Source organism: Bactrocera oleae, chromosome 2 (assembly GCF_042242935.1).
Source record: "Bactrocera oleae isolate idBacOlea1 chromosome 2, idBacOlea1, whole genome shotgun sequence".
Classification (NCBI taxonomy): Eukaryota; Metazoa; Arthropoda; class Insecta; order Diptera; family Tephritidae; genus Bactrocera; species Bactrocera oleae.
In genome coordinates, this window is record NC_091536.1 from 50,334,283 (window position 1) to 50,622,640 (window position 288,358).

General features: G+C 35.5%; 8 protein-coding genes, 1 long non-coding RNA gene and 1 pseudogene across 13 annotated transcripts; 6 read left to right on the top strand and 4 right to left on the bottom strand.

The window, feature by feature from the left end:
- Positions 1-22,715: 22,715 nt before the first annotated feature.
- snky (ubiquitin protein ligase sneaky) lies at positions 22,716-177,572 on the top strand. 5 transcript variants are annotated; one of them, XM_070113131.1, is made up of 11 exons: positions 22,716-23,306; positions 23,446-23,600; positions 23,661-23,780; positions 23,833-24,457; positions 24,529-24,650; positions 24,708-24,838; positions 24,906-25,124; positions 130,197-130,324; positions 130,380-130,623; positions 130,680-130,770; positions 173,942-174,188. In XM_070113131.1, the coding sequence occupies exons 2-11, from the start codon at positions 23,561-23,563 to the stop codon at positions 174,100-174,102; spliced, it is 1,881 nt and encodes a 626-aa protein (XP_069969232.1). In that variant the 5' UTR covers positions 22,716-23,306; positions 23,446-23,560; the 3' UTR covers positions 174,103-174,188. The 5 variants fall into 5 exon arrangements, with proteins under 5 accessions (XP_069969232.1, XP_069969233.1, XP_069969234.1 ...); XM_070113132.1 differs by having other exon boundaries at positions 22,717-23,306; positions 23,446-23,596; XM_070113133.1 differs by lacking the exon at positions 22,716-23,306 and having other exon boundaries at positions 23,333-23,600.
- Positions 115,744-116,882, top strand: LOC138859013 (uncharacterized; annotated as a pseudogene).
- A 16,177-nt stretch (positions 177,573-193,749) lies between the features above and the next one.
- Positions 193,750-197,074, top strand: LOC138856288 (uncharacterized). Its single transcript, XM_070106845.1, has one exon. It carries the CDS (start codon positions 193,772-193,774, stop codon positions 197,072-197,074), a length of 3,303 nt encoding a protein of 1,100 aa, XP_069962946.1. The 5' UTR covers positions 193,750-193,771.
- Positions 197,075-199,207: 2,133 nt separating this feature from the next.
- LOC138856292 (uncharacterized) lies at positions 199,208-202,532 on the top strand. The gene has a single exon (XM_070106860.1). It carries the CDS (start codon positions 199,230-199,232, stop codon positions 202,530-202,532), a length of 3,303 nt encoding a protein of 1,100 aa, XP_069962961.1. The 5' UTR covers positions 199,208-199,229.
- A 1,043-nt stretch (positions 202,533-203,575) lies between these two features.
- On the bottom strand, positions 203,576-206,656 carry LOC138855658 (uncharacterized). Its single transcript, XM_070106894.1, has one exon. The coding sequence runs from the start codon at positions 206,654-206,656 to the stop codon at positions 203,576-203,578; it is 3,081 nt and encodes a 1,026-aa protein (XP_069962995.1).
- Positions 206,657-210,123: 3,467 nt separating this feature from the next.
- On the top strand, positions 210,124-213,448 carry LOC138856302 (uncharacterized). The gene has a single exon (XM_070106920.1). It carries the CDS (start codon positions 210,146-210,148, stop codon positions 213,446-213,448), a length of 3,303 nt encoding a protein of 1,100 aa, XP_069963021.1. The 5' UTR covers positions 210,124-210,145.
- A 1,533-nt stretch (positions 213,449-214,981) lies between these two features.
- On the top strand, positions 214,982-215,802 carry LOC138859014 (uncharacterized). Its single transcript, XR_011398049.1, has 3 exons — positions 214,982-215,143; positions 215,205-215,300; positions 215,367-215,802. It is a non-coding gene; the product is annotated as an uncharacterized lncRNA (long non-coding RNA).
- Positions 215,803-256,365: 40,563 nt separating this feature from the next.
- Positions 256,366-259,690, bottom strand: LOC118680964 (uncharacterized). Its single transcript, XM_070107002.1, has one exon. It carries the CDS (start codon positions 259,666-259,668, stop codon positions 256,366-256,368), a length of 3,303 nt encoding a protein of 1,100 aa, XP_069963103.1. The 5' UTR covers positions 259,669-259,690.
- Positions 259,691-261,022: 1,332 nt separating this feature from the next.
- LOC138856316 (uncharacterized) lies at positions 261,023-264,347 on the bottom strand. The gene has a single exon (XM_070107049.1). The coding sequence runs from the start codon at positions 264,323-264,325 to the stop codon at positions 261,023-261,025; it is 3,303 nt and encodes a 1,100-aa protein (XP_069963150.1). The 5' UTR covers positions 264,326-264,347.
- Positions 264,348-266,480: 2,133 nt separating this feature from the next.
- On the bottom strand, positions 266,481-269,805 carry LOC138856319 (uncharacterized). Its single transcript, XM_070107077.1, has one exon. The coding sequence runs from the start codon at positions 269,781-269,783 to the stop codon at positions 266,481-266,483; it is 3,303 nt and encodes a 1,100-aa protein (XP_069963178.1). The 5' UTR covers positions 269,784-269,805.
- Positions 269,806-288,358: the final 18,553 nt, after the last annotated feature.

Genomic DNA, 288,358 nt, shown 5'->3' on the forward strand with positions numbered 1-288,358 from the left:
GTATATACGTCGAAAAGAGACGGCACACATTTCCATAGGAGTTTCGAGAAGTTGTAAAGTATCTATGTAGCTGTTATTCCGTGCAATAAACCAAAAGTGGTGCGTGCTCTTGTGCAATAACTCTTTTCGTGTTAAAAAAATTAATAAATAAGAAAGAAGTTTTCAAATATAATATACGTAAGTTATTATTAAGTTTCAAATCCAATTAAATATTTAGTTAATTTCCATTTTTATTAAGGCATTTTTAAATTCTGAAATGTACATGAACTGAAGAAAGACGAACAGCAGAGCTTTTGAGTGAAGCAAGCAGGGAATCAAATGTAAATTTCTTTTCATAACTTTTTATTTAATTATATTTTTGTTGCACTCCTTTTTTACATTGTTTGTGTATTATTATAATTAATTTTTATTAAATGTTTTCAATTTATTAAAGAAATCAAAATTGTATTATATACTTCGCAAAAGAATTGTTCACTTGTGATAAATTTACAGTCATAACTAACAAATTGCTGCTATGATAGCTTTTCTGTTATAACTGACAGTTTTCAGCTTTGATGGATTTATTATCAGCAATGACACGGGAAAAGGCAAGAGAGTGAGCAATGTAGATATATAGTGAATCAATTCCGAATAAACATGTGTTAAAGAGAGATGCAAAATCCCGGGCATGCGTTTGTTTACATCAGTTTTTGCACAAGGCTCTTAAGAAAATGATAGCAACTTTGTTCTGCTTTTACTGTCAATTAGCCATTTGAAAAAAAGTTGTATTATGTATTATACTTAATTGTTGATTTTTATAATGTTTATTAAATTAAACTATTTTTAAAACAGGAAACCAACAAACGAAGATCATCGAAGAATTTTTTGTTATCAGTTTGGTGGGATTATAAAGAAATTGTCTACTTTGAACTCTTACCACCCAACCGAACGATCAATTGTCTACATTGAACAACTAACGAAATTAAACAATGCAGTTGAAGAAAAGCGGCCCGAATTTATATATCGAAAAGGTGTTGCATTCCATCATGACAATGCAATACCACACACATCTTTGGTCACTCGGCAACCATTATTGGAGCTTGGTTGGGATGTTTTGCCACATCCACCATATAGTCCTGACCTTGCACCATCGGATTACTCTTTGTTTCGATCTTTACAAAACTTCTTGAATGGTAAAAGTTTCAATAATGATGATGATGTCAAATCGTACCTGATTCAGTTTTTTGCTAATAAAAACCAGAAGTTTTATGGACGTGGAATTATGATGCTGCCTGAAAGATGGCAAAAGGTCATTGATCAAACTGGGCAATACATTACAGTATAAAATGAGTGATTCCATGAAAAAATTGTCTTTGATTAAATAAAAAAAATCCGAAATTACTTAGTTGCCAACCCAATATATACTTCATTTATTGGAATTTTTATTAAAAATTGTTTATTCTGTTAAAACAATGTTAAGGTAACCAAGAAAAAAGTGTTACGGGAAGTAGACAATGTTAAAATTTCAGTAAAAGCTTTGACGTTTCTTAACGTCTAGCCAAGATAACGAACCTACGTTAAGTAACATGTTAAATTTTTTATAATAGCCGTAAAATCGCATAAAATATGTTTAATGGTCTCCTCCTCTTCTACCTCCTGACAGCTTCTGCAATAGTCGTTATATGGCGTTCCAAGTATACTTGCATGTCAGTGGCCTGTTAGTACTCCTACTAGAGTTCTCATATCATTCAGTTTGACATGCTTGTCGATTAAGTATCTACAAGTAGCCAGAGATATATACATATATGTCCTCCTTACCAGAACCTAGTTGTAGGGTGGTGCCTGTTGTTGCTAGGGGATATCACTGTTTCCTGGGACACATTGAAGGCTTATCGTTAAATAAGATGTTAGATCCGTTGGGATATCAAGCATTCTTTCACTGTCTTTGACGAGATCCTATGAAACATGAGAGATTTCAAAGCCGCCTGGCTGTCCGTATATATAAATATTTTTCTTGTTGTGATTACTCTCCTTGCCTCTGGTCTGGAAGCCACCACTGCCTACTTGGTTATCTAGTTTGGAACCATCCGTATATAAGCTAGTCCCTGCTACCATGTCCACCACGCCTCTTTCCCACAGCTCTCTGGAGGGGAAGGCAACATTAGGGACCGGATTTAGATTCAGCCCTGTAAGGTTTTGAAAATCCGCGGTTATGGGAAGAAACGGGAACTTCCTAAGTATCATAGAATGACCCTTCTTACTGGCGACTAGTAGGGAGAATTTCCTCAAATTCAGAGCTGATTTCGTTAACATTTGCTTGAAAAACAGTTTTGTTGGCAGTAAGTGTAAAATTACGTTTACATGGCATTGTTCTTTCCATACTTCTAATCGGGCATTTCTTTTCTGTTATTGACCACCATACCAATATAATAAACGTCATAATCGGCTTTACAATTGCTGCGTAGAGCCTGTGAGCTACCCGAGGCGTTAGGATTTAGATTCAGCTCCGTAGGATTTCGGAAATCCGTGGTTATGATAAAAAAACTGGAGCTTTCTAAGTATCATAGAATGCCCCTTACTACTACCTTTGTATGCTTTCCATACCAATATACTGTACGTCATAATCGGCCTTACAATTGATGTATAGAGCCAGTGAGCTACCCGAGGCGTAAGTTTCCATCTGGGCCCCATCATTATTTTACACAAGTAAAATGCTGCAGCTGCTTTCTTTACCCTATCATCCAAAGTTTCGTTTCCACGAAAGCTTTCTGTCCAAAATTAGTCCCAAGTAGCTTGCTTTATCTCCTATCGTTAGCCTGTTAGGATCCAGAGAAGTGGGGATAACACGCCTCCTTGGGGTGTAGCCCTTTGGACGGTCCATCATGTTTTTTGCGTTAGTTCGTGTGACACCCAAACATCGAGCTTCTTTTTGAATCCAAGGTTATGCAAATGGTTCCAAACGGTTCACTGGCTTATCTTTAGTTCCTCAGCAATTAAATAAGTGCTCACGTGACGGTCTGTTTCCACTATTTTCATGATTTTATCGCAATTCTCGACGGCAGACCTCCCGACGCGTGGTGCATCTTTGACATCGAAATTACCGGAACGGAACCTAGCAAATCACTTTTGTGCTACACGTTCGTTTACAGTATCGGGCCCATAAACTAAATTAATGTTTTCAGCCGCTTTGGCTGCTTTTTCGTTTTGATCGAAAAAAAATTGTAGAATATAGCGAATTTTCTCTTTGTTGGTGTCCATCTTTGACGAGCGCTCACAACGAACTGAGTAAATCAATCGAAAAACTGTCAAAGACAAACTTTTAGCTCGAATAAACACGTTTTCAGCGTATATATGACATGATGCGACACGTAACACTAGTACTATAGTCAATAACGCCATCTCTTAGATAAAAACCGAACGAGCATAGTATTGCTAGCTCTATAGAACCAGAGGCTGTAAATAAAATTTATTTAGGCCGCAAGGTTTTATAAGCGGTTTTGTTTAAATGTTTTAGTATTAATATTCTGGGTCTATACAGAAATTCAGCTTACTCTGTCAGACATTTAATTGTAGAACTTCAGAAAGTCCTTACTTCTGAGTTATGTAATCAAAATATGCTATTTTTTGGAGATTTTAACATATGTTTAATGTCTACAGGGACAAAAATTTATTGGGCATTTTCAAACATGGATCCTTCCCATATTAATGCATTTACTTTTAAGACAGTACACAACTATCATGACAGAATTTGTGTCCCTATATCGAACTAAAGTTTTCAGACTTAGTGCAAAAATAAAATTTTGACAGTAGTTTTTAATACTATTTTAAGAAAAATATGTAAATAATCTAATTTAGAAAATTTAAACTAAATGTATAATTTGTTATTATATAAGACATTATTGTATAAATATATGATAGAAATTAAATAGTATAAGAAGAAAAGAAACATAATTTAATTATATATGTATAATATAAGAATCTCTATAAAAATTTATGTTTAATTGTTAATATTTATTATTTTTAAGCTAAAGATGTATAATAATATCGATATAATAGATAAAAAATGTTAATTATAGTCCAAAAACGATTTCTTTTCATACTCCTCAATATAGTTGTAATGCATTCTATATAAAATCGCTTATACTTGTAAGCGTATACAACAAAACACAATAATGATTTCTCATAATTTGAGTAAATTTAGTTTAAAAATTGCTCTAATTCATTTCACTGTGAATGTAAATAACTCGGGCAACAGTTCCTACTTGCAATTATTCAAATATATAAAGAAATCTCAAACGAGTAGTATTTTTTACGGTTTTTTTCTTTTAAAGAAATTTCCGTTACGTGTTTGTTTCAGATTCATCACCCATTAATTGATTTCCTAACTTTCTACTCGAACACAATGATGGAAGATGAAGTCCTATTCATTTCTCAACTCGTGAAATAAACTTAATTTATTTTAGTGAAATATACAGAAAAATGTTATAATATTTTTAAATAAATACATTTACATACGTCAATTGACAAATCGGCATTCTTGTCACCACTGACAGTCAAATGAACAGTAAAATAACTGTCAATGTTTACGATTTTTCCAAAAGCAAATTTTTTAATACAAGTATATACGTCGAAAAGAGACGGCACACATTTCCATAGGAGTTTCGAGAAGTTGTAAAGTATCTATGTAGCTGTTATTCCGTGCAATAAACCAAAAGTGGTGCGTGCTCTTGTGCAATAACTCTTTTCGTGTTAAAAAAATTAATAAATAAGAAAGAAGTTTTCAAATATAATATACGTAAGTTATTATTAAGTTTCAAATCCAATTAAATATTTAGTTAATTTCCATTTTTATTAAGGCATTTTTAAATTCTGAAATGTACATGAACTGAAGAAAGACGAACAGCAGAGCTTTTGAGTGAAGCAAGCAGGGAATCAAATGTAAATTTCTTTTCATAACTTATTATTTAATTATATGTTTGTTGCACTCCTTTTTTACATTGTTTGTGTATTATTATAATTAATTTTTATTAAATGTTTTCAATTTATTAAAGAAATCAAAATTGTATTATATACTTCGCAAAAGAATTGTTCACTTGTGATAAATTTACAGTCATAACTAACAAATTGCTGCTATGATAGCTTTTCTGTTATAACTGACAGTTTTCAGCTTTGATGGATTTATTATCAGCAATGACACGGGAAAAGGCAAGAGAGTGAGCAATGTAGATATATAGTGAATCAATTCCGAATAAACATGTGTTAAAGAGAGATGCAAAATCCCGGGCATGCGTTTGTTTACATCAGTTTTTGCACAAGGCTCTTAAGAAAATGATAGCAACTTTGTTCTGCTTTTACTGTCAATTAGCCATTTGAAAAAAAGTTGTATTATGTATTATACTTAATTGTTGATTTTTATAATGTTTATTAAATTAAACTATTTTTAAAACAGGAAACCAACAAACGAAGATCATCGAAGAATTTTTTGTTATCAGTTTGGTGGGATTATAAAGAAATTGTCTACTTTGAACTCTTACCACCCAACCGAACGATCAATTGTCTACATTGAACAACTAACGAAATTAAACAATGCAGTTGAAGAAAAGCGGCCCGAATTTATATATCGAAAAGGTGTTGCATTCCATCATGACAATGCAATACCACACACATCTTTGGTCACTCGGCAACCATTATTGGAGCTTGGTTGGGATGTTTTGCCACATCCACCATATAGTCCTGACCTTGCACCATCGGATTACTCTTTGTTTCGATCTTTACAAAACTTCTTGAATGGTAAAAGTTTCAATAATGATGATGATGTCAAATCGTACCTGATTCAGTTTTTTGCTAATAAAAACCAGAAGTTTTATGGACGTGGAATTATGATGCTGCCTGAAAGATGGCAAAAGGTCATTGATCAAACTGGGCAATACATTACAGTATAAAATGAGTGATTCCATGAAAAAATTGTCTTTGATTAAATAAAAAAAATCCGAAATTACTTAGTTGCCAACCCAATATATACTTCATTTATTGGAATTTTTATTAAAAATTGTTTATTCTGTTAAAACAATGTTAAGGTAACCAAGAAAAAAGTGTTACGGGAAGTAGACAATGTTAAAATTTCAGTAAAAGCTTTGACGTTTCTTAACGTGTAGCCAAGGTAACGAACCTACGTTAAGTAACATGTTAAATTTTTTATAATAGCCGTAAAATCGCATAAAATATGTTTAATGGTCTCCTCCTCTTCTACCTCCTGACAGCTTCTGCAATAGTCGTTATATGGCGTTCCAAGTATACTTGCATGTCAGTGGCCTGTTAGTACTCCTACTAGAGTTCTCATATCATTCAGTTTGACATGCTTGTCGATTAAGTATCTACAAGTAGCCAGAGACATATACATATATGTCCTCCTTACCAGAACCTAGTTGTAGGGTGGTGCCTGTTGTTGCTAGGGGATATCACTGTTTCCTGGGACACATTGAAGGCTTATCTTTAAATAAGATGTTAGATCCGTTGGGATATCAAGCATTCTTTCACTGTCTTTGACGAGATCCTATGAAACATGAGAGATTTCAAAGCCGCCTGGCTGTCCGTATATATAAATATTTTTCTTGTTGTGATTACTCTCCTTGCCTCTGGTCTGGAAGCCACCACTGCCTACTTGGTTATCTAGTTTGGAACCATCCGTATAGAAGCTAGTCCCTGCTACCATGTCCACCACGCCTCTTTCCCACAGCTCTCTGGAGGGGAAGGCAACATTAGGGACCGGATTTAGATTCAGCCCTGTAAGGTTTTGAAAATCCGCGGTTATGGGAAGAAACGGGAACTTCCTAAGTATCATAGAATGACCCTTCTTACTGGCGACTAGTAGGGAGAATTTCCTCAAATTCAGAGCTGATTTCGTTGACATTTGCTTGAAAAACAGTTTTGTTGGCAGTAAGTGTAAAATTACGTTTACATGGCATTGTTCTTTCCATACTTCTAATCGGGCATTTCTTTTCTGTTATTGACCACCATACCAATATAATAAACGTCATAATCGGCTTTACAATTGCTGCGTAGAGCCTGTGAGCTACCCGAGGCGTTAGGATTTAGATTCAGCTCCGTAGGATTTCGGAAATCCGTGGTTATGATAAAAAAAATGGAACTTTCTAAGTATCATAGAATGCCCCTTACTACTACCTTTGTATGCTTTCCATACCAATATACTGTACGTCATAATCGGCCTTACAATTGATGTATAGAGCCAGTGAGCTACCCGAGCCGTAAGTTTCCATCTGGGCCCCATCATTATTTTACACAAGTAAAATGCTGCAGCTGCTTTCTTTACCCTATCATCCAAAGTTTCGTTTCCACGAAAGCTTTCTGTCCAAAATTAGTCCCAAGTAGCTTGCTTTATCTCCTATCGTTAGCCTGTCAGGATCCAGAGAAGTGGGGATAACACGCCTCCTTGGGGTGTAGCCCTTTGGACAGATCTGCAATCTTTGAAGCTCCCAGCCTTGAAATAATTGACCTACTCAAGAGCATCCGTTCAATTAATTTCCATAGAGGCTCAGGGATGCCCAAATCTTTAAGCGCGCTAAGTATGGCCCCCGGGTCGATGTTATTGAAAGCACCTACTGTGTCTAAGAAGGCTTTGAGGGTGTATTCTTTTATCTCCAGAGGCTTTTCAATCTCTGTTACCACTAAGCTTAACGCCGTTTCTGTGGATTTACGCTTGGTATACGCATGCTGCGAAACTGCCATTTTTCCTGGGTTCAGTTTACATTAGCCTCTCTCCGCTTTAAGCATGGTTGTTAACCAGTTTATAATGTAGCTCTGGGACTGCTGTAACTGAGCCGGGAATAACCCGTCTGGTCCCGGCGATTTATAAGGTTGGAAGCTGCCTATCGCCCAATAAACATTATTACCTGACACCATGTCTACTGGGGTGACTCTGCTACCACTTCACTCTTCAGCGCATGATCCAATATGTGGTTCTCAGAACTGTCTGGGAAGTGAGTATCCATTATCCTAGAGTATCTTCACTGGTTGCCGTCCAACTGTGGTCTGGCATCTGAAGGTTTCCAATGTTATGTTTCGACTGTGTCATTACTTTTCGAGGTCGAAGTCGATTATCGATGTCATTACAAAAATATTTCCACGAATTGCTTTTTGCCCTACCGACCTCTTTTTTGTATGACCTTAGGAGGTTATAATAGTTATCTCACTCGTCTTCTCTTTAGGATAATTTGAAAAATTTAACTACTTCCTGCAATCTCTCTGCATGTTCTTAAGTATGGAAGACCACCAGGGGAGCCTAATTCTTCCCCTACTGTTCGTTAATGGACAAACCACCTCTAGTGCTTGACGACAAGAATCTGTGGACTGTTTGACGAGGATGTCTAGGTCCTTTTTTTTCTCTGGTTGAAATGGTGGAATCATAGGAATACGCTTTTTTAGCTTCTGCATGTGCAACTACCAGTTCGTTTTTCTATGATTTTCTCTTTCCTAACTACATTACCTTCAATTATACACTAAATGTAGCGGTGATCTGAGAAGGAGTGTTCCTCGAGTACCCTCCAATGTGTCATTTTATCCACCAGTTCTTCCAACTAAAGTGTTGCATAACAAAAGCTTATTTCCTATTAAATAATTAAAGAGCAACTCACCCCTTTCATTGATCTTCGTGCTGCCCCATAGTGTACGGTGCGCGTTGGACTCGCACCCAAGTGTAATCGAGCACTTGGATACTTCAGTGTCTCCTACCATCTCTTTGATCAGTTGCGATGGTACTGCTACCTCGTCATACGGCATGTATCGTTATTACTATAACTGTGTAATAAAAAGACATTAAGCTTTTTACTTGCCAATATACATGCCTAACCTACGCAGCCTGCCATGTATAAATTATACCCCGGTGTCCACAGATCGGCCCTTCATTAACCCATGGCTCCTGAATGAGGAGGAAGTCAGGCCGTTCTTCGGCCATGCGGTTAACTAGGGCTAGAGAAGCTAGTTTGCTGTGGTGTGGATTAATTTGGAGAAGACGCATTAATTAGTGAAATGCTCGCTCTCAGTGTAAAGTTAAAAGAGTCTGACTGCAAGCTTAGACCCCGAAGTACACTCACCTTGTTCAGAGCTCTCCACATCACTCGAGGACTCCATTGGATCCTCCTCAACTTCGCATTCCGATTCCGGTGCCAAGTTTTCTCCTGCATCGACGTCTGACTTGTAGGTCATTACCTTCACCTTAGTGAATCCATAGTTGATCTCATCGCCACTTTTCGCCAGCGATTTTTTTGTTAGCAAAAACAGAATCTACATTGTGGCTCGTTTCGTTTCCACACCAGAATTCGCTGCGGGCTCATCGAAGACCTTGACAAATTGCCATCCCCAGTTGGCAGATTCGGGCTACAGGCGCTGATGAGCTGCATTATCTGGTCCGGTTGCGATAGTGTAGCCGGAATTCATACCCTTGTCCTCTGGGATGGGATATCTTTTTGTCTACCGCCACTAGTCTGGCTCTGAACCTACAATCTACAATCTTAAAGGAAGACCATTCTCTGGCTTACGCACTACTGGCAGCATTAGTATGCTGCCTCCGGTGCTGTTGCTCTCTTGGAGCCAGCTTTGGCTTCTGCTTCTTTAATAGTGTTTGCCTTTGCTCCAGGACCAAGTTTCGCTCCTGTCCTCGCCTCGGCAGTTATCGAGCTCGCACCATACCCTGCTCTTCTCTGGGAATAGCTCGCTTTCCCCTGGCTTTTTACCGGAAGTCCGGACTCCTTTTTGTTTTTATTATTTTTATTTTTGTTTATTTGGTTCATATTTTGGACCCACGAGTGCAGGGGATTATATGTTCGCTTACACATAGCCTCCGCTACGCAAGTAAGGCTATCCTATTATGAAGGGCGCCAGGTATACGTAAGCTCCGTGCGAGACTGGGCTATTTAAGGGCTCCCAGCCAGGTTGATCTTCGGCACGTGTCGCATGACACTTTGATCCAGCCCTTTATACACCTCCTACCATAGTAAGACCTTCTATATGGATGCTGTACTATTGTAACAAACCCCAAATAGAAATCTGACTTTAGCTAGATTCCTCACTACTACAAGAGGGGCGAATTGCCAGCACGTGCCCACCTACGTCGTAAAACTGTGGTATCTATTCCCAATCGGCACCCTTGTGGTGGAAATTATAAATGCTTAACAATCAATATGAACTATCTATAATTCATGTATAAGGTTTATAAAAAATTATGGTAATGTAGTATATATGATATTTAAATGTTAGCCAAAAAAAATATTGTAAGAAAGAAAATTTAGTTTGTAATATATATATGTATATGTATAAATGCTAATATTTGAAATATAATCTAAAATAAATACTAAAAACTTCTTAAAATTATTGTAAGAATAAAATTTTGTTTGTTATATGTATATATACATATAAATGCGATTATTAAAAGCTAAACTAATATAATTACTAAAAGTTTGTAAAAATTGAAAGGAAAAATAGAACCATAATGTACAATAAAACCATGTAAATTAAAAAAAGTTAAAGGAATAAAAATTAAATGAGAATCTCAATTATTTTATTTTAAAAAAAAAGGTAACCAATAAATAACCCTTAGGAACTGACGAGGTAACCGATCAACCAGTTTTCTGTAATCAATGGATAACCAAACAAATAACTTATGAACCAGTTTCCTGTAACTTATAGGTAACCACAGCAATAACCAATCCAAAACAGTTGGCAAAGTAGATCAGTAAAATATATGTAACATTTTGCGCAGAATCAATGAGTGAGAGCAAGTTAGATAATCACACCGATGTGTTACAAAAGAGGAGAAATACTTACTTTTTTCACGAAGCTAGAACAAAAGTAACTTGCCGGATAACTAATTCATTAAGTACTCATAACCTATCGGTAACCAGTTAGCTAATTTTTATCAGAGAACGTATGTATATCATAGAGAAGGTTCACGGCGCAGAGAACGAAAACCTAATATCGTGCTACTCGGCAACGATGAGCGTGTTTCACCACAGCTAGCTTGGAAGGAGAAATTTTAGCAGTGGCGCGTGAACAGAACTAGGTATTGAATGAAAATTATGCCCAGAGACGTACTCTGATATAACAGCCGTACGTTAGCCTCTTGGCTTATTTTTATACGTTTATATGCAATCAAATGCCTTGAAATGATTATCATTTTGTGAATATTTATGAATACACAATTAATATATTTTTTCAAAGCAATATGTGATTTATTTTTATTTCTTAAGTTTGATAATATAATATAACTAGCGACCGGCTTTGCACGGGTGCAATGCTGATACTAAATACACTACAGAACTGTGAACGTTATATATAAAAACATAACGGCCCGCTCCGGCTGCCAACGGGTATAAAATATATAGCCTATCTCACTCAACGAAAAAATGATTAAAATCGATCCAGTAGTTTTGATTTATTCATTACTGCCCGTGGTCCGCATGCGTTAAATTTGGAGTAAAACATTGCCACTTTTTCTATACCATGAAGATTTCCTGCTATCTTTGGAAAATCAAAATTCATACACTACATTTTAACTTATTTACTTTTTACATTTTTACCTATTTATTTTATTTTCACAACAATTAATATATTACAGAATTTCTTCATATACAACGTTCACAGTGTTCTTGTCATTACACAATACAAACATGTTTTCTCTAGTAGTTACTCTTGAAAGAGCGACATACAGTTGGCGATGTGCAAAACAGTCAACGCTCAAATCTAAGCCTGCAACGTTGAAGTTTGTCCCTGCGATTTATTAATCCTCATTGTAAAAGATGTATTTACCGGAAACTGTAAACGTTTAAATTGGAAGGGTAAATCCTGTGATATCAGATGGATTCGGGGAATCAATACATCTTCTCTGTTACCACATCCTGTGAGTATTGTGCACTCTATTATGAAAGTTTTCAGTGATTTTACCAGCAAATGAGTGCCACTGCAAAGTTTAGGTGGATTCATGTTTCTTAATAATATAACAGGACAACCTACTTTCAACACCATTTTGTGAGGAGGGGTTCAAAGAGTTTAGAAAATCTATAGTATAGAGTTTAGAAAAATACAGTATCGACCGACTATTAATAAGCAGTCACGCTTCAATTTTCCTGTATTGCTCTGTTTAGAAACACTACAGATACTTATCAAAATTCATACACAACATTTTTACTTATTTACTTTTACATTTTTACCTATTTATTTTATTTTTACAACAATTAAGATTGTATATTACAGAATGCCTTCATATACAGCGTTCACAGTTTTCTTGTCATTACACAATACAACCATGTTTTCTCTAGAGGTTACTCTTTAAAGAGCGACATACAGTTGCCGATTTTTCGAGCTCCCGGAGCTTCTGGCGTGTCACCAAAGACTTGTGTGGCCTGACGTTGTCCTCTCTTGATCAAAGATGGCCTTTTCTGGATGAGTGCTGCCTTCAACCGGTCCAGTTGTTGGCAGTAGAGGGCCGAATTGAGCGTTTGGCCATAGGTGAGCAGCTCGTAGTAGATGATTCCTTGCCAATCCCACCAAACACACATCAAAATCTTCCTGGCCGTCAATCCGGTCTTGGCCACCGTCTCGATGTTGTCGTAAGTGACCCATTTTTCATCGCCTGTCACAATCCGCTTCAGAAATGGGTCGATTTTGTTGCGATTCAGTAGCGATTCGCAGATCGAAACTCGGTCCATCATTTTTTTTTGCTTTAGTTCGTATGGCACCCAAACATCGAGCTTCTTTTTTAATACAAGGTTATGCAAATGGTTCCAAACGGTTTACTGGCTTATCTTTAGTTCCTCAGCAATTAAATAAGTGCTCACGTGACGGTCTGTTTCCACTATTTCCATGATTTTATCGCAATTCTTGACGGCAGGCCTCCCGACGCGTGGTGCATCTTTGACATCGAAATTACCGGAACGGAACCTAGCAAATCACTTTTGGGCTACATGTTCGTGTACAGGATCGGGCCCATAATATAAATTAATATTTTCAGCCGCTTTGGCTGCTTTTTCGCCTTGATCGAAGAAAAATTGTAAAATATAGCGAATTTTCTCTTTGCTGGTGTCCATCTTTGACGAGCGTTCATAACGTACTGATTCAATTTATCGAAATACTGTCAAAGACAAAGCGCGAATAAACACGTTTTTAGCGCCGTATAGTATGTCATGATGCGACACGTAACACTAGTGCTATGGACAATAACACCATTTCTTAGATAAAAACTGAACGAACTTTTTACATGACATAATATTTCTCAAGTTGACCCAATCGGTGGTACATCTCGGCGCAAAACAGAGTCATGGATGAACTACTATTGCTACTGTATAATGACAGGACGTAACAATTTCAACGCTTTGCTTAGATACTTGGTAGATCACTTTAATCTGAGAGATTGGTCTGCATACGTGATAATCAAACTAAATTGAGAGCCGAAAATTACGTTCATCTTCAGTATGCTTTACAGGCGAATGAACACCGCAACGGCATTGGGACGTTTGTTATACTTCCTTCATCATTCAACTACAACATGTAACCCAAATTGGCCGGAAATCAAAGAAAATATTAAAACCAATGTAACTCCACAAGACAGATACGATATAGCTAACAGAGTCTTCCATTTAAAAGTACAGAAACTCCTGCATCTCATTAACAAGTCTCTTACAAGTATATAAAGCCCGCCGCGCTGTCATATGTAGACAATAGAATGGCAGAAACGTCGCTTGCCACATGTACACCTGCTGGTATGGTTAGTGAACAAAATTAGACCCAACCAAATTGACAGGGTTATTTCAGGTGAGTTATTAGATAAAGATGAAGATCCAATCCTGTACCAAATCGTAAAGAAACATATGGTACATGGCCCTTGCGAGACTTTAAACCCGAATTCTCCATGTATACGATATTCTAATTGCAGCAATAACATTCCGAATTCGTTCCAAACACAAACAAGTACTAATGATGACGGATATCCTAAATATCGCCGACTATCGCCAGAACAGGGTGGGCAAAATGCTACCGTCCGAAACCATGATATTGATAACCGATAGATCATTCCCTATAATCCGTTTCTTTTTGAAAATTTTTGATGCCCACATCAACGTGGAGTTATGCAATTCAATAAAGTCAATTCAATATGTTACTAAGTGCATTAATAAAGGCAGTAATCAAGCCACTTTCAGCATACAATCGCGAAATGAAGTGGAAAAATATCAGTCTGGACGTTAAATCTGCGCGGGATATAACATTGACAGCATTCTTCAAGTTATGTGCTCAAGATGATTTCGCGAAAACACTGACACATGACAGAGTTCCAAGTTACTATACATGGAACCAGAGTTCTAAAACTTTTCAACGGTGAAAACAAGGTACTGGGGTTGATGGTTTCCCCGGATGCTCTTGGCAGAGTCTACGTGATTCACCCCAACAACAGCGAATACTTTTATCGGAGAATATTATTGCATATTGTAGAAGGACCGACGTCATTCGCACACCTAAGAACTGTACAAAGCGTTTTTTACAATACTTATCAAACAGCATGCAAAGCTATGGGGCTCTGGGTAGACGATTCTCACTGGGAAAATACAGTATCAGAAGCAGGTGTTTGTAGTTCAGCTACATCATTCAGATATTTATTTGCCGTCATAGTAGCATTTTGTCAAGTAACTGATTCTATTAATCTATGGAATAAATTTCAAGAAAATATGGCCAGTGATATTTGGTCTCGGTGACGGCGAGAGTAAAGTTCAGATGATCTACAACATGATCAAAATATATTATTTGAATTGAACAAAGTAGTGCAATTACTTTCATGTAAATCGATCAAGGATTTTGGGCTACCGATGCCAGCTTATACTAGTAACCCAGATTTAACTAACAGCGCCGAATACACAAGAGAAACATCATACGATAAAACGAGACTTTTACAAAAAATAGCTCAATATGAGCCATGATTAAACATCAGAAAAAAGTATTCGGTATAAGTATAAATGGAAATTGTTTTTTTTTGATGACTCAGGAGTTACATGAAAAACATTTTTAATAAATCTGCTTTTAAAAAAAGTGAGTTTAACCGGAAAAATTGCGTTAGCTGTTGTATCATCCGGCATTGCCGCTACGCTTTTGGAAGGAAGCCGAACCGCACACTCTACATTCGAGTTCGAGCTGAAAATCGCCACCGATGATGATAAGTATCTGTAGTGTTTCTAAACAGAGCAATACAGGAAAATTGAAGCGTGACTGCTTATTAATAGTCGGTCGATACTGTTCTCGATTTGGAAGAAGCTGTTCATTTTTCTATAGATTTTCTAAACTCTTTGAACCCCTCTTCACAAAATGGTGTTGAAAGTAGGTTGTCCTGTTATATTATTAAGAAACATGAATCCACCTAAACTTTGCAGTGGCACTCATTTGCTGGTAAAATCACTGAAAACTTTCATAATAGAGTGCACAATACTCACAGGATATGGTAACAGAGAAGATGTATTGATTCCCCGAATCCATCTGATATCACAGGATTTACCCTTCCAATTTAAACGTTTACAGTTTCCGGTAAATACATCTTTTACAATGAGGATTAATACTTCAACGTTGCAGGCTTAGATTTGAGCGTTGACTGTTTTTCACATCGCCAACTGTATGTCGCTCTTTCAAGAGTAACTACTAGAGAAAACATGTTTGTATTGTGTAATGACAAGAACACTGTGAACGTTGTATATGAAGAAATTCTGTAATATATTAATTGTTGTGAAAATAAAATAAATAGGTAAAAATGTAAAAAGTAAATAAGTTAAAATGTAGTGTATGAATTTTGATTTTCCAAAGATAGCAGGAAATCTTCATGGTATAGAAAAAGTGGCAATGTTTTACTCCAAATTTAACGCATGCGGACCACGGGCAGTAATGAATAAATCAAAACTACTGGATCGATTTTAATCATTTTTTCGTTGAGTGAGATAGGCTATATATTTTATACCCGTTGGTAGCCGGAGCGGGCCGTTATGTTTTTATATATAACGTTCACAGTTCTGTAGTGTATTTAGTATCAGCATTGCACCCGTGCAAAGCCGGTCGCTAGTTATATTATATTATCAAACTTAAGAAATAAAAATAAATCACATATTGCTTTGAAATAATATATTAATTGTGTATTCATAAATATTCACAAAATGATAATCATTTCAAGGCATTTGATTGCATATAAACGTATAAAAATAAGCCAAGAGGCTAACGTACGGCTGTTATATCAGAGTAAGTCTCTGGGCATAATTTTCATTCAATACCTAGTTCTGTTCACGCGCCACTGCTAAAATTTCTCCTTCCGAGCTAGCTGTGGTAAAACACGCTCATCGTTGCCGAGTAGCACGATATTAGTTGTTCGTTCTCTGCGCCGTGAACCTTCTCTATGATATACATACGTTCTCTGATAAAAGTTAGCTAACTGGTTACCGATAGGTTATGAGTAATTAATGAATTAGTTATCCGACAAGTAACCTTTGTTCTAGCTTCGTGAAAAAAGTAAGTATTTCTCCTCTTTTGTAACACGTCGGTGTGATTATCTAACTTGCTCTCACTCATTGATTCTGCGCAAAATGTTACATATATTTTACTGATCTACTTTGCCAACTGTTTTGGATTGGTTATTGCTGTGGTTACCTATAAGTTACAGGAAACTGGTTCATAAGTTATTTGTTTGGTTATCCATTGATTACAGAAAACTGGTTGATCGGTTACCTCGTCAGTTCCTAAGGGTTATTTATTGGTTACCTTTTTTATTAAAAATAAAATTATTGAGATTCTCATTTAATTTTTTATTTATTTAACTTTTTTTAATTTACCTGGTTTTATTGTACATAATGGTCTTATTTTTCCTTTCAATTTTTACAAACTTTTAGTAATTATATTAGTTAAGCTTTTAATTATTCGCATTTATATGTATATGTACATACAACAAACAAAATTTTATTCTTACAATAATTTTAAGAAGTTTTTAGTATTTAATTCAGATTATATTTCAAATATTAGCATTTATACATATACATATATATATTATAAACTAAATTTTCTTTCTTACAATATTTTTTTTGGCTAACATTTAAATATCATATATATTACATTACCATAATTTTTTATAAACCTTATATATGATTTATAGATAGTTCATATTGATTGTTAAGCATTTATAATTTCCACCACAAGGGTGCCGATTGGGAATAGATACCACAGTTTTACGACGTAGGTGGGCACGTGCTGGCAGTTCGCCCCTCTTGTAGTAGTGAGGAATCTAGCTAAAGTCAGATTTCTATTTGGGGTTTGTTACAATAGTACAGCATCCATATAGAAGGTCTTACTATGGTAGGAGGTGTATAAAGGGCTGGATCAAGGTGTCATGCGACACGTGCCGAAGATCAACCTGGCTGGGAGCCCTTAAATAGCCCAGTCTCGCACGGAGCTTACGTATACCTGGCGCCCTCCATAATAGGATAGCCTTACTTGCGTAGCGGAGGCTATGTGTAAGCGAACATATAATCCCCTGCACTCGTGGGTTCAAAATATGAACCAAATAAACAAAAATAAAAATAATAAAAACAAAAAGGAGTCCGGACATCCTGTAAAAGCCAGGGGAAAGCGAGTTATTCCCAGAGAAGAGCAGGGTATGGTGCGAGCTCGATAACTGCCGAGGCGAGGACAGGAGCGAAACTTGGTCCTGGAGCAAAGGCAAACACTATTAAAGAAGCAGAAGCTAAAGCTGGCTCCAAGAAAGCAACAGCACCGGAGGCAGCCCATACCAATTCCTACCAAGGCTTGGCTGCAAAGCAAGGGAAGGAGGGAGATGCCAAAAGTTATGCTGCCAGTAGTGCGTCAGCCAGAGAATGGTCTTCCTTTAAGATTGTAGACCCAGCGAAGGCAAAGTATGCAGAGAAGCGACTAGCTGCATACTTGCTGAGGAAGGTGGAGCTGCAACCGCCAACTAATGAGGAGCTTACAAAAGAGCTCCAAGAGTCCATTGATTTCGCGAGAGCTGTCTTGCCTAACTTTAAGCTGGAAGCGCCGGGAGTGGCAACTAAGAGACAAAGGTCAGCTGAAGAGGCTAAGTCGTCAGCCAAGAGACCGAAGACTAAGAGCGTGCCGCCCACAAAATATTTTGCTGATGTGGCCCGGAAACGCATTATCCTTGGGGTGCTGGATGAGAGAGATCCGGTAGGAAAAACCTCAGACCACAATGGAAGTGGGTGCAAGCCGCACTGACGAGTGTGGCATTGAGAGTGCTATTAAGCAATCCAGGTCCGCCCCCATCATGAACGGATGCCACAGCAAACTAGCTGCTCTAGCCCTAGTTAACCGCATGGCAAAAGAACGGTCTGACTTCGTTCTCATTCAGGAGCCATGGGTTAATGGAGGGCCTATTTGCGATCTGAGGACACCGGGGTATAATTTGTACATGGCAGGCTGCGTAGGTAAGACATGTATATTGGCTAGTAAAAAGCTTAATGCCTTCTTATTACTTAGTTATAGGTAATGACCTACAAGTCACACGCCGATGCAGAAGAAAACTTGGCATCGGAATCGGAATGCGAAGTCGAGGAAGATCCAATGGAGTTCTCGAGTGATGTGGAGAGCACTGAACAAGGTGATTTTACTTTGGGGTCTGAGCTTGCAGTCAGACTTTCTAAACTTTACACTGAGAGTGAGCTTTTGAGCGACTAATTAATGCGTCTTCTCCAAATTAATCTCCACCACAGCACACTAGCTTCTCTAGCCCTAGTTAAACGCATGGCAAAAGAACGGCCTGACTTCGTCCTCATTCCGGAGCCATGGGCTCATTTCCGGTCTGAAGGCGTCGGTGTATAATTTATACATGGCAGGCTGCGTAGATAAGGCTAGGATATTTATATTGGCTAGTAAAAAGCTTAATGTCTTGTTATTACACAATTATAGTAATAACGACACTACAGCAGTAAGTTGGGAGACGGACGGAAAGAAATACCGGCTGGCATCATGCTACATGCCGTATGAAGAAGTAGCAGTACCATCGCAGCTGATCAAAGAGCTGGTACAAGACACTGAAGTATCCAAGTTCTCGATTACAATTGGGTGCGAGTCCAACGCGCACCACACACTATCTTGCAGCACGGACATTAATGAAAGGGGTGAGTTGCTCTTTAATTATTTAATAGGAAATAAGCTTTTGTTTTGCAACAAAGTTAGTACCCAAACTTTTATAACCAGAAACCGACAAGAAGAATTAGATATAACACTTGTGTCGGAAGAACTGGTGAATAAAATGGCACATTGGAGTGTACTAGAGGAACACTTCTTCTCAGATCACCGCTACATTGAGTGTATAACTAAAGATAATGTAGTTTAGGAAGACAAATTTAGGAATCATAGAAAAACGGACTGGCAGTTGCACATGTAGGAGCTAAAAAAGCGTATTCCTCTGATTCCACCATTTCAAACAAAGAACAAAGAGGACCTTGACATCATCGTTAAACAGTTCACAGATTCTTGTCGTCGATTGCAGGAAGCAATTCAATAAATAGGAGATAAGGAAGGCAAAAATAAATTCGTGGAAGTCTTTTTGTAATGACACCGAGAGCACGGCAGAAGCATCTTGACTTAGAAAAATAATGACACAGTCGAAACATAGCATTGGATACCTTCAGAAGCCAGATAAAAGCTGGTATCCAGTGAAGAGACTTTAGGCCTGCTTGTGGATACTAGTTTCCCAGACAGTTCCGAGAACCACACATTGGAACATGCGCAGGAGAGTGAAGTGGTAGCAGAGTCCGCTCATGTAGACATAGTGCCAGATAGTAATGTTTATTGGGCGATAGACAGCTTCAAGCCTTTTAATCGCTGGGAACAGACGGGTTATTCCCGGCTCAGTTACAGCAGTCTCAGAGCTATTAACACTATATTCTCTCGGTATGGAGGAAAGTCAAAGTGATATATATACCAAAGGCGGGCATAAGCTCACATACTAATCCACAGGATTTTAGACCTATTAGTCTTTCCTCGTTTCTCATAACAACGCTGGAGAAGCTAATATAAATACACATAAGGTAAAAACTGAACCCAGGAAAAATGGAAGTTTCGCAGCATGCGTGTGCCAAGGGTAAGTCCACAGAAAGGGCGTTAAGATCAGTGGCAACAGATATTAAAAAGTCTCTGGAGATAAAAGAATACATCCTCATAGCCTTCTTAGACACAGTAGGTGCTTTCAATAACATTGACCCGGGGACCATACTTAGCGCGCTTAAATATTTGGACATCTCTGAGCCTCTCCGAAAATTAATTGAAAAGATGCTCTTGGGCAGGTCAATTATTTCAACGCTTCCACGCTAACGATAGATAAAGCAAGCTACTTAGGACTTTGGACTGGAAGCTTTCGTGGAAACAAAACTTGGAAGCTATGGTAAAGAAAGCAGCTATAGCACTTTACGTGTGTAAAAGAATGGCCCCAGATGGGGATTAACGCCTCGGATAGCTCACTGGCACTACACAGCAATTGTAAGGCCGATTATGACGTACAGTATATTGGTATGGTGGCCAATAACAGAAAAGAAATACGCGATTAGAAGTATGGGAAGCATACAAAGAGCAGTCCATAATTGCAGCAGTGGAGCTCTCAGAACAACGCCGTGCCAGGCGCTAAACGTAATTTTACACTTCCTGCCAACAAACCTATTTGCAAGCAAATGGCAGCGAAGTCAGCTCTGAATTTGAGGAAATTCTCATTACTATTGGCCAGTAAGAAGGGTCGTTCTATGATACTTACGAAGTTCCCGTTTCTTCCCATAACCGCAGATTTTCGAAACCCTACAGGGCTGAATCTAAATCCGGTCTTTAACGTTGCCTTCCCCTCCAAAGAGCAGTGGGAAATAGGCGTGGTGGACATGGAAGCAGGGACTAGCTTCTATACGCATGGTTTCAAACTAGATAACCGAGAAGGCGATGGTGTCTTCTCAGCTAAACTAGATATCAAAATCGCCTTTCGGCATCCATACCACTGCAGTGTATCCCAAGCGGAGGTCACAGCAATTAAAGAAAGCCTTCTTGTAATGACAAGGAGTGTGATCACAACAAGAACAATATTTATATATACGGACAGCCAGGCGGCTTTGAAATCTCTCATGTCTCATAGGATTTCGTCAAAGCCAGTGAAAGAATGCCTTGATATTCTAACGGCTCTGACATCCTATTTCACGATAAGCCTGCAATGTGTCCCAGGACACAATGATATCACCGGGAACTGTGTAGCAGGTGAACTAGCCAGAACAGGCACCACTCTACAACTAGATTCTGGTAAGGAGGACATATATGCATATGTCTCTGGCTACTTGTAGATACTTAATCGACAAGCATGTCATAATGTTAACTTATCGCCTCTATTACATATACTTAGATTTCTATTTAGTATGTATTTTAAGAGTGACTCACCACTGATGTTCGTACTGGAGCTGTCCCATAGAGTGTGTCTTCTGTGTGCCTCACACCCTATTAGGATGTCTTCCGCGTTGCCATCAGTTAGTTTTTTTAAATTGCTTTAGGTGGCCATGTAGGCTACTTCTCTTTTCTTCCACATTTACCACTGTGGTATATGTTGTGAGGAAATTATAACAAAGATATTCCGTTATATTTTTATTGGTAAGAATGCAAGCCCTTGGTATTCATTCATTTCTTTTGTAAAAGATGTTATAATTGCTGCAGTTCAGCCTTTTCACGGTGACATGTCTGACCCAGGGCTTCTGTATAAAGCTAATGTCGATGCCACCCTCATTCATGACGGTTATCAGACTAGCTGTAGCACTTTTCGAGTGCTGCAGAATTAGCTGTACGTATATTAAGTGATTGCTCATCGCCGATTCTTTGTTGACAACATCTCTTAGCAACTGCCTGTTGCCGCCTTGAAATATTTTCATCCTGGACTTGCGTATACCGAAGCTAATTTTGCTGTCAGCTTTCGATAGAGTCTATATTGACTATTCGCAGGTAGACCCTAGATTGGCTTGATTTATTCGGCTTCTTCCCCTTAATTAGCTGCCATTCGTCGCTGCATGAGTTATGCCGATACAATTTTTAGGATGTATTGGTATATTTGAAGGAATAATCGATTTAAAAAAATTATCTTAATCAAATTAGTCATTAAAGTATACATTTAATTGATAGTTGTTCCCAACTAACAATTTTGTGAACAAATTTCATGGATTCGCGTAAAAAAAATTTCAATTTGGATTAGAGAAAATTTTCGAATATGGAAGATGAAACTCACGATAAGAAAAACACAAATTTTTTAATTTTTCCATGGGCAATGGCGTTCACACGAAGCTTACATTAAGGCTGAATAAAGCATTAAGAAAAGTCGTAGAAATTGGACAATAGGTTTACTATATAGTTTTGTGCATAACATATCTTGACAATCCTATGTTATGTTGTGGAATTGGATTAAAACCACGCCACGTCCCATGTATCAAAATTTTAAATTTGATGTAATTCTTTAATTTTACAACATATAAATTAAGCACCAATGAAGATATCGGAATAAAGCTTTGCACAAACAATGCTTTTAAGTTATAATATCGGTTAGTCTGTGACATATATTGTTTTGCTTTTAGATGGCGATATAATGAATACGATTATTCTAGCTCTAAATTTTGAGTTATTTATATAAATTTAAGTGAAAATATGTATATTCTCAATATTTGTTCTCGTCTATACTTTAGTTTATTTGCGAAAGTAAATGATATCAGCTCAGACCTTCTGCTAGTTTCAATATACCCAATATAGTGATATCCAACTTACTTAAAATTGTTTTCGTTGACCGTTATGTCGATATTATGAAATTAAGAAATTGGGATTTAATGAATTGTAGTTAAAAAAAAACTGCAAAAAGCAGTTGAAGAATGAATCGACTTTTGGCCTTTGTTTGTCTTATTCCATCTGTTGGAATGGAGGATTAATTATCTCTATTAAATAGATATGCTGAACACAAAATTCCTAAATGAAGCTTAAACTTTTAAAATTATTTACAACTTTATTTTCTTTTAGAAAGCAACATATTAAATTTATATAAGTAATAATAATTTAATTTTTTTTTTTGCAATATCATTCATGTAATCAGCCATTGAATAAAAATATAAAGGAACAAATTAAGAAGAGAAAAACACATTTTTGTACTTTCACTTTTAACACACACGCCAATTGAAGCATTTCGTATGGCGGTTAATTATGTGGCTTGAATTTGAGCTTGAGTCAACGTAAGCACTTATCTCACAGAAATAGTGTATCTGATATGCTTGGTATGTTATGTTGAAAATATATTAAAACCAATATTGTGCATACATATACATATGTCATAGAAATGTTTTATTTTATAAAAAGAAAATTTTGTTTATTGTTTTCTCAAAAATGTCGTCCAATGTACTGCATATTATTAAGCCGCAACGTTGAAAATTGGACATACACAAGATATTTTTGCAGTAGTTTTCTCGGATTTCTAGTGGCTACTGTGTTATGGTCCTTACTTCTGCTTAGTTTCCAATTTTCTTTGGAAATGAAGATCGTGACATTGGGGATAATCATTACTTTGGTTGGTAAGGACATTTCAAAAGTTATAGTTCTCTATTCGATATATGATATTATTCTCGCGACAGGAATCGGATTTTTATTTACTTCGAGTTTAAAGTGTATTACTTTTTTAATATTTATGGGAATGGCAGGAAAATCTGGACGGAGTTATTTGCGAGCTCTGAGTTTCGCCTACATAATTACAGGTAAATTGAAACTACGCTATTTTCTCCCATAATTCGTTTTGAAAAAATTCAGGTCCTATAACAAATTTGGCTGCAAATGGTGGAGAAGTTGTCCGAGTATTTGCATGTGCCACAACGCTTACATACAATTTGACCAAGACCCGATTAGATCTTATGACAAAACCATTTCAAAAAACATTATCTTCGATGGAAAATGATTTAATTGGTGTAGAAAAGTCGTTTGAAAAGATGAATGAAATCCTTTTACCAATTCGCGTCGAAGTTGATGGAGCCGATTATCATTCATATGATCATTTATCTCTTCGTAAAGCGGAAAATATGGAACAACATGTACAAAAGACGTATACAAAAAAATTTAAAGTTCGTTGTAAAAGGCAGGTAGTAAAAGGGAAAAAACGCTGCCGTGAAGCATTTGCCAAAGCTCACACAGAATGTGCGAACAAGTTTCCCCGCATAGTTCGAACTTTGTTGTGTTGGCCTTTCCAAGTGGATTTTATATGTTACATGAATTTATTGGGAAACCCAGACAATATTTGTAAACCAAATGAAGTGCTGCCAGTCAATTTTGGAGATAACTATGCTCAATTGGATTATGCACTAAATACACTTTACAGAAATACCTCACAAGTGGAGTTGAAATACAAAGTAAAGTCAGCAATTCCATATGCTGACGTGAGGTATAATTGAGATAATTAAGATTAAAAAATATAACAAGACTATTGCAAAAATTGAAAACTTTGATTTTCAGGACTACTGATCACATAGCTGATATGGTTGTAGACGAATTTAATGCCAAGAAGAAAATATTTGATGTAATAATGCAGATTACAAATATTTTCTTATCACTCCTTGTCTTTAAGGTTATAATCGGTAAACTAATGTTTACCAAATATTTATTTTATTATAATAAGTTGAATTTATTTTAAGCCGCTATAGTATATCATAAAAAGTACTTAAGCAACATAGATTTTGATAATGTGTATGTAACGAAATACTTTCGCCAAGTTGATGACCGCCGAAAACGCAATAAAAAACCAACAATATTACCATTAACCAAGGTATGATTTCATATACTTGTACATCTGTATATTGCGCAAAAAAGTAAGTGATCCTTCTTTTACTTAGTTGGAAAAAAACGATGTGGTGGACCTAGAGTGTGCATGCCAACGAACTGAAAAAGAATCGAAGATCATTCTTTTCTATTTTATACAATTCTCATTGGAAATCTTAACCGCATGCTTCTTCCTAATGCTTGACCATTTGACTGTTACGTTACTCAATATAATACGACTCAAATCTCTTATTACTTATGCACAGGAAGGAGAACACAAAATTAATTGTCAGGTAAATTACACATAATAATTAAAATAAATTATTCCAGATTTAAAAATTATTCCCAAGTTCGGGTTATATTTCCCTCACTTTTATTCTCTTGCCTTCTGAAAATCGACAAGAGTCACATTTTAAGATTTAAAAGCCAGCAGATTTGGTGGTGAATATACATACATAAAAGCGCGAAATTTTACACATTAAAATCATTCACATACTTTTTTTTGTCGAATTTGAACTTTTTGCAATTTACAGTATACACTTGGTAAGGATAAAAAAAGAAAATTTGAATAAGGATCCACTTCTCTTGCCTCTATTGCGTTTTATTTTTGTATCCCTCATTTTCATATCAATTTGTAAATTAACTTATGTGATTAAGTATTTTTAGAAAACTTCCGGTTACTTTATTTTAGGTGTTGTTTTTAAAGAAATTTCCGCTACGTATTTGTTTCAGATTGATGGGTGATCTTGCCTAACTTTCTACGCAAACACAATGATGAAAGGCTTACTTTTTCACTACCAAACTTTCGTGCTAATAATAACGTAACACTTTTCAGTTCGTGAAATACTAGCTGATATATACTAACTGAACGTATTTGAAATCACCTGACAGGAGAAACAGTGCCGCGAAATTCGCGGTCGTAAGTTAATTTTTGTTCATTATTTAGTAGTGGCAGTTGCGAGTAACAGTCGCTGCCAATTTGACAGTGTCATATTGCGCTTCCCGATTTCCCTGTGTTATATTAAATCAGATGCGTTCCGATTTGGTGAACTCATACCGAAGTGGCTGATTGGTAAAATCGCAATGACATTGCGTGACTGAATGATATCGTTAGATCGTTGCACCTTGCACGATGTCAATATAATATATCCTCAGTCATCGAATTTTTATGATTATCCTACAACATTTGTGTTTGGATCGGAAAACATGTCATCAGTATTAATTTGTGTTCCTGTGCAATTTCTTGTTTATGAATTTGGAAATCGAAGATACGTCGGGCTACTTCATTGGAGCTGATATGTATTTACAATAGTATTTTCAATTATAAATTCACTTCCTTTATTCCCATTCTTGCAAATATATTTTATGCTCTTCATCGTATTAATATTAATATCGTATAAGTATTGAATGATTTACTTCGCAGAGGAATATGTACCACCCAATAATTGTCAAAGTCAATGTCTGTGATATCGATATTTTTGGCATTAAGAAATAATGTTAAATTCACTAAAAGAATAAAATCAACCTGAGAGTTACACAGAATAATTAAAATCATACGTATAACAGTCACTGATACGATCGAGACACAAATAAGATCAAATAAATAACAAGGACAAATATTGTATACAGAATGAAAAAAGGGAAGCCGGCTTAGTTTTCCTCCCTACTCCGTAATGTTTACTGGTTCAGAAGTGACAACGAGAGACACCTGACGGGGATAACTGATTGATTGATATAACTACACCTGGAAATTATAGTATACTACAATTATTTTTCATATTCGATTGCCATCTTGGGGATCTGTGAATGGAACGGAATAATAAAAAATTGCAATTAAAAATCAGGGGTTAATCTTATAAGGGTAAAAATATAGAGTTACATGTATTTTTCAATGCTGAATCATGTAAAAATAAAAACAAAAAAGTTGTTCTAACCACCGTTAACATTTAGGGGTATAAAAATAGATATTGGCATATTTTTAGACCTACCCGATAAGCACTATATAACCGATATCTGATTTGTGATAGAGCTGGGCACTCACAAAAGAATTGTAGCACCGTTTCCTTGCTGCCTTAGAGTTTGCAGCTACGGCAAGTATTATATAATATTATTATAGGGCATACCCAGTTTTAATGCATGTTCTCCAAATGGTCAATGCCCCATTATGGTAAGTCCATACATATTGTAATTATTTGGCCATATTTGTTTCGCTATCCTGCATTTGGTTGCAGACACGGTATTGTCTCTGCCTCGGATTCGTCTAAAGAGGTTTCTGACTTAGCCAACTCGTCTGCTTTTTCATTACCGAAAATGTTCTTGTGACCGGGAACCCAAATTATGGACAAGTTCAGTTGTCGTGCTAGTGAGCTTAAAGCCTTCCTCGCTTTGTTTTTTTTAGTTGATCTTTGGCGATGACAAGGCTAGTAGTACCGCCTGGCTGCCTGTGTAAATGGTCTCTTTCTGTATCCTCCCGTAGTTGTTCAGTAGAACTTCTCTACGTCTAGTTCTTCCGCTTGGAAGATTTTTGGTAGAGATATCAAGATCTTCGGTGTATTTGAGCAGAAAATGTTGCCAGTGTCCGTATGAAAATATCTATGAGTAGTTGTTGCTGGAGCATATTCAGTGCATCTTTCGCTTTTCGAGTGCTGCAGATTTATCTGTACGCATCTTTGGTGATTGCTCATTGTCTATTCTTTGTTGACAACATCTCTTAGCTACTGGCTGTTGTCGCCGACCTCTTCCGTGCGTTCTTCATCAGCCGCTTTGTGGCCTTGAAATATCTTCATCCTGACCTTGCGTATACTGAAGCTGATTTTGTGCCCAGCTTTCGATAGAGTCTGTATAAACTCTTCGCAGATGGCCACTACTTTCGTATTCCTAAAATATTCGCTTTATCTCTTCGATATGAAGACTGTCCTCTGGTGCCGTCCAGTCAGTGTAATCTGGTTGGTAGTCGCCGTAGAGGTGGATGGTTCCATATTTAGGATTAGGGTACTTTGGTTGGTACCAGGGAACTGCAACGAATAATACATTTTTGTTCATACTCAAGTACTGTTCGGTTACTCAAGTACTGTTCCGTTGCTCAGACTGATTCTGTCAGTTTAATACATGTACACGAATCGAACCGTTGGTTTTCAAATCAGCGATAAAGAACAAATTTGAATCAGTAACGATCAACCTATACTTGATTTGCTTATGAGCTTCGCTTTTTCAGACAATAACTGTAAATTAATTTTACTCATATTTGTATGATTTAATTGTTTTACCAGAGATTGTAAAATATAAATTCTTCTAAGTTCTCTGTATCGACTTCAAATAATCGAGACTTGAAATCCGGATGTCTGTATGTCTGTCTGTCCGTCCGTCCGTGCAAGCTGTAACTTGAGTAAAAATTAAGATATCTTGCTGAAACTTGGTACACATATTCCTTGGCACCATAATTAGTTTTTTTATTGTAGATGGGAGTAATTGGAAAACTGCTACGACCACAAAACACCATTAATCGAAAGCTTATAAAAAGTCTTAACTAATACTATGTTCGCACCGAATTGAAATCCTCTTGAAAACACAATTTGTGGATTGTGGAACCAAAGTCGTTCTGACCGACATTGTGTGTTTTCGATGAGTTTTCATTGACAGTTCACACATCTATTTGTTTATATTTGTTATGTACCCTACAGGAACAGTGACGGTCATCTGATGGGTAATATGACAGTCATAGCTGAACAAATTTTGTCAGCGCGCAGAACGAAGTTTCTATCATTTTCTTAAGAGAGTTGTTTTCTTTTTGTTTGTTTGTTTTGTTTTTTCTGAGTCATTGCTGACCATAAATCCGTCATACCTGAAAATTGTCAATTATGACTGAAACGCTATCAGAAGTGAAAAATTCTTTTGCGCAGTAGATAATATAATTTTAATTCTTTAATAAATTTCAAACTTTTAATCAAAATAAGTTATAACAATATACTTAAATATAAAAAGGAATGCAACAAAAAATATAATAAAATATGAAAATACACTACCTTCGACTTGAAAATAGATGAAATCAGATGATAACCCCGCCCACTCCCTATAAAACGTTTTTGTTTAAAACTATTAAAAGTGCGATAAATCAATAAATAAATGTGTCACACATTAAATTTTACATTCGGGATAGAACGGGCTTTAAAGGAAGCGTTGTCAAGATTGGACGATGGGCGTGGCACCGCTCACATTTAGGCGAAATCATATATCTCATGAACTACTTGATCAAAATTATTTTAACAATCCCATCTCACAATGAGAAAACGAGCGAAATATAACTACAACCACGCCTACTTCCTATCTACACATTTTTAAATTCCATATGATTCTTTCACTTTCCGGTACACAAATCAAGCACCAAAGAATATATTAGGGGAAGACTTTGCTTATGAGGTATACCATCTCAAGTCTAAAATTGTCAAAATTGAACCATTACTAAACAAGTCTCCAGTGTTTGGAGCTAACTTTTTCCCGGAAATAACGGTCAATCTGTGAGATATATTATTGCAATTCGAAGAGAGTTACTTTCTGATAATAGTATGCAAGTATGCCAAAATGGTTTAATCGGGTCAATACTTTCCTTAGCCCCTATATACCTTATCGAATTATTTTCAAACTTCTGGCTTACTTCATATCGCATATGTACTTGTATCAGAGAACTTAGAAGAGCGAGAAGGTGCAAATTGAATTTTGTGTGATGCTCGATTGAACGGCTAATAGAGCTAAAAAATTGAGATCAAGGAGTTCACCATTTTCTGTAATATTTAACACATGGTATGAAAATGCCGACGACAAAACACAATTCTGTACTTTTGTGACTCCATAAAATAATTTGGCTGCAATGATTGTATTTTTTCTATTGGCTCATATACTTACATTTGTACGCATATATATGTATGTATATATGTAGATTTGCGTATGCATATATGTACATATATAAATTATTAATTCTGTAACAATTGAAATTAGAAAATTATAAAAAAAGTAAAACATATTTTTTTGCATGATCTTTCGCTTTTTATCATGCCTCATTTGTGCAAAAAAAATCAATTTTTATCATAAAAATCGTTTATATGACAAAAAATAATCATGCACATGTATTTTTTGTTTAAAGTGTTTAATTTTTCTCTTTATGTTAGGAGATACGTATTTTGTCAGAGAACGTTGTTATAAATTCTCATTTCTGTTCAATAACAGCAAATATTACAGAAAATGGTAAACTCCTTGATCTCAATTTTTTAGCTCTGTAACCGTCCAATCGAGCATCTAAGTTCTCTGGTTTAACAACACTTCTAACGAACTTTATGCCGAACATGTCGTTCAATGTACATATGTATTATATGTTTATAAAATTGCTAAAAATATGATCTCAAGTATACCTCAGCAATGTCAAAATTAATTTAATCAGTCCATCGCTTTCTCTCTCATATATAGCCTGTATAATATTTCCGACATTCCACCAAGCAAAATGTGTGATACTTTAATAAAATTTAATAAAGATGTTTTCTTAAAAATTGTGTGGGAATATGAATAAAATTAGTCTACACTTATGTCCAATCCTTGTATCCCTAAAATAAGGAATGGCGATCCTCTGTTTGACGCTTTCACATCAACACCTTTTATTAAATTCAGCTTCTTCAGTTGAGTTTATATCCCATATATCTCATTTGAAGATGATTTTAATACAATTTTAGCTGACGCGAAGTAAATTATAATAATAAAACTAAGTAAGTATATGACCTATAATATAACTTAATAAAATGCCGATTTGATTGTAATCCATTGACGATTTCGTCGAATAATAAATGTTGAATTGTTTCGCAACATTTTTTAATATAAAGTTTCCTAAAACCTGAAAGTATTTTTTTTGCTTTGATCCCTGCAAGTTGCAAGAGTATAAAATGTTTGGTTCCACCCGAACTTAGGCCTTCCTTACTTGTCTGAAATAAAATTCAGCCAACATCTGAAGGTATTTTCCCGGATTTGATCCTTGCAAGTTGCAAGAGTATGAAATGTTCGCTTACACCCTAACTTAGCCCTTCCATGCTTGTTTACTTTTTATTTTATGTAATTAAAAAAAAATTAAACATTAAGGGAATCGAACATTATTTTAATGAAATGTGTTTATTAGTTTTTAATATAAAATGCATGGAACAAGAAAAATATGTATTTTATGCTTTCTTTTTAATTTTAATTGGAAGTTCTTAAAATAATTAAATTGTTTATGGCAATGTGTTAAGTTCTTCCGATTTCAAATATATACTGACACAGATGTTCTTACGCATTGAAACCTTACAACTTGCGCTCGTACCCAAAGTTTGTATATTTTTACTCGATCATGCCTCACATGATTTAAATAAATCTTACAATACTCGCGTAACTTTGCTTGTACTTGCAAGTGCGGGAATTCTCACATTTCCCACAATAGGTGATAGGCATAAAACCGAGAGTTTAATCAACCGTATCTCCATATTGTGTGAATTATGAGATATCCCTCTTAGTTAGATAGATGAGATGCGCCCATTACTATTACTTACTCCCCTTCACCACGGCAAGGCAAGTGCAAAATATTTACAAAGTGATGCTTTTGCAAAATATTTTGCAGCTGCGTCTTCCATGTCATGGATCTGCCATAGAAATAAGAACGATTTGGCCAATGGCTTGACGGCATCGATTCTGGCAGATCACCATGTATTATTAAGTGAAGTGAATTGGGTATTTTGGACTTCAGAATTTTTTTTACTGAAAATATTGAAAATTATTTGGGGTCGGCTTTAGAATAACATCCCAGGCTTTCGGGGATAAAATGGGTATGGGCGGATAGAGGAGATCCTCCAGTTCAAGAATATATATAAATATAGCCGCGGGAAACTTATAGTTTTCGAGATATTTACGTTTAAAGTTGAAAATTTCAACTATTTAAAGTACGTATTTTAGCGATTTAAAATGAATTATACACTTATATTTTCCACTTTTATATCCACTAACACTTGACTAATTCGTGTTTAGAAATTTTTTTTATTTTAGATGCTGCTAAAATAGCTTTATTTCAATATTTAAATCATTCTTCAATTTTATTACAATATTTTTTTTTTGACAATAACAAAATTGTTGTGAATGTCAAAATATCAGTGTTGCCATACTAATATATTTTGTAAACGAAGAAAAATAAAATAAACAGAGAGATTGTACCCTAGATACAGGAAACAACGCAAAAAGAATTTCTGCGCGTAAAAACTTTGGTACACCCCGGTGTTGGATCGACCAGGGTTATTTTTTTTAAAGCGCGGCCGAAGGCCGCCAACGCAAAAAAAAAAAAGTTCTGCGCAAACAAACCTGGATACACCCCGGTGTTGGATCGACCAGGGTTATTTTTTTGAAGCGCGGCCGAAGACCGCCAACGCAAAAAGGAGTTCTGCGCAAAAAAAAAACCTTGATACACCCCGGTGTTGGACCGACCAGGGTTATTTTTTTTGAAGAGCCAACGCAAAAAGAAGTTCTACAAGAAAAAAGTAATATTGTTATAGAGGGTATAACATAATACTTAACATCAATGCTTTGTAATAGTTTATTTTTCTAGGTTTTGGATTCCTTTATTTGGGGTATTATCTGTTTTAATTTCTTTCAGTTCAATTACAAAAGATGTCGATAAGGTAACACTGGTTATTTGAAATTTTGCAACCCTTTTGTTATTGTCAGAATTAATAGAATTTAACAATTATTTAATTATTGAATTAAACTATTTTTGCACTATATACTGTAAAATAAATGTGTACAAACGAATTAGTGAAGTGTTAGTGGATATAAAAGTGGAAAATATAAGTGTATAACTCATTCGAAATGGGAAAAATGCGTACTTTAAATAGTCAAAATTTTGATCTGGAGGATCTCTTCTATCCGCCCATACCCATTTTATCCCCGAAAGCCTGGGACGTTATACTAAAGTTTTCCCAATATATGAACGGCACCAAAAAATGCACCAAATAATTACATACTTATTTTTACGTTGAATATCATTTTACGCTCCTTCATATTTTCCGATTATATTATTACGATTATCGAATCCCTATCCACGGCAATTTTCCAATGTTTTGAAAATTCAAGCGGCAATAGCTATGCCGGTTTTTTCGTGACAATCTACAAAAGCGAGAAAACGTTTTTTTATCGGTAATAACAAGGTTTAAATAAAGGTTCGAATTAATCACATATCAAAAGTATTCTAATTTTTAACTATTCACCTAATTTTTGCAAAATACGGGCTCCTTCGTGAACTCCGGGCACAGGGGAATCAACTCCAGTATTTATTTAAAAATGACCAAAAACTAATCTTTTAAGTATATTTCACGAACTAACAAAAGTGTTTACAATTTGCATACTGTTCTATGCATCTCCTTTTCATTTCAAGAGAATTACGTCACAATATGGGGTATACCGAAATTTGTTTTTGTAACAATTGTCACAGCCAAAACCGAAAAAAGTAACAGTAAATACTTGTCGTAATCTTGTATTCTATCTTTTTTGGAGATATTGAGCACAGAGATTTAAATAAAAGGAGTGTAATATAATAACCTTTATTTCAGAAAAGGTATTTTCAATGGAATATATTAATGTAAACTTTTAAGAATATATAGAATAATATGGAAATATATATGTATATAAAATGAGGTACAATTCAGGCACAACAATAATAATAATAAAAAAACCAATACATTAAGTAATATTTAATATTTATGAAATATCGTAAAGAACGGTTCTACGTCCACTATTATAATATTATTTGGGAAAATCTGATTCCATGTAGAATCAAAATGTTATGTAAAAATATCTTCGGTTTTTGGTAGAAAATATATAAACTAAGGGGATGCTTTTACTACTCGGTAAATTACTATATTGTTTAAACAATCAATTTTAATAACATTCAATTAATAAGTTATAATACAAGTAACCACAAAATTATACGAAAGAATTTTTATGTAGAAAGATGACTTCACCTATCTCCAATTTACCTCGATTTGTATATTTTGAACATTTAGATACAACATATAATTTTTTTTATCAAAACTTGGTAAGTTTAATAATATTTGAAAATGTACTAACAAGATACTTACATTTTTTTATTTTACTATATCAGATTTGAGCCTTTTTCGAGTCATTTGGACGTTGCCAGAAGCAACTAGACAGCGAATTCGTAGTTGCCAGAATGTTCTAGTAGCGAACTTTTGTTAAAAATTTATTATATAAGGGCTGCCGAAATGTGCAGCAGGGACAGTTCGAATTAGAGTATTGTCATGTAAAAAGCAATTAAGCTATAAACAATAAGTTGTAAACTCGAATAGCGAGCAATAAGTGTTAAGTTGTTGGAATTGGAAATAAAGATAAGTGTACAGCATTAAATTGGGACTTTAATTTAGCAATCTAGTGATCGATTCAAGAGTGAGTTACAGGTAGACGATTTATCGAGAAATTCGTTACAATTGGTGTCAGAAGTGGGATTGTCAAATAAATTCCCAAGGAGATAATTATTTGAAAATGGCCAAGTTTAACGATCTGAAGATTCCACAACTGAAAAAGGAGCTGGAACAACGTGGTTTGGCGACAAAAAAATTAAAAAATGAATTACAATCACGGCTGAGAGAGGCCATGGAGGCGGAAAATATTAATGTTGAGGATTATGTCTTTCACATGGAATTAGAGGAAGAGACAACAAAGATAGAAGAAAAAGAAGAGGCTCAATGCTCGTCAAAGATGGTGGACATAAACCTGATTTTTGCTGCAATATCGCAGATGGGGAAAGAGCAGAATACACGTATGTCTCAGATGTCAACGCAGATATCAACAGAAATATCGACACAATTTAAAGAGCAGGATGCACGTATAACCCAACAAATAGCAGAGGAATCATCACAAATGTTGACACAACAATCCCAATTGTCCTTGTTAGAAACGCGGTTGGAAGAGCAGTTCGCCGAATCAATCATCTGAGTTTTGGCAATTGCTTGCCGAATGCCCTAGTATTACACGTCCCGATGGTGAACCCAAAAAAATTTCGCCCAAACCGCAGCATCACATAAAGACAACTCCTGGCGTAGGTCTCAAAGAAATCGAGTTTCTAGGGCATACCATTTCCGCCCATGGAATAAAACCACTTGCGGAACGAGTCAGTCATCATCGACTACCCCAATTTCTACCGCAAATTTATTAAGCACGCAGCAAACTTACTCGCGCCACTTAACAAGCTACTCGAAGGTCCTGAAATCAATGGAAAACCTTCAATAAACCGGACCACATCGCTTTAAAACGCATTTTCTCTCGCTAACGCAACGCTCTTGACACACCCGGACAACGACGAGTGGGCCATATTTTCAGACGCATCCGAATTCGGAATTGGTGCCGTTCTTCAGCAACGCATTAGCCAATCTTGGCAACTACTTCCTTTTTTTAGTCGCAAACTTGCACCATCTGTTCAAATACAATCAACCTACGATCGTGAAGTCAATGCCATTTACGAATTAGTTATAATTTTCGACTTATTTTTGAAGGACGACACATCGCAATCTACACAGATCACAAACCCTTAATGCACGCATTCAAACAGAAGCCCGAACGAGCTTCACCATGGCAATTTCGACGACTCGATTTTATCAGTCAGTTTACCACCAACATACGGCATATATCTGGTTCAAACAATATCGTTGCGGACGCCTTACCTCGAGTCGATGCTATTCACACAGCAGTTACATCCGAAGAACTTGCTTGTGCTCAAACCAACGATGTAAAACTTCAACAACTACTCCGCAACTCTAACACACCACTACAGCTACGGAAATCAATAGTAATACCACAGACATTTCTATATACTGCGACATATCCACAGGTACAGCACGTCTGTTCGTTCCACAACAACTAAGACGGCGAATCTTCGAGAATCTTCATTCAGTCGCACACCCAGGTGGTCGAGCTACAAGACGCCTCATCACAAAAAGAAATTTTTTGTCGTCAATCAACAAGGACTGCATTACATGGACAAGTATGCATTCAATATCAACGCAATAAAATTTCACGCCTTATGATTTCGCCCATCGCAACATTCCAACCAAGCTGGCGTCGGATTGAACACATTTATATATACTTGGTGACACTCCCGCTTTCTAACGGAGACACCAAATGTCTTACAATAATTCACCGATTCACACGCTATCCAGCAGCCGCACCACTTATCGACGGCACAGTCCACAGAGTAGCACATGCACTCATGCAAACTTGGATATCCTACTTTGGAGTTCCACTTAGAATAACACCAACCTTGGAGGACAATTCGAGTCAGACCTTTTCAGGAAACTCGCTGATCTTCTCGGTTTCAAACATCAACGAACAACGAGTTATCACCCACAATCAAACAGATTTATCGAACGATTTCACCGACAGTTTAAATTATCTCTTCTCTGCCACAATAGCAGTTGGTACGATAAACTCCCTGCAGTTCTTCTAGGACTACGAGCTGCATTTAGAGAAGACGTCTAAGCCACTCTAGCAGAAATAGTTTTTGGTGAGCTAGTCCGACTCCCGGGTGAGTTTTTTACACAATTGAAGCACCTGAACTCGTTAAAATGCTAAAAGAAGCATTTCAGAGAGAAAATCTTTATTTCGAAGAACCTCGTAAGTTTAACACACGTTTTTATTCGAAACAACAAAGTCAAATAATCATTTTCATCACCATACCACGTTTCCCAGTCAGTGAGCGATACGAAAAATAATACAAAGTGCTACTATATGGAAACCCTGCACACATATCCATCGATGGGCTAAAACCAGCTTATCTATGTAGTGACGATATCGAACACCTAATATCTGGATACAACTTATGCAACACAGGTACCAGCGACACTAATCGTGATCCTTCTACTACAATACATAGAAGTCAAAAAATAATACGCTTAAAATTTCGTCATAAAACAAAAAATTATATTATCATTTGCATTTTTTTCGCGCAGGGGAGATATGTGGTGCCATCCACATTAAACATATTGTGACGAACACGGATGATAGAACAAAATCGAATCGACGATAATTTGCCAGAAGCAACTAGACAGCGAATTCGTAGTTGCCAGAATGTTCTAGTAGTAAAGTAGTTAGCGAATTTGTAGTGGCCAGAATGTTCTAGAAGCAATGTTTTGTTACAGATTTACTATATAAGGGCTGCCGGATTGTGCAGCAAACACAATTCTAGTTAGAGTGTTGTCGTGATAAGAGCAATCAAGCTATAATCAAGAAGTTGTAAGCTCGAATAACGAGCAATAAGTGTTAAGTTGTTGGAATAAGAAATAAAGATAAGTGTGTAGCCATTAAATTGGGACTTTTATTTAACAATCCAGTGATCGAACTCAAGAGTGAGTTACAGGTAGACGATTTATCGAGAAATCCGTTACAATATCTTAAAATTTATTTAATTCATATACACAAGTTCATATTAAATTCATTTATATTAGTACAACTAAGAGTTAGGTTATCCTACATTCTACTTTACATTGTTATCCTAAAGTTTACACTACTACTATCTCTCTTACATATGTACATTAATTAAGCTAACATAATAATGCATTACACATTAAGAGCATCATCACCTGCTGCTGATCACTGTTACCTAAATACTAGTATAATATATTGTGGCGAACACGTGTACCAGAACAAATCAGAATGGACGATAAACTGCCAGAAGCAACTAGACAGTGAATTCGTAGTTGCCAGAATGTTCTAGTAGAGAACTTTTATTAAAAATTTACTATATAAGGGCTGCCGGATTGTGCGGCAGGGACAGTTCTAATTAGAGTGTTGCCGTGTAAAGAGCAATTAAGCTATAAACAATAAGTTGTAAATCCAAATATCGCGCAATAAGTGATAAGTTTTTGGAAATAAAAGTAAAAATAAGTGTATAGCCATTAAATTGGGACTTTAATTTAACAATCTAGTGATCGAACTCAAGAGGGAGTTACAGGTAGACGATTTATCGATCCGTTACAATATTAATAAGCAACCGGTATCAAATGCCTACCTGTTGCCGTTAGTTTGCGTAAGTATTAGTGAAAAATTTACGATTGGATACTTGTAGGCTTACACCAAGAATGATAGAATACAAGATTACGCAAATCGCCCTCTTGTGACGTAATTCTTTTGGAATGGGAAGAGACGACATAGAAAAACTGTTAAATGGCCTGGAAATTGTAGACACTTTTGAATTCGTGAAATAGACTTAATTTATTGGTCTCATTAGTTATTAGTTTCAAAATCAATTTATTTTTTACTTATAAATTTTAAATAAATACAACCATCGCCATCACCTTCCCTTCTACTTATTCACTTAATTGACAATTTGTTGTCAATATATAAATGTATTTAATTAAAAATTACCAAAACATTTTATTTTTGATTGTAATCTTGTTTGTTTGCCTTGCATCAGCATTATGATATCCGGTAGGAAAAACTAACAATATGATAATGTACAGTCCCTTCCCAGAGCACAAATATATATGATTGAATATACAGCGGAAACTCTATATAACGAAATTATATATTATATAACAAAAAACTCGATATATATACTACATAGTTGATATTTTTTCCAGCTAATACAACTAGTGTCCAACCAGAGAACTTAAAACAACGAGAAGGTGCAGGTTCGACAGCGAACAATTTATAGGATTTTATCAAGGAGTTCACCTCACATGTACAGAATCTCTCATAAAAGTACAGAATTGTGTTTTGCCGTCGGCATTTTCATATCATGTGTAAAAATATTTGTAAATTTGTCTACAAACAACATATGTATGTAGATATGAACATTCATTACTTCATGTGAAATCTCCGTTGACACGGTCAACCAATGATCGAAGCTCACGTTCTTTGCTTTTATGTCAAAGAGTCAATCTGTCGAAGGACTGACGCGACGACAAAGCGTGTTCTTGGTAGAAAATCCGAGATGTGCCGAAAAATAAACGAACTCTCGCCGGTTGTCACCGCTTCCCTTGCCGCTCTAACAGCTTTACCCACAAATCATTGTAAATATGTATTTTTATATAATATATGAGCATGCATACACATTGACGCAGATTTTTGCGAGTCACGGAAAAATATTTTAGAATTGTAAAATATTTTAAATCGACAAGAGCTTTGTTGCCACTTTTGTCACTTTTTTCTGTGTTTTCTGTGTTTGCAGGGTTGTCACTTTTCCCTTCTAGAGGGAACATCAGAAAGATGTTCAATTTATAATTTCTAGCTTTTGCCATCGTCGCGAAAAGACGCTTACATGCGTTTGCCTGCTCGGGGAGATGTGTAAGGCGTTTGCTTTTATGAATGAATCGACTTAGCTTATGGATTGTGCGCCAGCGTTCATGAATGAAAATGTTGTTGGTGTGTGATTTACTACAGATGTAGGATTTGTCAATTTGGCTGCCATATTGATTTCTGGTGCTGATGCTATTTGAGACAATTGTTGTTTTTGTACAACAATGTTTGTATTTTGCCTATTGACTGACGTACTTACATTTGTACGCTTAAATGTATGTAGATTTGTGTATGCATTACTTATTTTGCGCGGTCATACGCATATTTGTACATACATACTTACATATAGAGCAGTGCGCTCACATGTTTTTATTGATAATTGATAATATATTATTACAAGTATATTATATAATATAACATATTGATGTACATATGTACATAAATAAATTATTAATTCTGTAACAACTGAAATTAGAAAATTATGAAAATAGTAAAATATCATTTCTTGCATAATCTTTCACATTTTATCAATGTAGCATTTGTGCAAATAATCATATTTTATCAATTTTTCATCATAAAGATCGTTTATATGGCAAAAAATAATCATGCATATGTGAAGTGGCATTTGTATTTTTTGTTTTCTCATTCATTTCATTTCATTTTTCTCTTTGTGTTGGGAGGTACGTAATTTGTCAGAGAACGCTGTTAAAAATTCTCATTTCTGTTAAATAACAGCAAATATTACAGAAAATGGTGAACTCCTTGGTCTGAAATTTTCAGCCAACCAATCGAGCATCATACAAAATTCACTTTGCACCTTCTCGTTCATTTAAGTTCTCTGGTCCAACAACCAATAAAACAAAGTGCTTGATTACCATCAGAGATAAAGACTCAGGCAACTATTAATGTTCAGGTGGTTTTGACGTTTAGCCGTTGGAAAAAGAGGGACGGCTAGATTGAAATCCTATTAAAAAAAATGTGAATAGAGAGATTTGTTGCCGCTGTTGAAGCAGAGAACTTAGAAGAATGAGAAGGTGCTGGTTCGACAAGCGAACATTTGAAAATTTTTATCAAGGAGTTCACCTCACACGCAGGAGAAACAAATAATATTTATCGCTTTTATAACAGCGGTGAATCTGTAAACATACGCTCTCTTAACATAACCAAACGGCGAATATTGAAGAGAATAAAATATGTATGCCAAACTGGCAATATTGATATATATGAAATATATTGTATTCTCTTTTATTGAACTATTATTTATTATTTTTTAAATTAGTTTATGTTAGTTAATTTTTACTTTATTATAAGAAATATATCAAAATACTTTTAAATTATTACTAATAAATTATTTTGATATATTTCTTAAAATAATTCATGTACATGACACCATTATGGAGTCATAAGAGTACAGAATTGTGTTTTGCCGTCGGAATTTTCATATCATGTGTACATGTAAAGAAATATGAAAGAAAAATATTTGTAAATTTGTCTACAAACAACATATGTGTGTATGTATGTACACTGATTACTTCATGTGAAATCTCCGTTGATACGGTCAACCAATGATCGAAGCTCATGTTTTTCGCTTTTATGTCAATCTGTCGAAGTACTGACGCGACGACAAACCGTCACAGCTTTGTGTTTTTGGTAGAAAATCCGAGATGTGCCGAAAAATAAACGAACACTCGCCGATTGTCATCGCTTCTCTTTTTCTTCTAAGTTCTCTGGTTGAAGATCACTAACAAATATTGGAAAACAATGAAAATGAAAGAAAACGCGAAACTGAAATGTATGTGATGTTTTGTGACGCCATGCTTAGTAGTATTAATTTTCAATTGAAAATTATAAAAAACATTTATTAATTGAGAGCTATTACATTTAGTATTCTTCTTTTTAAATATATTCTTTTTATTAAATATTGAAAGTTGGAAAATCAATTGTTTTTACTATATTAAAAAAAAGGGTTTAAATGGTTGCTGCATATGTTTAACGGATACACGTAATATAAAATAAATGTTGGGTATTTTAATATAAAAGCCCAAAAATTATTCTTTTGTCCGATCTGGCTTCAATTAAAAATGTTAAAAACCGCTAATTTTGAGGCGCTCTCACACTGGAATAAGTTCGACATCCTTTTAGCCCTGATTACCATTGTACAGGCACAGGAAAACTTCGACCAACCTGTGGCATGCATAACCAATATGTTCAAGGCTTTGGAAGAGGTAACACCAAGGTAAGACCTAGCCAGAACAGAAAAGATGGTCTTCCGATTTTTTAAAACTTTGGTAAATAATAGTCGCGGTTTTTGATGCGTTTTAAAATTACAAAAAAAAAACGGTTTGTAAGATAAAAATCTTAAGAAGCGACAACGGGCGTGAATTTATAGCGAATACGTTTGAACAATTTTTAAAAGAAAATTGTATTAAGAGGCAGCAGAATGGGGTAGCAGAACGTGCCAACAGAACCCTAGTGGAAATAGCTAGATCCATGATCAATTATTCGCAGCTCGGTGAGTATTTTTGGGCGGAGGCAGCTATGACGGCAGCATATCTGGGCAATAGAACAGTGACGCAAGTACCCGTAGATAAAACGCCACACGAACTATGGACAGGCGCAAAGCCAAGTGTGTCACATCTAAAAATATTCGGCTCAAAAGTTATAGCGCTCGATAAAAGGCATAAGAACAAATTTCGTCCAAAGGAAAAATAATATTCCATGATTGGTTATTCTGAAGAAGCCAAAGCTTGTAAGTTTTTTGACTCTGACAGTCAACTGACAAAGTTATTGCCAATCGAGGCGCTATTTTTATTGAAAATGTTGACGTTAGTAGGGAGCGCGCAACAAGTCTAATATGTTTCGAAAATGTTGACGGGGAGGCCGAATTGCTGTAATCGGATTGGACATCAAAAGTGGAGGATTACATGATTGCTAAAAATATTGATGCAGTCTTAGTAGCAAATGAAAAACAGTATAACGTACTAAGCTTGATATTCGAAGATTTAATTTAACTTCAAACAGTGTGGTCGTTTATATGAAGCAATCAGAGTGCGTTGTAGACAGCAGTCCGGATAGAGTTTTAAAGCTGAAGAAATCCTTGTACGGATTATAACAAAGTTTTCGCGAATAGAACTCAAAGCTAGATGCAATTCTTCGAGACATTGGTTTTTTACCATGCCCTAGTGAACCACGTCCTTTCATCAATAATCATGGCGAAGTACGCAATTCAATATCAGTATATGTAGATGATCTCATCACTGCCAGTTCATGTAAGTCTATTGCAAATCAAAGCGAAAATGTCAAAGAAGTTCCGAGTGGTTGATGGTGGTCAACTAACGCATTTCCTTGATATGGATTACTTAAAAAAGAATACTGTATGTCCGATTTCTGAGATACCGGAACACAATTGGATGCGGGTTTCATCACTCAATGCAGTAAAGCGATGTGTAAGAAAGTCGATAAGACAGTGATACTCCATCGTTAGAGTGTTAATTAACCTGGCAATATCAACACGTCCTGATATATTACATTCTGTTTGTAAAATATCACAGCCCAATGCGAATCCACATGCAGAACATGAAGCAGCAGTTAAGCATGTACTTCTTTACTTGGCGAAGACATCAGACTACAAGTTGCATTTTCATCACACTGGTTATCCAGTTGTGTGTTTCGTTGTTGTTGTTGTAGCGGCAGAATTTTTCCGAGTTGACAGTCCTTGGCCGGAAAAAATCCGGATCCGTTCCGGTTACGTAGACCGGACTGTTATGGGAACGGTAACGTCACTGCCCATTGGTTTGGCGACGTCAGTGATCGTAAGTCATATTCAGAGTATGTTTTTGTAGCAGCTGGAGCAGTTTTTTCGTGGGAATCAAAGAAACAGAGCGTGGTAACACTTTGCAGCACAGAGGCTGATATACTCAGCGCTTTCTACAGCAGCGAAAGAAGCAGCCTACATCAACAAATTGTTAGACGCAATGGGTTTCCTACAGTCCGGTCCAAAGATACTGAACAACTATAACTTGAGCACGCAACAGCTGGTAAAGAATCCAATTTACCATGCGCGTAGTAAACATATTGATTTTAGATATCATTATTTTTAACTAAGACGAAACATGTTAAATTCTCAAAAGAAATGAATTTATTTTGATTTAATATCAAAATGCAAAGTGTTGAGAAGGAGTATCAGATATATGAATTACTAAATGTGTGGCAACACTTCTCTTCAGTCTTGCGAATAACTTTGTAGAAGAGAGGTATCTTTGGTGTCTTTATCCTTTATCATTCATTCCTTTTTTAATTACTAATAAATAATAAATAAAAAACATAAATAATGATTTTTTGTGATTTTTATTTTGCTCAAAATAAAATTAATTTTTAGATAAAAGGATTTTTGTGAAGTTTTTTCTCAATTTAATCTATTATGTTTTTGCAACGTCCCTTTTTCTAATTCGAATATAAATCTTAATTTTTGAGCTAGGGCCTCAAAGTTTCACCGACAGGAAAGCATGACTGATGCAAATATTATGGCTATCGGTGCATGAAAGTTATTAAAAAATTAAGAAAAAACATTAACTTTACAAAAGATTAAGAGTATCTCGTCAAATGAAAAAGTTTTCCATGCAAGCACTTGATTCGGATCGTTCAATTTGTATGAGAGCTATATACTATAGTGATCCGATATGAACAATTTCTTCGGATATTACATTATTTCCTTATACAACACCTCGTGCTTAATTACGTGAAGAAACCTCGTCAAATTAAAAAAAATTTCCATACAAGTACATACTTGATTCCTATCGTCAGTTTGTATGGCAGCTATATGCTCTAGTGGTCGGATATCGGCAGTTCCGGCAAATAAGCAGAAAGTGTGCAACATTTTAAATCGATATAAAAAACTGGGAGACTAGTTCGTGTATATACAGACAGACGGACATTGCTAAATCGACTCAGCTCGTCATGTGAACTTTGCAGTAAATTTAATATACCCTGTTCAGGGTATAATAATTTCTGGCGGCAAAACGGGTTCATTGGAGTAATAACTTCTTACCAAATTTTTGTGTTTTCAAGTTTTTGCTTCTTTTAAAACCAATGATTGTTTTTCAAGTAGGAAAATATGCAAAGATGTAAACAGTTAAGCCTCTAAGACAAGTAAGAAATGCCCACTTGACTGTGAGTGATTCTGAATTACTTACCGTTACTTCTCATGAATTTGTTCATTCTTTTTGCGTAGATTCTATTGTGTTTTAAAATAATTAGTCGTTTAAAGAGCTCATGACGCGTTTTAATAATATTTAAAAAAATGGAAACCAAACGAAAAGAATTTAGTCTGTCGGAAAGAAAAATTATCATTAAGTTGTGGAAAGATGGCGAAAGTTTCAGAAAAATAGGGCAAACTATTGGAAGAACGTATTCTTCTGTCCAGCGCGTCGTAAACAATTTAAAAAAAAACCGGAATTTTAACGTCAAAACCGCGATCTGGCCGTCCAAAAATATAATCAGCCCGGGAAGAACGGTAAATAATAAATAAGGTGAAAGTTAACCCTCTAATTAAGTCCACAAAGATTATTGAAAACTTAAATATACCCATTAAAAAAACAATTTGTGCCGAAACTGCTAGAAAAATTTTACGAAAAGCTGGATATCATGGTAGAGTCGCTCGGAAGAAACCGTATATTTCACTTGTAAACAGGCAAAAGCGCATTGAATTTGCTCATAATTATATAAATAAGTCGCCGGAATTCTGGAGACAAGTAATATTTTCGGATGAAAGTAAATTTTGCATTTTTGGCATTAAAGGTCGACAAATTGTGTGGCGCAAGTCAGGAACTGCCCTTGAAAAGCAAAATCTTGTTGGTACAGTTAAAAACGGAGGTGGCGGAATTGTGGTGTGGGGTTGCATTGCGGCTGGTGGTATGGGTCAGCTTGAATTTATCCACAATGGATAGATAAATGGGGTTATTTTAACATTTTAAAAACAATTTAAAACAAAGTGCAGAGAATCTTGATACAATAACAAGTAAAGAGGCTTTGCGAAGTGGTATGAAAGAAGAATGGTCCCAGATTACAGCTGAGGAAACAGATAAGTTGGTAAGATCAATGCTAAATCGATTGAGCGAGGTTTTAAAACAACGCGGCTATCCAACAAAATATTGAATTTAATTTTTCTTTGTCATTTTTAATACTTTTGTAACTAATTTTAAAGCTGAACGCAGACTTACTGGTGCCTATGTTTACTTCTCCTTGGCCGGAAAAAATCCGGATCCGTTCCGGTTACGTAGACCGGACTGTTATGGGAACGGTAACGTCGATGCCCATTGGTTTGGCGACGTCAGTGATCGTAAGTCATATTCAGAGTATGTTTTTGTAGCAGCTGGAGCAGTTTTTTCGTTGGAATCAAAGAAACAGAGCGTGGTAACACTTTGCAGCACAGAGGCTGATATACTCAGCGCTTTCTACAGCAGAAAGAAGCAGCCTACATCAACAAATTCTTAGACGCAATGGGTTTCAATCAGTCCAGTCCAAAGATACTGAACAACGATAAATTGAGCGCGCAACAGCTGGTAAAGAATCTAATTTAACCAGAGAACTTAAAACAACGAGAAGGTGCAGGTTCGACAGCGAACAATTTGTAGAATTTTATCAAGGAGTTCACCTCACACGCAGGAGAAACAAATAACATTTCTCCCTTTTATAACAGCGGTGAATCTGTAAACATACGCTCTCTTAACATAACCAAACGGCGAATGTTGAAGAGAATATAATATGTATGCCAAACTGGGAATATTGATATGGTATTTGAAACATATTCCCTTTTATTGAACTATTATTTATTATTATTTTTAAATTATTTTATGTTAATTCATTTTTACTTTCTTGTGAGTTATTAATAATAATTAAAACATATTTTGATATATTTCTTAAAATAATTCAAGTGCTTGACACCATTACGGAGTCATAAAAGTACAGAATTGTGTTTTGCCGTCGGCATTTTCATATCATGTGTAAAAATATTTGTAAATTTGTCTGCAAACAACATATGTATGTAGATATGAACATTCATTACTTCATGTGAAATCTCCGTTGACACGGTCAACCAATGATCGAAGCTCATGTTCTTTGCTTTTATGTCAAAGAGTCTATCTGTCGAAAGACTGACGCGACGACAAAGCGTGTTGTTGGTAGAAAATCCGAGATGTGCCGAAAAATAAACGAACTCTCGCCGATTGTCACCGCTTCCCTTGCCGCTCTGACAGCTTTGCCCACAAATCATTGTAAATATGTATTTTTATATAATATATGAGCATGCATACATATTGACGCAGATTTTTGCGAGTCATGGAAAAATATTTTAGAATTGTAAAATATTTTAAATCGACAAGAGCTTTGTTGCCACTTTTGTCACTTTTTTCTGTGTTTTCTGTGTTTGCAGGGTTGTCACTTTTCCCTTCTAGAGGGAACATCAGAAAGATGTTCAATTTATAATTTCTAGCTTTTGCCATCGTCGCGATAAGACGCTTGCATGCGTTTGCCTGCTCGGGGAGATGTTCATCATGAAAATGTTGTCGTTCATGAATGAAAATGTTGTTGGTGTGTGATTTACTACAAATGTAGGATTTGTCAATTTGGCTGCCATATTGATTTCTGGTGCTGATGCTATTTGAGACAATTGTTGTTTTTGTACAACAATGTTTGTATTTTGCCTATTGACTGACGTACTTACATTTGTACGCTTAAATGTATGTAGATTTGTGTATGCATTACTTATTTTGCGCGGTCATACGCATATTTGTACATACATACTTACATATAGAGCAGTGCGCTCACATGTTTTTATTAATAATTGATAATATATTATTACAAGTATATTATATAATATAACATATTGATGTACATATGTACATAAATAAATTATTAATTCTGTAACAACTGAAATTAGAAAATTATGAAAATAGTAAAATATCATTTCTTGCATAATCTTTCACATTTTATCAATGTAGCATTTGTGCAAATAAATCATATTTTATCAATTTTTCATCATAAAGATCGTTTATATGACAAAAAATAATCATGCATATGTGAAGTGGCATTTGTATTTTTTGTTTTCTCATTCATTTCATTTCATTTTTCTCTTTGTGTTGGGAGGTACGTAATTTGTCAGAGAACGCTGTTATAAATTCTCATTTCTGTTAAATAACATCAAATATTACAGAAAATGGTGAACTCCTTGATCTCAAATTTTTAGCCAACCAATCGAGCATCATACAAAATTCACTTTGCACCCTCTCGTTCATTTAAGTTCTCTGATTTAACATGCGCGTAGTAAACATATTGATTTTAGATATCATTATTTTTAACTAAGACGAAACATGTTAAATTCTCAAAAAAAAAATGAATTTATTTTGAATTAATAATGTGTGTATAAATAATAAATAAAAAACATAAATAATGATTTTTTGTGATTTTTATTTTGCTCAAAATAAAATTAATTTTTAGATAAAAGGATTTTTGTGAAGTTTTTTCTCAATTTAATCTATTATGTTTTTGCAACGTCCCTTTTTCTAATTCGAATATAAATCTTAATTTTTGAGCTAGGGCCTCAAAGTTTCACCGACAGGAAAGCATGACTGATGCAAATATTATGGCTATCGGTGCATGAAAGTTATTAAAAAATTAAGAAAAAACATTAACTTTACAAAAGATTAAGAGTATCTCGTCAAATGAAAAAGTTTTCCATGCAAGCACTTGATTCGGATCGTTCAATTTGTATGAGAGCTATATACTATAGTGATCCGATATGAACAATTTCTTCGGATATTACATTATTTCCTTATACAACACCTCGTGCTTAATTACGTGAAGAAACCTCGTCAAATTAAAAAAAATTTCCATACAAGTACATACTTGATTCCTATCGTCAGTTTGTATGGCAGCTATATGCTCTAGTGGTCGGATATCGGCAGTTCCGGCAAATAAGCAGAAAGTGTGCAACATTTTAAATCGATATAAAAAACTGGGAGACTAGTTCGTGTATATACAGACAGACGGACATTGCTAAATCGACTCAGCTCGTCATGTGAACTTTGCAGTAAATTTAATATACCCTGTTCAGGGTATAATAATTTCTGGCGGCAAAACGGGTTCATTGGAGTAATAACTTCTTACCAAATTTTTGTGTTTTCAGGTTTTTGCTTCTTTTAAAACCAATGATTGTTTTTCAAGTAGGAAAATATGCAAAGATGTAAACAGTTAAGCCTCTAAGCCAAGTAAGAAATGCCCACTTGACTGTGAGTGATTCTGAATTACTTACCGTTACTTCTCATGAATTTGTTCATTCTTTTTGCGTAGATTCTATTGTGTTTTAAAATAATTAGTCGTTTAAAGAGCTCATGACGCGTTTTAATAATATTTAAAAAAATGGAAACCAAACGAAAAGAATTTAGTCTGTCGGAAAGAAAAATTATCATTAAGTTGTGGAAAGATGGCGAAAGTTTCAGAAAAATAGGGCAAACTATTGGAAGAACGTATTCTTCTGTCCAGCGCGTCGTAAACAATTTAAAAAAAAACCGGAATTTTAACGTCAAAACCGCGATCTGGCCGTCCAAAAATATAATCAGCCCGGGAAGAACGGTAAATAATAAATAAGGTGAAAGTTAACCCTCGAATTAAGTCCACAAAGATTATTGAAAACTTAAATATACCCATTAAAAAAACAATTTGTGCCGAAACTGCTAGAAAAATTTTACGAAAAGCTGGATATCATGGTAGAGTCGCTCGGAAGAAACCGTATATTTCACTTGTAAACAGGCAAAAGCGCATTGAATTTGCTCATAATTATATAAATAAGTCGCCGGAATTCTGGAGACAAGTAATATTTTCGGATGAAAGTAAATTTTGCATTTTTGGCATTAAAGGTCGACAAATTGTGTGGCGCAAGTCAGGAACTGCCCTTGAAAAGCAAAATCTTGTTGGTACAGTTAAAAACGGAGGTGGCGGAATTGTGGTGTGGGGTTGCATGGCGGCTGGTGGTATGGGTCAGCTTGAATTTATCCACAATGAATAAATGGGGTTATTTTAACATTTTAAAAACAATTTAAAACAAAGTGCAGAGAATCTTGATACAATAACAAGTAAAGAGGCTTTGCGAAGTGGTATGAAAGAAGAATGGTCCCAGATTACAGCTGAGGAAACAGATAAGTTGGTAAGATCAATGCTAAATCGATTGAGCGAGGTTTTAAAACAACGCGGCTATCCAACAAAATATTGAATTTAATTTTTCTTTGTCATTTTTAATACTTTTGTAACTAATTTTAAAGCTGAACGCAGACTTACTGGTGCCTATGTTTACTTCTCCTTGGCCGGAAAAAATCCGGATCCGTTCCGGTTACGTAGACCGGACTGTTATGGGAACGGTAACGTCGATGCTTGGTTTGGCGACGTCAGTGATCGTAAGTCATATTCAGAGTATGTTTTTGTAGCAGCTGGAGCAGTTTTTTCGTTGGAATCAAAGAAACAGAGCGTGGTAACACTTTGCAGCACAGAGACTGATATACTCAGCGCTTTCTACAGCAGAAAGAAGCAGCCTACATCAACAAATTGTTAGACGCAATGGGTTTCAATCAGTCCAGTCCAAAGATACTGAACAACGATAAATTGAGCGCGCAACAGCTGGTAAAGAATCTAATTTAACCAGAGAACTTAAAACAACGAGAAGGTGCAGGTTCGACAGCGAACAATTTGTAGGATTTTATCAAGGAGTTCACCTCACACGCAGGAGAAACAAATAACATTTCTCCCTTTTATAACAGCGGTGAATCTGTAAACATACGCTCTCTTAACATAACCAAACGGCGAATATTGAAGAGAATATAATATGTATGCCAAACTGGGAATATTGATATGGTATTTGAAACATATTCCCTTTTATTGAACTATTATTTATTATTATTTTTAAATTATTTTATGTTAATTCATTTTTACTTTCTTGCGAGTTATTAATAATAATTAAAACATATTTTGATATATTTCTTAAAGTAATTCAAGTGCTTGACACCATTACGGAGTCATAAAAGTACAGAATTGTGTTTTGCCGTCGGCATTTTCATATCATGTGTAAAAATATTTGTAAATTTGTCTGCAAACAACATATGTATGTAGATATGAACATTCATTACTTCATGTGAAATCTCCGTTGACACGGTCAACCAATGATCGAAGCTCACGTTCTTTGCTTTTATGTCAAAGAGTCTATCTGTCGAAGGACTGACGCGACGACAAAGCGTGTTGTTGGTAGAAAATCCGAGATGTGCCGAAAAATAAACGAACTCTCGCCGATTGTCACCGCTTCCCTTGCCGCTCTGACAGCTTTGCCCACAAATCATTGTAAATATGTATTTTTATATAATATATGAGCATGCATACATATTGACGCAGATTTTTGCGAGTCATGGAAAAATATTTTAGAATTGTAAAATATTTTAAATCGACAAGAGCTTTGTTGCCACTTTTGTCACTTTTTTCTGTGTTTTCTGTGTTTGCAGGGTTGTCACTTTTCCCTTCTAGAGGGAACATCAGAAAGATGTTCAATTTATAATTTCTAGCTTTTGCCATCGTCGCGAAAAGACGCTTGCATGCGTTTGCCTGCTCGGGGAGATGTTCATCATGAAAATGTTGTCGTTCATGAATGAAAATGTTGTTGGTGTGTGATTTACTACAAATGTAGGATTTGTCAATTTGGCTGCCATATTGATTTCTGGTGCTGATGCTATTTGAGACAATTGTTGTTTTTGTACAACAATGTTTGTATTTTGCCTATTGACTGACGTACTTACATTTGTACGCTTAAATGTATGTAGATTTGTGTCTGCATTACTTATTTTGCGCGGTCATACGCATATTTGTACATACATACTTACATATAGAGCAGTGCGCTCACATGTTTTTATTGATAATTGATAATATATTATTACAAGTATATTATATAATATAACATATTGATGTACATATGTACATAAATAAATTATTAATTCTGTAACAACTGAAATTAGAAAATTATGAAAATAGTAAAATATCATTTCTTGCATAATCTTTCACATTTTATCAATGTAGCATTTGTGCAAATAAATCATATTTTATCAATTTTTCATCATAAAGATCGTTTATATGGCAAAAAATAATCATGCATATGTGAAGTGGCATTTGTATTTTTTGTTTTCTCATTCATTTCATTTCATTTTTCTCTTTGTGTTGGGAGGTACGTAATTTGTCAGAGAACGCTGTTATAAATTCTCATTTCTGTTAAATAACATCAAATATTACAGAAAATGGTGAACTCCTTGATCTCAAATTTTTAGCCAACCAATCGAGCATCATACAAAATTCACTTTGCACCCTCTCGTTCATTTAAGTTCTCTGATTTAACATGCGCGTAGTAAACATATTGATTTTAGATATCATTATTTTTAACTAAGACGAAACATGTTAAATTCTCAAAAAAAAAAAAGAATTTATTTTGAATTAATAATGTGTGTATAAATAATAAATAAAAAACATAAATAATGATTTTTTGTGATTTTTATTTTGCTCAAAGTAAAATTAATTTTTAGATAAAAGGATTTTTGTGAAGTTTTTTCTCAATTTAATCTATTATGTTTTTGCAACGTCCCTTTTTCTAATTCGAATATAAATCTTTTTGAGCTGGGGCCTCAAAGTTTCACAGACAGGAAAGCATGACTGATGCAAATATTATGGCTATCGGTGCATGAAAGTTATTAAAAAATTTAGAAAAAACATTAACTTTACAAAAGATTAAGAGTATCTCGTCTAATGAAAAAGTTTTCCATGCAAGCACTTGATTCGGATCGTTCAATTTGTATGAGAGCTATATACTATAGTGATCCGATATGAACAATTTCTTCGGATATTATATTATTTCCTTATACAACACCTCGTGCTTAATTTCGTGAAGAAACCTCGTCAAATTAAAAAAAATTTCCATACAAGTACATACTTGATTCCTATCGTCAGTTTGTATGGCAGCTATATGCTCTAATGGTCGGATATCGGCAGTTCCGGCAAATAAGCAGAACGTGTGCAACATTTTAAATCGATATAAAAAACTGGGAGACTAGTTCGTGTATATACAGACAGACGGACATTGCTAAATCGACTCAGCTCGTCATGTGAACTTTGCAGCAAATTTAATATACCCTGTTCAGGGTATAATAATTTCTGACGGCAAAACGGGTTCATTGGAATAATATGAAATATACAAAATGAATTTATTTTGAATTAATAATGTGTGTATAAATAATAAATAAAAAACATAAATAATGATTTTTGGTGATTTTTATTTTGCTCAAAATAAAATTAATTTTTAGATAAAAGGATTTTTGTGAAGTTTTTTCTCAATTTAATCTATTATGTTTTTGCAACGTCCCTTTTTCTAATTCGAATATAAATCTTTTTGAGCTGGGGCCTCAAAGTTTCACAGACAGGAAAGCATGACTGATGCAAATATTATGGCTATCGGTGCATGAAAGTTATTAAAAAATTTAGAAAAAACATTAACTTTACAAAAGATTAAGAGTATCTCGTCTAATGAAAAAGTTTTCCATGCAAGCACTTGATTCGGATCGTTCAATTTGTATGAGAGCTATATACTATAGTGATCCGATATGAACAATTTCTTCGGATATTATATTATTTCCTTATACAACACCTCGTGCTTAATTTCGTGAAGAAACCTCGTCAAATTAAAAAAAATTTCCATACAAGTACATACTTGATTCCTATCGTCAGTTTGTATGGCAGCTATATGCTCTAATGGTCGGATATCGGCAGTTCCGGCAAATAAGCAGAACGTGTGCAACATTTTAAATCGATATAAAAAACTGGGAGACTAGTTCGTGTATATACAGACAGACGGACATTGCTAAATCGACTCAGCTCGTCATGTGAACTTTGCAGCAAATTTAATATACCCTGTTCAGGGTATAATAATTTCTGACGGCAAAACGGGTTCATTGGAATAATAATTTCTTACCAAATTTTTGTGTTTTCAGGTTTTTGCTTCTTTTAAAACCAATGATTGTTTTTAAAGTAGGAAAAAATGCAAAGATGTAAACAGTTAAGCCTCTAAGCCAAGTAAGAAATGCCCACTTGACTGTGAGTGATTCTGAATTACTTACCGTTACTTCTCATGAATTTGTTCGTTCTTTTTGCGTAGATTCTATTGTGTTTTAAAATAATTAGTCGTTTAAAGAGCTCGTGACGCGTTTTAATAATATTTAAAAAAATGGAAACCAAAGGAAAAGAATTTAGTCTGTCGGAAAGAAAAATTATCATTAAGTTGTGGAAAGATGGCGAAAGTTTCAGAAAAATTGGGCAAACTATTGGAAGTACGTATTCTTCTGTCCAGCGCGTCGTAAACAATTTAAAAAAAAACCGGAATTTTAACGTCAAAACCGCGATCTGGCCGTCCAAAAATATAATCAGCCCGGGAAGAACGGTAAATAATAAATAAGGTGAAAGTTAACCCTCGAATTAAGTCCACAAAGATTATTGAAAACTTAAATATACCCATTAAAAAAACAATTTGTGCCGAAACTGCTAGAAAAATTTTACGAAAAGCTGGATATCATGGTAGAGTCGCTCGGAAGAAACCGTATATTTCACTTGTAAACAGGCAAAAGCGCATTGAATTTGCTCATAATTATATAAATAAGTCGCCGGAATTCTGGAGACAAGTAATATTTTCGGATGAAAGTAAATTTTGCATTTTTGGCATTAAAGGTCGACAAATTGTGTGGCGCAAGTCAGGAACTGCCCTTGAAAAGCAAAATCTTGTTGGTACAGTTAAAAACGGAGGTGGCGGAATTGTGGTGTGGGGTTGCATGGCGGCTGGTGGTATGGGTCAGCTTGAATTTATCCACAATGGATAGATAAATGGGGTTATTTTAACATTTTAAAAACAATTTAAAACAAAGTGCAGAGAATCTTGATACAATAACAAGTAAAGAGGCTTTGCGAAGTGGTATGAAAGAAGAATGGTCCCAGATTACAGCTGAGGAAACAGATAAGTTGGTAAGATCAATGCTAAATCGATTGAGCGAGGTTTTAAAACAACGCGGCTATCCAACAAAATATTGAATTTAATTTTTCTTTGTCATTTTTAATACTTTTGTAACTAATTTTAAAGCTGAACGCAGACTTACTGGTGCCTATGTTTACTTCTCCTTGGCCGGAAAAAATCCGGATCCGTTCCGGTTACGTAGACCGGACTGTTATGGGAACGGTAACGTCGATGCTTGGTTTGGCGACGTCAGTGATCGTAAGTCATATTCAGAGTATGTTTTTGTAGCAGCTGGAGCAGTTTTTTCGTTGGAATCAAAGAAACAGAGCGTGGTAACACTTTGCAGCACAGAGGCTGATATACTCAGCGCTTTCTACAGCAGAAAGAAGCAGCCTACATCAACAAATTGTTAGACGCAATGGGTTTCAATCAGTCCAGTCCAAAGATACTGAACAACGATAAATTGAGCGCGCAACAGCTGGTAAAGAATCTAATTTAACCAGAGAACTTAAAACAACGAGAAGGTGCAGGTTCGACAGCGAACAATTTGTAGGATTTTATCAAGGAGTTCACCTCACACGCAGGAGAAACAAATAACATTTCTCCCTTTTATAACAGCGGTGAATCTGTAAACATACGCTCTCTTAACATAACCAAACGGCGAATATTGAAGAGAATATAATATGTATGCCAAACTGGGAATATTGATATGGTATTTGAAACATATTCCCTTTTATTGAACTATTATTTTTAAATTATTTTATGTTAATTCATTTTTACTTTCTTGTGAGTTATTAATAATAATTAAAACATATTTTGATATATTTCTTAAAATAATTCAAGTGCTTGACACCATTACGGAGTCATAAAAGTACAGAATTGTGTTTTGCCGTCGGCATTTTCATATCATGTGTAAAAATATTTGTAAATTTGTCTGCAAACAACATATGTATGTAGATATGAACATTCATTACTTCATGTGAAATCTCCGTTGACACGGTCAACCAATGATCGAAGCTCACGTTCTTTGCTTTTATGTCAAAGAGTCTATCTGTCGAAGGACTGACGCGACGACAAAGCGTGTTGTTGGTAAAAAATCCGAGATGTGCCGAAAAATAAACGAACTCTCGCCGATTGTCACCGCTTCCCTTGCCGCTCTGACAGCTTTGCCCACAAATCATTGTAAATATGTATTTTTATATAATATATGAGCATGCATACATATTGACGCAGATTTTTGCGAGTCACGGAAAAATATTTTAGAATTGTAAAATATTTTAAATCGACAAGAGCTTTGTTGCCACTTTTGTCACTTTTTTCTGTGTTTTCTGTGTTTGCAGGGTTGTCACTTTTCCCTTCTAGAGGGAACATCAGAAAGATGTTCAATTTATAATTTCTAGCTTTTGCCATCGTCGCGAAAAGACGCTTGCATGCGTTTGCCTGCTCGGGGAGATGTTCATCATGAAAATGTTGTCGTTCATGAATGAAAATGTTGTTGGTGTGTGATTTACTACAAATGTAGGATTTGTCAATTTGGCTGACATATTGATTTCTGGTGCTGATGCTATTTGAGACAATTGTTGTTTTTGTACAACAATGTTTGTATTTTGCCTATTGACTGACGTACTTACATTTGTACGCTTAAATGTATGTAGATTTGTGTATGCATTACTTATTTTGCGCGGTCATACGCATATTTGTACATACATACTTACATATAGAGCAGTGCGCTGACATGTTTTTATTGATAATTGATAATATATTATTACAAGTATATTATATAATATAACATATTGATGTACATATGTACATAAATAAATTATTAATTCTGTAACAACTGAAATTAGAAAATTATGAAAATAGTAAAATATCATTTCTTGCATAATCTTTCACATTTTATCAATGTAGCATTTGTGCAAATAAATCATATTTTATCAATTTTTCATCATAAAGATCGTTTATATGACAAAAAATAATCATGCATATGTGAAGTGGCATTTGTATTTTTTGTTTTCTCATTCATTTTTCTCGTTGTGTTGGGAGGTACGTAATTTGTCAGAGAACGCTGTTATAAATTCTCATTTCTGTTAAATAACATCAAATATTACAGAAAATGGTGAACTCCTTGATCTCAAATTTTTAGCCAACCAATCGAGCATCATACAAAATTCACTTTGCACCCTCTCGTTCATTTAAGTTCTCTGATTTAACATGCGCGTAGTAAACATATTGATTTTAGATATCATTATTTTTAACTAAGACGAAACATGTTAAATTCTCAAAAAAAAAATGAATTTATTTTGAATTAATAATGTGTGTATAAATAATAAATAAAAAACATAAATAATGATTTTTGGTGATTTTTATTTTGCTCAAAATAAAATTAATTTTTAGATAAAAGGATTTTTGTGAAGTTTTTTCTCAATTTAATCTATTATGTTTTTGCAACGTCCCTTTTTCTAATTCGAATATAAATCTTTTTGAGCTGGGGCCTCAAAGTTTCACAGACAGGAAAGCATGACTGATGCAAATATTATGGCTATCGGTGCATGAAAGTTATTAAAAAATTTAGAAAAAACATTAACTTTACAAAAGATTAAGAGTATCTCGTCAAATGAAAAAGTTTTCCATGCAAGCACTTGATTCGGATCGTTCAATTTGTATGAGAGCTATATACTATAGTGATCCGATATGAACGATTTCTTCGGATATTACATTATTTCCTTATACAACACCTCGTGCTTAATTTCGTGAAGAAACCTCGTCAAATTAAAAAAAATTTCCATACAAGTACATACTTGATTCCTATCGTCAGTTTGTATGGCAGCTATATGCTCTAATGGTCGGATATCGGCAGTTCCGGCAAATAAGCAGAACGTGTGCAACATTTTAAATCGATATAAAAAACTGGGAGACTAGTTCGTGTATATACAGACAGACGGACATTGCTAAATCGACTCAGCTCGTCATGTGAACTTTGCAGCAAATTTAATATACCCTGTTCAGGGTATAATAATTTCTGACGGCAAAACGGGTTCATTGGAATAATAATTTCTTACCAAATTTTTGTGTTTTCAGGTTTTTGCTTCTTTTAAAACCAATGATTGTTTTTAAAGTAGGAAAAAATGCAAAGATGTAAACAGTTAAGCCTCTAAGCCAAGTAAGAAATGCCCACTTGACTGTGAGTGATTCTGAATTACTTACCGTTACTTCTCATGAATTTGTTCATTCTTTTTGCGTAGATTCTATTGTGTTTTAAAATAATTAGTCGTTTAAAGAGCTCGTGACGCGTTTTAATAATATTTAAAAAAATGGAAACCAAAGGAAAAGAATTTAGTCTGTCGGAAAGAAAAATTATCATTAAGTTGTGGAAAGATGGCGAAAGTTTCAGAAAAATTGGGCAAACTATTGGAAGTACGTATTCTTCTGTCCAGCGCGTCGTAAACAATTTAAAAAAAACCGGAATTTTAACGTCAAAACCGCGATCTGGCCGTCCAAAAATATAATCAGCCCGGGAAGAACGGTAAATAATAAATAAGGTGAAAGTTAACCCTCGAATTAAGTCCACAAAGATTATTGAAAACTTAAATATACCCATTAAAAAAACAATTTGTGCCGAAACTGCTAGAAAAATTTTACGAAAAGCTGGATATCATGGTAGAGTCGCTCGGAAGAAACCGTATATTTCACTTGTAAACAGGCAAAAGCGCATTGAATTTGCTCATAATTATATAAATAAGTCGCCGGAATTCTGGAGACAAGTAATATTTTCGGATGAAAGTAAATTTTGCATTTTTGGCATTAAAGGTCGACAAATTGTGTGGCGCAAGTCAGGAACTGCCCTTGAAAAGCAAAATCTTGTTGGTACAGTTAAAAACGGAGGTGGCGGAATTGTGGTGTGGGGTTGCATGGCGGCTGGTGGTATGGGTCAGCTTGAATTTATCCACAATGGATAGATAAATGGGGTTATTTTAACATTTTAAAAACAATTTAAAACAAAGTGCAGAGAATCTTGATACAATAACAAGTAAAGAGGCTTTGCGAAGTGGTATGAAAGAAGAATGGTCCCAGATTACAGCTGAGGAAACAGATAAGTTGGTAAGATCAATGCTAAATCGATTGAGCGAGGTTTTAAAACAACGCAGCTATCCAACAAAATATTGAATTTAATTTTTCTTTGTCATTTTTAATACTTTTGTAACTAATTTTAAAGCTGAACGCAGACTTACTGGTGCCTATGTTTACTTCTCCTTGGCCGGAAAAAATCCGGATCCGTTCCGGTTACGTAGACCGGACTGTTATGGGAACGGTAACGTCGATGCCCATTGGTTTGGCGACGTCAGTAATCGTAAGTCATATTCAGAGTATGTTTTTGTAGCAGCTGGAGCAGTTTTTTCGTTGGAATCAAAGAAACAGAGCGTGGTAACACTTTGCAGCACAGAGGCTGAGCGCTCAGCGCTTTCTACAGCAGAAAGAAGCAGCCTACATCAACAAATTGTTAGACGCAATGGGTTTCAATCAGTCCAGTCCAAAGATACTGAACAACGATAAATTGAGCGCGCAACAGCTGGTAAAGAATCTAATTTAACCAGAGAACTTAAAACAACGAGAAGGTGCAGGTTCGACAGCGAACAATTTGTAGGATTTTATCAAGGAGTTCACCTCACACGCAGGAGAAACAAATAACATTTCTCCCTTTTATAACAGCCGTGAATCTGTAAACATACGCTCTCTTAACATAACCAAACGGCGAATATTGAAGAGAATATAATATGTATGCCAAACTGGGAATATTGATATGGTATTTGAAACATATACCCTTTTATTGAACTATTATTTATTATTATTTTTAAATTATTTTATGTTAATTCATTTTTACTTTCTTGTGAGTTATTAATAATAATTAAAACATATTTTGATATATTTCTTAAAATAATTCAAGTGCTTGACACCATTACGGAGTCATAAAAGTACAGAATTGTGTTTTGCCGTCGGCATTTTCATATCATGTGTAAAAATATTTGTAAATTTGTCTGCAAACAACATATGTATGTAGATATGAACATTCATTACTTCATGTGAAATCTCCGTTGACACGGTCAACCAATGATCGAAACTCACGTTCTTTGCTTTTATGTCAAAGAGTCTATCTGTCGAAGGACTGACGCGACGACAAAGCGTGTTGTTGGTAGAAAATCCGAGATGTGCCGAAAAATAAACGAACTCTCGCCGATTGTCACCGCTTCACTTGCCGCTCTGACAGCTTTGCCCACAAATCATTGTAAATATGTATTTTTATATAATATATGAGCATGCATACATATTGACGCAGATTTTTGCGAGTCACGGAAAAATATTTTAGAATTGTAAAATATTTTAAATCGACAAGAGCTTTGTTGCCACTTTTGTCACTTTTTTCTGTGTTTTCTGTGTTTGCAGGGTTGTCACTTTTCCCTTCTAGAGGGAACATCAGAAAGATGTTCAATTTATAATTTCTAGCTTTTGCCATCGTCGCGAAAAGACGCTTGCATGCGTTTGCCTGCTCGGGGAGATGTTCATCATGAAAATGTTGTCGTTCATGAATGAAAATGTTGTTGGTGTGTGATTTACTACAAATGTAGGATTTGTCAATTTGGCTGCCATATTGATTTCTGGTGCTGATGCTATTTGAGACAATTGTTGTTTTTGTACAACAATGTTTGTATTTTGCCTATTGACTGACGTACTTACATTTGTACGCTTAAATGTATGTAGATTTGTGTATGCATTACTTATTTTGCGCGGTCATACGCATATTTGTACATACATACTTACATATAGAGCAGTGCGCTCACATGTTTTTATTGATAATTGATAATATATTATTACAAGTATATAATATAATATAACATATTGATGTACATATGTACATAAATAAATTATTAATTCTGTAACTACTGAAATTAGAAAATTATGAAAATAGTAAAATATCATTTCTTGCATAATCTTTCACATTTTATCAATGTAGCATTTGTGCAAATAAATCATATTTTATCAATTTTTCATCATAAAGATCGTTTATATGGCAAAAAAAGACGAAACATGTTAAATTCTCAAAAAAAAAAATGAATTTGTTTTGAATTAATAATGTGTGTATAAATAATAAATAAAAAACATAAATAATGATTTTTTGTGATTTTTATTTTGCTCAAAATAAAATTAATTTTTAGATAAAAGGATTTTTGTGAAGTTTTTTCTCAATTTAATCTATTATGTTTTTGCAACGTCCCTTTTTCTAATTCGAATATAAATCTTTTTGAGCTGGGGCCTCAAAGTTTCACAGACAGGAAAGCATGACTGATGCAAATATTATGGCTATCGGTGCATGAAAGTTATTAAAAAATTTAGAAAAAACATTAACTTTATAAAAGATTAAGAGTATCTCGTCAAATGAAAAAGTTTTCCATGCAAGCACTTGATTCGGATCGTTCAATTTGTATGAGAGCTATATACTATAGTGATCCGATATGAACAATTTCTTCGGATATTACATTATTTCCTTATACAACACCTCGTGCTTAATTTCGTGAAGAAACCTCGTCAAATTAAAAAAAATTTCCATACAAGTACATACTTGATTCCTATCGTCAGTTTGTATGGCAGCTATATGCTCTAATGGTCGGATATCGGCAGTTCCGGCAAATAAGCAGAACGTGTGCAACATTTTAAATCGATATAAAAAACTGGGAGACTAGTTCGTGTATATACAGACAGACGGACATTGCTAAATCGACTCAGCTCGTCATGTGAACTTTCAGGGTATAATAATTTCTGACGGCAAAACGGGTTCATTGGAATAATAATTTCTTACCAAATTTTTGTGTTTTCAGGTTTTTGCTTCTTTTAAAACCAATGATTGTTTTTAAAGTAGGAAAAAATGCAAAGATGTAAACAGTTAAGCCTCTAAGCCAAGTAAGAAATGCCCACTTGACTGTGAGTGATTCTGAATTACTTACCGTTACTTCTCATGAATTTGTTCGTTCTTTTTGCGTAGATTCTTTTGTGTTTTAAAATAATTAGTCGTTTAAAGAGCTCGTGACGCGTTTTAATAATATTTAAAAAAATGGAAACCAAAGCAAACTATTGGAAAAACGTATTCTTCTGTCCAGCGCGTCGTAAACAATTTAAAAAAAACCGGAATTTTAACGTCAAAACCGCGATCTGGCCGTCCAAAAATATAATCAGCCCGGGAAGAAAGGAAAATAATAAATATGGTGAAAGTTAACCCTCGAATTAAGTCCACAAAGATTATTGAAAACTTAAATATACCCATTAAAAAAACAATTTGTGCCGAAACTGCTAGAAAAATTTTACGAAAAGCTGGATATCATGGTAGAGTCGCTCGGAAGAAACCGTATATTTCACTTGTAAACAGGCAAAAGCGCATTGAATTTGCTCATAATTATATAAATAAGTCGCCGGAATACTGGAGACAAGTAATATTTTCGGATGAAAGTAGATTTTGCATTTTTGGCATTAAAGGTCGACAAATTGTGTGGCGCAAGTCAGGAACTGCCCTTGAAAAGCAAAATCTTGTTGGTACAGTGGCGGAATTATGGTGTGGGGTTTCATGGCGGCTGGTGGTATGGGTCAGCTTGAATTTATCCACAATGGCAATGTAAAACAGAGTGCAGAGAATCTTGATACAATAACAAGTAAAGAGGCTTTGCGAAGTGTTATGAAAGAAGAATGGTCCCAGATTACAACTGAGGAAACAGATAAGTTGGTAAGATCAATTCTAAATCGATTGAGCGAGGTTTTAAAACAACGCGGCTATCCAACAAAATATTGAATTTAATTTTTCTTTGTCATTTTGAATACTTTTGTAACTAATTTTAAAGCTGAACGCAGACTTACTGGTGCCTATGTTTACTTCTCCTTACACGAAAATCCCGTTATTACAAAAATGAAAAGAGGAATATACATTTTCGTTTTTGCATTTTGAACTTTAAAATATAAAGAAGAAATACATGTAGAAAATTTGAACTGAATTACCATTAACATTGTGTTTTTACTTCACTTGAAAAATAGTGTCCGGTGAACGCAGACTTTATTGGCTACGTGTATGTATAATACCTTGCAAGCCACCTATCGGTTAAATAACCGGTTAATTACCCAACTGCGCTACCAAAGATTTCTGTTAAAGTTTCTTAAGGCCCAATTGACAATTCTAATCGAAGTTCCTGTGTACGTGTGACCGTTCATCCCTTTCTTACATAAAATCCTTATGAGTTGTAGAGTGTGTAGGAATGCGTTATTTTCCGCGCTAATTCTTTCAATGCATAAACAGTCCGGTCAATTTAGACATTTGAAGTTTCAAAAATTCACAACAAGCTGAAAATTGGTGAGATCGTTTAAAATATATTTATAAGTAAAAGTTCAAAGTTCCCATCTTTTCCTACGAGCCACTATTTTGGAGATACGATTATTACGATTCAAAAACGTAGAAAAGTTCTAATCGTTATAATATGCATGAGTACGCCTCGTATATACACATTTTCAGAGTTGTGATACAGTATTACCTCGATAAATTAAAGTCCAATGGAAACACAAAATATTTTAAGTTATAGAAGTTTTAAGTTATCCAGGGGCTATGTTAGGGATAGGTTTATATGGAAGTAGGTATGTACATATGTATGTATGTTCCCTTGTTCCTATTTTGACCCGAATGCGTCAGAACGATTGGTTCAATAAAATGAGTGTTGTTAGTTTTCTTTTAGAACTAATTTTAACACAGTTTTATCCCACAGTAGGTAAAGCGATGTTTCCGGGACAATGATCAAAAATGTTGTTGGCTTAAGGCTAACCACCGCAAAGCTTTAAATAATTTCGAAGAAGCAAACAATAGGCGACATATGTATTGGTTACGTTACACTTAAAATATATGTTTTCATAGTTGTAAGCAGTGTAGCGCTGTATCGTTATTTAAGTCAGTGCACTTATTATTTGCTGACTATTGATTATGCGGGGACATTGTTGCCATCTATTATTTGCATTAAAATTAATTAATGACAACAATTCTTGTCGAGTTTCGAAATGGGCCGCAAGCGTAATCCTACTCGGCGCATTTTATTTTACATTTCACGTGGAAAGAAATGAGTCACAATGCAATATGTGCAAGCCAAATTTCTCGGGAAAGTATGTGTGTAATTTAACGCGGAATTTAAAAGTTAACCATAAAAATGAGTTATGACTGAAGTGGATGCAAGTAACGATTGCCAAGTAGAGGGAAAACTTCTTTTAGGAAAACTTTAGTACACCATCCCACGATTTCAGGGTTAAAAGGAGTATGGTAAGATAGAGGTGATTCTCCAGATCAAGAATGATTGCCGCCTGAGACTTATAGTTTTCGAGACATTATATTTGCATTTTAAGTTAAAAATTTTGTTGTTTGTATCACCTAAAACTAATCGAGTTAGATATAGGGTTATGTATATATAAATGATCAGGATGAAAAGACGAGTTGAAATCCGGGTGACTGTCTGTCCGTCCGTCCGTTTGTCCGTCCGTGCAAGCTGTAACTTGAGTAAAAATTTAGATATCTTTATGAAACTTGGTAGACATGTTTCTTGGTACAGTAAGACGGTTGGTATTGCAGATATGCGTAATCGGACCACTGCCACATTAGGGAGGGGCATCTGCAGTTAAACATTTTTTTTAAGTGGGCGTGGTCCCGCCCCTAATAGGTTTAATGTGCATATCTCCTAAGCTACTAAAGCTATAATAACAAAATTCACTGGAAGCAAATGTTTTTAGCCTCTACCTACGGTGTGAAAATGGGTGAAATCGGGTGACAACCCCGCCCACTCCCCATGTAACGGTACTGTTAAAACCTACTAAAAGCGCGATAAATCAAGCAGTAAACACGCCAGTGACCTTAAATTTCAGGAATGGTATGAGATGACTTTATAGGAACCGCGTTCAAAATTAGACAGTGGGCGTGACACCGCCCACTTTTAGGTGCTAACCCATATCTTGGGTTCTTTTTAACAGATTTCAACCAAATTTGGTACATAACATTCTTTTTATATTACTATGTTATGGTGCGAAAATGGGCGAAATCGGATTACAACCACGCCTATTTTCCATATGACACCATTTTAAATTCCACTTGATTCTTTCTCTTTCCACTATGCAAATCAAGCATTAATGATTATATCGGCGTAAAACTTTGCGTGAATAATACGTTTAAAGTATGCCACCTTGTGACCAAAAATTCTCTAAATCGAACCAAAACTGTTCAAGCCCCTAGGTACTGAATATGTGGACCCCAGTACCTATAGTTGACTTTTCACTGTAAATATCGGCCATTGTGTAAGATATATAATTGAAATTCATATAATAGAATAAATAAATGAAACTATCGATAATAGTATGTCTTTGTTTCAAAAATGGGTTGAATCGGATCAATAGTTCTTGTAGCCCTCATATATCTAATATAAATATTTTTGAACTTTTGCGTGACTTTATCCCGCTTATGTGAGTTATCTCAATGAAAATGAGAGAGCGTGTTTTACTCATAACAAGATCAAATCGGGTGAAAATTTTCCTTAGCCCCCAGATAACTAATATCAGGATTTTCGAACATTCGTCTGACTTTACTCCATTTGATTGGTGATGGTATGTGAGGTACCTTAATGAAACAGTGGGAGCATTTTATTAGTCTGTGGCATGTTAGTAGTATATATTATTGGAAAAAATTAATAAAATCGGGTTAATACTGCCCTCAAATTCCATATACTACTTATTATGCTTTTCGTTATTCTAACCAGTTTTATGCCGAATATGTCGGTCAGTGAGTATTAATATTTTTGTTTATATATAAAATTGCTTCAAAATATGTTCTCGAGTATAGCTGAGCAATGTCAAAATTAATATATTATATTTCTCTATCCCCAATATATATATGATTTCCGTCTTTCCACCTGACTTTACATCGTTCCGGTTGATCAACGTGATATTTTAACGAAATTAAGTGGAAAAGATTTCTTAAAAATTATGTGGTTTGACTCTGAATTAGAATGAAATTAGTATATACTAAGTCTAAACCTCACACCTTCATATAATGAATTCCGATTCTCTGGTTGACGTTTGCCACCTAAGCTTATAATATAAAATTTAGCCACTTTGGTGGAGTTAATATCACATTCATACTTATGTATATCTCACTTCAAGCAATAAAACTGAGACTAAGTTTATGGCCTTTAATATAAGTCAAGAATATACCAAATTTGATTGTAACTTAATCACGATATCATTTAATAATGGATGTTTAATTCAACATTTTTTAATATACGGTTTGGAGGAATTTTCTGGTCTTTGATTTTCCCAGCTCACATGTACTACTTATGGTATAATTGTTTTCGTCAATTTGATAATTTAATGAAATTAAATGGACCGTTTTTCTTAAAAATAATGTATATCGCTGCATATTAATGAAATTGGTCTAGACTTTGTTTAAACCTTATAACCCTAATATACTGATTCCCGCTCCTCTGGTACAACAGCAACCTCATATACCCCACATATTAAATCTAACCCCTTTGGTTCAGTTTATATCACATATACCATGTTTGAGTTAACTAGCTTCCTTTTATAAAAGTTAACATTTCAGAGAAAAAAATAGTATTGACACAAAATAAATCTATGATCAATAACATAAGTTAATAAGATACCAAATAATAATCGAGTAATGAATGTTGAATTCTTTCGCAACATGTTGCAACAGAGTATAGTTTTGTTCACCAAAGAGTTGTTTGCATCACCTAAAGTGATAGATATAGATTTCTATACACATATATTTCTTCTAATATTTGGTGATAATCAGTGGTTAGGTATATTTTCTCAGCCATCATGTTGAACTTATTATAAAATATACCAGTCAACAATGCTAAAAAAGTTTCCTAGAGTGCTGGAGTTTGTATAGAGCAAAAAAATCTTTCTAGAAAAAATTGCATAAAATAAATATTAGTAATGTAGTATCAAAAGGGCTAAAGACCCTTTTTATCTATTATTTCAGTTTTGCGACACATTTTAATATGAAGGTCATGAGGTGAACTGTAAACTCAAGAAAATTACATTTTTACCTAGCGCCGTTGGCAGCTTATGAAAGGTTTAGATATTAAGACAGAAAGAAGAAAATCTACATACCTGCTCTACATAGGTATGTGTATACCATACTTAATTATATGTAAGTTATTGTTAATTTAGCCTTCATGGGTAGACCCTTCAAAATAGGTACCATAGATCCCCCTGTTTTAGAAAGCGTTTAACCAAAGTAATTTACGGAGGGGTTTTCCGAAAACTTAATTTCAATACAATGAAATAAACTACTAATTTCTAAAATATAAATATAACTAAATATTATGTATTATTATGTTAGTGAGTAGCTAAGTAATATATAGGTATACAAAAGTACGTAAGCTGTACCAACATGTTGCAAGAGTATAATAAATATCAGTACACTGTGTTTTGTAGTTTCAGTTTCACTAGAAGTCTTTACAAGCAAAGTGCTTTATTCAAACTAATTTTAGTGTATTACACAGTACAGTGTATAGTGACGAGCAATATCATAGCAAGGACTTACAAGGAATTACAGTGAAAGAGAGCAGCACCTAGGATCCCATTTTTAACACCCGGACGGACTGAATTATATAAGTATTATCTATAAGTAAATCTATATTACTAAGTCGTCTTCAGAATAGAAGACGTATGAGAGTTCTTCGTGCAAACTCTTTATATAGAGATAGTGAGCAGTCACAAAATACTGTAAGTCACGCTAATCGTAGATGTACGTCTGTCCGAAAAAATTATCAATACAAATCAACATAGAAGGCGGGCAAATCCGCAAATTCGCTCTGAAGAGCAAATAAGAGATACTCGAGGTCATAGCTCTCGGCGTGAAGACCCCGAGGTTCGATCTGTTGAGCAAGTTGCAAATACTGTTCAACATAGAACAAGGCGGCAAGATCCCCAAATTCGCTCTGAAGAGCAAATAAGAAATACTCGAGGTCAATCCCGAGGTACGTTATGATGAACAAAGTAGGAACACTAAGTATCATAGAGAACCTCGCCCAAGAAATCCTGAGTATAGGAATTTAGAGCGCATTCGTGATCAAATGCAAAGGGAACATGCAAGAAGAAATCCTGAAATAAGGAGAGAGGAGCGTGATAGAGAAACACAACGTCGACAGCTTAGTGGGAGGGGTATGAGGGAAGAAATTTTGAATCAGTGACGTCTTAGACAAGGTCAAGTTCGCCTTCGTAGAGATCACCCACTCAACAGACAAGTTGAAAACCAAAGGCAGTGCCAACGAATCCGATTAACGAGAGAAAATAATGTTATAGAAACTGATAATAGTGGCAATTTAACAGATTTCAAAAACATTTATTTCTAAAATATAAATAAGGGCCCTACTGAAATATGTATTTGCTGCGGCGGCTTATGGTTTTCACACCAAGTTCGCAAATTAAATTTCGAAACTATTACGCAAGGTCACCCGAATGCTGCATCCGCCTTCTTTTTAATGCAAAAATTTGCTTCAGAAGATGAAAATTACAATTTTTGTGCTACTTGCAAAAATGCGATTGTTAAAAAGAACGTTCCAAAAATATGTTTAGCTAACGGTCTAGACTTTCCTGAAATACCGGATTGTTTGAAAGGTTTAACCCCAATTAAAGAACGTCTCATAATGCCTAGATTGCCTTTTATGACAATCCGTCCGTTAGGATATCAAGGTCAGAGTTTGCTCAAAGGTGCTGTTGTTAATATACAAATTTCTGTTAACAATATTGTGACATCTCTACCAAGGTCCTTTGATGAGGCTCATGTTATACAAATTCACTTAAGAAGGCGTTTGGAATACAATCATGATTACATGATCGATACCATACGCCCCGCAAAGATTATGGAAGCTTTAAAGTTCTTAGTGAATACCACTCTGTATCGTGAGCACAATATACATATTAATGAAAACTGGATTTCAGAATTTAATAACCAAGAAGAAGTTCCGTTTGTTGCATCTGCAGAGAATTCCCGATTGGTTTAATCTTTTCATGCGACACAAACTTCTCATGATAATCCCTCAGGTAATAATACTCCCACGGGTCTTTTACATTCAGAGCTAAATCCAGGCGGTCAAGAAACTCTTTTGGACAATATTCCTGTAGAAAACTTAGACTATAACCGTTTAGTTATAGCGCCAGGTGAAGGGCAAAGACAAATTGACATAATTCAAGAAAATAATTCAGAAGAGTTGTCATTTGGAACAATATACGTTGGGCAGAAGCGTACATGCACTGAAACGTATAGCAAGATAATACGTTCTGAAATTCGCCGTTTTGACAGAAGAGCGTGTACCATTCCAAAGTTGTTCTATGATTACAAAAAATTAGAACTGCTACAAATTAAGAATAGTACATCCATTTGCCTTAGAAAGTTTTCAGGTCGCAACCGAGTTACGGCCCAAAATCTATTAAACGAAAACTTTGTTCAAAACTTGATTCAACACGATGATGGTTACAAGGTTTTTAAAGGCGTTAGATCCTCACCTGCGCACTGGGAAGCTGAGAAGAAAAAGGCAATCGCTATGATTCGCCAATTTAGGCTTCCATCTTCTTTATCACTTTATCGGCTGCAGAATCTCAGTGGGTTGAGCTTTTGGTCATCCTCTCTAAAACTGTCAATTCTAAAGATATTTCGGAAGAGGAAGCCAACAGTTTAACAACCCAAGATAGATACCGCTTAATTCGGTCAAACGCTACTTACTTACTTGTGCTAGATATTTTGACTACCGCTATCGACAAATTCTTAAGCTTTTTAAAGATAACGCCGGCATTTGTGGAGAGCATTTTGTTACAAATTTCTACTGGAGAGTGGAGTTTCAACAGAGAGGTTCCCCGCATGTACATGGCATGTATTGGCTTAATAATGCTGATGTCATTAGTTTTATTGACAATTATATTTCTACCGATGGTTCGATCAGCCACTTAGAAAATTTTTGGGTTATCAAAAGCATAACCACAATCGGTTTGTACTAGGGATATAAGAGGACAACAGTTTTGTCGTTTTGGTATACCATATCCACCAATGCCTTCAACGCAAATACTGTTACCTCTTACAGAAACAAGTCAAAATTCAGAAAGACACAAGGAAAACTTTTTCAAAATTCAAAACGTTTTAAATTCAAATATGACTACGGAAGACATTTCTAATTTAAACGATTTTGAACACTTCCTGTCTGATAGTAGAATAAATATGTCTTTTGATGACTATTTGTTAGCCCTTAGGTCAAGTTTAACAAAACCCAAAATTTTTCTAAAAAGAAAATTACAGGATTTATAAACGCTTATAATCCTCTGATTTTGGAACTCCATAGAGCAAATATGGATATCCAATATATACTGGATACATATGCTTGCTGTTCATATATAATTAATTATATTAACAAGTCTAACAGGGGAATTTCTATGCTCTTAAATGAAGCTATATCAGAGGTAAATGCTGGAAATTATACTATTAAGCAAAAACTTAAACCTATAGGTCACAAATTTATATCAGGCACAGAAATATCTGCACAAGAAGCAGTATATTGCTGCATTGGGCTCCATCTTTCGGAAGCAAGTAATGCAGAAATATTTATTTCAGGTGTAGGAAAGAGTCGTTTGATATCTGCAATATATCAAGCTCTCAACCATCGTTACAATTCTACACCTGGATCCAAGTTCCTTAAAAGTTCTTCTTTGCGCACCTACGGGTAAAGCAGCATTCGGAATAGGTGGAATGACCCTTCATTCAATATTCTCTTTACCTGTTAACCAGTTGAATAGAGAGTTGAGGCCACTTAGCAATGACACAGTGAATTCATTGTATTCCAGACTTATCGATTTAAAATTAATCATAATTGATGAAATATCGATGGTAGGTGCTCGTATGTTTAGCTCTGTTGATGTGAGATTAAAACAGATTTTCAAAACAGACAGCCCCTTCGGTGGTATACCGATCATAGTGTTTGGTGATTTGAAGCAACTCTCACCTGTTGGAGATAGGTGGATATTCTCTTCTAATCCCAATGATGCATACAGCACTTTAGTTGGTTCCCCTTTGTGGGAGTTATTTAAATACTTTGAATTAACAGAGATAATGAGACAACGGGAGGATCAGGCCTTTGCAATTGCATTAAATCATATGGCATCTGGTACTATGACAAATGAGGACATATCACTCATTGAAACTCGAGTAGCTAATTTCGAAGAAGTTCCCGATGATGCCACACATTTATTTTGGTTCAATGAAGAGACAAATAATTTCAATGCCCTTAAGCTCAGTTGAATCCCAACAGAAGCTTTCCTTTCAACTGCAAAAGACTCAGTTAAAGGAATTGGTATAACTGAAAATGATAATATTTTGGAAAGAGTTAAACTTTTCAAAACTTCTGAAACGCAGGGACTGCCCTATGAATTGACACTAAACCAAATATATGATTACAGTAAACATAAACACGTGTGATGGCTTGGTTAATGGGGCAGCTGGACAACTTATGCAAATTGATTTCCATTGTTCTTTTCCAACAATTCTGTGGATTAAATTTTTGGAACCTTCTGTTGGTTTGATAGCACGATCAAAAAAGCCTCATCCTCTAGAAAGTTCTTGGACAGCAATTGAAAAAGTTCTAAAATTTTTTTAATATAAAAGAAATGAACAAATTTCAATTGAAAGAAATCAGTTTCCAGTTGTTCCGGCTGAGGGAATAACTATTCATAAAAGTCAGGGTGCCACATATAATAAAGTTGTAGTTCATACTCGACCCAGAATGCCTAGAGCTTCAATATATGTCGCTTGTAGTCGAGCTACTTCTGCAAAAGGTCTATTCATCATAGGAAATTTTATTCCTCCTAACAAATTTTGTGAATCGGATCCCGTATTTAGGGAACTGAGAGAATTGAACACAAATAAAGCTTTGACAACAAGTTTCAATTTTATGATTTCCCGAACATCAGGACATCAGATTTTATTCCATAATGTTCAGAGTCTTCACGCTCACATTAATGATATAAAAAGCGACTGTTTGATGCTATCTTCAGATATTTTATGTTTTGTAGAAACTTGGAGTTATCCTTGCGAAAGTTTTGATTTACCAGGATTTACTCCAATTAACGAGCTGAGGATAGATAGTACGGAAACAACCAACAGAAATAAACGGGGCATTATAATATATGCAAAGCATAGTATTGCTTGCTCTATAGAATCAAAGGCTGTAAAGAAAATTTATTCAGGCCACAAAGTTTTAGAAGCGGGTTTGTTTAAATGTTTCAATATTAATATTCTGGTTTTATACAGAAATTCAGCTTTCTCTGTCAGACAATAATTGTAGAACTTCAGGAAGTCCTTACTTTTGAGTTAGGCAATGTGCTAATTGTTGGAGATTTTAAAATTTGTTTAATGTCTACAGGGACTGCAATAAGAAATCTGCTCCAAGAAAAAAACTTTAGTTTCCTGCTTGGTACAGAATATTCAACTACACCTGCCGGTACACAAATTGATTGGGCATTTTCAAACATGGATCCTTCCCGTGTAAATGCAATTACTTTTGAGACAGTACACAGCTATCATGACAGAATTTGTGTCTCTATTTCGAACTAAAGTTTTCAGACTTAGTGCAATAGTTCTTCATTTTTTTCTCCAAATATAATCGAATTGGGATGGTATAGGAATTTGGACAGTAGTTTTTAAGACAATTTTAAGAAAAATATGTAAATCTAATTAAGTAAATTTAAATTATATATATAATTGGTTATTATATATGACATTATTGTATAAATATATTATAAAAATTAAATAGTATAAGGAAAAAAGAAATATAATTTGGATATAGGTATGTATAAGAATATCTACAAAAATTTTTGTTTAATATTGTAAATATTATATACAAATTAATATAATAATATTATATCATTTTTAAAGTTGTTAATATTTATTATTTTTAAGCTAAACATGTATAATAATATCGATATAATAAATAAAAAATGTTATGCATTGTTTAAAAACGATTTTTTTTTTATACTTCTCAATACAGTTGTAATGCATTCTATATAAAATCAATTATAAGCATATACAAAAAGCACAAGAACGATTTCTCATAATTTGAGTGAAAAGTAAATAACTACTAGTAAACTAAGGCAACAGTTCCTACTTCTAATTATTAAAATATATAAAGAAGTCTCAAACGAATATACCATTTAACTTTGCGAGAGTATAAAATGTTTGGTTACATCCGAACTTAGCCCTTCCTTACTTGTTAACACTCAAATTGTTATTGACAGACTAAAGGTGCAACCCCTCAAGTCAGTCACTGTCAAAAGTACTTTTTGTAAATATTTAATATTTAACGGTTGTTTGTATCACCTAGTTATAGGTATATATATCGAGATAGATATATATACATGTATGTAAATGGTCATGATGACGAAACGAGTTGAAATCCGGGTGACTGTCTGCCCGTCCTTCCGTGCAAGCTGTAAATTGAGTAAAATTAAAGATATGATGAAACTTGGTACACATGTTCTATTGCACCATAGGAAGTTCGGTATTGTAGATGGGGGAATCGGACCAGTATAACGCCCACAAAACACCATTAATCGAAAACTTATAAAAAGCCTAACTAAGCACTAAATTAAGATATATAACTGTAATTTGGTACAACATATTGTATTGGGGTGCGGCATCTATGGCTGAAAAACTTTTCAAAGTGGGTGTGGGCGTGAATATTTCTCTATTGCGCCATTCATGCTATATAACCCAAATTTGCACAGAATAAATAATTTTGACACTTTCTTCGACAGTGTGAAAATAGTTGAAATCGGATGATAGCCCCGCCCACTCCCTTATATAATGGTTTTGTTAAAAACTACTGAAAGTGCGATAACTCTTTAACTAAATGCGTCGGAGACATTAAATTTTGCATCCGGGATGGCATAAAGGGAGTTTTAAAGAAACTTGTCAAAATTCGACGACGGGCGTTTCACCGCCCACATTTTAGCGAATTTATATAAAACGGTCAATCTGTGAGATATATTTTTGAAATTCGGAGCGAGTCTCTTTCTGCTAATAGTATGCAAGTCTGTCAAAAAAGGATTGTCAATACTTTCCTTAGCCCTATATACTTTATCGAAATATTTTCGGACTTCCGGTTTACTTCATGCCGGATACATCGGCTGATATGTGAGATGTTTCAAAAAAATTAAGTGGATGTATTTTCCTTATAATGCTTCATCTTTGTGCCTTAAATGTGAAAACTTGTCCCTCATATAGCGAATCACAAAATTTTCAAACATCTGGTTGATTTTACTCCTCATATGTTGGAGCAGAGAACTTACTTTATGTTATTTCATTTATACTTTCTTGTGAGTTATTAATAATAATTTAAACATATTTTGATATATTTCTTAAAATAATTCAAGTGCTTGACACCATTACGGAGTCATAAAAGTACAGAATTGTGTTTTGCCGTCGGCATTTTCATATCATGTGTAAAAATATTTGTAAATTTGTCTACAAACAACATATGTATGTAGATATGAACATTCATTACTTCATGTGAAATCTCCGTTGACACGGTCAACCAATGATCGAAGCTCACGTTCTTTGCTTTTATGTCAAAGAGTCTATCTGTCGAAGGACTGACGCGACGACAAAGCGTGTTGTTGGTAGAAAATCCGAGATGTGCCGAAAAATAAACGAACTCTCGCCGATTGTCACCGCTTCCCTTGCCGCTCTAACAGCTATGCCCACAAATCATTGTAAATATGTATTTTTATATAATATATGAGCATGCATACATATTGACGCAGATTTTTGCGAGTCACGGAAAAATATTTTAGAATTGTAAAATATTTTAAATCGACAAGAGCTTTGTTGCCACTTTTGTCACTTTTTTCTGTGTTTGCAGGGTTGTCACTTTTGCCTTCTAGAGGGAACATCAGAAAGATGTTCAATTTAAAATTTCTAGCTTTTGCCATCGTCGCGAAAAGACGCTTGCATGCGTTTGCCTGCTCGGGGAGATGTGTAAAGCGTTTGCTTTTATGAATGAAACGACTTAGCTTATGGATTGTGCGCCAGCGTTCATGAATGAAAATGTTGTTGGTGTGTGATTTACTACAAATGTAGGATTTGTCAATTTGGCTGCCATATTGATTTCTGGTGCTGATGCTATTTGAGACAATTGTTGTTTTTGTACAACAATGTTTGTATTTTGCCTATTGGCTGACGTACTTACATTTTTATGCTTAAATGTATGTAGATTTGTGTATGCATTACTTATTTTGCGCGGTCATACGCATATTTGTACATACATACTTACATATAGAGCAGTGCGCTCACATGTTTTTATTGATAATTGATAATATATTATTACAAGTATATTATATAATATAACATATTGATGTACATATGTACATAAATAAATTATTAATTCTGTAACAACTGAAATTAGAAAATTATGAAAATAGTAAAATATCATTTCTTGCATAATCTTTCACATTTTATCAATGTGGCATTTGTGCAAATAAATCATATTTTATCAATTTTTCATCATAAAGATCGTTTATATGGCAAAAAATAATCATGCATATGTGAAGTGGCATTTGTATTTTTTGTTTTCTCATTCATTTCATTTCATTTTTCTCTTTGTGTTGGGAGGTACGTAATTTGTCAGAGAACGCTGTTATAAATTCTCATTTCTGTTAAATAACAGCAAATATTACAGAAAATGGTGAACTCCTTGATCTCAAATTTTCAGCTAACCAATCGAGCATCATACAAAATTCACTTTGTACCTTCTCGTTCATTTAAGTTCTCTGACTCTCCAACATTAAAGGATTTCACCACAAACCAATTATAAGCGGATTTCACCAGAATTGCGGAGTGCAAAATAGCAGAATTGAGCATTTTGAGTGTTAAATGAGAAAAATAATGCTAATTTCAATGTTAAGAAATGTACGCTTACAGATTCGTATATTTGCAATGCGCATACGACTTTGCATATAATTTTAAGATGTTCTGCATATACAGGGCGGCTCACGAATCGTGCTACAAAAATAAACCGTAATAAGTTTCTTTTTTTTTTGCAATTTTTTTTGTATTGTATAGAAAATTTTAATCTTATTTTATACAATTCATTATTCCTCCATGCTTAGCCACGCATATGCGACACCTAATTAGAAAATTAATGCGGACTGAAGGTTGAAGTCGGGATATCAAATATGTATTTAATGGACTGCTTCAGTTCAGTCAGATTTCTGGGTTTGATTTCGTTCACCTCTTGCTTGACATAACCCGATAAGAAAAGACCAAGCGGTCCCAAATATTCTTATACAAATATAATATATTTGTATAATTATGTGTGCATGTAAACAAATATCAAGGTACCCATTATAATTGTTAATTTGTCTATATGCAACGTATGTATGTAAATATGTACACTCATTGTTTCGTGCGAAATCTCCGTTGCCACGGACAACCAAGGGCTGAAACTCACGTTTTTTGATTTCTTGTCAAAGAGTCATTGTGTCGAAGGACTGACGCGACGACAAAGCGTCACAACATTGTGTTGTTGGTAGAAAATCCGAGCTATACCGAAAAAAAAAATAACGAACGGCCGCCGATTGTCACCCCCTTGCCGCTCTAACAGCTTTGCCTACAAATCATCGTAAATATGTATGCTTATATTATATATGAGCATGCATACATATTGACGCAGATTTTTGTCATTCACGAAAAAATATTTCAAAATGGTAAAATATTTTAAATCGACAAAAGCTTTGTTGCCGGTTTGGTCAATTTTTTCTGTGTTTTGTGGGTTTGCGGGGTTGCAACTTTTTCCTTCTAGAGGGAGCATCAGAAATTTGTTCAATTTATGATTTTTAGCTTTTGCCATTGCCGCGAAAAGACGCTTGTAGACCAACGCATGCTCGGGGAGATGAGAGGGTGTCTGTTTTTATGAATGAAGCGAGGTTGCTTGTTAAAAGTACGCCTGCGTTCATGAATGAAAATGTTGTTGTTGTGTAATTTACTATAAATTTGGGCTTCGCCTATTTGGCTGACATATTGACTCGTGACGATTGTTGTTTTAGTACAACAATGTTCGTAGTTTTTGCGGGTGACATATTTACATGTGTGCGCATATACATATATATGTATGTTGGTTTGTGTATGCATTATTTGTTCGGAAATTTTATGTATACATATAAATAATTGGCGTATACATATAAATCAATGCGCGCACATATAGTGTATTGATAAGTAATAAAATCATGATTTGGTTTTGGCACTTAACTATTTTAAGAATTAAGCAAAAAAGAAAATTGTATAAATAAGAGTAAATTTAAATAAAGAGATTCAGTTATCCATCAGGATCACTCAAACCATAATTTTTGATTTCTTCCGCGCTGGCTAGATGAGTTACGCCTCCCCCCTCCATACACGCCACTGCGCGCCAACACACCACATCAACACGATCCACAACAAGACATCACACCACGCAGACATCACACCACTCAGACCACCCTCACATACACATCACACCACAACTCTACACAACCCAACACTCAAAAGGGACTAACAGAGGACCAGATGGTCTCTTTTTCGTTAGCAAATCGAATCGACCAGACGTACGCAAGTTTCCGCCCGTGTTTTTTCAACAAGCCTTTCATAAGCCGTATCCGTTTTTAATTTTTTAATTAAATTGGTGCAAATAAGTGCAAAAGGTGAGTGCGCAAGCGAAGCAATTATTTATTGGTCCTTCGAGCCGGATTGAGCGGCACTATGCAGTGGAAAAAAAAAACTATGAAATCGAAAAAAAATAAGAATAAATTATTATATATTTGATGACTTATGTGAGAAACAAAGAAAGTGGCTAAACGTTTATATACACACGATAAAAAAAAGAAATAAAAACAAATAGTGCTGTGCAGTGCAGTGACACAAACATATATACATATACAAAACAAAAGAGTAACAAAACAAAAAAAAAATATATATATATATGTATATATATATGAAAGATAGAAGTGCGGTGAAGTGAAGTGACACAAACATATTATAACAAAAAAAAAAAGAAGAAAAAACCACAACGTGCGCGAAATAAAAAGAAATTACGTACGGGCGCGAATTTAAACAAAAAACAACAAAAATACATACATAAAAAGACAGAACGGGCGCGAACTAAATAAATAAAAAACCATACCAGCTAGCAACAACAACCACACCAGCTCACCAAAGTCACCCACCGCAGCTAAGCAGCAAAGGACTGGGCAACAGAACGAAAGGCACACGCACAGGCACATATAGAACATTGTCCCCAAAACCCCTTGGCGGAAACCCCAAAGTGAGTCGTATCGATTCCATTTAGTATATGTATATATCCTCTTATTATATATATGTTGAAATTTATGCCTTTGCGGTTTATTTTTTACAAAAATCCGTCTTAATAAAGGCAATAACAAAAAAGAGCGGCTACCAAACTGTTTCTATATTTCGGTTTATTTTCCGGTAAAAACCGAAATACCGCTAACAGATAAAACAGTTTGGTAAAAAAAATATATCCAACGAACTCTTGATTGCCTAACTGCTTACCGTTGTGTTCAAATACACAAAAATATCTCTAAAACTAAATAATTCAAGTATTTACTAATTTCCAGCAGTACCCCTTATACTTAATCAAGTATAAGCAGGATTGCGTAAAATAAGCAAAGGCAAATCAAAAAAAAAAAAAATAACAAAAAAAAAAAGCGAAAGCGAAAGCGAAAACGTACAAAATAAATTTAAACATACATATATATATTATATTTAACATATATAAATATATACATACATACTATATTAGGAGAAAGCCTCCGTTTCAAGCATTAACATATGTATGAAAACATACAAACATACATACAATGCTAATAATTGCTATACATACATATATCACTAAAAATTTATATACATACATATACAAAAATTTTATTCAAATAACTGCGGTATATTCTTTCCTTTTCGCGGTCTTTTCGCACTGTGTACATATAAACATGCTTAGGTATGCAAACATACATAAGTACTTGCTTCAAAGTCCACATTGGCAAATATTCCGCAATACCCCTTGTCCTTGTTAAACAAAAACAAGTAGGATTGCATATCTCTCTATTATATATAAAAGTTTTCTGCTGCTGTCGAGAATCAACTAACATAAGAGCGAGCTAGCTCGCGCTCGGCGGGAGGCGGACGTAGGCGATTCGAAGTCCTCATTGGCACATATTCGCAATACCCGTTGTTCTTTGACCAACAAAAACAAGCAGGATTGCGCAAACCATATTAAAACATAATATATTACATGCATATGTACATATGTACAAAGTGCATTGATCTCTAAGACGAGCTCACAATTGCGCATAACGTCAAGTACATATGTATCAGCTGATCCGCTTATAGGTATACCCTATAGGAATTACGGACACATAATACATAGAAATAAAAGTAAAAATAAAAAACATTTGCGTTTAATATTAATCAATTAAATAATATTAAAGAAAAAAAAGCGATAAAACCCGAATACGCGTAATATATTCATTTCTTTAAATAAAAACTCTTATTATCATAAAAGAGCTAGGTACTCATACGAGTTTAAAAACGTTATTAATTTGTTAATTTTTTTTCAAAAAAAAACAAAAAAAAACCCTTATTTTCTTAAAAGAGGTTTCAAATATACATATATTTCTTACATTGAAAATATTTTATTTTATTTTAGCACATCTCTTAAATGAGCTCAGACTCGAAAGATTCTAAAACAACTCAGTTGCTAAAAGTTCCAAAAATGATTTCTGACGAAAGAAGTCCATGTACACCTGCAGAAGCTACACGCTCAAAGCAAGGTGCTACAAAGCAAAAAAGGGGGAAAGACATTTATTACACAAAATTCATTTCGGAAAGTGACAGTTTAATAAGATACTGCACTAGATTCTCATCTTCGGCGATTCAGGATAATTCTGAATCGGTATTAGAAATCAAAGAAGACAATCTTGACAATTTTTGGTCACGTCTCCAAGCTGCATATGACGCAATTGTAGAATCTGACGACTCAGATCTACCAGAAAATTTCAAATCTTCGGCTTACGCCATTTACGAAAACTGCTTAGACCAATTCGAAGAAACTAAAACAATGATTTTTGATCAACTTAAGCTAATAAAAGCAACTGCACCTACTCCACATCAGCGAGTAGAGCTGCCACAAGTACAAAGTCATGAGACAAGTTCAGGCATCCATCTCAAAGTGCCCACATGCGATACAGAAATCTTTCATGGTGGTTATGAACAATGGCCGTCCTTCCGGGACATGTTTACAGCCGTTTACATAAACCACCCAAAATTAACAAATGCGCAAAAATTGTATCACCTCCGATACAAAACAAAAGTTCAAGCAGGCGTCATAGTCAAACAGTTCGCACTAAATGACGATAATTTCAATCTGGCTTGGGAAGCTCTAAAATCAAGGTACGAAAATGAAAGAATATTGGTCGATAAGCAAGTAACGATACTAATGAACTTGCCTAAAATTCAGAAAGAAACAAGTGATGAATTTATTAGACTGCAATCCACTGTTTCTAATTGTTTCTCGGTTTTATCGACTCAAAATATTCCCACAGACAGCTGGGACCCTATTCTGGTAAATATATGCACCGCGGCATTACCAGAAAAATCGTTACTTTTGTGGGAGCAATCGCTCTCATCTCGGAAAAAATGGCCAACGTGGCAACAGATGAAAGACTTTTTAATAACCCAATGCGAAATCGCAGAAAGGGTAGATAAAAAAATGGTCAGAACGAAAACCGTTCAACACGACCTAAATAGAAGCTTCTACAAACCTCAAGCCAGTAGCAACAACAATTTAAACAGAAGCTTCAGTACAAGCAAACGTCATGCGAACTATGTACAGGGGGGCATAAGCTCAAATCTTGCGAGAGATTCAAAAAGATGAATATTATCGATCGAAACAATTTTATAAAAACGAAAAGACTTTGTACAAATTGCCTATCACATGCACTTAAAGAGTGCGAAAGCAAATTTAATTGCGTTTATTGTCATAAACGACATCATTCAATGCTGCATTACAACACATTTTCCAGCTCACCCCCAAACAGCGCAAATATGAAAAGAGCCACGGGTTTAGTTGCAACAGCAAATCCCGAAGTGCGAAATCCCGATAATTGCCAAGAAGCACCATTCTGCTAAAAGGCATTAAAAACCCAAGCGCTTCACAGCGAAAATCAAAGTAGAGTACTACTACCCACAGCAGTCGTCTCCATCGAACACCGAGGAGAACTGTTTAAACTTAGGGCCTTAATTGACCAAGGATCACAACGATCTTTCATAGCGTCTAGGGCTCAAAATAGGCTACAACTGCCAACAAAACTAGCCAATTTTGAAATCACGTGAATGGGCGGAAGAGTAGTCCGAAAATCAAATAAAATCTGTCCCATTACCCTAATTTCCCCCCAAGCGAATAAGCACATACAAGCAGAAGCTATAGTCTTACCGCAACTTACAAATTCGCTTCCAAGCTATCACATAAATAGCAAGCATTGGCAAAAGGTTTCACACCTAAAGCTAGCAGATCCCAACTGCAACACTCCCGCTCAAATAGACCTTTTATTAGGCAGCGATCTCATAAGGTATTGAGAAAATTTCAAATACATTTCTGGCACAAAATACTATTTTTGGGTGGATCCTAAGTGGACTAGTTTCGGAACCAGTTACCACCATTCCCACTCAGATTGAGGAAATCTCAAACGAATACCTCAATTCACAATTGAAAAAATTTTGGGAGTTAGAAGAACTCCCCCCCATATAAATCACAACCCCTGAAGATCAGTATTGTGAAGACTTTTACAAAGCCACAACTACTAGATCAGATAATGGTCGGTACGTCGTACGACTACCACTAAAACAACAATATCCTAACACACTCGCCTTAGGTCACTCTCGCACCTCTGCAATACAGCAGTTTTTAAGTATGGAAAAGAACTTACTTAAAAAAAGTGAGCTTAAGCCAAAATACGATGGCGTGTTAGAAGAATACCTCCATTTAGACCACATGGAGGAAGTAAGCCCATGCGAAAAAATCATAAATGGCAAATATTACTCATTTTACTTACCTCATCACGCAGTAGTAAAGTCAGACAAAAAAACAACTAAAGTAAGAGTTGTCTTTAATGCATCAAGATCTACTAGCTTTACGAGACCCACGCTCTAACCAGATTTAATGTTACTAATTTTAAATTGGCGTATATTCAAATACGTATTTAACGGAGACGTCGAAAAAATGTATAGACAAATAGTCGTACATAAAGACGATCAAGATTTTCAGCGAATTATTTTCCGAAAATCTCCCAATAGTCCACTCCGCGACTATAAATTGAAAACAGTTACCTTTGGCGTCAACTGTGCTCCATATTTAGCCATTCGAACACTGCACGAATTGGCAGAAAATACCAAGTCAGAATTTCCTCTGGCAACCCAGGTGTTAAAAACACAAACGTATGTAGACGATATCCTGTCTGAAAGTCACAGTCTTCCGCAAGCATACGAGTCACTAGCACAAGTGACACAAGCCCTCAAAACCGCAGGGTTTCCGTTAAAAAAGATAATGGCGAACCACCCTAATATCTTAAAGGATATGCCTAAAGAAAATCTGTTGGACACTAATTTCCTTAAATTCGAAAAGGAAAGTACAACAAAAACGAATAGAACGCGATATCTGACCAGTTTTCATACACTACAGAGTCAATATCTGCATTATCCGCCATAAAAAAGCGCCAAATTTTATCCTCTGTGGCAAAACTTTTCGACCCCGCAGAATGGCTTTCGCCAATTATGATACAAGCGAAAATCTTGATACAAGAATTATGGCTAGACGGAACCGACTGGGACGCACAAGTGAAACCTTTTCGCTTAGAAAAATGCTCCCAGTTCGCAAACAATCTGGAAAACATTTCCCAGATACAAATCCCACGATGGGTAAACTATTTCCCCGAACACAAAGTCTAAATACACGGCTTCTGTGATGCCTCGGAGAAGGCATACTGTGCCACTATCTATGTGCGCACACAAAGCGATACTGCGACCACAAGCCAATTATTAGTAGCAAAAGCAAAGGTGGCTCCTTTAAAAACGCTAAGTCTACTTCGACTTGAGCTCTGAAATTATTCTAGGCAGGTTGGAAAAACCACCACATGCATGGAAGACGTACATTGCTAATCGAACGTCGCAAATACTTGACCTAGTGGGATCAGCCACTTGGCGACACGTAGCCAGTGTTGACAATCTTGCCGATCTAGGTACAAGAGGGTGCAAACCGCTGCACCTTACCACCACCATCCTCTGGTGGAATGGTCCCCGATCAGTGGCGGGGCAAGACCTAAATTTGATGTGGGCAAGACAGATTTCGCGAGGCCCTGTTCTATGGCGACCTGAAGACGGATTTTATAAAACAAACAAAACAATTAACACTACCAAGTTTTTATTCATAAAAATACAAATTAGATTAATAAGTATTAATGAAAAATTACAAATCGTTAATATAAAGGTGGAGATATACATTTCTTAAAGTGTATACTTAAAAACATTAGATTTCTTTATTAAAGGAACAGAAATTTCCTGCTTTTAACATTACTAAATTCCTTAATTATGGTATCGTAATTCAGCCTAGATGCCAAATCTGATTCAATTGATAAAACAGCCAAAGCTGAAAGTCTTTCTTGGCTCATTGTGTTTCTCAAATAATTTTTTATTAATTTTAATTTTGAAAAAATTCTTTCAGCAGAGGCTGTACTTACCGGAATTGTGAATAAAATTCGGATGACAATGTAAATATTTGGGTAAATTTCTTTCAAGCTATTTTCTGTTATGTATGACAGCAGCTGTTTCACGTCTTTAATGAAGTTGGGTAAATTCGGGATCATTGTATTTAATTCTTCATATAATTCAAATGGTTGGAAGTCACTGCTCTCACCCACACGCAGGACGTTATGTAAATCGTTACAGTGTTTTAATATTTGCTCCCGTGGCATATTTTTTAGCGCGCTTAAATCATAGAGAAAACCAAAATCTTCAAAATGTTTTAAAGACGTAAATCTTAATTCCATACTGGTTATTATAGAATCAATCACGGCGTAAAAAAATCTGTTTGATACCGGATTTTGCGAGACTGTATAGGTTCATCGCTGCTTTCATAATCGAACATCCTTTTCTTTTTGGCTACTCTTTTATTCCTAAACTCTTTTGGCAGGTCATAACAGCTTCGCTCAGTAAATTTCCGAACATCAGACAGGGATTTCTCAAATCCAGTTTCCCGATACTCTTTTATCCATTCACAAAATGTGTGTAAATGTTCAAGAGCAATGCTAAATGAATTTGTACTGATTGCCATAATTTACTTATTATATTAACACGCGATAATATCTCATACCACACATATAAAGATACGATAAATTCTAAACTTAACATTTCATTTAGTATTGAATCGCAATCACTGAGAGTGTCTGATTGCTCCGTTTGATTTTTTAAGTTTTCGATGCATTCAATCACTTCATCAAATTGCAATAATACGGCCTTTACTGCTTCGACTCTACTTTCCCATCTTGTGTCTGATAAAGGTAAGTAAGTTTTAATTTGCCGTTTATAAAATCCCAGCGCTTGCTTGAACTTGAAAATAGCAAATACATTTTTTTAATGAAACCAAAAAAAGTTTTTGCTGCCATAGATGAGTTCGCTGCATCTACCAACAGTAGATTCCAACTATGACAGCCACAAGGTGTGAAAAATGCCCTAGGGTTAATATTCAATATTCGTGTTTTAACTCCACTATTTACACCTACCATATTTGCACCATTGTCGTATCCCTGGCCACGGCAGTCTTGAATATTTAAGTCATATTTTTCTAGGTGTTCCAGTATAGCATTGGCTAAATATTCTCCAGTTGTCTGAGTAACAGCTAGAAATCCCATAAAATGTTCGACTATTGTACCAGTTGACGTATCACAAAATCTTAAGATAACCGACATTTGTTCAACTCTACTACAATCTCTAGTGCAATCGAGCAAAAAAGAATAATACTTTGCTTCTTTAACCTTACGAATAATATCATTGGCAACTGTTTTTGACATCAATGTGATCAATTCATTTTGAATATCGTGACTTAAATAATGGTGTGAAAGTTGTTTGTCACTAATGCGTTTCATGTGTTCACGTAAAGTAGGATCAAATTTTGATATCAGTTTAAATAAATCTATGATATTACCGGAATTCTTAATACCGTCACCTGTCTTGAGAGATTCTCTGTGACCTCTAAATGCAAGATTATGAGAGGCCAAAAAATTTATTATGTCAATTATTCTCTCTAACAACAATTTGTGCCAATGTTTTTGTGATTCACGTATTAGCCTTTCGTTTTCTTGGTCTATTGTTTTGCCTTGATTTATTCCTTTCTCTAAAGTTAACCAGTGGAACATATGTGCCATATGTTCTTTGGTATTCTCATGTCTATGTAAAATGCTACTTAAATGTTTCCAGTCACAACACCCTCCTTGCACCACCTGAGTTTGTGAACTGCTAAATAGTCTGCATGGAAAACAGTAAACTTTATTTTGGGAATTGGAATAAACTAACCAGCGACGATGTTGAGTTTCACCATTATTTAGTTTTCTCGAGAAATAGAAATTGGAAAAGTGTCTGTTATCATCACCTTTGGGATAATATTCATCACCGCTATTTAATTGCGGCCGCTTCGAACTATACGCTGTGTATCCGTTATGGGAAACGTCCACAATCCTGGATCCGAATTAACAAGTACTTGCTGAACTGTGGCGCTGGCGTCGTCGCTGCGAATTGAAGAATCTATGTCAATCTGTTCTTCTTGACTGCTAGATGACAGCACAAGAGTTTCAGCGTCAAATTTTGATTGGCTAGAAGATGATCCAAGCTCTACGTCTAACTGACGTTCGCTCACGGTATTCAGTGCATCTGGAGCATTTTCCAACGGTATCTCGGACGTTTGTTGTGTAGAAGTTGAAGCTATCGATTCAGAAGGTTCTGTACTACCAGATGCAGATTGGTTGAGGAACTTCATCAAATTTAAACTCAAAACTTGGTTGGTTGCAGTTCTTTCAGCTTTTCTTTTTCTTTTTGCTGATCCAGACTCCCATTTTCTTCCAATATCTCTACCTCGGCCGGACATGTCGATAACGTCGTATCTATAAACTGTAAACGAAAGCAATAGTTAACATTTTTTGCAGTTTTATCTACATAATATTGTAAAACCTAAATTTAAATTAGTTTTCAAATAAAAATCTTTAAGATAGCTCTTACTACCTGCTAGTTTTAAAAACTTAAAAAGTCGATACGTTTTTTACCTTAAAGATTTTTTGGTTTCCTTCAAAATATATTATTAAGCGTATTTTATATACTAGTAATTACTGCGTTATATACTTATTACCAATTAAATATTTCTTACCTTATGTAAAATAGACGAGTACAGGTACCGGTGTGTTACAAATCACAAAGAAAACAAAAAACAATTTAAAAAAGTCACTGTTTTCAAATTTTAGGTCAGTTTACAGGAGCAATCAATATACCTAAACACTATCTATTTATTCACTAAATATTATTAAAACATTGAACACACTATTGTTATCAAAATAGGTACGTAGTCATAAAAATAAACAATATTGAATAACACAATTATACGTTTCTATTGATATGCGCCTAGCGACTGCGTTGACTTCCTTGTAAAGAAAGTAAACAAATAAAACCGGGGATTCCCCGCACTCCGGTCGGCGGCAAATGTTGCCAGACTAAGAAAACATGTTTCACAACAAAATTGATTAATATATATTTTTTGTTTTATTCTTGTTTAAAAAATTTTTGAGTCGCGAGGCCCCTTGTACCGCGAGGCCGTAGGCGGTGGCCCACGTCGCCCACGCCTTACGCCGCCTCTGTCCCCGATGGTTAACAGAATCTCCCTATTTTTGGCCACAATCACCCATGCGCAATTTAATAGCCGCAGAAAGTCGAAAAAGAGACTCCTTTCACACAGCAGTGGAGGATACTGACATCCTTGAGCGATTTTCATCGTTCTCCCGAGCCCTCAGAGTAGTCGCCTATATGTTAAAGTTCATAGAGCGGCTTAAAATTAAAATAAGGGAGTTCCCTCAGAGTACCCCCAATGCGATACATTGACGCACCTAGAATTGCAAAAGGCAAAGGTCGCTCTAATCGCATCAACTCAAACGCGCTACTTCAGCCGCGATATAACACTATTAAGCGAATCAAAACCCATTGACAATAGGAGTTCACTCTTAGTTCTTAACCCATTCCTCGACACGAAAGGTCTGCTTCGTTCAAATGGTCGGCTTGCCAATTCAAGCCCCACGTATAATGAACGCCATCCTCTAATCATACCAGAGAAATCTCGACTTGCCACTTTGCTCCTCAATTATATCCACTTACTTATGCTCCACGCAGAACATCGCCTAATGCAACATACAGTCCGCCAAGAGTTCTATATTCCCCGACTTAAGCCCCAAATAAAAAAATGCATTTTCATGTTCAAGATCTGCACTCTGCATAAGCAGAAGTTGCGAACGCAGATTATGGCAACACTTCCACCGGAACGCTGTAACTTCGCTCTGCCTTTCACAGTCACAGGTGTCGCTTTTGCTGGGCCTTTTCAAATAAAGGCATCCATGCTAAGGTCGCCCACCATAATGAAAGGATATGTGGCTGTCTTTGTCTGTTTTACGATTTGCTGCTTTGTCGGACGACGGGGCTTCCCCTCAAAACTAATGAGCGATAACGGCAAAACCTTCATTGGAGCCCAAAGAGCCACTGAAAAACAGTTTGTGGATTTTATTAAACAAGTATCACCTGAAGTTGTTCAGAAGTATGCTCCCCAAGGCATTAATTAGCAGTTTATCCCCCCAAGCGCTCCTCATATGGGTGGGTTATGGGAATCAGCTGTAAAAAGCTTCAAATCCCACTTCAAAATAGTAGCTGGAAATTATAAATTCAATTATGAAGAATTCACTACCTTATTAATCTGAATTGAAGCCCTGCTCAATTCACGGCCACTCACAACACTCTCGCAAGATCCCTCCGACTTCACAGCCCTAACTCCAGGGCATTTTCTCAAAGGAGCACCCATTCTGGCCATACCTGAGCCAGGCGTGGGGTCGCTATCCCTATTAAATCGATTTAAAAGAATCAAAATTCTCCATCATGATTTCTGCCAACCGCATCTAATGACAAAACCGCAAATAACAAACAATCTGCCGATATTACCGCGACGCAAATGAATTAGTCGTATAACTAACCAATAAACCCGCAAATGACAAAACAGTTGTAAACCAACCATTCTAACCGCAATGATCGATCAAATTGACGATCCATTCCTGCCACATACCGTGGCACATGCGCCATAAATTTACATGCCACAAATGTATAATCATTCCAACTTCTTTATACAGATAAAAATGGAAGTAGATATGGCAGCAACACCAACGCCAGCTGTGAAGTCCGCCATCAATGTGCCGCGCCCTGTGGCAACTCCAACACCACGAACCGCAGCGGCAATCGTTCCTGCAACCGCTCCCCGTAATGGCCCGCGACCACTACCACCTTCATCACCGGCAACGGTACCTCAACGCAGCCGATGCCCACTGTGTTGACGCACACAACGGCTGCAACACTGCAGCATTTTTAGAAGTATGCTGCCCCTCCAACGTCAGCAGGTTGCCCAGGCTCACGGGCACTGCCTTAACTGTTTGGCTACGGTCCATACCACGTCTGAGTGTACGTCGGTTACGCTTTGTCAAATGTGCAATAGGCAGCACCACACCATGCTACACCGCACCTAAAAGCGGGCCGTCGGGTGACAACTCGCCCCAAGCCGTAGATCGCAGCAGATCAGCCATCCGGATCGCCCCCGAAGACAGGCAGCTTCACCTCCCTCCAGACCAAGGCGACAGGAGGCATCAACGCGGCGTCGGCAGCCCAGGTCAACATACCGCCGCTCCACTGGCCTCAGCAGTGTTGTTACCACGCTGCAGCAACTATAGCGATTACTAGGCTAGAATTCGCCTAGGGGGGCCGGGATGGCTAGATGAGTTACGCCTCCCCCTCCACACATGCCATTGCGCGCCAACACACCACATCAACACGATCCACAACAAGACATCACATCACTCAGACCACCCACACATACACATCACATCACTCAGCAAATGGACACAACCCAACACTCAAAAGGGACTAACAGAGGACCAGATGGTCTCTTTTTCGTTAGCGAATCGAATCGACCAGACGTACGCAAGTTTCCGCCCGTATTTTTTCAACAAGCCTTTCATAAGCCGTATCCGTTTTTAATTTTGTAATTATATTGGTGCAAATAAGTGCAAAAGGTGAGTGCGCAAGCGAAGCAATTATTTACGCGCGTTTGCGGAATCATATATTTTTTTAATACCTCCATAAAGAAGGAAGTTAATTTGCAGACAAATTAACAATTATAATGGATACTTTCATATTTGTTTACATGTACACATAATTATACATACAAATATATATATGTATAAGAATATTTTCGACCGCTTTTTCTTTTCTTATCGGGTTATGTCAAGCAAGAGGTGAACAAAATCAAACCCATAAATCTGACTGAACTGAAGCAGTCCATTAAAAACATATTTGATATCCCGACTTCAACCCTTCAGCCCGCATTAATTTTCTAATTAGGTGTCGCATATGCGTGGCTAAGCATGGAGGAATAATGAATTGTATAAAATTAGATTAAAATGTTCTATACAATACAAAAAAAATTGATAAAAAAGAAACTTATTACGGTTTATTTTTGTAGCACGATTCGTGAGTCGCCCTGTATATGCAGAATATCTTAAAATTATATGCAAAGTCATTTGCGCATTGTAAATATACGAAACTGTTTGCGTACATTTTTTAACATTGAATTAAGCATTATTTTTCTCATTTAACATTCAAAATGCTCAATTCTGCAATTTTGCGCTCCGCAGGGGTAAAATTCTGGTGAAATCAGTTTATAATTTGTTTGTTGTGAAATTCTCTAATGTTGGCGAGTAACCCTCCGTCAAGAAGAACATTTTGACAATCGGCACACCATTAACCTTCTCTATGATATACGTTCTCTGTAAGGGAGTAGCGAAAGTGCCCATTCACAGTAGTTTCGCCACCTCCGAGGCGTACGTTCACAATAAAACCAACATGGCCGCCTCTGGTGAGTTAGGGTGGCGGGGAGTTAAATCGGGTTGCGCATAACACAAAACGTCGTAGAATTATTTATAAATATTTTAAATTTGGTTATAGAATGATGTTCAATGCTGTTAACAATATATGACATCATACCATGTTGATATAGATAAATATGCGATATATTTTTAAGAATTTTAATTAACTTATTAAAAGAACTCTGAAAAGTTTATTTAAATATTAGTGGACTGGCAGAAATAACTATTGTAACAGAATTTGATATTGTAAGTTATTGTAATTCATATAGTCAATAAAGCATAAATTATCGTTGATATATCAAGAAATAATTATTGAGCCGATGTTTTCTCTAATTTAGGTATACATTTATTAAATCACAAATTTTATTTACGTTTTATAGTTAAGCATTTAGTGATGAAAATATGTACCATATTTCATTAACAGTTCTTTACATAAAAATTTTCTATATTCTTATATAGTTCTAAATTTATTTTTCAAATATATAGACTTTTTTAATAAATTGTTTGTTGAAGTTGCAATATCATTATAGTATAAAATATGGTAGGTATACCCGGTAACTGTGTTTCATTATTGAGTGATAAAAATATAATATGTATAATATTTTATTAATAACTCCTTATTTCTTTGCTTACAATATTGTTATATATAAGTTTAGTTTTTAAATATTAGATCAAGTAAAAAGTTCGTTCGGTTTTTATCTAAGAGATGGCGTTATTGTCCTAGTACTAGTTTTACGTGTCGCATGTGTTTATTCGCGCTAAAAGTTTGTCTTTGACAGTTTTTCGATTGATTGACTCAGTACGTTGTGAGCGCTCGTCAAAGATGGACACCAGTAAAGAGAAAATTCCTTATATTTTACAATTTTTCTTCGATCAAGGCGAAAAAGTAGCCAAAGCGGCTAAAAATATTAATTTAGCTTATGGGCCCGATACTGTACACGTATGTGTAGCACAAAAGTGGTTTGCTAGGTTCCGTTCCGGTAATTTCGATGTCAAAGATGCACCACGCGTCGGGAGGCCTGTCGTCGAAAATTGCGGAAATAGTGGAAACAGACCGTCACGTGAGCATTTATTTAATTGTTGAGGAACTAAAGAAAAGCCAGAAAACTGTTTGAACCATTTGCATAACCTTGGATTCAAAAAGAAGCTCGATGTTTGGGTGCCACACGAACTAACGCAAAAAAACATGATGGACCGAATTTCCATCTGCGAATCGCTACTGAATCGCAACAAAATCCACTCGTTTCTGAAGCGGATTGTGACTGGCGATGAAAAACATCGAACGCAAACGGTCGTGGTCAAAGCTCAGCGAAGCGGCCCAGACGGTGGCCAAGACCGGATTGACGGCCAGGAAGGTTTTGCTGTGTGTTTAGTGGGATTGGCAAACAATCATCTACGACGAGCTGCTCCCCTATGGCCAATCGCTCAATTCGGCCCTCTACTGCCAAGAACTGGACCGCTTGAAGGCAGCACTCATCCAGAAGCGGCCATTTTTGATCAGAGGCCGAATTGTGTTCCATCAGGACAACGCCAGGCCACACACGTCTTTGGTGATGCGCCAGAAGCTCCGGGAGCTCGGATGGGAGGTGCTAATGCACTCACCTTATAGTCCGAACCTGGCACAAAGTGATTACCATCTTTTCCTGTTCATGGCGAACGCGCTTAACGGTGAGAAGTTGACCTCAAGAGAGGCCTGTGAAAATTGGCGCAGCCTTTTACGAGAGGGGTATAATGCAGTTGGCATCTTGTTGGCAACAAGTTTACAAACAAAACGGCGCATATTTAACTTAAATCGGACAAATGTACACAAAGTTATCATCTTGTGAAAAATCAATAAAAAAAAACCGAACGAACTTTTTACTTGACTTAAAAAGTAGTCTTCTTAAATAAAATAATTAAATAAGTTATTCGTTGAAGTTCCAATAACTTTATATTAAATATACGGTAAATATATTTCTATCCTAAAAAGTTGTTTAAAATTAGCTTACGCAACACTGTTACGCAACACATTTGATTATTTCTGAAATTTACATTGGTGAGTATTGTTTTTAATATAATAATTATTTTGGTATAAATTTATAAAACTTGTTTCCAGTTTCGTTGAATAAGCATTTTCTGGATTTCACATGGGTGCTTAATTGAACCTTACGATTTACTGTGGTGAATTTTTATTAATTTACCACAGTTAAAAAGAGGCATAAATAAATATCTTAATTATTCTGGAATTAGCCAATAATAGTCGCTCCTTAAGGAATATATTTATATTAAAATTTACTGATGCTATTTTGAAAAAATATTAAAGTTTTACATATAAACTATATTTTTGGGACAACTTTTTCATAAATTAAAAGAAAATATCAATATGCAACCATTTTCCGCTTAAAACTCGGTCATCTTGGTTGCCAATAGAAACTCAACTAATAGACGGACTTGACATTTCTCCATGGACACCTCTCAGCTGTTGCTTTGTTTGCATCTGATCAGCTGATAGTTTCTCTACTCCCTCTTTACGATGGCCAAAACCCAACTGACATGCTTAGCTCAGAATTTAATATTGTAACGGATTTCTCGATAAAACGTCTAACTATAACTCACTCTTGAGCACGATCACTGGATTGTTAAATTAAAGTCCCAATTTAATGCGATACACTTATCTTTATTTCCAATTCCAACAACTTAATACTTATTGCTCGCTATTCGTTCTTACAACGTATTTCTTATAGCTTAATTGCTCTTTACACGGCAACAATCTAATTAGAACTGTGTCTGCTGCACAATCCGGCAGCCCTTATATAGTATTTTTGTATTATTGAGTCGTTTAATAACCTGGTATGGTCCTTCCCAATTACACTGTAATTCTTTCGTTGTGGGTTATATAACAATACCCAATCGCCTTCAATAAAACCCTCAGAGTTTATTTCCTTGTCGTATTTTGTTTTCATCTTATCGCTCATAATTTTGGTGCGCTGTCTCACCATAGCATGCATATCCCTCATCTCGTCTTCTAGGATGCTATTAAATTCCTTAGTATTCCTTCCTCTTTTGGCGTTAATTCCAAATTTTAAATCAATCGGTAGTCGAAGATCATTACCAAAAATTACCCTTGCTGGAGTCTGCCCCGTTGTTTCATGTACAGCAGACCGATAAGCCATCATTAACAAGGATATATGGGTATCCCAATCTTTTTAATACTTGTCCACAACTTTTCTCAAATGTTCTTCAAAAGTTCGATTGAATCGTTCTACCATGCCATCGGACTGCGGATGTAGGGCAGTTGTACGGATTTTCCGGATACCCAGCTTCTGGCATATCTCCTGTATTAGAGCTGATTCAAAATTTCTCTCTTGTTTAGAATGTAATTCTATTGGAACACCATATCTCAATACCCAATTGTTGATGAATAAATCCGCTACTGTTCCTGCCTCTTGGTTAGGAATTCCGTATACCTTTGTCCATTTGCTGAAATAGTCGTTGACTACCAAAACATATCTGTTTCCTAATTTACTGATAGGAAATGGACCAGTTACATTCATGGCTACTCGCTCAAACGGCGCACCTGAATTGTACTGCTTCATCTGACCATGACTCCTGGACCGCGGCCCTTTAGCAGAAATGCACTCGACAGCAAATCTGGATCCCCTTGCTGACATTTCCGTAGCTTCTCCGGATCCCAGTCTGATGTTATAGTCATTAATCGGACATCTATAATGTCTTCTTTGGCCTCAGCTTTTGAGCAATGTCTGCATTCCAGGATACAGGGACGGCAAAACATGGCATCAGCATTTCCATGACTACTACCTTTCCGATGTTCTATAGAGAAGTCGTAACTTTGGAGTCTCTCAATCCACCGTGCCAACTGTCCTTCTGGGTTCCTGAATTGTAGAAGCCATTTTAATGCTGCATTATCTGTCTTCACCCGAAATCGCTGGCCATAAAGGTAGCTATGAAAATGTTTGATGCACTTCATTAACGCCAGTAATTCCCTCCGAGTAACACAATAATTTCTCTCTGGCTTGCTTATGGTCTGGCTGTAATACGCACCCACTTTCTCATGCCCATCAATCACTTGTGATAGAACGCCTCCTACTGCAAATCCACTAGCATCCGTATCCAAAATAAACGTTGATCATTGGACCGGGTATGCTAACATTGGCGCAGTACTTAACCGTTTCTTCAGAGTTTGGAAAGCTACTTCCTGTTCCTTATTCCATTCAAAAACTCATTTCTTTTTCGAGAGTTCATGGAGGCTACTAGCTACGCTGGCAAAATTTGGAACGAATCGTCTATAATAAGTACACAGTCCAAGGAAACTCCGCAATTCATGTAAATTTTTAGGAGTGGGCCAATCTCTTACTGCCTCGATCTTTTCATTAGCTGTGCAAATGCCCTGCGTTGTCACTTTGTGTCCTAAGTAGCTTACTTCCTTTTTGAAAAGGGAGCACTTCTTTGGACTCAGCTTCAGACCAGCGCTAGCTATCCGTTGGAGAACCTCTTCCAAGTTCTTAAGGTGTTCATCGAAGCTTTTACCCAGCACGATGATATCGTCGAGGTATACTAAACAGGTCTTCCAGTGTAATCCTTTTAGTACCTGGTCCATAAGTCTATCAAGGGAGCAGAAGCGTTACATAATCCAAAGGGCATTACGGTAAAGTGCCATAGACCATCTCCAGCGCTGAAAGCCGTCTTTTCTTTGTCTTCTTCGTTTACCATTTTGTGCCCGTTAACGAGTCCAGGTATCATCGATTCTAGGTAGTGGATAACTGTCTTTCTTCGTTACAACATTCAACCTTCTATAGTCCACACAAAATCTCATGTTGTCATCTTTCTTCTTCACAAGTACTACAGGTGAGCTCCACGGACTCTCTGATGGTTCGATTACGCCGCTTATGTTCATTTCACGTATGGTCTGGCTTACAACTTCACGTTTTGTTAAAGGAATGCTCCGAGGAGCCTGGCGGATTGGTCTTGCATCACCTGTGTTAATAAAATGTTTCCCAACTTTGGTTCTTCCTGGCTTGGTATCGTCTTTATCAAATATGGATGAGTATCTGAGACGAAGTTCTTTAGCCGTAGTTTGATAGTTTGCCTCTAGCTCCTCGGTCCATGCGTTAATTTCACTCGATATATCGTTTTCGTTCATGGAATCTTCCTCAAGACCTATTTCGCAATTTATCACGGCCTCAACCTCTTGACACTGCCCTAATACAGCTCCTTTGGAGAGTTTGATTAGTAACTTGCGCTCATTAAGTACTCTTATTGGAACACTTTTATCTTGTCTTGTCATAGCAAGGGGTTTGCCCATAAGTAGATTATTTTGTGGCATCAACATTCCACCACTTGTTTGACCCATAGACTCTACATCTATTTCTGCCCAAATAACTGCTTCTGATGTTAATGGAATCTGCTGGCTCTCTGTTGTTATTACTCGTCTAACGTTGTACTTATTATCGTAACCGAACATAAGTGGCACTTCCATATTTCTATAGGACATAATCCTGTTTTTCATGTCAATTTTGATTCCTTGATTCGCTAAAAAGTCTACTCCAATTATGACTTCGTCAACGATATCTGCCACTATAAAATTGTGTAACACGGCTGCCTTTCCAATTACGATCTCGCACGTTACCTTTCCGAAAACTAGGGTATCTTCTCTAGTTGCAGTACGCAACTTTGCCCCAGCTAACGGTCTCACTTCTTTCTCAACCAGATCAGATCGAATTATGGAATGTGATGCGTCCGTATCCACAGTCAGTATGCGCTTTTTACCGTCTACACATCCACTAACGGTAACGTTACTCGTATTCCCGGTTATTTGTGAAATGGAGATTACAGGGCATTTGCTTGCGGGAGCCAGCCCGTGCCCTTTTCGGCTGGTTCGCTTTAGTTTAACGATTGGTTTGATTTGACATTTGCTTGATCTTCCTCAGCTTTGCGTTTACGTCCAACTGGATTATTGGGCTGGTTACAGTTGCGTGCAATATGTCCACTTTTTCCGCAGTTGAAGCATTTAAGCACACCATCATTGTTCTTATGCGATTCCGTAGATTTTTCCAGTGCTTTCTGTATGTTGTCAATTTTTTCCAGTAATTGGTTCCCCCAAGTGTGTTCCTCTATTTCTACTTTGTGAGCTTTAAATATTTGATTGCATACGAAACGGTTTCTGCAAACATTAATTTTGGACATGCTACTGCAGCGAATCGTGTAGTGTTATCTCGTATTCCATTGACGAAAGTCTGAATTTTCGTGTCCTCGATGTATTCCATGGATTTATGTGCATAAGCTAAGTGAGTTAAGCTCTCAATCTCTGTAGAAAACTCCTGCAGAGACTTATTGGCTTTCTGGTGGCGATTTTGCAACTTGATTTGAAAGATCTGCTTCCTGTGCTCACTACCATACCGTCTTTCTAATGCACCCATCAACGTTTCATAACTACTCGCCTCGCAGTTTGGAATGGTCTGTAATATCTCTGCTGCAGCTGGCCGATTTAATTGTAGCTCACGGAGACGATCTCTCAATTCATCCACTTCAATTTCAATTCTATCCCGCTCTTCCGAAATCTTTGAGAACCCTTCTGCTGGAGGTCACCTGCGATATCCGTGTATCCTGCTCTTTCAACTGTGAGGACACCTGTACTGATATTCGTGCATCTTGCGCTGCGAACTGCTCTTCCAAATGCGTTGGCAATCGCGTTTCCATTTGAGACATACGCGTATCCTGCTCTTTAAATTGTGTCAGAGACATTTGCGTTGACATCTCTTTCCCCATCTACGATATTGCAGCAAAAATTATGTTTATGTCCACAATCTTTGACGAGCATTGAGCCTCTTTCTTTTCTTCTATCTTTGTTGTCTCTTCCTCTAATTCCATGTGAAAGACATATTCCTCAACGTTAATGTTTTCCGCCTCCATGGCCGCTCTCAACCGTGATTTTAATTCAGTTTTTAATCCATTTGTCGCCAAACCACGTTGCTCCAGCTCCTTTTTCAGTTGTGGAATCTTCAGATCGTTAAACTTGGTCATTTTCAAATAATTATCTCCTTGGGAATTTATTTGACATTCCCACTTCTGACACCAATTGTAACGAATTTCTCGATAAATCGTCTATCTGTAACTCACTCTTGAATCGATCACTAGATTGCTAAATTAAAGTCCCAATTTAATGCTGTACACTTATCTTTATTTCCAATTCCAACAACTTAACACTTATTGCTCGCTATTCGTTCTTACAACTTATTGCTTATAGCTTAATTGCTCTTTACACGGCAACACTCTAATTAGAACTGTGTCTGCTGCACAATCCGGCAGTCCTTATATAGTCAATTTTTAACTAAAATTCGCTACTGGAACAGTCTGGCAACTACGAATTCGCTGTCTAATTGTTTCTGGCAGTTTATCGTCAACTCTGATTTGTTCTGGTACTCGTGTTCGCCACAATATATTATACTAGTATTCAGGTAACAGTGATCAGCAGCAGGTGATGATGCTCTTAATGTGTAATGCATTATTATGTTAGCTTAATTAATGTACATATGTAAGAGAGATAGTAGTAGTGTAAATCTTAGGATAACAATGTAAAGTAGAATGTAGGATAACTTAACTCTTAGTTGTACTAATATAAATGAATTTAATACGAACTTGTGAATATGAATTAAATAAATTTAAAGATATTTTTAATGTGGATGGCGCCACATATCTCTCCTGCGCGAAAAAAATGCAAATGATAGCATAATTTTTTGTTTTATAAAGAAATTTTAAGCGTATTATTTTTTGACTTCTATGTATTGTAGTAGAAGGATCAGGATTAGTGTCGCTGGTACCTGTGTTGCATAAGTTGTATCCAGACGGTAGGTGTTCGATATCGTCACTACATAGATAAGCTGGTTTTAGCCCATCGATGGATATGTGTGCAGGGTTTCCATATAGTAGCACTTTGTATTATTTTTCGTATCGCTCAATGACTGGGAAACGTCGTATGGTGATGAAAATGATTATTTGACTTTGTTGTTTCGAATAAAAACGTGTGTTAAATTTACGAGGTCCTTTGAAATAAAGATTTCCTCTCGGAAATGCTTCTTTTAGCATTTTAACGAGGGTGCTTCAATTGTGTTCAAAACTCACCCGGGAGTCGGACTAGCTCACCAAAAACTATTTCTGCTAGAGTGGCTTAGACGTCTTCTTTAAATGCAGCTCGTAGTTCTAAGCGAACTGCAGGGAGTTTATCGTACCAACTGTTATTGTAGCAGAGAAGAGATAATTTAAGCTGTCGGGGAAATCGTTCGATAAATCTGTTTGATTGTGGGTGATAACTCGTTGTTCGTTGATGTTTGAAACCGAGAAGATCAGCGAGATTCCTGAAAAGGTCTGACTCGAATTGTCCTCCAAGGTTGATTGTTATTCTAAGTGGAACTCCAAAGTAGGATATCCAAGTTTGCATGAGTGCATGTGCTACTCTGTGGACTGTGCCGTCGATAAGTGGTGCGGCTGCTGGATAGCGTGTGAATCGGTGAATTATTGCGTTGACATTGAATGCATACTTTTCCGTATAATGCAGTCCTTGTTGATTGACGACCAAACATTTCTTTTTGTGATGATTCGTCTTGTAGCTCGACCACCTGGGTGTGCGATTGAATGAAGATTCTCGAAGATTCGCCGTCTTAGTTGTTGTGGAACGAACGGACGTGCTGTACCTGTGGATATGTCGCAGTATATAGAAATGTCTGTGGTATTACTATTGATTTCCGTAGTGGTGTGTTAGAGTTGCGGAGTAGTTGTTGAAGTTTTGCATCGTTGGTTTGATCACAAGCAAGTTCTTCGGATGTAACTGCTGTGTGAATAGCATTGACTCGAGATAAGGCGTCCGAAACGATATTGTTTGAACCAGATATATGCCGTATGTCGGTGGTAAACTGACTGATAAAATCGAGTCGTCGAAATTGCCATGGTGAAGCGCGTTCGGGCTTCTGTTTGAATGCGTGCATTAAGGGTTTGTGATCTGTGTAGATTGCGATGTGTCGTCCTTCAAAAATAAGTCGAAAATTTTGAACTAATTCGTAAATGGCATTGACTTCACGATCGTAGGTTGATTGTATTTGAACAGATGGTGCAAGTTTGCGACTAAAAAAAGCAAGTGGTTGCCAAGATTGGCTAATGCGTTGCTGAAGAACGGCACCAATTCCGAATTCGGATGCGTCTGAAAATATGGCCCACTCGTCGTTGTCCGGGTGTGTCAAGAGCGTTGCGTTAGCGAGAGCTTTCTTGCAGTTTGAAAATGCGTTTTCAAGCGATGTGGTCCAATTTATTGAAGTTTTTCCATTGTTTTTAGGTCCTTCGAGTAGCTTGTTAAGTAGCGCGAGTAAGTTTGGTGCGTGCTTAATAAATTTGCGGTAGAAATTGGGGTAGTCGATGATGACTGACTCGTTCCGCAAGTGGTTTTATTCCATGGGCGGAAATGGTATGCCCTAGAAACTCGATTTCTTTGAGACCTACGCCAGGAGTTGTCTTTATGTGATGCTGCGGTTTGGGCGAAATTTTTTTGGGTTCACCATCGGGACGTGTAATACTAGGGCATTCGGCAAGCAATTGCCAAAACTCAGATGATTGATTCGGCGAACTGCTCTTCCAACCGCGTTTCTAACAAGGACAATTGGGATTGTTGTGTCAACATTTGTGATGATTCCTCTGCTATTTGTTGGGTTATACGTGCATCCTGCTCTTTAAATTGTGTCGATATTTCTGTTGATATCTGCGTTGACATCTGAGACATACGTGTATTCTGCTCTTTCCCCATCTGCGATATTGCAGCAAAAATCAGGTTTATGTCCACCATCTTTGACGAGCATTGAGCCTCTTCTTTTTCTTCTATCTTTGTTGTCTCTTCCTCTAATTCCATGTGAAAGACATAATCCTCAACATTAATATTTTCCGCCTCCATGGCCTCTCTCAGCCGTGATTGTAATTCAGTTTTTAATCCATTTGTCGCCAAACCACGTTGCTCCAGCTCCTTTTTCAGTTGTGGAATCTTCAGATCGTTAAACTTGGTCATTTTCAAATAATTATCTCCTTGGGAATTTATTTGACATTCCCACTTCTGACACCAATTGTAACGAATTTCTCGATAAATCGTCTATCTGTAACTCACTCTTGAATCGATCACTAGATTGCTAAATTAAAGTCCCAATTTAATGCTGTACACTTATCTTTATTTCCAATTCCAACAACTTAACACTTATTGCTCGCTATTCGTTCTTACAACTTATTGCTTATAGCTTAATTGCTCTTTACACGGCAACACTCTAATTAGAACTGTGTCTGCTGCACAATCCGGCAGTCCTTATATAGTCAATTTTTAACTAAAATTCGCTACTGGAACAGTCTGGCAACTACGAATTCGCTGTCTAATTGTTTCTGGCAGTTTATCGTCAACTCTGATTTGTTCTGGTACTCGTGTTCGCCACAATATATTATACTAGTATTCAGGTAACAGTGATCAGCAGCAGGTGATGATGCTCTTAATGTGTAATGCATTATTATGTTAGCTTAATTAATGTACATATGTAAGAGAGATAGTAGTAGTGTAAATCTTAGGATAACAATGTAAAGTAGAATGTAGGATAACTTAACTCTTAGTTGTACTAATATAAATGAATTTAATACGAACTTGTGAATATGAATTAAATAAATTTAAAGATATTTTTAATGTGGATGGCGCCACATATCTCCCCTGCGCGAAAAAAATGCAAATGATAGCATAATTTTTTGTTTTATAAAGAAATTTTAAGCGTATTATTTTTTGACTTCTATGTATTGTAGTAGAAGGATCAGGATTAGTGTCGCTGGTACCTGTGTTGCATAAGTTGTATCCAGACGGTAGGTGTTCGATATCGTCACTACATAGATAAGCTGGTTTTAGCCCATCGATGGATATGTGTGCAGGGTTTCCATATAGTAGCACTTTGTATTATTTTTCGTATCGCTCAATGACTGGGAAACGTCGTATGGTGATGAAAATGATTATTTGACTTTGTTGTTTCGAATAAAAACGTGTGTTAAATTTACGAGGTGCTTTGAAATAAAGATTTCCTCTCGGAAATGCTTCTTTTAGCATTTTAACGAGGGTGCTTCAATTGTGTTCAAAACTCACCCGGGAGTCGGACTAGCTCACCAAAAACTATTTCTGCTAGAGTGGCTTAGACGTCTTCTTTAAATGCAGCTCGTAGTTCTAAGCGAACTGCAGGGAGTTTATCGTACCAACTGTTATTGTAGCAGAGAAGAGATAATTTAAGCTGTCGGGGAAATCGTTCGATAAATCTGTTTGATTGTGGGTGATAACTCGTTGTTCGTTGATGTTTGAAACCGAGAAGATCAGCGAGATTCCTGAAAAGGTCTGACTCGAATTGTCCTCCAAGGTTGATTGTTATTCTAAGTGGAACTCCAAAGTAGGATATCCAAGTTTGCATGAGTGCATGTGCTACTCTGTGGACTGTGCCGTCGATAAGTGGTGCGGCTGCTGGATAGCGTGTGAATCGGTGAATTATTGCGTTGACATTGAATGCATACTTTTCCGTATAATGCAGTCCTTGTTGATTGACGACCAAACATTTCTTTTTGTGATGATTCGTCTTGTAGCTCGACCACCTGGGTGTGCGATTGAATGAAGATTCTCGAAGATTCGCCGTCTTAGTTGTTGTGGAACGAACGGACGTGCTGTACCTGTGGATATGTCGCAGTATATAGAAATGTCTGTGGTATTACTATTGATTTCCGTAGTGGTGTGTTAGAGTTGCGGAGTAGTTGTTGAAGTTTTGCATCGTTGGTTTGATCACAAGCAAGTTCTTCGGATGTAACTGCTGTGTGAATAGCATTGACTCGAGATAAGGCGTCCGAAACGATATTGTTTGAACCAGATATATGCCGTATGTCGGTGGTAAACTGACTGATAAAATCGAGTCGTCGAAATTGCCATGGTGAAGCGCGTTCGGGCTTCTGTTTGAATGCGTGCATTAAGGGTTTGTGATCTGTGTAGATTGCGATGTGTCGTCCTTCAAAAATAAGTCGAAAATTTTGAACTAATTCGTAAATGGCATTGACTTCACGATCGTAGGTTGATTGTATTTGAACAGATGGTGCAAGTTTGCGACTAAAAAAAGCAAGTGGTTGCCAAGATTGGCTAATGCGTTGCTGAAGAACGGCACCAATTCCGAATTCGGATGCGTCTGAAAATATGGCCCACTCGTCGTTGTCCGGGTGTGTCAAGAGCGTTGCGTTAGCGAGAGCTTTCTTGCAGTTTGAAAATGCGTTTTCAAGCGATGTGGTCCAATTTATTGAAGTTTTTCCATTGTTTTTAGGTCCTTCGAGTAGCTTGTTAAGTAGCGCGAGTAAGTTTGGTGCGTGCTTAATAAATTTGCGGTAGAAATTGGGGTAGTCGATGATGACTGACTCGTTCCGCAAGTGGTTTTATTCCATGGGCGGAAATGGTATGCCCTAGAAACTCGATTTCTTTGAGACCTACGCCAGGAGTTGTCTTTATGTGATGCTGCGGTTTGGGCGAAATTTTTTTGGGTTCACCATCGGGACGTGTAATACTAGGGCATTCGGCAAGCAATTGCCAAAACTCAGATGATTGATTCGGCGAACTGCTCTTCCAACCGCGTTTCTAACAAGGACAATTGGGATTGTTGTGTCAACATTTGTGATGATTCCTCTGCTATTTGTTGGGTTATACGTGCATCCTGCTCTTTAAATTGTGTCGATATTTCTGTTGATATCTGCGTTGACATCTGAGACATACGTGTATTCTGCTCTTTCCCCATCTGCGATATTGCAGCAAAAATCAGGTTTATGTCCACCATCTTTGACGAGCATTGAGCCTCTTCTTTTTCTTCTATCTTTGTTGTCTCTTCCTCTAATTCCATGTGAAAGACATAATCCTCAACATTAATATTTTCCGCCTCCATGGCCTCTCTCAGCCGTGATTGTAATTCAGTTTTTAATCCATTTGTCGCCAAACCACGTTGCTCCAGCTCCTTTTTCAGTTGTGGAATCTTCAGATCGTTAAACTTGGTCATTTTCAAATAATTATCTCCTTGGGAATTTATTTGACATTCCCACTTCTGACACCAATTGTAACGAATTTCTCGATAAATCGTCTATCTGTAACTCACTCTTGAATCGATCACTAGATTGCTAAATTAAAGTCCCAATTTAATGCTGTACACTTATCTTTATTTCCAATTCCAACAACTTAACACTTATTGCTCGCTATTCGTTCTTACAACTTATTGCTTATAGCTTAATTGCTCTTTACACGGCAACACTCTAATTAGAACTGTGTCTGCTGCACAATCCGGCAGTCCTTATATAGTCAATTTTTAACTAAAATTCGCTACTGGAACAGTCTGGCAACTACGAATTCGCTGTCTAATTGTTTCTGGCAGTTTATCGTCAACTCTGATTTGTTCTGGTACTCGTGTTCGCCACAATATATTATACTAGTATTCAGGTAACAGTGATCAGCAGCAGGTGATGATGCTCTTAATGTGTAATGCATTATTATGTTAGCTTAATTAATGTACATATGTAAGAGAGATAGTAGTAGTGTAAATCTTAGGATAACAATGTAAAGTAGAATGTAGGATAACTTAACTCTTAGTTGTACTAATATAAATGAATTTAATACGAACTTGTGAATATGAATTAAATAAATTTAAAGATATTTTTAATGTGGATGGCGCCACATATCTCCCCTGCGCGAAAAAAATGCAAATGATAGCATAATTTTTTGTTTTATAAAGAAATTTTAAGCGTATTATTTTTTGACTTCTATGTATTGTAGTAGAAGGATCAGGATTAGTGTCGCTGGTACCTGTGTTGCATAAGTTGTATCCAGACGGTAGGTGTTCGATATCGTCACTACATAGATAAGCTGGTTTTAGCCCATCGATGGATATGTGTGCAGGGTTTCCATATAGTAGCACTTTGTATTATTTTTCGTATCGCTCAATGACTGGGAAACGTCGTATGGTGATGAAAATGATTATTTGACTTTGTTGTTTCGAATAAAAACGTGTGTTAAATTTACGAGGTCCTTTGAAATAAAGATTTCCTCTCGGAAATGCTTCTTTTAGCATTTTAACGAGGGTGCTTCAATTGTGTTCAAAACTCACCCGGGAGTCGGACTAGCTCACCAAAAACTATTTCTGCTAGAGTGGCTTAGACGTCTTCTTTAAATGCAGCTCGTAGTTCTAAGCGAACTGCAGGGAGTTTATCGTACCAACTGTTATTGTAGCAGAGAAGAGATAATTTAAGCTGTCGGGGAAATCGTTCGATAAATCTGTTTGATTGTGGGTGATAACTCGTTGTTCGTTGATGTTTGAAACCGAGAAGATCAGCGAGATTCCTGAAAAGGTCTGACTCGAATTGTCCTCCAATTTCCCCATCTACGATATTGCAGCAAAAATTATGTTTATGTCCACAATCTTTGACGAGCATTGAGCCTCTTTCTTTTCTTCTATCTTTGTTGTCTCTTCCTCTAATTCCATGTGAAAGACATATTCCTCAACGTTAATGTTTTCCGCCTCCATGGCCGCTCTCAACCGTGATTTTAATTCAGTTTTTAATCCATTTGTCGCCAAACCACGTTGCTCCAGCTCCTTTTTCAGTTGTGGAATCTTCAGATCGTTAAACTTGGTCATTTTCAAATAATTATCTCCTTGGGAATTTATTTGACATTCCCACTTCTGACACCAATTGTAACGAATTTCTCGATAAATCGTCTATCTGTAACTCACTCTTGAATCGATCACTAGATTGCTAAATTAAAGTCCCAATTTAATGCTGTACACTTATCTTTATTTCCAATTCCAACAACTTAACACTTATTGCTCGCTATTCGTTCTTACAACTTATTGCTTATAGCTTAATTGCTCTTTACACGGCAACACTCTAATTAGAACTGTGTCTGCTGCACAATCCGGCAGTCCTTATATAGTCAATTTTTAACTAAAATTCGCTACTGGAACAGTCTGGCAACTACGAATTCGCTGTCTAATTGTTTCTGGCAGTTTATCGTCAACTCTGATTTGTTCTGGTACTCGTGTTCGCCACAATATATTATACTAGTATTCAGGTAACAGTGATCAGCAGCAGGTGATGATGCTCCTAATGTGTAATGCATTATTATGTTAGCTTAATTAATGTACATATGTAAGAGAGATAGTAGTAGTGTAAATCTTAGGATAACAATGTAAAGTAGAATGTAGGATAACTTAACTCTTAGTTGTACTAATATAAATGAATTTAATACGAACTTGTGAATATGAATTAAATAAATTTAAAGATATTTTTAATGTGGATGGCGCCACATATCTCCCCTGCGCGAAAAAAATGCAAATGATAGCATAATTTTTTGTTTTATAAAGAAATTTTAAGCGTATTATTTTTTGACTTCTATGTATTGTAGTAGAAGGATCAGGATTAGTGTCGCTGGTACCTGTGTTGCATAAGTTGTATCCAGACGGTAGGTGTTCGATATCGTCACTACATAGATAAGCTGGTTTTAGCCCATCGATGGATATGTGTGCAGGGTTTCCATATAGTAGCACTTTGTATTATTTTTCGTATCGCTAAATGACTGGGAAACGTGGTATGGTGATGAAAATGATTATTTGACTTTGTTGTTTCGAATAAAAACGTGTGTTAAATTTACGAGGTCCTTCGAAATAAAGATTTTCTCTCTGAAATGCTTCTTTTAGAATTTTAACGAGTTCAGGTGCTTCAATTGTGTAAAAAACTCACCCGGGAGTCGGACTAGCTCACCAAAAACTATTTCTGCTAGAGTGGCTTAGACGTCTTCTTTAAATGCAGCTCGTAGTCCTAAGAGAACTGCAGGGAGTTTATCGTACCAACTGTTATTGTGGCAGAGAAGAGATAATTTAAGCTGTCGGTGAAATCGTTCGATAAATCTGTTTGATTGTGGGTGATAACTCGTTGTTCGTTGATGTTTGAAACCGAGAAGATCAGCGAGATTCCTGAAAAGGTCTGACTCGAATTGTCCTCCAAGGTTGGTTGTTATTCTAAGTGGAACTCCAAAGTAGGATATCCAAGTTTGCATGAGTGCATGTGCTACTCTGTGGACTGTGCCGTCGATAAGTGGTGCGGCTGCGGGATAGCGTGTGAATCGATGAATTATTGTAAGACATTTGGTGTGTCCGTTAGAAAGCGGGAGTGTCACCAAGTATATATGAATGTGTTCAAGCCGACGCCAGGGTGGTTGGAATGTTGCGATGGGCGAAATCGTATGGCGTGAAATTTTATTGCGTTGACATTGAATGCATACTTGTCCCTGTAATGCAGTCCTTGTTGATTGACGACCAAACATTTCTTTTTGTGATGAGGCGTCTTGTAGTTTGACGACCTGCATGTGCGACTGAATGAAGATTCTCGAAGATTCGCCGTCTTAGTTGTTGTGGAACGAACGGACGTGCTGTACCTGTGGATATGTCGCAGTATATAGAAATGTCTGTGGTATTACTATTGATTTCCGTAGCTGTAGTGGTGTGTTAGAGTTGCGGAGTAGTTGTTGAAGTTTTGCATCGTTGATTTGAGCACAAGCAAGTTCTTCGGATGTAACTGCTGTGTGAATAGCATCGACTCGAGATAAGGCGTCCGCAACGTTTTGTTTAAACCAGATTTATGCCGTATGTCGGTGGTAAACTGACTGATAAAATCGAGTCGTCGAAATTGCCATGGTGAAGCGCGTTCGGGCTTCTGTTTGAATGCGTGCATTAAGGGTTTGTGATCTGTGTAGATTGCGATGTGTCGTCCTTCAAAAATAAGTCGAAAATTTTGAACTAATTCGTAAATGGCATTGACTTCACGATCGTAGGTTGATTGTATTTGAACAGATGGTGCAAGTTTGCGACTAAAAAAAGCAAGTGGTTGCCAAGATTGGCTAATGCGTTGCTAAAGAACGGTACCAATTCCGAATTCGGATGCGTCTGAAAATATGACCCACTCGTCGTTGTCCGGGTGTGTCAAGAGCGTTGCGTTAGCGAGAGCTTTCTCCCAGTTTGAAAATGCGTTTTCAAGCGATGTGGTCCAATTTATTGAAGTTTTTCCATTGTTTTTAGGACCCTCGAGTAGCTTGTTAAGTGGCGCGAGTAAGTGTGCTGGGTGCTTAATAAATTTGCGGTAGAAATTGGGGTAGTCGATGATGACTGACTCGTTCCGCAAGTGGTTTTATTCCATGGGCGGAAATGGTATGCCCTAGAAACTCGATTTCTTTGAGACCTACGCCAGGAGTTGTCTTTATGTGATGCTGCGTTGTGGGCGAAATTTTTTTGGGTTCACCATCGGGACGTGTAATACTAGGGCATTCGGCAAGCAATTGCCAAAACTCAGATGATTGATTCGGCTGTTGGAATTTGATCGACTGTACAGTCACGCTTCTGGTTGTGCCTGAGGTGCATAGTCGAGTGTTTGTCGTTGATTTTTGAGGTCGACGAGGATGCCGTAATATGAGAGTAAATCGGCACCAATAATGAAACGCCTTGTTAGCGCTCTGCAAAGGCCGATTTTTAAACCGATTGTTATGACACCATAAGTATTAATGGGTGTTTCGTTAACTGCGATGAGTTGGTAGGGTAAACTGAAACTTCGGAACCTGTGTCCACCAGAAACTGCTTTCCGCCGCTAACGTCTCTCTGGTTCGTTTCCCGCTTTTTTGCAACCAGGTGTGCATTTTTGAGGCAGGTTGCCAAACTTTTTGTGGTACCAGCACTTGTTGCTGGTTGACATGACAGGAGAAACCGATCTGCTTCTGTTGATATTATGTGAACAAAACGTTTTCGTTCAGTGGTTTGATGGGTGTCCAAAATCTTCTGAAGATATTGCATGATGTGAGTGAGTTGTTGTTCTACGTCTGTAGGATTGGAGTCTTAAGTTTTTGTAAGCGATGTTGCTGCAATGTGTTGCCCTTGAGAAGGTTTGAGAACATCTTGTAAACGATCCGCGGCTTCGCTTAATGGTTGTAGCTCGGCCGTGCATTGTGAAAACAAACATGTTCGCGTTTGGTTGTCGAAGATGTAGGAAGGACGTTCTGTCGCCGAGACACTCACCGTCCAGAAGTTGTAGGATTTTGCTTCTCTCGACTTTTAGTAGCAAGCATAAGTGCAGTTTTTAAACGTTGGTATGGCTTATCGGTTGGTGGATTTAAAATGATGTCTTCAGCGTCGGCAGCTATGCGTGTGTCAACGAGATTGTGTGGTGGAATTTGTCCACTTCGCTCGTGACGTTATGATTGAGGAACTGTGATTTTAGTTGTGCGAACCAGGGGGCTGGGCTGTCTTGATTGAAGCGTGGAACACGTAAGTTATGTGTACACTATCATCCCAACCAGACACCACACAACAAAATATTGTAAATTGGACAAAATAAAAGATTAAAGAAAAACAAGTTAACATTACAAAAAATAAGATAACAAGTAGAGATAAAGAACATAGTGCAAATGCATACAAACATGTTTTGGTCCTTATGTTTGACTGTAATGATAACCCAGAGATTATCGGGTAAGCCACACAATTATGTTTGTTTGCATTCAATAGAAAATAAGATTACATTTAACAAATATTGTATTTCATAAGAAAATAGAAAAACAAAGAAATAGATTAAGAAAATTGTAATCATTTTAGTAGTTATATAAGCAGAACATAATTTGAAAAAGAAACAGAATAAAATATAATGTCACAGAAGTAACATCGTCGGCATTTTTATTTTTCCTCCGCTCGAACAACCAAAACTGGCGCAGTCGGTAAAAACAAACTGCAAAGTTAAGCGATACTAAAAACTGAAGTTTTTTAAGTTTCGTAAGCTTTAGCAACGGGAAGCAAATCCTAAGATTAGCTCCCATTTTAAAGATCTCTTATATATACACTCGCCAGAAAAATTATCCGTACACCTCGACATGAAAACAATAAACTGATACATTTGTGATCAAATAACTTATTATGTATAAAAATAGTATACAAAAGTTTTATTTAATATTTTTACTACACTTTCCATACGTTTTTTACTTTTAGACAAACACTTTAAAAGAATTCCCAGAACAAAAACTATACACAGTTACTTAAATTCAACGGAAAAAGTATTCGTACATATCAAAACGGGATAATTCCCTTGTAATATGGTGACAAATACATTCCCTTAAGCGCTTATATTGTATTGTATAATTGATCTCGAACCCTGACGGTTGACCTTAAAGTAATTATAATTTTTCATTGTGCATAAATTCGCGATGACCCCTAAAATTAAAGAAGTTAGTGCTGACGAAAGAAAAATTATTCTTCAACTCAGAAAAGAAGGAAAATCATTCCGAGAAATAGGTAAAATGATAGGAAGGACACATTCTTCTGTGCAGTATGTGGTGGAAGCATTCAAAAAAACTAAGTCGATTGTGCCAAAGCCACGCTCTGGTCGGCCGAGTATATTAACCGTTCGAGAAAAACGAACAATATTACAGTCAGTAAAAGCAAATCCTCGACTTACTGCATCGAAAATATGTGAAAATATTAAAAATTTGTTCGACAAGGATCTCCATGAAGATACTGTACGAAAATTTTTGAAGAAAGATGGGTATCACGCACGTGTAGCGCGTACGAAGCCCTTTATATCCGAAGTAAATAGACAGAAACGTATGGATTTTGCAAACAAATATTATATATCAGCAAGCCTCGGGAGTTTTGGGAACGTGTCTTATTCACCGACGAAAGCAAGTTTTGTGCTTTTGGCATTAAAGGAAAAAAGTTGGTGTGGCGTAAGAGTGGTACTGCACTTGATAAAGAAAATCTTTTACCCACCGTCAAACATGGCGGAGGAGGTGTGATGGTATGGGGGTGTATGGCGGCAGAAGGAGTAGGCAAACTCGTTTTTATAGATACAATAATGGATCAATTCGGCTATTTAAGTATTTTAAAAAATAATTTGAAGGAAAGTGCTCAGCAGTTGGGCTTGGTGATGATTTTTGTTTCCAACAGGATAATGATCCAAAGCACACGGCGCACAATACCAGGCTTTGGTTGCTTTATAAAATAAAAAATCAATTGCGCTCGCCACCTCAATCTCCAGACCTCAACCCCATCGAGCATTTGTCGGATTTACTGGGGCGCAGAATCCGCCAACACACCATAACCTCCAGAGAAATGCTCAAAAATGTGATCATAAATGAATGGGCGAAAATTACAAATCATGAGACATCCAAACTAGTTCATTCAATGCCACATCGACTTGCCGAGGTCCTAAAACGTAAGGGCTATCCTACTAGTTATTAGGATATTAAATTTTTCCAAAATAATTTAATTATATTTAATTATAATCAAAATGTACGAATACTTTTTCTGTTTCATTATGTGACCTTTTTTTGTTTTTGTTCTGTGAAATTTTTTTTAAAGTGTATGTCTAAAAAAAAAACTCATGGAAAGTGTAGTAAAAATACTGAATAAAACTTTTGGATACTATTTTTTACATAATAAGTTATTTGATCACAAATTTCTCAGTTTATTGTTTTCATGTCGAGGTGTACGGATAATTTTTCTGGCGAGTGTATATATATAAATATATAAGTCGGTCGGCACAGATAGCCAAGTTTCATAAACTTAAGTTTCTACACAAGTTATCTGGAACGTCGGAGAGCGACTCCGAGGATTACAATTTGTGAAGGCGAAGAATAGCTTCATTCCGCCCATCAACATTACCAGGAAAAGTGGGATTAAAGATTAATGCCCCACACACAGAAGACGCAGAGAGAGCGAAGTGCACCATACAAAGCAACAACAACAAGTTCAGTTGTATCAAAAGAGGATACATCAGCAATGAATCCAGGTGAGCAGCAACCACTTCAGATGACAGGATCGCAAATTTTGAAGGAAGCTTCAAGAATCATGGACTTTGACGGCAGAGATTTATCATCGTTCATCAGGGAAGTTGACATGATCCTTCCTTTATTCAACCCCAACCCATCAATGTTGGAATTTGTAACGCAGCGACACGTCAAAACAAAAATTAAAGGAAAAGGAGCAAGTGTCATCCGGCCTTTAGGACCTACACCAACATGGCAGCAAATGAGAGAAGAACTCATAAAGAATTACCACACCCTCTACAATCAGGCGATTGTACTACGAAACTATAACGTAAGTCAATATTTTCAAAATTTAAAAGATATTTCGGATCAACTAAATTTAAAACATGAATTCGAGAGGATAAAGCCTATAGAATTTTCTCCAAGTTTAATTCTAAAAACATTTTTAAATAGGATACACCCCAACTTAAGCAGTGTAGTGATTAGTAGAAATATAAGCACCATTAGAGAGGCTTTTAGCGTTCTTCAAGAGACAGGTTTGCTAATACAATTTGATAAAAGACAAAACAATTATCAAAGAAATAATTATAGAAATTTTTCAAATAGAAATTCTTTGGCTCACAATTTTGGCAATTTCAATATTAAAGAGTATATGCAAAGTTCCAATAATTTTCAATTTGGACAAAATCAGCAGAGAGAATTTCGTAACAATTCTAACCAAAATGACAATTATCAACAATTTAACTTTGGACAAAGTAGACAAAATAATTCTGAGCAATTTAGCTTTGAACAAAATAGGCAAAATAATTCTCAACAATCTAGAAGATATAATTCACTCCAAAGGAGACAAAACCCCCCCGAACCGATGGAAATAGATCACGTTCAAGAACAAGCAAATTTTCGGTTGCCAGCCCAAAACAATCGTTACCGATAATAGAAGTGACCATAAAAAATTCAAAAATTAAATGTCTTATTGACACAGGGTCTACAACATCATTATTGAAATATAATGTGTTAAAAGATTATGAATGCATTGAGCTTGATAAACCAATACACTCTAGCACCATTAAGGAAAATTTTTCCCTAAATAAAGAGTTAGTCACCCCAACCCCAAACGAATTCAATGAAAAAAGTTATATACCTACATTGGAAACTAACCAACATAAAAAATAATAACTTTGATGCTATAATAGGACAGAATATTTTAAAACCTATTAAAGCAATAATTAATTTAGAAAAGGAGTATGTAGAAATAAACGGCAACAAAATTAAATTTATAAACTCATGCCCTTACAATTACGAAGATATTAATATACTTACAGAATGTAAGGAGAATTTGCTAGATATTTTATCAAATAGTGACATGAATGAAGGAGAAAAGCAAAAATTAGAATACATTCTAAAAGCAAATAGCGATTTATTTTTCCAAGAAGGTAAATACCTTTCTTATACTCATGAAATTCAGCATGAAATTGTTACAAAAACAAGTAGACCAACTTATAATAAAATTTATAGATATCCCCAAATTCATGAAGAAGAAATTAGTAGACAGATGAACGAGATGTTGCGCCAAGGTATAATTAAAGAAAGTAATTCCCCGTACAACTCGCCTCTTTGGATTGTACCGAAAAAGCAAGACAATTCAATGAAGAAAAAATGGAGAATAGTTATTGACTACAGGAAGCTAAACGAAGTCACTATAGATGACAAATTTCCAATACCCCATATAGAAACAATACTCAACAAACTTGGAAGAGCTCAGTATTTTACAACATTAGATCTTGCAAAAGGCTTTCATCAAGTATTAATAAAAGAAGAAGATAGACCAAAAACAGCTTTCTTTACACCCCAAGGACACTTTGAATTTATAAGATTCAGGTAGATAAATGCAAATTTTTCGCGAAAACAACTGAATTTCTAGGTCACACTTTAACAACAGAAGGAATACAACCAAATTTAAGCAAAATCGAAAACATATAAAAACTAAAGTTGCCTACTACATCAAAGCAAATTAAATCATTTATAGGTATAACAGGTTATTATAGAAAATTTGTAAGAGATTACGCTAAAGTAGCACATGGTTTAACAAAATATTTAAAAAAGGATATTAAAATTAATACTCGCGATCCTCAGTACATATCATCCTTTGAAAAACTTAAAAATCTATTAGTAAGCCCACCAATATTGAAATATCCAGACTTTAACAAAAAATTTGGCATTTCAACTGATGCAAGTGACTTTGCAATTGGCGCAGTATTAACCCAGGACAGTCATCCTATAAGCTATGCTAGTCGAACACTTAACAAACACGAAGGAAATTATTCCACTACAGAAAAAGAACTACTGGCTATTGTCTGGGGGGTGACATATTATAGACCATACATTTACGGCAGAGCAATTGATCTCTTAACCGATCACCAACCACTTAAGTGGCTCCAAATAAAAAAAAAGGGAAAAGACATTAACCCAAGATTGCAAAGATGGTTAATTAAACTAGGTGAATACAATATTAATATAAATTACGTGAAAGGAAAGGAAAATAACGTAGCCGATTTTCTAAGTAGAATAGATAGTAACACAGGCGAGATTCATTCATTGGAAGAAGACAACATAAGCACAAATGCTACAATCCACTCTCAAGAGGAGGAACTAACTGATCATTTTCCAATTTTACATACTATTGTAAATCGCTTCAATACACAAATCATTTTAACAAAAAAGAAAATTATGGAATCTGAAGAACTAGGCAACATTTTTATTAGCGCAGAAGATATAAAAAATAATAATTTCATAGATCTTTGTCGTAGGCTCATAAATAGTGGAAAAGTAGGTATTTTTTCTTATTTAACCGATAATCAGTACAATATAGTTCAGCAAAAGCTTATCCAAATATTTAATAGACAGGTAAAGTTTTTTAGATGTGAATTCCATGCTAAAGATATGAAAAATGAAGAACAAGTTTATAAACAAATTGCTCAATATCATTAAAATGAAACAGGCCATGCAGGTATTAATGAAAATTATGAAAAATTGAAAAAACTAATATACTGGAAAAATTTGAAAGTTTTGATTCAAAAATATATAAATAATTGCGATGTTTGCAATAGAGCAAAATATAATAGAAAACCTTTAAAACCAAAATTTCAATTAACGAAAACACCATCAGATATAAATGAAATAGTTCACGCAGATATATACATAATTAAAAAATGTTACTTCCTTACTTTTATAGACAAAATTGCGAAATTTGCTATGGCATTTCAGCTAGAAGATAGAAACAGTATAACTATTATAGAAAAGCTCAGATTATTCTTTTCTATCAAAGGAAGACCCAGAAAGTTAATATTAGATAATGAATTCAACTCAATTAACATAAAAGAAATAGAAGTTCATTTTACAAAACCAAACAGTCATACTGGGAATTTAGATATCGAAAGATTTCATAGTCTCTCTCCGAAAGAATTAGAGTCCTAGAAATTGAAAAACCAAGCCTTTCGACAGCGGAAAAAGTATTTCAAAGCATAGAATGGTATAACAAATCTTATCATTCTACAATTAAAACCACACCTCTTGAGGTCATAAATGGAAAAACTGATAAAAATTTGATCAAAGACACTATTCAGAAGACTAAAGAAAAATGCATAGGAAAACTAAATAGAAATAGAGAAGAGTTTAATAACACTCAAAAAGAAGGTTACGTAAAAAATTATAAAGCGGTTCAGCACAAATACGAACCAAGGTATAGAAAATTGCCATTAGATAATATTCACCCGACAAATATTAAACGTCCAAACAAATTTTTTAGGTCAAATACATCTTCAAAATAACATTGATGATAGCAATTGTAATAATTAGTAATGCAGCCAAACTGGAAGTACATCAAATACATACCGACAATGGATACGCAGAAATTATCACCAACACTAAACAGATTGTTACATCATCTGACCTCGTAATTCACATAATTGACCCTCGGGAAATTCTTTACATACTAAGTAATATAACAAAAATCTCGCAAACATATTCACATCTACATTACTACACCCTATCTAATGAAATTGAAATCTTGAGAGGTAAAATCAAAACATTAATCCCAAGAAAAGAAGTTAGTAGAAACAAGTAAGGAAGAGCTAAGTTCGGATGTAACCGAACATTTTATACTCTCGCAAAGTCAAATAGTATACTCGTTTGAGATTTCTTTGTGGATTGACTGATATTTTCGGTAGAAGGTCAACTATAGGCACTGGGGTCCACATATTTAGTACTTAGGGGCTTAAACAGTTTTGGTTCGATTTAGACAATTTATGGCCACAAGGTGGCATACTTTAATCGCATTATTCACGCAAAGTTTTATCCCGATACAGTCATTGTTGCCTGATTTGCATAGTGGAAAGTGAAAGAATCAGATGGAACTTAAAATGGTGTTATATGGGAAGTAGGCGTGGTTGTAGTCCTATTTCGCCCATTTTCGCACTATGACATAGAAACATGAAAAGAACGTTATGCACCGAATTTGGTTGAAATCGGTTAAGCAGATCTCAAGATATGGTTTTCACCTAAAAGTGGGCTGTGCCACGCCCACTGTCTAATTTTGAACGCGGTTCCTGTAAAGTCATCTCATACCATCCCAGAGGTAAAATTTAATGTCTCTGGCGTGTTTAGTGCTTGATTTATCGCGCTTTTAGTAGTTTTTAACAGTACCGTTATATGGGGAGTGGGCGGAGTTGCCACCCGATTTCAACTAGTCTCACACCGTCAATAGAAGTGCTTAAAACATTTGCTTCCAGTGAATTTTATTATTATAGCATTAGCGGTTTAGGAGATATGCACATTAAACCTATTAGAGGCGGGACCACGCCCACTTAAAAAAAAAATTTGACTGCAGATGCCCCTCCCTAATGTGATCCTGTGTACCAAATAACAGTCTTGTATCTTATTGCGGAGCTTAGTTATGGCAATTTATTTGTTTTTGATTAATAGCGTTTTGTGGGCGTGGCAGTGGTCCGATTACGCCCATCTGCAATACCAACCGTCTCACGGTACCAAGAAACATGTGTACCAAGTTTCATAAATATATCTCAATTTTTACTCAAGTTACAGCTTGCACGGACGGACAGACGGACGGACGGACAGACAGTCACCCGGATTTCAACTCGTCTCTTCATCCTGATCATTTATATATATAGGTATAACCATATATCTAACTCGATTTGTTTTAGGTGATACAAACAACCGTTAGGTGAACAAAACTATTATACTCTGTAGCAACAGGTTGCGAGAGTATAAAAAGAGAGGTTTAATTAACGGTATAGGTTCTGTACATAAATTTCTATTTGGAACGATGGATGATGGAGATAGAATAGATATTGAAAATCACCTTAAGAAAGTAGATGAAAATTTACATAATTCAATTACAGCTCTCAACCAGCAAATAAAAATTAATAATTTCTTTTCGAACACGTTCACAAAATTAAAACAAATTATTGAAGACGAAAGAAAGAATTCTTTAATGTATCAAGAGAGAACAGACAAAATATTGATTCTTCATGAACAAACAATAAAGATAAACATTTTCAAAGACACAGTAAACCAGATTCAGGAAAACATTATTTAAGCAAAAAGTGGTATTTTTCACCCAAGCATTTTAACAAATGAAGAAATTTATAATTACAACAAAGACCTCAACAAACTTCAATATATAAAATTATGCGCCTTGGAATATAAAGAAAATTTGTTAATGTTCGTGGTCAAAATCCCAAAAGAATTTAAATCGGTACAATTAAAAACTTTTATTCCTATACCAAATACAGCAGGCAAAGAAATAACAGCAGAAATTGAAAATGTTTTTGAATACAAAAATGTCATTTATAAATTCGAAGAAGCTAAAACACTCTATGAACTACAAATTTCTAAACATTGCATCTACTTATTAAATTGTGAACTTATCAAAAATAGCATTACAGAAATTTTTCAAATTGATGAAGAAACTATTTTAATAAAAAATGCAAATGGCATAGAGCTAAACCAGAACTGCGACAACAGAAAAATTAAGTTGAAAAACACTACATTGATTCATTATAATAACTGCACAATTTAGATCCTATACCAAACATTCTCATATACTGAAATATCATACAATCAAAGATTTTATTATCCAAACTATGATACTCACAATTTCACTAACAAAATTACAATTAACGACCTTGTATTTAAAAACGAAGAAAATTTAAAAGAAATTAATGACTTTAAATATCACAAAAATATCTCTGATATTGGAATATCAATTTTAAGTTTTATTGTGATTATAATAATAATTTTAATATCTTGTAAAATTAAAAAAAGAAAAACAATACTATTCAAACTCAGGAGAGTTTTCAATTAAAGGAGGGAGGAGTTATGTGTACACTATCATCCCAACCAGACACCACACCAAATTTTGTAAATTGGACAAAATAAAAGATTAAGGAAAAATAAGTAAATATTACAAAAAATAAGATAACAAGTAGAGATAAAGAATATATTTATTGCAAATGCATACAAACATGTTTTGGTCCTTATGTTTGACTGTAATGATAACCCAGACATTATCGGGTAAACCACACAATCATGTTTGTTTGCATTCAATAGAAAATAAGATTACATTTAACAAATATTGTATTTCATAAGAAAATAGAAAAACAAAGAAATAGATTAAGAAAATTGTAATCACTTTAGTAGTTATATAAGCAGAACATAATTTGAAAAAGAAACAGAATAAAATATAATGTCACAGAAGTAACATCGTCGGCATTTTTATTTTTCCTCCGCTCGAACAACCAAAACTCGTACTGTCGCAGGGTGGAATTGTTTGCCAGGAATATGGAAGCTTTCGGTAGGTGTGGTGTGTCATCGCCGGCAGGCATTTTGGATAATATTTAATTCATAAAGATAGAAAATAATGAAATAATAGTTACGAAATGTTTGTAATGCAATGCAAAACGCTGCCAGATAATGGTTAGGTGGTGTGACTTTAGCCTGATGCACCTTCAGTAGTGTGGCCATTATTGGTAATGGGGTGCTTACTATAAATTCCACCGTTGATCCAAGGCTACCGCTAAAGTCCACGTCGGGGTCACCAATTGTGGTATATTGGTTTATTTATACACATCTAGGCGACGTGATAGCCAAAATCCAACTGACATGCTTAGCTTAGAATTTAATATTATATATCAATATTTAGGTAACGGTGATCAGCATCAGGTGATGATGCTCTTAATGTGTAATACATTATTAGTTAGCTTAATTAATGTACATATGTAAGAGAGATAGTAGTATTGTAAATCTTAGGATAACAATGTAAAGTAGAATGTAGGATAACTTAACTCTTAGTTGTACTAATATAAATGAATTTAATATGAACTTGTGAATATGAATTAAATAAATTTAAAGATATGTTTAATTTGGATGGCGCCACATATCTCCCCTGCGCGAAAAAAATGCAAATGATAGCATAATTTTTTGTTTTATGAAGAAATTTTAAGCGTATTATTTTTTGACTTCTATGTATTGTAGTAGAAGGATCAGGATTAGTGTCGCTGGTACCTGTGTTGCATAAGTTGTATCCAGATGGTAGGTGTTCGATATCGTCACTACATAGATAAGCTGGTTTTAGCCCATCGATGGATATGTGTGCAGGGTTTCCATATAGTAGCACTTTGTATTATTTTTCGTATCGCTAAATGACTGGGAAACGTGGTATGGTGATGAAAATGATTATTTGACTTTGTTGTTTCGAATAAAAACGTGTGTTAAATTTACGAGGTCCTTCGAAATAAAGATTTTCTCTCTGAAATGCTTCTTTTAGAATTTTAACGAGTTCAGGTGCTTCAATTGTGTAAAAAACTCACCCGGGAGTCGGACTAGCTCACCAAAAACTATTTCTGCTAGAGTGGCTTAGACGTCTTCTTTAAATGCAGCTCGTAGTCCTAAGAGAACTGCAGGGAGTTTATCGTACCAACTGTTATTGTAGCAGAGAAGAGATAATTTAAGCTGTCGGTGAAATCGTTCGATAAATCTGTTTGATTGTGGGTGATAACTCGTTGTTCGTTGATGTTTGAAACCGAGAAGATCAGCGAGATTCCTGAAAAGGTCTGACTCGAATTGTCCTCCAAGGTTGGTTGTTATTCTAAGTGGAACTCCAAAGTAGGATATCCAAGTTTGCATGAGTGCATGTGCTACTCTGTGGACTGTGCCGTCGATAAGTGGTGCGGCTGCGGGATAGCGTGTGAATCGATGAATTATTGTAAGACATTTGGTGTGTCCGTTAGAAAGCGGGAGTGTCACCAAGTATATATGAATGTGTTCAAGCCGACGCCAGGGTGGTTGGAATGTTGCGATGGGCGAAATCGTATGGCGTGAAATTTTATTGCGTTGACATTGAATGCATACTTGTCCCTGTAATGCAGTCCTTGTTGATTGACGACCAAACATTTCTTTTTGTGATGAGGCGTCTTGTAGTTTGACGACCTGCATGTGCGACTGAATGAAGATTCTCGAAGATTCGCCGTCTTAGTTGTTGTGGAACGAACGGACGTGCTGTACCTGTGGATATGTCGCAGTATATAGAAATGTCTGTGGTATTACTATTGATTTCCGTAGCTGTAGTGGTGTGTTAGAGTTGCGGAGTAGTTGTTGAAGTTTTGCATCGTTGATTTGAGCACAAGCAAGTTCTTCGGATGTAACTGCTGTGTGAATAGCATCGACTCGAGATAAGGCGTCCGCAACGTTTTGTTTAAACCAGATTTATGCCGTATGTCGGTGGTAAACTGACTGATAAAATCGAGTCGTCGAAATTGCCATGGTGAAGCGCGTTCGGACTTCTGTTTGAATGCGTGCATTAAGGGTTTGTGATCTGTGTAGATTGCGATGTGTCGTCCTTCAAAAATAAGTCGAAAATTTTGAACTAATTCGTAAATGGCATTGACTTCACGATCGTAGGTTGATTGTATTTGAACAGATGGTGCAAGTTTGCGACTAAAAAAAGCAAGTGGTTGCCAAGATTGGCTAATGCGTTGCTAAAGAACGGTACCAATTCCGAATTCGGATGCGTCTGAAAATATGACCCACTCGTCGTTGTCCGGGTGTGTCAAGAGCGTTGCGTTAGCGAGAGCTTTCTCCCAGTTTGAAAATGCGTTTTCAAGCGATGTGGTCCAATTTATTGAAGTTTTTCCATTGTTTTTAGGACCCTCGAGTAGCTTGTTAAGTGGCGCGAGTAAGTGTGCTGGGTGCTTAATAAATTTGCGGTAGAAATTGGGGTAGTCGATGATGACTGACTCGTTCCGCAAGTGGTTTTATTCCATGGGCGGAAATGGTATGCCCTAGAAACTCGATTTCTTTGAGACCTACGCCAGGAGTTGTCTTTATGTGATGCTGCGTTGTGGGCGAAGTTTTTTTGGGTTCACCAGCGGGACGTGTAATACTAGGGCATTCGGCAAGCAATTGCCAAAACTCAGATGATTGATTCGGCTGTTGGAATTCGATCGACTGTACAGTCACGCTTCTGGTTGTGCCTAAGGTGCATAGTCGAGGGTTTTCGTCGATGAGTCGTTGATTTTTGAGGTCGACGAGGACGCCGTAATATGAGAGTAAATCGGCACCAATAATGAAACGCCATGTTAGCGCTCTGCGAAGGCCGATTTTTAAACCGATTGTTACAACACCATAAGTATTAATGTTAAGTTAAGTGTCTTAAGTTTTTGTAAGCGATGTTGCTGCAATGTGTTGCCCTTGAGAAGGTCTGAGAACGTCGTGTAAACGATCCGCGGCTTCGCTTAATGATTGTAGCTCGGCCGTGCATTGTGAAAACAAACATGTTCGCATTTGGTTGTCGAAGATGTAGGAAGGACGTCTGTCGCCGAGACACTCACCGTCCAGAAGTTGTAGGATTTTTCTTCTCTCTCTCGACTTTTAGTAGCGAGCATTAGTGCGGTTTTTAAACGTTGGTATGGCTTATCGGTTGGTGGATTTGAAATGATGTCCTGAGCGTCGGCAGCTATGCGTGTGTCAATCAACGGCATTGTGTGGTGGAATTTGTCCCCTTCGTGCGTGACGTTATGATTGAGGAACTGTGATTTTAGTTGTGCGAACCAGGGGGCTGGGCTGTCTTGATTGAAGCGTGGAACACGTACTGCCGCAGGGTGGAATTGTTTGCCAGGAATATGGAAGCTTTCGGTAGGTGTGGTGTGTCATCGCCGGCAGGCATTTTGGATAATATTTAATTCATAAAGATAGAAAATAATGAAATAATAGTTACGAAATGTTTGTAATGTAATGCAAAACGCTGCCAGATAATGGTTAGGTGGTGTGACTTTAGCCTGATGTCACCTTCAGTAGTGTGGCCATTATTGGTAACGGGGTGCTTACTATAAATTCCACCGTTGATCCAAGGCTACTGCTAAAGCCCACGTTGGGGTCACCAATTGTGGTATATTGGTTTATTAATACACATCTAGGCGACGTGATAGCCAAAATCCAACTGACATGCTTAGCTTAGAATTTAATATCTTATATCCGTATTTAGGTAACGGTGATCAGCATCAGGTGATGATGCTCTTAATGTGTAATACATTATTATGTTAGCTTAATTAATGTATGTAAGAGAGATAGCAGTAGTGTAACTCTTAGGATAACAATGTAAAGTAGAATATAGGATAACTTAACTCTTAGTTGTACTGATATCAATGAATTTAATATTAACCTGTGAATGCATGAATTAAATTTAAAGATATGCTTAATGTGAGTGTAATCACATATATTTGTAAATTTGTCTTATGTATGTAGATATGTGCACTCACTACTTCATGTGAAATCTCGGTCAACCAATGACCGAAGTTCACGTTTTTTGCTTTCATGTCAAAGAGCCAATGAGTCGAAGGACTGACGCGACGACAAAGCGTCCCAACATTGTGTTGTTGGTATAAAATTCGAGATGTGCCGAAAAAATAAATGAACGCTGATTTCTAGCTTATTGCATGTGCGCCAGCGTTCATGAATGAAAATGTTCTTGTGAGATTTACTACAAGTTTAGGATTTGTCAATTTGGCTGCCATATTCATTTCTGCTGCTGCTCATACTATGTAAGAGAATTGTTGTTTTTGTACAAGCAGGTTTTTACTTTTTCTATTGGCTAATGTAGGGCTACAAAGCTTTTTTTGTAGCCGCGTGAATATCGAAAAAGCGAGATATTTTAGCAATAAATATGTAAGTATGTACACAATGCAAATACAATTATTAACTGCATTGAGGTGACTGACTTCTAATGCTTGCCCTTGAATATTAGGCAAATAAGTAGAGAGCAAGAAATAGCAAAAATATATAGAACATATGACCGTATAATGCATTGGTTCTCAATCGGTGACCCAACATCCCGGCCCAGTTGAAAGGCATTTCAAACAGGTAGAAGGGCTAGCTTGTGAACTGGTCGCCGAATGATTCCCTTCGTTGTTCGAATGTCCACCACACGCACTTTAGAGTCCTTTCCTGGAATACAGTTTATAACTCTTCCAATATTCTATTTTTGTGGTGGTAAGTTGTCTTCATGGATGATAACCATTGAGTTGTTGTTGATGTTTGGTCGCTCCGTAAATCACTTTGATCGTACTTAAAGTTCGTTTGTGTATTTATTTGACCACCTGTTCCAAAACATCTGTTTAATGCTTGTGACCTGATTCCATCGTTGTACGTTACTGATGTTAGCTGACAATCTCCACGCTGGGAGTGCCCTAAGTAAACTACCAATAATAAAATGCCCCGGAGTTAATACTTCATAATCATTTGGATCCGATGACATTGGTGTTATTGGACGAGAATTTAATACAGCTTTTATCTCAACCAGGACTATTGTTAGTTATTCAGCTGTGAGTCTTGCATTTTTGATGGTGCGGTTGAGATGACCCTTAGCCGATTTGACTGCTGCCTCCCAAATACCGCCGAAATGAAGGGCTCTTGGAGGAATAAAATTGAAATTTATAAATTCATTAGCACAATATTTTACAATTGCATCTTTGTTTTCGATTTTAAATAAAAATGACTTTAATTCAGCTAGTTTGTTGCAAAGACCCACAAAATTTGTTGCGTTATCGCAAAAGATGTCAGAGGGTAGACCTCTTCTTCCAATCATGCGCTTCAATGACGCTAAGAATGCGTCCGTGGATAGATCCGATACTAGTTCGATGTGAACCGCCTTTGTCGCTAGACAAACGAAGATCCCAATGTACGCTTTAAAAGGTGTTTTGCCTCGAATACGCAAATATACGTTGACTGGTCCTCAGAAATCAATACCGCACCGCGCAAAAGGACGAGATGGAGTTAAACGCTCGACAGGTAACTGTCCCATTACTTGGTTCATCAGCTTTGGCTTGTAGCGTATACAATGTGTGCATGATCTGATGATACGTCTTGCTAAATCGCGCGCATTGACTATCCAAATTTGAAGTCTTATCAGTGCTACGAGTGCCTTTCGTCCTGCATGGTAGTGTTTCCGATGTAGATGACTAACGTAATGCACAACAAATTCGCTTTTGTTTGGCAACATTCCAAAATGTAATTTGTGCTAACAATTGTTTTGAATGCTGTTCAGCTAGATATAACAAACTCCGTATAGCAAGATATGGTGCAGCAGCCATTCCATGCGTTACAGTATTTAGTTGATACGTGCGAATATCTTCAGTTGGTGAACTTCTCCACAGAATATACTGGAACTTTTGATCATCTTCGTGCATTAGTACTTGGCGATTCATCTTGACTATGTCGGCAGTGAGTGCAAACCTGTGGAATCGAAAACGAATAAGAAGAAGAGAAAGTTCGCATTGAATTTTAGGGCCAACCATCTGAATAACGTTCAATGATTTTTGGGATGTGGTTCGACAGGAAGCGTCAAATACAACTCGAAGCTTTGTTGTTGTACTTGTTGGTTTTAGCACACAATGATGTGGTATATAATAATGCGGTTCGCTGAGATTTGGATTTTTTACAACACTCATATGACCCAAACTCTCGTAGTCGCTCATAAATTCAACGTATTGTTCTTTCAATTGTGGTGATTTGGCTAATCGACGTTCTTGTGCATTAAATCGTCTCAATGCCGTTGTATATGACTCGCCCAAATATGTCGGATAGTCCTTGAAAGGTAATTTGACAACTATTCTGCCGCAAGGTCTTCTTGACACAGTTGAATTGTATATGTGATCGCAACTTTGTTGTTCGCGAGTCCAAGGCTCTGGTATGGTAGTGATTTCTTCCAATTTTCACAACTTTTCCAATTTGGCATCTAAAGATTCATTGGCTAAAAATAAACAAGATGGGTTGGATATGTTGTTACTGCCCGTCTTATAGCGTCCCGAAACAATCCAGCCTAATAGTGTTTTTTGCAAGATTGGTAAATTAGATTCAGTTGAAATATTGATTTCAGGTTCTGGTTGATAAGCAATGTGCGATGTTATGAAAAAAGTCAATGGAAGTTCGAAACCAGTGACTTGCGACTTGATATTAGTTGGGGTTTTGAATTTAATATTTGTTGACGATGAACCGAAGCTTTGAATCCGTATGATTTGCTTACTTCTTGGCAGAAGCAACTTTTGCGAAAAATCATCTGTGATAAAATTTACCTGTGAACAGGAATCTAGCAGTGCTGTACCCAATCTGTAGCTCCCCGATGCATCACGAACGAAAATGTTTGCTGTTGCAAGGATGACGTTATCCAACGATGAATTATTCCTGTGTGTATGCGCGACTGCCTCTTGTGATGTAAATACCTGAGTAGGTGTTTGTAGGACTGGAGTAGAACCGCGGTGGAGTAAACTGTGGTGTTGTCGTGCACAAACCTTGCACCGGTGTGATGATGGACAATTGGTTACTCGATGTCCTTTTGATAAGCAATTGATGCAAAGTCCAATTTTCTTTGCATGTTCGAAACGTTGAGTAATGTTCAGTGACTTAAAGCGTTCGCAATTAAAAACCTGATGGTTGTTACTGGAACAGAAATTACACGATATGTTGGAGCAGGAAAATGTATAGCGTCTTGGTTGATTCCTTGATTTCGAAGAGGGATATTTGTTAGAACCTTGAGTTGACGAGGTACTAACATGCGTGTTGTCCAGTGATTCCAGGTATTGGCAGTGTCTCTCCAAAACTGCGATGCAATTCTCCCATGATGGCAGCGTTCTGAAATCTAGCGACTCCTTCCACTTTTTGTTGGTCTGTTCATCAGACTTCTGCAAAATTAAATGAATAAGCATAGCTTGCCATATTTGGCTGTCGGTACCTAGCGATGTCAAGGAACCATAAATAGCTGAAGCTTTATCAATTAAACTTCTTAGCTGAATGCCATTTGGTTTCATAACTGCTGGTAAATCAAATAACGAATTTATTCCTTCCAAAAAAATTAGTGTTTTGTTACCATACCGTACCTTCAACCGTTCTAACGCCTTCGGATAGTTTTCATTTGTCACTTGAAACGCATTTACTGTTTCTAAGGCTTGACCTTGGAGACAATTTCCCAAATGGTTGAATTTTTCAATATTAGTTAAATTAAATTCACGATCAATTATTTGCTTGAACGAAATGATAAAATTTTGATAATTCGAATACTTGCCATCAAACGTAGGAAGCTTAAGTGGTGGAAGTTTTGAACTTGATTGTACCACTCAAGTTGTGTCCGAAAGTGAAACGTTGTTATCTTCTTCCAGTTGCGATTGGATAATCAATTTAGTTGTGATGTAAAGTTCTTCCAGGTCAGCACGTCCTCCATCATCAGCATCCAATCTGTCGATGACAGTTTGAATTGAGAGAATCTGCTTAAAATAAGACTCCAGGATGCCCAAACGGCATTTGTATTCCGCAGCTGAAAGAGCCTTTCCACCTGGTCGGAAGCTGGCGTCGACGATATTTTTAATGCGTTTAGTAAAGATTTCTAACGGTGACTAAGTTTAATGATGACAAAGTCCAATGTCGGTAATTTTCAATGACGATAATGTCCAATGACGATAATGTCCAGCTACGATAATGTCCAACGATGCAGTCTAATACTGACCACACTCCGAAATGATTTGCGAAATAACAAAAAACTCACTCGTGCCCCACGTTGGGCGCCAAAAAATGTAGGGCTACAAAGCTTTTTTTGTAGCCGCGTGAATATCGAAAAAGCGAAATATCTTAAGCGAAGTTGTAACAGCGATAAAATACAAAGGGCCGAGTAATGATGCTATGTGTGGTCAGTTATGAGACTAACTTTATTCGCATAATTCTTCTCCTTAAATAATATTCTAAGCAATATTGCAATACCGTTCAATACATAATCCGCTAAGTACATAGTTTCGTTTTCTATTAGTGCATATATACATAAGTATGTAAGTTATATAAAAACAGTTCATAGAATAATCCAAGTACATAAAAGAGAAATAAAAAAATGGGAACGCAGCATTGTAAGAGGCTGCTTACATATTAAGCTTAGTACATGTTAAATGGGACTAGCTAATGTGCAAAACAAATATTCATATAATTGCGTGGACGAAAACATAGCGGTAGCATAAGTGTACAAAGCAAGCGCAAGAAAGCAATAAATATAATATGTAAGTATGTACACAATGCAAATACAATTATTAACTGCATTGAGGTGACTGACTTCTAATGCTTGCCCTTGAATATTAGGCAAATAAGTAGAGAGCAAGAAATAGCAAAAATATATAGAGCATATGACCGTATAATGCATTGGTTCTCAATCGGTGACCCAACAGCTAACATACGTACATTTGTACGCATATCGATACATATGTATGTAAATTTGTATATGCATTACTAATTTGCGATGTCATACGTATATTTGTATATACATACTTTCATATAAAGCAGTGCGCGCGCATGTATTTATTGATTAGTGACAAACAGTGTACGTAAAATTTACCTATAAAATACTACAATAATATACTAATATTTCGTTGTGAATTAAATTTTCGTTAAAAGTAAAAAAATTCAATTACTCCTTATTTCGTGGTTGTTGTTGATATTGTCGATTCAACCAACTACATTTAATTGAACTTTGGAAATTTTTTTGAATAATATTAACTATCACACAAATTAATCTGAAAATGTCTAACTCACCAAAATAAAACGAATGATATCAAAGGTTATTTCCACTTCAATGTGCTTTTTTTTAACAAACACTTCCTAAAATTTAATATGCATTAAAAATGTAATTGTAACAGAATTCCGCGTTGCAACACGCAAAGTCCAAACCTAATTAAAAGTGGAAAAAATCGCAACCAGAAATCCGCCGTAAACGATACACAATTATCCAATATACGAATACATATGTATTTGCATCTTATAAAGAACAGGGATGAAATGTATTCTTCTTTCCAACGGTGTTATTTTAATCAATTTGTCAACGGCAACACAGTCAAAAAGGGAACGGATCATTAGTTCGACTCGGCATAAACATAACTATATAAGTATTGAATGTTTTACTCAACAGAGGCGAATATGGTACCATTCAACGATTGTCAATGTCAATGTCTGCGATATTGATATTTTTAGCACTAAGAAATACTATGAGAATAAAATTAACTTGAGAGTTGCAATGGAAAATTAAAACAAGAAAAATTGTTAACTTCGGTTGCACCGCAGCTATAATACCCTTTACAAATACAAAAGGCTCGTTACAAGAACTTGATTCCGATCGTTCAGTTTATATGACAGCTATATGCTATAGTGATCTGATCTGAACTATTTCTTTGGAGATTACATTATTGCCCTTAGGAATAACTCATGGCGAATTTCGTAAAGATATCTAGTCAAATTTAAAGCCTTTCCATGCAAGCACTTTATTCCGATCGTTCATTTAATATTGCAGCTATATACTATAATGACCCGATAAAAAAAGTTATTAGGTGATTCTATTTATCCCTTAAATAATGATCAATGCCAAATTTCGTGAAGATACTTCGTCAAATAAAAAAATTTCGCATACAATCACTTGAACCTAATTGTTCAGTTTGTATGGCAGTTATATGTTAGGCTTCATAGTGAGGAAAGTACAGGTGCAAAATTTCAGATCGATAGCTTAAAAACTGAGGGACTAGTTCGTATATGGTATATACAGACAGACAGACGGAAATGGCTAAGTCAACACCACTCAACATGCTGATCATTTATGTATATATTTTATAGGGTCTCCGACGTTTCCTTCTGGGTGTTACAAACTTCGTGGCAAACTTAATATACCCTGTTAAGGGTATACTGATACGTATAACAGTCACTGCTACTATCGACACACAAATTAGAGCAAAAAAAATGGGCGAACACTGTATAGAGTGTTTTCATCCTATACAATAGTAGACTAGAATGGTTGCATTTGAATTATGGTATTATATTCGATTGCCATTTTGTGGATCAGTGGATGGAACGGTATAATATAAAAATTGCGATTAAAAATCAGGGGTTGATCGTATAGGGGTGAAAATTTAGAATACTAAGTATTTTTCAATGCTGAATCATGTAAAATATAAACAAAAAATTTCTTCCAAAAAAGAAAAAATATATAAATATTTAGGTTGGACCACCCCTAACATTTAGAGGTATAAAAAGTAGATGTTGGCCGATTCTCAGACCTACCAGATAAGCACACCAAATTTCATCAAAATCGGTTTAGCCGTTTGGGAGGAGTTTGGCAAAAAACACCGTTACCCGAGAGTTTTATATATTAGATTAGAAAGCGAATAACAATTTTACAAATAATTTTCATATTATGGTTATAACCAAGTTTTCGTTGCCCATTAATAAGAGGATTAGAGCTAAAAAGCAACCGGTTCATTAAATCTGTATTTGAAGTTTTTTCAGTTCAGGAGAAAACAGAATTTGAAATTACAATTTCAACACAAAAGTAAAAAAAAAATTAAAGCCGAACACAAAAATACAGCACAACAACAGCAGCGGCGTTGTCGACGTTAGTATATGTAATATGTAAATATGTTAAAGACACACATAAAAACTAAAGTATCGATATGAACTTCTGATCACTATTGACTTCGCTTTTGTCGCGAAATATTCACGCTGCGTGCCACTGCGCTTAAATTACAGTTTTGTACCTTAATTACGTGCTTAGTTATGGCTGTTTATATGTTTTAGTTCAATGGCGTTTAGTGGGCGTGGCATCAAGGATATGAGGTTTAGACCATGTTCTAGACCAACTCCATTCATATTCAGCGCTAAGCAGTTAATATAATTTTATAACTTTTAGAAAACTTGTCGACTTAACTTCTTTAAAATATCAGAAATTTTGACGGTTTAAAGTCAGCTAGAAATCACTATACAAGATATATTGGCGGCAGAGAAAGGTCTGTGATTGTTGCATTAATCTTTGGCATTTCTCAAGCATACTCAAGAACATTGTAAAGCAATTTTATTAATAAATAACTCACGCACTGACCGACCTATTCGTTATTAATCCATATATTCGGTACCGGTGGAATTGAAAAGTTTTGGCTCGATTTGGGCAATTTTTGTTCATAAGGTGGCATACTTTGAGGGCATTATTCATCCAAAGTTTTATCCCGTTATATTTATTTGTGCTTTATTGACTGGAAAGTGAAAGGATCAGATAAAATTTAAAATTGGGTTATATCGGAAATAGGCGTGGTTGTAGTCTAATTTCACCCTTTTCTCACTGTAACATAAAAATAACAGAATAATGTTAACTACCGAGTTTGGTTAAAATCGGTTCAGTAGGTCCCGAGATATGGGTTTTCACTTAATGTGGGCGGTGTTACGCCCAAAGTCCAATTTTGACAGCGGCTCTAATAAAGCCTCGGATGTAAGATTTTATGTTTCTTACGCATTTATTCATAGATTTATCGCACTTCTAGTAATTTTAATCAAAACCGTTTTATGGAGAGTTGACGGGAGCATTATATTAGTAAGTTGGCAAAAATAGATATGTAAAATCTGATCAATACAACCCTCAACTCCCATATACTACATATAATGTTTTTCGTTTTTCGAACAAGTTTTATGCCGAATTTATTAATGCAATCAGTCAGTTCCTTTCGCGGCATCCAACATACCCCATATAATGATTACCGTCTTTCCACCTGATTTTAAACCGTTTAAGTTGGTCAAAATGTGATATTTTAATGAAATTAAGTGGACAAGTTTGCTCGAAAATTATGTAGTTTACCACTGAACATAATGAATTCCGATCCACTGGTTGACGATAATAAATATTGAATTTTTCGCAACATTATTTAATACAAAATCTTGCCAGCACCTAATCAATTTCCCGGGCTTTAATTCTTGCAAGTACAAGTATAAAATGTTCGGTGACACCGGAAGTTAGCCCTTCCTTACTTGTTTGATTTGTGAATGGTCTTGGAAGTGTTCAGCGTCCGCTTTTAACCGACTTATGGATTTTTGAATGTTTTTAAAACCGAAATACACTTGGAGGTTTGTCAGTAACTATCGAGACCGCTATTGGAAACCCGGTATGAGGTTGGTCGGAGCTGGTATCGAACCTAGTTATGTTATTAAAAATATATATAGCATATCTGTTCTGGTTATTATGAAAATATTATTTTGTGAACCGTGTATAAAAATTATTCCATAGTCAAAGCTGGGTATAATAAATATGTATGTTTTACTACAGCTTGCAAAAATCTTTATCGCTATTACGTTAATTTAGATATTTGCAGATAAGTAAATTTTTAATTATATTAACTTAAATATTGCATTTCTAACACGAAGGTCAAAGGCTCGGGACTTATGGCAAGAATACTTCGTACAACTCTAAAAAATTTTAATATTCACGAAAAAATTTCCACGTATCTTACTAATGAGTCTTGCTTACCAAATCCCCACATATTGCCGAAAAGGTCGTCAGGTTAATATAATTTTGAAACGATATTTTTAATGTATCCTATTTTGCAGATTTTATTTGAAGTTAGCTGCGACAAATATTATAATTATTGTTCTTATATATAAATGCCACTACTTTATGCGCATGAGACGAATTATTTGCAGTTACTTCTATGGTAAATGCGAGAAGCAACGCATATTATATTTATACAATAGCTTGCTTAGAAAGCGAAAAACTGTTCGCGAAGTAATGCGAAGGATTGCAGAATCTAATGTGCATAAGCGGCAGATACGTCGACGGATCAACCTTTTATTGGTAGATAATGGGTTACATCTATTTCAGTTATTTAATTGATTATTATTTTATTTTAGAGTATTCGATTGAAATGTCCAAATTATTGCAGTTGGTTTAAATGCTGTGCTGCTGCCCGCCTTAAATGCTTGATTTGTGATGGATTGGAAGGTAATATATTGGTAATATTTTACATAAGTTCATGGCTTCGCTCCCTTGCCATAACAAGCAGAAATTTAAATCTCTTATGCATTTTCAATTGGTTTTGTATTATATATGTTCGCAAGGAAACTATGCATACACTGCTGGTTACAGTCAATCCCGCTCAAGTGCCAATCCCTCTGCCTGTGTCTTACTGCATCTCACGCCTACAAACACATGAAACGTGTCCCTGTGTTAATCAAAATTTGGTTTGTAAAAAATATGATTTTATATTGCATTAAGTATAATGCTAAATTTTGGTTTTTAATCCTTTGTCTTTTTAATTAATATTTAATATTGCTAAAGGACTGCATATTTCTGTTTTTATTAATTTAAACCGTATAAAAAAAGTTACATCCTTATATTTTTAATGAATGTTTTTACCAAACCGAACGTAGTACCATATTGTACTTAAGCGGGATTCTTTTAAGTGCCATTCCATCTTAAAAACACCAAAAAGCTGCATCTTTGCTTGTGGCACTTAACCGGGATTGACTGTATATACTGACTTGACTTTGTTTTGGGAAAAAATAGTAAAATAATGCTTTATTACCTTAGTCTTTTTTATAGCCGTAAGAAAATACATTATTTTTGTTTTATAATTGGATATAAATTATTTAAGGGGAATACATCTACATAAAATCTTAATATTATTGAGATCATGTTAAAATTTTCCCCGTCCCAAATCTTTTGAAAACCGGACACAACCACGCCTACCTCCACTCTAATATCATATTGAATCCCACCAGATTATCTAATTTAATATAAAACTCTCGTATCACGGTGTTTGTTGCAAACTCCTTCGAAAAGGCTGGACCGATTTTGATGAAATTTGGTGTGATGAACGTGTAGGTCTGAGAATTGTTCAACAATTATTTTTTATACTCCTAAGTGTAAGTGTAACATTCGCTTGGGGCAATGGAAGGATATTAAAAGATATAAAAACAACAACAAACTCAATACTTTCAGTTGATTTCAGACAGACACTTCCCGTTATTCCACGTCCAACTTCCTTCAAGATCCTGCCAAACTTTCTCATAACAATTGTTAGATATTTGCAATGAAAAGGCAGCTGTGTATGAAAATACTGGATACACAAAATTACCACAAGCATAACTTAACCCTGTGGAAGGTTACCACACACTTGTTGTGATAGTTGTTTTTAAAAATATTTCTTAAAAATAACATATATGGCAAAACAACGTTTGTCGGGTTAGCTGGTTCCATAATAAAATTTAAAGTTTGTCACTTCGCTTTAATTTACATTGCATATTATATATATCAGTCAATAATGCTAAATGTTATATTAAACGAATTAATAAAACTGGCGCATGAAGTTCAAGCCTAACCTGATGATAAAAAGGTACTACGAACAGAAGTCATTCGAAAAATGTAGCACAACAAAAAATAAGCAATATTTATTACTTATGGCTAAGATATCTTACAAATTGACCAATATGTATGGCATAAAGCCAACCGAAAATTTCCATTTCTGTTATTACGATTTTTATATTTTGTGTGTACACTGGGAAATATTATATAATGTCGATGAGAGTATTTTGAGAATTGATGATTACGCAGAAATCAATCGGTAATTTTATGTATCCAGTATATTGATGTATAGCAACTTTTCTATTGCTAATATCTAAGTTGTTCTGAAAAATTTTCGACAGATGGATCTTGAAGCATATGAACGCACATGTTCACTATCAGTTGTACTCTTTCAACATTACGTACGTACGATGATAATATCCAATGCCCCACGCGAATGTTTGTGCCATAGAGGCAAAATAGATGTAAGTTGTGATAATTTTGTGCTGTTTCAACACTGTAGCCATGGGCGATTGTTTTTTTATGTTGCACACTGCAGCTGGGTTATTTTAAAGTTTAATGACATCTTAAATGCTGAATGCCAGATGATGCAACGGATCTGTGGATGGAACGAAATAATATAATAATTGCAATTAAAAATCAGGGGTTGATCGTATAATTGAAAGTTTATAATGTTATGTATTTTTCACTGCTGAATTATGTAAAACTAAAAACAAAAAATTTGGTCCAAATAAGAAAAAAATAATAATATTTGGGGTGAACCACCCTATACATTTAGGGGTATTAAAAATAGATGTTGGCCTATTATCAGACCCACCCGATAAGCACACTAAATTTCATCAAAATCAGTCTAGCCGTTTCGGAGGCAACAAACACCGTGACAGGAGATTTTTATATATAATATATGATGATACTTGTATAACCCTATATCTAACCCGAATAGTTTTAGGTGATACAAATTTTCGAAGAAAATTTAGTATATGCTACCTCATATGTGGTACTTTTATGTGGTATACGGGATTTGGGGTGGTTCGTAGATCGATGACGCAAATCTTCGGCATCAAGCTGTATCCAATATTATACTTTTATTTAATTGACATTGACCGATATATACGATATAATGCTAACCGGAAGTTGAAATTTTGTTTTTTTTTTATATATATGGGGGGCTAGAAATTTTTTTAACCCAATTTTATCCAGTTTCGGTAATTGAACATATCATTACTAGAGATAAGAAATTTCACAGATTGACCAATTTATATATATATATATATAGATATACCTATAAGGTGTAAAGTCAAGAAGATGTTTGCAAATCCGTATATTGGGTATAGAGGAACCAAGGGAAGTATTGCCTTATTGCATCCATTGTAGGCAAGAGGATACACTGTTATTAGAAACAGGGTTCTCTAAATTTGATTAAGATTTCTTATATATTGACCGAATAATGCGGTATAAAGCCAACAAGAAATTTGAAAATTTTTATATTATGTATATCGGGGCTAAGGGAAGTATTGACTCGATTTGACCCATTTTTGGCACAAGGGCATGTGTCACCATATAAATATTCTCCCCGAATTTCAATAGGCACTTTACATGTTTTCGATTGTCAGACAGTCACTCGGATTTCAACTCATCTCGTCATCCTGATCATTTATATATACATATGTATATCTATCTCGATTATTTTTAGGTGATCCAAACAACCGTTAAAGAAACCACTGGTTAATAACTTGTTGGGTATCCTTTACGTTTTAAAACTTATGCTAAATGCTTTGGCATAGATTATACCTTTTCGATTCTTCTGAAGAAGTTTTATTACATTCTTCGAAAAGGATCCTTTTTATCCCAATTAGTGCTCAATAGAATTGAGATTTAGAGATTGTGGAGGTGTATGTAATTGCTTTGGCAAGTCATATAATTATACGTTCGGTATGTTTCGGATCGTTATCCTGTTGAACATGAAACACATTTTCGAAGCCAATTTTTGAGCACTTTGCTTTAAGTTTGCCTTTAGAATATCAAGATACAACCTCTGAACAAATTAGCATCAACAAATTGGAGATTACCGTGGCGTACTACCACTCGGCATGTATCGCTACAACATAACGTGCTTAACAATAGTTATTAGGTTTTCTTAATTTAATTTCTTTTCCCAATTTTGATACCCGCTCCCATGAAACCCTTCTGTAACATCTGGATGTGAAATTTAATGCTTCTGATGCGTTTATTCAGCCAGTTATCGCACTTTTCAGCTTAACCGTTATGTTGGGAGTGGGCGCGGTAGCCATTGGATATCTCATAGCATTTTCACTTCTCACAAAATTTTGGCATTTATTCTGCCCAATACCCGGGCTGTCAGATTTGCGTGTTCGTTTCTCAGAACGTTGCCTTCCTACTTTTCCAGATAGTAGTATGTCTGTATGTTAAAAATATGTTGAATCGGATCAATAATTCCCTTAGCCTCCGTAAACCTAATTGAAAGATCGGCCAATATTTGAGTTATCTTAATCATATGTAGTGAGCGTTTTTATTTGTGACCAAAATGGAATGAAAACTTGTCATGGTCGCCATATATCTAATATCAGGATTTTCAAACATCTAGTTGACTTTATACCGCATATATTGGTGATGGTATGTGAAGTACTTTAATTATATATGTAGAAATGCCGAGATTTTCAGACCGGTTGACTTTATTCTATATATATTGATCAATATGTAAGATATCTTAGCTAAATCAACTGAACGTATAATATTGGATATACTCTACTTTAATGCCGAAAATATTTGAAATTGTTCAACGAATTATTATGTTTTCAAGTATACCTGTCATATAATGTCGAATGTTTTTGCAATTAAGCCATATCTTTTCTGTCCCCTATATACCCTATATAGTGATTTTCGACTTCTAATCTGTCTTTAAATCGTTCAGGTTGGTCAAAATGTGTGATATTTTAGTGAAATTAAGTGGACAAGTTTTCTTAAAAATAATGTGATTTAGCGCTTAATATGAATGGAATTGGTTTAACTTGAACTTGATCCAAACCTCATATCCCTAATGTAATGAATTCCGGTCCTCTGGTTGACGTTGAACATCACCGTAAAATATTAAATTTTGAGTTTTTGTCAGATTTTTCTTATTTGAGGATGATTTTCGCTAGTCATAACATAACAAATTTAATTACATACCAAATTTGATTATCGTCCATTTACGATTTCGTCGAGCAATGAATGATGAATTCTTTCACAACATTTTTATACTCTTGCAACATGTTGCTACAGAGTATAATAGTTTTTTCACCTAACGGTTATTTGTATCTCCAAAAACGAATCGACATAGAATAGAGTTATATATATATATTAATAATCGGAATAAAAAGACGAGTTGAAATCCGATTGACTGTCTTTCCGTTCATGCAAGCTGTAACATGAGTAAAAATTTAGATATCTTGATGAAACTTGGTACACGAATTTCTTCGCACCATAAGAAGTTCGGTAGATGGTTAATCAAACAACTGACAAGCCCCTAAAAGGCCAATATTCGAAAACTTATAAATTGCTATAACTAAGACCCAAATTAAAATATGTTACTAAAAGTGCGTTAATCAATAACTTAATGCGTTACAGACATTCAATTTTACACATAATATTGTAGGATCGAACTTTATAGGAGGCAATGTCAAAATTTGACAATGGGCGTGGCACCGCTCACCTTTAGATGGAAACCTATTTCATTGGGACTAATTGACCAATTTCAACCAAACAGGTAACATAATCTTGGCATACTTATGTTACTGAGCGAAAATTGTCGAAATCGGACTTCTACTACTTCCCATATAACACCAATTTATATTAAAACTGATTTTTTCACTTTCCAGTAGACAAGTCAAGCACCAATGAATATATCGGTATATAAAACTTTGCACAAATAGTGCCCTTTAAGATATGCCATCTCAAGTCTGAAAATTGTCAAATTGAATCATAACTGTTCAAGATCGCAGATACTGAAAATATGTACCCTAGTGTCGATCGCTAACTTTTTACTGAAAATATATGTGTATGTGTGAGATATATAATTGAAATTTAGAGAGAGTTCTGTACTTATAATAGTGTGACTATATGTCGAAAATTGTGTTGAGCCGGGAAGTCCCGTAGTCCCCATATACCTTTCTCTGCCTCCAATATACCTTGTACAGTAATTACCGACTTTCCAAATGGCTTTAAACCGTTTAGGTTGGTGAAATTGTGTGACCTAATAATGAGATTATGAAATATTAATGGAGTTGGTCTAGGTCTTGGTTTAAACCTCATATCCCTAAAATAAATAATTCCAATCCTCTGGTTGACGTTTTCGCATTAACTCAATATATTAATTAAGCCTTTTTCGTTGCGATTATGTCACATATATCTCATTTGAAGATGATTTTATTATAATCTTAGCTAACGCGAAGTAGAACATGGTACTGAAACTAAATGTGTCTATGACGTATAATTTAACTTAATAAAATACCAAATTTAATTTCGCAACATTTTTATACTTTCCCAACATGTTGCTACAGAGTATAATAGTTTTGTTCACCTAACGGTTGTTTGTATCACCTAAAACTAATCGAGTTAGATATAGGGTTATGTATATATAAATGATCAGAATGAAGAGACGAGTTGAAATCCGGGTGACTGTCTGTCCGTCCGTCCGTCTGTCCGTCAGTGCAAGCTGAAACTTGAGTAAAAATTGAGATATATTTATGAAACTTGGTACACATGTTTCTTGGTACAGTAAGACGGTTGGTATTGCAGATGAGCGTAATCGGACCACTGCCACGCCCACAAAACGCCATTAATCAAAAACAAATAAATTGTCATAACTAAGCTCCGCAATAAGATACAAGACTGTTATTTGGTACACGAGATCACATTAGGGAGGGGCATCGGTAAAATTTTTTTATTAAGTGGGCGTGATTCCGTCCCTAAAAGGTTTAATGTGCATATCTCCTAAACTACTAAAGCTATATTAACAAAATTCACTGGAAGCAAATGTTTTTAGCACCTCTACCTACGGTGTGAAAATGGGTGAAATCGGGTGACAACCCCGCCCACTCCCCATGTAACGGTACTGTTAAAAACTACTAAAAGCGCGATAAATCAAGCACTAAACACGCCAGAGACCTTAAATTTCATCTCAGGGATGGTATGAGATCACTTTATAGGAACCGCGTTCAAAATTAGATAGTGGGCGTGGCACCGTCCACTTTTAGGTGAAAACCCATATCTTGGGATCTTTTTAACCGATTTCAACCAAATTTGGTACATAACATTCTTTTTATATTACTATGTTATGGTGCGAAAATGGGCGAAATCGGATTACAACCACGCCTATTTTACATATGACACCATTTTAAATTCCACTTGATTCTTTCTCTTTCCACTATGCAAATCAAGCAACAATGATTATATCGGCGTAAAACTTTGCGTGAATAATACGTTTAAAGTATGCCACTTTGTGACCAAAAATTCTCTAAATCGAAGCAAAACTGTTCAAGCCCCTAGGTACTGAATATGTGGACCCCAGTACCTATAGTTGACTTTTCACTGTAAATATCGGCCATTGTGTAAGATATATAATTGAAATTCATATAATAGAATAAATAAATGAAACTATCGATAATAGTATGTCTTTGTTTCAAAAATGGGTTGAATCGAATCAATAGTTCTTGTAGCCCTCATATATCTAATATAAAGAACTTCCGCGTGACGCGATGTTGGCCTATTATCAGACCCACCCGATAAGCACACTAAATTTCATCAAAATCAGTCTAGCCGTTTCGGAGGCAACAAACACCGTGACAGGAGATTTTTATATATAATATATGATGATACTTGTATAACCCTATATCTAACCCGAATAGTTTTAGGTGATACAAATTTTCGAAGAAAATTTAGTGTATGCTACCTCATATGTGGTACTTTTATGTGGTATACGGGATTTGGGGTGGTTCGTAGATCGATGACGCAAATCTTCGGCATCAAGCTGTATCCAATATTATACTTTTATTTAATTGACATTGACCGATATATACGATATAATGCTAACCGGAAGTTGAAATTTTGTTTTTTTTTTATATATATGGGGGGCTAGAAATTTTTTTAACCCAATTTTATCCAGTTTCGGTAATTGAACATATCATTACTAGAGATAAGAAATTTCACAGATTGACCAATTTATATATATATATATATAGATATACCTATAAGGTGTAAAGTCAAGAAGATGTTTGCAAATCCGTATATTGGGTATAGAGGAACCAAGGGAAGTATTGCCTTATTGCATCCATTGTAGGCAAGAGGATACACTGTTATTAGAAACAGGGTTCTCTAAATTTGATTAAGATTTCTTATATATTGACCGAATAATGCGGTATAAAGCCAACAAGAAATTTGAAAATTTTTATATTATGTATATCGGGGCTAAGGGAAGTATTGACTCGATTTGACCCATTTTTGGCACAAGGGCATGTGTCACCATATAAATATTCTCCCCAAATTTCAATAGGCACTTTACATGTTTTCGATTGTCAGACAGTCACTCGGATTTCAACTCATCTCGTCATCCTGATCATTTATATATACATATGTATATCTATATCGATTATTTTTAGGTGATCCAAACAACCGTTAAAGAAACCACTGGTTAATAACTTGTTGGGTATCCTTTACGTTTTAAAACTTATGCTAAATGCTTTGGCATAGATTATACCTTTTCGATTCTTCTGAAGAAGTTTTATTACATTCTTCGAAAAGGATCCTTTTTATCCCAATTAGTGCTCAATAGAATTGAGATTTAGAGATTGTGGAGGTGTATGTAATTGCTTTGGCAAGTCATATAATTATACGTTCGGTATGTTTCGGATCGTTATCCTGTTGAACATGAAACACATTTTCGAAGCCAATTTTTGAGCACTTTGCTTTAAGTTTGCCTTTAGAATATCAAGATACAACCTCTGAACAAATTAGCATCAACAAATTGGAGATTACCGTGGCGTACTACCACTCGGCATGTATCGCTACAACATAACGTGCTTAACAATAGTTATTAGGTTTTCTTAATTTAATTTCTTTTCCCAATTTTGATACCCGCTCCCATGAAACCCTTCTGTAACATCTGGATGTGAAATTTAATGCTTCTGATGCGTTTATTTAGCCAGTTATCGCACTTTTCAGCTTAACCGTTATGTTGGGAGTGGGCGCGGTAGCCATTGGATATCTCATAGCATTTTCACTTCTCACAAAATTTTGGCATTTATTCTGCCCAATACCCGGGCTGTCAGATTTGCGTGTTCGTTTCTCAGAACGTTGCCTTCCTACTTTTCCAGATAGTAGTATGTCTGTATGTTAAAAATATGTTGAATCGGATCAATAATTCCCTTAGCCTCCGTAAACCTAATTGAAAGATCGGCCAATATTTGAGTTATCTTAATCATATGTAGTGAGCGTTTTTATTTGTGACCAAAATGGAATGAAAACTTGTCATGGTCGCCATATATCTAATATCAGGATTTTCAAACATCTAGTTGACTTTATACCGCATATATTGGTGATGGTATGTGAAGTACTTTAATTATATATGTAGAAATGCCGAGATTTTCAGACCGGTTGACTTTATTCTATATATATTGATCAATATGTAAGATATCTTAGCTAAATCAACTGAACGTATAATATTGGATATACTCTACTTTAATGCCGAAAATATTTGAAATTGTTCAACGAATTATTATGTTTTCAAGTATACCTGTCATATAATGTCGAATGTTTTGCAATTAAGCCAGATCTTTTCTGTCCCCTATATACCCTATATAGTGATTTTCGACTTCTAATCTGTCTTTAAATCGTTCAGGTTGGTCAAAATGTGTGATATTTTAGTGAAATTAAGTGGACAAGTTTTCTTAAAAATAATGTGGTTTAGCGCTTAATATGAATGGAATTGGTTTAACTTGAACTTGATCCAAACCTCATATCTCTAATGTAATGAATTCCGGTCCTCTGGTTGACGTTGAACATCACCGTAAAATATTAAATTTTGAGTTTTTGTCAAATTTTTCTTATTTGAGGATGATTTTCGCTAGTCATAACATAACAAATTTAATTACATACCAAATTTGATTATCGTCCATTTACGATTTCGTCGAGCAATGAATGATGAATTCTTTCACAACATTTTTATACTCTTGCAACATGTTGCTACAGAGTATAACAGTTTTTTCACCTAACGGTTATTTGTATCACCAAAAACGAATCGACATAGAATAGAGTTATATATATATATATTAATAATCGGAATAAAAAGACGAGTTGAAATCCGATTGACTGTCTTTCCGTTCATGCAAGCTGTAACATGAGTAAAAATTTAGATATCTTGATGAAACTTGGTACACGAATTTCTTCGCACCATAAGAAGTTCGGTAGATGGTTAATCAAACAACTGCCAAGCCCCTAAAAGGCCAATATTCGAAAACTTATAAATTGCTATAACTAAGACCCAAATTAAAATATGTTACTAAAAGTGCGTTAATCAATAACTTAATGCGTTACAGACATTCAATTTTACACATAATATTGTAGGATCGAACTTTATAGGAGGCAATGTCAAAATTTGACAATGGGCGTGGCACCGCTCACCTTTAGATGGAAACCTATTTCATTGGGACTAATTGACCAATTTCAACCAAACAGGTAACATAATCTTGGCATACTTATGTTACTGAGCGAAAATTGTCGAAATCGGACTTCTACTACTTCCCATATAACACCAATTTATATTAAAACTGATTTTTTCACTTTCCAGTAGACAAGTCAAGCACCAATGAATATATCGGTATATAAAACTTTGCACAAATAGTGCCCTTTAAGATATGCCATCTCAAGTCTGAAAATTGTCAAATTGAATCATAACTGTTCAAGATCGCAGATACTGAAAATATGTACCCTAGTGTCGATCGCTAACTTTTTACTGAAAATATATGTGTATGTGTGAGATATATAATTGAAATTTAGAGAGAGTTCTGTACTTATAATAGTGTGACTATATGTCGAAAATTGTGTTGAGCCGGGAAGTCCCGTAGTCCCCATATACCTTTCTCTGCCTCCAATATACCTTGTACAGTGATTACCGACTTTCCAAATGGCTTTAAACCGTTTAGGTTGGTGAAATTGTGTGACCTAATAATGGGATTATGAAATATTAATGGAGTTGGTCTAGGTCTTGGTTTAAACCTCATATCCCTAAAATAAATAATTTCAATCCTCTGGTTGACGTTTTCGCATTAACTCAATATATTAATTAAGCCTTTTTCGTTGCGATTATGTCACATATATCTCATTTGAAGATGATTTTATTATAATCTTAGCTAACGCGAAGTAGAACATGGTACTGAAACTAAATGTGTCTATGACGTATAATTTAACTTAATAAAATACCAAATTTAATTTCGCAACATTTTTATACTTTCCCAACATGTTGCTACAGAGTATAATAGTTTTGTTCACCTAACGGTTGTTTGTATCACCTAAAACTAATCGAGTTAGATATAGGGTTATGTATATATAAATGATCAGGATGAAGAGACGAGTTGAAATCCGGGTGACTGTCTGTCCGTCCGTCCGTCTGTCCGTCCGTGCAAGCTGTAACTTGAGTAAAAATTTAGATATATTTATGAAACTTGGTACACATGTTTCTTGGTACAGTAAGACGGTTGGTATTGCAGATGAGCGTAATCGGACCACTGCCACGCCCACAAAACGCCATTAATCAAAAACAAATAAATTGTCATAACTAAGCTCCGCAATAAGATACAAGACTGTTATTTGGTACACGAGATCACATTAGGGAGGGGCATCGGTAAAATTTTTTTATTAAGTGGGCGTGATTCCGTCCCTAAAAGGTTTAATGTGCATATCTCCTAAACTACTAAAGCTATATTAACAAAATTCACTGGAAGCAAATGTTTTTAGCACCTCTACCTACGGTGTGAAAATGGGTGAAATCGGGTGACAACCCCGCCCACTCCCCATGTAACGGTACTGTTAAAAACTACTAAAAGCGCGATAAATCAAGCACTAAACACGCCAGAGACCTTAAATTTCATCTCAGGGATGGTATGAGATCACTTTATAGGAACCGCGTTCAAAATTAGACAGTGGGCGTGACACCGTCCACTTTTAGGTGAAAACCCATATCTTGGGATCTTTTTAACCGATTTCAACCAAATTTGGTACATAACATTCTTTTTATATTACTATGTTATGGTGCGAAAATGGGCGAAATCGGATTACAACCACGCCTATTTTACATATGACACCATTTTAAATTCCACTTGATTCTTTCTCTTTCCACTATGCAAATCAAGCAACAATGATTATATCGGCGTAAAACTTTGCGTGAATAATACGTTTAAAGTATGCCACCTTGTGACCAAAAATTCTCTAAATCGAACCAAAACTGTTCAAGCCCCTAGGTACTGAATATGTGGACCCCAGTACCTATAGATGACTTTTCACTGTAAATATCGGCCATTGTGTAAGATATATAATTGAAATTCATATAATAGAATAAATAAATGAAACTATCGATAATAGTATGTCTTTATTTCAAAAATGTGTTGAATCGGATCAATAGTTCTTGTAGCCCTCATATATCTAATATAAAGAACTTCCGCGTGACGCGATGTTGGCCTATTATCAGACCCACCCGATAAGCACACTAAATTTCATCAAAATCAGTCTAGCCGTTTCGGAGGCAACAAACACCGTGACAGGAGATTTTTATATATAATATATGATGATACTTGTATAACCCTATATCTAACCCGAATAGTTTTAGGTGATACAAATTTTCGAAGAAAATTTAGTGTATGCTACCTCATATGTGGTACTTTTATGTGGTATACGGGATTTGGGGTGGTTCGTAGATCGATGACGCAAATCTTCGGCATCAAGCTGTATCCAATATTATACTTTTATTTAATTGACATTGACCGATATATACGATATAATGCTAACCGGAAGTTGAAATTTTGTTTTTTTTTTATATATATGGGGGGCTAGAAATTTTTTTAACCCAATTTTATCCAGTTTCGGTAATTGAACATATCATTACTAGAGATAAGAAATTTCACAGATTGACCAATTTATATATATATATATATAGATATACCTATAAGGTGTAAAGTCAAGAAGATGTTTGCAAATCCGTATATTGGGTATAGAGGAACCAAGGGAAGTATTGCCTTATTGCATCCATTGTAGGCAAGAGGATACACTGTTATTAGAAACAGGGTTCTCTAAATTTGATTAAGATTTCTTATATATTGACCGAATAATGCGGTATAAAGCCAACAAGAAATTTGAAAATTTTTATATTATGTATATCGGGGCTAAGGGAAGTATTGACTCGATTTGACCCATTTTTGGCACAAGGGCATGTGTCACCATATAAATATTCTCCCCAAATTTCAATAGGCACTTTACATGTTTTCGATTGTCAGACAGTCACTCGGATTTCAACTCATCTCGTCATCCTGATCATTTATATATACATATGTATATCTATATCGATTATTTTTAGGTGATCCAAACAACCGTTAAAGAAACCACTGGTTAATAACTTGTTGGGTATCCTTTACGTTTTAAAACTTATGCTAAATGCTTTGGCATAGATTATACCTTTTCGATTCTTCTGAAGAAGTTTTATTACATTCTTCGAAAAGGATCCTTTTTATCCCAATTAGTGCTCAATAGAATTGAGATTTAGAGATTGTGGAGGTGTATGTAATTGCTTTGGCAAGTCATATAATTATACGTTCGGTATGTTTCGGATCGTTATCCTGTTGAACATGAAACACATTTTCGAAGCCAATTTTTGAGCACTTTGCTTTAAGTTTGCCTTTAGAATATCAAGATACAACCTCTGAACAAATTAGCATCAACAAATTGGAGATTACCGTGGCGTACTACCACTCGGCATGTATCGCTACAACATAACGTGCTTAACAATAGTTATTAGGTTTTCTTAATTTAATTTCTTTTCCCAATTTTGATACCCGCTCCCATGAAACCCTTCTGTAACATCTGGATGTGAAATTTAATGCTTCTGATGCGTTTATTTAGCCAGTTATCGCACTTTTCAGCTTAACCGTTATGTTGGGAGTGGGCGCGGTAGCCATTGGATATCTCATAGCATTTTCACTTCTCACAAAATTTTGGCATTTATTCTGCCCAATACCCGGGCTGTCAGATTTGCGTGTTCGTTTCTCAGAACGTTGCCTTCCTACTTTTCCAGATAGTAGTATGTCTGTATGTTAAAAATATGTTGAATCGGATCAATAATTCCCTTAGCCTCCGTAAACCTAATTGAAAGATCGGCCAATATTTGAGTTATCTTAATCATATGTAGTGAGCGTTTTTATTTGTGACCAAAATGGAATGAAAACTTGTCATGGTCGCCATATATCTAATATCAGGATTTTCAAACATCTAGTTGACTTTATACCGCATATATTGGTGATGGTATGTGAAGTACTTTAATTATATATGTAGAAATGCCGAGATTTTCAGACCGGTTGACTTTATTCTATATATATTGATCAATATGTAAGATATCTTAGCTAAATCAACTGAACGTATAATATTGGATATACTCTACTTTAATGCCGAAAATATTTGAAATTGTTCAACGAATTATTATGTTTTCAAGTATACCTGTCATATAATGTCGAATGTTTTGCAATTAAGCCAGATCTTTTCTGTCCCCTATATACCCTATATAGTGATTTTCGACTTCTAATCTGTCTTTAAATCGTTCAGGTTGGTCAAAATGTGTGATATTTTAGTGAAATTAAGTGGACAAGTTTTCTTAAAAATAATGTGGTTTAGCGCTTAATATGAATGGAATTGGTTTAACTTGAACTTGATCCAAACCTCATATCTCTAATGTAATGAATTCCGGTCCTCTGGTTGACGTTGAACATCACCGTAAAATATTAAATTTTGAGTTTTTGTCAAATTTTTCTTATTTGAGGATGATTTTCGCTAGTCATAACATAACAAATTTAATTACATACCAAATTTGATTATCGTCCATTTACGATTTCGTCGAGCAATGAATGATGAATTCTTTCACAACATTTTTATACTCTTGCAACATGTTGCTACAGAGTATAACAGTTTTTTCACCTAACGGTTATTTGTATCACCAAAAACGAATCGACATAGAATAGAGTTATATATATATATATTAATAATCGGAATAAAAAGACGAGTTGAAATCCGATTGACTGTCTTTCCGTTCATGCAAGCTGTAACATGAGTAAAAATTTAGATATCTTGATGAAACTTGGTACACGAATTTCTTCGCACCATAAGAAGTTCGGTAGATGGTTAATCAAACAACTGCCAAGCCCCTAAAAGGCCAATATTCGAAAACTTATAAATTGCTATAACTAAGACCCAAATTAAAATATGTTACTAAAAGTGCGTTAATCAATAACTTAATGCGTTACAGACATTCAATTTTACACATAATATTGTAGGATCGAACTTTATAGGAGGCAATGTCAAAATTTGACAATGGGCGTGGCACCGCTCACCTTTAGATGGAAACCTATTTCATTGGGACTAATTGACCAATTTCAACCAAACAGGTAACATAATCTTGGCATACTTATGTTACTGAGCGAAAATTGTCGAAATCGGACTTCTACTACTTCCCATATAACACCAATTTATATTAAAACTGATTTTTTCACTTTCCAGTAGACAAGTCAAGCACCAATGAATATATCGGTATATAAAACTTTGCACAAATAGTGCCCTTTAAGATATGCCATCTCAAGTCTGAAAATTGTCAAATTGAATCATAACTGTTCAAGATCGCAGATACTGAAAATATGTACCCTAGTGTCGATCGCTAACTTTTTACTGAAAATATATGTGTATGTGTGAGATATATAATTGAAATTTAGAGAGAGTTCTGTACTTATAATAGTGTGACTATATGTCGAAAATTGTGTTGAGCCGGGAAGTCCCGTAGTCCCCATATACCTTTCTCTGCCTCCAATATACCTTGTACAGTGATTACCGACTTTCCAAATGGCTTTAAACCGTTTAGGTTGGTGAAATTGTGTGACCTAATAATGGGATTATGAAATATTAATGGAGTTGGTCTAGGTCTTGGTTTAAACCTCATATCCCTAAAATAAATAATTTCAATCCTCTGGTTGACGTTTTCGCATTAACTCAATATATTAATTAAGCCTTTTTCGTTGCGATTATGTCACATATATCTCATTTGAAGATGATTTTATTATAATCTTAGCTAACGCGAAGTAGAACATGGTACTGAAACTAAATGTGTCTATGACGTATAATTTAACTTAATAAAATACCAAATTTAATTTCGCAACATTTTTATACTTTCCCAACATGTTGCTACAGAGTATAATAGTTTTGTTCACCTAACGGTTGTTTGTATCACCTAAAACTAATCGAGTTAGATATAGGGTTATGTATATATAAATGATCAGGATGAAGAGACGAGTTGAAATCCGGGTGACTGTCTGTCCGTCCGTCCGTCTGTCCGTCCGTGCAAGCTGTAACTTGAGTAAAAATTTAGATATATTTATGAAACTTGGTACACATGTTTCTTGGTACAGTAAGACGGTTGGTATTGCAGATGAGCGTAATCGGACCACTGCCACGCCCACAAAACGCCATTAATCAAAAACAAATAAATTGTCATAACTAAGCTCCGCAATAAGATACAAGACTGTTATTTGGTACACGAGATCACATTAGGGAGGGGCATCGGTAAAATTTTTTTATTAAGTGGGCGTGATTCCGTCCCTAAAAGGTTTAATGTGCATATCTCCTAAACTACTAAAGCTATATTAACAAAATTCACTGGAAGCAAATGTTTTTAGCACCTCTACCTACGGTGTGAAAATGGGTGAAATCGGGTGACAACCCCGCCCACTCCCCATGTAACGGTACTGTTAAAAACTACTAAAAGCGCGATAAATCAAGCACTAAACACGCCAGAGACCTTAAATTTCATCTCAGGGATGGTATGAGATCACTTTATAGGAACCGCGTTCAAAATTAGACAGTGGGCGTGACACCGTCCACTTTTAGGTGAAAACCCATATCTTGGGATCTTTTTAACCGATTTCAACCAAATTTGGTACATAACATTCTTTTTATATTACTATGTTATGGTGCGAAAATGGGCGAAATCGGATTACAACCACGCCTATTTTACATATGACACCATTTTAAATTCCACTTGATTCTTTCTCTTTCCACTATGCAAATCAAGCAACAATGATTATATCGGCGTAAAACTTTGCGTGAATAATACGTTTAAAGTATGCCACCTTGTGACCAAAAATTCTCTAAATCGAACCAAAACTGTTCAAGCCCCTAGGTACTGAATATGTGGACCCCAGTACCTATAGATGACTTTTCACTGTAAATATCGGCCATTGTGTAAGATATATAATTGAAATTCATATAATAGAATAAATAAATGAAACTATCGATAATAGTATGTCTTTATTTCAAAAATGTGTTGAATCGGATCAATAGTTCTTGTAGCCCTCATATATCTAATATAAAGAACTTCCGCGTGACTATATACCGCATATGTGAGTTATCTCAATGAAATGAGAGGGCGTGTTTTACTCATAACAAGATCAAATCGGGTGACAATTTTCCTTAGCCCCCATATAACTAATATCAGGATTTTCGAACATTCGTCTGACTTTACTCCATTTTATTGGTGATGGTATGTGAGGTACCTTAATGAAACAGTGGGAGCATTTTATTAGTCTGTGGCATGTTAGTAGTATGTGGTATTGGAAAAAATTAATAAAATCGGGTTAATACTGCCCTCAAATTCCATATACTACTTATAATGCTTTTCGTTATTCTAGCCAGTTTTATGCCGATTATGTCGGTCAGTGAGTATTAATATTTTTTTTATATATAAAATTGCTTTAAAATATGTTCTCGAGTATAGCTGAGCAATGTAAAAATTAATATATTATATTTGTCTATCCCCAATATATATATGATTTCCGTCTTTTCACCTGACTTTACACCGTTCCGGTTGATCAACGTGATATTTTAACGAAATTAGGTGGAAAAGATTTCTTAAAAATTATGTGGTTTGGCGCTGAATTAGAATGAAATTAGTATATACTAAGTCTAAACCTCACCTAAGCTTATAATATAAAATTTAGCCACTTTGGTGGAGTTAATATCACATTCATACTTATGTATATCTCACTTCAAGCAATAAAACTGAGACCAAGTTTATGGCCTTTAATATAAGTCAAGAATATACCAAATTTGATTGTAATTTAATCACGATATCATTTAATAATGGATGTTTAATTCAACATTTTTTAATATACGGTTTGTAGGAATTTTCTGGTCTTTGATTTTCCCAGCTCACATGTACTACTTACAGTTTTTCTTAAAAATAATGTATATCGCTGCATATGAATGAAATTGGTCTAGACTTTGTTTAAACCTTATAACCCTAATATACTGATTTCCGCTCCTCTGGTACAACAGCAACCTCATATACCCCACATATTAAATCTAACCCCTTGGTTCAGTTTATATCACATATACCATGTTTGAGTTAAATAGCTTCTTTTTATAAAAGTTAACATTTCGGAGAAAAAAATAGTATTGACACAAAATAAATCTATGATCAATAACATAAGTTAATAAGATACCAAATAATAATCGAGTAATGAATGTTGAATTCTTTCGCAACATTTTTATACTTTCGCAACATGTTGCAACAGAGTATAGTTTTGTTCACCAAAGAGTTGTTTGCATCACCTAAAGTGATAGATATAGATTTCTATATACATATATTTCTTCTAATATTTGGTGATAATCAGTGGTTAGGTTTATTTTCTCAGCCATCATGTTGAATTTATTATAAAATATACCAGTCAATAATGCTAAAAAAGTTTCTTAGAGTGCTGGACTTTGTGTAGAGAAAAAAAATCTTTCTAGAAAAAATTGCATGAAATAAATATTAGTAATGTAGTATCAGAAGGGCTAAAGACCCTTTTTATGTGGTTATAGATAAACTGCGACCATCGGTTTACATGCTACTGTCTATTATTTCAGTTTTGCGACACATTTTAATATGAAGGTCATGAAGTGAACTGTAAACTCAAGAAAATTACATTTTTACCTAGCGCCGTTGGCAGCTTATGAAAGGTTTAGATATTAAGACAGAAAGAAGAAAATCTACATACCTGCTCTACATATGTGTATACCATACTTAATTATATGTAAGTTATTGTTAATTTAGCCTTCATGGGTAGACCCTTTAAAGTAGGTACCATAGATCCCCCTGTTTTAGAAAGCGTTTAACAAAAGTAATTTACGGAGGGATTTTCCGAGAACTTAATTTCAATACAATGAAATAAACTACTAATTTCTAAAATATAACTAAATATTATGTATTATTATGTTAGTAAATTGCTAAGTAATATATAGGTATACAAAAGTACGTAAGCTGTACCAACATGTTACAAGAGTAAAATAAATATCAGTACACTGTGTTTGTAGTTTCAGTTTCACTAGATGTCTTTACAAGCAAAGTGCTTTATTCAAACTAATTTTAGTGTATTACACAGTGTATAGTGACGAGCAATATCATAGCAAGGAATTACAGTGAAAGAGAGCAGCACCTAGGATCCCATTTTTAACACCCGGACGGACTGAATTATATAAGTATTATCTATAAGTAAATCTATATTACTAAGTCGTCTTCAGAATAGAAGACGTATGAGAGTTCTTCGTGCAAACTCTTTATATAGAGATAGTGAGCAGTCACAAAATACTGTAAGTCACGCTAATCGTAGATGTACCTCTGTCCGAAAAAATTATCAATACAAATCAACATAGAAGGCAGGAAAATCCGCAAATTCGCTCTGAAGAGCAAATAAGAGATACTCGAGGTCATAGGTCTCGGCGTGAAGACCCCGAGGTTCGATCTGTTGAGCAAGTTGCAAATACTGTTCAACATAGAACAAGGCGCAAGATCCCCAAATTCGCTCTGAAGAGCAAATAAGAAATACTCGAGGTCAATCCTGAGGTACGTTATGATGAACAAAGTAGGAACACTAAGTATCATAGAGAACCTCGCCCAAGAAATCCTGAGTATAGGAATTTAGAGCGCATTCGTGATCAAATGCAAAGGGAACATGCAAGAAGAAATCCTGAAATAAGGAGAGAGGAGCGTGATAGAGAAACACAACGTCGACAGCTTAGTGGGAGGGGTATGAGGGAAGAAATTTTGAATCAGAGACGTCTTAGACAAGGTCAAGTTCGCCTTCGTAGAGATCACCCACTCAATAGACAAGTTAAAAACCAAAGGCAGTCCCAACGAATCCGATTAACGAGAGAAAATAATGTTATAGAAACTGATAATAGTGGCAATTTAACAGATTTCAAAAACATTTATTTCTAAAATATAAATAAGGGCCCTACTGAAATATGTATTTAGTGCGGCGGCTTATGGTTTTCACACCAAGTTCTCAAATTAAATTTCGAAACTATTACGCAAGGTCACCCGAATGCTGCATCCGCCTTCTTTTTAATGCAAAAATTTCCTTCAGAAGATGGAAATTACAATTTTTGTGCTACTTGCAAAAATGCGATTGTTAAAAAGAACGTTCCAAAAATATGTTTAGCTAACGGTAGACTTTCCTGAAATAACGGATTGTTTGAAAGGTTTAACCCCAATTGAAGAACGTTTCATAATGCCTGGATTGCCTTTTATGACAATCCGTCCATTAGGATATCAAGGTCAGAGTTTGCTCAAAGGTGCTGTTGTTAATATACCAATTTCTGTTAACAATATTGTGACATCTCTACCAAGATCCTTTGATGAGGCTCATGTTATACAAATTCACTAAAGAAGGCGTTTGGAATGCAATCATGATTACATGATCGATACCATACGCCCCGCAAAGATTATGGAAGTTTTGCAGTTCTTAGTAAATACCCCTCTGTATCGTGAGCACAATATAAATATTAATGAAAACTGGATTTTTCTTTTAGACAATATTTCTGTAGAAAACTTAGACTATAACCGTTTTGTTATAGCGCCAGGTGAAGGACAAAGATCAATTGACATAATTCAAGATAATAATTCAGAAGAGTTGTCATTTGGAACAATATACGTTGGGCAGAAGCGTACCTGCTCTGAAACGTATAGCAAGATAATACGTTCTGAAATTCGCCGTTTTGACAGAAGAGCGTGTACCATTCCAAAGTTGTTCTATGATTACAAAAAAACTGCTACAAATTAAGATTAGTACATCCATTTGCCTTAGAAAGTTTTCAGGTCGCAACCGAGTTACGGCCCAAAATCTATTAAACGAAAACTTTGTTCAAAACTTGTTTCAACACGATGATGGTTACAAGATTTTGAAAGGCGTTAGATCCTCGCCTGCGCACTGGGAAGCTGAGAAGAAAAAGGCAATCGCTATGATTCGCCAATTTGGGCTTCCAACCTTCCTTATCACTTTATCGGCTGCAGAATCTCAGTGGGTTGCGCTTTTGGTCATCCTCTCTAAAACTGTTGATTCTAAAGATATTTCGGAAGAGGAAGCCAACAGTTTAACAACCCAAGATAGATATCGCTTAATTCGGTCAGACGCTACTTACTTGCTTGTGCTAGATATTTTGACTACCGCTATCGACAAATTCTTAAGCTTTTTAAAGATAACGCCGGCATTTTTGGAGAGCATTTTGTTACAAATTTCTACTGGAGAGTGGAGTTTCAACAGAGAGGTTCACCGCATGTACATGGCATGTATTGGCTTAATAATGCTCCCAGGATCAACCTTCAAGATCCTCAGACATTCCCTGATGTCATTAGTTTTATTGACAATTATATTTCTACCGATGGTTCGATCAGCCACTTAGAAAATTATTTGGGTTATCAAAAGCATAACCACAGTCGGTCTTGTACTAGGGAAATAAGAGGACAACAGTTTTGTCGTTTTGGTATACCATATCCACCAATGCCTTCAACGCAAATACTGTTACCTCTTACAAAAACAAGTCAAAATTCAGAAAGACACAGGAAAACTTTTTCAAAATTCAAAACGTTTTAAATTCAAATATGTCTACAGAAGACATTTCTAATTTAAACGATTTTGAACACTTCCTGTCTGAGAGTAGAATAAATATGTCTTTTGATGACCATTTGTTAGCCCTTAGGTCAAGTTTAACAAAACCCAAAATTTTTCTAAAAAGAAAATTACAGGATCGTTTTATAAACGCTTATATTCCTCTGATTTTGGAACTCCATAGAGCAAACATGGATATCCAGTATATACTGGATGAATATGCTTGCTGTTCATATATAATTAATTATATTAGCAATGCTAACAGGGGAATTTCTAGGCTCTTAAATGAAGCTATATCAGAGGTAAATGCTGGAAATTATACTATTAAGCAAAAACTTAAACATATTGTGACCTATATCACAGGCACAGAATATATCTGCACAAGAAGCAGTATATTGCTGCATTGGGCTCCATCTTTCGGAAGCAAGTAATGCAGAAATATTTATAAATACCTTTCGACCTGAGGAACGTGTTCGAATGGTAAAACCTAGAGCGGAACTTCAGAACCTTCCTTCAGGTTCGGCTGAAATATTCGTAGCCGGTATTTTAGTCTGTTATATTTAAAGATCCGATCAGTTAGAAACTCTTTGTTTAGCTGATTTTGCATCTAGGTATAAATATTTTAAATCTAGTAGAAGAGCACAAGATAGTGATCATGTAGAAGAAGAGGGGGATGACGATAGTTTACCAGAGAGCGGGGTTGTCATGCCTCTTAAAGACGGTAGCGGTTTTGTGAAAAAACGTACCAAACCTTGTAATATTCGGTATAGAAGGTTTAACCCAGATTTGGCCAGAGTTGAGTATTTCCGCGAAATGTTAATGCTTTACTATCCTTGGCGGAATGAACAGCAAGATCTCATTGAAAACGATAATGAGCAGACTTGCATAACACATCGTATTATAATTGAGGAAAATCAAAGAAAGTATGATGTTTTTGAGCAAAGAGAACTTGAAAATGTTCTGGAAAGTCTTGAATAGACTTGGACGAAGGTGCTCAAAATGAACTACCTATCGTGGAAAATGAGTTCAGAATGTTGGCACTTCCAGAAATAAACCCAAATATAAATTTGCTGGACTTGCATGGCGAAGATTCAACAGATAATGGCACTGAATCTGATTGCAATATTAGACTTATTAAACTACCCCCTTTAATTCCAGTTGAGGAATTATTTTCTTTAGTTCAAAGTCTAAATACTAAGCAAAGAACCTATTTGACACATTTGATGCACCACCTAAAAACAAATCTCCCAATTTATGAGATCATTGGCGGCGGTGCAGGTGTAGGAAAGAGTCGTTTGATATCTGCAATATATCAAGCTCTTAACCATCGTTACAATTCTACACCTGGATCCAATCCAAGTTCCTTAAAAGTTCTTCTTTGCGCACCTACGGGTAAAGCAGCATTCGGAATAGGTGGAATGACCCTTCATTCAATATTCTCTTTACCTGTTAATCAGTTGAATAGAGAGTTGAGGCCACTTAGCAATGACACAGTGAATTCATTGTATTCCAGACTTATCGATTTAAAATTAATCATAATTGATGAAATATCGATGGTAGGTGCTCGTATGTTTAGCTCTGTTGATGTGAGATTAAAACAAATTTTCAAAACAGACAGCCCCTTCGGTGGTATACCGATCATAGTGTTTGGTGATTTGAAGCAACTCTCACCTGTTGGAGATAGGTGGATATTCTCTCCTAATCCCAATGATGCATACAGCACTTTAGTTTGTTCCCCTTTGAAGCAACTCTCACCTGTTGGAGATAGGTGGATATTCTCTCCTAATCCCAATGATGCATACAGCACTTTAGTTGGTTCCCCTTTGTGGGAGTTATTTAAATACTTTGAATTAACAGAGATAATGAGACAACGGGAGGATCAGGCCTTTGCAATTGCATTAAATCATATGACATCTGGTACTATGACAAATGAGGACATATCACTCATTGAAACTCGAGTAGTTAATTTCGAAGAAGTTCCCGATGATGCCATACATTTATATATATATATAAATGAAAATGATAATATTTTGGAAAGAGTTAAACTTTTCAAAACTTCTGAAACGCAGGGACTGCCCTATGAATTGACACTAAAAACCTCCGCAAAATACACTCGCCAGAAAAATTATCTGTACACCTCGACATGAAAACAATAAACTGAGAAATTTGTTATCAAATAACTTATTATGTATAAATATAGTATACAAAAGTTTTATTTAATATTTTTACTGCACTTTCCATACGTTTTTTACTTTTAGACAAACACTTTAAAAAAATTCCCAGAAAAAGTCTACACAGTTACTTAAATTCAACGGAAAAAGTATCCGTACATATCAAAACGGGATATTTCCCTTGTAATATGGTGACAAATACATTCCCTTAAGCGCTTATATTGTATTGTATAATTGATCTCGAACTTGACGGTTGACCTTAAAGTTATTATAATTTTTCATTGTGCATAAATTCGCGATGACCCCTAAAATTAAAGAAATTAGTGCTGTCGAAAAAAAATGTATTCTTAAACTCAGAAAAGAAGGCAAATCATTCCGTGAAATAGGTAAAATGATAGGAAGGGCACATTCTTCTGTGCAGTATGTGGTGGAAGCATTAAAAACAACTAAGTCGATTGTGCCAAAGCCGCGCTCTGGTCGACCAAGTATATTAACCGTTCGAGAAAAACGAACAATATTACAGTCAGTAAAAGCAAATCCTCGACTTACTGGCACGAAAATATGTGAAAATATTAAAAATTTGTTCGACAAGGATCTCCATGAAGATACTGTACGAACATTTTTGAAGAAAGATGGGTATCACGCACGTGTAGCGCGTAGGAAGCCCTTTATATCCGAAGTAAATAGACAGAAACGTATGGATTTTGCAAACAAATATATCAGCAAGCCTTGGGAGTTTTGGGAACGTGTCTTATTCACCGACGAAAGCAAGTTTTGTACTTTTGGCATTAAAGGAAAAAAGTTGGTGTGGCGTAAGAGTGGTACTGCACTTGATAAAGAAAATCTTTTACCCACCGTCAAAAATGGCGGAGGAGGTGTGATGGTATGGGGGTGTATGGCGGCAGAAGGAGTAGGCAAACTCGTTTTTATAGATACAATAATGGATCAATTAGGCTATTTAAGTATTTTAAAAAATAATTTAAAGGAAAGTGCTCAGCAGTTGGGGCTTGGTGATGATTTTTGGTTCCAACAGGATAATGATCCAAAGCACACGGCGCACAATACCAGGCTTTGGTAGCTTTATAACATAAAACATCAATTGCGCTCGCCACCTCAATCTCCAGACCTCAACCCCATCGAGCATTTGTGGGATTTACTGGAGCGCAGAATCCGCCAACATACCATAACCTCCAGAGAAATGCTCAAAAATGTGATCATAAATGAATGGGCGAAAATTACAAATCATGACACATCCAAACTAGTTCATTCAATGCCACATCAACTTGCCGAGGTCTTAAAACGTAAGGGGTATCCTACTAGTTATTAGGATATTAAATTTTTCCAAAATAATTTAATTATATAATATTTAATTATAATCAAAATGTACGAATACTTTTTCTGTTTCATTATGTGAGCTTTTTTTGTTTTTGTTCTGAGAAATTTTTTTAAAGTGTATGTCTAAAAAAAACCTCATGGAAAGTGTAGTAAAAATACTGAATAAAACTTTTGGATACTATTTTTATACATAATAAGTTATTTGATCACAAATTTCTCAGTTTATTGTTTTCATGTCGAGGTGTACGGCTAATTTTTCTGGCGAGTGTATATGATTACAGTGAACATAAACACGTGTGATGGCTTGGTTAATGGGGCAGCTGGACAACTTATGCAAATTGATTTCCATTGTTCTTTTCCAACAATTCTGTGGATTAAATTTTTGGAACCTTCTGTTGGTTTGATAGCACGATCAAAAAAGCCTCATCCTCTAGAAAGTTCTTGGACACCAATTGAAAAAGTTCTAAAATCTTTTCAATATAAAAGAAATGAACAAATTTCAATTGAAAGAAAGCAGTTTCCAGTTGTTTCGGCTGAGGGAATAACTATTCATAAAAGTCAGGGTGCCACATATAATAAAGTTGTAGTTCATACTCGACCCAGAATGCCTAGAGCTTCAATATATGTCGCTTGTAGTCGAGCTACTGCAGAAGGTCTATTCATCATAGGAAATTTTATTCCTCCTAACAAATTTTCTGAATCGGATCCCGTATTTAGGGAACTGAGGGAATTGAACACAAATAAAGCTTTGACAACAAGTTTCCATTTTATGATTTCCCGAACATCAGGACATCAAGTTTTATTCCATAATGTTCAGAGTCTTCACGCTCACATTAATGATATAAAAAGCGACTGTTTGATGCTATCTTCAGATATTTTATGTTTTGTAGAAACTTGGAGTTATCCTTGCGAAAGTTTTGATATACCAGGATTTACTCCAATTAACGAGTTGAGGATAGATAGCACGGAAACAATCAACAGAAATAAACGGGGCATTATAATATATGCAAAGCATAGTATTGCTTGCTCTATAGAATCAAAGGCTGTAAAGAAAATTTATTCAGGCCGCAAAGTTTTAGAAGCGGTTTTGTTTAAATGTTTCAATATTAATATTCTGGTTCTATATAGAAATTCAGCTTTCTCTGTCAGACAATTAATTGTAGAACTTCAGAGTTAGGCAATCAAAATGTGCTAATTGGTGGAGATTTTAAAATTTGTTTAATGTCTATAGGGAATTCAATAGGAAATCTGCTCCAAGAAAAAAACTTTAGTTCCCTGCTTGGTGCAGAATATTCAACTACACCTGCCGGTACACAAATTGATTGGACATTTTCAAACATGGATCCTTCCCGTGTAAATGCAATTACTTTTGAGACAGTACACAGCTATCATGACAGAATTTGTGTCTCTATTTCGAACTAAAGTTTTCAGACTTAGTGCAATAGTTCTTCATTTTTGTTTTCCAAATATAATCGAAATGGAATGGTATAGGAATTTTGACAGTAGTTTTTAAGACAATTTTTAGAAAAATATGTAAAGAATCTAATTAAGAAAATTTAAATTATATATATAATTTGTTATTATATAAGATTATCTAAATATATAATAGAAATTAAATAGTATAAAGAGAAAAGAAATATAATTTGGATATATGTATAAGAATATATATAAAAATGTATGTTTAATATTGTAAATATTATATAGAAATTAATATAATAATATAATTTTTAAAGTTGTTAATATTTATTTTTTTAAGCTAAAGATGTATAATAATATCGATATAATAGATAAAAAATGTTAATTATAGTCCAAAAACGATTTCTTTTCATACTCCTCAACATAGTTGTAATGCATTCTATATAAAATCAATTATAAGCGTATACAAAAAGCACAAGAACGATTTCTCATAATTTGAGTAAATTTAGTTTACAAATCGCTCTAATTATTTTCACTGTGAGTGAAAAGTAAATAACTAAGGCAAAAGTTCCTACTTCTAATTATTAAAACATATGAAGAAGTCTCAAACGAATATACCATTTAACTTTGCGAGAGTATAAAATGTTTGGTTACATCCGAACTTAGCCCTTCCTTACTTGTTTAATGTAGAGTTTTGCCAACACCCGAAGTTATTTCCTTGGTTCATGCTTGCGAGTTGCAATAGTATGAAATGTTCGGTTACACCCGAACATAGCCCTTCCATACCTGTTTAATATAAAATTTTACCAACACCTGAATGTATTTCCCCGGCTTTGAACTTTGTAAGAGTACAAAATGTTCGGTAACACCCGGTTGACTTGGACAATAATCCATGCCAAATTTCGTAAAGATATCTTGTTGATAGTTAATTATTTTAAATCAAGTTATTCTGCTAAAATTAATGAATCACTCAATTTTGTTAAGCTCAGTGATAGATTTTGCGAATGAGTTGGTTGGCATTTTTTTTTTTGTTCTTTTGTCATGTATAGGCAACATTTTCATCTAGATAAGAAAACGCTATAAATTTTTACTCAAGTTATTACTTGCACTGACGGACGGACGGAAAGTAACACAGATTTTAACTCGTCTCGTCATGCTGATCTTGTATATGTCAATATCTCTTAAGACTCTATATCAATTTCGATTAGTTTCCGGTATTGAAAACATACCATAGGAGAACAAAAGTAAATATTATAGTCTGTAGTAACATACTTGTATGTTTTCTGGTAATAGCATGCCGGGCTGCCAAAAATGATAAAATCGGACCAATACCATGTAACCCTTGCCCCATATTTACTTTAGTTTACTGCCGAGAATGTGTGTTTAGAAAGTACTTTTAGGTGTTTACTTATATTAAAGATATATGATGAAAAAGCCACCCAAATAAAGTCATGTTATTAGGGATGTGAGGTTTATAGCAAGGTCTAGACCAATTTCATTCAAATTCAGTGCTAAAGTATATTATCTTAACCATTAACATTGAAATTGCATTAAAATATATTGTATAAAGGAAGAGGGAAAGGCAAAATTAATAGAAATCACTATTTTATATCGCATATATTGGAGTTAGGAAATGATCTGAAATTAATTATTCATATATATATCAAGTATATTGTAGTTATCAAATACCGAATACATTTATTTCAGTCCCATTCAATTTCCAATTATTTTGATGATACATTAAAAGTAGTTATTTAAATATGATCCAAATATTGCCCCTATACTAACTAGTATGTAGATCCGGCCACGTGTTGCTGTGGCGGTAGTATACATTAAATACTATTATAATAAACTATTCAATAAAGTTAAAATATTATTTACGAAAACGACGAAAACCGTATTTCCAGTATCAGAATCCAAGGGATTGTACTTGAGGTTTAATTTTTATAATGATTGTTACAAATATTTGTCAATGGGAAAAATAATAAATTTTCCATTTGGAATTTTACTCATAATTACAGTTATTTTTATGAAGGGTGTTTTTTTAGAGAAATAGATAGAACTTTAAATTGCAATAAAACAACGATGGATTATTCAATTGACATGAATTTTATTTATCCGAAAGATAATCTTGTGGCATTACATTTTAAATATGATTTCTGGCATATGACCGCCACGGCTGGATCGAACATAATCCAATCTGGACGTCCAATTTTCAATGACTTATTCCAAGATTTGTGGCCGTATATCGGCAATAACACGGCGAATGTTGTCTTCCAAATGGTTAAGCGTTTGTGGCTTATGCGCATAAACCAATGACTTTACATAACCCCACAGAAAGTAGTCTAGCGGTGTTAAATCACAAGATCTTGGAGGCCAATTCACAGGTCCAAAACGTGAAATTAGGCGGTCACCAAACGTGTCTTTCAATAAATCGACTGTGGCACGAGCTGTGTGACATTTTGCGCCGTCTTGTTGGAACCACAGGTCCTGGACATCATGGTTGTTCAATTCAGGAATGAAAAAATTAGTAATCATGGCTCTGTACCGACCACCATTGAAGAAGTACGAACCAATGATTCCACCAGCCTATAAAGCGCCAAACAGTCAGTTTTTCTGGATGTAACGGTGTTTTTACATACACTTGAGGATTAGCTTCACTCCAAATGCGGCAGTTTTGTTTATTGACGTAGCCATTCAACCAGAAGTGCGCTTCATCGCTAAAAAAAAATTGTCGACGATAAAATAAACGTAGTGCGCGATACGTATTCTGCACAGAACCATTATTTTCGAAATAAAATTGCACTATTTGCAAGCGTTGTTCAGACGTGAGTCTATTCATGATGAATTGCCAAACCAAACTGAGAATAAATCACTTGACAGCTGTTAAATCGGTCGCCATCTAGAATAATGCCACTTAAAGCTCTATACCTCGAAAAAGCGCTCGTTTGTATTGCAACGTGTTGCTACACAGAGTGGCGTTTTGTGGGCGTGGCAGTGGTCCGATTACCAACCGTCTTACGGTACCGGGAAATATGTGTACCAAGTTTCATAAAGATATCTCAAGTTTTCTCAAGTTACAGCTTGCACAGACGGAGGGACAAACGGACAAATACTCATCCAGATTTTAACTCATTTATATATTATATATATAACCCTATATCTAACTCGATTAGTTTTAGTGATACAAACAACCGTTAGGTGAACAGAACTATTATACTCTGTAGCAAGATGTTGCGAGAGCAAACTTTTCTTGAATTAAGTAATTTTAAGATCGGCATCGCAATAGAAGCTAAACGAGAGCTCGTGGTAAATTTGTATTTAAAAAATTTAAATATGTTCAAAATTACTAAAAAGGGTAAACCGCTCGACATTGGGAAAAGTTTATAGAATTATAAAACAGTATAAAGGAAGAGGAGTTTTGAAATAAAAAATATAAAACTAGACGAAAGCAATCCGTTTAAACCGAAGCTATCGTAAAATATGTGAGAGAAAGGATAAGACGAAATGCATCTCCATCGAATCGTTCTATGGCTAAGGGAGTAGTGGTATCGAAATCATCAATGCAGCGGATACTTAAAAATGATCTTGGACTCACAGCTTACATGAAACAGCGAGCAAAGCCTAACTGTGGCTAAAAGATGCCCCCAGAGACAAATTGGCTGTGAAATGATACCAAAAGGTGGCAACACTTCAAGCTCTTAAGCTGTAATTTTTTAGCTGTGTACATTTGTGTTTTTATTTTAAAAAATTCTTGAAGTTTAACTGATTTTTATTACCGTGTTAAGACAAATTTTTAGTGATTAAACTCTCAGTTTCATGATAAGTATTAAATGTTCTGTTTTGTGCGGTATTAAAAAGTATTAAAAAGTTTAAACTTTCCAATTTTTGGTGCCGAGTCAGCCTTTCTTTCATTTTGTTTTATTTTATTATATTTTCTCACTTTGTTTATCTTATTTACTTCTTTATTCACAGCTGTGTTGCGTTTAGCTTTTTATTTGTTACAGTGCTTCTAAAACTGCTCGCTATATTGCTTCTTCAAATTGTCTTGGTTTTAAACTTTGATAAAAAAAAATTATTCTTAATTGAATTTATTATTATTAATATTTTATTAACACACTAATTTATTATTTATCTATTAAATTTTGTTCTACCTACTCTTTTATTTGATCTTCATTCTTGTGGTTTATTATGTATTGTAACTTCCCCATTTGTAACATTAAAGGCGAGTCAGATCGCTACGTTTCATGCTGGCTTTGTGATGGGCTTGCCCATATTAAATGTGCTGGACTGACTGGTAGAATCTTAGATTCTATTATCGACTGTAAGGGATTGCGTTGGTCCTGTTTAAATTGTAGATCTATTGAAATCGATCTATTTAAAGTTTATAGGGAGACACGCAATGGCTTTAACGAAATCGGTCGTGATCTTGTAACCCTCACTGAAAAATTTAGGCACTATGAAAAATTGTTCAAATCTTTTAAGTGCCTGAATGATTCTCACGAATCCTCTAAACCTGCTCCTAAGCGTGAACGTCCTTCCGATGAAGTAACACTTAGTTCTTCTGTTCAGAAAAGAACGTCTCCTCCCAATGACCTAATAAATCTCTCTTCTCCTTGCCCTCAAGGTGATAAGCCGTCAACTTCCAAAGAGTTCAAATCCCCAAAAGCTCTATCTAATAGTAATAAGTGTCTCACAATTCCAGAGGCTCCCCTATTAACTTAGTAGCATCAGTTAATAACTTGATAGTTATTCCACCTAAAAAGTCTATATTTATTTCGAGACTTGCCAAAGATACCTTGGTGGAGGACATTAAATCTTACATTTCGTCACGTTTAAAAATCGATGATATCAATATACGTAAATTTAACTTCAATTATGATAGAAGTATATCATCGTTTAAAATAGACGTATCTCTTGAAACATTCAAAAAGATCTTAGATAGTTCATTCTTGCCACCTGGGACTTTTGTACGCGAATTTAAACCTAAACTTAGAAGTCAAACTGAGGAAAACAGTGTTAAATTACCAAAAGCAACCACCGATATAAAAAACTGATTGGTAGAAATTCGCTAAGCATTTATTATCAAAATGTTAGAGGTCTTAATACAAAATTAACTGACTTGTATTTGAACAGTTCCAATTTTAATTTCCATATAATTGGATTTACAGAAACTTGGTTAAAACCTCACATTTTTGATAATGAGATTTTAAACAGCGAATTTCAAATTTTTAGATGTGATCGACTGAACAAAATCAGTGGAGGTGTTCTATTTGCCGTGCATTCCTCTATCCCATCTGAAAATATTCTTGTTCCAGGGACCGACTCATTTGAATTTAAATGTATTAGAGTATACGTTAATAGTTGCCTCATTTATTTAACCCTATCTTATATACCACCCCATTCGGACTTATCTGTATACATGCAGCATGCTTCTTTAATAAATAGTGCTACCTCGATGGCAAATAATGCAGATTCAATAATTGTATTAGGTGATTTCAATTAACCGTGTGCTTCGTGGAAACCTTTCGATGACTATATCGTGCCGATTTGCAATCGGTCATGTTTTAATGAGTTTTTCGAAAAAATGTCCGATTTGGGTCTGAACCAAATTAATTTGATTCCGAATAAATTTGGTAAATGCTTAGATTTAGTATACGTTGATACCTCTGCAAAGTGTTCCGTTATTCAGAGTAATCCTCTTGTTCTACCAGAGGACTCATATCATCCTGCTTTGGAAATATCTGTCGAAATCTCAGGCATTGTACGGGATAATAATCATCAAACTTCGTGCTTCTGTACTCGGTTTAACTTTGCAAAAGCTAATTTAAAAAAATTAAATACAGAACTTTCTACAATAACATGGCCTAATTATAATGGTGACATTGAATTGAGTGTCTCTCATTTTAATAACATTATTATGAAATTATTTGAAAAGTATGTTCCAATAGTAATTGTTAATAAAAGCAAAAGTATAAGTCCGTGGTTTTCGAAAGAGTTATATAAATTGAAAAACAGAAAAACTCGAGCCTTTAAACATTTTAAAAAAACCGGTTCACTTGTCGACTATTCTAAATATTCGCTATTGCGTCGACAATATTTTGACCTAAACAAAAAATGTTATAATAATTACTTAAATAAAGTTAAAAAAAATATTGTAAGTAATCCAAAATCGTTTTATGATTTCGTCAACTCCAAACGCAGGATTTCCAAATTTCCGTCCGCAATGAAATACAAATCTACCATTTCAAGTGACAATGATATTATATCCAATATGTTTGCAGAATTTATCACGAAAGGAAATTTAAAGATCGGCTGAGGAAAATTTAGGATGAAATGGACTAAGATATGTGGCGTGCTGCTTCTAAATCGTTCTTTAAATTAATTCTTTTTCGATTAAAGAAAAAGAGAAAATCTTTAAAGTATTCGTGTTTCAATATAAAAAAATCATGAAATTCTATTAGTTTCTTTAATTTTTATTGCACTTTGTTTAGGTGACACTTATTCCGGGTCACAGTGCGATAAAGCAACAACTAAATGCGTCATAGACATTAAATTTTACATCCGGGATGGTACAGGGGGCTATTATAAGAGCCGATGTTAAAATTGGATCGTGAGCGTGGCCCCGAACACTTTTGTGAAAACACAGATCTCCGAGACTACTTGACCAATTTCTACGAAATTTAGTACATAAGACTATTTTAAGATTCCCATGTTCCAGTACACAAATCAAGCACCAAAGAATATAGGTATATCGGAACAAAAATTTGCAAAAATAGTGACATTGAGGTATACCAGTTAGAGTCTAAAAATTGGCAAAATCGGACCACTAACTGATCAAGTCCCCAGTAATAGAATAGGGCCTCAGTGCCTGATGCTAACTTTTCCCCGGAAATAAAGGTCAATCTGTGAGATATATTATTGCAATTCGGAAAGAGTATCTTCCTGATAATACAATAGTTTGCAAGTATGGAATAAAAGAATGGAATCGGGTCAATACTTTCTGTAGCCCCCATATACTTTATCGAAATATTATCGAACTTCCGGTTTACTTTATATATCAGATAATATATGAGTTATTCTAATAAAATTAAGTTAATTTATTTTTCTTATAATGTTGCATTCCTGTGCCTGAAATGAGTAAAATCGGATGAAAAATTGCCTTAGCCCCCATATAACTAATCACAGAGTTTTCGAACATCTGGTTGATTTTACTCCATGTATGTGGGAGTGGAAACCGTGGGTAAAAGGTCCACACGTAGGGGCTGTGCCTTGTTATTACTTCTCTTACCAAACTTAACGAGGACACAGATTTAAAATATGGACGAACTTTTAAAAAAAAAGCGAAAGATGATCAGTTGAGTCGAGGCAGTTGAAGACAGCGCATTGTATAAGCCTACAAGTAACCAAAGAATCAGCTGTTTTCCTATATGTGTGAAACAGCCGTGATTACTTGATCGAATCTGCATTTATTTGACACAGCGATGTAAATAAAAGGAAAGGAATTTGTGAACATGTATTTGTAATGGAGAATATTAATGAAAACTTTCAAGAATATTTTCGAAACAATAGATTATTATATATTTATTGCTTTTTCTCACTACCTCTGACAACCACTACTCACACTAAACAACCAAAAAATATTTGAATATGTAATAAAACATTCTTAAAGTTATAAATTTTAAAACATAACAAGACAGCACACTATAGCAGATTTGTGTCATTTGGACGTTTTAGTAGCAGAATATTGGTTGGCAACCCATACCAAGTGAGACTTTAGTAGCAGCATATAAGAAGACAACCCGTACCAAGTGTGATTTAGTAGTAGAATTTTCGAGGCAACCCGTACCAAGTGGGACATTTTTGCGTGTGTATTAGTAAAAATCTTAGAATTGGTAACTTGTAGATTTATACAATGAGACAGCGGCATCAAACGCTAATTAAGTTAAGTGTAAAATATAACACAGTGTAAATTTAAACAGAGTGGAATTTTAGTAATAACAATTGCTTAAGAAAACCTTAATGAATTGAATAAACTGCATTAAATGTTACAATAACTAATTGTAATGATTTTAATAAACTGCATACATATATGTATTTAATAAACTACAAATGGGGGCTCAACCAAGATGTAAGCGTATGTGAAAAAAAAAACCTGTCCAAATGTGCAGAAATAACTTTTCATAGAAGCTTAATCTTACAAGAAATCGAAGTGGCAGTTGGCATAAAAATTTGCAAGAATAAGGAAACTTTGACGAAAGAGTGAGCTTACTGAGAATAAGAAAGAGAAAATTGTGCAAAACATCAATTTGGCAATTACGGAGAATGTTTCAGTGGAGGGGCTAATGCTTTAACCAGTTTGTCAAAAGTTATGCCCGTAGTTGCAACGCAGAATTCAGTTGATCTCTCTTGTTTTCACTTCACCAATGTTACCATTGTTCTATTTGTATACACAATTTTTCACACACTTAGTTTTTTAGTTATAATTTTCCATAATGTAAGGCTCAAAATGATTAAAAATGGTTTACCTATTTATAAATAAATGTATTCAACTGTGACTATTTTAGGAATATTTCAAATATATTCAAGTTACTTTTATAATTACCACACTGCGTTGCAAGAGATTGCTCTCTCACACCCAGATCACACGTTTCTAAAATTCCAATTTTCGCGGATATTCTACGGTACGGTCTGTATGAACGGAAATGATAATTTAGAACAACGTTCTCTGACAAAATACGTATCTACCAATATAAAGAGAAAAATTAAATACTTTAAACAAAAAATACAAATGCCACTTCACATATGCGTGATTACTTTTTGTCATATAAACGATTTTTATGATGAAAAATTGATAAAATATGATTTTTTTTGCACAAATGCGGCATAATAAAATGCGAAAGATTATGCAAACAAAAATATATTTTACTAATATTATAATAATTTTCTAATTTCAATTGTAACCAAATTAATAGTTTATGTATGTAGATATGTACATCAATATGGAGTTCATTATCATTCTCTGGTATGTACACATGGAGGAATAGAATTTTTGATATTATCACTGATCAATAAATACATGTGCGCGCACTGTTCTATATGTAAGTATATAGGTACAAATTTGCGTATGACCTTGCAAAATAAGTAATGCATACACAAATCTACATACATATAAGCGTATAAATGTAAGTGACAAGTCAGAAAATATAAAAAAAAAAACATTGTTATACAAAAACAACAATTGTCTCAAAAAGCATGAGCAGCGTCAGAAATCAGTATGGCAGCCAATTGATAAACCCTAAATTTGTAGTAAATCACACAACAACATTTTCATTCATGAACGCTGGCGCACATGCAATAAGCTAGGTCGTTTCATTCATAAAAGCAAACGCCTTACACATCTCCCCGAGCATGCGTTTGCCTACAAGCGTCTTTTCGCGACGATGGCAAAAGCTAGAAATCATAAATTGAACAACTTTCTGATGTTCCCTCTAGAAGGGAAAAGTGACAACCTTGCAAGCCCACAAAACACAGGAAAAAGTGACAAAAGTGGCAACAAAGCTTTTGTCGATTTAAAATATTTTACAATTCTAAAATATTTTTCTGCTTTTTAAACATATGTACATATTTACAATGATTTGTAGGCAAATCTGTTAGAGTGGCAAGAAAAGCGATAACAATCGGCAAGCGTTCGTTTATTTTTCGGCACATCTCGGATTTTCTATCAACAACACAATGTGGTGAAGCTTTGTCGTCGCGTCAGTCCTTCGGCAGATTGACTCTTTGACATGAAAGCAAAAAACGTGAGCTTCAGTCATTGGTTGACCGTGCAATGTACATATGTACATATGTACATATGTGATTTTAGACAAATTAACAAATATTTTTCTTTCATATTTCTTTACATGTACACATAACATGAAAATGCCGACGGCAAAACACAATTCTGTACTTTTGTGACTCCATAATGGTGTCAAGTACATGAATTATTTAAAGATATATATCAAAATATTTTTAAATTATTACTAATAACTCACAATAAAGTAAAAATGAATTAGGATAAAATAATTTTAAAAAAATAATAAATAATAGTTCAATAAAAGGGAATATACTTCAAATGGCATATCAATATTTCCAGTTTGGCATACATATTATCAGAGAATGTTAATAAATAGAGAAGGCGCAAATGTTAAAAAGTACTAAATTGAGTTTTTCACAGGAAGGAACATCTAAAAATACAACTTCGACGCTTTTGAAATACACCACGCAATGATCGAAACGGAAAAGGCTATAAATAGATACAACGAATGTTCTTAAATGAGTTATGCGCATGCTGATTTACATTTGCAAGTACACGTACGCTGATGCTTGCTTTTCTTGCCCCGCACAAACAATGACATTTGTCTACACTTTTTGCTTTTTGCGAGAAGCAAGTTGAACAATGGCAAGCAATGAGGGATCAGGGGTGCACTGCCACAAAATATATATCAGTATTTATATTTTTACGAAAATATTATAATATTGCGTAACTAAGCCCTAAGATATCGGTATTTTTCTATACAAATTAAGCAATATAATATGATAAAAATCCTCCGTTGAAACGCCTCTGACCATAATGGCACGCCATGGAAGTAACGGCGAGTTCGCGCTGAGACGATGCGAAGCAAAAAATAGAGTTCGGACAAAACGTTGAAAAAAACCAAATGACAACTTTGAAGACAAACAGCCCCGAGTTGACAAAATTTGTTTCAATAGACCATTTTGCGACAATGTCAGTCGGCTATGTTGTCGCGTTTGTCGTTTTTGCAGTGCTTTGCTATTGAAAATTGACTTTTGAAATACTACGACTACCGATTGGTGTGCATTTTCGTAGCGTCGTATTTCGATAAAATGAGCTAAATCGAAAATCTCTGAAATAATGATAATAAGTAAACATATAAAGGTAATATATGCAGTGTGCTTAGAATATATAGAAGTAGTTAAAGATTTCATATGAATGGCAATTTTATATAAATTTTATGATATATGTCATATATAATGCATAATATTAAATAAATTAAAATAATATTTCAAATCGCTTATAGACCATGTTGCCAATTCTCCTTTTTGAAGGGAACATAAGACAAATTCTTCAATTTCTGATTTTTAGCAAATGTTGTAAGGAAGCAGCTTGTGGGCAACATACAAATGCGAGGGGGATGGAAGAATTTACAGTGATACAAATTGTAAAATTAAAATTTTGCTCATTCTTTAATTTTACTGAAGCCATTCTAATTTAATTCATTTTTATTTAAGCTTAATTTTTGCGCATTTGCGGTAGGAATTCAATATGAAAACCAAATTTGGTTGACCAGGAGCACAGAAAAAATAGCGCAGTGCAGAGTTATAAACGATCGCACTTCGTTTTGTAGCATACGCGCGTTCCTTATGAATAAATTTGTTAGCGTTGGAATATGTGTTGTAATTGAACATTCGAATTTGCGCATTTTCGATGTTCCCTTTTAATAGTTTACATTTTAGCACAGCGAACATTTGCGAATTCTCTATTTATTAACATTCTCTGATAAGAGAAGGTATGTGTACAGATTCACTGCTGTTATAAAAGCGAGAAATGTTATTTGTTTCCCCTGCGTGTGAGGTGAAATCCCCAATCGAAATTTTACAAATGTTCGCTGTTCTCTGGTCTAACGATATAAATCATCTTCATGGAATAGGAAATAGTATCCTTACAACTATTGGTGATTTATTAATTAAAGTTAGAGTAGATGAAGTCGAATTGTACCTTTATAACGATATAAACCATCTTCGTGGAATTGGAAATAGTATCCTTACAACTACTTGTATTGGTGGTTTCGTAATTAAAGTTAGAGTAGATGAAATCGAATTGGATATCACCTTCCATGTTGTGCGTGAGCGTAACTTTATTAACGAAGCAATAATCGGGAACAATGTATGAAAGCTGGTCATAACAGAAGGAGAGGTGGAATTTAAAGCAAAAACTAAGGAAATGAAAGTCCCAAACCCCAAAGGAGAGGAAAGTGAGGGTAAAATAGGCGTTCTTAATGAGTTTAAAGACTTGTGTATGGCCGAAGAAGTAATGTCAGAGAAAACTTTGCAGGTAGATTTATCGCATCTCCAAGGAGAGCAAGAAAAAGAATTAGAAGCCATTGATGTAGTTACTGGATTAGTAAGCAGCACAATTCCTCAGTTTCCATGAAAGTTTGTTTGACTGATGATACTCCGTCATTTCAAGGGTCAAGACGTATATCCTACTCCAAAAGGTGCATTGTCAATAAACATATGGATGGACCAAGGCATAATCTAGCCTGGCGTTTCCGAGTGTGCATCGCCGATTATACCAAACGTTTGTGTTGTTACTACCGACGGTTGAAAGAAAAATCATGAGAGATAATTTTCTAATGCCGCTCCTGGATGACCTTATCGAAAGATTACAAGGCACAAAAGTATTCAAAACGTTAGAATTACGATGCCGATAGAGCGAAGTTGGCGAAAATATACGTCATTCGTGGCCCAAGAAGGTCAATAGGAGTTCATTTAGGTCCCCTTCGGTATTTTCAATTCCCAAGCATTATTCACTCGGTACATTTTCGCATTTAGTGAGGGATGGTGTTGTGGTAACTTACATGGACGAACTTATGATCCTCAGGATAAAGTGGGAGAAATGTCAGTTCCTGAAGACGACTGCGACAAAAGCGAAGACTCAGGCAGTAAAAAATTTTCCGACGCCTATGTATATAAAAACGGTGCAAAGATTCTTGGGGCTTACTTCTTATTTTCGCCGTTTCATAGAAGGGTATGCAATAGCCGCCAAACTACTGTCAGACCTATTGCGTAAGGATGTAGCCTTTGTGTTTGGAAACAAACAGCAGGCATCACTGCAAAAACTGTATATCCTTCGGGGCTCACTTCAAAATTGTTACTGATTGCAACACGTTCGCAATGACTATAAAAAATAAGGATATTGCGCTAAGAGTATCCCGGGTCGGCCATACTATCGCAAGACTTTAACTATGAAATAGAACACCTTTATCGCTCGAAGATGAGTCACGTTAATACGATAAGTGGAATAGTGTGTCTTATGCTAGAAGATTCCTTGGTGCATAGGCTAAGGCAGGCTCAGCAGCAAGACGAATGTATTTGAACAGAGTGTAAAGCCTTGGAAACAACTGAATACGATAATTTTTATTTGAAGTATGGACTACTGCATAAGGATCCAGTAAGAGAGCTGATAGTGATTCTGTCGCTGATGGAGGATGAAATGATTGATGAGTCACTTCTCTGTGAATAAGACACAGTTAAGGAAGATCGGCGACTAAGCACTCTTCCATTAGATCATGGCGGTCCCATGGACCAGACGAAGAAATATGTTCCTGTTAGGGTAGATGCTTTTTCGTAGTTTGTGTGGTTGTACCCGGTAAAAGACTCTGGTGCCGAGGCAATCGTTGATTGTCTCGAAAACTATAGAGGCTAGTTTCGGTAACCAATGGAGAATTATAACTGAGAGGGGTGCTGCGTTCACAGGAAATATCTTTAAAGATTATTATGTGATTGAAGGTATGGAACATCTCGTAATAGCTACAGGTGTTACTCGGAACATTGGGAAAGTATAGTGAATGCACCAAATCGTAGTACCGATGATATCAAAGATGGAAAGAATCTGGGAATTGGTATAGGCACGTAACTAGGGCACAAAATTTTATTAACAACACTCCGACAACAACAGGGACTTAGTATTTCAGCGGACTTAGGTTAAGGCTTAAATATTTTGATCCCAATAAGATTTCGATCACGATAGATACGAGGTCGAGAAGCTCGGCGAGGGTCCCAGGCGCACGACCACTATCGTCGAGTTCAAGAAGAGATGGAAACCTTCGGTCGAGCCGAACGAATAAGTCAGGAAGACTGAATTAATCCCACATGCTCCTGCTCGTATGCAACCCTGACCTGACATATATCATAAGCACGTATGCAACGCTACACACTCGCATCGACTTAACGAAAAGACTTGACGAAAGGACAGAGGACAACGACAGCGACGGATAACAATGAGATACTCGTTGAATTTTACACGCATGTGATATAATGCGCCCGCATTTGACTGATATACTTTGAATAATAAACTTGGTGAAATAAATTTTGTATAACCTAATTAAACAAAATAAGTGAATAAACTAATTGTGTTTACTAAATATAAATCCTAAAGTGTGGTTTTCATTTAAAACCACATTTATATTACCAGAGTATAAATGTTTGGGTTTACCCCAATTTAGCTTTCCTTTACTAGTTTAATGTAAGATTTGCCAACGCCCAAAAATATTTCCCTACCTGTGAACTAGGGATGGTAACAGCGCGCGAAAAGTCGACTTTCGATTTTAGAGTCGAATTGGAATTTTATGCCTCTTAAAAATTAAACAATTATATTTCCGTCAGTTATGTTATACTATGCTTATTTAAAACGGTTACCAAGGATACCAGCGATGATGTTTATTTTTGTCTAATCAGAAAGAAGTTAGTTTAACGATAAGCTACCATCGAATGTTATAACTGTTGACAGAAAAGTTGACAGCGAAGTCATCGAGTGAGAATCGATTTTAATTGACTTGAAGCATTCAAACTCGATTCTAAAAAGTCGATTATTTTATGTTAAAGATCGATTCTTGACCAAAGTCAGAGTCGACTTTCCTATCCCTACTGTGAACCTTGCAAATTGCGACAAAAAAAAATAGTTTATTTTAGAAATATTGCACATCTCAGACATTATTTGTTTACATTTTTCTTGTAAAGAAGAATAACCAGAAGAATCTTAGGGAAAACTTTAGTTTAGCATCCCACGATTTCAGGGTTAAGAGGGGTATGGTTGGTTAGAGGAGACTCTCAAGATCTCGAATATATATAATTATTGCAGCCGGAAACTTATAGTTTTCGAGATATTTGCATTTTAAGTTGAAATATTCACAAATTTCATTTTACAATTTCTCGATTTATGGTTATCTTTTCTTTTATATTATGCACTTATTACACAGTAACACTTCACTACAATGTTTCTACATATTTATTTTATATTAAATATTTAAGTATTTGCTTTAAATAAGCATTTAATTTTTACACAATTTTCGTAATATGAACAATAACAAATGGGTTCCATGTTGTCAGATAATAAGTGTTGCCATATCCAAACGGATGAAAGCAATGAAAATAAATAAAAAACCCAATCACCCTCTACAAAATATTATGAACTTAATTTTCCATTTTAATAAAAGAAAAAGGTTTTATGGCTTAAACGTATGTTTTATTGCATCTGATAATTTCACAAATGGATCATGATGCTGATTTACTATATTTTTACGCCATATGTATTCATATATCAAATTTTCAAAATCTTTTCTCTGTTATTATAATTATCTTAATAAAAATTGAAGTTTATAGAGAGTGATATATTCTCTTTAACATTGCTTTTTTTTGTAAAGATTTTTTATTTGCACTGGCGGCCTTCGGCCGCGCTTCAAAAAAATAACCCGGGTCGGTCCAACACCGGGGTGTTCATAATTCAATCGCGTCAAACTTCTTTCTGCACTGGCGGCCTTCGGCCGCGATTCAAAAAATAATCCCTGTCGGTCCAACACCGGGGTGTTCATAATTTAATCGCGTTAAACTTCTTTCCGCACTGGCGGCCTTCGGCCGCGCTTTAAAAAAATAACCCTGGCCAATCCAATACCATAATTTATCAATAGAAGGGAATAAACAAAATAATAGTTCATGTATTTGGGGTATAATCCTCTTTTATTGTTCATTTTAATTCGCTTTCAAAATATATATTTATATATAGATATGGCAACACTTATTATCTGACAACATGGAACCCATTTGTTATTGTTCATATTACGAAAATTGTGTAAAAATTAAATGCTTATTTAAAGCAAATACTTAAATATTTAATATAAAATAAATATGTAGAAACACTGAAGTGAAAAGTTAGTGTATAACAAGTGCATAATATAAAAGAAAGTATAACCATAAATCGAGAAATTGTAAAATGAAATTTGTGAAATTTTCAACTTAAAATGCAAATATCTCGAAAACTATAAGTTTCCGGCGGCAATAATTATATATATTCGTGATCTGGAGAATCTCCTCTATCCAACCATACCCCTCTTAACCCTGAAATCGGGGGATGCTAAACTAAAGCCCTCCCGAATCTTATGAAATTCGAAGTGTTTCTCCTAAAAATTGTAGAATATTATTATGATTCGATGAGTTTATAATTGGGGCTTTTTGGAATCGGTATTTATACATTTCGTCCGTACGGATTTTAATTTTTGTGTGATATTTAATAACAAATTTTTTGAGCGCATCGTAAAATGATAGTAATTTTTAAAATGACTAGAAAAGTCTAGAAATTATGTGAAATCAATTAAAGTATATTATTTTTTCGATTAACATAACAGCTAACTCAATAGCTTAATAAAAGTTGATAAAATGTTCAATTTTAATCAGAAAAAAAAAATTTTATACTGTAAGAGTATGTTTCGATTATAAAAGTTATGGAAGACCGCATTGCTTACTAGCGTCAAAAAATCTAATTTTTCAGTTTTATGACTTCAAAGAAATAATCTTTATAAATGTATAAATAATATTTATTTACAGATAACAATTTTATTATTTGCAAACACGCCAAATGTCAAATGGGGTATTGTTACGAGTGTTGGAGAGATCTTGGAGTATTATGCATATCCTGCAAATCCGATATAAAAACAATTGAAATACTAGATTTTAATGTATTCTTTGAACTTGTTAAACCAATGTAGTATTTCTAGGATCTATGTATGTATGTATATCAAAATATGGTTTTGGTATTTCATATGGAAATTTAAATAAATACCAAAAAAATAAATATTAATTATAATATATAATATAGGTGAGAAGTATTTTAAATACAGGGTGAACCAAAAATTGTCATCATGCTAAATACGACGTAAGCTGATATTAACAGTTTCTAGATCACTTTAGTAATTTTAATCAATATTATAAATTATTATATAACTAAACATTTTATTTATGACACCTGGAGTACGATGGCTTTTTATTTATGTATACGGTGCCTTGCACTTTAATTATTAGCATCAGTCACTCGCCTAGGGTGATCAGAATTTATAATTGGCAAAAATTCACAAAAGTACATTGTTTCGTTACCCAGCTAACAGCGTTTTAGTTGGCCTAGAAGGTGGAATGTACTTCCATTATCTAGATAAATATATAGACTGTAATACAAAAAACTTCAAGCACGTACTATCGGCGAAGGGATAAACATTTCCGCTAAAAATACACTAACACAATTCGATAGCGGGATTTAAATAAAGTATTCTTAACTTGGAAAAACCAAGTGAATAAAATTTTAACAAGAATCGAGTAGTAGTATATGAAATACCCAAATATATAAACAGTAGCATACTTTTAAATTGGAGTCAAACAAAAAAACATAAGAAACCTTAACTAATCGTAACATGAATCCTCCATTCAGTTAATGAAAAATAAAGAAAGGTAAACCAGGTACCTGAAACCTACGACAGTGCAGATCCATTGTACGCCAGATAAAAAAGCCTCGAGAGAAATATAAACTATGCTCGATATATCCATTTAAACCTGTAAATAGAGTATTCAGCATATTTATTTGCATTAAATTAAAAACAGTGAATTGAAAAGTTGCCTGTTGTTTAAATAGTGATAAAGTATAGGCAACAAACTGTGATTGGCCTTAGATGCAAAACAATGGACGTTCAAGCCATACTGGCACTCTTTAATGATGCAATTCGCAGAATTTAGTGTCTGATATATACATAGCTTAAATTTTTTCAAGGATATGTGGAAAGCTACTTACATATATCGTTATCAAGACGTTGGTATGATCACAAATATACTCACAAGTTAAAAGTATATCCTTATACTTTTTTATACTCATGTTGCTATAGAGTATAATATTTTTATTTACCTAACAATTGTATGTATAACTTAAAACTAATCGAGATAGATATAGAGTTTAATATATGTATATATATATCGGGTGATCCATACAATAGCCTGTTTTTGATAGACCATACGTGAGTCGGGTCAAGCTGTCATATTATTTTTGTTCAGTATTGTTTGGCATTCCATTATGGAAAGACTTGCACCTGAACAACGTTTACAATTGTTCAACTTTAACGAAAATTCACGTTCTGTACAGAATGTGTTTCGCGCGCTTTGCTCAACTTATGGTCAACATAATCGGCCTACTGAGCGTACTCTTCGCAACACCATCACCCATCTTGAGACCTAGCACTCATTATTGGATAATATTCGACCGAATATTCAGCACGCAGTGAATAAAATATAGCGGCCGTAGCTAAGAGTGTACACGAAGACCGTGGAGAGTCCATTCGGCGCCGTTCGCAGCAACTCGGCCTGACGTATTTTACATCGAGATCCTAAATTGAAAGCGTACAAAATACCTTCTCAAGCGACATCGCTTCGCTCTATAGGCTCTTGAAAAGTTCGAAGAAAATCCCAGAAGATTCGACGTTTTCGAACCAAATTTTGTTCAACGATGCGACCCATTTCTGGATCAATAGGTATGTAAACAAGCAAAATTGTCGCATTTTAGATGAAGAGCAACCTAAAGAGATTCAAGAACTCCCATTTCATCCAGAAAAAACAACAGTTTGGTGTAGTGTGAGAGCTGGTGGAATCATCGGTCCATATTTCTTCAAAAATGATGCCGATAAGAACGTAACCGTCAATGGGGACCGTTATCGCGCCATGATAACTGACTATTTCATGATTAAAATTGACGCTCATGATCTCGGCAGCATTTGGTTTCAACACTTTCCACACCGCATCAATCAATGGATTTATTAAGAGAATACTGCGGTGAGCCGATCGATTGGCCACCAAGATCGTGTGATAACAGACCGCTAGACTTTTTCCTGTGGGGATATGTAAAGTATATGTGGACAATCCCGTTTCGATTCAGGACCATTAAATTCGAATTTTCTGTTTCTTTTTTCTTTAAGAAAGTGGGGAACTACGAAAGGGATCACCCTTTATAAAAAATCAGCAAGACGAGTCGATCTCCCAAACTGTTCAAGATTTATCACACAACTTAGCATAGGACAAATATATTCGACACTTCTTACGACAGTGTGAAAAAATGGAAATCGGATGATAACCCCACCCACTCCCAATGTAACGGCTTATACCGAATATATAAGTCAATATGTAAGATATCTTAGCAAAATTGACTGAGTATTAAACTATAGTATATCTAACATTATACCATAGATATGGTATAGTTTAATGCTGAAAATATGTGAAATTGGTCTAAGTATTTCTTCGGCTACCATATACTAAATATGATATAATAATTTTCGTTATTCTCACCAACCTTATGTCAAATATGCGGTCAGTGTCTGAGTTTTATATTATTAATATTGGTTTGAAATTTTCTTCTAAAGTATACTTAAGAAAAGTTAAAGTTAATGCAATCTTAGGCAGACCTTTTTTTGTTCTATATATACCCTATATAGTGATTATAATAAATTGTTACGATTTTTTACGAGAAAGCAATATAGTTTTTTTAACTTTTAAAAGTGAGTCAGATAAATCAAATGTGCAGGAATGGGAATTAAAATCTTGATATTTGCAGCGGAATGGTTCGTTTAGTTCAATCTTTGATCTACAAGACTTTAACAGTAAGGGTCTAATCTGCCTCGAAAAGCGAACCGGAATATTGCTTAAATTTAATTTCAGACAAGTAGACCAGGGTAGATAATTTTTTAAAACAAAAAAAATCATAGTAGGATAAAACCCATCGGAGTCAAAAGATTAAATAAAAGAAAATTTAAGGAAATATAATTTACGGGAGATTGGGAAGAGGAAGGGGAGGGGCGTGGTTGAATTTAGAAGTGTTAAAAATGGTTTATCACGATTTCTGTCAAAGCTACAAGTCCTATAGTTGTACGACTATATTGTAGATAATGAAAAGATCAATAACTTTTGTTTATAGACTCTTTTTACATAACCTCAAACATTTTTTTTTCATGAAGTTTGGGGTAAACTTACCTCCTTATATTCCAAACACACTGTATTTTCTTTACATTTAAAGTATTTCTTTTTTCTCTATGTATAACAAAACGCAGGACCAAAGGTAAAAACACGTCTGTTTATTGCGGCGATCGAAGAAGAAGAAACTCTTACAGGAATAGTACAATAGTTAAAGCAAATAACTGATGAATGATAGGAAATAGAAAAAACTTTGCTATGTATGATATGAAATCCAAAAATTGAAAATAAATCTTAAACATCCTGCCCGGTCGAAGCCAATGATTCGAAATCATTGGGTTGTAAGAGTAAGCAGTTTCTGCACTGCCCGGATGGATCTCTGCTATGCAGCCCAATCGCCAATGTGTTGGGGGGAGGTTTTCATGTCTGACTAGAACAATATCTCCAACCTGAATGTTTTCGGTACGTCTCCGCCACTTCGTGTTTGTAGAGCCGCTAAATACTCTCCACTCCACCGGTGTCAGAACTGTTTATGCATTCGTCGTAAACACTGCCAGTGTTTTAGTTAGTTAACTGGAATTCCCACTACGGTTGGTTCTCGCACTGCGATAAGGGGAGCCCCAATGAGAAAGACTTCAGGTTTTGCGCATATTTGTCTTCAGTGTTATCAGTCAGCGGTTTTTGTGGACGCGAATTCAAACAGGCTTCAATTCGTGCCGCCAGTGTCTGTAATTGCGATTGCCACATCGCCTGCTTACCTATGACCCGTACCAGATGTCGTTTCGCGGACTTGACAGCAGCCTCCCACAATCCACTTTGATTGAGGGCACTAGGTGTTATAAAGTGCCAACTCGTCCCAATGTTGGCAAGATATTGTTGATTCTGTTCTGATCAGTAAAAAAGGACCGCAGTAGTCGACGCCTGACACCTGGAATGGCCGAGATACACAGACCCGATGTCGTAGTAATGAGGCCATCTGTTGAATAACTCCACGGTGTCTACTAGCTGTGAGAGCAGTTGCGTATCTTCGGGAACGGTAAAGGATATCGTTCCACGAGTTCTGAATGGTTGGACCCACACGCTGTATATCATTAAGAGAAACACCATTTGACGTTGGTGCTGAAGCATTAAAAACGACGCGAAAGTCCCTAGGTCGATGAACTCCTTCATGAAAGCAATATATTTGTTACGTAATAGTGTATCGGAGGCCAGTCGATGCTCCAAACGATAGAATTGTCTTAAGGCACTGCCATAAGAGTCGCCTAGAGGTGATGCGTTAGCTTGCATTAGTAAGCGCACCATGTAACGCCTTTCTAATGTTCGTGAGTGTGACATTGAAAATATTCGCTCACATTCATCATAAACAATCTCGTCTGCATGAGACCTCTCGTCGAGCTTCCAAAACCTGCTTAGTCTCGTCCAAACGAGACTCTTTCAAAATTTCAGGGCAACCCTGAATTATTTATTGAAGATGTAGATGCGGGCCCAAAAATAACCCAACTCGTAAGTTGTGCATGTGGTTCGCTAGGATCACCCTTGATAGGTCTCCCTTCAAAATGAGACCCCAGACGTCAGCTTCTAGAAGAAGATCAATGCTTTCTGGAGTACCAAACCCGCGTTTTGCCATTTGCAGACCAGCCAAGTGTTTATACTGATTACTAATGAGGCAATAGATTTAATGACGAAGCCATGAATTGCCACTGAACATTGCAAGTCAGTTGACTTGAGTGTTATTGCCACGACGCCCTTGGTGCGTGTACGGGATAATGCCCCTATACATTCGACTGCTACATCATAGCTACTTCTGTGGAGATTCAAAGCATTAGTAAAGCGTTCGGCAATAAAACTTACTTGTGATCCAGGATCACATAAAATCTTCACCAGTCGATCTTTCGAGTTGTCCCCAGAGACACATGCACACGCTGTAGCAAGAAGTAGGATCTGGTCACCCCGAGCATGGCATCCTATTACAGAGCCGTAGTGCATCACGTAGTTTGAGCCGGTGCTTACGGTATACAGGGCTGCGGTTTAGAACTGGTAGTAGTTTCCCCTCTCCTAGTGGCAGGAAGCTAAGCAGAGTGCTGTGATTCTCGACAAAAAAATGTGTTGTGTTTACAGCCACATTGGCGACATCTTTCAGAGGGACACTGTTTAGACATATGCCCTGACCTTAAGCAGTTAAAGCATAAGCCTGATTTCCTGAGGACATCGAAACGTTTCTCTGATTATAAGTCCAATAAGGTTGGACAACGCATAATCTTATGAGGGCATTGACAATACTGACAATTTGATTCTTCCATTGAATGGTTGCATTTGACGGAAACTTGGTACACTTGTTCCTTGGCAAAGAAAGTAAGGAAGATTTCGTAGTTTGGCGTAATCAGACCACTTCATGCCCACAAAACGCCATTAAATGAAAACCTAGAAAGTGCTATTACTAAGCCCTAAATTAAGATATAATATATAACTGTAATTTGGCCCATGGGATTGTAGTAGATAGGGACACCTGCAAGCCAAAAAGTTTAAAAAAATGGGCGGGGCCCCATTCAAGCTAAAATAATCAAATTCGCTCGAAACAAATCTCTTAAGCGCCATTACCGACGCTGTAAAAATGAAGGAAATCTGGTGTTAGCCCCGCCCACTCCCCATATAACGGTACTGTTAGAAACTACTTAAATTGCGATAAACCAATAACTAAATACACTAGAGACATTACATTCTACCCCTAAATAGTTTGAGAAAATTTTTTGGATCCGTGGCCAAAATTGGACGATGGGCGTGACTCTGATGACTTTTAGATGAAATCACATACATACATATGTATATCGGGAACTGCTTTAAGTTCCATCTGATTCTTTCACGTCCCAGTATGCAAATCAAGCATCAAAGAAGATATCGGGATAAAATCTTGCATGAATAATGCCTTTAAATTATACCACCTTATAACCAAAAATTGTCTAAAACAAATCAAAACTGTTCAAACCCCAGATACTGAATATGTGGACCCCAGTACCTATAGTTGACTTTTTAACGAAAATATCGATCAGTTTATGAGATATATAATTGAAAATCAGAGATCCTTTCGTAATAATAGAATGTCTGTATGACGGTCAATACTTCCCTTAGCCCCGCATTTATCGGCTAATATGTGAATTATCTCAATAAAAATTAGAGAACGTGTTTTAATCGTAATAGTGTGTCTAAAATGGATAAAATTGGGCGACAAATTTACCAAGCTCCCATATAACTAATATCAGGATTTCGAACATATGGCTGACTTAGGTGAGTATTATTTGGCCTTATATATCTTAGCAAAATTAACTAAACGTATAATATTGAACATACTATAGTCTAATGCCAAAAATATGTGATATTTGATTCCGAATTTCCCAAACCCCCATACTCATAAAGATTTTCGTTTTTCTCACAAACCTTATTATGTTAATGGTTTAACTATAAACATCAACAGAGTTGGCCTAGACCTTGGTCTTCTGATTGACGATTTGCACATCAAATATTAAATTTAGCCTCTCTGGTCAAGTTTATGTTAAGTATATCTCATATGAGGATGATTTTAATATAATTTTCACTGACGCGAAATAAAATATAGTTTTAAAACTAATTGAGTCATGACCTATAATATAACTTAATAATATACCAAATTTAATCGTAATGCATTCACGATTTCGTCGAATAATGAATATTGAATTCTTTCGAAACATTTTTAATAAGTTGCATAAGTATAAAATGTTCGTCCACCCGAACTTAGATTGTTTATGTTTCCACTTTATCTTTCGTTTTCGATGGATTTCATTCTTTTTTCTCATTTTCAAAGGCACTAGTCTAAAGAGAAAAGAACTGCAAACTGTTCCAATCAGGAATTTTACTAAAAATTTTCCTACCACTATTGTATGGAGGTAGACTTAACCTATAATCCCTTAGGAAATGTCCTAAGGCGAAAAGTAAAAATTGGTTTTGAACAGACTCTAACTTTTCGGAATGGATTTGGAAACTAGGGTTCCATACCACAGAACCATATTCCAACACAGGCTTAACCAAAGTTGTGAAAAGAGTTGTTGTAACATACGGATCTCTAAATTCTTTAAACCAACGTTTGACAAAGCCGAGAACACCTTTTGCTTTCAAAACCATGGTATCAATATGAAGACCAAAATTAAGCTTGACCTACATAGTAATTCTCAAATCAAGAAAGTTAAAAACTTGCTCGAGTCTTTAGTTTCTTATTAAATAAGTAGAGGGGTACACAGATCTACAGTTAAAGCACATCGTCTTCCTTTTTTTGTGATTCAACCAGATTGTTAATAGTCTGTTTGCAACAGACACCTCTCATCAATTGAAGTTTAAAAAGCTTTACGTCGTCGGCATACAATAAAATTTTTGAGTATTCTATTACAGAAGGGATATCGTTAATAAATAACAAGAACAGAATCTGACCCCCTTGCGGAACACCTGAAGAGACGTTAATTGAATATGAAAGAAGATCACTGAATATCACTCGCTGCGTTCTATTGTAAAGATAAGAAGATACCCATTGAAGAAATCTTGGCTGAATACCAAGAAGATCAAGTTTATGTACCAGAGTCGAAAGATTTACTTTATCGAAATCTTTGTTAAAGTCGGTGTATATAACATCCGTATGCTTATGTTCCCTAAACCCCAATGATACATGGTTTACAAATTCAGTTAAATTTGTTAGGGTAGACTTCCCTTTATGCAATCCATGCTGAGAAGAGGAAATTAATTGAGAAATAGAAAAAGGTATTTAGTCAGCGATGATAGCTTCAAAAATTTAGCTATAACTGATAGTTTTGCGATTCCCCTATAGTTTTCAATGTTGGACCTAAATCCCCTTTTATGCAAAAGTGTTTAAGAGAGGAATTAAATATTGTTGTCAAAGCTAAGTAAATATATTTGGCACTATTTTTTAGGAAGCATGAGGGTATCATGTCAAAAGTACGTGTGGCACTCCTGGCCTGCGGCGGTAAAGCTATTCCATAGCAATTTTTAGCAACTTACGCAATTATATAATATTATAATTATTTATTTATTTTTTATGCAGTATTTTTTTCTCTGATATTAATTCAAGTTCAAAAACATTGAATGCTACTTGTGTTTTCGAACGCACCTTTGGATTATGTTTGGAAGTGTCTCAAGTAAAATCTGGGCCGCAATAATCAATATTTCTTTCATAAACATGCCTAAAACCATAAAACAACATGAAAATTCTATGGCTATTTGAGACATCTAAATAAAAAACTATATAAATTCTCCGTTAACTCTTAGACAAAACAAAACTAAGAAGGTAGATGCTGAACTTATTAAAAAAATTAAAAGGGATTTGCTACTTAAATAGGAAGCATTCTAGATAAGATTATTTTATAAAATTGTGTCAAATAGCTCCACTTGATGGTTATTCAATCAAAAAATTTAAATAACAAGAACGATATTAAGAGCTTGATCATCGAAATTCGCCTGCATTTGTGATAACAATAAAATGTATGTATTTATACAGAGTACTCACTAATTTTCTTTTCCTATTTTTTCATCACTTTCTTCCCTAATAAATGCACTTTGTTTATATATATTATTTATACTTTATATACAAATTTTACGCGTACTCCCCGAACATGCGTTTGCCTACAAGCCTCTGTTCGCGTCGATGGCAAAAGCTAAAAATCATAAATTGAACAACTTTCTGACGTTCCTTCTGGAAGCGAAAAGTGTCAACCCCGCAAACACGGAAAAGGTTGACAAATATGGCAACATAGTTCTTGTCGATTTAAAATAATCGCAAAATCTGCGTCGATATATAATATATGCATGCTCATACATAAACATTTCGCATGAATCAATTAGTGTACATATTTACATACATACAAGTATGTTGCATGTAGACAGATATACAAACATTCTGCGTGTTTATTTTCGTTAGCTTTAAAGCCATGCAATATCTTAACAATAATGTTGCTAATATTATGACTCTTAAAATTTAATAATTTACTTTTATTTATTAAAATTTTATTAAATTCCACATTTTTACTTGCCAGTACAAAATTGTCCTTTAAATATTAGGTCAATCAAGTAAAAAGTTCGTTCGGTTTTTATCTAAGAGATCGCGTTATTGTCCACAGTACTAGTGTTATGTGTCGCATCATGTCATACTATACGGCGCTGAAAACGTGTTTATTCGCGCTAAAAGTTTGTCTTTGACAGTTTTTCGATTGATTTACTCAGTCCGTTGTGAGCGCTCGTCAAAAATGGACACCAACAAAGAGAAAATTCGCTATATTTTACAATCTTTCTTCGATCAAATGCGAAAAAGCAGCCAAAGCGGCTGAAAACATTAATTTAGTTTATGGGCCCGATACTGTAACCGAACGTGTAGCACATAAGTGATTTGCTAGGTTCCGTCCCGGTAATTTCGATGTCAAAGTTGCACCACGCGTCGGGAGGCCTGTCGTCGAAAATTGCGATAAAATCATGGAAATAGTGGAAACAGACCCTTACGTGAGCACTTATTTAATTGCTGAGGAACTAAAGATAAGCCAGAAAACCGTTTGGAACCATTTGCATAACCTTGGATTCAAAAAGGAGCTCGATGTTTGGGTGTCACACGAACTAACGCAAAAAACATGATGGACCGAATTTCCATCTGCAAATCACTGCAGAATCGCAACAAAATCGACCCGGTTCTGAAGCGGATTGTGAGTGGCGATGAAAAATGGGTCACTTATGACAACGTCGAGCGCAAACGGTCGTGGTCAAAGCTCGGGGAAGCGGCCCAGATGGTGGCCAAGACCTGATTGACGGCCAGGAAGATTTTGCTGTGTGTTTGGTGGGATTGGCAAGGAATCATCTACTACGAGCTGCTCCCCTATGGCCAAACGCTCAATTCGGCCCTCTACTGCCAACAACTGGACCGCTTGAAGGCTGCACTCAACCAGAAGAGGCCATCTTTGATCAACAAAGGCCGAATTGTGTTCCATCAGGACAACGCCAGGTCACACACGTCTTTGGTGACGCTCCAGAAGCTCCGGGAGCTCGGATGGGAGGTCCTAATGCACCCACCTTATAGTCCGGACCTGGCACCGAGTGATTACCATCTTTTCCTGTCCATGGCGAACGCGCCTCAAGAGAGGCCAACTTCTCACCATTAAGCGCGTAATATCATAATTTCATTGATTTTCGATTTAGCCCATTTTATCTAAATTCAATGGCATGAAAATGCAGCCCAATCGGAAGTCGTAGTATTTCAAAAGAGCATAAGTCAACTTTCAATTGCAAAGCACTGCAAAAAGGACAAACGAGACAACATAGCCGACTGACATTGCCGCAAAATTGTCTATTGAAACAAATTTTGTCAACTCGGGGACGTTGCGCAAAATTCGGCGTCAATATGTATGCGAGCTCGTTTGTATATGTGTTTGTCGGTAAAGTTGTCATTTGGTTTTTTTCAACGTTTTGTCAAAACTCCATTTTTTGCTTCGCCCCGTCTCCGCGCGAACTCGCCGTTACTTCCATGGCGTGCCAACATGAACAGAAGCGTCTCAACGGAGGATTTATATCATATTATTTTATTGCTTAATTCGTATGGAAAAATACTGATATCTTAGGGGTTGTTTACGTAATAATATAATATTTAGGTAAAATATAAATACACATAAATTCGTACTTATTTAAACGTTTTTAAAAAAAAGGGCCCCTGACCCCTCCTTGCTTGCCGTTGTTCAACTTGCTTCTCGCAAAAAGCAAAAAGTGTTGACAAATGTTATTGTTTGTGCGGGGCAAGAAGAGCACGCATCACCGTACGTGTATATAAGAATGTATGTGTGATTATCACATTTGTGTACATACGCATAAATAAGGGTATATGCAATAAACCTAAACATATGAACATACTTCCTGAATAATTTGAATTGTCTCAGGAAGTAAAATATGCTATTAAAGTAATTGAATTGAAATTAGCTAAAATCTCAAATAATAAAATGAAATCAAAAATAAGGATTTATGATTTACAGAATTCGCTCGTAAGCGTTTCGGAATGGCTTAACTCCTTCACGCTTACGACCTGAGCCACCGCAAAAGTGGAATCGCGGCCGCTTAACCACTGTTTTATTATTATGCTTTGTCTATTAGATATTTTCCATGCAACGCACAAAAATGTGTTGAAGAATTTATCTATTAATTACTTATTTTGTTGTTAATTCTGCGGCTTTAACCAATAATCCTCTTGAGTATATAATTTGAAGGATTATTTTAAATTACAAAAATTATGATTTTTGGTAATATGCAAATGTAAATCAGCATGCGCGTAATTCATTTAAGAACATTATTTGTGTCTATTTATAGCCTTTTCCCCGTTTCGATCATTGCGTGGTGTATTTCAAATGAGTCGAAGTTGTATTTTTCGATGTTCCCTCTTGTGAAAAGCTCAATTTAGTTCTTTTTAACATTTGCGCCTTCTCTATTTATTAACATTCTCTGCTTACGGATATGTATATCACCAATTTTTAAAAGGAAGAGCAGTCATTTTCTGAACAGAAAAGCTAGGTAGGACTTCGTCGGAAGGACGTTTGCCCTAAGGGACAAGATTAGAGGATTCGTGAGAATCATTTAGGCACTTCAAAGATTGGAATATTTTATTTTTTATTTATTTATTAAAATACAATTATAAATAATTATACTACCTATAAAATATAACAGCACTAGCGACAAGGCCTTCAGCTGTAAGATTGGAATAATTGTTCGTAATGCCTATATTTATGGGTTAGAGTTTCAAGATCTGGACCGATTTTTTTGAAGCCATTGCGCGTCTGCTTATAAACTCATGAATAGAATCTAAGATTCTACCAGTCAGGCCCGCACATTTAAGATGGACAAGCCCATCAGAAAGCTAGCATGGGATAGTGATCGCCTTTAATGTTACAGTTATGAAAATTACACAACATAATAATAAAACAATAAAGATTAAAAGAAGATCAAAACAAGAAGTAAGTAAAATAAAATCTAATATACATATAATAAAATTGTAATTAGTGTATTAATATAATATTAATAATAACGAACGCAAAAAAAACCAATTGTTAATCAAAGATCAAGACCAAAGAGTTTGAAAAATCATTGTAGCGAGCACTTTTAGATGCTCTTAGATAAATAAAAAAACTACACGCAACTCAGCTGTGAATGGAGAAATAGAAGAGATTAATTAAGAGAGAAAATAAAATAAAATGAAACAAAAGATGACTCGTGACCGAAATACAAATATTTAAGCTTAAAGTTGATGCACAAAACTTAAGAACACTTATACTTAACTTGAAAACCCAATCAAATCCCTAAGTAATTATCAATTAGAGTTAAAGTTATTAAAATTTTCCCAATATAAAACACAGCATATAATATTACAGCTTGAAGTGTTACGACCTTTCGAAAATACTTGCTTTAAAATCGGTGTCGATGGCCACTCACACTCAAACACATCAACGTATATGTTGTGCAAATATCTGCTTAAAGAAATGTGAGCGAGAGAAACATTTAAGCACCTCGCGTATTTGCTATTGCGCGTAGTTGTATTTCTTTTTCACACTTATCGTTTTTATTTGCACAGACTTGGGGCGGTTGATAAGCAAGCAAAATATGATTAAGAAAACTAAAACTCATGGCAAGCAGAGACAAGTAAAAGAAATACATGTGATCAGTAGCGGGGGTACCTATGCATTTGATCTTTATTTACGTTGTATTTTTTTCTTGTGTTTTAGAGTTTATAGCATTGTTTATTAAGAACTGTTAAAATTTTTGTTGTACATAAATGTTAGCCGCATTTTTAAATTGTATTATTTGTTTTAAAATATTCCGACGCAAAACCGTACGGTAGGATATTTGCGAAAATTAAATTTTTCAAATGGAGATGAGTGAGCTGATTGCTCTCTTACAACCATTGTATAGTCCTTCAAGTAAAAAAAAATCAGCTGTTTTCCTATGTATGTCACACAGCTAAGATCACCTGACAACTTTCAAAATAATTTTCGAAACAAAATTTTATTGCATATTTACTGTTTTTCCTCACCACCTGTGGGGATTCAATATAAGCGCGTTACCGATTTTTGGGTGTTCGGTTCCCCAGGAGGCCTATATTCACCCATATTATATAAACAGTTCTAAAACAATATACTTTTAGAAACACAGGTACACTTCATGAATAATAATTACATTAACAATATAAGTCGAAATAATCAACTTAATAATAATATTACAACAATAATAATTATCCATACAATGTACTAATTAATAAATAATATTTTCAAAATATTCTAAATCACCCACAGCGATATACTTATTTAATGTAAATTTAGTCTTTAGGAATTAAATAATCGAAAAATATTTGAATATGTAATAAAATTCTTAAAGCTATAAATTTTAAAACATAAAACATAAACCAAGTGTGACCTTAGAAGTAGTATTTTTGGGGAACCCGTACCAGAGAACGTATATCATAGAGAAGGTTCATGGTGTGCCGATTGTCAAAATGTTCCTCTTGACGGAGGGTTACTCGCCAACTTAAAAGGATCTCACCTCAAACAAATTATAAGCGGATTTCACCAGAATTTTATCCCTTCGGAGCGCAAAATAGCAGAATTGATAATTTTGAATGTTAAATGAGAAAAATAATGCTAAATTCAATGTTAAGAAATGTACGCTTACAGATTCGTATATTTACAATGCGCAAACGACTTTGCATATAATTTTAAGATATTCTGCATATACAGGGCGGCTCACGAATCGTGCTACAAAAATTAACCGTAATAAGTTTCTTTTTAGTCAATGCATTACTTACATTTTTTTTGTATTGTATAGAACATTTTATTTTATTTAAACAATTAATTATTTCTCCATGCTCAACCACGCATATGCGACACCTAATTCGGGATTGCATCATCTATCTATTTAATGGACTGCTTCAGTTCAGTCAGATTTCTGGGTTTGATTTTGTACACCTCTTGCTTGACATAACCCGATAAGAAAAGACGAAGCGGTCCCAAATATTCTTATTCAAATATATATGTATAATTATGTTTGCATGTAAACAAATATGAAAGCATGCATACATATTGACGCAGATTTTTGTGAGACACGGAAAAATATTTTAAAATTGTAAAATATTTTAAATCGACAAAAGCTTTGTTGCCAGTTTTGTCAATTTTTTCTGTGTTTTGTGGGCTTGCGTGGTTGCAACTTTTCCCTTCCAGAGGGAATATCAGAAATTTGTTCAATTTATGATTTTTAGCTTTTGCCATCGTCGCGAAAAGAAGCTTGTTTTTATGAATGAAGCGAGGTTGCTTGTTAAAAGTGCGCCTGCGTTCATGAATGAAAATGTTGTTGTTGTGTAATTTATTATAAATTTGGGCTTCGCCTATTTGGCTGACATATTGACTTGTGACGATTGTTGTTTTTGTAGAACAATGTTTGTAGTTATGCGGGTGACATATTTACATGTGTACGCACAGACATATGTAGGTTGGTTTGTGTATGCATTATTTGTTCGGCAATTTTATGTAGATATATGCGTGTACATATAAATCAATGCGCGCACGTATAGTGTATTGATAAGTGATAAAATCATGATTTGACTTTCTGAATGCGTACATTCAAATACATACGTACATACATATGACTATATAAGATTAATGTGATAAAAGATGTACATACATACATATATTGTAATAAATTTAATCTCTATTATTATAATATTAAATATTTATTAGGAATGTATATTAGGTAAAAACTAAATAAAATTATTAAATGCCCAAATTGACTATAAATATTATTTCGAAATTTCATAATTTAAAAGATCTTATCAGTTTTGCATGCATTCATAAAAATTCGCAAAATGATATTCATATCAATAAATATTATATGATTGCATATAAAAGTATAAGCCAAAAGGCTAACATGCAGCTGTAATATCAAAGCAAGTCTCTGAGAATAATTTTCATTGAATTCTCAGCTCTGTTCACTCTCCACTGTTAAAATTTCTCCTTCCGAGCCAGATGTGGTGAAATCCACTATTCAAATCTTGTTAGGTTTTGACAATTCACACGCTGGTCCGCAATTGAACCTTCTCTATGATATACGTTCTCTGCCCGTACCAAGTGAGACATTTTTGCGTAGGCGTTAGTGAAAATCTTACGATTGGTTACTTGTAGATATATAATGGGCTGGAATCAGCAGTTGATCGAAAGAACGAAGGTCTATATTTTACGTATGAAATTAAAGTAATTGTCCAAGGTGTAATTCAAAAGTTTCAGGACTTTTATTAAAAAACGAATATTATTTGTTTTTTTTTGTAAATTTATTGGTCGCCTTCAAAATAGTCTCCTGCCGCCTGAATACAACGTTTTGCACGTTCAAGAAGGTTATCGAATGACTTTTTTAGGTCATTTGTCGGTATAGCGTTGAGGATGGCGGTCGTCGCCTTTTGGATGGCATCAACGTCAGCATAGCGGTTTCCTTTCATGGCCAAATGTAGTTTTCCGAACAAATAAAAATCGCAGGGTGCCATATCAAGCGAATAGGGTGAATGGTTGATGCTATGAATGCGATTTTTGGTCAAAAAATCTGTCGTGAGTGTCGAGGTATGAGGTCTTTGTCGTGTTGTGCGGGACAAATCAAGAACAAACCTTTCTGAGGCCCAAATTTTCTGTCAAAATACGATAAATCGACGCTGCGGATATTGATAATTCCGATTCCATATATTTAAGCGATAATTTCGGCTCTTTTTTTAATGAATTCACGTACAATTTCCGTGTTTTTTTCGTTCACAACATCTTTTGGCCGGTCCGAACGTTCGTCGTCTTCCAAGTCTTCCCGTCCCTCTTGAAAACGTTTAAACCACTCGTGAATACGGCTACGGGATAGACAATCATCGCCATAAACCTGTTTCATCATTTGATGAGTTTTGGTAAAAGTTTTACCAAGTTTAAAACAAAACTTAATGTTGGCTCTTTGTTCGATGCTCATTTTCCGACCGACACTACAAATGTAATGTCACATGTAGCGCGATATCTCAGCTGTTATACAAGTCAGCTGTTATATAAATTTTATACGGCAACACTGAAGAATACACAATTGAGGGATAACAATTTCAGACAGATGGCGCCACTAGAAGCCGCGTTGTTTAAAAAGTCCTGGAACTTTTGAATTGTTCCTTGTAAAACAAGCGGATGTTTAAAAATTCTCCACCACCAAAGACATGTGTGGCCTGGCGTTGTCCTGATGGAACACAATTCGGACTCTTCTGGATGAGTGCTGCCTTGAAGCGGTCCAGTTGTTGGCAGTAGAGGGCCGAATTGAGCGTTTGACCATAGGGGAGCAGCTCGTAGTAGATGATTCCTTGCCAATCCCACCAAACACACAAACCTTCCTGGCCGTCAATCCGGTCTTGGCCACCGTCTGGGCCGCTTCCCCGAGCTTTGACCACGACCGTTCGCGCTCGATGTTGTTGTAAGTAACCTATTTTTAATCGCCAGTCACAATCCGCTTCAGAAACGGGTCGATTTTGTTGCGATTCAGCAGCAATTCGCAGATGGAAATTCGGGCCAATTGTGTTTTTTTGAGTTAGTTCGTGTGGCACCCAAACAAATGGTTCCAAACGGTTTTCTGGCTTATCTTTAGTTCCTCAACAATTAAATAAGTGCTCAGGTGACGGTCTGTTTCCACTATTTCCATGATTTTATCGCAATTTTCGACGACAGGCCTCCCGACGCGTGGTGCATCTTTGACATCGAAATTACCGAACGGAATCTAGCAAACCACTTTTGTGCTACACGTTCGTTTACAGTATCGGGCCCATAAACTAAGTTAATTTTTTCAGCCGCTTTGACTACTTTTTCGCCTTGATCGGAAAAAATTTTTAAAATATAGCGAATTTTCTCTTTGCTGGTGTCCATGTTTGACGAGCGCTCACCACGTACTGAGTCAATCAATTGAAAAACTGTCAGAGACAAACTTTTAGCGCGAATAAACACGTTTTCAGCGCCGTCACTAGTAACACTAGTACTATGGACAATAACGCCATCTCTTAGATAAAAATCGAACGAACTTTTTTTGACCTAATATACGAGGACTAGGGGAAGTATTCATTTTAGGCACAAAGAACTACTGGTTATCTTTATAACAATTTTTCGAGTATACTTGTGTAATGTCCTGATCTTCCCTTAGCCCCAATATACGAATGTAGTGACTTTACACCTGACTTTAAACGGATTTTGTTCGTCAATATGTGATATTTTTATGAAATATAGTGGACAAGCTTTCTTCAAAATATGTTGGTTTAGCGTTGAGTATGTGTATGGATGAAATTGTATTCAATTTCGTTTTATTGGTAGAAGAGTTTATATCACCTAAAAGGTGTGCTCCCAAGACTACCACTGTTACAAAATTAATAGTTTTGTTCAGCTAACAGCAACTAATCGAGATGGATAATATATAGCAAATCGAATTAGAAGTAGGGAGGGCCATTTGGGATTTGGAAATTTTTAACAAATTTGTATGGCTCCGACACCTAATACGCTTAATGTAAATATCTCTAATAATAACTAACCTATTCACTATTTTGCCTAATAAGGATTTAATATTATATTTGCAACATTTTTATACTCTCTTGCCTAAAATGGCTGAAATCAGGGCAACACTTCCTTTAGTTCCCATATACTAAATATACGCATTTTCAAATATCCGCTTTCACTTTATCTATAATATAAAAATGAATCGCAAAATGTGTTGGTAAGCGCATAACTCAACAACGCCTGGACCAATTTAGCTAAATCTTTTTTTTAAATTTTCGTTGAAGTTCAAGGATGGTTTTTACGGCGATAAAAATTAGAATTATTGCTGGAAAAACCCTAAAAATAGCCCTTTTCTTTTTCCCATACAAATGATTTGTAACTAAAACGTAGTCAATTTGAGCTTTATTGCTATGGTATAAAGTTCATATTAAATTACAAGCACTCACTGTTGTCTAAGCAATGTAGGTGTGTTCCTAACGTCAAAGATCATATCTAGTGCTCATATCGTGATTAGTGAAAAAATAATTTATATTTGATATGCCTCCTATAAGACGAAGCAATTTAGGTAGAAGAACCAGAAATGCTACAAACCAAGCTAATTACCGATCTAATCGTACTGCACAAGAACGTGACGACGGAAATGAACGTGAAAGAATTCGGATATCACAAACGCGTGAAGCGCGAGCGCGACATTCAACTAATAATCGCGCAAGTTTGAATCGAGCTGCTTTCAGTTACGATGTGTCAATTGACTACAGTAACTACCAATGTGTTGTTATTGGTTCTATGAACTCGGTTTGCTCACACTGTAAGGCATTAAAATACAAAAACGAAGCCAATGGATTGTGTTGCGCAAATGGTAAAGTGAAATTGATACCATTGGATCCACCACCAGAACCATTGTACTCATTGGTTTCAGGAATAGGAACAGATTCTATACACTTTTTGACACATATCCAACAATATAACAATTGCTTTCAAATGACTTCATTTGGGGCAACAAATGTAGTTCGGGAAAATTTTATGCCAACTTTCAAGGTATGTATTATAGCAGTTACTCATAATTATTTTAGCGAACAAAATTTTTTGGCACCAAAGTTAAGATGTGTCACTAATCTTCAATTTCTTAATCACTTATATATCACTTAGTCATCATATTATATGGGGATTTAGTTTCAGTGACACTTTTATTATATTTTATATTTAATAGATATTAGTTAAAACTAAATATATACATCCAATCCATTAATTTATACCACACCATAATATTTTTTTTTTATTTACAGATACAAGGGCAAATATATCACAGAGCAGGTTCACTGTTACCAGTGTCAGATAACGACAACAAATTCCTGCAAATTTATTTTATGGGCAATTCACCACAAGAAATTGATCTGCGTTGTGCACATAACAATTTAGTAAAGAGGTCTATTGTAGAACAATTACAAACTTTATTTCATCAACTTAATCAATTGATTATATTGTTTAAAACTGCCTTGGATATGATGCCATCCGATAATCACAAAATTGTAATCAGAGCTGATAAAACACCTGCAGGTCAACATACAAGACGTTTTAATGCACCAACTATTGATGAAGTTGCTATCGTTGTAGTTGGAGAAAACTTGGAATCCCGTGATATTGTTTTACATCGTCGGAATGATCAATTACAACGTATATGATGCACTGCAATATCCCATTATATTTTGGCAAGGTGAAGATGGCTACGATTTCTCAATAAAAATGATAAATCCCATTACAGGTAACTAAAATATCTCAGTCATTATATTATGTATTTTGAATGTTATTAAAATAAAATCTATTTACAGGTTCTGAAACCAACAAAAAAGTCAGTTCAATGAACTATTATTCATACCGCCTAATGATTCGGGAAAATGAAGATAATCACATATTGAAATGTCGGCGATTATATCACAAATATGTTGTTGATATGTATGTTAAAATTGAAACGGAGAGATTAACATTCATCAGGTTGAATCAAACTAAACTCCGATCTGAAGAGTATGTTCACCTTCGAGATGCGATTAATACTGATGGAAATGCACAGAATGTCGGTCGGATGACTATTCTTCCAGCAACATACATCGGAAGCCCTCGGCATATGCACGAATATGCTCAAGATGCCATGTCGTATGTTCGTCATTATGGTACAGCAGATTTGTTCATCACATTTACATGCAATCCACAATGGATAGAAATCAAGCAGGAGTTATTCCCTGGGCAATCACCCATTGATCGTCATGATATTACAGCCAGAGTCTTTAGACAAAAGTTGAAATCTTTAATGGATTTCATCGTAAAACATAATGTGTTTGGTGAGACACGCTGCTGGATGTATTCTGTGGAGTGGCAGAAACGAGGATTGCCACATGCACACATTTTGATTTGGTTGGTTGAAAAGATAAGGCCAAATGAAGTTGATGCAGTGATATCAGCTGAAATCCCTAATGTACAAGTAGATCCTGGATTGCATGAGGTAGTTATCAAAAACATGATACATGGTCCCTGTGGAACTCTTAATCAAAATTCACCGTGTATGATGGATGGTAAATGTTCAAAACGATATCCACGGACATTAATATCGGAAACAATTACTGGTAATGACGGTTATCCATTGTATCGTCGCAGATCGACAGCAGACAATGGAAAATCAACAATTGTCAAATTAAATCAACAAGATATTGAAATAGATAATCGTTGGATTGTTCCATATTCACCCATTTTATCAAAGACATTCAAAGCACACATCAACGTTGAATCTTGCCATTCAGTGAAATCTATTAAATACATTTGCAAATATGTAACCAAAGGGAGTGATATGGCTGTGATTGGAATTGGTGCAGAGAATTCCAATGATGAAGTTACCCAATACCAAATGGGCCGCTACGTCAGTAGTAATGAAGCAGTTTGGCGAATATTTTCTTTTCCTATTCATGAGAGACACCCTTCTGTTGTTCACTTAGCTGTGCATTTAGAAAATGGACAAAGAGTGTATTTTACAGCACAGAACGCAGTACAAAGAGCTGCTCAGCCACCATCTACTACATTAACCAGTTTTTTTGAGACATGCCAAAACGATTATTTCGCACAAACATTGCTATATTCTGAAATGCCAAAATATTATACCTGGAATCAATCCTCAAGGAGATTTATACGACGGAAACAAGGAAAACCAGTTCCAGGATATACAGATGTATATTCCACCGATGCGATTGGCCGGATTTATTCAGTACATCCAAGCAATGATGAATGTTTTTACTTACGACTGCTATTAGTCAATGTACGTGGCCCAACATCATTCCAACAGTTACGAACTGTTGATGGTGAATTGTGTGGATCCTACAGAGAAGCCTGTCAACGTTTGCAATTGCTTGAAAATGACGCTCATTGGGATCAAACTCTCAATGATGCTGTAATATCATCACACGCTCACCAAATACGAACATTGTTTTCTATAATCATATCTACATGCTTCCCATCAAACCCAATTGATTTGTGGATCAAGTACAAAGATTATATGTGTGATGATATTTTGTATCAAATACGGAATAGAATGGGAAATCCAAATATACAAATCAGTGAAGAAATTTACAATGAAGTATTGATTTCAATTGAGGACATGTGCTTGATAATGTCAAACAAACTATTAATTCAATTAGGCCTGACCGCGCCCAATCGTCCAATGCATGACGCTTTTAACCAAGAGCTGCATCGAGAAAAACTGTATGATCTCAACTCTTTGAAAGAATTAATTCAAACAAATCTTCCACTGTTAAATGAACAACAGAAGTATGTATTTGAAACTCTTATGAAAGTAACAAATGATGAAACTGGAGGCATTTACTTCTTAGATGCACCTGGTGGTACAGGAAAAACTTTTTTGATTTCATTAATATTAGCAACAATTCGCTCACAAAATAAAATTGCACTTGCACTAGCTTCGTCGGGAATCGCAGCAACTTTGCTTGAAGGTGGTCGAACAGCCCATTCAGCACTAAAATTGCCATTAAATATGCAAAGCAATGAAACTCCAACCTGCAACGTTTCGAAGAACTCTGCAATGGCAAAGGTTTTGCAGCAATGTAAATTGATTGTTTGGGATGAATGCACGATGGCACATAAAAAATCTTTGGAGGCTTTAGACAGAACCTTAAAAGATCTACGGAGCAATAATAACCGATTTGGTGGTGCAATGATTTTATTAGCAGGAGATTTTCGTCAAACATTGCCAGTGATTCCACGATCAACGCCAGCTGATGAACTCAATGCATGTCTAAAGTCCTCCAATTTGTGGAAACATGTCAAAGTACTTCATTTAAGTAAGAATATGCGTGTCGAATTGCAAAATGACCAATCTGGAAACATATTCTCTAAACAACTCATTGACATTGGTAATGGCAAATTTCCTATAGACATGTTGACTGGCTGCATTAACTTTCCTCAAAGTTTTTGTCAGTTAACTCGATCAAAAGATGAACTTATTCAGAAGGTGTTTCCAGATGTTTCTCAAAATTACAGAAACCATGATTGGTTGAGCGAACGAGCTATACTGGCTGCAAAAAACATAGATGTAAATGAATTAAATTTCAAAATTCAAGAACAAATTACAGGCGAATTGAGGATATATAAATCAGTTGATTCGGCTACTAATCAAGATGATGTAGTCAACTATCCACCGGAATTTTTAAACTCGCTGGATTTGCCAGGATTGCCACCTCACAATCTTCAATTAAAGGTTGGATCGGTGGTTATAATGTTGCGAAATATCAACCAACCGCGTCTTTGCAACGGTACACGGTTAGCGATAAAAAAATTACTAAACAATGTGATAGAAGCAACTATACTCAAAGGAAAGTATAAAGGAGAAGATGTTCTTATACCGCGCATCCCAATGATTCCGACTGATGTGCCATTTGAGTTTAAACGACTACAGTTTCCAGTGCGGCTTGCTTTTGCTATGACTATAAACAAGTCCCAGGGGCAATCATTAAGTGTTTGTGGTATTAATCTAGAAAACCCATGTTTCTCACATGGTCAATTGTATGTTGCCTGTTCCCGTGTTGGAAAACCATCAGATTTGTTTATCTATGCGCCAGGTAATCAAACAAAAAACATCGTATACCACAAGGCACTACAGTGATAATAATAATAATTATGATTCACATGATTAACAATAAAGCGATTACTTATTTTTAAATCCTTATATATGTTTTATTTAATTATTTTTTATTCACAACGCCCTATCACCAGGGTGACGGTTCTGTTCAGGAGAATTTTTTAAAATACGTAGGCGAAAAAAATGCCAAATTACAAATCTTTTTGACAGGACGAAGTCTGTCGGGTCAGCTAGTCTATAATATAAAAATGAATCGCAAAATGTGTTGGTAAGCGCATAACTCAACAACGCCTGGACCAATTTAGCTAAATCTTTTTTTTAAATTTTCGTTGAAGTTCAAGGATGGTTTTTACGGCGATAAAAATTAGAATTATTGCTGGAAAAACCCTAAAAATAGCCCTTTTCTTTTTCCCATACAAATGATTTGTAACTAAAACGTAGTCAATTTGAGCTTTATTGCTATGGTATAAAGTTCATATTAAATTACAAGCACTCACTGTTGTCTAAGCAATGTAGGTGTGTTCCTAACGTCAAAGATCATATCTATCAAAACAATGTGCGTGTGTGCGTTGGAGCTCAGAATATATAGTTGGAGGAGTTTAATGTGGCGTTCCGAAACTCGCGGACCAACAGTGTTTTATTATTTTTAATATCCAAATTTTAAGTACGGCTTAAAAGGATTTGACTTCAAGTCATATAAAATTTAAAAAGAAAAAAGTTGTCTGTTACCTAATCTACTGAGTTTGCTTTTGACGACTGATACACGAAACAAATTCGTATATAGTTTTTTGTGCAGAGTGTTTACTTAGTTAGTGTTTGTTTAGTTCGTGATTAGTGAAAAAATAATTTATATTTGATATGCCTCCTATAAGACGAAGCAATTTAGGTAGAAGAACCAGAAATGCTACAAACCAAGCTAATTACCGATCTAATCGTACTGCACAAGAACGTGACGACGGAAATGAACGTGAAAGAATTCGGATATCACAAACGCGTGAAGCGCGAGCGCGACATTCAACTAATAATCGCGCAAGTTTGAATCGAGCTGCTTTCAGTTACGATGTGTCAATTGACTACAGTAACTACCAATGTGTTGTTATTGGTTCTATGAACTCGGTTTGCTCACACTGTAAGGCATTAAAATACAAAAACGAAGCCAATGGATTGTGTTGCGCAAATGGTAAAGTGAAATTGATACCATTGGATCCACCACCAGAACCATTGTACTCATTGGTTTCAGGAATAGGAACAGATTCTATACACTTTTTGACACATATCCAACAATATAACAATTGCTTTCAAATGACTTCATTTGGGGCAACAAATGTAGTTCGGGAAAATTTTATGCCAACTTTCAAGGTATGTATTATAGCAGTTACTCATAATTATTTTAGCGAACAAAATTTTTTGGCACCAAAGTTAAGATGTGTCACTAATCTTCAATTTCTTAATCACTTATATATCACTTAGTCATCATATTATATGGGGATTTAGTTTCAGTGACACTTTTATTATATTTTATATTTAATAGATATTAGTTAAAACTAAATATATACATCCAATCCATTAATTTATACCACACCATAATATTTTTTTTTTATTTACAGATACAAGGGCAAATATATCACAGAGCAGGTTCACTGTTACCAGTGTCAGATAACGACAACAAATTCCTGCAAATTTATTTTATGGGCAATTCACCACAAGAAATTGATCTGCGTTGTGCACATAACAATTTAGTAAAGAGGTCTATTGTAGAACAATTACAAACTTTATTTCATCAACTTAATCAATTGATTATATTGTTTAAAACTGCCTTGGATATGATGCCATCCGATAATCACAAAATTGTAATCAGAGCTGATAAAACACCTGCAGGTCAACATACAAGACGTTTTAATGCACCAACTATTGATGAAGTTGCTATCGTTGTAGTTGGAGAAAACTTGGAATCCCGTGATATTGTTTTACATCGTCGGAATGATCAATTACAACGTATATGATGCACTGCAATATCCCATTATATTTTGGCAAGGTGAAGATGGCTACGATTTCTCAATAAAAATGATAAATCCCATTACAGGTAACTAAAATATCTCAGTCATTATATTATGTATTTTGAATGTTATTAAAATAAAATCTATTTACAGGTTCTGAAACCAACAAAAAAGTCAGTTCAATGAACTATTATTCATACCGCCTAATGATTCGGGAAAATGAAGATAATCACATATTGAAATGTCGGCGATTATATCACAAATATGTTGTTGATATGTATGTTAAAATTGAAACGGAGAGATTAACATTCATCAGGTTGAATCAAACTAAACTCCGATCTGAAGAGTATGTTCACCTTCGAGATGCGATTAATACTGATGGAAATGCACAGAATGTCGGTCGGATGACTATTCTTCCAGCAACATACATCGGAAGCCCTCGGCATATGCACGAATATGCTCAAGATGCCATGTCGTATGTTCGTCATTATGGTACAGCAGATTTGTTCATCACATTTACATGCAATCCACAATGGATAGAAATCAAGCAGGAGTTATTCCCTGGGCAATCACCCATTGATCGTCATGATATTACAGCCAGAGTCTTTAGACAAAAGTTGAAATCTTTAATGGATTTCATCGTAAAACATAATGTGTTTGGTGAGACACGCTGCTGGATGTATTCTGTGGAGTGGCAGAAACGAGGATTGCCACATGCACACATTTTGATTTGGTTGGTTGAAAAGATAAGGCCAAATGAAGTTGATGCAGTGATATCAGCTGAAATCCCTAATGTACAAGTAGATCCTGGATTGCATGAGGTAGTTATCAAAAACATGATACATGGTCCCTGTGGAACTCTTAATCAAAATTCACCGTGTATGATGGATGGTAAATGTTCAAAACGATATCCACGGACATTAATATCGGAAACAATTACTGGTAATGACGGTTATCCATTGTATCGTCGCAGATCGACAGCAGACAATGGAAAATCAACAATTGTCAAATTAAATCAACAAGATATTGAAATAGATAATCGTTGGATTGTTCCATATTCACCCATTTTATCAAAGACATTCAAAGCACACATCAACGTTGAATCTTGCCATTCAGTGAAATCTATTAAATACATTTGCAAATATGTAACCAAAGGGAGTGATATGGCTGTGATTGGAATTGGTGCAGAGAATTCCAATGATGAAGTTACCCAATACCAAATGGGCCGCTACGTCAGTAGTAATGAAGCAGTTTGGCGAATATTTTCTTTTCCTATTCATGAGAGACACCCTTCTGTTGTTCACTTAGCTGTGCATTTAGAAAATGGACAAAGAGTGTATTTTACAGCACAGAACGCAGTACAAAGAGCTGCTCAGCCACCATCTACTACATTAACCAGTTTTTTTGAGACATGCCAAAACGATTATTTCGCACAAACATTGCTATATTCTGAAATGCCAAAATATTATACCTGGAATCAATCCTCAAGGAGATTTATACGACGGAAACAAGGAAAACCAGTTCCAGGATATACAGATGTATATTCCACCGATGCGATTGGCCGGATTTATTCAGTACATCCAAGCAATGATGAATGTTTTTACTTACGACTGCTATTAGTCAATGTACGTGGCCCAACATCATTCCAACAGTTACGAACTGTTGATGGTGAATTGTGTGGATCCTACAGAGAAGCCTGTCAACGTTTGCAATTGCTTGAAAATGACGCTCATTGGGATCAAACTCTCAATGATGCTGTAATATCATCACACGCTCACCAAATACGAACATTGTTTTCTATAATCATATCTACATGCTTCCCATCAAACCCAATTGATTTGTGGATCAAGTACAAAGATTATATGTGTGATGATATTTTGTATCAAATACGGAATAGAATGGGAAATCCAAATATACAAATCAGTGAAGAAATTTACAATGAAGTATTGATTTCAATTGAGGACATGTGCTTGATAATGTCAAACAAACTATTAATTCAATTAGGCCTGACCGCGCCCAATCGTCCAATGCATGACGCTTTTAACCAAGAGCTGCATCGAGAAAAACTGTATGATCTCAACTCTTTGAAAGAATTAATTCAAACAAATCTTCCACTGTTAAATGAACAACAGAAGTATGTATTTGAAACTCTTATGAAAGTAACAAATGATGAAACTGGAGGCATTTACTTCTTAGATGCACCTGGTGGTACAGGAAAAACTTTTTTGATTTCATTAATATTAGCAACAATTCGCTCACAAAATAAAATTGCACTTGCACTCGCTTCGTCGGGAATCGCAGCAACTTTGCTTGAAGGTGGTCGAACAGCCCATTCAGCACTAAAATTGCCATTAAATATGCAAAGCAATGAAACTCCAACCTGCAACGTTTCGAAGAACTCTGCAATGGCAAAGGTTTTGCAGCAATGTAAATTGATTGTTTGGGATGAATGCACGATGGCACATAAAAAATCTTTGGAGGCTTTAGACAGAACCTTAAAAGATCTACGGAGCAATAATAACCGATTTGGTGGTGCAATGATTTTATTAGCAGGAGATTTTCGTCAAACATTGCCAGTGATTCCACGATCAACGCCAGCTGATGAACTCAATGCATGTCTAAAGTCCTCCAATTTGTGGAAACATGTCAAAGTACTTCATTTAAGTAAGAATATGCGTGTCGAATTGCAAAATGACCAATCTGGAAACATATTCTCTAAACAACTCATTGACATTGGTAATGGCAAATTTCCTATAGACATGTTGACTGGCTGCATTAACTTTCCTCAAAGTTTTTGTCAGTTAACTCGATCAAAAGATGAACTTATTCAGAAGGTGTTTCCAGATGTTTCTCAAAATTACAGAAACCATGATTGGTTGAGCGAACGAGCTATACTGGCTGCAAAAAACATAGATGTAAATGAATTAAATTTCAAAATTCAAGAACAAATTACAGGCGAATTGAGGATATATAAATCAGTTGATTCGGCTACTAATCAAGATGATGTAGTCAACTATCCACCGGAATTTTTAAACTCGCTGGATTTGCCAGGATTGCCACCTCACAATCTTCAATTAAAGGTTGGATCGGTGGTTATAATGTTGCGAAATATCAACCAACCGCGTCTTTGCAACGGTACACGGTTAGCGATAAAAAAATTACTAAACAATGTGATAGAAGCAACTATACTCAAAGGAAAGTATAAAGGAGAAGATGTTCTTATACCGCGCATCCCAATGATTCCGACTGATGTGCCATTTGAGTTTAAACGACTACAGTTTCCAGTGCGGCTTGCTTTTGCTATGACTATAAACAAGTCCCAGGGGCAATCATTAAGTGTTTGTGGTATTAATCTAGAAAACCCATGTTTCTCACATGGTCAATTGTATGTTGCCTGTTCCCGTGTTGGAAAACCATCAGATTTGTTTATCTATGCGCCAGGTAATCAAACAAAAAACATCGTATACCACAAGGCACTACAGTGATAATAATAATAATTATGATTCACATGATTAACAATAAAGCGATTACTTATTTTTAAATCCTTATATATGTTTTATTTAATTATTTTTTATTCACAACGCCCTATCACCAGGGTGACGGTTCTGTTCAGGAGAATTTTTTAAAATACGTAGGCGAAAAAAATGCCAAATTACAAATCTTTTTGACAGGACGAAGTCTGTCGGGTCAGCTAGTCTATAATATAAAAATGAATCGCAAAATGTGTTGGTAAGCGCATAACTCAACAACGCCTGGACCAATTTAGCTAAATCTTTTTTTTAAATTTTCGTTGAAGTTCAAGGATGGTTTTTACGGCGATAAAAATTAGAATTATTGCTGGAAAAACCCTAAAAATAGCCCTTTTCTTTTTCCCATACAAATGATTTGTAACTAAAACGTAGTCAATTTGAGCTTTATTGCTATGGTATAAAGTTCATATTAAATTACAAGCACTCACTGTTGTCTAAGCAATGTAGGTGTGTTCCTAACGTCAAAGATCATATCTATCAAAACAATGTGCGTGTGTGCGTTGGAGCTCAGAATATATAGTTGGAGGAGTTTAATGTGGCGTTCCGAAACTCGCGGACCAACAGTGTTTTATTATTTTTAATATCCAAATTTTAAGTACGGCTTAAAAGGATTTGACTTCAAGTCATATAAAATTTAAAAAGAAAAAAGTTGTCTGTTACCTAATCTACTGAGTTTGCTTTTGACGACTGATACACGAAACAAATTCGTATATAGTTTTTTGTGCAGAGTGTTTACTTAGTTAGTGTTTGTTTAGTTCGTGATTAGTGAAAAAATAATTTATATTTGACTAGCTGACCCGACAGACTTCGTCCTGTCAAAAAGATTTGTAATTTGGCATTTTTTTCGCCTACGTATTTTAAAAAATTCTCCTGAACAGAACCGTCACCCTGGTGATAGGGCGTTGTGAATAAAAAATAATTAAATAAAACATATATAAGGATTTAAAAATAAGTAATCGCTTTATTGTTAATCATGTGAATCATAATTATTATTATTATCACTGTAGTGCCTTGTGGTATACGATGTTTTTTGTTTGATTACCTGGCGCATAGATAAACAAATCTGATGGTTTTCCAACACGGGAACAGGCAACATACAATTGACCATGTGAGAAACATGGGTTTTCTAGATTAATACCACAAACACTTAATGATTGCCCCTGGGACTTGTTTATAGTCATAGCAAAAGCAAGCCGCACTGGAAACTGTAGTCGTTTAAACTCAAATGGCACATCAGTCGGAATCATTGGGATGCGCGGTATAAGAACATCTTCTCCTTTATACTTTCCTTTGAGTATAGTTGCTTCTATCACATTGTTTAGTAATTTTTTTATCGCTAACCGTGTACCGTTGCAAAGACGCGGTTGGTTGATATTTCGCAACATTATAACCACCGATCCAACCTTTAATTGAAGATTGTGAGGTGGCAATCCTGGCAAATCCAGCGAGTTTAAAAATTCCGGTGGATAGTTGACTACATCATCTTGATTAGTAGCCGAATCAACTGATTTATATATCCTCAATTCGCCTGTAATTTGTTCTTGAATTTTGAAATTTAATTCATTTACATCTATGTTTTTTGCAGCCAGTATAGCTCGTTCGCTCAACCAATCATGGTTTCTGTAATTTTGAGAAACATCTGGAAACACCTTCTGAATAAGTTCATCTTTTGATCGAGTTAACTGACAAAAACTTTGAGGAAAGTTAATGCAGCCAGTCAACATGTCTATAGGAAATTTGCCATTACCAATGTCAATGAGTTGTTTAGAGAATATGTTTCCAGATTGGTCATTTTGCAATTCGACACGCATATTCTTACTTAAATGAAGTACTTTGACATGTTTCCACAAATTGGAGGACTTTAGACATGCATTGAGTTCATCAGCTGGCGTTGATCGTGGAATCACTGGCAATGTTTGACGAAAATCTCCTGCTAATAAAATCATTGCACCACCAAATCGGTTATTATTGCTCCGTAGATCTTTTAAGGTTCTGTCTAAAGCCTCCAAAGATTTTTTATGTGCCATCGTGCATTCATCCCAAACAATCAATTTACATTGCTGCAAAACCTTTGCCATTGCAGAGTTCTTCGAAACGTTGCAGGTTGGAGTTTCATTGCTTTGCATATTTAATGGCAATTTTAGTGCTGAATGGGCTGTTCGACCACCTTCAAGCAAAGTTGCTGCGATTCCCGACGAAGCGAGTGCAAGTGCAATTTTATTTTGTGAGCGAATTGTTGCTAATATTAATGAAATCAAAAAAGTTTTTCCTGTACCACCAGGTGCATCTAAGAAGTAAATGCCTCCAGTTTCATCATTTGTTACTTTCATAAGAGTTTCAAATACATACTTCTGTTGTTCATTTAACAGTGGAAGATTTGTTTGAATTAATTCTTTCAAAGAGTTGAGATCATACAGTTTTTCTCGATGCAGCTCTTGGTTAAAAGCGTCATGCATTGGACGATTGGGCGCGGTCAGGCCTAATTGAATTAATAGTTTGTTTGACATTATCAAGCACATGTCCTCAATTGAAATCAATACTTCATTGTAAATTTCTTCACTGATTTGTATATTTGGATTTCCCATTCTATTCCGTATTTGATACAAAATATCATCACACATATAATCTTTGTACTTGATCCACAAATCAATTGGGTTTGATGGGAAGCATGTAGATATGATTATAGAAAACAATGTTCGTATTTGGTGAGCGTGTGATGATATTACAGCATCATTGAGAGTTTGATCCCAATGAGCGTCATTTTCAAGCAATTGCAAACGTTGACAGGCTTCTCTGTAGGATCCACACAATTCACCATCAACAGTTCGTAACTGTTGGAATGATGTTGGGCCACGTACATTGACTAATAGCAGTCGTAAGTAAAAACATTCATCATTGCTTGGATGTACTGAATAAATCCGGCCAATCGCATCGGTGGAATATACATCTGTATATCCTGGAACTGGTTTTCCTTGTTTCCGTCGTATAAATCTCCTTGAGGATTGATTCCAGGTATAATATTTTGGCATTTCAGAATATAGCAATGTTTGTGCGAAATAATCGTTTTGGCATGTCTCAAAAAAACTGGTTAATGTAGTAGATGGTGGCTGAGCAGCTCTTTGTACTGCGTTCTGTGCTGTAAAATACACTCTTTGTCCATTTTCTAAATGCACAGCTAAGTGAACAACAGAAGGGTGTCTCTCATGAATAGGAAAAGAAAATATTCGCCAAACTGCTTCATTACTACTGACGTAGCGGCCCATTTGGTATTGGGTAACTTCATCATTAGAATTCTCTGCACCAATTCCAATCACAGCCATATCACTCCCTTTGGTTACATATTTGCAAATGTATTTAATAGATTTCACTGAATGGCAAGATTCAACGTTGATGTGTGCTTTGAATGTCTTTGATAAAATGGGTGAATATGGAACAATCCAACGATTATCTATTTCAATATCTTGTTGATTTAATTTGACAATTGTTGATTTTCCATTGTCTGCTGTCGATCTGCGACGATACAATGGATAACCGTCATTACCAGTAATTGTTTCCGATATTAATGTCCGTGGATATCGTTTTGAACATTTACCATCCATCATACACGGTGAATTTTGATTAAGAGTTCCACAGGGACCATGTATCATGTTTTTGATAACTACCTCATGCAATCCAGGATCTACTTGTACATTAGGGATTTCAGCTGATATCACTGCATCAACTTCATTTGGCCTTATCTTTTCAACCAACCAAATCAAAATGTGTGCATGTGGCAATCCTCGTTTCTGCCACTCCACAGAATACATCCAGCAGCGTGTCTCACCAAACACATTATGTTTTACGATGAAATCCATTAAAGATTTCAACTTTTGTCTAAAGACTCTGGCTGTAATATCATGACGATCAATGGGTGATTGCCCAGGGAATAACTCCTGCTTGATTTCTATCCATTGTGGATTGCATGTAAATGTGATGAACAAATCTGCTGTACCATAATGACGAACATACGACATGGCATCTTGAGCATATTCGTGCATATGCCGAGGGCTTCCGATGTATGTTGCTGGAAGAATAGTCATCCGACCGATATTCTGTGCATTTCCATCAGTATTAATCGCATCTCGAAGGTGAACATACTCTTCAGATCGGAGTTTAGTTTGATTCAACCTGATGAATGTTAATCTCTCCGTTTCAATTTTAACATACATATCAACAACATATTTGTGATATAATCGCCGACATTTCAATATGTGATTATCTTCATTTTCCCGAATCATTAGGCGGTATGAATAATAGTTCATTGAACTGACTTTTTTGTTGGTTTCAGAACCTGTAAATAGATTTTATTTTAATAACATTCAAAATACATAATATAATGACTGAGATATTTTAGTTACCTGTAATGGGATTTATCATTTTTATTGAGAAATCGTAGCCATCTTCACCTTGCCAAAATATAATGGGATATTGCAGTGCATCATATACGTTGTAATTGATCATTCCGACGATGTAAAACAATATCACGGGATTCCAAGTTTTCTCCAACTACAACGATAGCAACTTCATCAATAGTTGGTGCATTAAAACGTCTTGTATGTTGACCTGCAGGTGTTTTATCAGCTCTGATTACAATTTTGTGATTATCGGATGGCATCATATCCAAGGCAGTTTTAAACAATATAATCAATTGATTAAGTTGATGAAATAAAGTTTGTAATTGTTCTACAATAGACCTCTTTACTAAATTGTTATGTGCACAACGCAGATCAATTTCTTGTGGTGAATTGCCCATAAAATAAATTTGCAGGAATTTGTTGTCGTTATCTGACACTGGTAACAGTGAACCTGCTCTGTGATATATTTGCCCTTGTATCTGTAAATAAAAAAAAAATATTATGGTGTGGTATAAATTAATGGATTGGATGTATATATTTAGTTTTAACTAATATCTATTAAATATAAAATATAATAAAAGTGTCACTGAAACTAAATCCCCATATAATATGATGACTAAGTGATATATAAGTGATTAAGAAATTGAAGATTAGTGACACATCTTAACTTTGGTGCCAAAAAATTTTGTTCGCTAAAATAATTATGAGTAACTGCTATAATACATACCTTGAAAGTTGGCATAAAATTTTCCCGAACTACATTTGTTGCCCCAAATGAAGTCATTTGAAAGCAATTGTTATATTGTTGGATATGTGTCAAAAAGTGTATAGAATCTGTTCCTATTCCTGAAACCAATGAGTACAATGGTTCTGGTGGTGGATCCAATGGTATCAATTTCACTTTACCATTTGCGCAACACAATCCATTGGCTTCGTTTTTGTATTTTAATGCCTTACAGTGTGAGCAAACCGAGTTCATAGAACCAATAACAACACATTGGTAGTTACTGTAGTCAATTGACACATCGTAACTGAAAGCAGCTCGATTCAAACTTGCGCGATTATTAGTTGAATGTCGCGCTCGCGCTTCACGCGTTTGTGATATCCGAATTCTTTCACGTTCATTTCCGTCGTCACGTTCTTGTGCAGTACGATTAGATCGGTAATTAGCTTGGTTTGTAGCATTTCTGGTTCTTCTACCTAAATTGCTTCGTCTTATAGGAGGCATATCAAATATAAATTATTTTTTCACTAATCACGAACTAAACAAACACTAACTAAGTAAACACTCTGCACAAAAAACTATATACGAATTTGTTTCGTGTATCAGTCGTCAAAAGCAAACTCAGTAGATTAGGTAACAGACAACTTTTTTCTTTTTAAATTTTATATGACTTGAAGTCAAATCCTTTTAAGCCGTACTTAAAATTTGGATATTAAAAATAATAAAACACTGTTGGTCCGCGAGTTTCGGAACGCCACATTAAACTCCTCCAACTATATATTCTGAGCTCCAACGCACACACGCACATTGTTTTGATAGATATGATCTTTGACGTTAGGAACACACCTACATTGCTTAGACAACAGTGAGTGCTTGTAATTTAATATGAACTTTATACCATAGCAATAAAGCTCAAATTGACTACGTTTTAGTTACAAATCATTTGTATGGGAAAAAGAAAAGGGCTATTTTTAGGGTTTTTCCAGCAATAATTCTAATTTTTATCGCCGTAAAAACCATCCTTGAACTTCAACGAAAATTTAAAAAAAAGATTTAGCTAAATTGGTCCAGGCGTTGTTGAGTTATGCGCTTACCAACACATTTTGCGATTCATTTTTATATTATAGATATGCCTCCTATAAGACGAAGCAATTTAGGTAGAAGAACCAGAAATGCTACAAACCAAGCTAATTACCGATCTAATCGTACTGCACAAGAACGTGACGACGGAAATGAACGTGAAAGAATTCGGATATCACAAACGCGTGAAGCGCGAGCGCGACATTCAACTAATAATCGCGCAAGTTTGAATCGAGCTGCTTTCAGTTACGATGTGTCAATTGACTACAGTAACTACCAATGTGTTGTTATTGGTTCTATGAACTCGGTTTGCTCACACTGTAAGGCATTAAAATACAAAAACGAAGCCAATGGATTGTGTTGCGCAAATGGTAAAGTGAAATTGATACCATTGGATCCACCACCAGAACCATTGTACTCATTGGTTTCAGGAATAGGAACAGATTCTATACACTTTTTGACACATATCCAACAATATAACAATTGCTTTCAAATGACTTCATTTGGGGCAACAAATGTAGTTCGGGAAAATTTTATGCCAACTTTCAAGGTATGTATTATAGCAGTTACTCATAATTATTTTAGCGAACAAAATTTTTTGGCACCAAAGTTAAGATGTGTCACTAATCTTCAATTTCTTAATCACTTATATATCACTTAGTCATCATATTATATGGGGATTTAGTTTCAGTGACACTTTTATTATATTTTATATTTAATAGATATTAGTTAAAACTAAATATATACATCCAATCCATTAATTTATACCACACCATAATATTTTTTTTTTATTTACAGATACAAGGGCAAATATATCACAGAGCAGGTTCACTGTTACCAGTGTCAGATAACGACAACAAATTCCTGCAAATTTATTTTATGGGCAATTCACCACAAGAAATTGATCTGCGTTGTGCACATAACAATTTAGTAAAGAGGTCTATTGTAGAACAATTACAAACTTTATTTCATCAACTTAATCAATTGATTATATTGTTTAAAACTGCCTTGGATATGATGCCATCCGATAATCACAAAATTGTAATCAGAGCTGATAAAACACCTGCAGGTCAACATACAAGACGTTTTAATGCACCAACTATTGATGAAGTTGCTATCGTTGTAGTTGGAGAAAACTTGGAATCCCGTGATATTGTTTTACATCGTCGGAATGATCAATTACAACGTATATGATGCACTGCAATATCCCATTATATTTTGGCAAGGTGAAGATGGCTACGATTTCTCAATAAAAATGATAAATCCCATTACAGGTAACTAAAATATCTCAGTCATTATATTATGTATTTTGAATGTTATTAAAATAAAATCTATTTACAGGTTCTGAAACCAACAAAAAAGTCAGTTCAATGAACTATTATTCATACCGCCTAATGATTCGGGAAAATGAAGATAATCACATATTGAAATGTCGGCGATTATATCACAAATATGTTGTTGATATGTATGTTAAAATTGAAACGGAGAGATTAACATTCATCAGGTTGAATCAAACTAAACTCCGATCTGAAGAGTATGTTCACCTTCGAGATGCGATTAATACTGATGGAAATGCACAGAATGTCGGTCGGATGACTATTCTTCCAGCAACATACATCGGAAGCCCTCGGCATATGCACGAATATGCTCAAGATGCCATGTCGTATGTTCGTCATTATGGTACAGCAGATTTGTTCATCACATTTACATGCAATCCACAATGGATAGAAATCAAGCAGGAGTTATTCCCTGGGCAATCACCCATTGATCGTCATGATATTACAGCCAGAGTCTTTAGACAAAAGTTGAAATCTTTAATGGATTTCATCGTAAAACATAATGTGTTTGGTGAGACACGCTGCTGGATGTATTCTGTGGAGTGGCAGAAACGAGGATTGCCACATGCACACATTTTGATTTGGTTGGTTGAAAAGATAAGGCCAAATGAAGTTGATGCAGTGATATCAGCTGAAATCCCTAATGTACAAGTAGATCCTGGATTGCATGAGGTAGTTATCAAAAACATGATACATGGTCCCTGTGGAACTCTTAATCAAAATTCACCGTGTATGATGGATGGTAAATGTTCAAAACGATATCCACGGACATTAATATCGGAAACAATTACTGGTAATGACGGTTATCCATTGTATCGTCGCAGATCGACAGCAGACAATGGAAAATCAACAATTGTCAAATTAAATCAACAAGATATTGAAATAGATAATCGTTGGATTGTTCCATATTCACCCATTTTATCAAAGACATTCAAAGCACACATCAACGTTGAATCTTGCCATTCAGTGAAATCTATTAAATACATTTGCAAATATGTAACCAAAGGGAGTGATATGGCTGTGATTGGAATTGGTGCAGAGAATTCTAATGATGAAGTTACCCAATACCAAATGGGCCGCTACGTCAGTAGTAATGAAGCAGTTTGGCGAATATTTTCTTTTCCTATTCATGAGAGACACCCTTCTGTTGTTCACTTAGCTGTGCATTTAGAAAATGGACAAAGAGTGTATTTTACAGCACAGAACGCAGTACAAAGAGCTGCTCAGCCACCATCTACTACATTAACCAGTTTTTTTGAGACATGCCAAAACGATTATTTCGCACAAACATTGCTATATTCTGAAATGCCAAAATATTATACCTGGAATCAATCCTCAAGGAGATTTATACGACGGAAACAAGGAAAACCAGTTCCAGGATATACAGATGTATATTCCACCGATGCGATTGGCCGGATTTATTCAGTACATCCAAGCAATGATGAATGTTTTTACTTACGACTGCTATTAGTCAATGTACGTGGCCCAACATCATTCCAACAGTTACGAACTGTTGATGGTGAATTGTGTGGATCCTACAGAGAAGCCTGTCAACGTTTGCAATTGCTTGAAAATGACGCTCATTGGGATCAAACTCTCAATGATGCTGTAATATTATCACACGCTCACCAAATACGAACATTGTTTTCTATAATCATATCTACATGCTTCCCATCAAACCCAATTGATTTGTGGATCAAGTACAAAGATTATATGTGTGATGATATTTTGTATCAAATACGGAATAGAATGGGAAATCCAAATATACAAATCAGTGAAGAAATTTACAATGAAGTATTGATTTCAATTGAGGACATGTGCTTGATAATGTCAAACAAACTATTAATTCAATTAGGCCTGACCGCGCCCAATCGTCCAATGCATGACGCTTTTAACCAAGAGCTGCATCGAGAAAAACTGTATGATCTCAACTCTTTGAAAGAATTAATTCAAACAAATCTTCCACTGTTAAATGAACAACAGAAGTATGTATTTGAAACTCTTATGAAAGTAACAAATGATGAAACTGGAGGCATTTACTTCTTAGATGCACCTGGTGGTACAGGAAAAACTTTTTTGATTTCATTAATATTAGCAACAATTCGCTCACAAAATAAAATTGCACTTGCACTCGCTTCGTCGGGAATCGCAGCAACTTTGCTTGAAGGTGGTCGAACAGCCCATTCAGCACTAAAATTGCCATTAAATATGCAAAGCAATGAAACTCCAACCTGCAACGTTTCGAAGAACTCTGCAATGGCAAAGGTTTTGCAGCAATGTAAATTGATTGTTTGGGATGAATGCACGATGGCACATAAAAAATCTTTGGAGGCTTTAGACAGAACCTTAAAAGATCTACGGAGCAATAATAACCGATTTGGTGGTGCAATGATTTTATTAGCAGGAGATTTTCGTCAAACATTGCCAGTGATTCCACGATCAACGCCAGCTGATGAACTCAATGCATGTCTAAAGTCCTCCAATTTGTGGAAACATGTCAAAGTACTTCATTTAAGTAAGAATATGCGTGTCGAATTGCAAAATGACCAATCTGGAAACATATTCTCTAAACAACTCATTGACATTGGTAATGGCAAATTTCCTATAGACATGTTGACTGGCTGCATTAACTTTCCTCAAAGTTTTTGTCAGTTAACTCGATCAAAAGATGAACTTATTCAGAAGGTGTTTCCAGATGTTTCTCAAAATTACAGAAACCATGATTGGTTGAGCGAACGAGCTATACTGGCTGCAAAAAACATAGATGTAAATGAATTAAATTTCAAAATTCAAGAACAAATTACAGGCGAATTGAGGATATATAAATCAGTTGATTCGGCTACTAATCAAGATGATGTAGTCAACTATCCACCGGAATTTTTAAACTCGCTGGATTTGCCAGGATTGCCACCTCACAATCTTCAATTAAAGGTTGGATCGGTGGTTATAATGTTGCGAAATATCAACCAACCGCGTCTTTGCAACGGTACACGGTTAGCGATAAAAAAATTACTAAACAATGTGATAGAAGCAACTATACTCAAAGGAAAGTATAAAGGAGAAGATGTTCTTATACCGCGCATCCCAATGATTCCGACTGATGTGCCATTTGAGTTTAAACGACTACAGTTTCCAGTGCGGCTTGCTTTTGCTATGACTATAAACAAGTCCCAGGGGCAATCATTAAGTGTTTGTGGTATTAATCTAGAAAACCCATGTTTCTCACATGGTCAATTGTATGTTGCCTGTTCCCGTGTTGGAAAACCATCAGATTTGTTTATCTATGCGCCAGGTAATCAAACAAAAAACATCGTATACCACAAGGCACTACAGTGATAATAATAATAATTATGATTCACATGATTAACAATAAAGCGATTACTTATTTTTAAATCCTTATATATGTTTTATTTAATTATTTTTTATTCACAACGCCCTATCACCAGGGTGACGGTTCTGTTCAGGAGAATTTTTTAAAATACGTAGGCGAAAAAAATGCCAAATTACAAATCTTTTTGACAGGACGAAGTCTGTCGGGTCAGCTAGTACTTTATATATTGATCAATATGTGAGGTTTCTTAATGAAATTCAAAGGGCATTTATTTCTGGTAATAATACGTCGTAACTCCAAAACTGGATAAAATCGGGTAAAAATATTCCCTAGACCCCATCTACCTTATCTAAGAAAATCGATAAGAATTTCAAACTTCCGGTTGGCTTTATACCATATATATCGGTCAATATGTAAGATATATTATAAGTGAAAGTTTAATATTGGATATACTATAGTTTAATGCTGAAATGTGTTACATCGATCCACATATTACCCCTTCTCTCCCATATACTACATTACTACATATGTAGTTGTTCTTTTATAGTCCAGAATGAAATTGGGATTTCGCATTCTTTGGTTGATGCTTTTTTAATACTTGTAGACCCCATATATTGAATTTTGTTTGGATTGAGTTTATATCACATATATCATATTTGAGTTAATTAGGTTGAATTGTTTCGCAACAAAATTAAATATAACGCTTAACCTTAACAACACCTAAAAGTATTAACCCGTCTATGATCTTTTCAAAATGCGAAAGTATAAAATATTCGTTTATACTCGAACTTGCCCTTTCTTTTTTTTTTTTTTTTTTGTAAGGTTTTCCACCTTTGATTCTTACGTCTTGCGAAGGATAGTAATCTAAGTATAATTTTTTCTTTGATGATTCGTTTTACTTCAGTGGCAATGCATGTTTATCGACATGTTTCACTTTCTATTTGTTACAATATACAAAATTCAGCTGCAAAGAAAAATTTAAAACTAAATATATGAAGAAATGTGGAGAAAAAATATACACATTATTTTATATTTTTTTAATACGTTTTTATTAGCTTGAGTTGTATGTATGTAATGGAATCTTAGAGCTCATTTTTCACCGGTTTCCAGTAGTTTGATTCACGTGAAACTTTGCAGACGTGTCAAGGACCGATGACAATGCAATAAATGGTTTAATGTATATATCTTCCAAACCGCTAAAGCTAACTCAACCAAACTTGCTGAGAGGAAGTCCTTTAGCCGTCATACGCTGTAAAAATGGGCAAAATCAGATAATAACCACGCCCACTCCCCATATAACAGTTATGTTAAAATATACTAAAGTGCGATAACTGACGAAATAAATGCGCCATAAGCATTAAATTTCACAAACAAGATGGTAGGGAAGAGCTTTATAGAAGGATGTGTAAAAATTGTAAAATGGGCGTAGCACACGCAACCTTTAGGTGAAATAATATATCTCAGAAACTATCGAAAAGCGTGTTTTTTTAGTTTTTTTAAATTGTTATTTATTATATTTATCGTGTCGATTCAAAGTTTGCTTTCAAAGCTTACGTTTCATTGTCCACTGCTGTTTGTTTTTGAAACTGAATGCCCAATAACATAGTTGGTTATATTGACATTTGTGAAGTTGTATGTTAAAATCGTCTTCGCTCTGCAGCGATTACACTGTCTAGGAGCGGTTGATCGTTGGCCAAATGGTACCAGCAAAGTTGATTTTATTTTTCGTTTATCTGATACTTTGTACTTAATTTATTTTAGGGTGGAATGGATAATGTGGAAATCGCTCGAATATACTATTCCCAAGCCCTGAAATTAAATCCAAATAATTTACGTGCACTATATGGTTTATATTTGGTAAGTTCGATATGTCGTAAAAGATTGTCTGAATATGTATATATATTTGTTTGTTATGTTTTCCAGTGTTGCAGTTACATTACCAATTCTCGCGTCTTGGGGTCGAAGCGCAAAGAAGCTCAAAAAATAGCACAGTGGGCTTTGGAGAGTGCAGGCGTTCGAACAATTACATCGTCGAAAATTTCTAGCAACGATAAATTAGTTTCAAGTCTAGAATGTGCATTGGGAAGCTTAGATATTAAATCTAATTGACATTATTCTTAATCATTGTCGTAAAATGTATAAAAGATAATATTAATTGTCATCCTATTTGATTTCTCACTATATAACTGTGGACTTTACTAATGGTATAAAAGAAGTACGTAAAAATTTTAGTTTGTTTACCATATTTAAAGATATCTAATCAAACCAAATTTATATATTCGATGAGTAACGTTCTGAAACTAGGTTTTACGGTTTGGTTTCATGGTTCATTATTTGAAATAAATTTATTTGAATACAATTTATATATTTACATTTATTTTTATACTCTCCCAACATGTTGCAACAAAGTATAATAATTTTGCTAAAGTAACGGTTGTTTGTAACGTGTGTGTCGTGAAAGTACATATTTCTCAAGTCACTAAATATATATAAACCAAGTTTGTGAGTATAATCTGTTCGGCACCTCCTCAGACAGTGTGAAAATAGTTGAAGTCGGATGATATCCCTGCCCACTGGTATCATATTATGGTTATGCGGAAAACTTCTAGTTAAAAGTGCGATAACTCACTAAATAAATACGTCAGAAGGCTACGTCAATACGTCAGTCACCACCCACTAGGGTTAAATCATCTATTTTAGGAACCACTCGACCAATTTCAACCAAATTTGGTGCATAATATTATCCCGAATTTCATCTGATTTTTTCACTTTACGATATATAAATCGAGAACCAATGACTTAAGTGATACCAAACTTTGCACAAATAAAGTTAGTGTGGCAAGGCATGCCATATTTAATCTAAAAAAGGTCAAAAACGGACCATAACTTTTCAAGCACCCAGATATGGAAATACGGAACATATGGAACACAGTGCCTTCGGTCAACATGTAAGATATAATAATAAACTTATATTATATTTTTCTATAGTCTATATTTTTCTGGTAATAATATGCTGTAATGCCAAAAATGAATAAAATTAGGTAAATACTACCCCTAGTCGCCACAAACTCACGATTGAAATTATATTGTGTATATATATGGTATATATAGCGAAAGGTCTGGCTTGACTGCAGTAACTTTTGACATTACTGAAGTATACTTGGAACATGTTTCCATGCAATTTTCTGAAGATAAGTCACATACTGACAGACATATTCATAATAAAGTCTGCTGAGCTACACGTTCACTTAATTTTGCAAATATATATAGAAAGTGAAAGAATATATAGAATTTATAAATTTTTTATATGAGAAATGAGCGAGGTTATTGTCCGATTTTGTTCATTTTAACAATGTAACATAAGAATATCATGATAATGTTATGCACAATTACGAAATTTTAAATAGGATGTGAAATCTAATGCTTCTTCGTGTTAAATTAGTGAGTTATCTCAACAACATATCCGTTATATGTGGAGTGTACGTTTTTACAATCGATTTTTATTTTTAATTTTATATACCAATTTTTACACTGTGTGAGGAGGAGTTGGCTAGACTTGTCCTCAAAAATGTTTTCTGATTATCTATAGTGGTTTGTGCGACACATAACATACATTACACTTGTTAGTGAGCATATCTCCGCCCAGATTTTAAAATGTTTTAATTTTGGTTTAGTTATAGCCCTTTAAAATGTTTCACGTTTTGTGAGCGTAGCACCTGTTCAATACCGCCCATATGTGATATCATACTCCTGAGGGTACCAAAGAATACATGTATAACTTTTCATCAAGATATCTCAATATTGAATCAAGTCATCGTTTGTACGGACGGACGGGCAGTCAGCCGGAATGCGACACGTCCCGTCATTCTGATCATTTATATATTATAATATGTATTTCTATCTCGATTAGTTATAGGTGTTACAAACAACTGGTAGGTGAACAAAACTATTATACTTTGTGGTAACAGATTCCGAGAGTATAAAAAATAATTATTAAGTTCTATAGATAAACGCATGTATATACAATACATACATATATGCAATTAAAAAGCATAAAAGAATTTTATAAACCAGAAAAACGACTAACAATATATATATAGAGTAAATTATGTAACAATAGATAAAAATATTAACTATTTTTTTCAAATCTTCATTAGGTACAGTGATTTTTGAAAAAAAAGCTTCGATCAGGCCCAGGAATATCTATTTATAAATCTCCAAGGACTTATGATTGTCACCGCGAGGACCCTTTTTTGACAGTGGGTCAACCCAGACAGCTATAACTTTGGAAATTAAAATTTTTTTTTGAAATTTTCGTGACTTCAAGTCAAAACATTATATAATAAGGCTATATTACTACTTTTGTAAAATAACAAAAAAAATACTGAAAATTCTAATTTTTTCGTGCCTTTGACTACCCCTAACCACGTAAGGTGAGAGGATTGTTAACTAAAATGTCATTTGATGGTGCTCCTTAAAACTACTGTCTACGTTGAGTTTAAAGCTGCTCGCTTAATTTTTTGTCTATGACTTTTTAAGGGTCGCATCTAAAGGGACCGCTTAAAAAAGGAGATTTTTGAAATTTTTACGATATACACAATTCACAACATCAAAAGAAAAAATAACAGTTATATAGTTATTCGATATTTTCCAAGTTTCCAAAAAAAGTCCTTCGGCTTTCATCGTATTTGAAAACAAATAAATAAAAATTCAGACTTTGAAAAAATAAACACGAATTTCATTCAAAATTACAATATTTCATGCAATCGAAAAACTGGTGTACAGAGAAACGTCTACAAAATTATGCAGAGAAAAATCGAAGCGATCGGATGAATTGTCTTTGAGTTACATCTGCATCATGTAACCAAATATGATAACAATACATATAATTTAACTCTTTTGAAAATACCGATGTTTTCATGCATTTGTACTCTTTGTCGAATCCACCATATGTATACAAGTATGTAAGATAGGTTGCTTGTAAGTTTCGTTTTTGAGGCGAATCGAATCAGCAAATCCTGGTTCCTCGCGCAGTTTGTTCCGTGTGTCAGACCGTCATACGCCGGAACGTCGCATCAGTAAAGGCAAGTCTTGTACTGGCTGGTGTCACTTTCCGTCGTGTTCCGGCCTGCGTACCACACGCGAGTGGAGTGCGTATGTTGCCCCGTGCAATATCGTCTAAACGATGTTGACATCGACCCTTGAATTTCAGGGTATAGCTGTCCGGTTAGGCGATGTCGAGCTCGAGATATTTAATATATACAACCCTCCCATTACATGTTGCCCAACAGGATATCATCCGAACATAGTTCGTGGTGAAAACCGCTTGGTGCTAGGCGACTTTAACGCGCATCACGATCTTTGGCACTCCTGCCTGTCAAACGATCGTAGGGGGATGGAGCAGGCGGAACAGATTGACGATTCGACATTCTGCACAATGAATGACGAAGCACCCACCAGAATTATGAGCACCTGTAATAGCTCGCCAGATGTTACCATCGCTAGCGGTGGTCTGATAAATAGCATAACCTGGCGACCTATGCTAACTTTCGCATCAGACCACCTGCCCATAATTATCTCCATCGAGAAACCTCCTGACTTTATTTATGTGGACAACCACACCTTTGTTAACTTAAGCAAAGCTAACTGGGTCGGCTTCACAGAATTTACCGATTCCTACGGACGTCATCGTTGGCGAGCGTCAATTCCGCAAGGTGATCGCTGCTCCTACCGCTCGCTTCATAGCGGCTGGAAGAATCGCGGAACTCCGCCCCAATTTCCTAGCCGAAGCAGCTGTTTTAGCCAACGTGCGCGACAGCTTACGCATTGCCGATTCCTGTGAACCCTGAATAAGAGATCTCAACCTGGAGATTTGAAAAAAAGTAACAATAGCGGACAAAATGGGTAGAGAATTTGAAGTCCTGCAACTTCCACCGGTGTAAGTAAGCTTTGGAATACCGTCAAGGTCTTGTCTAATCCGAGAAGACATGACGGCCGGGTTGAAATGGGTACAGCATTTGAAGACCTGCAACTTCCAACAGTGTAAGTAAGGATGCGTTCGAGCTACGTAATAATTGTAGCAGTACAGCAACTCTGTTGCACATTTGACACTTCGTTGCTGATGTGCTGTTTGTGTTGCCAAAATTATCATATTAACTTATTTTGAAGTTCATAGACCCACTTAGTTTTATAACTATATTTTGATTCCCGCCACCGAAAATTATATTAAAATCATCCGCAAATGAGAAATATGACATACCTTGTCAAACGTCAACCAAATACAATAATTGGAATTCATTATATTAGAGACAATGTAATTTTTTAACTTTTAAGAAAACATGTTCATTTACTTTCATTAAAATATGACACATTTTGAACAACCCAAACGGTTTAAACAACACAAAACACGATCTCTCAATTTCATTAAAATAATTCCATCATTGGACGATATATGTGGTATAAAGTCAACTGGAAGCTCGAAAATCGTTATATTAGTATATGGGGCTAAGGAAGTATTAAGCTGATTCAACCCATTTTTAGTACAAGGGGATACTATTATCAAAAAAACATTTTCCCCGAGTTTCAATAATATATCTCAGTTTGACTGATATTTTTGGCAAAAAGTCACCATACACACTGTAGTCCACCTATTAGGTATATGGGGGCTTGAACAGCTATGGTCCGATTTTGAAAATATTCAGACTCGGAATGGTAAACTTCAAAATCAATATTTGTGTAAAGTTTCATCTGAGTATATTCATAGATGCTTCATTTGTGTCCTGAAAGAATCATATGGAATTTAAAATTGTGCTATATGGGAAGGAAGCGTGGTTATAGTCCGATTGCGCCCATTTTTACAAATTAATATAGGGTCACCAAGATCATGTTCCGATTTTGGTGAAAATTAGTCGACTATGTCCGGAGATATTGACTTCACCTAAGTGTGGGCGGCCCCACACCCATTGTCCAATTTTGGCACCGGCTGCTATAAATTGTATTTATTTATTGATTTATCGCGCTTTTAGTAGTTTTAAACAAAACCGTTATATGGTTAGAGAGAGGGGGGTTTTATAATCCGATTTCATCCATTTTAAGATTTTCGATAGGGGTACTTTAGGATTTATCCTAAGCGAATTTGGTTAGTGCAGCTGTAGTGGTTTAGGAGATATGCACATTAAAGATATTGGATTATAGATTTTTAAATCGTAGGTGTTTTATACGTTTTGTCCTTATTTTTTTGCGTTTTGATTATTCGATTTGGTCCATATTAGGCACACAGATACAAGTATATTATCATTAGTAAAACACGCTCTTTCATTTGCGAATATATGCGCTTTGAATTAGGTATATAGCAGCTAAGAGAAGTCTTCATCCGATTCAACCCGTTTTGACATATAGGCATACTGTTATCAGAAAAGGATTCAAATCTGGAGACGAAGGGGCCATTCATCCGCTGAAATTAAACTGGGCTTATTGTCTTTGCACCGCTGCTGAATAATTCTTGCTTTATGAATCGGGGCAGAATCTTGTTGAAAGCAGTTTGGACTATCGCGTAACATACTGGATACATGAGCAGAGAAGTTTCCAACAAACACTTCCTCCAAATAATATTTTGCATTAAGTTTTACGCCTTTATCAATGAAAATGAGATTGAGTTTTGCTTTTGGAGATATGGCACCCCAAACCATAACAGAGGTTGTGTTTTAATACCTTTCAATAGTTCTTTTATCAGCTGGAATATCAGACATACTGTTTACATAAACGCGGTCATTTTGTGAATTGTGGCTTGCCTGTAACACAAAAAGTTTCTCATCAGAAAACAAAATCTCACAATGTGCGTGTCACCGAAGAACCAAATCATTTATTACTCTTCTCATTTATTTTTCTCGTTCCGTTAGACAATGAATTCGTTCTTTCCTATAAGCCTTCATTCTGAAATTTTTGTTAATAATATTTCTGATAGTTTTTCGGCTCATACTGAGATCCATAGGGTGCAGTGTACATTGCCGGCTGAAATAGCTCGCTCCCTTCTTTGGGTGCGACGAGGCATGGCCATCGAATTGAATTTCAACCCGGCCGCCATGTCTTCTAGGATTAGACAAGGCCTTGACAGTAGTCCAAAGCTTACATACACCGGTGGAAGTGGCAGGTTTTCAAAAGCTCTACCCATTTTGTCCGCTATTGTTACTTTTTTTCAAATCTCCAGATTGAGATCCCTTATTCAGGGTTCACAGGTATCGGCAATGCGTAAGCTGTCGCGCTCGTTGGCTAAAACAGCTGCTTCGGCTAGGAAATTGGGGCGGAGTTCCGCGATTCTTTCAGCCGCTATGAAGCGAGCGGTAGGAGCAGCGATCACCTTGCGGAATTGACGCTCGCCACGATGACGTCCGTAGGAATCGGTAAATTCTGTGAAGCCGACCCAGTTAGCTTTGCTTAAGTTAACAAAGGTGCGGTTGTCCACATAAATAAAGTCAGGAGGTTTCTCGATGGAGATAATTATTGGCAGGTGGTCTGATGCGAAAGTTAGCATAGGTCGCCAGGTTATGCTATTTATCAGACCACCGCTAGCGATGGTAATATCTGGCGAGCTATTACAGGTGCTCATAATTCTGGTGGGTGCTTCGTCATTGTGCAGAATGTCGAATCGTCAATCTGTTCCGCCAGCTCCATCCCCCTACGATCGTTTGACAGGCAGGAGTGCCAACGACGGAAAGTGACACCAGCCATTACAAGAATTGCACTTGACTGATGCGACGTTTCGGCGTATGACGGTCTGACACCCGGAAAAGACTGTGCGAGGAGTTGCTGAGTGGTTCATATTTCACCTAAATCTGATAATTCCAACTATCCGAAATAAAACCTTCGTTTTAATGGAGAAATAATGGATTATTTTTTACTAGACTTAGTTTCATTATTATATTATGCTTTATGTACGATGTGACAGAAACTAAACCAAAGTGGTTAAATTGAAATATTAGGGATAAAGGACTTCGAACATTTCATATCATTGAAATATCACATATATTGACCAACATAAACGGTTTAAAGTCATCTGGAAACTGAGAATCATTATATCGAAGTTTACTGGAAACATGTTCCCATACAATTTTATGAAGATAACTTACACACTGACCGATATATTTAGTATTAAGTTATACATATATTATATAATATATAGAATAACGAAAATTATTATATTGTGTATACGGGAGGTAGGGTAATTTGTTGATCGATATCAGACAGTTTCGGCACTATACTATATTCAGTATTATGCGTTCACTTAATTTTGCTTTGAACTCTTACATATTAACTGATCTAAGTACATATGTACGTAATCGGTATTAAGCCAACCTGAAGGCTGAAATTTGCAATTCAAAAGTTTCAGGATTTTTATTAAAAAACGAATATTATTTGTTTTTTTTTTTTGAAAAATTTATTGGTCGTCTTCAAAATAGTCTCCTTCCGCCTGAATACAACGTTTTGCACGTTCAAGAAGGTTATCGAATGACTTTTTTAGGTCATTTGTCGGTATAGCGTTGAGGATGGCGGTCGTCGCCTTTTGGATTGCATCAACGTCAGCATAGCGGTTTCCTTTCATGGCCAAATGTAGTTTTCCGAACAAATAAAAATTGCAGGGTGCCATATCAGGCGAATAGGGTGAATGGTTGATGATATGAATGCGATTTTTGGTCAAAAAATCTGTCGTGAGTGTCGAACGTCTGAGGTCTTTTTTGTGTTGTTTTAAAGTGTGCGGGACAAATCGAGCACAAACCTTTCTGAGGCCCAAATTTTCTGTCAAAATACGATAAATCGACGCTGCGGATATTGATAATTCCGATTCCATATATTTAAGCGATAATTTCGGCTCTTTTTTTTAATGAATTCACGTACAATTTCCGTGTTTTTTTCGTTCACAACATCTTTTGGCCGGTCCGAACGTTCGTCGTCTTCCAAGTCTTCCCGTCCCTCTTGAAAACGTTTAAACCACTCGTGAATACGGCTACGGGATAGACAATCATCGCCATAAACTTGTTTCATCATTTGATGTGTTTTGGTAAAAGTTTTACCAAGTTTAAAAAAAAACTTAATGTTGGCTCTTTGTTCGATGCTTATTTTCCAACCGACACTACAAATGTAAAGTTACATATAGCGCGTTATCTCAGCTGTTATACAAGTCAGCTGTTATATAAATTTTATACGACAACACAGAATATACAATTGAGGGATAAGAATTTCAGACAGATGGCGCCACTAGAAGCCGCGTTGTTTAAAAAGTCCTGGAACTTTTGAATTGTACCTTGTATTTATTCCAACCTTTTGGAATTGTTGCACTCACCACTCTTCAATATCATATCGCCACAATTGAATGAAATGAAATTATAATATTATACAATATATTTAACACCCACTTAATATAACAATCACTTGCGACGCAGCGCAAAAATGTATAAAAATGTTTTATATAGAGAAAAAAAGGGAATTGTCCGGCTCAGGTCCGCTGATGTAAAACATTGCGACGGGAATCAAACGTTGACGAGGTGTCCGCTTCGAATTGGATACGGCAAAAGAGCTCAGCCGCTTCCAACGTCTATGGTTTTGTAGATGGCTGGTGGGTGTTGGGTTATCCTGGGTGGTAGTGTCGTTGTGTGAGGTGTATGTTGCGTGAGGGGAGGTGGTGAATGTTACGTGTTAGTGATGTGTGATGTAGATTGTGTTAGTTGATGTAGGAGGTGTGTTGGTGTCTATAGCTTTCGGGACAACGTAGGCTCATTTAGCCACTAATTATTACCCGAAAATTACACATAGCCCCTTTTCAAATTCCAAATTGTTCAAATGAAATCTAATTATCACACAACCTGAAATAATATTAATTTTGATACATTCATTTGTACGTGCAAATATTCAGTCCAGCATAGATCCACTGACTCGCTTTTTCACACAGTAAACGCACTAACACAATGTCATTTTGTGAGAGTCGTTTGGTTGTGGTCGTGTCCATCCCTGGATATAACACTCATTCACTTCGCAGAATTTCTGGTATTTGCTCGTTTCCTCCCGCTCCGCTTCCTGAGAGCTTGATGATGATTCAGAGCTGGAGCTAGGTGGCATATCATCTCGGCACTCCCGATCATTATCTCTTCTTCATTTTGTAATTATTGAAAAACCTGAAAAGAATTTCTTTCAGCACAAATGTAAGACTTACAAATACTTTCGTACTTAATTTAAAATGTCGTTGTTTTCCATTTCAATTTTAGATATTACACCGCCTTTCACTTGCTTTCGTTTTTAAAAGTTATCTTTTTTATTATAAAATGAACTGTCAAACAGCTCAGTGCAACCAAACATATATTTATCCTTTTCAGTGCTGCCAGTCTGTCTAAGGTGTTCGATTGGCTACTCTACATCGCTTGGCAAATCAAAGAGAGCTTATGAATGATTTATGGGATTTGGAATTACATTTTGTATTTCCTTTACTTAAGGGCAATAACATTAAGGTATTTATAGTCTAATATATTTATTTTAATCGTACAATATATAAAGAAGCATGAGGGTACTTGTTTAAACAAAGAGTGAAAGAGATTCACAAAATTTAAGGTAACAGGGTTCTTACTGGGTTAAAAACATTTCTAGCTCACCTACACAGTCGCAGTGCCTTCGTGCCGACCACTGATGTATTGTCAAGGATGAAATGATGCGAGACTCTTTGAATCGAGAGAGAGCTGTCAAAACCCACATTTTTTATAACATTTTCCAATCATGCCACTGTCGAAAGGAAATAGATTGGGTATTATAAAAAAGCTTTTGGGTATTCTGCATATCGATATTATTTTTAGGTGCTCCGTCCCCGAGTATGCCTATATAACGCATATACATCCCTATATACGTGTATTTATATTATAAAATTTTTAAAAACTCATATAACATAAAAAAATAGCATATAAATAAAAAAAATTATAACAAAGAAACAATACAAGTCATAATAAAAGATCATGGTTTTATGATGAACGTTTCAAATTAAATTAACAAATAAAATTTACTTGCACGTTATTCAAAAGTATTTGTGTCGTTCCTTGAAATTTCGTTTCGCACTGCTTTTGTTAGCTATTTTTAGCGGGTTTATTTCTGTCATCCCGCCTTTTTTGACATCCCTGATTTTAATAATCAGGGAAAGAGAATAACAGAAAAATCAGCGAAAATGAGAGAGTCTCGCATCATGTCATCCTTGGTATTGTATATACACCAGAGAACTGAAACGGTGCACACCAACCAAGAGTGCACCTCATGATTGCTTGTGTATGTTTTTAACATATACAGCGTTCATATGGGGACTCTTTTGTCGCTCATTATCGGCAAATTCCTTTTTGGTGCCATTCTGTGCGTTCACACGAGCGAAAAGAATTCATTCATAAAATTTTCGCAGATATTTGTGCGGTTCGCCTACGTGACACTTAGAGCGTTCTGCACAGTTCATTTGTATATTGGTCTCACATTTTACTTACAAGGAATTATTATATATATTACAAAATGCATAATACCCGCTTAATAGTTTCGAAAAATTACTTAAGTCGGGAATTCCCTAGTCCATCAGAATGTAGACTTAAAAGAAATAAATATAGAAAAATGTGGGAGTTAAGCCGTGTATGAGTAGTGAATTAATGTATTTAGAAATATAATTCGGGTATACGACAAGAGTTTATTGTACGTGTGATATACATTGGTTACTAGTGAACGACTACGATTGATTTCATATTTTGTCTTCTCCCTGTTTGCTGTTTCGGTAGATTGACGCCGTCGGGTTGCGCAGCAGCGCTGCTCGCGGTAGTGTACGTGAATATTTTGCGTATATGTATGTGTGCGTATCACTATATTCCACACTCTCCCTTGATACGTACACGTACAAATTCGTATTCTCTGATGTGGATCATTATTGCGGAATCTCACTCATGCCCAGCGCTCGAGTGAGTTCTTCATGCCTGTCTCGTGGCAAAGTTTTGGTAAATATGTCTGCTATCATTTCTTTAGTTTGCAGATGCACGACATGGACTTGTTTACCTTCTACTGATTCTCTGACGAAATGAAAGTACATTCAAGCGTGTTTGGTGCGCTCGTGGTGTCCCATCGATGTTGTCAATTGCACCGCGCCTAAATTATCACAGTAAATTAGACCGTTTGACAGATGAGATAATCCTATCTCGCCGAGTAGTCCTCTCAGGTACATGGACTCTTTTGTTGCTTCAGTCAGTGCTCTGAATTCAGATTCTGTTGTTGACAGTTCAACTGATGGTTGCTTTTTTGCTTTCCAACTGATCGCCGCTCCTCCCAGCATGAATGCGTATCCACCATAGGATCGTGAGTCGTCGTCGTCGCTTCTCCATCCTGCGTCTGTGTAGCCAATTAATTTTCGATTTTTTCATTGAATACCAGTCCCTTGTCAGGTGATCCATTCAGGTATCTCAACACTCTCTTTGCTGCGCCCCAGTGTTCCTCAGTGGGTTTTTCATTGAATTGGCTCAGCCCGCTCACTGTGTGTGCAATGTCAGGTCTTGTTGCCACTGCCAAATACATCAGGGAGCCTACAAGTTCTCTGTACTGTGGGTTCTTTGTGGGCTTGTTTGGATCTGTTGACGCTCTTAACTTTGATGTCGGGCTTGCCGGTGTACGGTGGGAAGTGCAGCCCTTCATACCGAATTTTTCTACTATTTCTCTAACATATTGCCGTTGATTTAGACTTATCCGTCCAACTTGTTGCTCGAACTCAATTCCCAAGCAATATCGAGCTTCTCCCATGTCTTTTATTTTTAACTCTCGGTTAAATGCTATCTTGAAGTCTTCGATTATTTTTGGGACGTTCGCTGTTGCCAGTGCATCGTCCACGTGAATAGCGACAGTTAATATCTTGCTACCTTGTCGTGTAAATAAGCATGGATCTGATATTGTTGGCTTTAAACCAAGTTTAGCGAATATTGCACATAGTTTTTTGTACCATTTCCTTCCTGATTATTTCAGCCCGTATAGTGATTTTTGAAGTTTACATACTTGATCTCCTTTTGTCAAGTCCTTCAGCATTTCTTTTGCTCGTTTTTGTATCTTTGAGTCGCGTCGTTCATCTCTTATGATGTCTTGAAGAATTTCTCTCAGCCTTGACGGAGTTTCCATGTATAATTCTTCGTCAAGTTCAGCGTTCAAGTATGCTGTAACTACGTCCCATTGGTATATTTTTGATTTCATACCTGCTGCTAATGATGCTAGTAGTCGAATCAACTCCTGTTCATTCTTTCCATCGGCCTCTTGATACTCTGGTGACTCTTCGCGGCCGCTGTGTTGATCTCGTCTTGCTCTTTTATCTTCTGGGAACAAAGATGTATCCAATGGTCTCTTTTTACGGTGATTTTTGTCGTCAGTTGCTTGCTCAAATACATCGTCTCGTTGCTTATCATCTCGCTTGATCTCAGGTACCTCGTTCTCAGATAAGTTCTCCTGACTCGATGCTACGCTTGATAAACTGACATATCGGAAAATTTTTGCTGGTCTTCCTCGCATTCCGGTCTTTCCTTTTGCAGGTCTTCCTGGTTTGCGTCGTAAACCAATTATTGGAGGTCTCGTTAGATGCTCGTCGCATTTTTCTTCATTTTGAGTTACTTTCCCTGGCTCTCGAGTTTCTTCGTGTGGTTGATTGTAGTCAATGTCCACCGGTATTATTTCTTTAGGAGATAACATGCTTTTCTCAATTATTTGGACGTCTCTGGTCTCAATAATTTTTCCCGTGTCGTTTCTTTTTATTCTATATGCTTTTGCCGTGCGTGAATATCCGACTAGTGCGCCTTCAATACCTGACTTTTTCATCTAGTTTTCGTCGTCCAGGTCCTTTATCAAGTACAAATGCCTTTGATCCGAATACTCTAAGGTGACGTAGGAGTGGTCTGGTACCAAACCATAGCTCATACGGTGTCTTCCCTTGGTGACTTCTGCTTGGGCTTCTGTTCCTCAAGTAGTTCGCGGTCAGGATAGCTTCACCCCAATACATCGTGGGCAATTCTGATTGGATTAACAAGCATCTGGCCATTTCGACGATCGTTTTGTTCATACGTTCAGCTACTCCATTTTGCTGAGGTGTGTATGGCGTTGTCAGGCGTCTTTGTATGCGTTCCTGCTTCAAGTAGTCGTCGAATGGTTTGTTGCAGTATTATCGACCATTGTCTGATTGCAATTTCTTGATCTTCTTTCCTGTTTGACGTTCTGCGAAGTTTTTGTATTCTTTGAAAGCTTGGAATACTAGATCTTTGCTTTTTAGTAAGTACAGCTCGCACCAGCCACTGTAGTCGTCAATGAATGTTACGAATTATCTGTTTCCACCTTCTGATTTAGTATTAGAGGGTTGGCACAAGTCTGAGTGCACTATCTCGAGTAATTTTGTGCTCCTCTCAGTTCTTGGTTCGAAAGGATTTCTTGTCATCTTTCCTCGATGACATATATCGCACGGTGTCCTTCCAGAAGTTAATCTCTTGATTCCTGTTGCCTGTCCTCTTGACAGTTTAACAACTGCATCCATGTGTAGATGCCCCAGTCGCGCATGCCACAGCTGAGCATCTACACGTTTCTTGTGGTGTCACAGCTCCAGCTCGTTCATCAGGCTCTCGTAGGTAATACAGGTTTCCAACTCGATCTGCTATCATTACTGTTTCTCCTTCTTGGTCCATAATAATAGCATCATCTTCCTTGAATAGTACCTCTCGATTATTTCGAGTGAGTTTTGGCACAGAAATTAAATTAGTACGGAGATCTTTAACTAGTAGCGTATTACTTAAGTTTAACTTTACCTTGTGATTGTCTGTCTGTGTGATGACGTGTGCTGTACCCTTTGCGCGTGCTGTTGTTGATGCTGAATTTGCCATATTTAATGTCGCTGTACATTCTTGCAAATCGGTCATCAACTGTTCACTGGAACACATGTGCGATGTGCAGCCGCTGTCTAAGCACCATCTGGTCATCGTTGTCACGTTCCTTACCCCATCAGTTTTAATATCTCCATGTAGTTGCTTTCTACCTTCTCAACCTTCTTAACTGAGTTTTTACCTCGTTCTGGACATTTTGCTGCACAATGTCCTATTTTACCGCATATGTAACATGGCTGTTTGGATTTTGCTTTATTTTTACCTGGGTGTCGGTATTTATGTCGTCGATCACCTACACACAAAGCATTATCTTCGTTGTCAGCTTCCGTTGTGTTTCTGATTCTTTTTTCATCCAGAATTTTACCAATTAAGGTTTCTGTTTTGGGTAATTCATCTTTGGATCTTATTGCGCATCGAAAATTCTCGAAGCTTTGAGGTAGTCCTTTGAGAATTAGTACAACTAACATATCATTTGGTATTTCTACTTTCATATCTTCTAAGTGTTCGACGGCACTCACGAAGCTGTCCAGGCGTTCCCTGAAGTCGTCGTCCTCGTCGATTTTGAATGATGTGACGTCGGTCAGCAGCTCTATCTTCCTAACTGGACCTTTTGAAGCATGTACTGACTGTAATTTGTCCCAGACTTCTTTAGATGTCTCACGTTTGGACACTGTCTTAAGTTCGGCGTTTCCTATCGATAGTAGGAAGTCTGCCTTTGCTTTTTCATCTTCTTTTCTCCACGATGAAATATCACGCTCTGTCGCAGCATTTCCTACAGGTCTTGTAATTTCACCGTTTATATATCCCCATCGATCATGCTTTACTAGAATGGATCTCATACGTATTTGCCAAACGTCGTAATTTTGCTTGTCTAGCATTTCAATTCTCGATGATCCGTTGTGTGCCATTTTAAGGTTATGTTTTTCCACGCGGTCAATTACACTCCGACTTTTTTCTTTTTCTTATTATTTTAATTAGCACTTTACTCGCTGCGTTAATCTACGATCACTGGGCCCATAACCTGTGGGAGTTAAGCAGTGTATGAGTAGTGAATTAATTTATTTAGAAATATAATTCGGGTATACGACAAGAGTTTATTGTACGTGTGATATACATTGGTTACTTGTGAACGACTACGATTGATTTCATATTTTGTCTTCTCCCTGTTTGCTGTTTCGGTAGATTGACGCCGTCGGGTTGCGCAGCAGCGCTGCTCGCGGTAGTGTACGTGAATACGTTGCGTATATGTATGTGTGCGTATCACTATATTCTACAAAAAATAAATAAAGCGTCTTAATATTTTACTTGAATATATTTGAAATATTCTTAAACTAACTCAAAATCATAGTCGAATACAATTATTTATAAATAGGTATAATAGGTAATAGTTGTTGGATTTTAGTTTTAAGCTTTTACATTATGAAAAATTATTACAAAAAAAATAAATATGTGCAAAATCATGTATACAAATTGAGCAATGCAGCATTGGTGAAATGAAAACAAAAGAGAACATCTGATTTCTACGTTGGCGAAAATTTCCGATTTTTAACTATCAGTGTGCACACAAGTAGTATGTCGTGTAAGGGATTGTGTGCACACAATTGCTCATTAGGAAAACAAATAGTGACAATATTAATGTAAAATTAGCTGCCTTCGATTGGTCATTTCTCTACTCGCTTCTACTATCTTGTCAAAAAATTTACATATTAAAGCAACAACAAAATTATCGAGTTGAATTGAAGCAAGAGTGTATGAATAGAAAAAAATAAATGTTGGTATAATGTACTGTCTAAATCAGTGGTCGGCTTTCTTAGCACAAGTGTGCATGTGGACTTCACACATACACTTATGGCCAATTCGCATAGAACCTTTGCTTCGCTTTGCGTCAGGAATTTGTTTTGACAGAAAAGCTCAGTGTATGCGTACGTTCACATAAAAAGTTTTCGAAGCGAATCCAAGCAAAATTTTGGGCAACTCTCATCCTTTTAGGCTTTGCCGAGCAATCCTCGCTATTTTTATTAGAGAGAAACTCTGAAAGCAAAGCGTTCATTGTGACATACTATTTGTTTTCAGCGCTTCGTTGTTTTAGTATGGTTCGTGCCGCTAAAGCTTATGTACTCTGCACCAAAATCTTTATGATTATGCATGCATTTTGGTGTTCTAAAAAACATTTTGTGTTTTAAGTTATTTAAAGACAATAAAGTTAAGGTCTTTAGGTTCCAACATGATTTTTTTAATCATTAATATATATAAAATTAAAATTTAAAGTTACATAGTGTTTACTTTGTTAACGAAGAATTCTCTTCACTTTGCTCCCGAACACACAAGGTTCAAAAGATAGAAAATTCCGTTTTTTATTTCTAATAAAATGATAATTTTAATTTGTTTCCCAAACGTTATGAAAATGTATTCACAATATATAAATACTTGATTTCACAATATATAAGCTATTGTGAAAACGTCAATGCGGACGAACGAGGGAAAAAAAGTTAATGTTGATGTGGGGTGTTGATCATCAGTGAAATCTGCAAGTGAGGTGTTATCGTGGATGTTGTATTGTGTTTGTGTTGGTGCGTGTTGTAATGATGTGGAATGTGAATTGTGATATGGTGAATACGGCATGTCAGTGTTGTACGACTGAATAATGTTGTGTGCTAATGTGGTGTGTTGAAGCTCATTTTGCCATCCCGGCCCCATTAGGCGAATAGTTATCGTAGGAGTCGCTGAAGCTGCTGCAAGGTGGCCACCACGTTGCTGAGGCCTATCCTGCGGCGAGATTGTGGCCTTAATGGTTCGTGCCGCATCAAAGTGCCATTGTGTGGAGGCCAGATGCGGGGTCAACCGTCATAGTGAATAAGTACACAATCTCCAGGCTGTGGCGCCTTTTCTGACGTTTTCAATCGGTACCTCTTGTGTTCTTTAAATAATCTTCATCCATCGGTTTCATTTTGATTCTTTCCCATCGGTTTAGTAAGGATAGAGACTCCACGTCTGGCTCAGGTATGGCCAGAATGGGTGCTCCTTTGAAAAGGTGGCCTGGAGTTAGGGCTGTGAAATCTGAGCGATCTTGCGACAGTGTTGTGTGAGGCCGTGAATTAAGAATGGTTTTAATTCGAATTAATAATGTTATGAATTCTTCATAGTTGAGGTCGTAGTTTCCAGCGACTTTTTTGAAGTGGAATTTGAAGCTTTTTACAGCTGATTCCCATAAATCACCCAAATGAGGAGCGCTTGGGGGGATAAATTGCCAATTAATGCCTTAGGAGCATATTTTTGTACAATATCAGGTGAAACTTATTTAATAAAATCCGCAAACTGTATTCTGTGGCTCTTTGAGCTCCAATAAATGATTTTTTTTGTCGCTTGTGAGTTTTGACGGAAAACGGCGTCGTCCACTGCTTTTTTCGTAAAATAGACAAAGACAGCCACATAGCCTTTCATCATGGTGGGCGACCTTGGCATGGATGCCTTTATCTGAAAAGGCCCAGCAAAATCGACATCTGTAATTGTGAAAGGCAGAGCGAAGTTGCAGCGTTCCGGTTCTGCCATAATATACGTTCGCATCACATGAAAATGCATTTTTTTATTTGGGGCTTAAGTCGGGGATTATAGAACTCTTGGCGGACTATATGTTGCGTTAGGCAATGTTCAGCATGTAGCATGAGTATGTGGATATAACTGAGTAGTAATATGGAAAGTGTTGATATTTCTGGTATAATTATGGGATGTCAAGCCGACCATTCGCTCAAAGCAAACATTTCGTCGCCAGAAATTGATTAAGTACTAATAGTGAGCTCCTTTTATCAATCGGCTCCGATTCTCTTAGTAATGATATCTTGCGGCTGAAGTAGCGCGCTTGAATAGATGCGATAGGAGCTTCCTTTGTTTTTGAAAGGCCAGATGTGTCACTGTATCGCATTGGGAGTATACTGAGGCTACTACCTTAACTTTAGTTTTGAGTCGCTCTATGAACTTAAGCATGTAAGCGATTGCCCTGAGGGCTCGGGGTCACGATGAAAATCGCTAAGGATCATCCAATGTTGTGTGAAAAGAGTCGATTTTTCGACTTTCTGGGGCAATATTATTTCGCATGAGCGATTGTGGCCCAGAATCGGGAGATTCTGTTAACCATCGGGGGCCATTCCATCAGAGGGTGCTAGTGGCAAGGTGCAGAGGTTTGCTCCCTCTTGGCTGACCCTACTAGGTCAAGTATTTGAGACGTTTGCCATGCATGTGGTGGTTTTTCTAACTATGCTAGCACAATTTCGGTATTGGTCCGCCACAGATATAATTTGTATTTTGCCATGTTTAAATGCATTCGCTCCATGGATACTAGTTTGATTTTGTGAAAAAGCTTATATTTTAGTTGTTGCTCAACCAATACATATACATATGTGTGTATACATATATACTTTTGTGTTGTATTTATTATTAACCCGTTTTATACAGAGTTTTCCAATAAGAGTGATATGATTTTAAAAAAACACACACACACTAATTGTTAAGGATATTCAAATGTTTTATATTTACGAACGAATTCGATTAACCTAATTTTCGAGTACCTCTTCCACTAAATCAAGTCGTATGGCATGAATACCACGTTCAATATTGACTTCTAAAGAATGAAGAGAGTCTGGGTTATTGCTAAAGCGCAATGACTTCAAATAACCCCACAAAAGGTACTCTAATTTTGTTAAATCACAACTTATTGGAGGCCATTCAATGTCACAATTTCTTGAAATTATCGAATCTCTAAACTTTTCTCGCAATTATTCGGATGTGTGGGACGTAGCCCTATCTTGTTGGAACCAGATGTTGTCAAGATCAACTTCTTCCAATTACGGTCATAAAAAGTTGGTTATCATCGATCTATACCGCTCTCCATTGACAGTAACGGTGTCACTTTGAAAGAAGTACGGGCCGATGATTCCACCATACCAAAACCAACACCAAACTGTCGATTTAGGTGCATGTATTGGTTGTTCATGAATAACTTGTGGATTATCTTCGCACCAGAATCGACAGTTTTGCTTATTTACCGCACCCCTCAGATGAAAGTCAACTTCATCGGAGAAGATAATTTTCTTAAAAAAATCATTATCGTTTTCAAATTGTTCCAAGGCAAAATCAGTTCTTTGTTCTTGCGTATATCTTTCCATGATGAAATTGTAAACTTTACTGAATACAATGATAAACAAGTAAGGAAGGGCTAAGTTCGGATGTAACCGAACATTTTATACTCTCGCAAAGTTAAATGGTATATTCGTTTGAGATTTCTTTATATATTTTAACAATTAGAAGTAGGAACTGTTGCCTTAGTTATTTACTTTTCACTCACAGTGAAAATAATTAATGCAATTTGTAAACTAAATTTACTCAAATTATGAGAAATCGTTCTTGTGCTTATTGTATATGCTTATAATTGTTTTTATATAGAATGCATTACAACTGTATTGAGAAGTATGAAAAAAAATCGTTTTTGAACAATGAATAACATTTTTCATTTATTATATCGATATTATTATACATGTTTAGCTTAAGAATAATAAATATTAACAACTTTAAAAATGATATAATATTATTATATTAATTTGTATATAATATTTACAATATTAAACATAAATTTTTGTAGAGATTCTTATACATATATCCAAATTATATATTTTTTTTCTTTATACTATTTAATTTCTATAATATATTTATACAATAATGTCATATATAATAACAAATTATATATATAATTTAAATTTTCTTATTTAGATTAAATTAAATCAAAATTCCTATACCATTCCAATTCGATTATATTTGGAAAAAAAAATGAAGAACTATTGCACTAAGTCTGAAAACTTTAGTTCGAAATAGAGACACAAATACTGTCATGATAGCTGTGTACTGTCTCAAAAGTAATTGCATTTACACCGGAAGGATCCATGTTTGAAAATGACCAATCAATTTGTGTACCGGCAGGTGTAGTTGAATATTCTGCACCAAGCAGGGAACTAAAGTTTTTTTCTTGGAGCAGATTTCCTATTGAATTCCCTATAGACATTAAACAGATTTTAAAATCTCCACCAATTAGCACATTTTGATTGCCTAACTCAGAAGTAAGGACTTCCTGAAGTTCTGCAATTCATTGTCTGACAGAGAAAGCTGAATTTCTATATAGAACCAGAATATTAATATTGAAACATTTAAACAAAACCGCTTCTAAAACTTTTCGGCCTGAATAAATTTTCTTTACAGCCTTTGATTCTATAGAGCAAGCAATACTATGTTTTGCATATATTATAATTCCCCGTTTATTTCTGTTGGTTGTTTCCGTGCTATCTATCCTCAACTCGTTAATTGGAGTAAATCCTGGTATATCAAGACTTTCGCAAGGATAACTCCAAGTTTCTACAAAACATAAAATATCTGAAGATAGCATCAAACAGTCGCTTTTTATATCATTAATGTGAGCGTGAAGACTCTGCACATTATGGAATAAAATTTGATGTCTTGATGTTCGGGAAATCATAAAATTGAAACTTGTTGTCAAAGCTTTATTTGTGTTCAATTCCCTCAGTTTCCTAAATACGGGATCCGATTCAGAAAATTTGTTAGGAGGAATAAAATTTCCTATGATGAATAGACCTTTTTGCAGAAGTAGCTCGACTACAAGCGACATATATTGAAGCTCTAGGCATTCTGGGTCGAGTATGAACTACAACTTTATTATATGTGGCACCCTGACTTTTATGAATAGTTATTCCCTCAGCCGGAACAACTGGAAACTGATTTCTTTCAATTGAAATTTGTTCATTTCTTTTATATTGAAGAGATTTTAGAACTTTTTCAATTGGTGTCCAAGAACTTTCTAGAGGATGAGATTTTTTTGATCGTGCTATCAAACCAACAGAAGGTTCTAAAAATTTAATCCACAGAATTGTTGAAACAGAACAATGGAAATCAATTTGCATAAGTTGTCCAGCTGCCCCATTAACCAAGCCATCACACGTGTTTATGTTCACTGTAATCATATATTTGGCGGAGGTTTTTAGTGTCAATTCATAGGGCAGTCCCTGCGTTTCAGAAGTTTTGAAAAGTTTAACTCTTTCCAAAATATTATCATTTTCATTTATACCAATTCCTTTAACTGAGTCTTTTGCAGTTAAAAGGAAAGCTTCTGTTGGGATTCGACTGAGCTTAAGGGCATTGAAATTATTATTCTCTTCATTGAACCAAAATAAATGTATGGCATCATCGGGAACTTCTTCGAAATAAACTACTCGAGTTTCAATGAGTGATATGTCCTCATTTGTCATAGTACCAGATGCCATATGATTTAATGCAATTGCAAAGGCCTGATCCTCCCGTTGCCTCATTATCTCTGTTACTTCAAAGTATTTAAATAACTCCCACAAAGGGGAACCAACTAAAGTGCTGTATGCATCATTGGGATTAGGAGAGAATATCCACCTATCTCCAACAGGTGAGAGTTGCTTCAAATCACCAAACACTATGATCGGTATACCACCGAAGGGGCTGTCTGTTTTGAAAATTTGTTTTAATCTCGCATCAACAGAGCTAAACATACGAGCACCTACCATCGATATTTCATCAATTATGATTAATTTTAAATCGATAAGTCTGGAATACAATGAATTCACTGTGTCATTGCTAAGTGGCCTCAACTCTCTATTCAACTGATTAACAGGTAAAGAGAATATTGAATGAAGGGTCATTCCACCTATTCCGAATGCTGCTTTACCCGTAGGTGCGCAAAGAAGAACTTTTAAGGAACTTGGATTGGATCCAGGTGTAGAATTGTAACGATGGTTGAGAGCTTGATATATTGCAGATATCAAACGACTCTTTCCTACACCTGAACTAAATATTTCTGCATTACTTGCTTCCGAAAGATGGAGCCCAATGCATCAATATACTGCTTCTTGTGCAGATATTTCTGTGCCTGATATAAATTTGTGACCTATATGTTTAAGTTTTTGCTTAATAGTATAATTTCCAGCATTTACCTCTGATATAGCTTCATTTAAGAGCCTAGAAATTCCCCTGTTAGACTTGTTAATATAATTAATTATATACGAACAGCAAGCATATGCATCCAGTATATATTGGATATCCATATTTGCTCTATGGAGTTCCAAAATCAGAGGATTATAAGCGTTTATAAAACGGTCCTGTAATTTTCTTTTTAGAAAAATTTTGGGTTTTGTTAAACTTGACCTAAGGGCTAACAAATAGTCATCAAAAGACATATTTATTCTACCATCAGACAGGAAGTGTTCAAAATCGTTTAAATTAGAAATGTCTTCTGTAGACATATTTGAATTTAAAACGTTTTGAATTTTGAAAAAGTTTTCCTGTGTCTTTCTGAATTTTGACTTGTTTCTGTAAGAGGTAACAGTATTTGCGTTGAAGGCATTGGTGGATATGGTATACCAAAACGACAAAACTGTTGTCCTCTTATTTCCCTAGTACAAGACCGACTGTGGTTATGCTTTTGATAACCCAAATAATTTTCTAAGTGGCTGATCGAACCATCGGTAGAAATATAATTGTCAATAAAACTAATGACATCAGGGAATGTCTGAAGATCTTGAAGGTTGATCCTGGGAGCATTATTAAGCCAATACATGCCATGTACATGCGGGGAACCTCTCTGTTGAAACTCCACTCTCCAGTAGAAATTTGTAACAAAATGCTCTCCACAAATGCCGCCGTTATCTTTAAAAAGCTTAAGAATTTGTCGATAGCGGTAGTCAAAATATCTAGCACAAGTAAGTAAGTAGCGTCTGACCGAATTAAGCGATATCTATCTTGGGTTGGTAAACTGTTGGCTTCCTCTTCCGAAATATCTTTAGAATCAACAGTTTTAGAGAGGATGACCAAAAGCTCAACCCACTGAGATTCTGCAGCCGATAAAGTGATAAAGAAGGTTGGAAGCCTAAATTGGCGAATCATAGCGATTGCCTTTTTCTTCTCAGCTTCCCAGTGCGCAGGTGAGGATCTAACGCCTTTCAAAACCTTGTAACCATCATCGTGTTGAATCAAGTTTTGAACAAAGTTTTCGTTTAATAGATTTTGGGCCGTAACTCGGTTGCGACCTGAAAACTTTCTAAGGCAAATGGATGTACTATTCTTAATTTGTAGCAGTTCTAATTTTTTGTAATCATAGAACAACTTTGGAATGGTACACGCTCTTCTGTCAAAACGGCGAATTTCAGAACGTACTATCTTGCTATACGTTTCAGAGCATGTACGCTTCTGCCCAATGTATATTGTTCCAAATGACAACTCTTCTGAATTATTATCTTGAATTATGTCAATTGGTCTTTGTCCTTCACCTGGCGCTATAACAAAACGGTTATAGTCTAAGTTTTCTACAGAAATATTGTCTAAAAGAGTTTCTTGACCGCCTGGATTTAGCTCTGAAGGTAAAAGACCCGTGGGAATATTATTACCTGAGAGATTAGCATGAGAAGTTTGTGTCGCATGAAAAGATTGAACCAATCAGGAATCCTCTGCAGATTCAACAAACGGAACTTCTTCTTGGTTATTAAATTCTGAAATCCAGTTTTCATTAATATTTATATTGTGCTCACGATACAGAGGGGTATTTACTAAGAACTGCTAAACTTCCATAATCTTTGCGGGGCGTATGGTATCGATCATGTAATCATGATTGCATTCCAAACGCCTTCTTAAGTGAATTTGTATAACATGAGCCTCATCAAAGGACCTTGGTAGAGATGTCACAATATTGTTAACAGAAATTGGTATATTAACAACAGCACCTTTGAGCAAACTCTGACCTTGATATCCTAATGAACGGATTGTCATAAAAGGCAATCTAGGCATTACGAGACGTTCTTCAATTGGGGTTAAACCTTTCAAACAATCCGGTATTTCAGGAAAGTCTAGACCGTTAGCTAAACATATTTTTGGAACGTTCTTTTTAACAATCGCACTTTTGCAAGTAGCACAAAAATTGTAATTTCCATCTTCTGAAGGAAATTTTTGCATTAAAAGGAAGGCGGATGCAGCATTCGGGTGACCTTGCGCAATAGTTTCGAAATTTAATTTGCAAACTTGGTGTGAAAACCATAAGCCGCCGCAGCAAATACATATTTTAGTAGGGCCCTTATTTATATTTTGGAAATAAATGTTTTTGAAATCTGTTAAATTGCCACTATTATCAGTTTCTATAACATTATTTTCTCTCGTAAATCGGATTCGTTGAGACTGCCTTTGGTTCTCAATTTGTCTATTGAGTGGGTTATCTCTACGAAGGCGAACTTGACCTTGTCTAAGACGTCTCTGATTCAAAATTTCTTCCCTCATACCCCTCTTACTAAGCTGTCGACGTTGTGTTTCTCTATCACGCTCCTCTCTCCTTTTTTCAGGATTTCTTCTTGCATGTTCCCTTTGCATTTGATCACGAATGCGCTCTAAATTCCTATACTCAGGATTTCTTGGGCGAGGTTCTCTATGATACTTAGTGTTCCTACTTTGTTCATCATAACGTACCTCAGGATTGACCTCGAGTATTTCTTATTTGCTCTTCAGAGCGAATTTGCGGATCTTGCAGCCTTGTTCTATGTTGAACAGTATTTGCAACTTGCTCAACAGATCGAACCTCGGGGTCTTCACGCCGAGACCTATGACCTCGTTTATCTCTTATTTGCTCTTCAGAGCGAATTTGCGGATTTTCCGCCTGGTTCTATGTTGATTTGTATTGATAATTTGTTCGGACAGACGTACATCTACGATTAGCGTGACTTACAGTATTTTGTGACTGCTCACTATCTCTATATAAAGAGTTTGCACGAAGAACTCTCATACGTCTTCTATTCTGAAGACGACTTAGTAATATAGATTTACTTATAGATAATACTTATATAATTCAGTCCGTCCGGGTGTTAAAAGTGGGATCCTAGGTGCTGCTCTCTTTCACTGTAAGTCCTTGCTATGGTATTGCTCGTCACTATACACTGTACTGTGTAATACACTAAAATTAGTTTGAATAAAGCACTTTGCTTGTAAAGACATCTAGTGAAACTGAAACTACAAACACAGTGTAGTGATATTTATTATACTCTTGCAACATGTTGGTACAGCTTACGTACTTTTGTATACCTATATATTACTTAGCTATTCACTAACATAATAATACATAATATTTAGTTATATTTATATTTTAGAAATTAGTAGTTTATTTCATTGTATTGAAATTAAGTTCTCGGAAAATCCCTCCGTAAATTACTTTTGTTAAACGCTTTCTAAAACAGGGGGATCTATGGTACCTACTTTAAAGGGTCTACCCATGAAGGCTAAATTAACAATAACTTACATATAATTAAGTATGGTATACACATATGTAGAGCAGGTATGTAGATTTTCTTCTTTCTGTCTTAATATCTAAACCTTTAATAAGCTGCCAACGGCGCTAGGTAAAAATGTAATTTTCTTGAGTTTACAGTTCACTTCATGACCTTCATATTAAAATGTGTCGCAAAACTGAAATAATAGACAGTAGCATGTAAACCGATGGTCGCAGTTTATCTATAACCACATAAAAAGGGTCTTTAGCCCTTCTGATACTACATTACTAATATTTATTTCATGCAATTTTTTCTAGAAAGATTTTTTTTCTCTATACAAAGTCCAGCACTCTAAGAAATTTTTTAGCATTGTTGACTGGTATATTTTATAATAAATTCAACATGATGGCTGAGAAAATAAACCTAACCACTGATTATCACCAAATATTAGAAGAAATATATGTATATAGAAATCTATATCTATCACTTTAGGTGATGCAAACAACTCTTTGGTGAACAAAACTATACTCTGTTGCAACATGTTGCGAAAGAATTCAACATTCATTACTCGATTATTATTTGGTATCTTATTAACTTATGTTATTGATCATAGATTTATTTTGTGTCAATACTATTTTTTTCTCCGAAATGTTAACTTTTATAAAAAGAAGCTATTTAACTCAAACATGGTATATGTGATATAAACTGAACCAAGGGGTTAGATTTAATATGTGGGGTATATGAGGTTGCTGTTGTACCAGAGGAGCGGAAATCAGTATATTAGGGTTATAAGGTTTAAACAAAGTCTAGACCAATTTCATTCATATGCAGCGATATACATTATTTTTAAGAAAAACTGTAAGTAGTACATGTGAGCTGGGAAAATCAAAGACCAGAAAATTCCTACAAACCGTATATTAAAAAATTTTGAATTAAACATCCATTATTAAATGATATCGTGATTAAATTACAATCAAATTTGGTATATTCTTGACTTATATTAAAGGCCATAAACTTGGTCTCAGTTTTATTGCTTGAAGTGAGATATACATAAGTATGAATGTGATATTAACTCCACCAAAGTGGCTAAATTTTATATTATAAGCTTAGGTGAGGTTTAGACTTAGTATATACTAATTTCATTCTAGTTCAGCGCCAAACCACATAATTTTTAAGAAATCTTTTCCACCTAATTTCGTTAAAATATCACGTTGATCAACCGGAACGGTGTAAAGTCAGGTGGAAAGACGGAAATCATATATATATTGGGGATAGACAAATATAATATATTAATTTTTACATTGCTCAGCTATACTCGAGAACATATTTTGAAGCAATTTTATATATAAAAAAAATATTAATACTCACTGACCCACATAATCGGCATAAAACTGGCTAGAATAACGAAAAGCATTATAAGTAGTATATGGAATTTGAGGGCAGTATTAACCCGATTTTATTAATTTTTTCCAATACCACATACTACTAACATGCCACAGACTAATAAAATGCTCCCACTGTTTCATTAAGGTACCTCACATACCATAACCAATCAAATGGAGTAAAGTCAGACGAATGTTCGAAAATCCTGATATTAGTTATATGGGGGCTAAGGAAAATTGTCACCCGATTTGATCTTGTTATGAGTAAAACACGCCCTCTCATTTCATTGAGATAACTCACATATGCGGTATATAGTCACGCGGAAGTTCTTTATATTAGATATATGAGGGCTACAAGAACTATTGATCCGATTCAACACATTTTTGAAATAAAGACATACTATTATCGATAGTTTCATTTATTTATTCTATTATATGAATTTCAATTATATATCTTACACAATGGCCGATATTTACAGTGAAAAGTCATCTATAGGTACTGGGGTCCACATATTCAGTACCTAGGGGCTTGAACAGTTTTGGTTCGATTTAGAGAATTTTTGGTCACAAGGTGGCATACTTTAAACGTATTATTCACGCAAAGTTTTACGCCGATATAATCATTGTTGCTTGATTTGCATAGTGGAAAGAGAAAGAATCAAGTGGAATTTAAAATGGTGTCATATGTAAAATAGGCGTGGTTGTAATCCGATTTCGCCCATTTTCGCACCATAACATAGTAATATAAAAAGAATGTTATGTACCAAATTTGGTTGAAATCGGTTAAAAAGATCCCAAGATATGGGTTTTCACCTAAAAGTGGACGGTGTCACGCCCACTGTCTAATTTTGAACGCGGTTCCTATAAAGTGATCTCATACCATCCCTGAGATGAAATTTAAGGTCTCTGACGTGTTTAGTGCTTGATTTATCGCGCTTTTAGTAGTTTTTAACAGTACCGTTACATGGGGAGTGGGCGGGGTTGTCACCCGATTTCACCCATTTTCACACCGTAGGTAGAGGTGCTAAAAACATTTGCTTCCAGTGAATTTTGTTAATATAGCTTTAGTAGTTTAGGAGATATGCACATTAAACCTTTTAGGGACGGAATCACGCCCACTTAATAAAAAAATTTTACCGATGCCCCTCCCTAATGTGATCTCGTGTACCAAATAACAGTCTTGTATCTTATTGCGGAGCTTAGTTATGACAATTTATTTGTTTTTGATTAATGGCGTTTTGTGGGCGTGGCAGTGGTCCGATTACGCTCATCTGCAATACCAACCGTCTTACTGTACCAAGAAACATGTGTACCAAGTTTCATAAATATATCTAAATTTTTACTCAAGTTACAGCTTGCACGGACGGACAGACGGACGGACGGACAGACAGTCACCCGGATTTCAACTCGTCTCTTCATCCTGATCATTTATATATACATAACCCTATATCTAACTCGATTAGTTTTAGGTGATACAAACAACCGTTAGGTGAACAAAACTATTATACTCTGTAGCAACATGTTGGGAAAGTATAAAAATGTTGCGAAATTAAATTTGGTATTTTATTAAGTTAAATTATACGTCATAGACACATTTAGTTTCAGTACCATGTTCTACTTCGCGTTAGCTAAGATTATAATAAAATCATCTTCAAATGAGATATATGTGACATAATCGCAACGAAAAAGGCTTAATTAATATATTGAGTTAATGCGAAAACGTCAACCAGAGGATTGAAATTATTTATTTTAGGGATATGAGGTTTAAACCAAGACCTAGACCAACTCCATTAATATTTCATAATCCCATTATTAGGTCACACAATTTCACCAACCTAAACGGTTTAAAGCCATTTGGAAAGTCGGTAATCACTGTACAAGGTATATTGGAGGCAGAGAAAGGTATATGGGGACTACGGGACTTCCCGGCTCAACACAATTTTCGACATATAGTCACACTATTATAAGTACAGAACTCTCTCTAAATTTCAATTATATATCTCACACATACACATATATTTTCAGTAAAAAGTTAGCGATCGACACTAGGGTACATATTTTCAGTATCTGCGATCTTGAACAGTTATGATTCAATTTGACAATTTTCAGACTTGAGATGGCATATCTTAAAGGGCACTATTTGTGCAAAGTTTTATATACCGATATATTCATTGGTGCTTGACTTGTCTACTGGAAAGTGAAAAAATCAGTTTTAATATAAATTGGTGTTATATGGGAAGTAGTAGAAGTCCGATTTCGACAATTTTCGCTCAGTAACATAAGTATGCCAAGATTATGTTACCTGTTTGGTTGAAATTGGTCAATTAGTCCCAATGAAATAGGTTTCCATCTAAAGGTGAGCGGTGCCACGCCCATTGTCAAATTTTGACATTGCCTCCTATAAAGTTCGATCCTACAATATTATGTGTAAAATTGAATGTCTGTAACGCATTAAGTTATTGATTAACGCACTTTTAGTAACATATTTTAATTTGGGTCTTAGTTATAGCAATTTATAAGTTTTCGAATATTGGCCTTTTAGGGGCTTGTCAGTTGTTTGATTAACCATCTACCGAACTTCTTATGGTGCGAAGAAATTCGTGTACCAAGTTTCATCAAGATATCTAAATTTTTACTCATGTTACAGCTTGCATGAACGGAAAGACAGTCAATCGGATTTCAACTCGTCTTTTTATTCCGATATTTAATTTTGGTGATACAAATAACCGTTAGGTGAAAAAACTGTTATACTCTGTAGCAACATGTTGCAAGAGTATAAAAATGTTGTGAAAGAATTCATCATTCATTGCTCGACGAAATCGTAAATGGACGATAATCAAATTTGGTATGTAATTAAATTTGTTATGTTATGACTAGCGAAAATCATCCTCAAATAAGAAAAATTTGACAAAAACTCAAAATTTAATATTTTACGGTGATGTTCAACGTCAACCAGAGGACCGGAATTCATTACATTAGGGATATGAGGTTTGGATCAAGTTCAAGTTAAACCAATTCCATTCATATTAAGCGCTAAACCACATTATTTTTAAGAAAACTTGTCCACTTAATTTCACTAAAATATCACACATTTTGACCAACCTGAACGATTTAAAGACAGATTAGAAGTCGAAAATCACTATATAGGGTATATAGGGGACAGAAAAGATCTGGCTTAATTGCAAAAACATTCGACATTATATGACAGGTATACTTGAAAACATAATAATTCGTTGAACAATTTCAAATATTTTCGGCATTAAAGTAGAGTATATCCAATATTATACGTTCAGTTGATTTAGCTAAGATATCTTACATATTGATCAATATATATAGAATAACTCAACTAGATGTTTGAAAATCCTGATATTAGATATATGGCGACCATGACAACTTTTCATTCCATTTTGGTCACAAATAAAAACGCTCACTACATATGATTAAGATAACTCAAATATTGGCCGATCTTTCAATTAGGTTTACCGAGGCTAAGGGAATTATTGATCCGATTCAACATATTTTTAACATACAGACATACTACTATCTGGAAAAGTAGGAAGGCAACGTTCTGAGAAACGAACACGCAAATCTGACAGCCCGGGTATTGGGCAGAATAAATGCCAAAATTTTGTGAGAAGTGAAAATGCTATGAGATATCCAATGGCTACCGCGCCCACTCCCAACATAACGGTTAAGCTGAAAAGTGCGATAACTGGCTAAATAAACGCATCAGAAGCATTAAATTTCACATCCAGATGTTACAGAAGGGTTTCATGGGAGCGGGTATCAAAATTGGGAAAAGAAATTAAATTAAGAAAACCTAATAACTATTGTTAAGCACGTTATGTTGTAGCGATACATGCCGAGTGGTAGTACGCCACGGTAATCTCCAATTTGTTGATGCTAATTTGTTCAGAGGTTGTATCTTGATATTCTAAAGGCAAACTTAAAGCAAAGTGCTCAAAAATTGGCTTCGAAAATGTGTTTCATGTTCAACAGGATAACGATCCGAAACATACCGAACGTATAATTATATGACTTGCCAAAGCAATTACATACACCTCCACAATCTCTAAATCTCAATTCTATTGAGCACTAATTGGGATAAAAAGGATCCTTTTCGAAGAATGTAATAAAACTTCTTCAGAAGAATCGAAAAGGTATAATCTATGCCAAAGCATTTAGCATAAGTTTTAAAACGTAAAGGATACCCAACAAGTTATTAACCAGTGGTTTCTTTAACGGTTGTTTGGATCACCTAAAAATAATCGATATAGATATACATATGTATATATAAATGATAATAATATGTATATATAAAGATGAGTTGAAATCCGAGTGACTGTCTGACAATCGAAAACATGTAAAGTGCCTATTGAAATTCGGGGAGAATATTTATATGGTGACACATGCCCTTGTGCCAAAAATGGGTCAAATCGAGTCAATACTTCCCTTAGCCCCGATATACATAATATAAAAATTTTCAAATTTCTTGTTGGCTTTATACCGCATTATTCGGTCAATATATAAGAAATCTTAATCAAATTTAGAGAACCCTGTTTCTAATAACAGTGTATCCTCTTGCCTACAATGGATGCAATAAGGCAATACTTCCCTTGGTTCCTCTATACCCAATATACGGATTTGCAAACATCTTCTTGACTTTACACCTTATAGGTATATCTATATATATATATATATAAATTGGTCAATCTGTGAAATTTCTTATCTCTAGTAATGATATGTTCAATTACCGAAACTGGATAAAATTGGGTTAAAAAAGTTTCTAGCCCCCCATATATATAAAAAAAAAACAAAATTTCAACTTCCGGTTAGCATTATATCTTATATATCGGTCAATGTCAATTAAATAAAAGTATAATATTGGATACAGCTTGATGCCGAAGATTTGCGACATCGATCTACGAACCACCCCAAATCCCGTATACCACATAAAAGTATCACATATGAGGTAGCATACACTAAATTTTCTTCGAAAATTTGTATCACCTAAAACTATTCGGGTTAGATATAGGGTTATACAAGTATCATCATATATTATATATAAAAATCTCCTGTCACGGTGTTTGTTGCCTCCGAAACGGCTAGACTGATTTTGATGAAATTTAGTGTGCTTATCGGGTGGGTCTGATAATAGGCCAACATCGCGTCACGCGGAAGTTCTTTATATTAGATATATGAGGGCTACAAGAACTATTGGTTCGATTCAACCCATTTTTGAAACAAAGACATACTATATCGATAGTTTCATTTATTTATTCTATTATATGAATTTCAATTATATATCTTACACAATGGCCGATATTTACAGTGAAAAGTCAACTATAGGTACTGGGGTCCACATATTCAGTACCTAGGGGCTTGAACAGTTTTGGTTCGATTTAGAGAATTTTTGGTCACAAAGTGGCATACTTTAAACGTATTATTCACGCAAAGTTTTACGCCGATATAATCATTGTTGCTTGATTTGCATAGTGGAAAGAGAAAGAATCAAGTGGAATTTAAAATGGTGTCATATGTAAAATAGGCGTGGTTGTAATCCGATTTCGCCCATTTTCGCACCATAACATAGTAATATAAAAAGAATGTTATGTACCAAATTTGGTTGAAATCGGTTAAAAAGATCACAAGATATGGGTTTTCCCCTAAAAGTGGGCGGTGTCACGCCCACTGTCTAATTTTGAACGCGGTTCCTATAAAGTCATCTCATACCATCCCTGAGATGAAATTTAAGGTATCTGGCGTGTTTAGTGCTTGATTTATCGCGCTTTTAGTAGTTTTTAACAGTACCGTTACATGGGGAGTGGGCGGGGTTGTCACCCGATTCACCCATTTTCACACCGTAGGTAGAGGTGCTAAAAACATTTGCTCCAGTGAATTTTGTTATTATAGTTTAGGAGATATGCACATTAAACCTATTAGGGGCGGGACCACGCCCACTTAAAAAAAAAATTTAACTACAGATGCCCCTCCCTTATGTGATCTCGTGTACCAAATAACAGTCTTGTATCTTATTGCGGAGCTAAGTTATGACAATTTATTTGTACATGCGGGGAACCTCTCTGTTGAAACTCCACTCTCCAGTAGAAATTTGTAACAAAATGCTCTCCAAAAATGCCGGCGTTATCTTTAAAAAGCTTAAGAATTTTTCGATAGCGGTAGTCAAAATATCTAGCACAAGTAAGTAAGTAGCGTCTGACCGAATTAAGCGATATCTATCTTGGGTTGTTAAACTGTTGGCTTCCTCTTCCGAAATATCTTTAGAATCAACAGTTTTAGAGAGGATGACCAAAAGCTCAACCCACTGAGATTCTGCAGCCGATAAAGTGATAAAGAAGGTTGGAAGCCCAAATTGGCGAATCATAGCGATTGCCTTTTTCTTCTCAGCTTCCCAGTGCGCAGGTGAGGATCTAACGCCTTTCAAAACCTTGTAACCATCATCGTGTTGAATCAAGTTTTGAACAAAGTTTTCGTTTAATAGATTTTGGGCCGTAACTCGGTTGCGACCTGAAAACTTTCTAAGGCAAATGGATGTACTATTCTTAATTTGTAGCAGTTCTAATTTTTTGTAATCATAGAACAACTTTGGAATGGTACACGCTCTTCTGTCAAAACGGCGAATTTCAGAACGTATTATCTTTCTATACGTTTCAGAGCATGTACGCTTCTGCCCAACGTATATTGGTCCCAATGACAACTCTTCTGAATTATTATCTTGAATTATGTCAATTTGTCTTTGTCCTTCACCTGGTGCTATAACAAAACGGTTATAGTCATTATATATATTAGATGTCACAATATTGTTAACAGAAATTGGTCTATTAACAACAGCACATTTCAGCAAAATCTGATCAAGGTCCTAACAGACGGATTGTCATAAAAGGCAATCTAGGCATTATGAGACGTTCTTCAATTGGGGTTAAACCTTTCAAACAATCCGGTATTTCAGGAAAGTCTAGAACCTGACCTGTCTAGCTAACCATATTTTTGGAACGTTCTTTTTAACAATCGCATTTTTGCAAGTAGCACTAAAATTGTAATTTCCATCTTCTGAAGGAAATTTTTGCATTAAAAAGAAGGCGGATGCAGCATTCGGGTGACCTTGCGCAATATTTTCGAAATTTAATTTGCGAACTTGGTGTGAAAACCATAAGCCGCCGCAGCAAATACATATTTCAGTAGGGCCCTTAATTATATTTTGGAAATAAATGTTTTTGAAATCTGTTAAATTGACACTATTATCAGTTTCTATAAAATTATTTTCTCTCGTTAATCGGATTCGTTGGGACTGCCTTTGGTTTTCAATTTGTCTATTGAGTGGGTTATCTCTACGAATTCGAACTTGACCTTGTCTAAGACGTCTCTGATTCAAAATTTCTTCCCTCATACCCCTCCTACTAAACTGTCGACGTTGTGTTTCTCTATCACGCTCCTCTCTTCTTATTTCAGGATTTCTTCTTGCATGTTCCCTTTGCATTTGATCACGAATGCGCTCTAAGTTCCTATACTCAGGATTTCTTGCGCGAAGTTCTCTATGATCCCTAGTGTTCATACTTTGTTCATCATAACGTACCTCAGGATTTTCTCGACGAGATCTATGACCTCGAGTATTTCTTATTTGCCGCCTTGTTCTATGTTGAACAGTTTTTGCAACTTGCTCAACAGATCGAACCTCGGGGTCTTCACGGGGTCTTCAGGTCAGACCTATGACCTCGAGTATCTCTTATTTGCTCTTCAGTGCGAATTTGCGGATTTTCCCGCCTGGTTCTATGTTGATTTGTATTGATAATTTGTTCGCACAGACGTACATCTACGATTAGCGTGACTTACAGTATTTTGTGACTGCTCACTATCTCTATATAAAGAGTTTGCACGAAGAACTCTCATACGTCTTCTATTCTGAAGACGACTTAGTAATATAGACTTACTTATAGATAATACTTATATAATTCAGTCCGTCCGGGTGTTAAAAGTGGGATCCTAGGTGCTGCTTTCTTTCACTGTAATTCCTTGTAAGTCCTTGCTATGCTATTGCTCGTCACTATACACTGTACTGTGTAATACACTAAAATTAGTTTGAATAAAGCACTTTGCTTGTAAAGACATCTAGTGAAACTGAAACTACAAACACAGTGTAGTGATATTTATTATACTCTTGCAACATGTTGGTACAGCTTACGTACTTTTGTATACCTATATATTACTTAGCTATTCACTAACATAATAATACATAATATTTAGTTATATTTATATTTTAGAAATTAGTAGTTTATTTCATTGTATTGAAATTAAGTTCTCGGAAAATCCCTCCGTAAATTACTTTTGTTAAACGCTTTCTAAAACAGGGGGATCTATGGTACCTACTTTAAAGGGTCTACCCATGAAGGCTAAATTAACAATAACTTACATATAATTAAGTATGGTATACACATATGTAGAGCAGGTATGTAGATTTTCTTCTTTCTGTCTTAATATCTAAACCTTTCATAAGCTGCCAACGGCGCTAGGTAAAAATGTAATTTTCTTGAGTTTACAGTTCACCTCATGACCTTCATATTAAAATGTGTCGCAAAACTGAAATAATAGACAGTAGCATGTAAACCGATGGTCCCAGTTTATCTATAACCACATAAAAAGGGTCTTTAGCCCTTTTGATACTACATTACTAATATTTATTTCATGCAATTTTTTCTAGAATTTTTTTTTTCTCTCTATACAAAGTCCAGCACTCTAAGAAACTTTTTTAGCATTGGTGACTGGTATATTTTATAATAAGTTCAACATGATGGCTGAGAAAATATACCTAACCACTGATTATCACCAAATATTAGAAGAAATATATGTATATAGAAATCTATATCTATCACTTTAGGTGATGCAAACAACTCTTTGGTGAACAAAACTATACTCTGTTGCAACATGTTGCGAAAGTATAAAAATGTTGCGAAAGAATTCAACATTCATTACTCGATTATTATTTGGTATCTTATTAACTTATGTTATTGATCATAGATTTATTTTGTGTCTATACTATTTTTTTCTCTGAAATGTTAAGTTTTATAAAAAGAAGCTATTTAACTCAAACATGGAATATGTGATATAAACTGAACCAAAGGGGTTAGATTTAATATGTGGGGTATATGAGGTTGCTGTTGTACCAGAGGAGCGGAGATCTGTATATTAGGATTATAAGGTTTAAACAAAGTCTAGACCAATTTCATTAATATGCAGCGATATACACTATTTTTAAGAAAAACTGTCCATTTAATTTAATTAAATTATCAAATTGACGAAAAAAATTATACCATAAGTAGTACATGTGTGCTGGGAAAATCAAAGACCAGAAAATTCCTCCAAACCGTATATTAAAAAATTTTGAATTAAACATCCATTATTAAATGATATCGTGATTAAATTACAATCAAATTTGGTATATTCTTGACTTATATTAAAGGCCATAAACTTAGTCTCAGTTTTATTGCTTGAAGTGAGATATACATAAGTATGAATGTGATATTAACTCCACCAAAGTGGCTAAATTTTATATTATAAGCTTAGGTGGCAAACGTCAACCAGAGAATCGGAATTCATTATATGAAGGTGTGAGGTTTAGACTTAGTAGATACTAATTTCATTCTAATTCAGCGTCAAACCACATAATTTTTAAGAAATCTTTTCCACTTAATTTCGTTAAAATATCACGTTGATCAACCGGAACGGTGTAAAGTCAGGTGGAAAGACGGAAATCATATATATATTGGGGACAGAGTAATATATTAATTTTGACATTGCTCAGCTATACTCGAGAACATATTTTGAAGCAATTTTATATATATAAAAAAATATTAATACTCACTGACCGACATATTCGGCATAAAACAGGTTAGAATAATGAAAAGCATTATAAGTAGTATATGGAATTTAAGGGCAGTATTAACCCGATTTTATTAATTTTTTCCAATACCACATACTACTAACATGTCACAGACTAATAAAATGCTCCCATGTTTCATTCAGGTACCTCACATACCATCACCAATCAAATGGAGTGAAGTCAAACGAATGTTCGAAAATCGTGATATTAGTTCCATGGAGGCTAAGGAAAATTTTCACCCGATTTGATCTTGTTATGAGTAAAACACGCTCTCTCATTTTCATTGAGATAACTCACATATGCGGTATAAAGTCACGCGGAAGTTCAAAAATATTTATATTAGATATATGAGGGCTACAAGAACTATTGATACGATTCAACCCATTTTTCGATAGTTTTATTTATTTATTCTATTATATGAATTTCAATTATATATATTACACAATGGCCGATATTTACGGTGAAAAGTCAACTATAGGTACTGGGGTCCACATATTCAGTACCTAGGGGCTTGAACAGTTTTTTTCGATTCAGAGAATTTATGGGCAAAAGGTGGCATACTTTAAACGTATTATTCACGCAAAGTTTTACGCCGATATAATCATTGTTGCTTGATTTGCATAGTGGAAAGTGAAAGAATCAAGTGGAATTTAAAATGGTGTCATATGGAAAATAGGCGTGGTTGTAATCCGATTCACGCTCATTTTCGCACCATAACATAGAAATATAAAAAGAATCTTATGTACCAAATTTGGTTGAAATCGGTTAAAAAGATCACAAGATATGGGTTTTCCCCTAAAAGTGGGCGGTGTCACGCCCACTGTCTAATTTTGAACGCGGTTCCTATAAAGTCATCTCATACCATCCCTGAGATGAAATTTAAGGTATCTGGCGTGTTTAGTGCTTGATTTATCGCGCTTTTAGTAGTTTTTAACAGTACCGTTACATGGGGAGTGGGCGGGGTTGTCACCCGATTCACCCATTTTCACACCGTAGGTAGAGGTGCTAAAAACATTTGTTCCAGTGAATTTTGTTATTATAGTTTAGGAGATATGCACATTAAACCTATTAGGGGCGGGACCACGCCCACTTAAAAAAAAATTTAACTACAGATGCCCCTCCCTTATGTGATCTCGTGTACCAAATAACAGTCTTGTATCTTATTGCGGAGCTTAGTTATGACAATTTATTTGTTTTTGATTAATGGCGTTTTGTGGGCATGGCAGTGGTCCGATTACGCCCATCTGCAATACCAACCGTCTTACTGTACCAAGAAACATGTGTACCAAGTTTCATAAAGATATCTCAATTTTTACTAAAGTTACAGCTTGCACGGATTTCAACTCGTCTCTTCATCCTGATCATTTATATATATAATACATAACCCTATATCTAACTCGATTAGTTTTAGGTGATACAAACAACCGATAGGTGAACAAAACTATTATACTCTGTAGCAACATGTTGCGAGAGTATAAAAATGTTACGAAACAATTCAACATTCATTATTCGGCGACATCGTCTACGGATTACAATCAAATTTGTATTTTATTAAGTTATATTATATTTTACTTCGCGTCATCTAAAATTGTATTAAAATCATCTTCAAAGGAGATATATGAGATATAAACTCAACTGAAAAAGCTAAATTTAATATAATGAGTTGATGTGAAAACGTTCCACAATTTTTAAGAAAACTTTTTCTTTTAATTTTATTAAACTATATTTTCGGCATTATATTTATATAGGTATATATTATAAATATTATATGTTATATCCAATATTACATACTCTTAATAGAATAAAATACTCCCTGATTTTCATTACCATCACCAACATACATAACATGGGCTTGTTCAAAATTGGTACTACATGGCATTAAATTAGAAAACTTATATAAAATTGCCATTAATATGAAATCCCATATTACTTCTATATATTCTAAGCACACTGCATACTGTACTCTTATACAAGTATATTTACTTATTATTGTGTCATTATTTCATAGTTTTTCGATTAGGTTTCATCTTAATGTGGCGCTATGAAAATTCAGCCCAATTAGCAACCGTAGTATTTCGAAAGAGCATAAGTCAATTTTCAATAGCAAAGCACTGCAAAAACGAAACATAGCCGACCGACATTGTCCCGAAATTGTCAATTCAAACAAATTTTTTCAGCTCCGCGACGTTGTGCAAAACTCGGCTCCAATATGTATGGAGCTCGTATGTATGTACATATGTTTGTCGGCAAAGTTGTCATTTGGTTTTTTTCAACGTTTTTTGCTCCGCCTCGTCTCCGCGCAAACTCCATTTTTTATTATATTAAAATATTGCTTAACTTATATTGAGAAATACTGATATCTAAGAGCTTATTTTCATAATATAATATTATAATTTTTACCTAAAATTGTAAATACACATAAATTCATACTTATTTAAACATTTTGAAAATAAATTTGATTAATAACAAGTAAGAAAGGGCTCGAATGTAACCGAACATTTTATACTCTCGCAAAGTCAAATGGTATACTAGTTTGAGATTTCTTTGTGGATTGACCGATATTTTCGGTAGAAGGTCAATTATAGGCACTGAGGTCCACATATTCCGTACCTAGGGGCTTGAACAGTTTTGGTTCGATTCAGGCAATTTTTGGTCACAAGGTGGCATACTCTAAACGTATTATTCACGCAAAGTTTTACCCCGATATAATCATTGTTGCTTGATTTGCATACTGGAAAGTGAAACCGAGCACCTGATTTTACTCATTTTAGGCACAAAGATGAAGCATTATAAGGAAAATACATACACTTATTTGTATTGAAATACATACTTGCATACTAATATCATAAAGAGATTCTCTCCGAATTGCAATAATATATCTTACAGATTGACCGTTATTTTAGGTAAAACGTTAGCACCAGGCACCCATATTTCGTTAGTGGGCGCTTGAACAGCTACGCGAGATGGTATACCTCAAAAGCACTATTTGTGCAAAGTCTTGCACTAATATATTTTCTGATGCTTTACTTATATACTCTAAAGTGAATATATTATTTTATACTTTAAAATTGTGCTATATAGAAAGTAGGCGTGGTTGTAGTCTGCTTTTGCTCATTTTCTCATCAAATTTTGTTGAAATTGATCAAGTAGTTCCACTAAATTTTATTGAAATAGCTCACATTTTAGCCGATATGTGGTGTGAAGTAAACCAGAAGTCCGAAAATATTTCGATAAGGTATATGGGGGATAGAATTCTCTCTCCGAATTGTAGTAATATACCTCACAGATTGACCGTTATTTCAGGTAAAAAGTTAGCACCAGGCACCCATATTCCGTAACTGGGGGCTTGAACAGTTAAGGTCCGATTTTGACAATATTTAGACGTGAGATGCTATACCTCAAAAGCACTATTTGTGCAAAGGCTTGTCCTAATATATTTTTTGGAGCTTGATTTATATAGTAAAAAAGTAAAACAAATCATATGGAATTTAAAATTGTGCTATAAAGGAAGTAGGCGTGGTTGTATTCCGCTTTCCCTTATTTTCTCATTGCAAGATGGGATTGTTAAAAAATTTTATGTACCAAATTTTATTGAAATTGATCAAGTAGTTCCTATCGTCCAATTTTGACAACGGTTCCTCTATAACCTCCTTGTGCCATCACGAATGTAAAGTTTAATGTCTCTGACGCATTTAGTTATTGCTTAATCGCACTTTTAGTAGTTTTTAACAAAACTGTTTTGGGCGGGGTTATTATCTGATTTCATCCATTTGCACACTGTCGATGGAAGTGTCAAAAATATTTATTCTATGCAGTTTTGGGTTATATGCTTTGAATGGTCTAGGAGAAACATGCATTTAACTTATTAGGAGTCGGGGCCACGCCCACTTTTCAAAAATGTTTCAACAATACAGACCCCAATACAATCTTCTGTACCAAATTACATATATATGTATGTGTATCTTAATTTAGTGCTTAGTTATTTTATAAGTGTTCGATTAATGGCGGTTTGTGGGCGTGGAAATGGTCCGATTACGCCCATCTAAAATACCAAACTTCTTATGGTTCCAACTAACCTGTGTACCAAGTTTCAGCAAGATATCTTAATTTTTACTCAAGTTACAGCTTGCACGGACGGACGGACGGACAGACAGATAGACATCGGGACTTCAACTCGTCTCGTCATCCTGATCATTTATTTATACATATATAACCCTACTAGCTGACCCGACAGACTTCGTCCTGTCAAAAAGATTTGTAATTTGGCATTTTTTTCGCCTACGTATTTTAAAAAATTCTCCTGAACAGAACCGTCACCCTGGTGATAGGGCGTTGTGAATAAAAAATAATTAAATAAAACATATATAAGGATTTAAAAATAAGTAATCGCTTTATTGTTAATCATGTGAATCATAATTATTATTATTATCACTGTAGTGCCTTGTGGTATACGATGTTTTTTGTTTGATTACCTGGCGCATAGATAAACAAATCTGATGGTTTTCCAACACGGGAACAGGCAACATACAATTGACCATGTGAGAAACATGGGTTTTCTAGATTAATACCACAAACACTTAATGATTGCCCCTGGGACTTGTTTATAGTCATAGCAAAAGCAAGCCGCACTGGAAACTGTAGTCGTTTAAACTCAAATGGCACATCAGTCGGAATCATTGGGATGCGCGGTATAAGAACATCTTCTCCTTTATACTTTCCTTTGAGTATAGTTGCTTCTATCACATTGTTTAGTAATTTTTTTATCGCTAACCGTGTACCGTTGCAAAGACGCGGTTGGTTGATATTTCGCAACATTATAACCACCGATCCAACCTTTAATTGAAGATTGTGAGGTGGCAATCCTGGCAAATCCAGCGAGTTTAAAAATTCCGGTGGATAGTTGACTACATCATCTTGATTAGTAGCCGAATCAACTGATTTATATATCCTCAATTCGCCTGTAATTTGTTCTTGAATTTTGAAATTTAATTCATTTACATCTATGTTTTTTGCAGCCAGTATAGCTCGTTCGCTCAACCAATCATGGTTTCTGTAATTTTGAGAAACATCTGGAAACACCTTCTGAATAAGTTCATCTTTTGATCGAGTTAACTGACAAAAACTTTGAGGAAAGTTAATGCAGCCAGTCAACATGTCTATAGGAAATTTGCCATTACCAATGTCAATGAGTTGTTTAGAGAATATGTTTCCAGATTGGTCATTTTGCAATTCGACACGCATATTCTTACTTAAATGAAGTACTTTGACATGTTTCCACAAATTGGAGGACTTTAGACATGCATTGAGTTCATCAGCTGGCGTTGATCGTGGAATCACTGGCAATGTTTGACGAAAATCTCCTGCTAATAAAATCATTGCACCACCAAATCGGTTATTATTGCTCCGTAGATCTTTTAAGGTTCTGTCTAAAGCCTCCAAAGATTTTTTATGTGCCATCGTGCATTCATCCCAAACAATCAATTTACATTGCTGCAAAACCTTTGCCATTGCAGAGTTCTTCGAAACGTTGCAGGTTGGAGTTTCATTGCTTTGCATATTTAATGGCAATTTTAGTGCTGAATGGGCTGTTCGACCACCTTCAAGCAAAGTTGCTGCGATTCCCGACGAAGCGAGTGCAAGTGCAATTTTATTTTGTGAGCGAATTGTTGCTAATATTAATGAAATCAAAAAAGTTTTTCCTGTACCACCAGGTGCATCTAAGAAGTAAATGCCTCCAGTTTCATCATTTGTTACTTTCATAAGAGTTTCAAATACATACTTCTGTTGTTCATTTAACAGTGGAAGATTTGTTTGAATTAATTCTTTCAAAGAGTTGAGATCATACAGTTTTTCTCGATGCAGCTCTTGGTTAAAAGCGTCATGCATTGGACGATTGGGCGCGGTCAGGCCTAATTGAATTAATAGTTTGTTTGACATTATCAAGCACATGTCCTCAATTGAAATCAATACTTCATTGTAAATTTCTTCACTGATTTGTATATTTGGATTTCCCATTCTATTCCGTATTTGATACAAAATATCATCACACATATAATCTTTGTACTTGATCCACAAATCAATTGGGTTTGATGGGAAGCATGTAGATATGATTATAGAAAACAATGTTCGTATTTGGTGAGCGTGTGATGATATTACAGCATCATTGAGAGTTTGATCCCAATGAGCGTCATTTTCAAGCAATTGCAAACGTTGACAGGCTTCTCTGTAGGATCCACACAATTCACCATCAACAGTTCGTAACTGTTGGAATGATGTTGGGCCACGTACATTGACTAATAGCAGTCGTAAGTAAAAACATTCATCATTGCTTGGATGTACTGAATAAATCCGGCCAATCGCATCGGTGGAATATACATCTGTATATCCTGGAACTGGTTTTCCTTGTTTCCGTCGTATAAATCTCCTTGAGGATTGATTCCAGGTATAATATTTTGGCATTTCAGAATATAGCAATGTTTGTGCGAAATAATCGTTTTGGCATGTCTCAAAAAAACTGGTTAATGTAGTAGATGGTGGCTGAGCAGCTCTTTGTACTGCGTTCTGTGCTGTAAAATACACTCTTTGTCCATTTTCTAAATGCACAGCTAAGTGAACAACAGAAGGGTGTCTCTCATGAATAGGAAAAGAAAATATTCGCCAAACTGCTTCATTACTACTGACGTAGCGGCCCATTTGGTATTGGGTAACTTCATCATTGGAATTCTCTGCACCAATTCCAATCACAGCCATATCACTCCCTTTGGTTACATATTTGCAAATGTATTTAATAGATTTCACTGAATGGCAAGATTCAACGTTGATGTGTGCTTTGAATGTCTTTGATAAAATGGGTGAATATGGAACAATCCAACGATTATCTATTTCAATATCTTGTTGATTTAATTTGACAATTGTTGATTTTCCATTGTCTGCTGTCGATCTGCGACGATACAATGGATAACCGTCATTACCAGTAATTGTTTCCGATATTAATGTCCGTGGATATCGTTTTGAACATTTACCATCCATCATACACGGTGAATTTTGATTAAGAGTTCCACAGGGACCATGTATCATGTTTTTGATAACTACCTCATGCAATCCAGGATCTACTTGTACATTAGGGATTTCAGCTGATATCACTGCATCAACTTCATTTGGCCTTATCTTTTCAACCAACCAAATCAAAATGTGTGCATGTGGCAATCCTCGTTTCTGCCACTCCACAGAATACATCCAGCAGCGTGTCTCACCAAACACATTATGTTTTACGATGAAATCCATTAAAGATTTCAACTTTTGTCTAAAGACTCTGGCTGTAATATCATGACGATCAATGGGTGATTGCCCAGGGAATAACTCCTGCTTGATTTCTATCCATTGTGGATTGCATGTAAATGTGATGAACAAATCTGCTGTACCATAATGACGAACATACGACATGGCATCTTGAGCATATTCGTGCATATGCCGAGGGCTTCCGATGTATGTTGCTGGAAGAATAGTCATCCGACCGACATTCTGTGCATTTCCATCAGTATTAATCGCATCTCGAAGGTGAACATACTCTTCAGATCGGAGTTTAGTTTGATTCAACCTGATGAATGTTAATCTCTCCGTTTCAATTTTAACATACATATCAACAACATATTTGTGATATAATCGCCGACATTTCAATATGTGATTATCTTCATTTTCCCGAATCATTAGGCGGTATGAATAATAGTTCATTGAACTGACTTTTTTGTTGGTTTCAGAACCTGTAAATAGATTTTATTTTAATAACATTCAAAATACATAATATAATGACTGAGATATTTTAGTTACCTGTAATGGGATTTATCATTTTTATTGAGAAATCGTAGCCATCTTCACCTTGCCAAAATATAATGGGATATTGCAGTGCATCATATACGTTGTAATTGATCATTCCGACGATGTAAAACAATATCACGGGATTCCAAGTTTTCTCCAACTACAACGATAGCAACTTCATCAATAGTTGGTGCATTAAAACGTCTTGTATGTTGACCTGCAGGTGTTTTATCAGCTCTGATTACAATTTTGTGATTATCGGATGGCATCATATCCAAGGCAGTTTTAAACAATATAATCAATTGATTAAGTTGATGAAATAAAGTTTGTAATTGTTCTACAATAGACCTCTTTAGGCGTGGTTGTATTCCGCTTTCCCTTATTTTCTCATTGCAAGATGGGATTGTTAAAAAATTTTATGTACCAAATTTTATTGAAATTGATCAAGTAGTTCCTATCGTCCAATTTTGACAACGGTTCCTCTATAACCTCCTTGTGCCATCACGAATGTAAAGTTTAATGTCTCTGACGCATTTAGTTATTGCTTAATCGCACTTTTAGTAGTTTTTAACAAAACTGTTTTGGGCGGGGTTATTATCTGATTTCATCCATTTGCACACTGTCGATGGAAGTGTCAAAAATATTTATTCTATGCAGTTTTGGGTTATATGCTTTGAATGGTCTAGGAGAAACATGCATTTAACTTATTAGGAGTCGGGGCCACGCCCACTTTTCAAAAATGTTTCAACAATACAGACCCCAATACAATCTTCTGTACCAAATTACATATATATGTATGTGTATCTTAATTTAGTGCTTAGTTATTTTATAAGTGTTCGATTAATGGCGGTTTGTGGGCGTGGAAATGGTCCGATTACGCCCATCTAAAATACCAAACTTCTTATGGTTCCAACTAACCTGTGTACCAAGTTTCAGCAAGATATCTTAATTTTTACTCAAGTTACAGCTTGCACGGACGGACGGACGGACAGACAGATAGACATCGGGACTTCAACTCGTCTCGTCATCCTGATCATTTATTTATACATATATAACCCTACTAGCTGACCCGACAGACTTCGTCCTGTCAAAAAGATTTGTAATTTGGCATTTTTTTCGCCTACGTATTTTAAAAAATTCTCCTGAACAGAACCGTCACCCTGGTGATAGGGCGTTGTGAATAAAAAATAATTAAATAAAACATATATAAGGATTTAAAAATAAGTAATCGCTTTATTGTTAATCATGTGAATCATAATTATTATTATTATCACTGTAGTGCCTTGTGGTATACGATGTTTTTTGTTTGATTACCTGGCGCATAGATAAACAAATCTGATGGTTTTCCAACACGGGAACAGGCAACATACAATTGACCATGTGAGAAACATGGGTTTTCTAGATTAATACCACAAACACTTAATGATTGCCCCTGGGACTTGTTTATAGTCATAGCAAAAGCAAGCCGCACTGGAAACTGTAGTCGTTTAAACTCAAATGGCACATCAGTCGGAATCATTGGGATGCGCGGTATAAGAACATCTTCTCCTTTATACTTTCCTTTGAGTATAGTTGCTTCTATCACATTGTTTAGTAATTTTTTTATCGCTAACCGTGTACCGTTGCAAAGACGCGGTTGGTTGATATTTCGCAACATTATAACCACCGATCCAACCTTTAATTGAAGATTGTGAGGTGGCAATCCTGGCAAATCCAGCGAGTTTAAAAATTCCGGTGGATAGTTGACTACATCATCTTGATTAGTAGCCGAATCAACTGATTTATATATCCTCAATTCGCCTGTAATTTGTTCTTGAATTTTGAAATTTAATTCATTTACATCTATGTTTTTTGCAGCCAGTATAGCTCGTTCGCTCAACCAATCATGGTTTCTGTAATTTTGAGAAACATCTGGAAACACCTTCTGAATAAGTTCATCTTTTGATCGAGTTAACTGACAAAAACTTTGAGGAAAGTTAATGCAGCCAGTCAACATGTCTATAGGAAATTTGCCATTACCAATGTCAATGAGTTGTTTAGAGAATATGTTTCCAGATTGGTCATTTTGCAATTCGACACGCATATTCTTACTTAAATGAAGTACTTTGACATGTTTCCACAAATTGGAGGACTTTAGACATGCATTGAGTTCATCAGCTGGCGTTGATCGTGGAATCACTGGCAATGTTTGACGAAAATCTCCTGCTAATAAAATCATTGCACCACCAAATCGGTTATTATTGCTCCGTAGATCTTTTAAGGTTCTGTCTAAAGCCTCCAAAGATTTTTTATGTGCCATCGTGCATTCATCCCAAACAATCAATTTACATTGCTGCAAAACCTTTGCCATTGCAGAGTTCTTCGAAACGTTGCAGGTTGGAGTTTCATTGCTTTGCATATTTAATGGCAATTTTAGTGCTGAATGGGCTGTTCGACCACCTTCAAGCAAAGTTGCTGCGATTCCCGACGAAGCGAGTGCAAGTGCAATTTTATTTTGTGAGCGAATTGTTGCTAATATTAATGAAATCAAAAAAGTTTTTCCTGTACCACCAGGTGCATCTAAGAAGTAAATGCCTCCAGTTTCATCATTTGTTACTTTCATAAGAGTTTCAAATACATACTTCTGTTGTTCATTTAACAGTGGAAGATTTGTTTGAATTAATTCTTTCAAAGAGTTGAGATCATACAGTTTTTCTCGATGCAGCTCTTGGTTAAAAGCGTCATGCATTGGACGATTGGGCGCGGTCAGGCCTAATTGAATTAATAGTTTGTTTGACATTATCAAGCACATGTCCTCAATTGAAATCAATACTTCATTGTAAATTTCTTCACTGATTTGTATATTTGGATTTCCCATTCTATTCCGTATTTGATACAAAATATCATCACACATATAATCTTTGTACTTGATCCACAAATCAATTGGGTTTGATGGGAAGCATGTAGATATGATTATAGAAAACAATGTTCGTATTTGGTGAGCGTGTGATGATATTACAGCATCATTGAGAGTTTGATCCCAATGAGCGTCATTTTCAAGCAATTGCAAACGTTGACAGGCTTCTCTGTAGGATCCACACAATTCACCATCAACAGTTCGTAACTGTTGGAATGATGTTGGGCCACGTACATTGACTAATAGCAGTCGTAAGTAAAAACATTCATCATTGCTTGGATGTACTGAATAAATCCGGCCAATCGCATCGGTGGAATATACATCTGTATATCCTGGAACTGGTTTTCCTTGTTTCCGTCGTATAAATCTCCTTGAGGATTGATTCCAGGTATAATATTTTGGCATTTCAGAATATAGCAATGTTTGTGCGAAATAATCGTTTTGGCATGTCTCAAAAAAACTGGTTAATGTAGTAGATGGTGGCTGAGCAGCTCTTTGTACTGCGTTCTGTGCTGTAAAATACACTCTTTGTCCATTTTCTAAATGCACAGCTAAGTGAACAACAGAAGGGTGTCTCTCATGAATAGGAAAAGAAAATATTCGCCAAACTGCTTCATTACTACTGACGTAGCGGCCCATTTGGTATTGGGTAACTTCATCATTGGAATTCTCTGCACCAATTCCAATCACAGCCATATCACTCCCTTTGGTTACATATTTGCAAATGTATTTAATAGATTTCACTGAATGGCAAGATTCAACGTTGATGTGTGCTTTGAATGTCTTTGATAAAATGGGTGAATATGGAACAATCCAACGATTATCTATTTCAATATCTTGTTGATTTAATTTGACAATTGTTGATTTTCCATTGTCTGCTGTCGATCTGCGACGATACAATGGATAACCGTCATTACCAGTAATTGTTTCCGATATTAATGTCCGTGGATATCGTTTTGAACATTTACCATCCATCATACACGGTGAATTTTGATTAAGAGTTCCACAGGGACCATGTATCATGTTTTTGATAACTACCTCATGCAATCCAGGATCTACTTGTACATTAGGGATTTCAGCTGATATCACTGCATCAACTTCATTTGGCCTTATCTTTTCAACCAACCAAATCAAAATGTGTGCATGTGGCAATCCTCGTTTCTGCCACTCCACAGAATACATCCAGCAGCGTGTCTCACCAAACACATTATGTTTTACGATGAAATCCATTAAAGATTTCAACTTTTGTCTAAAGACTCTGGCTGTAATATCATGACGATCAATGGGTGATTGCCCAGGGAATAACTCCTGCTTGATTTCTATCCATTGTGGATTGCATGTAAATGTGATGAACAAATCTGCTGTACCATAATGACGAACATACGACATGGCATCTTGAGCATATTCGTGCATATGCCGAGGGCTTCCGATGTATGTTGCTGGAAGAATAGTCATCCGACCGACATTCTGTGCATTTCCATCAGTATTAATCGCATCTCGAAGGTGAACATACTCTTCAGATCGGAGTTTAGTTTGATTCAACCTGATGAATGTTAATCTCTCCGTTTCAATTTTAACATACATATCAACAACATATTTGTGATATAATCGCCGACATTTCAATATGTGATTATCTTCATTTTCCCGAATCATTAGGCGGTATGAATAATAGTTCATTGAACTGACTTTTTTGTTGGTTTCAGAACCTGTAAATAGATTTTATTTTAATAACATTCAAAATACATAATATAATGACTGAGATATTTTAGTTACCTGTAATGGGATTTATCATTTTTATTGAGAAATCGTAGCCATCTTCACCTTGCCAAAATATAATGGGATATTGCAGTGCATCATATACGTTGTAATTGATCATTCCGACGATGTAAAACAATATCACGGGATTCCAAGTTTTCTCCAACTACAACGATAGCAACTTCATCAATAGTTGGTGCATTAAAACGTCTTGTATGTTGACCTGCAGGTGTTTTATCAGCTCTGATTACAATTTTGTGATTATCGGATGGCATCATATCCAAGGCAGTTTTAAACAATATAATCAATTGATTAAGTTGATGAAATAAAGTTTGTAATTGTTCTACAATAGACCTCTTTACTAAATTGTTATGTGCACAACGCAGATCAATTTCTTGTGGTGAATTGCCCATAAAATAAATTTGCAGGAATTTGTTGTCGTTATCTGACACTGGTAACAGTGAACCTGCTCTGTGATATATTTGCCCTTGTATCTGTAAATAAAAAAAAAATATTATGGTGTGGTATAAATTAATGGATTGGATGTATATATTTAGTTTTAACTAATATCTATTAAATATAAAATATAATAAAAGTGTCACTGAAACTAAATCCCCATATAATATGATGACTAAGTGATATATAAGTGATTAAGAAATTGAAGATTAGTGACACATCTTAACTTTGGTGCCAAAAAATTTTGTTCGCTAAAATAATTATGAGTAACTGCTATAATACATACCTTGAAAGTTGGCATAAAATTTTCCCGAACTACATTTGTTGCCCCAAATGAAGTCATTTGAAAGCAATTGTTATATTGTTGGATATGTGTCAAAAAGTGTATAGAATCTGTTCCTATTCCTGAAACCAATGAGTACAATGGTTCTGGTGGTGGATCCAATGGTATCAATTTCACTTTACCATTTGCGCAACACAATCCATTGGCTTCGTTTTTGTATTTTAATGCCTTACAGTGTGAGCAAACCGAGTTCATAGAACCAATAACAACACATTGGTAGTTACTGTAGTCAATTGACACATCGTAACTGAAAGCAGCTCGATTCAAACTTGCGCGATTATTAGTTGAATGTCGCGCTCGCGCTTCACGCGTTTGTGATATCCGAATTCTTTCACGTTCATTTCCGTCGTCACGTTCTTGTGCAGTACGATTAGATCGGTAATTAGCTTGGTTTGTAGCATTTCTGGTTCTTCTACCTAAATTGCTTCGTCTTATAGGAGGCATATCAAATATAAATTATTTTTTCACTAATCACGAACTAAACAAACACTAACTAAGTAAACACTCTGCACAAAAAACTATATACGAATTTGTTTCGTGTATCAGTCGTCAAAAGCAAACTCAGTAGATTAGGTAACAGACAACTTTTTTCTTTTTAAATTTTATATGACTTGAAGTCAAATCCTTTTAAGCCGTACTTAAAATTTGGATATTAAAAATAATAAAACACTGTTGGTCCGCGAGTTTCGGAACGCCACATTAAACTCCTCCAACTATATATTCTGAGCTCCAACGCACACACGCACATTGTTTTGATAGATATGATCTTTGACGTTAGGAACACACCTACATTGCTTAGACAACAGTGAGTGCTTGTAATTTAATATGAACTTTATACCATAGCAATAAAGCTCAAATTGACTACGTTTTAGTTACAAATCATTTGTATGGGAAAAAGAAAAGGGCTATTTTTAGGGGTTTTCCAGCAATAATTCTAATTTTTATCGCCGTAAAAACCATCCTTGAACTTCAACGAAAATTTAAAAAAAAGATTTAGCTAAATTGGTCCAGGCGTTGTTGAGTTATGCGCTTACCAACACATTTTGCGATTCATTTTTATATTATAGACTAGCTGACCCGACAGACTTCGTCCTGTCAAAAAGATTTGTAATTTGGCATTTTTTTCGCCTACGTATTTTAAAAAATTCTCCTGAACAGAACCGTCACCCTGGTGATAGGGCGTTGTGAATAAAAAATAATTAAATAAAACATATATAAGGATTTAAAAATAAGTAATCGCTTTATTGTTAATCATGTGAATCATAATTATTATTATTATCACTGTAGTGCCTTGTGGTATACGATGTTTTTTGTTTGATTACCTGGCGCATAGATAAACAAATCTGATGGTTTTCCAACACGGGAACAGGCAACATACAATTGACCATGTGAGAAACATGGGTTTTCTAGATTAATACCACAAACACTTAATGATTGCCCCTGGGACTTGTTTATAGTCATAGCAAAAGCAAGCCGCACTGGAAACTGTAGTCGTTTAAACTCAAATGGCACATCAGTCGGAATCATTGGGATGCGCGGTATAAGAACATCTTCTCCTTTATACTTTCCTTTGAGTATAGTTGCTTCTATCACATTGTTTAGTAATTTTTTTATCGCTAACCGTGTACCGTTGCAAAGACGCGGTTGGTTGATATTTCGCAACATTATAACCACCGATCCAACCTTTAATTGAAGATTGTGAGGTGGCAATCCTGGCAAATCCAGCGAGTTTAAAAATTCCGGTGGATAGTTGACTACATCATCTTGATTAGTAGCCGAATCAACTGATTTATATATCCTCAATTCGCCTGTAATTTGTTCTTGAATTTTGAAATTTAATTCATTTACATCTATGTTTTTTGCAGCCAGTATAGCTCGTTCGCTCAACCAATCATGGTTTCTGTAATTTTGAGAAACATCTGGAAACACCTTCTGAATAAGTTCATCTTTTGATCGAGTTAACTGACAAAAACTTTGAGGAAAGTTAATGCAGCCAGTCAACATGTCTATAGGAAATTTGCCATTACCAATGTCAATGAGTTGTTTAGAGAATATGTTTCCAGATTGGTCATTTTGCAATTCGACACGCATATTCTTACTTAAATGAAGTACTTTGACATGTTTCCACAAATTGGAGGACTTTAGACATGCATTGAGTTCATCAGCTGGCGTTGATCGTGGAATCACTGGCAATGTTTGACGAAAATCTCCTGCTAATAAAATCATTGCACCACCAAATCGGTTATTATTGCTCCGTAGATCTTTTAAGGTTCTGTCTAAAGCCTCCAAAGATTTTTTATGTGCCATCGTGCATTCATCCCAAACAATCAATTTACATTGCTGCAAAACCTTTGCCATTGCAGAGTTCTTCGAAACGTTGCAGGTTGGAGTTTCATTGCTTTGCATATTTAATGGCAATTTTAGTGCTGAATGGGCTGTTCGACCACCTTCAAGCAAAGTTGCTGCGATTCCCGACGAAGCTAGTGCAAGTGCAATTTTATTTTGTGAGCGAATTGTTGCTAATATTAATGAAATCAAAAAAGTTTTTCCTGTACCACCAGGTGCATCTAAGAAGTAAATGCCTCCAGTTTCATCATTTGTTACTTTCATAAGAGTTTCAAATACATACTTCTGTTGTTCATTTAACAGTGGAAGATTTGTTTGAATTAATTCTTTCAAAGAGTTGAGATCATACAGTTTTTCTCGATGCAGCTCTTGGTTAAAAGCGTCATGCATTGGACGATTGGGCGCGGTCAGGCCTAATTGAATTAATAGTTTGTTTGACATTATCAAGCACATGTCCTCAATTGAAATCAATACTTCATTGTAAATTTCTTCACTGATTTGTATATTTGGATTTCCCATTCTATTCCGTATTTGATACAAAATATCATCACACATATAATCTTTGTACTTGATCCACAAATCAATTGGGTTTGATGGGAAGCATGTAGATATGATTATAGAAAACAATGTTCGTATTTGGTGAGCGTGTGATGATATTACAGCATCATTGAGAGTTTGATCCCAATGAGCGTCATTTTCAAGCAATTGCAAACGTTGACAGGCTTCTCTGTAGGATCCACACAATTCACCATCAACAGTTCGTAACTGTTGGAATGATGTTGGGCCACGTACATTGACTAATAGCAGTCGTAAGTAAAAACATTCATCATTGCTTGGATGTACTGAATAAATCCGGCCAATCGCATCGGTGGAATATACATCTGTATATCCTGGAACTGGTTTTCCTTGTTTCCGTCGTATAAATCTCCTTGAGGATTGATTCCAGGTATAATATTTTGGCATTTCAGAATATAGCAATGTTTGTGCGAAATAATCGTTTTGGCATGTCTCAAAAAAACTGGTTAATGTAGTAGATGGTGGCTGAGCAGCTCTTTGTACTGCGTTCTGTGCTGTAAAATACACTCTTTGTCCATTTTCTAAATGCACAGCTAAGTGAACAACAGAAGGGTGTCTCTCATGAATAGGAAAAGAAAATATTCGCCAAACTGCTTCATTACTACTGACGTAGCGGCCCATTTGGTATTGGGTAACTTCATCATTGGAATTCTCTGCACCAATTCCAATCACAGCCATATCACTCCCTTTGGTTACATATTTGCAAATGTATTTAATAGATTTCACTGAATGGCAAGATTCAACGTTGATGTGTGCTTTGAATGTCTTTGATAAAATGGGTGAATATGGAACAATCCAACGATTATCTATTTCAATATCTTGTTGATTTAATTTGACAATTGTTGATTTTCCATTGTCTGCTGTCGATCTGCGACGATACAATGGATAACCGTCATTACCAGTAATTGTTTCCGATATTAATGTCCGTGGATATCGTTTTGAACATTTACCATCCATCATACACGGTGAATTTTGATTAAGAGTTCCACAGGGACCATGTATCATGTTTTTGATAACTACCTCATGCAATCCAGGATCTACTTGTACATTAGGGATTTCAGCTGATATCACTGCATCAACTTCATTTGGCCTTATCTTTTCAACCAACCAAATCAAAATGTGTGCATGTGGCAATCCTCGTTTCTGCCACTCCACAGAATACATCCAGCAGCGTGTCTCACCAAACACATTATGTTTTACGATGAAATCCATTAAAGATTTCAACTTTTGTCTAAAGACTCTGGCTGTAATATCATGACGATCAATGGGTGATTGCCCAGGGAATAACTCCTGCTTGATTTCTATCCATTGTGGATTGCATGTAAATGTGATGAACAAATCTGCTGTACCATAATGACGAACATACGACATGGCATCTTGAGCATATTCGTGCATATGCCGAGGGCTTCCGATGTATGTTGCTGGAAGAATAGTCATCCGACCGACATTCTGTGCATTTCCATCAGTATTAATCGCATCTCGAAGGTGAACATACTCTTCAGATCGGAGTTTAGTTTGATTCAACCTGATGAATGTTAATCTCTCCGTTTCAATTTTAACATACATATCAACAACATATTTGTGATATAATCGCCGACATTTCAATATGTGATTATCTTCATTTTCCCGAATCATTAGGCGGTATGAATAATAGTTCATTGAACTGACTTTTTTGTTGGTTTCAGAACCTGTAAATAGATTTTATTTTAATAACATTCAAAATACATAATATAATGACTGAGATATTTTAGTTACCTGTAATGGGATTTATCATTTTTATTGAGAAATCGTAGCCATCTTCACCTTGCCAAAATATAATGGGATATTGCAGTGCATCATATACGTTGTAATTGATCATTCCGACGATGTAAAACAATATCACGGGATTCCAAGTTTTCTCCAACTACAACGATAGCAACTTCATCAATAGTTGGTGCATTAAAACGTCTTGTATGTTGACCTGCAGGTGTTTTATCAGCTCTGATTACAATTTTGTGATTATCGGATGGCATCATATCCAAGGCAGTTTTAAACAATATAATCAATTGATTAAGTTGATGAAATAAAGTTTGTAATTGTTCTACAATAGACCTCTTTACTAAATTGTTATGTGCACAACGCAGATCAATTTCTTGTGGTGAATTGCCCATAAAATAAATTTGCAGGAATTTGTTGTCGTTATCTGACACTGGTAACAGTGAACCTGCTCTGTGATATATTTGCCCTTGTATCTGTAAATAAAAAAAAAATATTATGGTGTGGTATAAATTAATGGATTGGATGTATATATTTAGTTTTAACTAATATCTATTAAATATAAAATATAATAAAAGTGTCACTGAAACTAAATCCCCATATAATATGATGACTAAGTGATATATAAGTGATTAAGAAATTGAAGATTAGTGACACATCTTAACTTTGGTGCCAAAAAATTTTGTTCGCTAAAATAATTATGAGTAACTGCTATAATACATACCTTGAAAGTTGGCATAAAATTTTCCCGAACTACATTTGTTGCCCCAAATGAAGTCATTTGAAAGCAATTGTTATATTGTTGGATATGTGTCAAAAAGTGTATAGAATCTGTTCCTATTCCTGAAACCAATGAGTACAATGGTTCTGGTGGTGGATCCAATGGTATCAATTTCACTTTACCATTTGCGCAACACAATCCATTGGCTTCGTTTTTGTATTTTAATGCCTTACAGTGTGAGCAAACCGAGTTCATAGAACCAATAACAACACATTGGTAGTTACTGTAGTCAATTGACACATCGTAACTGAAAGCAGCTCGATTCAAACTTGCGCGATTATTAGTTGAATGTCGCGCTCGCGCTTCACGCGTTTGTGATATCCGAATTCTTTCACGTTCATTTCCGTCGTCACGTTCTTGTGCAGTACGATTAGATCGGTAATTAGCTTGGTTTGTAGCATTTCTGGTTCTTCTACCTAAATTGCTTCGTCTTATAGGAGGCATATCAAATATAAATTATTTTTTCACTAATCACGAACTAAACAAACACTAACTAAGTAAACACTCTGCACAAAAAACTATATACGAATTTGTTTCGTGTATCAGTCGTCAAAAGCAAACTCAGTAGATTAGGTAACAGACAACTTTTTTCTTTTTAAATTTTATATGACTTGAAGTCAAATCCTTTTAAGCCGTACTTAAAATTTGGATATTAAAAATAATAAAACACTGTTGGTCCGCGAGTTTCGGAACGCCACATTAAACTCCTCCAACTATATATTCTGAGCTCCAACGCACACACGCACATTGTTTTGATAGATATGATCTTTGACGTTAGGAACACACCTACATTGCTTAGACAACAGTGAGTGCTTGTAATTTAATATGAACTTTATACCATAGCAATAAAGCTCAAATTGACTACGTTTTAGTTACAAATCATTTGTATGGGAAAAAGAAAAGGGCTATTTTTAGGGTTTTTCCAGCAATAATTCTAATTTTTATCGCCGTAAAAACCATCCTTGAACTTCAACGAAAATTTAAAAAAAAGATTTAGCTAAATTGGTCCAGGCGTTGTTGAGTTATGCGCTTACCAACACATTTTGCGATTCATTTTTATATTATAGATATCTGTCTCGTTAGTATATTTGCAGCAATTGTTAGAGAGGGTGAGACTTTTTTCAAAGCAAATACGAAAGCGATGATCGTGGTTTTTGGCTAATACCCAGTGATTTTGGATGCGTTTTATAATCATTTTTGTTAACTTCGTTAAGAGGTCCAAGTAAAATTTTATATTAAACAAGTAAGGAAAGGCTAAGTTCGGATGTAACCGAACATTTTATACTCTCGCAAAGTTAAATTGTATATTCGTTTGTGAATTCCTTATATATTTTAATAATTAGTAGTAGGAACTGTTGCCTTAGTTATTTACTTTTCACTCACAGTGAAAATAATTAGAGCGATTTGTAAACTAAATTTACTCAAATTATGAGAAATCGTTCTTGTGCTTTTTGTATACGCTTATAATTGATTTTATATAGAATGCATTACAACTGTACTGAGAAGTATGAAAAGAAATCGTTTTTGAACAATGAATATATTTTTTATTTATTATATCGATATTATTATACATGTTTAGCTTAAAAATAATAAATATTAACAACTTTAAAAATAATATAATATTATTATATTAATTTGTATATAATATTTACAATATAAAACATAAATTTTTGTATAGATTCTTATACATATATCCAAATTATATTTCTTTTTTCCTTATACTATTTAATTTCTATAATATATTTAACAATAATGTCATATATAATAACAAATTATATATATAATTTAAATTTTCTTAATTAGATTATTTACATATTTTTCTTAAAATTGTCTTAAAATCTACTGTCAAAATTCCTATACCATTCCATTTCGATTATATTATATTTGGAAAAAAATATGAAGAACTATTGCACTAAGTCTGAAAACTTTAGTTCGAAATAGAGACACAAATACTGTCATGATAGCTGTGTACTGTCTCAAAAGTAATTGCATTTACACGGGAAGGATCCATTGAAAATGCCCAATCAATTTGTGTACCGGCAGGTGTAGTTGAATAGTCTGCACCAAGCAGGGAACTAAAGTTTTTTTCTTGGAGCAGATTTCCTATTGAATTCCCTATAGACATTAAACAAATTTTAAAATCTCCACCAATTAGCACATTTTGATTGCCTAACTCTGAAGTTCTACAATTAATTGTCTGACAGAGAAAGCTGAATTTCTATATAGAACCAGAATATTAATATTGAAACATTTAAACAAAACCGCTTCTAAAACTTTTCGCCCTGAATAAATTTTCTTTACAGCCTTTGATTCTATAGAGCAAGCAATACTATGTTTTGCATATATTATAATTCCCCGTTTATTTCTGTTGGTTGTTTCCGTGCTATGAAGATAGCATCAAAGAGTCGCTTTTTATACTCTCGCAACCTGTTGCTACAGAGTATAATAGTTTTGTTCACCTAACGGTTGTTTGTATCACCTAAAATTAATCGAGTTAGATATAGGGTTATATATATATAAATGATCAGGATGAAGAGACGAGTTGAAATCCGGGTGACTGTCTGTCCGTCCGTCCGTGCAAGCTCTAACTTGAGTAAAAATTGAGATATCTTTATGAAACTTGGTAGACATGTTTCATGGTACCGTGAGACGGTTGGTATTGCAGATGGGCGTAATCGGACCACTCCACGCCCACAAAACGCCATTAATCAAAAACAAATAACTTGCCATAACTAAGCTCCGCAATAAGATACAAGACTGTTATTTGGTACACAGGATCACATTAGGGAGGGGCATCTGCAGTTAAAATTTTTTTTTTTAAAGTGGGCGTGGTCCCGCCTCTAATAGGTTTAATGTGCATATCTCCTAAACCGCTAATGCTATAATAACAAAATTCACTGGAAGCAAATGCTTTTAGCACTTCTATTGACGGTGTGAAAATAGTTGAAATCGGGTGGCAACTCCGCCCACTCCCCATATAACGGTACTGTTAAAAACTACTAAAAGCGCGATAAATCAAGCACTAAACACGCCAGAGACATTTAATTTTATCTCTGAGATGGCATAAGATGACTTTATAGGAACCGCGTTCAAAATTAGACAGTGGGCGTGGCACAGCCCACTTTTAGGTGAAAACCCATATCTTGAGATCTGCTTAACCGATTTCAACCAAATTCGGTGCGTAACGTTCTTTTCATGTTTCTATTTCATAGTGCGAAAATGGGCCAAATCGGATTACAACCACGCCTATTTTCCATATGACACCATTTTAAATACCACTTGATTCTTTCACTTTCCACTATGCAAATCAAGCAACAATGGTTATATCGGCGTAAAACTTTGCGTGAATAATGCAATTAAAGTATGCCACCTTGCGGCCAAAAATTGTCTAAATCGAACCAAAACTGTTCAAACCCCTAAGTACTAAATATGTGGACCCCAGTGCCTATAGTTGACCTTCTACCGAAAATATCAGTCAATCCACAAAGGAATCTCAAACGAGTATCCCATTTGACTTTGCGAGAGTATAAAATGTTCGGTTACATCCGAACTTAGCCCTTCCTTACTTGTTATATCTATATTAATGTAAGCGTGAAGTATTGGAGTAAATCCTGGTAAATCAAAACTTTCGCAAGGATAACTCCAAGTTTCTACAAAACATAAAATATCTGAAGATAGCATCAAACAGTCGCTTTTTATATCATTAATGTGAGCGTGAAGACTCTGAACATTATGGAATAAAATCTGATGTCCTGATGTTCGGGAAATCATAAAATTGAAACTTGTTGTCAAAGCTTTATTTGTGTTCAATTCTCTCAGTTCCCTAAATACGGGATCCGATTCAGAAAATTTGTTAGGAGGAATAAAATTTCCTATGATGAATAGACATTCTGCAGAAGTAGCTCGACTACAAGCGACATATACTGAAGCTCTAGGCATTCTGGGTCGAGTATGAACTACAACTTTATTATATGTGGCACCCTGACTTTTATGAATAGTTATTCCCTCAGCCGGAACAACTGGAAACTGATTTCTTTCAATTGAAATTTGTTCATTTCTTTTATATTGAAAAGATTTTAGAACTTTTTCAATTGGTGTCCAAGAACTTTCTAGAGGATGAGGCTTTTTTGATCGTGCTATCAAACCAACAGAAGGTTCCAAAAATTTAATCCACAGAATTGTTGGAAAAGAACAATGGAAATCAATTTGCATAAATTGTCCAGCTGCCCCATTAACCAAGCCATCACACGTGTTTATGTTCACTGTAATCATATATTTGGCGGAGGTTTTTAGTGTCAATTCATAGAGCAGTCCCTGCGTTTCAGAAGTTTTGAAAAGTTTAACTCTTTCCAAAATATTATCATTTTCATTTATACCAATTCCTTTAACTGAGTCTTTTGCAGTTAAAAGGAAAGCTTCTGTTGGGATTCGACTGAGCTTAAGGGCATTGAAATTATTTGTCATTCATTGAACCAAAATAAATGTATGGCATCATCGGGAACTTCTTCGAAATTAACTACTCGAGTTTCAATGAGTGATATGTTCTCATTTGTCATAGTACCAGATGCCATATGATTTAATGCAATTGCAAAGGCATGATCCTCCCGTTGTCTCATTATCTCTGTTAATTCAAAGTATTTAAATAACTCCCACAAAGTGGAACCAACTAAAGTGCTGTATGCATCATTGGGATTAGGAGAGAATATCCACCTATCTCCAACAGGTGAGAGTTGCTTCAAATCACCAAACACTATGATCGGTATACCACCGAAGGGGCTGTCTGTTTTGAAAATTTGTTTTAATCTCGCATCAACAGAGCTAAACATACGAGCACCTACCATCGATATTTCATCAATTATGATTAATTTTAAATCGATAAGTCTGGAATACAATGAATTCACTGTGTCATTGCTAAGTGGCCTCAACTCTCTATTCAACTGATTAACAGGTAAAGAGAATATTGAATGAAGGGTCATTCCACCTACTCCGAATGCTGCTTTACCCGTAGGTGCGCAAAGAAGAACTTTTAAGGGACTTGGATTGGATCCAGGTGTAGAATTGTAACGATGGTTAAGAGTTTTATATATTTCAGATATCAAACGACTCTTTCCTACACCTGCACCGCCGCCAATGAACTCATATAATGGGAGATTTGTTTTTAGGTGGTGCATCAAATGTGTCAAATAGGTTCTTTGCTTAGTATTTAGACTTTGAACTAAAGAAAATAACTCCTCAACTGGAATTAAAGGGGGTAGTTTAATAAGTCTAATACTGCAATCAGATTCAGTGCCATTATCTGTTGAATCTTCGCCATGCAAGTCTAGCACATTTATATTTGGGTTTATTTCTGGAAGTGCCAACACTCTGAACTCATTTTCCACGATAGGTAGTTCATTTCGAGCACCTTCGTCCAAGTCTATTTCATTATAAAGACTTTCTAGAACATTTTCAGGTTCTCTTTGCTCAAAAACATCATATTTTCTTCGATTTTCCTCAATTATAATACGATGTGCTATGCAAGTCTGCTCATTATCGTTTTCAATGAGATCTTGCTGTTCATTCCGCCAAGGATAGTAAAGCATTAACATTTCGCGGAAATACTCAACTCTGGCCAAATCTGGGTTAAACCTTCTATACCGAATAATAAAAGGTTTGGTACGTTTTTTCACAAAACCGCTACCGTCTTTAAGAGGCATGACAACCCCGCTTTCTGGTAAATTATCGTCTTCCCTCTCTTCTTCTTCATTATCACTATCTTGTGCTCTTCTACTAGATTTAAAATATTTATACCTAGATGCAAAATCAGCTAAACAAAGAGTTTCTAACTGATCGGATCTTTGAATATAACGGTCTAAAATACCGGCTACGAATATTTCAGTCGAACCTGAAGAAAGGTTCTGAAGTTCCGCTCTAGGTTTTACCATTCGAACACGTTCCTCAGGTCGAGAGGTATTTATAAATATTTCTGCATTACTTGCTTCCGAAAGATGGAGCCCAATGCAGCAATATACTGCTTCTTGTGCAGATATTTATGTGCCTGATATAAATTTGTGACCTATATGTTTAAGTTTTCGCTTAATAGTATAATTTCCAGCATTTACCTCTGATATAGCTTCATTTAAGAGCCTAGAAATTCCCCTGTTAGACTTGTTAATATAATTAATTATATACGAACAGCAAGCATATGCATCCAGTATATATTGGATATCCATATTTGCTTTATGGAGTTCCAAAATCAAAGGATTATAAGCGTTTATAAAACGATCCTGTAATTTTCTTTTTAGAAAAATTTTGGGTTTTGTTAAACTTGACCTAAGGGCTAACAAATAGTCATCAAAAGACATATTTATTCTACTATCAGACAGGAAGTGTTCAAACTCGTTTAAATAAGAAATGTCTTCTGTAGTCATATTTGAATTTAAAACGTTTTGAATTTTGAAAAAGTTTTCCTTGTGTCTTTCTGAATTTTGACTTGTTTCTGTAAGAGGTAACAGTATTTGCGTTGAAGGCATTGGTGGATATGGTATACCAAAACGACAAAACTGTTGTCCTCTTATTTCCCTAGTACAAGACCGACTGTGGTTATGCTTTTGATAACCCAAATAATTTTCTAAGTGGCTGATCGAACCATCGGTAGAAATATAATTGTCAATAAAACTAATGACATCAGGGAATGTCTGAAGATCTTGAAGGTTGATCCTGGGAGCATTATTAAGCCAATACATGCCATGTACATGCGGGGAACCTCTCTGTTGAAACTCCACTCTCCAGTAGAAATTTGTAACAAAATGCTCTCCAAAAATGCCGGCGTTATCTTTAAAAATCTTAAGAATTTGTCGATAGCGGTAGTCAAAATATCTAGCACAAGTAAGTAAGTAGCGTCTGACCGAATTAAGCGATATCTATCTTGGGTTGGTAAACTGTTGGCTTCCTCTTCCGAAATATCTTTAGAATCAACAGTTTTAGAGAGGATGACCAAAAGCTCAACCCACTGAGATTCTGCAGCCGATAAAGTGATAAAGAAGGTTGGAAGCCCAAATTGGCGAATCATAGCGATTGCCTTTTTCTTCTCAGCTTCCCAGTGCGCAGGTGAGGATCTAACGCCTTTCAAAACCTTGTAACCATCATCGTGTTGAATCAAGTTTTGAACAAAGTTTTCGTTTAATAGATTTTGGGCCGTAACTCGGTTGCGACCTGAAAACTTTCTAAGGCAAATGGATGTACTATTCTTAATTTGTAGCAGTTCTAATTTTTTGTAATCATAGAACAACTTTGGAATGGTACACGCTCTTCTGTCAAAACGGCGAATTTCAGAACGTATTATCTTTCTATACGTTTCAGAGCATGTACGCTTCTGCCCAACGTATATTGGTCCAAATGACAACTCTTCTGAATTATTATCTTGAATTATGTCAATTTGTCTTTGTACTTCACCTGGTGCTATAACAAAACGGTTATAGTCATTATATATATTAGATGTCACAATATTGTTAACAGAAATTGGTCTATTAACAACAGCACATTTCAGCAAAATCTGATCAAGGTCCTAACAGACGGATTGTCATAAAAGGCAATCTAGGCATTATGAGACGTTCTTCAATTGGGGTTAAACCTTTCAAACAATCCGGTATTTCAGGAAAGTCTAGAACCTGACCTGTCTAGCTAACCATATTTTTCGTTATAACGTTCTTTTTAACAATCGCATTTTTGCAAGTAGCACTAAAATTGTAATTTCCATCTTCTGAAGGAAATTTTTGCATTAAAAAGAAGGCGGATGCAGCATTCGGGTGACCTTGCGCAATATTTTCGAAATTTAATTTGCGAACTTGGTGTGAAAACCATAAGCCGCCGCAGCAAATACATATTTCAGTAGGGCCCTTAATTATATTTTGGAAATAAATGTTTTTGAAATCTGTTAAATTGCCACTATTATCAGTTTCTATAAAATTATTTTCTCTCGTTAATCGGATTCGTTGGGACTGCCTTTGGTTTTCAATTTGTCTATTGAGTGGGCTATCTCTACGAATTCGAACTTGACCTTGTCTAAGACGTCTCTGATTCAAAATTTCTTCCCTCATACCCCTCCTACTAAGCTGTCGACGTTGTGTTTCTCTATCACGCTCCTCTCTTCTTATTTCAGGATTTCTTCTTGCATGTTCCCTTTGCATTTGATCACGAATGCGCTCTAAGTTCCTATACTCAGGATTTCTTGCGCGAAGTTCTCTATGATCCCTAGTGTTCATACTTTGTTCATCATAACGTACCTCAGGATTTTCTCGACGAGATCTATGACCTCGAGTATTTCTTATTTGCCGCCTTGTTCTATGTTGAACAGTTTTTGCAACTTGCTCAACAGATCGAACCTCGGGGTCTTCACGCCGAGACCTATGACCTCGAGTATCTCTTATTTGCTCTTCAGAGCGAATTTGCGGATTTTCCTGCCTGGTTCTATGTTGATTTGTATTGATAATTTGTTCGGACAGACGTACATCTACGATTAGCGTGACTTACAGTATTTTGTGACTGCTCACTATCTCTATATAAAGAGTTTGAACGAAGAACTCTCATACGTCTTCTATTCTGAAGACGACTTAGTAATATAGATTTACTTATAGATAATACTTATATAATTCAGTCCGTCCGGGTGTTAAAAGTGGGATCCTAGGTGCTGCTCTCTTTCACTGTAAGTCCTTGCTATGCTATTGCTCGTCACTATACACTGTACTGTATAATACACTAAAATTAGTTTGAATAAAGCACTTTGCTTGTAAAGACATCTAGTGCAACTGAAACTACAAACACAGTGTACTGATATTTATTATACTCTTGCAACATGTTGGTACAGCTTACGTACTTTTGTATACCTATATATTACTTAGCTATTCACTAACATAATAATACATAATATTTAGTTATATTTATATTTTAGAAATTAGTAGTTTATTTCATTGTATTGAAATTAAGTTCTCGGAAAATCCCTCCGTAAATTACTTTTGTTAAACGCTTTCTAAAACAGGGGGATCTATGGTACCTACTTTAAAGGGTCTACCCATGAAGGCTAAATTAACAATAACTTACATATAATTAAGTATGGTATACACATATGTAGAGCAGGTATGTAGATTTTCTTCTTTCTGTCTTAATATCTAAACCTTTCATAAGCTGCCAACGGCGCTGGGTAAAATGTAATTTTCTTGAGTTTACAGTTCACCTCATGACCTTCATATTAAAATGTGTCGCAAAACTGAAATAATAGACAGTAGCATGTAAACCGATGGTCGCAGTTTATCTATAACCACATAAAAAGGGTCTTTAGCCCTTTTGATACTACATTACTAATATTTATTTCATGCAATTTTTTCTAGAAGTTTTTTTTTCTCTCTATACAAAGTCCAGCACTCTAAGAAACTTTTTTAGCATTGTTGACTGGTATATTTTATAATAAGTTCAACATGATGGCTGAGAAAATATACCTAACCACTGATTATCACCAAATATTAGAAGAAATATATGTATATAGAAATCTATATCTATCACTTTAGGTGATGCAAACAACTCTTTGGTGAACAAAACTATACTCTGTTGCAACATGTTGCGAAAGTATAAAAATGTTGCGAAAGAATTCAACATTCATTACTCGATTATTATTTGGTATCTTATTAACTTATGTTATTGATCATAGATTTATTTTGTGTCTATACTATTTTTTTCTCTGAAATGTTAAGTTTTATAAAAAGAAGCTATTTAACTCAAACATGGAATATGTGATATAAACTGAACCAAAGGGGTTAGATTTAATATGTGGGGTATATAAGGTTGCTGTTGTACCAGAGGAGCGGAAATCTGTATATTAGGGTTATAAGGTTTAAACAAAGTCTAGACAAATTTCATTAATATGCAGCGATATACATTATTTTTAAGGAAAACTGTCCATTTAATTTAATTAAATTATCAAATTGACGAAAAAAATTATACCATAAGTAGTACATGTGTGCTGGGAAAATCAAAGACCAGAAAATGTCTCCAAACCGTATATTAAAAAATGTTGAATTAAACATCCATTATTAAATGATATCGTGATTAAATTACAATCAAATTTGGTATATTCTTGACTTATATTAAAGGCCATAAACTTAGTCTCAGTTCTATTGCTTGAAGTGAGATATACATAAGTATGAATGTGATATTAACTCCACCAAAGTGGCTAAATTTTATATTATAAGCTTAGCTGGCAAACGTCAACCAGAGAATCGGAATTCATTATATGAAGGTGTGAGGTTTAGACTTAGTATATACTAATTTCATTCTAATTCAGTGTCAAACCACACAATTTTTAAGAAATCTTTACCATTTAATTTCGTTAAAATATCACGTTGATCAACCGGAACGGTGTAAAGTCAGGTGGAAAGACGGAAATCATATATATATTGGGGATAGAGAAATATATTAATTTTGACATTGCTCAGCTATACTCGAGAACATATTTTGAAGCAATTTTATATATAAACAAAAATATTAATACTCACTGACCGACATATTCGGCATAAAACTGGTTAGAATAACGAAAAGCATTATAAGTAGTATATGGAATTTGAGGGCAGTATTAACCCGATTTTATTAATTTTTTCCAATACCACATACTACTAACATGCCACAGACTAATAAAATGCTCCCACTGTTTCATTAAGGTACCTCACATACATAAGGAAAATTTTCACCCGATTTGATCTTGTTATGAGTAAAACACGCTCTCTCATTTTCATTGAGATAACTCACATATGCGGTATATAGTCACGCGGAAGTTCTTTATATAATATTAGATATATGAGGGCTACAAGAACTATTGATTCGATTCAACCCATTTTTGAAACAAAGACATACTATTATCGATAGTTTCATTTATTTATTCTATTATATGAATTTCAATTATATATCTTACACAATGGCCGATATTTACGGTGAAAAGTCAACTATAGGTACTGGGGTCCACACATTCAGTACCTAGGGGCTTGAACAGTTTTGGTTCGATTTAGAGAATTTTTGGTCACAAGGTGGCATACTTTAAACATATTATTCACGCAAAGTTTTACGCCGATATAATCATTGTTGCTTGATTTGCATAGTCGAAAGTGAAAGAATCAAGTGGAATTTAAAATGGTGTCATATGGAAAATAGTCGTGGTTGTAATTCGACTTCGCTCATTTTCGCACCATAACATAGAAATATAAAAGGAATGTTATGTACCAAATTTGGTTGAAATCGGTTAAAAAGATCCCAAGATATGGATTTTCCCCTAAAAGTGGGCGGTGTCACGTGCTTGATTTATCGCGCTTTTAGTAGTTTTTAACAGTACCGTTACATGGGGAGTGGGCGGGGTTGTCACCCGATTTCACCCATTTTCACACCGTAGGTAGAGGTGCTAAAAACATTTGCTTCCAGTGAATTTTGTTATTATAGCTTTAGGAGTTTAGGAGATATGCACATTCAACCTATTAGGGGCGGGACCACGCCGACTTAATAAAAAAAATTTAGCTGAAGATGCCCCTCCCTAATGTGATCTCGTGTACCAAATAACAGTCTTGTATCTTATTGCGGAGCTTAGTTATGACAATTTATTTGTTTTTGATTAATGCCGTTTTGTGGGCGTGGTAGTGGTCCGATTACGCCCATCTGCAATATCAACCGTCTTACTGTACCAAGAAACATGTGTACCAAGTTTCATAAAGATATCTCAATTTATACTCAAGTTGCAGCTTGCACAGACGGCCGTATAGACAGTCACCCGGATTTCAACTCGTCTCGTCATCCTGATCATTTAAATATATATTTATAACCCTATATCTAACTCGATTAGTTTTAGGTGATACAAACAACCGTTAGGTGAACAAAACTATTATACTCTGTAGCAACATGTTGCGAGAGTATAAAAAGACAGATCACGACACATTAAAAATGGCCGAAACGACACTTAGAAATCATATCATCAATATTGGAAAACCCGATATTTTGTGCTTTTAACCAAATTAAAATTTGTGTAATTTCCGTTTAATTTGCGAAATGTTACGATTACTTTTTCGAACGATTGTACCCTATGTATTTAGGGTATACAGGCATAAGCACATTGTATGATGTATGTAGGTATGTACATATATGCGTATTATTTTCGCGGTACAAATTTAGAGAGCAGAGAATTGATAAAATACAGGTATTTTACCGTCTGCACTTTTATACGTATAGATATGTGTAAATATATAACACATATTTAAATTTGTGCGTGTGCAAATAAGCAGCGCCTTTTGCTTTTGCTCTCGCTTTTGCAATTTTGCACTTAGGAATCATGTAGGTATGTCATGTTTAATCAATGTAAATTATGGTTAATATAACAAAAGTTAGATTTGCATATACAGAGTGGCTCACGAATCATGATACAACTATAATAACAAAACCAACTGTAATAACTTTTTTTTTAATCATTGCTTTACATTTTTTTTTTTTATTGTATAGCAAATTTTATTTTATATAATTAACTATTTTAACCCCATAAAAAAGTCTGGTGCAGTCAGGTCAGGTGACCTTGTGTGCCAGCGGAAAGAGGAGTTTCTTGATACTAATTTGTTGTTTTTGTCCATCTTAAAACCAAACGCTACTGAACGTCTTTGCCGCATCTGGGAAAAAAAACTCTTTCAACTTCTTTAAACAACGGTGCTCATTGACAGTTACTGTTACACTGTTTTCTTCAAAGAAGTATGGCTCAACCAGAGAACTTAGAAGAACGAGAAGGTGCAAATTGAATTTTGTATGATGCTCGATTGGACGGCTAACAGAGTTGAAAAATTGAGATCAAGGAGTACACCATTTTCTGTAATATTTTTAATAATTTTCTAATTTTAATTGTTACAGAATTAATGATTTATGTATGAACATATGTCCATCAATATGTTATATTATATAATATAATAATATATTATCACTTATCAATAAATACATGTGCGCGCACTGCTCTATATGTAAGTATGTTTGTACAAATATGCGTATGACATTGCAGAATAGGTAGTGGATGCACAAATCTATATACATATAAGCGTACAAATGTATATACCTATGTCAGCCAATAGGAAAAATACAAACATTGTTATACAAAAACAACAATTGTCTCAAATAGCATGAGCAGCGTCCTAAATTTGTAGTAAATCACACAACAACAACATTTACGACGATAGCAAAAGCTAGAAATCATAAATTGAACAACTTTTTTATGTTCCTTCTAGAAGAGAAAAGTGACAACTCTGCAAGCCCACAATACACAGAAAAAAGTGACAAAAGTGGCAACAAAACTTTTGTCGATTTAAAATATTTTACAATTCTAAAATATTTTTCCGTGACTCGCAAAAATCTGCGTCAATAGTATGCATGCTCATATATAAACATACATATTTACAATAGTTTGTGGGCAAAGCTGTTAGAGCGCCAAGGGAAGCGGTGACAATCGGCGAGAGTTGGTTTATTTTTTGGCATATCTCGGATTTTCTACCAACAACACAATGTTGTGAAGCTTTGTCGTCGCGTCAGTCCTTCGACAGATTGACTCTTTGACATGAAAGCAAAAAACGTGAGCTTCGGTCATTGGTTGACCGTGTACATATCTACATATGTACATATGTATGTGGTTTTAAGACAAATTTACAAATATTTTTCTTTCATATTTCTTTACATGTACACATGATATGAAAATGCCGACGGCAAAACACAATTCTGTACTTTTGTGACTCCATAAAAATAATATATAAAAAGAAATATATCAAAATATTTTTAAACTATTACTAATAATAAATTCATAAAGTAAACATGAATTAGCATAAAATATTTAAAAGAAAAAATTAATAATAGTTCAATAAAAGGGAATATATTTCAAATGGCATATCGGTATTCCCAGTTTGGCATACATATTATATTCTCTTCAATATTCGCCGGTTGGTTATGTTAAGAGAGCGTATGTGTACAGATTCACCGCTATTATAAAAGCGAGAAATGTTATTTGTTTCTCCTGCGAGTGAGGTGAACTCCTTGATAAAATTTTACAAATGTTCGCTGTCGAACCTGCACCTTCTCGTTCTTCTAAGTTCTCTGGTTGACCTGCCAATAAGCTTAAAGCCTTCCTGCAATTGTTTACCACACTGGAATTAATCTTTTGCGTCGACAAGGCCAGCAGTGCTGCCTGGCTATCCGAGTATATGGTTGCTTTCCGTATCCTCCCGTAGTTATTCAATAGAACTCTATACCTAGTACTTCCGCTTGAAAGATGCTGGCTGAATTTGGTAGGCGGATAGAAAGAGAGATGTTAAGATCATTGGAGTGTACTCCTGCCCCTACTCTGCGGTCTATTTTGAACCCGTCGATGACGATTGAAATCTAACCTTGGGAGGATATACTCTGATTTATTTAGGTTAAATTGGTTCAGGATGGCGCTATGTTCATATTCTTTCCGGTGCCAGTCTAATGTATCTTTTATTCTAAAAGCAGAACGTGCTGCTAAGTTTTGAGTGAACATCTATGGGCAGTTGATGCAGGCGCATATTAAGCGTCTCGGTCGCATATGACTTAATTGCCCAGATAACCCCTGCACAGGCTGCTCTTTAGATAATATTTAGTTTCTTGATAGTATATTGTTAATATATCTTGCTGACCACCAAACCAGTGATCCAGTTGGTCTAATAACGGCCGTTTACATCCACATAACTATATTTGGTTTAAGATCCCAGTTCCTGTTAAGTATTCGCTTACAGGTGTGGGAGGATACGATTTGTTTATTCGTTTTTCAACGTTAATTTTAAAATTTAGTTTGGTATCGATTTCAACCCCTAAGTAGTCTGCCGTGGGTGGCAGAAAAATTGTTGTACCACTGAATGAGGCAAGATTAAATTGAGGTAGTTTTGTTTTACTCCTGAAAAGTATCAGTAGTTTTATTAGGGTTTAACCCCAGTCCGTTGTTTGCGGCTCATAGGGGTAACCTTCCTAAGACTCTTTCCACAATCTCATTGATTGTGGAAGGAAACATCCCTGATACCATCAACACTATGTCGTCTGCATATGAGACTGCGTTCACTCCTTCTTTGAGTAGAAGTAGTACTCCATTCAGCGCCACCATGCCTTTCAGTGGCGAAAGTACACCTCCCTGGGGAGTTCCTCTGCTTACGTAGCTTAAGTGTGTCGCTGAGCCATTTGATGCAATCATTCTGTTCATTAGAACGTCAATGTCGCCACGTGACAGTGAATCGATAATCGTGCTCATTTCCATTTTGTTGAGTGCTCCTTCTATGTCAAGAAAGGAAGCCATTGTGTACTGTTTATGATGTAGTCACTTTTCAATTATAATCAATATATAACATATTGTACATTCGATAATGTATCTCCTAGGATTGCTTTTAAGTGTATATCCATTAACTTTTCTAGAATCTTTATCATGAAAATAGTGAGGCTTATTGGTCTAAAGTCTTTTGCGTTATCGTGTATTCTCTATCTGGTGTGGAAAGGAACACCACTTTGACTCTTTTCCAGCTTCTCGGTATCTAAGATAAGATGATGCTGGCTTCAATTTTACGTAACCACAAGTAAAATAAAAGCACAAAGTTTATCTTCAAAAATGAATATATTTGCGACATTCTTAAATTGTTTATTTCTGGAATCTTTTAGTTGCATATTTAATTTATTTACAAGATAAGATGGGTACATCTGACATGTCAGATTAGTAAACTGTTTCAACAAATCAATTTTTTTTTTCAGTTCATATAATCTTCCCAACATATCACCTTTCGATAGCCATCGAACTTCTGTATGAAAGAGAAGTGCCTCATGGTCAGAGTCCATTTCAATGCGCAATTGTTTAAAAAGGCGTGTATTTAAGGCGCTCCTATTGATAACATTTAGAACTTTTATGGCCATTCGCAGTGTATCATTGAGGCATCTACGAAGAGTTTTTGAAGCTAACGCTTGGCGATGTATGATACAGTGCGTTGTAATTACATCGATACCTTTTGATGTTGTCTCCAGTTCCCGTGAAACCAATAATTCTTTTTTAATTATGTTTTCGTCGTCTAAAAAGCGAACAAATACAAGTAGTTGATAACAATTTGAAATGTCGGTCGATTTATCACACTGCAAAGCGAACATAGGCTTAACATAGGTTTAATTCGAGCTTTGACCGTGTTATTGGACAGAGTTATATCTTGTATTTTTTTCTTGACCTCTTATCCCAAAACTTCTTCGACAGCTTTGTTCAAACACGTTTTCACGAGTGTTTCCCCAACTGTGTGTGGTATTTTAGATTGTGCTATTATTTAGAAATTCCAAACGATGCTACTAATAATTTTTCCGATGTTGCAAATCTTGAAAGAATTTAAGCGGGCGATTAAAAAAAACTGGATATACCGTTTCTAAGTGGCGTTTTAATTTTGCTGGTTTCAACGCTTTCTTTGCGAGAACGGTTAAGCTTATAACACAGTGGTTTTATTTCTCCGTTACTTTCTATCGAGGTAAATCCAAATTTTATATAATTGTTGTCATATTTTCTCTTAGGCGCCATGTTTTGAAAATAAGGTACAAAAAATGAAACCGAATACAAACTAAGAAAACAAAAGCGTAAGATTAGGTATTATAATATGATCGTGTAAGCTAGCTTACATAAAAATATTTTAGAAATGATACCCAAGGTAGTTTTAGTTTACAAATGATATACTACTTTAAATCTAATTTTTGAGGAAAATTAATTTAAACCACCAGCAGGATTCAAACCTGAAATAAATTTAGTTTACGCTTATCATAGCGAAAATGAATAAATAACAAGAAAAATGTTAACTTCGGTTGCACCGAAGCTATAATACCCTTCACAAATACAAAGGCTCCTTACAAGAACTTGATTCCGATCGTTCAATTTGTATGGCAGCTATATGATATAGTTATCTGATCTGAACAATTTCTGCGGTGAACAGTGTGTTGCCTCGTGCCTAATTTCGTGAAGATACCTTGTCAAATAAAAACCATTTTCCATGCAAGCACTTTACTGCGATAGTCATCCGATCTATACAATTTCTTCGGCGATTGAATTAATACCTTAAATAATAATCCATTCAAAATTTCGTGAAGATACCTCGTCAAATGAAAGACTTTTTATACAAGCACTCGATTCCGATTGTTCAGTTTGTATGGCAGCTATATGCTATAGTCATCAATTTCTTCGAAAAATACATTGTTGCCTTAGAAAATATCTTATTCCTAATTTCGTGAAGATACCTCGTCAAATAAAAAAAGTTTCCCATACAAGTACTTGTTTCCGATTGTTCAGTTAATATAGCAGCTATATGCTATAGTCATCCGGTCTAAACAATTTCTTCGGCGATTGTATTAATGCCTTAAGTAATAATACACGCCGAATTTCGTAAAGATACCTCGTCAAATGAAAGACTTTTCCATACAAGCACTTTGATTCCGATTGTTCAGTTTGTATGGCATAGTGGTCCGATGTCGTTCCGACAAATGAGCAGCTTCTTGGTGAGAAAAGGACAGGTGCAAAAGTCTAGATCGATAGCTTTAAAATTGAGGGGCTAGGTTGTATATATACAGACAAACGGACAGACAGACGGGCATGGCTAAATCAACTCAGCTTGTCATACTGAACATTTATGTACATACAAGTATATATTTT

Coding starts and splice junctions, on each gene's coding strand:
- snky (XM_070113133.1), top strand. CDS start 23,369: ATGTTTTATTTTATAAAAAGAAAATTTTGTTTATTGTTTTCTCAAAAA. Junction 23,781..23,832: donor TTTCGCCTACATAATTACAG/GTAAATTGAAAC, acceptor GAAAAAATTCAG/GTCCTATAACAAATTTGGCT. Junction 130,771..173,941: donor GATTTGTGATGGATTGGAAG/GTAATATATTGG, acceptor ATTTATTTACAG/ATAACAATTTTATTATTTGC.
- LOC138856288 (XM_070106845.1), top strand. CDS start 193,772: ATGAACTATTATTCATACCGCCTAATGATTCGGGAAAATGAAGATAAT.
- LOC138856292 (XM_070106860.1), top strand. CDS start 199,230: ATGAACTATTATTCATACCGCCTAATGATTCGGGAAAATGAAGATAAT.
- LOC138855658 (XM_070106894.1), bottom strand. CDS start 206,656: ATGACTATTCTTCCAGCAACATACATCGGAAGCCCTCGGCATATGCAC.
- LOC138856302 (XM_070106920.1), top strand. CDS start 210,146: ATGAACTATTATTCATACCGCCTAATGATTCGGGAAAATGAAGATAAT.
- LOC118680964 (XM_070107002.1), bottom strand. CDS start 259,668: ATGAACTATTATTCATACCGCCTAATGATTCGGGAAAATGAAGATAAT.
- LOC138856316 (XM_070107049.1), bottom strand. CDS start 264,325: ATGAACTATTATTCATACCGCCTAATGATTCGGGAAAATGAAGATAAT.
- LOC138856319 (XM_070107077.1), bottom strand. CDS start 269,783: ATGAACTATTATTCATACCGCCTAATGATTCGGGAAAATGAAGATAAT.